This window comes from Bacillus rossius, chromosome 10 (assembly GCF_032445375.1).
Source record: "Bacillus rossius redtenbacheri isolate Brsri chromosome 10, Brsri_v3, whole genome shotgun sequence".
In the NCBI taxonomy this organism is placed as follows: Eukaryota; Metazoa; Arthropoda; class Insecta; order Phasmatodea; family Bacillidae; genus Bacillus; species Bacillus rossius.
In genome coordinates, this window is record NC_086337.1 from 37114160 (window position 1) to 37402517 (window position 288358).

General features: G+C 38.3%; 6 protein-coding genes and 3 non-coding genes across 21 annotated transcripts; 4 read left to right on the forward strand and 5 right to left on the reverse strand.

The window, feature by feature from the left end:
* The first annotated feature begins 47473 nt into the window (after nt 1–47473).
* Nucleotides 47474–141311, forward strand: LOC134535957 (protein FAM184A-like). Of its 4 annotated transcripts, none has more exons than XM_063375395.1 (14): nt 47474–47597; nt 92855–92985; nt 109097–109231; nt 112157–112290; nt 114892–115140; nt 116840–117022; nt 118326–118409; nt 118890–119057; nt 120066–120243; nt 121325–121489; nt 124033–124169; nt 125797–125972; nt 136885–137031; nt 138872–141311. In XM_063375395.1, the coding sequence occupies exons 1-14, from the start codon at nt 47503–47505 to the stop codon at nt 139206–139208; spliced, it is 2319 nt and encodes a 772-aa protein (XP_063231465.1). In that variant the 5' UTR covers nt 47474–47502; the 3' UTR covers nt 139209–141311. The 4 variants fall into 4 exon arrangements, with proteins under 4 accessions (XP_063231465.1, XP_063231464.1, XP_063231466.1 ...); XM_063375394.1 differs by lacking the exon at nt 47474–47597 and adding an exon at nt 73215–73463; XM_063375396.1 differs by lacking the exons at nt 47474–47597; nt 136885–137031; nt 138872–141311 and adding exons at nt 73215–73463; nt 129103–129265.
* Trnas-uga (transfer RNA serine (anticodon UGA)) lies at nt 49876–49957 on the forward strand. The gene has a single exon. It is a non-coding gene; the product is annotated as a tRNA-Ser (tRNA).
* On the reverse strand, nt 79874–79945 carry Trnah-gug (transfer RNA histidin (anticodon GUG)). Its single transcript has one exon. It is a non-coding gene; the product is annotated as a tRNA-His (tRNA).
* Trnah-gug (transfer RNA histidin (anticodon GUG)) lies at nt 80245–80316 on the forward strand. The gene has a single exon. It is a non-coding gene; the product is annotated as a tRNA-His (tRNA).
* A 255-nt stretch (nt 141312–141566) lies between the features above and the next one.
* LOC134535958 (putative glucosylceramidase 4) lies at nt 141567–173908 on the reverse strand. The gene is made up of 11 exons (XM_063375398.1): nt 173854–173908; nt 158925–158981; nt 158232–158435; nt 155797–155929; nt 153797–153953; nt 152813–152979; nt 150234–150465; nt 149182–149326; nt 148798–148874; nt 142688–142968; nt 141567–142053 (listed from the first exon to the last, which is right to left on the reverse strand). The coding sequence occupies exons 2-11, from the start codon at nt 158965–158967 to the stop codon at nt 141954–141956; spliced, it is 1539 nt and encodes a 512-aa protein (XP_063231468.1). The 5' UTR covers nt 158968–158981; nt 173854–173908; the 3' UTR covers nt 141567–141953.
* Nucleotides 173909–174176: 268 nt separating this feature from the next.
* LOC134535959 (putative glucosylceramidase 4) lies at nt 174177–191416 on the forward strand. Its single transcript, XM_063375399.1, has 11 exons — nt 174177–174247; nt 175841–175897; nt 176418–176621; nt 178852–178984; nt 180751–180907; nt 181760–181926; nt 185906–186137; nt 187220–187364; nt 187714–187790; nt 190577–190857; nt 191278–191416. The coding sequence occupies exons 2-11, from the start codon at nt 175855–175857 to the stop codon at nt 191375–191377; spliced, it is 1539 nt and encodes a 512-aa protein (XP_063231469.1). The 5' UTR covers nt 174177–174247; nt 175841–175854; the 3' UTR covers nt 191378–191416.
* A 9224-nt stretch (nt 191417–200640) lies between these two features.
* LOC134535960 (putative glucosylceramidase 4) lies at nt 200641–219748 on the reverse strand. The gene is made up of 11 exons (XM_063375400.1): nt 219602–219748; nt 219303–219359; nt 217035–217238; nt 216308–216440; nt 215038–215194; nt 212770–212936; nt 209879–210110; nt 205586–205730; nt 204858–204934; nt 202571–202851; nt 200641–200784 (listed from the first exon to the last, which is right to left on the reverse strand). Exons 2-11 carry the CDS (start codon nt 219343–219345, stop codon nt 200685–200687), a joined length of 1539 nt encoding a protein of 512 aa, XP_063231470.1. The 5' UTR covers nt 219346–219359; nt 219602–219748; the 3' UTR covers nt 200641–200684.
* Nucleotides 219749–220523: 775 nt separating this feature from the next.
* On the reverse strand, nt 220524–240999 carry LOC134535961 (aldo-keto reductase family 1 member C4-like). 4 transcript variants are annotated; one of them, XM_063375403.1, is made up of 7 exons: nt 240906–240999; nt 236515–236682; nt 233057–233173; nt 229655–229852; nt 224362–224568; nt 223268–223416; nt 220524–220752 (listed from the first exon to the last, which is right to left on the reverse strand). In XM_063375403.1, exons 1-7 carry the CDS (start codon nt 240978–240980, stop codon nt 220710–220712), a joined length of 957 nt encoding a protein of 318 aa, XP_063231473.1. In that variant the 5' UTR covers nt 240981–240999; the 3' UTR covers nt 220524–220709. The 4 variants fall into 4 exon arrangements, with proteins under 4 accessions (XP_063231473.1, XP_063231471.1, XP_063231474.1 ...); XM_063375401.1 differs by having other exon boundaries at nt 229655–229894; XM_063375404.1 differs by having other exon boundaries at nt 220526–220752; nt 229655–229828.
* A 16022-nt stretch (nt 241000–257021) lies between these two features.
* LOC134535962 (2-aminoadipate transaminase) lies at nt 257022–270905 on the reverse strand. 7 transcript variants are annotated; one of them, XM_063375409.1, is made up of 9 exons: nt 270807–270905; nt 267528–267629; nt 266519–266695; nt 264508–264623; nt 262736–262890; nt 260688–260849; nt 259483–259735; nt 258798–258912; nt 257022–257528 (listed from the first exon to the last, which is right to left on the reverse strand). In XM_063375409.1, exons 2-9 carry the CDS (start codon nt 267627–267629, stop codon nt 257217–257219), a joined length of 1392 nt encoding a protein of 463 aa, XP_063231479.1. In that variant the 5' UTR covers nt 270807–270905; the 3' UTR covers nt 257022–257216. The 7 variants fall into 7 exon arrangements, with proteins under 7 accessions (XP_063231479.1, XP_063231483.1, XP_063231480.1 ...); XM_063375413.1 differs by having other exon boundaries at nt 264508–264620; nt 270807–270889; XM_063375410.1 differs by having other exon boundaries at nt 270797–270847.
* Nucleotides 270906–288358: the final 17453 nt, after the last annotated feature.

The following is a 288358-nucleotide window of genomic DNA, read 5'->3' on the forward strand; positions in this document are numbered from 1 at the left end:
CGGAGGAGGATAAAAGAATTTACCGTTTTTTGCTGCCTTTATTCAACGGTACACTAAAGAGAATCTGTTACGACTGCGATTTGATTCATTTTTTTTGTATTGAGTGTAACTCAAAAAAAAAAACTGCACAAAAAAGATCTATACTCATGTTAGGAGATCTAGTGATCGGATTGATAACCTCTTTCAACGACTAGGTAAAAATCAAAATAATTTGGGCTATGAAGCTATCAAAGTTTTCAGTATGGTATACATAAACGTTTCTTGTATGTTTCATAATTTTATATTTTTATGTACACGACAAAAATTATTCAGTGTAATGATATTATTTCATGGCTTATAAATTAATATCAGTAATCCATAATTAATATAAATGTGCTAGGGTTTTGAATATTCTCTGCCTAGTTGAGTTACCAATGGCCAGGAGCAAGAGGTGTCAGCTAAAAAATCAAGGACTACGATTTGTGGGTCTTGAACGAAATGGTTATGTCTTATTCCGGTGACATAATAGCGAGTGAGGAACAAGTATCTCCATCCCACCCTGACTCTCTGTATGTTTGTATATGAAGAAATGTGAAAATGCAAGTTAATTTAAAAAAAACCTTCCAGATAAAAAAATATGCTTATTATTCCCTCGATGTCTTTGCAACTAGACAGCAAACTTTGTCCAAAAAGAAATACAGACATATTTATCTTGCACAAACAACCATGTTGTAAGTAAAATTGTAACCAAGGGAGGGGAGCATTCTATAACTTGAAGAAGCATGGTAGTCATCCAGAAAAATAATGTTAAGGGATGCTTTTAGTAGTTTTCACAAACATCTACTAAATGCTTTATACCAATATTTCGTGAAAGAAAGTTTACATATCCAGAATTTTAATTTTAATTTTTTATTTTCAATGGAAAATTTTACACATATGGGAATATCTGTAGAATTCCCGGGGTAGGGGCGGCGAGGGATAACGTCCATCATCTCTATTTTACAGTTACGATTCTGTAAGCTCAGGGAGGGGCTTTTTAATTCCAGGGGGGCCGGGCCCCCCTCACTCCTTCCCCCACCGGTTCTACGTCTACGCACAATAACGTAATTATTCCTCGCGGTCTAAACATTTTTCAATTACTGACAGCATAGAAACACAGATTTTGTTTTTCCTTTTATGACTATAGACTTTGCATGGGAACTAGCTTTGAGCTTATCTTGTTGAACTGTGATGAAACGGTTAGTTTCCTCTTACACACTGGTGATTGTAAATCAGTGTCATACGCAGTATAAAAAAGCTTGAATATATATAATCAGAAAAAAAAACTTGGTTAAATAATTATAATTTCAAACTGTAACACACAATTTAAAAATCTAAGATGGCGAAGGGTCAGTATTGAAATGTTGGTGTTCATTATTATTATTATTATTATTATTATTATTATTATTATTATTATTATTATTATTATTATTATTATTTTCAGAAAAGGTCTATGTGGTAGTTTGTTTCCAATTTTTTCCTCTTAGAATCAAATTTAAGGCAGATAATTTGAATCCTTAGTTAACTTTGGGTTGCATTGATAATGTTACAAAATGATTGAGCTCAGGTGCCCATTGCTAACTACTTTTTTTCGTATCATTCATTTATTTAATATTTTGATGGTGTCAGTGATTGATTTGGTGGCCTTCAGGGTATAATTTTTTTTTTACCTATGAAAGTAAAATGCAGTAAAATGTTAAGTGTTGTGAGAAAAAAAAACTACCCAAAATATAGGTTATATTTTTGGAAGTTGTGGGCCACATGAACTATAAACTTGGTAGTGGCTACTATGTTGCAAGCAGTTGTTAATAGTGACAAAACAATTAAGCTCGTGTTTTTTTACGAGCCAATGATCTCAAATGTAAGTAACAGTCAGACATGATATTAATATCTTAAGTGGAGGAATTCAAATGAAAGGACGTGGTTTTTCCTGCAGCTCAGCACACTATCAGGTTCGCTCGGGCAGCCAGTTGCGTGGTGTGTTTGTTTTTGCCGCGGCGACCAAGAGGAATGCGGTCTGACCGGAGCAACGACCCCTGCGAGACACAAATTGTCATCAATAAAGCCCGGGCACATAAACTCGACAGTTTACCACGAGCGGTCCCGACGTAATTTGTTCAAGGCGTCATTGGCCCCTGGAAACGTCTGAACAATTCCAAAACAGGACACTGAAATCAAGCAAGTGTGAAATAACACCTACTACATTATATTTTTTCTCTGCAAATGGAACAGAAATATTCTTATAAAATTTCAGAATTTTTTATTAATTTGTTCATTCACATGAAAAACAATTGTATCACTAAAAAAAAATATTATTCGCAGTAACACTGGGTTCGGATTCTTGCCCGGGTATTAATCCTTTGTGTTGTCACAGTACCTCCATTAGTTAAAAGTTATTCGTAAATCGATACCACTGAATAACTTTCCAGCATTAATAAGCACAACAAAACAAAATAAAGTAAAATTATAGAATATTCGATGGTTTTAAAAATTATGCTTGAATTAAACAACAGTTAAAATATAAAATCATGCGCCAATTTTCGTAAGAAATACTCAGTATTGTCACAGATGCAAAAATAACCATTATTATTACAAACTGTTCCTTGGCGACTGGTAGTATTGTTTATTTCAAATTATTAAGCAAAAAAACATTTATAAGCTATATATTTTACAGTCAATTTTCGCAAAAAAAAATACAAAGTTTTATATATATATATATATATATATATATATATATATATAGTATTAGTAATGCTCGGTGACCGCGATAGTTTACATGCATCACTTATGTGGTGAAGGTCGTGGGTTCGAACCAAACTCCTCCGACATGACTCGAATTAGAAGTACCGAGTTGGTTGTAACTTGACTTGTGGTGCCCGTTTGCTGTTTGTTTACGAATACTGTCAAACCAAATGATAAACAATGTTGACAGAAAAAAAAAAACATTGGCGAAAGGATACGTAGACCATTGGTACTACATTTGATAACTCTTAACTTACTATAGTCCAACCTTCAGGTAAAAAAAAAAGAAGTGTTTTTAATAAACTAAACAAAGTTAAACAAATTACCTTTTCTAATACCATCTTAAATTAAAGTTCTAATAGCTATATCGAAAACGGTATTAACTATTGATATAAACATTTTCAATATAATCAGAGATCCGCTTTAAACAATTTTTCTAGTAATGTTAAAAGCTAGTCTCTTAATGAATTGATTATAATTATTAATGAAATTAAAAAAGTATATTTACGAATATTTAAGGTTCAGTATTGCTGCAGTAACTTTTTTGTTTGTTCGACATTCACTTTAAGGTAAGTACCATATTAAATTAAATAAATGCTAAGTCTTGTCTTTTGTGGAATAAACGTTTTTAATTTTTTTAATATTAAACCATCAATAAACTCGTGAACTTAACAATGAAAAAATTTTGCGCGAACGGATAGTTTGGTCTATATCGTAAATGTAGGTTCCCAATTTTTTTTCCCAGGTGAACAGGCAACGAGTTCGTTGAACGCAAAACGTTCGTTCAAATAAACAGTTTTGAGGTCCGGGGCATCAAATCATCGAGCATAAAATTAAAATAAAGACTGTAGAGAGCACTCTTGCACTGAAGTAGCGGCTAAAACCAAATTATTCATGTAAATAAATAAATTATACCATTAGAATACTTCGTGGCATAACCTTAAAATATACGTACCAATTTGATTTATTTTCTAGCTGTACCCATTCTTGGGTTGGATTTTAGTTGTGTTTACAAAACATTTTTGTTCGCATTCAGCCAATGTAAAGTGTTATTTTAAAATCTTTATCGTTATTAAAAATTGCATGATTGTTTAATGATTCTTACAATGAAAAATAACTTTCTAAATTTATACAAACAAAAATTATAACAAAAATTTTAGCGAAATTTTACTCGTAGTACAGAACGTGAGTAGTGTATAATAGTATGTTCTGGCACAGGGTTCAGGGTGTGGTGCCGGTGCCAACCGACATCCAACATAATGGCAGCCATTTTTGGTGTCAAATTTCTTCAAATTTCCTAGAAATTTCTTTCCTATTTCTAGAGTTTTTTTTTTTTTTTTTTTTTTTTTTTTTGCGTTTTGAGGGAAAATTTTCCATTTTATTCTTGAACAATAAAAACGCCTTGAAAATTCCCCATTTGGAATTATATTTCCATCGTCAAGCCTCCAATAAGCCTCTGAAGGTCAGCTTTGACATATTCAGCCATCGTTGCACTTTTCGTTATGGCCACCATATTTAAAATCCGTAAATATCTGATTATAACAACAGTTTTAAAAATTTAGTAAAAAATTTTATAACATTTTTTTATAAAAATAACTTCTTCAATTTTAAAAATCATTTACCATATTAAAAATCTGTATTTTTGAACTAGAAATTCAAGAAAAATTTTAAAACTTATAAAATATTACTTAATTAAATTTTAATTTAAAAACACACTTACATCACGGAGACCTTGGTTCAAACCAGCCATGGCAATCAATTAAAAATGCTGACGGATCCTTTCTTCATGGAAGCCACCACAGACTGACATTCTTCCACTAATGCCAATCTAGATATTGTCAGCCAGTATTATGTCATGTCCGCCATTTTGTTTGCATCTGCTACCGACAAAGTGTTTTCGTTTGCTAGAGGATGCTGCCGCCACATTAGTTTAAATTTTTACCCGCTAGAGTGCAGAATCATTTGATGCCAGGACGCCCACCATCTTAAAAATCTGTAATTTTTAACTTAGAAATTCGGGAAAAAAATCTCAAAAATAATTTTATAAATGGTGGCCGCGGTGAAAGTTTCTCTTCAGAGGCTTATTGGAGGTTTGACTATGGGGTTGGAGGTTCGACAGTGGGGAATTTAAGTTGCAATAAGGAATTTTTTTAGCTGGTTTCATTTTTCAGGAATAAAATGGTAAATTTTCTCTTAAAGTATGGAAATGTCTAGGCATTTTGAGTAATTTTTGAGGAATTTTTAGGAAATTTTACACCAAAAATGGCTACCGGAACGTCGGAGGTCGATAGGCACCGGCACCGCACCATTAACCCTGTGCCAGAACGTACTATTATATACTACTAACATGTCTTACGTAAAATATTGTTTGCCAAATCAAAAATTGTTAAATGTTGGGCAGTGTGAAGTATCATATTTTATCTGATGCGTATATTCCAACTTATTGCTTACCCTGAAGATTAATATACCTAAATGTAATTATATATGTTTTTAAACCTCCTTTTTATACTTAATTTTCATTATCTTAGGAAAACTGTAGGGATGTGCGAAAGTGACTTTATCCACACGAAATGAAAGTGAAAGAAAATTTATCAAGTTTCGCGAAAGTGAAACGAAAATGAATTTTTCTATGAGATAAATATATTCTTAACGAAAGTTAAGCGAAATTTTTTAATTAACAAAGAAAAAAAGTGCCCCAAAATTTGCTCTTCAGTAATAAATTCTATTACATAAATCATTTTGGTACCTTTTGATGTATATATAAATATTACTATTTAATAAAATCAACATCTGCCCTAGACCACACAACACAGCCCCATGTCACTCGTAAATTTCAAGAATCAATCCAGATCTTTCAGCGCACAGACTATTTCCTTTACAGTCGTAATGTCGCAGTCTATGATAATATATTTATCACATGCATGGTACTGATGAAAAAATACGTGAATACTGCGGAACGGCCGCCATCTTGCACCACTGTCACACATGGCTAGCTCAGGAAGCTGTAAACTAGGCAAGGGACATGGTCAAAACATAACAAATGGTTGCTGCCAAGTGGTCATTACATGCAGTGACTTGTTGACCTTTTTGTCTAATTGGCTGTATATTATGAGGATTATATATGCCAGTCAGAGTATGTAAAATTTAAATAAAGCAGACGACAATGTTTTTGTTTGGCTGTGCGCGAATAAAAGTAGGTACGTTCTTTGTTTATGTGTATACGGTAAATACTAAATAGTGTACTAACAGTTCTGGAATGTATGTTTTATGAATATAGTACCTACACTACTGTTTGAAAGCAAATGAATCAGGTAATTTTTCAAATATTGCATGATTTTGTTTTGATACCTAGACCTACTGTAATCACGGTTGAATTTTGTTTACTTTATCTGCCATGTTTGTTCAAATTATGATTTTACTGTATTTTCATTAACGTGAGTTTTTTTCATCACCACGTAAATTAATCTTAATGGAAATCTTTTTTCTAATTAATGTCTTTATATGATTTGCATATGTTATTACATTATTAGTAATAACAAGCAAATCATATAAAGACATTACAGTAGAATCTCAGTGCTAAGTACTTACAGGTACCTCAAGTTTTTGTACTTAGCACTGAAACATGCATACATATCTTTACAAAGAGAAAAAAATATATAAAAAAAAATAGCTACAGGAGAGCCGCAATGCCATATGTATTCGCAACTGCGACTTGCTTTTTTCCCCGTGTCTAGTTCTCTGAGTATATCCACTTTTTCCTTAAGCGTGAATTGCTTTCGTTTCTTTTTATCTCCAGGATCATTCATATCGTAGCACAAATACAATGCGGTGTCTAAATAACGTAACCTGAAAATAAACTCAACAATAACAATAAACAATCCCGGCACAGACATCAAACAGTATTTTTAGCGTAGCGTAACACTTTTGTCTAAATAATTAATACTTCTCTCAAACCTCCGTCTTTCGATGTATCGAATGGTGTTGTGTTGCTCACGTCGCATACTACGTACGGTATAATCTATGGTTGTGCGCGCAACTGTTTGTTAACTTTGTTTTGAGAATTTAGAGGTTAGAAAATACGTTGCGGTGGTATTTGTGTATCTTTGTTCCACTACATTAATCATTTAGCTGGAAATTTATTTACCAGTTTAAGTAAATTTTGGTGTAGTAATGCCACGCTACTAGTAGAATTTATACGTTATAGTGAAAATGATACTTTAAACTGAAACCGTTTTGCATGGCGAAGATACGATTTTTGGCGGGGACTTAAAAAAAATTCGTTAAGTGAAATATACTTTATAATAAGAAACGTTATTGTACCGGTATTATACTGTACATTTTTATTAAATTACGATTTCTTTTTCAACTAGAACAAACGAACTTCGGTAAGCTATTGAACTTTCGTTTGGCTCGAAATATTTCGCTAAAAACGAACTTCGACAGATGAAATTCTTACCGAAATCGAAAATGAAAGTAGCAAAATTTCGATTTCGGTATCGGTATACCGAACATTCGCACAACCCTAGAAAATTGTGCTAGACCGTGAAACGAAAATCTCAATAAACACTGGTTATTTCGTGCAAGGGCGCCCATATGATAATTTGTAGGGGGGGGCCAGACTTAGGGGTATGAAGTATTTTTAATATTTTGGAAGACTAACTGCGGCCTGTTACTAGCCATAAAATAGTTCCAGTTCTGACCCTGTTAAAATTTTTTGTCCTGTTACTAAAATAATAGACCACAGTACTCATTCGCCATAAAAAAAGCTTTATTGGCTACTTTATTAATTAAATAATAACTATTTTATTGTAACAAGTGAATTTTTAGCAACACAAATGCAGGAATACAGTCCTTATATTTTTGCAGCGTCTCGGGAACACGAATATCAAGAATACAGTCCTTCAACTCATTGCTCTCTTTACCCCTAAATAAATGTCGCGTACAAATTAAATTAAAATAATTATAAAGATTAAACGTGTTGGTCAAAAGATTTAACTTTGGGAGAGAAACGATTTAAATATGTTATCACAGTAGGAAAATAGTTGTTTTTAAATGTAACGCCTGAACTATGCTTATAATTATAGTCAATTTTTTTTCAACTGTTGTTTACCTTTACCACGGCGATATTGTATCACACAAAATATTCCCTCGTTCACAGTTAAATGAATATTAGTATGTTTTGATATAAATCATAATTGCTTATCATTTAGAATTAGCACAGATGGATTCAGTAGTCGAGGACTATAAGTTTATTTAGTGATAGTAAAGCTTCAAATTACAAATGTGAAATCTGTTTACAATATTCAAATAAGATATAAGTTACTAAAAAAGGAATTGTTTCAAATCATGTAACTTCAAACTCAATTTAATATTATCAGCTCAGATCATGTTATCAATGAGTGCCTTTAAACAGTGCTTACGGCTATTTTTGCTCAATGGTGTCAGCAAATTGGACCACTGGATATGAACTACACTTAAGAGGCCGTGTCACAAATTTGCGCTCCTATCTATATCAATGTTATTTTAAAAGGCAGTTTTTCTCAAAGTCTATAAGAGGTAGGGGCCGGAAATTTTGCCTACTGAAAGTATACAATACATTTAACATAACCGCTTTTTTCAAATTTAGTTATCATATCATATATTATTTCTGTGATGAAAATAATATTATCAATATTTTGATTTGTCCAGATACATTGAAATTTTGCTTATATTTATAATTATTTAGCAAAAACTGAAAACGCCATTGAAATGTATTGCACATTACCTTCCGATCAGTGTCTTCATGATCATGATGGGTTTATAAACCTGGGTGTAATCAAGTCTTTAACAATTACATGACAACATTTATACTTAATAATTTGGAGATATGCCTTTTCTATCCTCAGCCCCTGAGCTTTTACTATCTGGTCTGGCGACGGACCTGACACTCTTCAACCACCCCAGGGGTCTCCGATTGCACATCTTATCAAAAAAAAAAAAAGCTGTTCGTTCATTTGTTTTTGTGTTCGAGCGAAGGTTTACTTCTCCATAAGTGCCACAGACTTCACACATTTATGCCAAGGGAATATTCCGCTGATGTGACGCTATACGAATGTATTATTCGCGACCATACAACTTTTTTGTTTGTCATCGGGAAAATGACGCAACAGTTTGATTTTTTGTGGTGATATAAAATAAATTTTCTTGCTAGGGAATGTTCATTTTGAATTGAGCATTTTTAAATGTCAGCGTAGAATATGCTTATCTGCCCATTTTGTTTCTTTCCATAATAATGAGTAAAGTTAACATTGTCATAGACATTTTATTATATTCGTTTGCCGTCCAAGTACAAATGTCACACTATATCGCACGTAATTCTATTTTTTACTAATTTGTTAGTTGTCATTTTATTTAAGTTATAAATAACAGTAATAAAAATTATTACTTAATAGTCCAGAATAGAGATTGAGTTATTATTCATTTAATAGGAGTTTAAAATATGGTACTACATACATATTTATATTATCTTGTTGTCTTCTTTGTAACTTTACTGGAAGAATGGCATTTGGTATGTATGTTAACTCACAATGAAAATACTTCAGAAGTACTCAATTAACAGTGAACAACCTAGGGCCTATACTAATTTCATTATGTTCATGAAATATAATTGATATTACTAATAATGAACTGTATGTGTTTTGCGTAGAGATATCGTACGAACTGTATGTGGTCCAGACCAACATTAGCTAAGACTCTGTAAATAAGTAATTTCAGTTAATGTGTAGAGAATATTAAAAGTTAGAAATAATGATATATATATAAAACAATGCAGAGTAATCAGCATAAAAATAGAAGTTGTTTTTACGTAGCGCCTACTGGAATGTATATTTTGTGTTGAATTATGTGGTATGATTAGTATTCTCTTATTGTAAGATGTGTTTTGTTAAAATCTTATAAAACATCACTTACTGTTGAAGGATTTTCATTTTTTTTGTGATGATCTTACTTAAACAAGTTTTAATTATATTACACATGTATATTTTAAAAGCATTTTAATGTATACTTATAGAATTGTAATAGGCTTTATACGGACTCTCACGATGCATGTGAGCATCTATAATTAATAGAGACCGGAAAAATTCGCGGATTCATTCGGCGATAGGCTAGAAGTCAAATACATATACCTTTTAGATGATTTTGCTATTGGCTTACTGTTCATCTGGACGAATCTCAACCAATTATAAAACACCAACCAAAGAAGGATCGAATCACAGACAAACAAGCTGAGACGACTAACAAGTCAGCAGCAAATGAACTGCCGTTATTTGCCCGAGTGTACAGGGGAATGTGCAGTCTATCCTGAAGGCCGTCGAAACCGCGAATTTTTCCGGTCCCTAATCTACATCAATATTATGGCCGTTTCACAAGATCAAATATTTATTGAATTCAATCTGTTGCATTCATTGTACATGATTTTCGATATGTACATTGAATTCAATACAAATTGAAGATGTTACTCAACTAAGCTTATTCTTATTAACTTATAAGTATTTTGTTTGTTCAGTACATAAAAGTAAAAAATTCGTTATTATTTAAATAATGAGCATCTTTAAGCAATAACGTTTTCAAAATATTTACATAAACATAATGGAATATATTTTTTAAATACTTTATATCTACGATCACATCAACGGCAGTATTATGTAATCAATGAGGTAATGAAATATCCTGAAAGGATATTTTCTTCTCTGTAAAGTAAATTTGTAATGCAGCCCTCTTAATGTTAGTCTTGTGAGTTATTTCGTCTTCTAATATACTACAGCAATGTATAAAATTAAGTTTTGTTAGTGTTTTAGTCTTGTGTAATGTGATAAATTCAATATTTTTTTTGTATGTTCGTATTCATAAAGGTAGGCTACATATCGTATTAAGATAAATAGTAATATTTGTAAATTTAAATTCTTTGAAACAACGTCGATAAGAGGTTCACCTACCTCTGTTAAACTGTATGATGGTGCATTGTAAAAAATTAGGTAGTCTGACTTAAGTGAGATTGTATTTAGATTGTGTGTGATGCATATGCAATATCTAAGCATATGCATTTATGTTATTATCCTTTTAAAACGTTACATGATGAATTTCGTATACTTTTTAATGTCAACTAACATTATTTTTCACGGACTATTACATCCAGATAAAGAATAATTACCACATGTTTGAAGATTAATTGTATTCCGATACGTTTAAAGTATTAAAATTTTTAGTTTTAGTTTTAGATACGACTCATACTACATTTGTTAAAGTGAGGTTTCTTGATTCTGAATCCCTGCATCTGCAATTTCCTAGTGAGCCGCCGGTCAGATTGTCATCCTCTCAGATTGTCGAGGAACCAGATACATTTTTCGTCGAGTAAACTCGAGCTGTCAACCTTCCCACTAATCATGTGATAAGGGTATAGTAGCTTTATCACGCGCTGCGGCTACAGTTCCTTCGGTTGAAAAAGCCACTAAATCTCACTGTTAAAAGAGAGAACTTCTAGAGCAGAATATTGGAAATAAACATTTACTGACACGGCCTCTTAAGGGACAAGGTAAATTCTCAAAAGTAAATTGCAAAGTTAAGTTATTAATCAAACAGCAACTTCTAATTCCATCTGATCAGACACAAAATCAACATTATAGTTAGAACAAATTAAAATTTAGTTCATACCAAAAATTATTCACAATAAAATTAAATTGAAGATGAACTTCTGGAAAATTAGTGTGATCTCAGATTATATGAAAATAAATTGATTTAGGTACTTGATAATCGATAGTTCAAGGGACTCCCGAAAATTGTTCAAATGCTATTCAATACGACGGCAACCAACCTCCGTCAGTACATGCGAAAGTATGACGACACAGATGACCCCTGGCTCTGCAACACAGCTGTGCGTGGTCCGGGAACTATGGCTGCTCACTGCCGCTGCTTCCTTCCTCGCAGTGGGAAAGGTCTTGTTCGGTACGCACCAATGGTCGATTTCGAAGTTCTGTGTGAAACACAGCGCCCTCAACTGCTTCTATATCGCCACTGTCGGTCAATCGTTGGCCTTCCTTCCTTCCGGCTGGAGCGGTTTTGATATGAACTTGCAGAAATTATTCTCCTCAGCTCGATTCTCTTTAGCCAAAAATGTTGATCGCTGGCATTACAGCACGTTGAACAGCGTCAGGAATCAGTCTTGCAGGCTGTAAACTTAGTTGACTGGTTTCATTCGTTTCCGTCGTGAAAATTTGATAGTTCGTTTCAAAGCAAGCAATAGATCGTGAAGTAACCCTATCGTGGTTGCAGTTTATCGCCTACGATGATTAAAATTTGATGTCACAATAATTTAATTCATTAATACTACTTCTGCCACATAGCTTTATTAGTAAAAACTTGAATGTCAGTCGAAACTATAATAAAATCGTGCAAAATTGTTATGTCGTGGATAATCAAAAGTAGGTAATAACGATGTCTCTTCAAAACCGTGGTAGAACGAATACTCCTTTTTTCTAAAGAATGTACTTTTCCTTTGCTATTTAAACGACTTTCAGATGTCAAAACACAAAACATAAGCTGAATGTCCTAGCTATCGCTATTCGCTGGATATGCTAGCCAATCATTAACTTTCTTACAAGTTCATCTTCTTATAATAATTAAATTTATTGTTCAACACATGAATGTCAATGGGTTATTTATAAAATATGAACATTTTATGAAACAAGCAAAGATAAAAAAGAGGAATTTCATATCAGTGTCTAAACACAATCATAGAGGATTAACCTAATTTAAGTTAACAGAATTGTTAAGTATGAATAAAGTATAAGAATTTAAATTTCAGTATCTTATGCTTCTCTACCTTCATAATTTAATACAGAAAACAAATTAAAAATGCACACATCACACAATTTTTCACTAGTATTGACATAAAAAGCAAATTTTAAGATAAATTAATATGCATAAGTTTGATTACGGATTTGACTATAATATTTATCTGAAAAAGCAAACTGTAAATTTATTTTCTTTTTGCCGAACAAGTCAAGCACTTTGTCCTCGAAACCAGGGTTTTTCACTCTTTTCCTGTGGACACTTAGAAGGCACAAGCTGGACAGACGGTCCTCGCCAGTAGTACTTCTCAGCCACGTCTTCACTTTACGCAGTGTGCTGAAAGAACGCTCTATTGTGCAAGTTGTGGGGGTATGGTTTGGTAGAATATAAGCAGTCTCCTTAGGTACTGATGGGTAAAACATTGTTTCTGAAAGTATATCATGGAGCTTTGTTTTTTCCAAACATTCCGTATTCGTCCAGACGTCATACCATACTCTGGCTTCTGCTTCCAAGTTGTCGATTTGATAAAACTTTTGCAAACTTTTTATGTTTCTCATGAAATCTTTCGTCTCCTTTTTCATCAAATGTAGTTGAAGAATTCCACCTTTGAGAGGTATGCCTTTATCTCTTTCAAATCTTGTAGTAAGAGACATAATTATAGAATCCATGTACGGATTGTAAATTGCAACTTTGAAATAGTCTTCAGGTGATGAGCACTGGACATTCACGTTACATCTGTGGGTCTGTCTTCCAGCCAATATTGGGATTTTTATATCTATGTCAAGCTCATTACAGTCTTCTTTTACTGCCTCGAAAATGGTTTTGAATTCGTCATTGCTTTCTCTCTGCTTTTGAAATTTTTCTAGCAGGTCAGTATTGATGTATCTGTCACCACACAAAAGTTAACATGATGCAGTGCGTGGTGCAGCTGTGGTTAGTGGCTGTGAGGTCACTTTATATCACTCGTGCAATGAGGCAAGTTATGGAATGTTAAAAAAATAATAAATAAGGGGAACGCAGGGGAGGGCAGAGGGCGGACGGCAGTCATTGTTTTTACTATTTAATATTATATATATTCCGTTCAATAAATTATAACATGTATCTTCAGGGGGTGGGGTGTTTAAAATTTTATGAAGATAACGTTTTTACGAATGCAATCCAAGCGACCGTGAGCGTACGTAAAATCGGGATTCCAGTGTGAATTGCTTCCGAGTCTACTGAAGGTAGCGGAATCCTTATCCTTTTAAACACTTTTGAAGGAAAAAATAAAGTTTTCCTCTAAGTTCAAAATTCCAACATAAATTTTACGTTGTAAACTTTTCTGAACAATAATTCTTATTTGAGTAACTTTAATGGTGTAAGCTTACCTTAAAAATTATTGTGAATATTCTGAGCGGATGTGATGAATGAGGAAAACTAAGAAGCACTACATAATAACAATGGTTTTTATCTTTACACTTTTCACTTATTTATTTACAATTAAGTTATTTATACTGACTGAATACACTAAACTAAATCTAGACCAGATGCATAAAACTGTAGATCTAAAGACTATTGAAAAATCTCTGTTTTGAGATGTTATTTGTGAACATACACATTATTATGACGAAAAAGTAGCAAAACATTTCGCCGTCTGCAAGCACATGTCAATTGTCGCGTCGTCTAACTCTGACTGGTCTAAATCTGTTGTGTTGTGTTATCGAGTGAGCTTGGGCAGGATTACGAAGGGGAATGACTCGCCACGGGCGTTGCGCTTGAACAGCGTTTTCTCCCTGTACACAACACCTTATATCGCAGCAGCAGAAACTAATGCTTGAACTAACAAAAAATGAAGTAGACATGTAAAAAACGATATAAAATAATAGATTCGTGTTGAACCACTTCTACATAATACCGAATTTAAATAATTTTCTTTAAAGTAAAACACCTGACTACACTATATATTTTTTCCTTCCCTGAAAGCTAGGGGGGGGCCACGGCCCCCCCCCTGCCCCCGGGTATGGGCGCCCTTGATTTCGTGACATAGTCCAGTGTGATATTTCTGGAAGTCCCCGACGATTTAACTGAGGTTATTAATTGGCGGAGTTCACGAACTTGGCCTACTTCCGTCTTGGCAACGCGCTGGTGAAATTAATGATTTTGCACATCCAAGACTATATTTAAAGTGCCCTACGCACGTCACTAGTCTGGGAAATGAAATTCGTTTCCACCAAGTACCTACTGCTTTCAATAGCAGATGTTGTTTGGACGTAAAATATATTTCATAGTCTGTATAAAAATATTCATAACACTGCAAACTTTTTTTCAAAACTTTTAAATACATAATTTAATATGGGCTGTTTTAAATATAAAAATTATATTTTATTGTGGTTTTTAATAACATCAACACCACATTGTAACTGCAAAGATAACTACACCTATATTTGTATTGGACTCTACTGGTGGGACGTTACAACTGTCAAAATAATTAAATAAACTTTTTAAAGGAGACAGACTAGTCTAGAAAATGTAAATTTCCATCTGAAAGTTAACTGAAATTTGTTTCGTCAATAATTACTAAATCATATTAAACGAATAGCTAATATTAATTTACATAATTTTTATGAGTATTCATATTAACTTCGAACCTCCTGCAACTTTGTTGTAAAATATAAAAAAATATAAAAAATAAAGTAAAAATTTTAATAAGTTTTTTGAGTTTATTTTATTGGTTAAAAATAAATTGTATACTGGATGATTGCTTTAATTGAATGCAAAATAATGAAAAACTAGGTTTTTTTAGAGATGATATCTCATGAATTAACATGTAAAAACATTATTTTTTTTAAGTATTTGATTCACAACCTCCATTAAGCATACGTAATTACGTAGATTTTTTTGGTGCGTTCATGCAAATAATAATTATTAATGTATGGTATCCTATTTGATAAAAAAGATCTGTATATAATATAGTTTACAAAATTAAATTAATTGATATAATGAATTATTGCCTACCGTGATTCACAATGAGTGGAAGATAGGATATATCGCATGCGATATGTTCACACGTATGGTACACTGTAAATTATTTTTGTAAATGGAACAGAAATATTCATGTAAAATTACAGATATTTGTAAATTTGCACACGAAACAGCTACATTACGCCAGATTTACATATAACGGACAACAATGAGAACGCACTCAATTATAGATACTATAATTATTAATACCTTTAAACTGTCTCGTTTCAATTAAGCTCACATCGGCTGTAATTACGCTAATTACTCTGTAATTACGCTAGTTAAAGAGTTTTAATATTACGTCTTTCCCCTCTAGAATCTTCAATTAATTCCTCTTGAGGACTTCATATGAATAGCTTTTAAAACCAGTTTGTGCAACTTCCCTGCACGCCATGGAAAAATATTTAATGGCATTTATATTAAATCACTGATGAAATAATAAACGATAAGTGATTTATACGTGGGTTTTCGTCACGCAAATTCATTCATAGATAAGCCTGTAGCTCAAACTATGTGTATGTATATATAAATATATACATACATATTGTCACGTGCCACCTTCAGAGGGGGGGGCGAGAATCGTAGCTCTTTACATAGAAACAACTCGCTTGGCATCAACTAGTCTTAACTTCATAAAATACTTTACTGTACCTAGGATCATAGGTTCGTCATCCCGTACAGGATGTCTGGTGAGAGCTGAACTAAGGAGATTTTGCAAAATAACATAATACTTAATTAAAATTATTTTATTCTTAAAGTCAAATACTCAACATCATTTTAAAGAACATTTAAATAGCGGGATTACAATTTAAAACAATAATCTCTTTACTTCCTTAACGATTGAACGACCTTACAAGAGAGAGAATGAGAGAACTTCACTAAACACTTCCCTAGTCCTTCCGAATACCTCAAATCATAATTAATACTTAAAATTAAAACAAAGATAAGTCCATACTCACATTTTCCGAAAAGCCTTTCTTGATCGATTACTTAAAACTAACGTAGGGGCCTCTCCTGCCCTTAAAATCCGAACGAACATTACATTTTAAAAAATTATAACTAAACGACTAGTGACAAGGGCCATTGCCTCCGCCCGAAAGCTTGAAGATGACTACATTATGACCTAACTTAAATTAAACGACTCGTGGCCTCTGGCGTCGGCCATAGCTTCCGCCCGAAAGCTTGAATTCCTACATCACGAACGAACTAACAACTCGTGACCACAGGTGAGACGCATAGCCTCCGCCTGAGTGAGCCTGAATTCCTACATCACGAACGAACTAACAACTCGTGACCACAGGTGAGACGCATAGCCTCCGCCTGAGTGAGCCCCGAGTCACCACTCACTTGCGCTTAAATTCGCGCGCCCTGCCGCGCCTACCATAACAAAAGCTCGTTATTGAAGTCAAATTTACTAAACAACTAACTAGAACATCTGGGAAGACTACCCCCCCTCTACCCCAATGTGCAGGCCACACCGCGCGGCTTGTTACGACAGCGCGCCCCAGTAACTGCGGCCCGTGGCTGCGCCAGCGCGCGGCCAAACAAACAAACAAAATTCTGCAAGCCCGCAGCGCGCCGCGCCGGCCCCGTGCCCCAATTACATGGTCACGCCACTTGCGCTGACGAGTGAACAGAGCAGCCAGCCCAGAGTCCCGTCAGTAAAGTCCCTAAATTTGATTTCAACAACCCTGCAAAATTTCAACCCGCGACATAACCCTCCCCTCACAGAGCTCGAGCCCCATCGAGCTACCTCAAAATTACAAATTGTCTTTTTCCATTAAACCATAACTATAAATTCCTCATTTCACAAAAATAATAATTTTCTTAGTTCCTTGCTGTCTGAACATACATCTAGATTCTGCATAAGATTTATTTTAAAACAACAAGTATTCATAAAATTAAATGTAAAACTTTTATCTGGTTTGTTCTCACAGGAACCTTCAGAGGCTCGAGTTCTCAATTCTAAAAAAATTGTTCTGTTAGTGAAGCTCTCTTTACAAATTAAATTACTGTTCTTAGTTTCTCAGTATTCGTTAAACAATGTGCAAATTCTTGATAATTATTATTATTTTTTTTTTTCAGTTTCCGTTTATTACCATACTTCTTTCGTTCTTCAAAAAAAATTAAGTGTCCTTACAGTGTTTCAATTAATTAAACTCTTATCTCGTGAAGGTTGGTGCAACTCCTCGAAGTCAGTGTTGTCGAGAAGAGTAGCTCCCTGGGCTGGCCATCAGCAAACACCACTCAACTCCAACAGCTACTGGACTGGCTTCCAGGGCAGCTCACAACTTCTCCCCACATCTGCTTCGGAGTTGTGCCATCCTCATCACGAACAGATTACAATTCTGAAACATCATCAACAGGCATTACCATCACGCCTGACAAATACAAAACTAACTACTAAACTGCAATCGATGGGCAAGGATGCAAACACACAAAAAAATAAAATTAATTAATTCAACTGCTAACATAAAGTATCCCACCCTTAGCATAATCTAATCAGGCAAATAATTTGATAGGAAAAACTTAAGGAAGGGAAACATGACCTCCAATGATTTTCCCTAACTCTTGAGTCTTGATCTTCTCTATACAGCAAATAGTCCCCACGAAGTAACTGGGTTGAAGGTCAGTTCACATGACCCACCCATAACCTCTTCTACTCTTCTTTTCTTCTGGGGGCAACCACAATGCCCCCCAATCTCTCTCCATGGTGCCGAACCAGCTATCCCATGAGAGTAAACAACGTAGTCAATAGAAGCGCAGAGGGGAAACACCAATCTCTGGCTTGTCGAGTCATAAAACTGCTTTATCTTCTTCTTCTTCTTCTTCTGAGTAAAACATCTGATTAATCTTGCTACTATTCTTCCCAACAATAAAAAAAAAGTTCATCAGGTATCTTCATGAAAGAAACATTCTAACTAATAATTCTTCATTTTTCTTCTTCTTTATTTCTGTTAGTTGTAATAGAAGGCCATGTTAGGGAGGTTATAGGGAAAAAGAGTGGCCAATTCCCACCCCATCACCCACCTAGATCATGACTAATTAACTTTTAAACTTTCTATTTCAAACAAATTAAAAAAAACCATTTTTTTTTATTCAAACTTTTAAACTATAATTACTTTTACTTCATAACCTCAAAAGCTAATCAATAATTCTAAATGAAATTGTGATTTACTGCATCCTTGTTCCATCCGATCTGTTTGTTTATAACCTTTTTTTGTAAAGTATAAAATTTTCAAACATTACTAATTCAAAAAAAAATTAAATTCTGGTGTCCTTTGAGTTACAATTAAATTTACTATTTCTTAGCTTGAAATAATTTAAGTTTTCAGAACTATTTCATTGTCTAATTCACAACACTTAAAAATCAACTCAAAACAACAAATCATCAAAATCAATAAGATCATCTGACCTACCTATCAGTACTGTGAACTTGAACTGTTCGTACACATTTATAATAAGCTATTGTATTTAAATTCCAACCTAAATAAGGTTTTAAAAAAAACTACTAATCCCTCTGTAAATTAAGAAAATTAACTTTAAAAATTAAACTTAAGGTATTAGTTCTTTTTGACAGCTACCACAACTCACTAGTTCCATTACATTACTATAACCTAAAAAGTTCTGTAAATAATGTTTATAACAAAAAAAAACTCCAGTTACTGTCTTCCATAAAAAAAAATAAAACTTTACATGACCTTATTAATCTCCACTTGTAAGTCCATGGCTGCCAGCTTTCTCTTCTCTTGAATCTTCAGTCTTGGCTCTTGTTTCAGTGATCTTGTATCTTGTCTCTCGAACTCTTGTCATCTTGTAAACTGGACTGCTGCTCAGCTCATCTTAAGGAATCTGTAACAGTTTCAAAAATACATGTTAATTTAAATTACATAATTCCTGTTCTTTGGTCCTAAAAAAAAAATTGTATTATTAGTACACATTACCCTGAAACAACATTATTATTCATTGTTTATTACTTAAAAAAAATGCTTTACCATAAAATCCTTTTTTGTTCTTTTCATTAGGCCTATTTATTTTCCTTCTTCTTAATTAAATTCTGCTTCAAATGTTAATCCTAACTTAAGACCTACCATCTATTTATTATTCATTACCTACATTATTTATGTTACCCTAAAATTCCCATAAGTTTCTAATACTTCCTATCAAAGACATTCTCTCTAAAAAAAAATTTACTTGTGACTCTTAACTTAACAAACTTAAAAAAAACTTTTACACTAGACTTAACTTATTATTCATTCTTAGTTACTAAATTTCTATATGTAAACTTTAGTACTTACAAACAAAAACTGCCTATTTCTCTCTACCTCTTAATCTCTTTCAATTATTACAATAATAATGTTACCTTGCATCTTTAAACTTTCTTCTTTTCAATTAAATTAGACATCTCATAACAATAAAAATTCTGCCTATACTCTTCTTATGGGTGTCCAACCCAACAACAAAATTTCAAATTCTCAAGTTTCCTTATATTTAAATTATGCAATACAAATAACCTCTGTGGTGCCTGTACCCTTTTAGGCCTACCACCTTCTCCTCTCACATCATGACAACTCTTATTCCTCGGGGTCTGTATTCACTGTTCCAAATCAAATATCTCAAATAAATTAAAAACAAATTTATTATTTTAAGAAAACAAAAATTTACATTGAATTTACTATGGAGCCTGGAAATCTTAATGTCTCACAGCAGCTAACATGACTAAATCCCATGGAACCCCAGGTTTACATAACCTGTGCCCAAAAATTTAAGCATACCAGGCTTTCTCTGCACTGGTTTTACAGCATCACACACTATTTAGGGCCCCTGATCTGCCATCAGTCCCAAGGAGTTTTCCCACAACCCCTCTCTACACAAGCGCCTACCGCATTCCTCTCAATTGGCTATCGGTTTTACGGCATTCTTTTGGGATCCGACCATCAAGTTAGGGCTAATCGAACACTAAACCACCATACTTCCAAACTAATGTAAATCAATTAAATTTTCTCTGTAAATTCTAAAAATCAAAAAAAATTATTCCAACATGCCAAAGAAACTTCCAAAAAAAAATTCATAATCTTATCTTCAAACCATTAAAATAAAAATAAATAGATTACTCTGTTTTCTCCTTAATAACTGTAAACTGTCAACAAATATCATGTCGTAAATTTTAACTATGCTTACTGACTCTTAATCATAAAATCTCATTTGTCCTAATTAATAAACAACCGATTTCCTTAAAATCTCACTGTATCTCTCACACTCAAACTTCACTGGCTGAATATCTCAATAAATTCAAAAACAATTATCTAAACTCTTAAAGAAACTCCTCCCCAATTATTCAAATTACTTCACCTTATTTTATTTCATTACTTAAAACACCTTACTCAAAAAAAATTAATTAATTATCTAGCTATCTTCCATTATTATTTATTTACCGAACAAAACTTTCTCCTAAATTAATTTAGTAAAATTCAATTTCACATTAGGCAAGTACACTAACTCTCTACAGCAATGTTTCTCATTTCCCTCCTTCCTAACTGAATCCAATCTTACTTAACCTCCAGGGAATTTACCTCACAAAATAACCAAAAATTTCACTGTAGTGCCTATCTGCTATAGGCCCACTACACAGGGGGCTCTAACCCCACCAACAAACTTCATTGAAATGGTACCCTATCCCATACAGGATAGCCACTTCGGTACTACCATGGGGAACTCCTGCCCCAAACTACTCACAACTCTCAGGATTCTCCTGACCCTTAATTCCGTAGTCAGCCCATCTCCTATGGTCTGCGCTACAATTCCCTTTCTTCCCAGGGACACAACGCCTCACCTTAGGGTCCCTCGCCCTAATGAAAACATTAATTTTGTCTCTCTGTTCTTTTGGAGTAAATTCCCTCTACACACAAAATCTAGCCTTCCCAGTTTTCTCAATGCTTATCGATTTTATAGTGTACCTCCTTAATAATGTTTACAAATCCCAAAAAAATATTTTTAAAACCGAGGTAGAATTTAACTAACAAAAACATAAACAACTTACAACGAAACACTTCTAGCCTATACATCATACACTTCTTAAATTAAATTACTTACATACTGAAAGTTCCTCTTCTCCTAAAACACACTTAAATTTAAATTTATTTAACCAATAGTCTATTTTCTTATCGCTAAGTTACCGTACAGCTGATCAAAACAAGGTCACGGCCGTCCACGTCTCCGTATGAGCCCGTGACGTCACCGAATTCCATCAGGTGCGCCAACCCTCGCTTGCGGTTCCTCCGTTCTCCGCTAGGTCTCAGCACCTCCCCGTCACGTGTTCATTCTGCCACGTCCACTGACGTGTCGTTCTGAAACAACTCTCAACATTTTTCTAATTAAAACAAAACATCACTATAAATTCTATAACTCTCTTTTAAATAAACTCTTGTTTTCTCTTTAATTCCTTTCTAACGTTTATCCTTCCCTCGACTGATTTAATTCGTACGTCTCGTCTCCTACGCGCACGAAAACAAAACAAACTTCTCTTGAAAATAATTCCTATTTACGACAAAAAACTTTATTTTAAATTATAATTCTCTTAACCTACAATCTTAAAATGAACTTCAATTAAATTAAACCACTTGCATTATCTCTAATAAGCATTTAACTTATAACGTATTCTCCTCACGTAATAATCCCCGATATAAATCTACAATAAATTCAACGACTTAAAACAACTTATCACTATAAACTTTATCCTTACAAGTATCCTCAAATAAACATCTGTTACGTCAAAAAAAAAATCTCAAAGACTTCCTCCACTATAGACTAAAATTCCGTAATCCTCTCCTCAAGTAAACTCTTAATAACCTGCTATCAGAAGCTGAAACTAACTTAATAATAAACATAAAAATCTACCTCTCTCTCTCTCCAGAAATAGAACCTATCCGGCGAACTCTACCATTTCTGTCACGTGCCACCTTCAGAGGGGGGGGGCGAGAATCGTAGCTCTTTACATAGAAACAACTCGCTTGGCATCAACTAGTCTTAACTTCATAAAATACTTTACTGTACCTAGGATCATAGGTTCGTCATCCCGTACAGGATGTCTGGTGAGAGCTGAACTAAGGAGATTTTGCAAAATAACATAATACTTAATTAAAATTATTTTATTCTTAAAGTCAAATACTCAACATCATTTTAAAGAACATTTAAATAGCGGGATTACAATTTAAAACAATAATCTCTTTACTTCCTTAACGATTGAACGACCTTACAAGAGAGAGAATGAGAGAACTTCACTAAACACTTCCCTAGTCCTTCCGAATACCTCAAATCATAATTAATACTTAAAATTAAAACAAAGATAAGTCCATACTCACATTTTCCGAAAAGCCTTTCTTGATCGATTACTTAAAACTAACGTAGGGGCCTCTCCTGCCCTTAAAATCCGAACGAACATTACATTTTAAAAAATTATAACTAAACGACTAGTGACAAGGGCCATTGCCTCCGCCCGAAAGCTTGAAGATGACTACATTATGACCTAACTTAAATTAAACGACTCGTGGCCTCTGGCGTCGGCCATAGCTTCCGCCCGAAAGCTTGAATTCCTACATCACGAACGAACTAACAACTCGTGACCACAGGTGAGACGCATAGCCTCCGCCTGAGTGAGCCTGAATTCCTACATCACGAACGAACTAACAACTCGTGACCACAGGTGAGACGCATAGCCTCCGCCTGAGTGAGCCCCGAGTCACCAATCACTTGCGCTTAAATTCGCGCGCCCTGCCGCGCCTACCATAACAAAAGCTCGTTATTGAAGTCAAATTTACTAAACAACTAACTAGAACATCTGGGAAGACTACCCCCCCTCTACCCCAATGTGCAGGCCACACCGCGCGGCTTGTTACGACAGCGCGCCCCAGTAACTGCGGCCCGTGGCTGCGCCAGCGTGCGGCCAAACAAACAAACAAAATTCTGCAAGCCCGCAGCGCGCCGCGCCGGCCCCGTGCCCCAATTACTTGGTCACGCCACTTGCGCTGACGAGTGAACAGAGCAGCCAGCCCAGAGTCCCGTCAGTAAAGTCCCTAAATTTGATTTCAACAACCCTGCAAAATTTCAACCCGCGACAATATATACATTTTAATCAGAAGTTCTGTCACCGCATCTAATTCTTATGGCTAACGCCATATTAGCCCGATTGGGCACAATTAATGTGGAAAACCAATTACATGGGAAAATAGTCATTGCCTTTGCGTAACGTATTGACATAAAACATCCCTGTCTTTTAAAAAACAGTCTCTGCTAATCTGTATTCCTATGGATCTCTGAAGAAACACATGAGTAAGTTGCAGCCAGTATCAAGTAAACAGCAGGGGTGACAGCCTTCAGGGTATTCTCTCGTGGAAAACAGTCTCGCACAAATTGGCAACGGTCTCATAACTGCACATGCCACCAAATATAGCAAAAAAAAAAAGCAGGCAATTTCTCAGACCAGTAGCAATTTTTAAACGCTGTTTTCAGGTTAAATAGAGGAACGTCGGTAGCGTTCGAAAATCACAAACATTTGGAATTCTATAAATATTTTACGGAAAAGTCGCGCCCCTTACAGTTTACCTTTTTTTTTTTTAACCTATAAAATAAAAATTACTAAAAAAAAAATTAAATCGATGTCTTTGGTGTAATTATTTATATTGTACATCAGCTGCGGTGTCCGAGCGGGCAGTCCGCCCCGTGCTCGCGTGGTGAGCGGACGTGTGCGACGCGACGTGTCTCGTGCGCTGTTACTCTCCTGGTTTAGTGCGAGAGCGAGTTAAGTGTCGTGCGGCTTACACGTAACGTATTCTAAAGGCTTCTTACTGACTTTCGCAGGACCATCATGGCGACTTGCCAACCGACCCCACGAGTGAATACCCTTCGCGTGAAGTGTCAAACCAAACCGCTCGCGTTGGACTTACTCCGATGGCTCGACGAGACCCTTGGGCTGCAGGATGACGAAGTGATTGCTGTACAGGTCGACGGACGCCAACGGTGCGTCTTTGTGAAGTTGACATCGTTACTACACTGCGAGAGGATCATCCGAGAGACCGGCGGAACGTCTCAGATACACGCAGCGAGCGGTGAGTCACTACAAGTAGACATAGAACTGGCGCTAGACAACCTGAAAACCGTCAGGGTCGTAAACATTCCCGTGGAAGTACCAAATGAACGGATTGTTTACTCGCTCACTCCGTACGGAAAGATACACACGTGCGTGGACGAAATGTGGGGGGTGTATCGCAAGTTCAAAGCCAAGACAGGGGTACGAATAGTGAAAATGGAACTCAATCAAAATATTCCCTCACAGCTGGTAGTCGATGGGCATCACGGGTTCGTAGTGTATGACGGACAACTCCAGACCTGCAGTCACTGCTCGCAGGCGGGACACCACCGCGCGGCCTGCCCCACTCTTCCGCGCGAGCGGTCGGGCGCGCCGCGCACGTGGGCGCAGACACTGCAGAGTGGCGCGCAGAGCAGTCGCTCGACAGAACCGCACGAAGTGCGGGACCGGCCCACCACCTCTGGGGCGAGCTTACATCCGCCGGCACAAACTCTGACGTCAGAAGACAGGGAGGAGAGGCCTTATGAGGCGGTCCCACTCAAAACTCTGCTGTCCACCATTACCGCATCACCTCTTGCTCCGACTCAACAGGACATGCCCGCCCCGGATATACGACTCGATACGCCCATTGACATGGAGGATGACGGAATGTCCGAATGCTCACAGGAGGCGCACTCCACCAACCCCCGCTCAGGCAAAAAGTCCGGTGGGCGTGAACGGCCCCCGAGCGGGCGCAAGGACAAAAAGGCCCGTCATGCGAGTCGCAGTCCAAGTCGCGACACCGCCCTACCGGACAGCCCGCGTTCACAGCGTAAATATTCACTCCGCATTGCCCAGCATGCGATCGAGCAAATCAAGGGGGGCGCGATCAGCATAACGGAACAGAGTGGGGGAGGGAATGACGTAGCTAGTAGCAAAGACGTAGCGGATGACTAGCGTTTTAACAATTGCCACTGTCAACATTCGTGCAATTGAAGCTCCTTTCAAATTTCATGCTTTACACAGCATTGTACGTGCGCACGCTATCGACGTACTATTTTTACAAGAGTGTGCGCTAGAGCGGCTACCATATTTTGACCAATATAATGTGTACCCCAACATCGGCCCTCAAGGGAGAGGAACCATTGTTGTCACAAAGAACCATCTTGAACTCACGCACATCAGAGCGCACGCATCTGGGAGAATAATCTCTGGCACACTCATAGCGCTCAATCCCTCCAGCGCTACTGGCAGGAGCATCATCGGACAATGTGTGAATGTCTATGCCCCCTCTGGCTCTCAGCGTCGAACAGAACGCCAGGAATTTTTTCGCCAGGAAATCCTTCCATTTATAAGGAATGATGGCACGGGTCTTATTCTAGGTGGAGATTTCAATTGTATAATTACACCCAGTGATCACGTTGGTGGACACTACCCCATTAACACGGCACTGCATGAGCTCGTTACTGCCATTGATGTGGAGGACATGGTCGACATTCTTCAAGTACCCACACCACATTACACCTTTCATGCCTATTCATCTAGTTCGCGCCTAGACAGGTTTTATATGTCCCGCACGCATCGACACAACGCGCGATCATATGATGTGGTGCCAGTGGCTGTCACAGATCATTACATGGTCGTTTGTACTGTGGCTGCTCCGGAGGTTTCACCCACACCTGGGCGTAACTACTGGAGACTACAAACACGCTTGTTGGGTCAAACTGAAGTGGACAATGATTTTCATCGGCGCTGGTCTCATTGGTTGCGATGTAAACAGAGGTACGCGGACACAGCGGATTGGTGGGATGGCTGCGTCAAACCAGGTCTGGCCAAATTATTTAAGCACCATGGCGGGCGTTGTAGACGGGAGCAGGACTCCCTTCTCTATTTGCACGAGAGGGCCCTGCGGGAATTAAGTACGCATCCAACCGCAGTTACCAATCCGAGGGATCAAGCCCGTCGCCTTAAGGAACGGATCATCGCCATACACCGAGCGAACATGGAAAGTCGCATTGTATTCAATAACACCAAGAGTGCGCTACAGCAAGAAAGGCTTAGCATTCACTCCCTCATGCGAGATCGGAAGAGGCGTACACGAAGGCACATCAGCTCGGTTGTGGACGCGAATGGCACGGTCGTAAGGGATTCCACAACCATCCTCGCAGCATTTACAAGTAGTTACGAGGAACTCTATGCGGACCACGACATTGACTATGATGAAGGGACGTCATTCCTCGATGTGTATGACAGCAGCCTTGACGACATAGCACAGCACCATCTGGAGGCCGACCCAACTGACGAAGAGATCACACACATCGTTCGGAGGGCCCCAAAAACCAAATCCCCTGGTGTGGACGGTATCCCCTACGAATTCTACCAGCACTATTGGCCAACGATTCGAGAGGAATTTTGCGAAATGGCGCGCACGGTCATTCGACGAGGGCGTCTGTGCAGCACGCAAACAGAGGGAATCATTGTGCTCATACCCAAGGTACCACAGCCACGTGAAGTAGCCCACTATAGGCCTATCACGCTTCTGTGTGCTGACTACAAAATCATCGCACGGGTGTATGCCAATCGTATTAAATCAGCGCTGTCTGATGTCATCGGGCCGGACCAACATTGTATTGTGCAGGGGACGTCCATCACACATGGCACTTCTGCGCTCCGCGATGTGCAGCTCCTGGCGCGCACAACGCCGGGCGCTGTCGCCCTCCTGAACATTGACCTTGAGAAGGCCTTTGACCGGGTGCAATGGAGCTTCCTCGACAGGGTGCTCGAGCACCTTTGCTTCCCTCCGACAGTTCGAGCTGTCCTACGCACGTTCCGTGAGAACCTAACCTCGAAGATGTCCATCAATGGTTGTTTTGGTGACAAATTTCCGATTCGCTCCTCTGTCCGACAAGGGTGCCCGCTCTCGATGGTACTTTTCGTCCTTTATATTGAGCCCCTTATAAGGAAATTTAACTCTACTCTCTCAGGACTGAGTATTCAAGGGAATCCTTTAACGTGCATTGGGTATGCAGATGATGTTACGGTCATTGTGCGTAGTGACCATGAACTCACGGCCGCTCATGCTATTCTTGAGGCCTTCCACAAGGCAACGCATGCAAAATGCAACTTCGCGAAAACCAAAGTGTTGAATCTGAAAGCAGCGCCAGATGTGATTGTGCCACAGCATTCATTCGTGTCTACGGATGCGATCAGGACACTTGGAATACTTTTCACGGGTGACATCGGTCCTACCATTCAAGAGAACTGGGACGGAGTGGTGCGGAATGTTCGTGGTAGCCTGCTTGAGTCACACCTTAGAAACCTCAACATCATCCAACGTGTATATATCGTTAACATGTACTCCCTTTCACAACTCTGGTACATGGCACAGGTGTTCCCCATGCCAGCTGCGATTGCAGCTCAAATCAGGCAATACATTGGATGGTTTATCTGGAAAGGATTCCTCTTCAAGGTCAGCCGCGATCAGCTGACGATGCCTGTCAGTAAAGGTGGTCTCGGACTCATTGAGCATGAGCAAAAAGCACGAGCCTTGTTCCAGAAATGCGTCATACAACGTGTCTTACAGGGTGGTCGCTCCTCGGCTTTGTACACAGCCGCATGGGGCGCCAGGGAGCGCCTACCCCGACACTACAAGTCCGCCGCCGATCACCTTCGCACGACGATTTCCGAACTTCCCGAAGGTACGCATGTCTCCACAAGACAACTGTATGGTTTCCAGCGACGAGCAACACCCTCTGTGCCGAATATTCAGAATAAGATCCTTTCTTTGCGTTGGCTGAACATATGGAAAAACGTTTCTGATCCTGAATTACCTACTCATCTCCGTGCCGAAGCTTTCACATTTGTCAACGACCTGACACCCACCCTTTATCGCAAGAAACGCATTGCGTTATCCCAGGATGACCACTGCGAACTCTGTGGCTACCGTGACACCGCCCTCCATCGCATATGTGCTTGCTCATTCTCGCGCCCCTTGTGGGAGTGGTGTAAAACCAAACTTTCCAGACTGCTCTGCCTACCTCCACGGGACGTGTGCGCGGACCGCATGTGCTACCTCGACATCACGGCCTTCCCTACCGTGAAGAGGCGGGCGGCTGTGTGGCTGATGGCGAATTTGATAGCTTTTGTGCTCAAAACTCAAGTGCCATACTTCTTGCGGGACTTCATATCCCAGCTACGACGTGACAGATGGTCTATGGTAAAAAACAATACGTTAAGAAGGAGGTTTGGACATTACCTTTTCATGTTTTGAAATTTGTACAGATGGTGTGGGACTGTGTTAATCCGCAGGGGCGAGGTATCAGTATCGTGTAACCCATTTGTGCTGACTGTAATCTGATGTGAGCTGTAATGTTATGTACATGCACATGATATCACAATAAACTAATAAACTAAAAAAAAAAAAAAAAAAAAAAAAAAAAAAAAAAGCGGTTAAGGAGTTGGACTTGAAATCCATTGGGTTATACCCGCACAGGTTCGAATCCTGTCCGCAGCGAAATTTTACAGATTTTTTTTTTAATTTCGTTTTAAAGTAAGTTTGTTGAAATACCCATCAAAATCAGTTGGACGCGCTGAAAATGCAAACTATTCCGTAAGTAAAGTTCTACAGTGGTAAGCAGGTAAACTATGTTGTCATGTGCGTATATTTCATGTAATTTATCCAAAACAATTTTATTTTCAGTACCTAATGATTGCAAATTGTTTTATGTATAACGAAATTTCAATCTTGAATTTTCCGTTGTTAATTGAAGCAATCTAAATAGGTAGTTAAAAAAAATGAGTGCGTGTACTTATTTACGCGCGTTATAATTTGTACTTACTTGGCTTAATAAAAACTAACTTAAATTTGCATGCAAATAATTAATAGATTTAAATTAATAAAAGGACTGGAGTGATAGTATAAATACGGTTGATTAAGTATAAGTTCATTCAAATTTAAAAAAATAATAATACTCAGTATTCAATATTAATAAAAAAACGCGTACATAAATTAATTATTTAATTTAGTAAAAATAATCGAGGTAAATTTTAATTAAAGTAATTAACATCAATAACTATGCCAAATTTTTATTCTAATGTATTAATTTAAATTATTTTTTTTAAAATAATAATGTTATAACTTATCATGTATACATACGGGAATAACCTCACAAACAGGAGACTACCAAACCTTCCACAGACACTACCCGCCAGCGACAAAGGAAGCTCACAAGCAATCTGACATCGTTATACATATGAGAACATAACCTCACTTACATAAATACACTTGAAAATGTTTTTAAACACTATTTCCACTAATATTTAAACAATTTTATTTATATGAACCAGTAATAAACATGAATCAGTAAAGTATATGAAATAAAAGCACATAGATTATTTATTTGTGTGTATATTTTTTTTTAATACTGCGAAAATTTCGTTGTGTGGTGCGCGTGCATCGTAAAATTCACTCTCGTCATTTTTTTTTCATAACGTGCCCAAACACGTTTAACTTCAAAAACTTTCAGACTCTTAATATTCAGTCTTTAGAGGTTTAAGTGCAAAGTACCAAAATTCGAGTCTCATACTTACACAATACCACCTAAACACCTCTGTACTTCATGAATTTCCAATATTTTGTAATGAAATGTTTCAATTGAACTCGAGACGAACAGTATTGTTTTTCTGTCAAAATTAAAACTATTCATCTAACTGGACTCTAATCGTTGGACTAATTTAATAGAACATAGAATGAACTAAAATTAATATATTCAGTGGGGGGAAAAAACTACCCTTGGTCCGCAGGGGTATCGAACCACGACCCACGCGTTCTTAGCACTACGTTGTAACCCGTATATATTGTCTCTGGTTGTAACCAACTTTTGACGTGACAACGTCTAATAAATCGATGAACGCCGGCTGCACGCACGAAAAAGTGTCCCGTTACGCACATTGTCCCGTTTCGCTGTGTCCCGTTACGCTCATTTTATATTGCTCTTTGCTAACCTGAACCTCCTAGCATTGCGACTGAGTCCGTGGCGTAATTCTGTTTTCATGCATTTCAATGTAACATTTTCATTGCTCTTTGCTAACCCGTTACTCCTAGCATTGCTGCAGAGTCCGTGGCGCAAAAATATTATTTTTGACTGCATCTTGGTGTTGGGTAAAACATTTTCCTTCACATCATCCCTGAAACACTCCCATTTGTTTCCTACTTTTCCTATCATCGTCCTATCCTTGGAAGAAGTTAAATATCAAACATGTATAAAAGTTATCGTTAAAATAATCTCTTCGTTAAAGTAATAAACATAGTATTTGAATTAATGAGTGCAAATAAAAGTAAATTTATCAATTAAATTGTAGATTTCATTTCACTCCTTCTTTGTATCCATACAAAATAGTGATAATTCAATAAAAATTATTCAATTTTATTCATAAAAGTATGCAATAATTTCATCAATGTTTTGTTATGACGTCACGTTAAACAGACTTTACAGACAACCAATTTTTTTTTAATCTTAACATTTTTTTCCATAAAAGTTAGTTGGTTATTTTCATTAACAAAGAGCAATACATCCCACTTTATGATATGTTAATGACATCAATTTGTTTGATTTGACTGTTTCATAGACTTTTACATATTAAAGAGCTCACCCGGAACTCAAATTCAGAAACCTTCACATCGGCGCGCGTCATACTGCGCTACGGTTGACACTAACTGGCCGAGTAACGGGACTAATATTATTTATAAGTATGACTGGATTGCGCGTTCTATAAAATGAGCGATTAACGATATACCAGCATGAGCAGATGCGTTGTTTAAAGCGAAGGTAGGTTAGTGTGAAGGAAGGGTGGGGGAGGCACATACTTCTTCCCAGAAACGATTATTCTTTTGTGTGACTGATTAATGTATTAATCTTATTTTTAAAATATATGAATATATTTTTTTAAATATAAGTTGAATATGGCTGAAATATAGCAATGGCGTATGTCCAAAAGCTTACATAAAGTTATAATATTTTGTTGTTATAATCAGTACTCTTCTCCGTCAATACGCCATTAAATTAATTCTGGACTAATAAATGTACGTAATTTTTTTATGTTTTTATGTTTAAGAAATTTCTATGTTTACCTCATATTTAAAACTTAATTTTTGATGTTGGCATTCCTCAACCGTACAGTTTTTTTTTCCGGGCCATGTTCCGCCTATTCAGGTGCGCCCCCTTGGGTCGACGCGTTGACGGCTACACCGCGAGTGGAGGGAGGGAGTGGGTGGTTGCGCGGGGGTGGGGGTCTATAAAGGCGGGAGGGAGGGAGGGGGGAAAAAAGCGCGCGTGTTTTAGACTGGGAGGCGGGCGGCTTGGCCGAGTTGGACCAGTCGCGCGTAGCCCAGTTGTCGCGAAGCCGGGAGCCCCAGGTGAGGTCAGACCGCGAGCGCCGCTTTGTTTACCCCGCCTCCTGCTCGCCGGTGAGAGACGAGAGAAGAAGAAGAAGAAAAAGAAGAGCGAAGAAGAAGAAGACAACGTTTATCCACTCAGGTACGTAAACATACAACACCGTTATTTTACGAGGCACCTGCATCATGGGTAGACGCGAATAATTTTAAAACTTGGGGGTACGTATTTTTCGCGAGAGAAAAAAAAACACTAGCCTGCAATAAGGCATTACCGAGCAAGCGGTTTCTTCCTCTTTTTTTTTTAATTTGACCGAGCCACTCGTATAAGGACGCGTTTTCCTCCGCGCTGAATTATTGTCGTTAAGCACATGAAAGAAACTCAACCAATTACAGTGCACAGACGATGCTACATTGTTTAAACTCTCAAGCTTTCCGCGAAACATACATGCCCCTAACCATAATTTACAGCACAAAAAAATGTTTGAGATTATTTCCAGTAACTTAGCATAAACAATACAATACAATAATAAGTTAGGTCTGTGAAAACGTGTACTGTGCTCTGGGTTACACTGGCAAAAAATCAACGTTAAAAAAAATCGTCATTTGTTTTGTGAATTTACGATAACACGCTTGATAGGAAACAAGAATTATCAATATATCATCACTTAAAATTATTGTATTGTGCACCTGAAATTACTCAATTTTAACTGAATAGTTTATAGGCCCATTTAACTGGATTATAAATGATTTAACCTGGAATAAAAATAAATTTACGTGTCCTGATTTAAACTGTTTTTTTTTTTTTCCCGTCAGCGATAGCCATTGGGTTTGTTTTTGAAATATTTTATTTGTCAAATAATGAACCGTAAACTTCAGAAAGTATGAATGGAAAGCTGTTCAGTTATATAAATATTATAAGACTATTTGAAGCAACGCGAATCTGAAATCATCCGGAAAATAAAAACCTTCTTTAGTGGATGATAAGGATCAACGAGACGGATAAATTTTTCTCTTTGTTACGAGGTTCGAACTCGGACCATCCATGAAACGACAAATTTTGTTTTATTGTTTCAAAGTGTGTCTTGTAAAAAACAAGGCGAAGTATTTCTGTATTTATTGGATTATCATGAACGTACTTTATCAGTTTAATTTTTTCTTTCAGAACGCTGCGTGTAACATTAAACGGTCGTTATATTTTATGTATTCAAGACCACACTGACAAATGGATGCTATCAGCTAATGGCGAAGATTACATTGACATCCTATTCACAGTTAAGTGAATACTAACTCCCATCTATGCCAACTGTTCATTGGCTGTTGACTTATCAGTCGTCTCGACTGGGTGGCCAGTGCTTCGACACTTCTATGAGTGAGGGTCTCTAATTGGCCCTCAGTCCTCCAGATTAACAGTGAACCAATGACAGAAGCAGCACTAAGGTATAATTATTTGAATTTTAGCAAAACACGAAATGAACCCGCGAATTTTTCAGGTCTCTACTTGTAATTGGTCTCGTCTGCAATATAAGCCGTTGCCTTATTTGTCCCGGGCCAATCAGGACCATAGGCGTGCCTACAGGGGGGGCCAGGTGGGCCATGGCCCCCCCTAATGTAATCACTCAGATCGGCATTTCCTCTAATGCGTTCGTTAATATTCGTATATTCCTGGCACTGTGACATTCAAACTGTTTTTCAGTGTTGCAGCGTGCTAATTAACAATATTTTTAAACATTTTATCATTCTGGAAATACAGCCGCCTTAGTTTATTTAAAACACGAGGTCCCTTGAAATGGCCAAGCAAAAAAAAAATTAAGAGGTTTGTTAAAGTTCTGTTGTTTGAATTGCTGTGTTTGCATTCACTAAAAAGAAGTTCATTTCAAGGTAGATCTGGACCAAGCTATTGGAAAATTCGAGAGGGAAAAATGTGTAAGTACCCTTTAAACATTGTCTATGGTAAAAAAAACATATTTTCAAGATTTTTAAAATTATACGGATATAAATATTAACTAGTAAACATATCTCGTTGATACTGCACAAAAATATAAACACGACAATGAGTGAATGTATTTAGGCTATTTAACATTCTAAATTCAGCTTCTGATTTAAAAATTTAGCATGCCCCCCCCCCCCCCTAATGGAAATGTCTGGGCACGCCTATGATCAGGACGGGTTGGTTTCCACACTGGAAGGCTGTGATTCGTGTGCCAGCAGTAGGCATGTAACGGAAATAAAACCAACCAATTACGAAACAGACGTTGCTACAATGTTTTAACTCTCAGCTGGCCTCGAAATATTTTCGTAAAAAAATACATGCTCCCAGACAGGGGAGGCCATGTTTTGAAGATTACATGGCAACCGGACGAAGCCATTTTTTTCCAGCTCATGGTCTGTGCCATGTTGTTTATACGCCCAAAAAATTAGCAAACAGTTTTAAATTTTTTTTTTTTAAAAATTAAAGTGAGTGTTTTTAACAACGGTGATTACAACTCATACTTGCTAACCATCATCATGCGTGGTCAAGCACCATTTCAGCAATGTTTTGAGGGGAACAATATGGCGATGACGAGGTAAATAAGAGACTTCAGCAACGTCACAGCATGTCTACTCCTGGCAATTCCTCAATTCATGCTCCTAGCGATCCACTTGTTTACATCTCTCGAGTGAGCACCCAGTGAACTGTGGAATTTTCCCGAGTCTATCCTAGAAGTCGCTGGACTCTAGCACCGAGGATAACGCCTCGAGGTAAAACCTATTATGCTTGGCCCCATTTGATTGCACACAGAAAAAAAAATTTAATTCACTTTTACAAAAGATTTCTCAGGGAATAAGTTGTCAAGAATTTTGTTTTGTAATACTACAAGAAAGATATTGTAAATTTGTACATATGGCTATGGTTATTTTCTGCATACACTAAATACGTTTCTTGAGATAATACTGAGCATGCCTTACGAAAATTGTTATAATAATTTTATATTTTAATTGATGTTTCATTCAAGCATAATTTTTTTAAACCATAGAATATACAATGGCTGGACATTATTATATGTTTTGTTATGCTTGTTATCGGCACACTTAATGCTGGAAAGCTATCCGGGGAACGGTTTACAGATAACTTTAACTGTTGGATGTACTGGGACAACACAACGTATAAATTCCCTAGTATAAATCCGAACCCAGTATTACTGCGAAAAATATTTTGTAGTGATACAGTTGTTTTCATGCAAATGTTCAAATCTACAAATATCTGTAAGTTTGAATAGTTCTGCTCCATTTACAGAAAAAAAAATACAGTGCACTCACAATGCTTGCAAGTTCTGACGCAACCTTGTGTTCCACATAGGGTGTTTGAGGGGGGGTGGGGCGGGAAAGACCACTCACACCACACACACAAAGGCCCAGTTGTTTTGTTTTGTTAGTCTGCCGTGTTGCGAAACACGACGGTGAACATTTTTGCGCCCTCGCGTATTTTCCTGTGCTGACGAACGTGCTATTGTGACCCATTCTTCGACTGACACACAGTTGAGATTAGCTCGCGATTTTTTCTTCTTCTTTATAGGCTGAGATCGTCAAACGGCAAACAATTTAAATGGAACTTAGTGTCGATTGTTAGGGCATGTATTTTTTTTTCTTCGCTAAAAGGTTTCGATACTGGCTGAGAGTTAAAAATCCTGTAGCATCGTATGTGTTGCGTGATTGATCGAGTTTTGTTTCATGCGCAGGTTCAACCGTCAGCACACCAATCACAATAATTCAGCGTGGAAGAAAACGCGTCCTGATAGGCCCGGTAAAACCAGGAAAATGGACTTCTTGCGCAAGGCCGCCAATTACAACGGAAGTATTGCCAGCGCAGGCATACCTTATTTCAATCTAATGAGCGGTTAGATTTTTTTTTCTTTCGCTAAAAATTCATGCCTCTATCAATTGTTGATTGATATTTTCACAATGTCATTAGCATTTTTTTTTTTAAATTATTAACCTCTTTAAAAATTTAGCAAGGAAAATATTTACAGAGCTAGTCTGAATTCGACTGAAGAACTTTGCGCTGCAGGTTTCAGGACAAAGTAAGTTGAATGCCTCTATACTACTTATGATCTAGTGCTTCTCAAGACTGGTGTACGCCTTTTAAGTTAGGTTGAATTTTTTTTAAAAATATAAATAATAAAGAATTTAAGATGGAACACTGTGCGTCTAGATTATGTTTATTTGAATGTCGTTCTGCAACAACCGCGGATTTTTTGGCCGTAGAAAAATTATTCAGTTGTAACAGGGAGTATGAAAAACACAACCACAACCCGAACAGTTCCGAAGTTTACCGAAGTAAAAAGGTTAGTTTAGGTTAGGTTCAGTCTGTGTAATAAATAATATTTCTTTATTTTTTTTCGGGGAGGGTAGATTAGGTTAGGTTATATTATCGTAACTAAAATGAAAAGTTGGTTGGTTTAGGTTAGCGTTATTAAAATAATACTCTATGACCGTAAAATATGTAAATCTTTTTAATGCGGTGTTTTTTTCACGAGCGATCGGCAAACTTCGGAGAACTTCGGGCCTGTTCGGGTTCGGCTCTCATCGCTGTGAGAACTGAAGCCTTCCCGGCCAGGAACCCAAACGGCTCGTGAATTCCACTCCGTATCGCGACGACAGTTACAATGTCGTGTTCGCTGTCCGGTGCCAAGTGAGCCACAACGCCGTTCCTGTTCTTGTTAATATCCCGCGTTACGAATGCGACGCCAGGAGTGCCAATAAACTTGGAAGTGTTATTCAACTCATGTTCTCAAGCACGCCTCGAATCTCAAATGCTGAACGGCGTATTCTACTTGAATCACCCATCTCTTCTCGCTTCCCTAACTTCGTGTAATTGTGTCAGGAACGTGGTTAAGTTCCAGAGAAGGCGAAAAATGAATAAAATAAAATACATTTTATGGAATTGGAATGTTAAAAAAAGGGGATTGCTGTATGTATATATATATATATATATATATATATATATATATATACACACACACACACACACACCTATATAAAAGTGAGTTGGAAAAAAGTGGGGAAATAAATATTTTTTTCTTCATAAAAATTGTAGCATTTAATTGACAACCATAAGTGGACGTCTAGTTTGTTTACACAGAAAAATGTAATGTTAGACTTAAATTACCTATAACCACCCGTAGTAATGAAATATTCTTTGTGAAAATATTTGGAAATTTCAAACCCTTAGAAAGGCGTATTCAGGGAAAGGAAAAAAAAAATAATTCGGGAGCGAACGTTGTCTGTGAGAAGTATTAGAGATGTTACCTGAAGAGGGAAATGTACAACATGATATGATAGACTTCCGAAAAAAAAAATTTCTACCCTCCCACATCCCCACCCTCTCCAAAGCTTTTTTTTTTTTTTTTTTTTTTTAGTTTAGAACTGGATACGCCCATGCATTAACCCTGGACTCGAACACTGAAGACCGGCATGTGGCTAGCTGCGCTTCGGAGAGCAGAGTTTCATCCCCCCTCACCGCTCAACAGGTGGGCCAGCAGACGGGAGTGTGACGCTCCAACTGCAGGCGCGCGCGCGACGGCCCAAAGTGCGGAGTTTGGGTGGGCGGCGTCTATTCTCGTGAGCCCGTCTCTGGGAACTGCAGTCCGTGGTCCGTCTCTGCCCACCGCATCTCCCCGGGTCGGTCTGACACACGCGAGGAGGCGAACAGGATCTCACATCTGTGACGTCAAACCTGGAGACTCCCTAATATCCCGCAGGTTCTGCGCGACCAGACTGGTGAACTATCAACGACAAAAAGGCTACCGTTTGGTTCGCTCAAAACTGCGTACCGCATGAACACATGCTCCCAGTTCTTGGTGTGGCTTTATTGTTTAGTTTTTAAAGCTAATTACAGGGGCAGGTATTTTTCGCGAATAAACATGATCGCTCATTAGACTGCAAAATTGTATATGTCAACGTTAGCGATTGTTTCCTTGCGATTGGCTGCCGCCCTGCCAGAGAAGCCATTGTCCTGTTTTGGCCGGGCCAGTCAGGACGTGTGGTCTTCCGCAATGCACGACTGTGATTTGTGGACCGACAGTAGACATGCAACGGAAAGAACCCCCGACCAATCACGGAACACAGACGATGCTACAGTGTTTTAACACAAAACTGGTCTAGAAATCTTTTCGCGAAAAATACATGGCCCTAGCTATTTATTAAACCAATTATTACAGTCCTTAAACCATTTATGAACAATAAACAGTAGTTATGTTGCGAATTTAACTTTTATCATGAGCGAAATAAAAAAATAATAATAAAATATTGATTAAATTTCGGTGAAAAAATAACTTATGTTTGGAGGTATAAAAATTTCTCGGGTTCATTAACTCGCAGTTTAGAATGCAAACCTTAACACTCACGCGCTGTCTTCGTGATTGGCCCGCAGCTATTTGGACACGCGCCCCCCCCCCCCCCCCCCCACCCTCTACGATCGCGAGCCAACGATGCCCAGCAAAGAGAGAAGCAAGCGAACCAGGTAGTGCCAGTTAACGAGGATAAAAAACGTTCTCGCTAAGAAATCGACCAATGGGAACGCAAACATTGGTTGAGCACACCTGTGACCTTAAATTATACCCTAGAGGCCAGACGAATCAGCGAAATTTTAAGGTCTCTACTAATGTTAATGGCATAACAGAACCTCTCCTCTTGGCAACAAGAAAAAAAAAGCCGAACGTAAATTTGAAGGTGGTATTTAACCGGTCCACCTTTTCCCATGCCAGACTTCAACGACGCAGCTTACTGAGTCGCAGTAGCTGAGAGACAGCAGACAAATGACAGTCGCCAGCACGATAATAGCGTCTTGTTGGCACGTGAGTTCAAGCGTCCTACCTTCGGTGAGACGATTTTCAGAGCGAGAGAGAGAGACGTAAACGCTTGTTAATTTTCACGTGTGTGCCAAAAACAAAATGCGCCCCGACAGAAATCAGCCACCACGAACAATTCTAGCAAATCCGTGAAGGTCAAGAGTAGTGTTATACGTCATTTTTTCGAGGTCAGTTAGTTTTCAATACTTAAAAAAACCGTTTTAAAAAAAGCATTGTAAAGGTCTATTATTTTAAAAAAAAATGTGTACTCCCCATTCCGCTGGGAGGTATTTTACACCACTCGAAACCTGTCACACAGTCTCCCTCACGAAGAGAACCCGAAGCTGTGCCCGCTTCAATGGCGCTGTTTCGCCGTACAAAGAGCGGGGACAAGTCCACGCAAGCTCACCCTTCAGGCCATTGGCGGATCCAAGGGGGTGGGGGCACCAGGGGCAAGTGCCCCCCCCCCCCAAAAAAAAACCAGTTGTCTGCTACATTAATATTTCCGACAAAAATGATTGTTTCTGAAACCAATAAAATGTTTTAATATAATTAATGAATTTCTTGTAGGATCATAAAATCTGGTGGTTGGATGTTATGTGTACTGTGAGTAGATTAAATACAAATTTAGTAATTTTAAGACATTTTTTTCTCTGGCTATTCTGAAATCCTAGAGTGCCCCCTCCGAGGTGAACCTCTGGATCCGCCACCGTTTGAGGCGAGCTCAAACCTCGGCCTGAGCCTGTGTGCTGCGAGGAGCAGACCAAAAGACCAAAGCAGACGCCATCCTCAGCTATTTACGACGGCCCTCGACGCTAAGCAGGTCTGCAAGGCGCTTGCCTTCCGGCGCCGAAGATAAACTGCTTCCACGCGCGTCTGCCCCGCTGCCAGGCCGCGGCGCTGCTATCAGCGCGGCAGATTATACCCAGGGCGCCGCGCGCGCTTGCCTCGTCAGGGGTGTATGTGCGTTAGTGAGGCGGGATGATAAGCGCGACGCTCCCTGGTGATTCCAGCGCGGCATAGCCTCCGAACTGGCGCGCATTCGTCTCGTCGTCACAGGATTACTGTGAAATTTGAGCGGTGACCGTAACATTATATGGCGGAGAAATGAAGATAAAGGTGTAATGCAAGTGCTTTCACGGATCTGTACCGGTTGTTTTACGCCTAAAAATTACTCCGAAAACATGCGTTTTAGCCATTTTAATTCTTCTTAAAAATACTGTTTAAAAACTTAATCCCAAATAAAAAAAAACTTTTTCGGCCCTCAGCGAACTCTTAAATGCTTTTCGTAAGCAGACCCCTTTCTGATATCTTGAGTAGTTTTGAAATCGCGTTGTTTTTCCTGAAGCTCTGCACACCGTGCCCGGGTAGGCGGAGCCCTTACACACTCCGTGGATACCTCTGTACAGCTGATGGTCTGAGTCTTGTCCAGGGCGGAATATGGCCAAAAAAAAAAGTACGCTTGAGAAATTCCAACATCAAAAATTTAGTTTGAAATATGAGGAAAACTGAAATTACTTAAAAATAAGGACACACACACACACACACACACAAATAAATTTACAAACATTCTTAGTTCAGAATTTACGGAATGGTGCATTAACGGAATGGCGTATTGAGTATAATTACAAACTATTATTATACTTTAGAAAAAATTGTTGACAAGTGGCAATGAAATAAGCATGGTTGCTAAGTGCTCATGTGCAGATGTGTGCACGTACGTTTTTTTTTGTTTTTTTTTGCAATTCAAACTGAAGTTATGAATTTCAACACTCATAATTTGCGGCTATGTATTTTTTAAGTTTTGAAACCAAAGATAAAGCACTATTTATGGTGAATATTCAACAACGAACGACTTAAAAAAAAAAAAGGAGCCAGCATTTTTTTTTTCTCGGAAAAGTTAACGACTTTTAGGTTGTTAGGTTAGTTATAGCATTGAGTTGCGACTCTGTATCTTCCTTGCTTCGTGGTCATGTTTGAGGTATCCCAAAAACATTGGCTGGAGTATGGTGTTTGCATCGAGGAAACGATTTTTAATGCCCGTATTTTATGGAAGTTACTGTGGTTAACTACCGTAATTCTGATTCAACGCTTCTAATCACTACTAATATTATAAATGTAAAAGTGTGTTCATTTGTTTGTCCTTTCACGCAGCAACGGAGCAATCGAGCAACATGATTTTTTTTTTGCATACAGTTAGTTTATGGGCCAAAGAGTTTTATTAAAACAAACTTGCCCGCCCAGCTTTTTAAAATTCATTCGACTGTTAATACTATGAAGTTTAGCCTTGAATTTGTGAACTTCGGATCAAGCCATCCACAGTAGATGGCAGCACCGTCTGTTACACTTTCCGTTGCGATTCACGAAAGTACTCCAACCAAATGCCGTATTGCGAGAGCTAACGTCACGTACACACAATGCAAATCGAAACAGATTCGTGGTCTCTTTGTGCGGCGCTTGTGTCGAAGTCACCGCCAAAGCAACAGAGACCCGTGCGACTGCGAGGGGCGTGGCACGCGTTGAACTGCGACCGTGTAACCAGACACTGGCGACGCGCGCCACCTGTTAGGTGGGGGCGGGAAGACGTGGTTATCTTCCCGGAAGTGGGTCACGGCTGCGCGGGTCCTGCCAAGTGAGCGCCACCCCGCAACTCCCCTCCCCCTCACTCCGTGCGCACTGCCAACGAGAGTCGATAATCGGACGTGAAAACTTGGGGGACGCACCACAACGCCGAAATGCCAAATTGACCACAACGCCGACAGCTAGAAAACTGCTGTGTACCACAACGCCGAATTACTACAACGCCGAAATACACTAACGCCGAAAAATGTCATTGCAGGACTGCCACAAAGGTTAGGTTAGGTTAGACTAGGTTAGGTTAAACTAGGTTAGGCTAGGTTAGGTTAGGCTAGGCTAGGATAGGCTAGGTTAAGTTAGGTTAGATTATATTACGCTAGGTTAGGTTAGGTAAGGTTAGGTTTGATTGTGGTATTTCGGCGTTAAGGTACATTTAAGAAACACACGCAAATTCATTCAGTTGTTATTTCGGCGTTGTGGTAACGACCCGAAAACTTGCACGGAGAAACCATCTCATCACTGGCCCCGAGACACTCTCATAAACAATATGCGTTTCCGCGCATCTTCGGATACACGGAATCGGCTAGGAGTAATTTTTTTTTGCGAGCGGAACCGAAGTTTCATCGAACGGGAATGTGTAACCACGGTGCTGCCTTCTGTGGTGGATGGCGCGAACCAAAGTTCACAAAGCCAAAGTTTAATGAATTAATACAATTCCTTGTCGAAATTCAGCTTCAAAGACGGGGTTCAGTATTTTTTTTTTCAAACCTTTTTCGCTTTTATCGGAGGCGTTTTATTATATAACTTAAAATTTCGCCCTGCAATTCGCCCTGCTCCGGCAACGAATTCTAGCGGCGGGTGCGGAAACTACGTGTATGTATGTGATTCGCGTCCCGAAATGTATGTAGTTGAAAACACAATTTGCATATATATTCATCACGCTCGGCATTATTTTGAAGAATTCTACGTGTAATTTCGTGTCCGAGTTTCGTATTATGAGTATCGGTAGACGCGTTCACTTTTTTTTTTAATAGTATATTCTGACCACGTGTGTGCAACGAACTTCTGATATGTTCGAGGACTGATCAGATGGTGCTGACGGTGAATATAATAAGGCTTCCGCGCGTGGGTCACATAGACAGAACACGTGGGCGATCGCCGGTTTAATCGTGTGTATGTGCGATTGGGGGAAGGTGGGGGGGGGGGGGGGGGGGAATGATGTTGAAAAATCAACATTCTACTTACCTAAAAAAATTTTTTTTCTTCTTATTTTAGATAAATTGTAACTTTGACAGATAATTATGAAAAACAATTTATGAGCGATTCTTTTAGTACTAGCCAGAGACGTGTAAAATCTAAACTTGGTGACGAGAAAACTCGTGTGTTCTCATGTCACAAATACACTTTATAATACGAAAATCGGACACGAATTTACACGTATAATTCTTTAAAATAATGCCGAGCGTGATAAATATATGCGCAAATTGTGTTTACAACTACATTTATGGACGCAAATCACTGCAGTTTCCGCACCCGCCGCTAGAATACGTCAACTACTGAATTTTTTTATTAGCAGACCGAAATTTTAAACTATAAGTATAATGTAATGGCTCCGATAAAAAAGCGAAAAATACTGGAAAATATATCTAAACTCGGTTTTAGACATGATATTCGACAAGTAATTATATTAAAATACTTCACATCTTGTTAAAATTCACTGAGCAGTTAATACTATAACGTTTCCCTTTGTGTGCATTTTGGTTCGCGCTTCCCCCCCCCCCCCCCCGGATGGAAGCACCGTGGTTACACATTTCCGTTCCATTCATGAAATTTACTCCGACCAAATGTCGCGTACCAAAAGCTAAGATGTTACACATTAAAAAAAGATGGAAACATTTTATTTACTGAAAATTTTGATTTAAAACAGTATAAAAGTGAAACCATGTTTAAAATGGTGAACTATAGATTTAATTTCACTTTTTTTTAAAAAACGCTTTTCTTGTCGTCACAGCCCCGGTGCACAGAACGGAGGATGTACAAAAACGAACTCCCGCAAACTTGTGGTTTGTCCCTGGCCTATATGCTGTATGCGATTAGTGTCGGGACGCACACGGTCTTTTCCTGGAATAAAAGTCACGGTCGCTGCACGCCAGATACAAATTTAGCGAGGAGACGGCGACACGTGAAATAACTGCAGGATTCAAATGTGGGGCACGCTCCGGGAATAGCACAACTTTCTCCTGCGCTAGGATTAAGCATAGCGTAGAGACCGGAAAAATTCGCGAATTCATTTCGCGATAGGCTAAAACACAAATAGTTATACCTCAGTGCTGCCTCTGCTATTGGCTCACAACTCACCTGGATTTCTCTGGGCCAATGAGAAACACCCAACCAAAGCTTTATCGAATCACAGGCTGCTACGTTGGGACGTCTCACAAGACAGCAGCCAATGAGTGGGAAGGCATTTGACCAAGTGTACGTAGAACTATGGAGTTCATCCTACAGGTCATTGAACCCGCGAATTTTTCCTGTATCTAAGCATAGGTACCGCAGAGAACTATATAGAACGAGTCGGAATTCGACTGACTAACTTTGACTACAGGTCCAACACGAAACAAGTACATACAAACACACACACACACACACACACACGAGAATCGACTTACATTAGGAAGTGCTTGCCACCGCTGGCATATGCCTTCGGAGTTTTGAACAATTGGTTTAATGCAAAACAATAGAGAACGTTTTACATATGGATCACTAAAGATTTTGGATAATGTTTAATTTAACACATTTATACAATCGCCGCGGAAACTAGCGCTATCGTAAAATATTTTCCTTGCAATAATTGGCGGTAACATCACGCCAGAAAACATTTCTAGTGAAATAATGGTGTTACCTGCGGCCGAAGAATGTCGGTCGAATTCTGACACAGTTTATATTTTCAATACAACTAACTTTCAAATTTAAAAAAAATATATATATTACTTTTAAACTGAGACATAGAGTAATTACTTTTATTTCCGATACATTAAAATTTTACAAACTAAGTTCTGATTGTGGCCGTGAAATGGCATAGTAAACAAAGGATTATCTTCAAACGGAAATATTTTACGCCTTGATTATATTTATACAAACTACATGTGTTTATTGTGCCATTCCCTGCTACCTAAGGAGAACTTAACAGACAACAGAAAACATTGGTCTATTTCTATTAAATTTCACACTTAGAAAAACCTAGCGCAGTCAAGCTAAATTCGAATATTTTAAATTGCTAAGTAATTCATTTAGTCACGAAGGCATTAAAAAAAATGATGAAACTGCATGTTCTAACGTTTTGTCATTTATTAACAGTTTTGAAGACAAATTTGTTTAAAAATTTTTTTTTTAAGTTGTTGACAGAAATGTCTGTCAGAAATCGAATCACAAAAGTTCATATTAACTGGAGTGCACTAAACCTCTAAGAGTAAACCACAGTAATGAATGAAATCACCAATGATAAAAAAAGAAATTGTGTCATGTTACTGATTTCAAGAAAAAAAAATTATGTGACGTTACCATGGGTATAGATGCCGAAAAAGTGGAAGGGGGGGGGGAATTGTGGTGTCCATCTGTATTTAAAAATTGCCTCACTGCGTGGGGTATCAACTTGTTTCATCTATATATTTTTTAATATGGTTACGATTTATAATTACATTCTTAGGCTCGTCGGCAGCTAATTTTCTTGTTTACATACACTACCAGTCTCCAGTCTGTCGCTATCTCTAATGTCCTACGATCTACATGCAATTTGAACTACAAGCTAACCTAAACTAACACTTAATTTACTACAACTACACTCAAACTACAGTTCCTAACACTAATTGTAATACCAAAAATCTAAATTCTAAAATATTTTTTTTTTCTAATTCTCTGTTAACTATTTATAAATTATTTATACAGTGCTATCCCACTTCTGACACCAACAATTTTATGTCTTATGTGGGGAGAACTGGGTTCGTAAAGGTTAGCCCAATTAAGTTTTACTACAGTTTTATTAATTACTAATTATTACATTACTAATAAATAATTGTACTTAAAAATAGCCTATCACCAGTAACTGGCATTTAAAAAATTTATTCGCAAGTCACTCAATGTCTGTAAAGTTCCACAGTTCGCACTCCTCACTGGAGCTGGGCTCGACAGTGGTTCACCCCTTACCTAGCGCCTGTCCGCAGACACAGTCTCGCGCCACTCAGACGCACTCTCTCGTCCCGTCGCTCCGCGTCACGCCACTCTCGTGGGGGTCTCACACTCTCTTCGCCGAAGTCGCACTTCCCTTCACTCGCGGAACTCTCCGAACTCTCCAAACTCCCGCGGCGGACGCCGGCGTCACTGCTCAAGTACCTGTGGCGCCCTTCTCGAACCGACGAGAGTGGCTGTAACGAGTCGCGTCATCCTGGGCCAACCCGAAAAAACCCGAAACATCCAGAATGGCGACGCTCATTCACGCCACTCCACGCGGGGACCTCTGTAAGCCGGGAATTCCCAGACTGCTAAATGTGGCAATAGCCCGAGATGGGATGATGTTCGTGAAGGGGAGGGGGTAAGAGGGTAGCGACGACCCTTGTAATCCGGCCAGGCACGCGTGGCATGCCTTACGTCAGTGGACGGCACGTGACGTCAGTGGCCGTGCGTGGCCGCCAGCCAGCTCCGAACCTGGCGCGCATCGCGGCCTTGTCTCTCGCGTTCGTAACATTATATAAATACACATATATGCTTGAACGAAAACTGTATCTATGTTAGCAAATAGTTCTAATTCAATTCACAGAAATAAATTGTACACGAAAATGTTTTATACTTTACTCTTTATCTATTCTAATATTATAAAGCTGAAGATTTTGTTTGTTTGTTTGTTTGAACGCGCTAATCTCAGGAACCACTGGTCCGATTTGAAAAATTCTTAGAGTGTTGGATAGTACATTTATCGAGGAAGGCTATAGGCTATATTATATTATCAATAACATTAGGGATCCTTACTAAAAGTACAATTTAGAATCAAATGCGTTGGAGGGGGTTAGATACAACATGCAGTACACGTAGGAAGTGTGTGTTGACAATGCCGCAGGCGCTAGAAGTTTATTTCCTATTGCCTATTAACATTGTTGCCACGCACTAGATGCCTTATCATTCTTAATATTTAATAATTGTGAAAACGTATGCTGCTCTGATTTCCTTACTAAGTAAACATAATGTACTTGAAACGGCATGTCCAAAGATGATCTGTGTTTATTAACCCCACGCGCAAAGCCCTTGGGCCGCACATTCCGCGGTCCTTTCTTCCCTCAATCCTAAATATTCGCACCCTTTGGTTGTTATTACTGTTTTCCGCCAGGTGACTCTCGTTCGTTGCCCTTGTGTCTTTGAAGCTGCGGCAGCGAGGACGTTCTATTTCCGGGAATCTTTCCGTTTGTCGCGGCGCGGCATCCACCGTCGCTCGTGGGTGCTGCCCGCCAGACTCTTTTTCCGCCTCCCGCGGCTAATAATACACGCCATCGACAATAGATGGAGCTGCAACAGCGCCCGGTGCGGTCTTCTGCCGTCGCCGCGTAGCCTCCCGGATGAACTCTTAAAAACCTCTGCCCGCAGTTTGCCCGCGCCCGCGGCGCGAAGTTGCGGCGCGAGTTCCACGGGCCGACAACCTTCCGTAGGGAAATATACCTGACGTGGACCATATTTCCCGGCACCTGGCGAGGCTCCCGAGTGCGAGACGTCAGCAAGGATACACGAGTCGACGACCTTATCGTGAGAGAGAGAGAAATCACAGGAAAAGTGGACTACCACTTCGTGGTATCCGCGGAGGTTCAGAAGTAAACGTGTACGCAGGTGGTCATCGTCGGCGGAATGGACAGAGCGCGATAGAGGGGTGCGAAAGGGTGGGGGGGGGGGAGTAGGGAGGAGGAGTCACGCGGTTCTCTCCGGAGAGGAAGACACCGCCAACCCTGACCTCCAGTGCGACTCGCGAAGGACTCCGTTCAAGGACGGCGTTCGACGGGCGCTCGCCGAGGGGGGAAGAAATGGACCTGGGTGGCCCCAAGAACGCCGAGGCCACGACGGCGGGCGAAGCGATGCCTCTGGACTGCTCGGCGCTGGCAGACTTCTTCACCTACTGGTAAGTGCTGCAACCGTGGTTTTAGGCCGAATCCACAGTGGCACGGAAAAGGAGACTGATCTACCGGAACAGTTCACTATCGCGTCTCTGCTGCTTCCAAAGAAGCACGGAAACGTAACAAATTGCAACCAGTGAGATTGCATTTCAAAGTCACAAACTATATATACAGGGGCGTAACAACTAAATTTCCAAAGGGGGGGGGAATATACCTTTTTATAAAGAATCATCGATCCCCCCCCCCTATTGAAGTGGGGGGGGGGGGGGGGCCGGGGGTCCTCCCCCGGGAAAATTTGTATTTCAAGGTGGAAAATGGTGCTATTTAAGCAGTTTTATTATCTAAAAATTGATTACATAGCACTTTCTTTGCCCCGTTTGCCCCCACTTCAAGGTTTTTAGAGGGGGGGGAGGGGCAAAATACCCTTTCCCTCCCTGTTGTTGCGTCCCTGTGTATATATATATATATATATATATATATATATATATATATATATATATATATATATATATATATAATAATGCTTCGAGTTTATAACATGGGCAGAATTTACATTTATAATAAAAATAAACCACCAAGTAATATATATTCTTGTACTCGAAACAATTTTTAACGTATTGAGAACATAAACAAACCGCAGCCAAGTACTCGGCTCCTATTGGTCGCACGGAACAACGTAAACGGAGGACTTCAGAAGTGTCCGAGCTAATCCGTACGGGTCCGTCCCCATATGCGTGCTATTGCAGAAACACTGTTTCCGTGAGATCGATCTGAGTTTATGTGATCCCGTCTCCGCTTCCGCTTGCGCACCCCCTGTGGAACGGGCCTGAACGGAAGCAGAGACTGGTCTTAACGGAACGAAGCACCTACAATGGCACGCACGTACGGATAAGCTCGTCAATGCCCAGCACTTACGTTTACGTTACTCCGTATGTCCAATAGAAATTGAAATTTGAGTTCATACATACTCGCCCGCAGTGTTGGCGATGGTTGTTTACGTTTTAATTGCGTTAAAAGTTGTTTTAAAATTTAGTTTGCAATCATTACTTTCTGATTTATTTAAATAATATATGTAAATCCCGAACGTGTTGTAGGTACCTACTCTCGTATAATTTTTTTTCTTCAATCAAACTAATTTTCGGTAACCGTGAAATTCAACCTAATTGGTTGCCAATGTGGAAGCGGGTTCAATATTCGTTTCCGTTTTTACGTATCCACGTCGTTGTGGCCGTAATCTCAATAGCGCGACAGACGCGATGCATTAGAAATTTGTATCGCATTACTGAGACATACAGACACAAAGAATCTGGATGTACAAAGTTTCTTGCCATTAATTTCCCACTATGTAGATACATATAAGAGCTATTAATAATTACAGGCTTTTTTTAAAAGAACCTGATTGAAAAATTTTATTTCACTAAAATTTAATTCAAATTTGGTAAAATCTTTGTACGTGAACGTATTCAAAGATTTCACAAATGAATTTAGTAAACGGTGCCTCAAAAAATACACGAAAAATAATTGTATTACAAAAGTACCAGTTTAAACAGTATTCTCAGAATATATATTGATACTTCTTTCAGTTACTTCGTATGATTGGTTAGAAACTACTATATTTTATTCACGTCACGCGGTAAATGTAAACGTGATTTTTAGTTCTAAATATACTTCGAAAAAAAATGTTAATGCTGTCAGTAAATGTAAAGATAAATAAATCTGTTTATCTCTATATTACAAGCCCACATCCAATCACAACTCTAATTAGATTGCCTTAATTTGCTAGACGGCTACATACACTCAGACAACGGCGTAGCCATCTCAAAACGGAAAGAGGGGACATTTTTCGGAATTCAAACTTTTCATGGGGAGTAGGGTCAATAATGCCATAAAATAGTGAACAATTAACACCTTTTATTATAATTTTTTAGTTAGTTTGTGAGGAATAGTTACAAAATTTTCTTACGACTTCCTGTTTTTTGAGAAACCCTTTGACGCTGAATGCTCAGCACGACTGACCCAGCTAACCTAATAGTACTTCTTGACCATGTTTTAATACCCAAAACAAACCAAAAACCAACCTGCAAACTTTTTTTCATAACAATTATATTTTTTTCCTGTTCAGTTATTTTCCCCACTTCAGAATTACTGTCAGATGCCTCCCGTCCTCTTTTTTCTCTCTCTTGTCATAACCCCTCTTGGATATGCCCTTTTAACATATAATATCCATTAACGAGTCTCTTATTTTGAATTGTGTAACCAACTTTGCATCAATATACGGTATCAGCTGCGGTGTCCGAGCGGTTAAGGAGTTGGACTTGAAATCCAATGGGTTATACCCGCACAGGTTCGAATCCTGTCCGCAGCGATTTTTTTTTGTTCTTAAGTTTATTAACTCTAGTCACCCATTACTATCCTATAGTTTAGCTAGAACTGAATATATTCTCAAATTTATTGTACCATTTACTAAACAGGTACATTTTTGTAGCCCACACTTCTTTGTTTCTTATACTACGTCTATATAGGCAAGAATGTATATATATTTAGGAGCACAACACTTTTCTCTCTAAGGCCGGTGCCAAACTATGCGGGTGATTTATTCTAATCAGTAGTTTACGTGTTCGGTTTTGCAAATTTTCTTAGTGCATTATTGAGAGTCCTGCATTAAGCATTCTAAGAAAAGCTGTCGAAAAAATACTCAGCAAAAAAAAAAAAAACCACACACACACACACACAAACACACACACACTGCCCAATTTTTAGGTGCAGCGAGAGAAACGCATAGTATGACCAGCCTTAGCAATCATTATTATATGAATTTAAAATATTCCAAATGAACTCAAAGCCATATTAATGTTCAATCAAAACAAAAATAAGAAGTGTCTGTGATTCAATATTTTTCATTATAGCAACTCAGTATACATGAAAAACATAAAAAACAATTGTGTCTGCCTGAATGAAATTATTTAACTAAAAAATGCCTAATGCTATTGACTTGAAACTCAAAAACGTTTTAAATAGTAGTTGCAATATTGTCTTTTTTAATTCTATTGTGATATCTACAATGGTTTTGAAGATAATTATGAACCAAAAATTGATTTACCTGAAGCGTAAATGATTATTTTCTATAAAAAACCAAAAGTGTAATATACAGGGAACTTTTACAAGTTAAGTGTACATATTTTTCTACTTTGACAACCTGTGTGAATTATTCTGTTCATGCGCAAAAACTTCAACATACTGAGAAAAACCCAGAAATGAATTTTGGTCCAAATACTATAAATATAATTGCATGCGACAGGCAAGTATTTTTTAAAAGAATCAGTTGAGAAAATTGATATCCAGGCCATTGGTAACGAATTATTAGAAAGTCATATCTCAAACTGCTGATTTTAGGACATGGTTGAAGAAATATCTCCTATAATTTTTTCTCGCGCTTTTATTGCAATTATGTTCATATAGATCTATATTAAACAAGAGCGCATTAAAATAAAATTTCAATTACCCAAAACCCAAAATGTATGGAAATCTACTTAATTTTCTACCTTTATTACGTACCTTATGATCTGTACATGTGCATATTTTGGTTGAAATATTCTTATAAACTTGTTAAAATTGAATTTGTTTATTTAATATTATAATTCTGGCGAAATATATCAAGTGAAACTTATTTTCAAGTCTTTTAAATACTTAAGTGTTCAGTAAAATACAATTTACAAAACGATTTTTCCAAATGGCAACGCTTATTTGCCTGAAAGTACGCGAGAGGTATACACATATTATTTTACTTGCACGCCATCATACTTCACTTCCAATTCAGACAGTCTGTGTAATGTCACTACCAGGGTCAAGCACACATAAAAAAATACGTATTTCAGCGGAATTCGGACACGGCCTTATTTCGCGCCTGATTTGGATGCATACAAGAGTATAGTTTTGTTAAGGTCAACATACGCTGTACTATTTTTTTTGTAAATGAAACTATATCATCATGTAAAATTAATGATATTTGTAAATTAATATATTTCTATTTTAGTTCAAGTTATCTGTAAACCATTACCTGAATAGTTTTCCAGTTTTAACTTGGCACATATATAAGCATGATTAAAAATAAAGGTCAATTGTTGAATTTCGATTATTTTTCGAATGGTTTTAAAAAAATTGGTTGTCTGTAAAGTCGGTTTACGGACGATAGTTTAACGTGACGTCATAACAAAACATTGATAAAATGATTGCATACTTTTATGAAAAAAATTGAAACATTTTTATTTTAATAATAAAAGAATAAATACTTGAAATTATACTAGTAATCAGATTCATTTTCTTACGTACATTTGACGTAGAAATTATTTCATATTACACATTTATAAACAAAGTTTTAGGTTTTCACTTCTGTCGGTGCGGCGCAAGCGTACATTGATCGTAACGGGACACAGCGTAACGGAACAATGAGCGTCACGGGACACTTTTTCGTGCGTGCAGCCGGCGTTCGTCGATTTATTAGACGTTGTCACGTTAAAACCAACAACGTTTTATTAAACATTAATCAGGCGCGACTATATGACCTTTATTCAGTACTGTTTCCAAAATAGTATTTCATAAATGCCTAAATAACCATTCCAATGCAGTATTTAAAAAAAAAAATAATGTTTGGCAAGTGATTTCCAAAGGAATCTTTGGTTAAAGTATAAAATTAAAAAAAAGTTTTCTGTGCAACGAGCACAAAGTCTTCTCATCTCTACTCGTCGCCAAACAGAAGGAAGGATCGCGCAACCAAACATTCACACTTCTGGGCGGGTGGTTGGAGAGAAGGTGGTGGGCGGGGGAATTCGGACACGACCGAAATACTCGTGCATCTGCCGGACATCCGGCTGTATCAAGGTCGCCGCGTCTTGACGAGCGTGGCCTCTTGGCGCCCGATGCCGGGATGGCCACACGAGCTCCTCCGAAAACAAACTGCCCGCCGGGACAAGCTACAGGAGTAGGGGGGGGGGGGACACCTTGGGGCGCCACGACACCACTGCGCACGACTGATTCCTAGAGACCGGAAAAATTCGCGGATTCATTGACCTCTAGGATAGACTCCACAGTCCTTTAAATACTTGCGGAAATGACACCTGTTCATTGGCTACTGACGCGCGAGACGTCTCAACTAGGCTGTCCGTAATTAGGCACTTTCTTGGTTTGGTGTTTCCCCATCGGCTCACAGTTCCCCGGATAAAATGTGGGCCAATCGCAGAAGCGGTACGAAGGTATAGTTGTTTTGATGCTAGCCTATCGCGAAATGAATCCGCGAATTTTGCATGTCTCTACTGATTCCTTGAGCCACGGAATTTTCGCGCATTCATTTAGTCGCAAGCTAGAATGCAAACCTCCACACTGTTACACTGTGTTCATGATTGGACCGCAGTTATCTGGACACGCCCCCTTTACGACCGTGAGCCAACGATGTCCAGCTAGGAGAGAAGTAAGCGAATCAGGTAGTGCCACATAACAAGGATAAAAATGTTCTCGCTAAGAAATCAACCAATGGGAAAGTAAACATGGGTCGAGCACACCTATAACTTTGAATCCTATCCTGAGGCCAGAGGAATCCGCGAAATTTCCGGGACTCTAATGCTTTGGCACAGCCTACAGGCTTAGGTAGATTTCGAAGCACCTATTTATTCTGGAAATATTTTGGGGGCTTCTATAAATTTCTGGAAAATTTTATTTAAGAACTTTATGTACATAACAACATATTTGCTAATTTTCATGCAGCTAAAATATTACGATCATTTTAAAATCAATGTATCCAGAATTGCATAGTTTACAACGGAGTATTAAATAGTTTAGAACGAATTTCATTTTATATGCCAAAGAAGGTAATTATTTAATAATTTTTTTCACCTTCAAACACTATGTTTCATCCCTTGCACTAATGACGTAGTCGTATGAAAATTTGCTTTGCACCAAGGTTTAAGATGATTTTAAGATGGTTCGAAATAAATTGAAACAAATTTGATACTATGAAAAAAAATTGAATTTTTTTTAGTTTCAACTCAAATTTTTACGGTAATAATTCGTTTCTTCAAAAATTGTTTCAGCCTAAGTTTTAGATTAAGTTATAAATTAATACCATATATTTAACTATTATGATGGTAAATCTATTTTTAAAAAAGTAATGATTACTTTATACTTTCAAACCTTTTTATTTCTACACCTTGCAGTAATGGTTGAGTAAACAAAAAATTGTTTTAAGTATAGTTTTAGTCAATATTTGTACAGTTAAACAAGAATAAAAATGGATTCGATAGTGTACTGGATAGGGAAGTTTTATTTATTTCCTCATTCCAAAAACCCAAGGTATTTCAAACCATTGCAATAATGGTTTGTATAATCAAAAATAGTTTCAGACAAAATTTTTTAGATAAAAATTATAAGATTTACAAACAAATAGAACGGATTCGATTGTTCCCTTACTAAGGGAACAAATAATTACCAGGGAATTACCATGGTGATTTAAAAGTGTGTGTGTGTGTGTGTGTATCAACAATTAGACAATAGGTTTATTATTTTATTGAGCGCAGTTAATTCTGGGTAGCTGTTCAGGAAATGGTTTACAAACCACTTTAACTAAAATATATACTGGGACTACACAATGCATAAATTCCCGGGCTTACGATCCGAACTCCAGTGTAACCACAAACATTTTTTTTTGTAGTGAAACATTTGTTTCCATGTAAATGTACATATTTATAATATCTGTAACTTTGCATGGTTATTTCATTCCATTTATTATTTTTTTGCAGTGTAGTAATGAGAGAAGTAGCACATCGGGTTCAATGCGGTCAACAAGATGATGGGCGAGATAATCTGTCGCGGATGGAGGGGACTTGGAAACACACTTCTTGGAACACATAATATAATTTTCATATTATGCCTGTTCTAAGTTGCGTGTTTAAAGTTTATGTGTTTCGAAGTTGTGTGTTTATAAGTTACCTTTTTCTAAGTTATAACAGTTCTAAGTTACGTGTTTCTAATTTATAACATTTCTAAGTTACGTATTTCTAAGTTATGACAGTTCTAAGTTACGTGTTTCTAAATTGTTTTGGTTTTAAGAAATGATTTTCTAAGTTACGGCTGTTCTAAGTTTAATAGTGTAGCATAGTGTGTTTCCAAGTTACGTGTTTCTAAGTTAATATCATTCTAACTTATAACAGCTCTAAGTTATGTGGTTTTTCTTTCTCGAGAAATCTAAGTTGTGACTGTTAGTGGTGTTTCTAAGCTATGCGTGGATCCCGCGGATGGAGAAGTATTTAGCGCGCGCGTTGTTTTGCTACTCTCTTGGCCGCTAAATAAAGAACTGGCGAGGGCCGAGAGCGTTCTACTTCCGTCACTGCAAACAAAGGAAGGAGGGAAAAAAAAAAAGCAAAAGCAAGGCGATGAGACAAGATGAAAATATTTTGCATGACCTGCCAGGACAGAAGGGAAAGAATCGATTAACCTCCAAGTTAAACTCGCTTACAGCAGTTCGTTTGGCGCTTGTCTCAGTGCTGTCTATGCACTTTTCAGAAAACATGCGGCTTTCTAACTTCCACGCATTCAAGTTTCAAGGAACGGTTTCAATGTTTTTATCATAGTAATTTCTTATCTTAATAAAGTATCATGGTAGCACCTAATAAAATAATCTCTTTTGGCTCAGAGAACAGGCTCAGGTATATTTATAAGTCAATACTTATTTTATAACATTCTAGAAACTTCTGGAATATCTATGGAAACGTTAAGTCCAAAAACTTAATCTATACCTACTAAATATTCTAAAATAATCGATCAAAAATGTTTGCATAGTCTATGTGTCCAAAATGTTTCGAAGTTTTTAATTCCATGTAACCAGCATTTTCGTAGAGTTTTTAGAATATTCTCGTAAAGAATGACATGGTGATGAGCTTGAAACGTGTTTGGTGCAGGTACGTAGGTTGTGTTCTATTGAGCTAGTGAAAACTCCCATGAAAAAAATACACCCATTTACTCCCATAAGCTAACCATTAAAACAAAATATTCACCCCCTGCACTAAGGTTTGTAGTTATTAAAAACTTTTGAGACGTAATTTTGGTAATATTCATAAGATTTAAAACAATCTTGAACGGGCTCGGTATTGTGTCTACTAAGGCATTAACGATTTTTTTCTGTGACCTAAATTTCGTCGTTATGGGTTTGTTCTAACAAGAAATTTAAATAATTTTTTTAGGTAAATTTAGAAGGTTTACGATAACTCAGAATGTCTTAAAACCGTGCCTTTTAAGGTAATTGTAACATTTATTGCCCTTCAAACACCATTTTTCCACATCTTGACCTAATGGTTGATGTTCCAAAAATATTTTTGGTGCTACTCTTTAGAGGTATAATGAAATAAAATGGATTCGACCCGTAAGTATAGCCCAATTAATTTTATAAGTTTTATTTATGGCTATTAATTACATTACTAATTAAATCACCACAATTATATATATTATCTTTGAAAGATTTGTGCAATGGGAGTGCATGACTTGATGAAGGCTTTTGGTCATACGCCATTGCTAAGCACATGTATGTCTGTAGAAGAAAACTACAAAAAACACAAATTAAGCAAAAAATTACTGTTGTCAGTATATAAATACCACACAATACTCCACAGCAGGAATATGATCATCAAACAAAGAAAAAACAAAGAAAAATTGACTAACAAAACGAAAAAAACCCACAAATGATGACAGCACCAAAACACCGAACCCAAAAAATTCAGCACAACAGTTGAAACGAGACAAAAACACAGAAAAACGGAAAGACGAAAACAAACACAATAGTTTTCCAAAAAACAGAAGAGAACGAAAAAAACCACAAATGATGACAGCACAAAAATATTGAACCCAAAAAAATTCAGCACAACAGTCAAACCGAGACAAAAAACGACAGAACGAAAAGACGAAACAAACACAACAGTTTTCTTAAACAGAAACAAGCGACGGTTCGGGAACTGCTATCTGCTCCCGTCCTCAGGCAGAGACGCACATGGTACGAAAATACAGGTGCGACTGAGTAGGGGCTGAAGTTGTGGAGTATTGTGTGGTGTTTATATCCTGACAACAGCAATTTTTTTCTTAATTTGTGTTTTTGTCATTTGTGTTTTTGTAGTTTTCTTCTACAGACATACATGTGCTTAGAAATGGCGTATGTCCAAAAGCCTACATCAAGTCACAATTATGTATGTATGACGTCGATAAACTCCGAAACAGTTTGACCGATCGCCATGAAAGTTGACACATCGAAGTGGTTTTTTCATGGAGAAGGTTTTTCTGGTATCCATTTTTTGTAACTCGCCGCTAGATGGCGCTGCAGCGCCATCAACTTCTAAACAGTTCAACCGATCACCATCGGTAAGCAATAAAAAAATCATGAGTCATATATTTACAAACAGTAATTGTGTGTCATTTTTCTATGTGCACCACACTGTCATATATCGATATAACCCTGTGTTCAGCCCGGCAAACACGGTTTACTGCAGCTAGAAAATTATTATTATTCTTTTATTTTTAGGTAAATGAAATTTGTATCACACGCGACTTAACCCTCTACTACATACTGTGACACATATGGCATAAAGCATTTTAGATTTTTCTCCACAAACGAAATTACTCCAGACTCCAGGACAGCAGCTGCATTGGGTTCCATATGTGGCACAAGCTACAGAAACCATTTCTGGCAACCCCTGATGATCATTACATAAACAAAAATATAAGTCTTTTGTGTATATTACCTATTGTCAATTAATATTATTTATTGGACGAAAATGTTCAGTTGAAGATATTTTTACATTACATTATTTTTTTCTTCCGATATCTGCATATTGTGAGATACATGACACAAATCAATTTTATTAAGTAAAAAAATCTAAAAATTTAGTTTAAAACTTTAAAAATGTTTTGGCTGTAAAAGATAAACAAATATTTTTTTTTTCCATAAAGATAAAAAAAATTCATGCAGTAGAGGGTTAACTAACTAACTTTGGAAGTCTTATACGTCAGTTATTTCTACAATTTTTCCCGATCTGCCCCATCAACAGCTCGGCCCCATCACTGTGACCCGACTCCCTGACTGACTGACTGACTGACTGACTGACTGACTGACTGACCTCTACCGACACCACCAACCCAACAAGTAGCTGGGCCCCAGGGACGGAATCGTCGGAGGGACCCTGCAATCATCGACACCAATCTGTCACCCTCTCGCCCACCTGGGCCATGTGCATAGCGCTTTTGTTTCCTGTTTTGTCCGTTGGGTTCCTTGAATGTTATTATTTTAATTTTTTTTTTTTTTTTAAATGGGGGAACCCCCCAGGGGGTCCACCCTGCCAAAAAATTCCCGTCCTTTAATAGGATCAGTTGGTAAGGTACACACATGAAGGGTAACATTTGACACAGATAACATATACATGGTATTAAATTGATGATTTTTTTTGTTGGGCCCCCGAAATCAGAGGGCGCCTGTTAAAAAATAAAAAAAAATAAAAAAAATACAATATATATCCCTACTAATATTATAAATGTGAATGTAAGTTTGTTTCTTACGCTTTCACGCAAAAACTACTTAACCGATCATCATTAAACTTTGTACACATTTTCTTGGAGGTATTAGAAGTAACATAGGATACTTTTTATTGAAAAAAAAATATTTTTTACGAAAGATAAAAAAATGTTTGTCAAAAAATCTCAAAATCTAGCTACTTTAACGCCATCTAGCATTCCAGTTATGAAGTTCCAACCCTGAGTACCTACTGTAATACCGTTACACTCTATTATCGACGGTCAAAATTCAAAATTCAAAATTATTTATTTTTGTTACAGAGAAATATATTTTATTGATTCATTTCTATTGTAATGATCTCTGATACTTATCTAATGGCTTCAATGCAAGTGAAGCCGCGGGTAAAAGCTAGTTTTGCTATAACCTTCGAATATATATATACTGAATAGAAGTCGCCAGCCCAGGTTAAAATTTCTAATACGGTTTTGAGGTAGTTGGTTAATTCACCGCCGCAATCGCCACCATCTCTAGGGCATCGACTCGTGGTGGTCCCTGGCGGACAAGTGTCGAACTCTTCAAACACCCCTTCCCCCTCCCGTTGAACGAACTTGAGCTGCAGTGAATGATAGGTGGAGGGTGCGGGGAATGACAGCGGGCGACAGAGCTGCGCTCTAACGTGTAAATAACAACTAAGACGATACAGGGCGTTACGGCAGCGCACTGCAGCGGTGAAGTTCCCAAGCTGCTCATCATACGCTTTTGAAAAACGTGAGTAAATCCTATCCACTCGTGACTTCTATACAGTATATATATTCAAAGCTATAACTGAAGAAAAAATAAAATAAATAAAAACAAATACTGATTGTGACTGATTATTAATTGGTGAGTAAGTTTAATAATAACAAATAGTGATTGTGATTATAATTAATAATTGGTAAACCAGTATGAAATGTAAGTGCTATATGAATAAGTATTATTCTTATTGTAGGCAAATGAAATTTTTATCAAACGCAGTTAAACTATCTTTGAACACCTTATCCGTCAATAAACATTAAACACTGGTAATTATTTGAGAATAAAATAAATGTACGCAGTTAGGACAACGTCTGCTGGGTTCTGCTAATATATATATATATAGAAAGAGAGAGAGAGATAGAGAGAGAGGAGTTACGGTTATCGATGGTTTTGGGGTCTAGAGACATTGGAACGGAAAACTAGGACTAGTTATTCTTCGCAAGTCGCACTATGGTAACGACTGCAATAGGCAGTCCTTCTTCGACAAATCTACCTTAAAAAAAAAACATATAGTGGAGTTGATGAGGTCAAATTCGGAACAACGTTCAGGTGGCGGTCACATTCCGCCGGCAGGCAAGAACATTCGTTCCGGAACGGAGCCGCCTCGTCAGGGCCCACTACAGCGCGCCGCGCAGCCCTGCGGGAGTTTCCGAAGGTTCCGCTCGTGGGGGTCGCACACTACAGACGCCGTTTTATCATTCCGAACGCTCAGTTCCTTCAGTGTTGACCTGGTGTACAGGTGTAGCGCGTGACTGGTTTTGTTTTAAACAAACAAAGGATAATCCCATTAATATAGACACATTAAAGATATTAAATAAAGTAATAAATTCTCAAACTTTACCTGAACTAATCTTTTTACTCTAGATAAGTACGGCCACGTGCGCAGATCTCATAAACAGACTCAACAAAGATACCGATCATGACCGAGTGGCACCGAAGGCACCCGAAGGTGGTGTCAGCCCAAATTTTCCTCCGTCTGCCACCGCACACTGTAGCGAGCCGCCGCGCCGCGCAGAAATATTCCGCTCCGAATTCTCCCGGGAGTTCCGGCGCCGGAACAATTCCGCGGCGGACAGGGCCGGAGTGGGCGCATCCTGGTTTAAATACATGCAAACTGTTGAGCCGGAATTCTTTCCAGGGCTGCGCGGCGCGGCGCAGTGGGCGACGAGCTTTAGTGGGGCGGGATGATAAGCGCGACGCTCGCTGGTGCTTCTAGCGCGGAGTCTCTTCTGGACTGGCGCGCTGTCTTCTCGTCGACACAGGATAACTGTTAAATTTGAGCGGTGACCGTAACATTACATGGCCGAGAAATAAAGATAAAGGTGAAATGCAAGTCCCTTAAGTACTTTCAAGAATCGGTACCGGGTTGTTTTACGCTTAAAAATTACTCTGAAAACATGCGTTTCGGCAATTTTAACTCTTTTAAAAATACAGTTTAAAAACTTAATCCGAAATCAATAGTACCTACTTTTCGGCCCACAGCGAGCTCTTAAATGCTTTTCCGTAAGCAAACCCCACTCGGATATCTTGAGTAGTTTCGAAATCGTGTGGTTTTTCCTGAAGCTCTGCGCACCGTGTGTGTGTCCGGGTAGGCGGAGCCGGTGCGCGTCATTTGACCTAAAATTCATATCTCCTAAACGTCACTTGACCTAAAATTTAAAATGATCCTTCAGTCATTTGACCTAAAAGTCATTTGACCTAAAAGTCATTTGCCCTAAAAGTCATATCTCCTAAACGTCACTTGACCTAAAAGTCAGTTGCCCTAAAAGTCATTTGCCCTAAAAGTCATATCTTCTAAACGTCACTTGCCCTAAAAGTCAATTCGCCTAAAAGTCATTTGCCCTACTAGTCATTCGACCTAACAGGCATTCAGCCGAAATTCATTTTAGGTCGAATGACTTTAGGGCAAGTGGAGTGTGCCCGGGCGACCGTCCGTGGCTCAGCGGGGCACAGGCGAGATGCAGGCGCCGTGCCAGGGGTCGCGAGTCGTTCGTGCCTGCACGTGCCTGCACGTGCCTGCACGTGCCTGCGTGCCGCGGCCCCGCTGCGCGTGCAGTTTCCTGCCCCGCGGGTCGCCTGTTCGGAAAGTTCGCGAGGTGCACGTATGTACGTTCGAAGCAGCGAGCTCTTGAGTGATTCAGACTTTTATTTATAGGCATGCCTTAAGGAACTTAGTGGTAGCTGCGAGGCTAAACAGGATCCTGTTTGTATTAGAGACCCGGATAATTTTATTAAAAATTATTTTCCTCTTTTATTTCACATTGATTACAATTCACTAAATTAAACAGGACAAATGTAGCACTAAAAAAATCAAGCTTTGTGTGCGAGTGCATTCAGACACTTTAAACAGCTAGCGCTATTTTGACTAATGCAAACATTTTTTTTTAAATTTGAAACAATTGACAAATACATGAAAAATAACTTAAATCTTACATAGGTTTTCATAAAGTTTGAAGTTAAAAAGAGCTACTGTTGTTAGATATTTACCGACGACGGGACGGGGAAGGTGTATGCGTTTAGGGTGAGAGGTTGTTTGTGTGCAAAAAATAAATAAAAGATTGTTCTCATTTATCTCCAAAAACGGTTTGACCGATTTAGATACGGATTTCTGTAAAAAGGTTTGTGATTCATCGGCGATGGTTGTAAGATAGGTGTTACGGTGTTAACTCGCCAGATGACGCCGTAATAAACTTTTTTTTTCCTTCTGCTTCTGTAACACGAACTGCTAAGGGTCTGATGATCATCGTCGGAAGTTACATGGAGGCACGTAGCTAGTGAACAATGTTTGAGCGCTTTTTTTTCCATAAAAATCAAATTGTAAATAAAATCAATAAAAATTATACTTTATTTAAAATTGAATAAAAAATAATACCAAAATAAATTAGGAGTTCGCACAACGTAAATTACTTTTAGTGTTTCTCATGTAAACCGACCACATGAAACGCATTTCCATATAAATGTTTGGTGCCGTAAATTTTCGCCCCCACACGCGAAGATGGTATTGGCATTCCCGTTCTTGAAAAGTAAACATGTAAAAAAGTCTCGTTGCGCATTTTAAATTCATTGCTTTAAACTTCATATTTTGTGAAACATATTTCATAGCTACATATTATTAAATAATCTTATTTTATATAATTACATATTTGAAAACTAAATTTCCCAGAATCCATTTAATTTCATGTTTAAATAAGCAACTTTAACGGTCGTAAACAAACAATGGAAAACAAGCTAAAAATAGAGTTAAAAAAGAGAGGTTATGTTCCGTTTATAAACTAAAATAAATATGCATATGCATTGCAAGCTTTTCTTAGAATAAGTTATTTTGGGTAATCTAGTCAAATTATGATTTTTTTTAAACAAAATGTGTTTTCTCCTGTATCAGTTCGGAATCGATGCATCGGCAACAGTGGTATTGGCATATCGGCGTATCGGCATATCGGAAATTTTTTGTAAATCTGTACAGCTCTATTATTAATTGTTATTACGTTGTTTCTATAATTATTTATTCTCACAGGAAAAAAATAAAACAGTTGCAGTTATATGCAGATATTTAAATAAAAACGTAGAATTCACTAAAAAGTTAATAAAAAAGCATAAATTAAAAATTTGGAAATAAAAACCCACGACAGATGTAAACATTGTAATCGAAAAAGGATTAAATTAAATTATTGGAAAATGAAAGATAAAAATAAAAAACCATTTTAAAAAGGGTTGATTTGTCACGACGTTTGTCATATATCTAATTGAAGGTCTCGGGTGTAAAATATGTTAAGTAACATTTTACTACTTTTAAGATACAGTGTTTTTACAAAAATCTTGTTAACATTTATAAATTGCCAAGTGAGAATTGTTGGTTTTTTTATATATACTTTCTTGTAACTATCGAGATATAAAATCTATCAGCAAAAAAAATTAAAAATTGTTTACATGTTAAAAATAATATTTTTATATTTTTTTAGTAGATTCAATAAATTTCTGCAGTTATCATCGTTTACATGCATATGTACAATGATTAAGTTAACACTGTTTATATATATATATATATATATATAATTAGTATAATTCCTAATATAAATTCAGAAATAGCAACAAATAACTCAGTTTTTATAACTTTTTGAAACTTATACGTATTAAAGAAAGTAGTTTGTGTGGAATACTTGAGCTTTCAAAAAAACATTTATCTGTTCTTTGGTCACTAAGCAATTATTAGAGAACTATGTTCGTTAAACAAGGCTTTATTTAAACTTTGTGCATAACTTTCAAGTTCTTGTAAAATTCATGATATGCTGGAGGTACCCAGGGAAGACATGGCAGTACATCTTTCAGTTTAGTTTCTTCAATCGGTCTGACAGAACCATACTTCGTAGAAAGACATCGTCTGAAACTCTCCAGGAAGCTGGTTCGACGCCCTTTTTCTTTGATATGCATTCCAAACTGCCGTTATACGTCACATACATTTTCTCTATGAAAATGTACAAAAAACACAAAATCATCTCAAACATGGTAGCTGCTGCACATAACATAGTTTATATGAATATTTTTTAATTTTTACTTACCTCTGAATAACTTCCAAGAGGATAAAGTCGTTTTTTAATTGGTGGAACAAAAATTCTGTGTCTTTATCTGAATCATTCAACACTTCACCACCACTGCTTTCTTCGCTAAAAACACCAGAATATACATTTTCTTTTCGCACTGCATTAAAAACAAGACCTCACTTAGCCGCCATTATTGTCACTTATGATCATAGTTTGCCTGAATCAGACTGCATTACAATAATTTGAAATGAGCGTAGTGCTGCCATCTGTCGGAATTTAAGGGAACTCTCTGCACCAAAATTATAGGGGGCTTCACATACCATTGGGTGAGAACAACTCAATTTCGAGCCCTTCATTTATTACTTTTCTTAGAGCTTCCTACCTTTATGTACCCGTTATTTCTCGTAGAGATAGAAACAGCAATAATATAAAATATAGGTACTACCACACATATTCACCTACCTATTAATATAATGACAAATCCAAGAAAATTCGTCGAGCTGCCATTGCCATCTCCGTTCCCAATTTAAATTAAAATATAGCATTATAGAAAAGCTATTATGTGTCTCGTAGAGATGCAGCAATTTATACCAGTTTAAGGCTATATTTATTTTCGCACCCAACGCAATTTCAATTGGTCACAAACTCACAAAACTGCAAAATTTTAGTTAATTTCGGGGCAGGGATTGGATTTGTCATATTATTAGGTAGGTGAATATGTGTAGTACCTATGTTTGATATTATTGCTGTCTCTCTCTCTCTCTACGAGAAACTATTAGGTACATAAAGTTAGGAAGCACTAAGAAAAGTCACAATTAGTTGTTTATATGACATACTTTGCGACAAATCGACTCTTTTTAAAATGCTTTTTATTTTTATCTTTCGTTACTTAATTCCTGTTAGTCGTTTTTCCCCTTCAAAAATTGTATTTAATCCTTCGATTTCAACGTTTACGTCCGTAGTGTTTTTTTTTTTTTTTGGCCGTAATGTCGTTTAACTTAATGCCTGATTAGAGATAAAATGGTTCACTGATGAAATGAAATGAATAAAAGTGGGGTTAAATAATATGTGAAATAATTACAAAATAATAAATGTTACTAAAACCAGCATTATGATATGGTTAGTGTTAAAATAGCATGTATTTTAAAAAAGAGCATTAAAATGAGTGTGAAATCAAGATAATATTGTTTGTTGTTGTAACTTACATTCAAACATTTATTTATTTTTAGCCAAAATTAAGTTATACACATTATATTTTAACACATAAAAATTTCCCGGAACTATTCATAGGCCTAATATTAATGTGATTGTGATTTAAGTAATATATTAAAATAAAATACTTTTTATTACGATTATTTCTCTATTATTTTGACAATTATTATTTATTTACAAGTGAATTACTAGAGAGAAACTATTAAATAAGTAATAAGTAAAAAAAAAAATTAAACTAAGTTTGTTGATTTCACTCAGAGCCTAGCAAACCAAATTTATTGATTTTTATTAGTTGTTTTGCTGTTTTTCAAAAAAATCCTGGCTTTTATTGAATTTTTAAAAAAAATGTGAACTAGTTTTTCAGTACTCGCCAGTGATGTGTACCCATCTCACCTTGATAGCGAACAAATTCATGTGTTCTCATGTTGTTCAATGTTAAAAATAAACTTTATTGCGAAACTAGAACACGAAATTTTAAGTAAAATTCTTGAAAATAATGCCGAGCGTGATAAATTGTGTTGATCAATAAAATATTCGCTCAAGTACATGCAAACTTACATTTTACGCCCGCCGCTAGAATTCGCTGCCTGAATCGTAAACATTGCTTGTCGCCATCATGCACAGATAGCAACATGGTTCTGATAAAATACTCGGAAAAAAAACAACTAAACCATGGATTTAGACATGATTTTCAAAAAACAATTTTATTAAAATACTGTCCATATTGTTAAAATTCACTAAACAGTTAATACTATAAAGTTTCTGCACACGTTAGAAATTATACTTACATGGTATTACTTAAATGTTAACCTGAATAATTTTAAAACACGTATTATAACATTAAGTATATGTTTGTATATTGTTTTGCCCAAACGACTGAATTAAGTATGTAAATACTTTATAACAGCAAACCTTAACCTTATTGAGTTGATTCAATATCATTATATTATAATTTTAGTAAATATTTAAAAAATTCCATTGACGAGATTAGAACCACGTTCCTTTAAGTACAAGCACGCATTTTACCACAGCGCTAATGAGACTTTTGGGGTATGGGAAGAAACTATGTATTATGAAAAGTGTAATGTCAGTTTTATTATGTATTTCAACACTTGTTTTTTTTTTTGCTGTGACTATTTTAGTTTACCAAAAATATTTCAGGGTTGTTTCATTATCATAAAGATTCATTCGGCACACCTATACGTTTGGTATGTTTCTAATGTTTATGAAAGTGACTATATACGGGTTTATTTTGCTACACGTAGGTCCGTCATCTTTGTCCCACATTTCCGTTTATCGACTTCCGTTCCTTTTTCACGAAATTGCTCTTACCATATGTCGTATACCTAGAACTAAGATGTTTACAAATCAAAAAGTAATTGATCATGTGGAAAACGATACGTAGCCAAGAATAAAGAAATTAATGTTACTTCTTTGGTAACGATTTTCTTTTTTATAGCCTATGGCTGTTTTTATACAAATTTAAGAGTCTAAGGGTCCATTATGCTGTTTTGTCAAATACTCTAACCTTATCTTTTAATGAGTTAACAACAGTGCTTAGGGAATTCCAAGTCATGGATAGTGAATCCTGACATTTACAAACCGCTCAAGACTGATTGAAAGTGTGTGATTACGAATACCATTTAAGAAACATTGTACTTGTCTGTACAAGTACCGTTTCATGGTTTTGTCTATAACGCGTACTTCTAGGACGATGACAAAAAAGCTAGAACGAGTATTTTCTCGGATTTTTGAGGAATGAAAATTTCTTTAACACAGTATTGCAAATGGTATAAAGAAGTGCATGGAGCCTTTATCTTCAGTATTCTACCATGAAACTACGGGTTCGCCGCTTAAAGTTACTTAGAGGAGTGTTACCGACGCGAAGACTGCGCGCATAGAGGCTGTGAGGCGTGCGATGCGCGAGCCATTGTCGCCCTTAGTGCCTCCGAGCTCTCAGAGCCAGGCGAAAGTCCAAGTTGCGACGTTGATGGTAACTGGCACCTGCTCGCGTCGTAGGGCACGGGCAGACTGATGGCGGACACTGGGGAACAGGGGCTTATCTGCGTCAGACCCCCCCCCCCCCTCTCTCGTGCATAAACTGCTACGTTGTGTCTGCCGCTGTTACCAGTTGCTCGCAGCCAGACATGCGTGGGGGTACGACATGCGTGGGGGTACGAGTGCGCGCTGCCTCGTAGTACGTTCCCCAGGAAAGAACTTAGTGCCATCGACCACACCTGCGCTTTTACTTACCAAGTTCAACTTGCGCATATCACATCCGTGAAGCCGCCTAACAGCAGCAGGCATGGCGTCCCGAGTGGGGACGCACCACAACGCCGAAATACCACAACGCCGAAATGCCAAATTGACCACAACGCCGACAGCTAGAAAACTGCTGTGTACCACAACGCCGAATTACCACAACGCCGAAATACAAAAACGCCGAAAAATGTAATTGCAGGACTGCCACAAAGGTTAGGTTAGGTTAGACTAGGTTAGGTAGGGCTAGGTTAGGTTAGGCTAGGATAGGATAGGTTAAGTTAGGTTAGGTTATATTACGCTAGGTTAGGTTTGATTGTGGTATTTCGGTGATAAGGTACATTTAAGAAACACACACAAATTCATTCAGTTGTTATTTCGGGGTTGTGGTACACAGCAGTTTTCTAGCCGTCGGCGTTGTGGTCAATTTTGACATTCGGCGTTATGGTCTTTCGGCGTTGTGGTAACGACCCCGTCCAAGTGGTTCGGCAGACTGACCAAGAGTCCCGTCTCCGACCATGCGTCGCTGGCGTTATCTCTCATGACGTCACGGGACACGGGGCTCTCCCGAAACATCCCCACGTCGCAGACTCACGCCTAGTTTGCACAGCACTCTGGGTAATGTCCACAGGTCTGTGTACTCGGCCGCTGGGGCATCTTGACGTCAGCACTTCCCGTCCACGGAGTACAAACAAACACTTTCCTACGCATCAGCGGACCATCTGCGCGTGTGTGCCATCTCAAGCGAATTATATCTTATAACTAACCCCCAATAATTATATAACATTCAAAATAAAGTTTTAATTAGAACAGTTACAAATAATTCCAACAAAATAAACAATTTTACGTGTGTCCCTTCCTGAATTCCTGGACACAAAAGCTAGACAGATTATATATCAACGATATTTCTTGATGTCAGTGAAATTATCTTCAAATGTATTCATAGGGAATCAGAAAATGAAAAAAAATGTGGTAAATTAATTTTATTACCCAATTAAGACTCATTTTGGACCTCTAAAGTGCCAAATATTACATTAAAATTTTTAATTTTACAATTTGAGTGTTAAATCACGAATTTCATATATTTGTTGGGAGGATTAAAAGTTTGATTTACTAATCACTAGAGACCTGCAAAATTCGCGGTTTCGATGGCCTTCAGGATAGACTGCACATACCCTTGTACACTTGGGCAAATAACGCAAGTTCATTGGCTGCCGGCTTGTAAGTCGTCTCAGCTGGTTTGTCTGTGATTCAATCCTTCTTTGGTTGAGGGTTTATAATTATAACTGGTTGAGATTCGTCCAGATAAACAGTAAGGCGATATCAAAATTATCTAAGAGGTATATGTGTTTGAATTCTAACCTATCACCGAATGAATCCGCGAATTTTGCAGGTCTCTACTAATCACTAGTATATTTGGCGAAGAGGGCGGGAAGAAACAAGATGCGTCCATGGTTTCGCGGAAACGACTTTCCCCCGCGGTGATCCGAGGAGCCAGTTTCGTCGTCGAGGGACTGTACTGCGGAGCAACACTGACCAGTCACTGGGTCGGAGCGCGTCTGCAGCCAGTGCCGCGGCTTCTGACTGGCCGAATAGCATCTCACCCGAGTCGTAAACATCGCGGATGATATCCAGGCGCGTACGCTTTTTTTTTTTTTTTGTTTAACCTCGTCTTTACCCGTTATTTCGCGTCGTTGCATTTTCGCGTACCATTATTTCATAACAAGGAAAATTTCAAACGGATGTTCCAGCACTGTATCGTCTTCGCTTCCGCGTTGCCGCAAATAAATAAAATAGTTGGTTCTGTGTTGCATCATGAAAACACGGATATGCGTGGTTTCTAGAAGGGTCTAGAACTTAATTGTGGACTCGGCATGATCCATCGCGTACGTCCGCCAACCGTGAGCGTCACCTGAAAAAGTCAAGAGTAGCCCTCCGAGGTGTCGCGTCCTCAGAATTCCCCCGACTTAACACTCGAAGGTCCGAAAACAATGGCGCCCTAGTTAAGCCACCTCACGCAGATGGGTATATGTGAATGTGCCGAACCATCGAGAGACACGGAGAAAGGCGCTGCTCATAATCGGATTACCGCAGAGGGACGGGCTCTTGTCTGTCCTGGAGGCGGAGCCTTCCCTAACCCCCCCCCCCCCCCACCACCCGGCTGCGCTGGCCTGCCGGCCTGCCTCGTAACCTCGCCTCTAGTGTCCTCGTAACAATACTATTGAGAAGTAGCTTGGCTTCTGGGTTGTAGCCGCGTCCTTGGCGAATGATTGGTGAATTATTCGTCAAGGACGCGGCTACAACCCAGAATCCAAGCTACTTCAGACAATGGCCGTGAAAGCCTGCGAACAATTTTATTGAGAGTACTACACTTATAATTGTAATAATAAGGATGCATTAAGGGCTGAAATTTTTTATCTATAGTAGCATTATAACTGCAAAGTGTTTGTTACGTTTGGATTGTTTTGGCGTTAATATTTATTTGGGTTAAAAAAAACTACAATAATCTAGCTTGTATAGCAAACATTATTATAACTTTAAATAACTTAACCAGGAAGAATATTTACTACCAATGTGAGTATGTATATATATATATACACACACACACATACATACACACCTTGCAGTAACATAATTTTGCTGTGATTCATACTTTACTTTGGTTTTATCGTAACAAACCACCTGCTGAAAAAAAAAAGTTTTAATAGTGTACGTGTACATGACTTAAAGAAGCGATTCTACAGTTTTTAGGTTGGGAAGTCTGTTTATTGTACATCGCAGCTGGTTTCCTCCCCCCCCCCCCAAAAAAAAAAACAAGTGTTAGAAATATTTACTTTTGTCTATTTTGGGAATGCTAAAATCTGGCGTTTCTAATATTTGCTTCTGCTTGGAAGATCCAATCTTAGTTCGAGCGTGTTTGGGGCCGTAGAAAGACACTACAGTCGCACTCCATATTCCTCATATAAATAATACAGTTGTAAGGAAAATTAATTTGTGAAAATAATGGAAGATTTTGTAGGTTTGAAATAAAAAGTATACGCTATAAAAGTTGTTGAAAAAGAATCTTAAAAAATCAAGAAGAATTTTAAAAAAAGTTTTTTTTTTTTTAGAAATGAAATCACTTCTGAAGGTAGGTAATGCAAAATTATTTATTCGATAAAAAAATATATACTTAGACAAATTTGATCTGTTCGTTGTAAATTATATCACGAATATTTGTATTATGTAGTTTTGAAAAGAAGAAAAAAATGCCGTGACGCTTCCAAAGGACCCGATAGGCCGACGCCGCAAGTCCTTGAGCGCGAATCAAACGGCGGTTATGAATTATCTTGCCCTCCGGGCGATGCGGGTGCTACGAATAAAAAAAAAGGTCATTACGAAAATAGAATCGCTCCTGACGTCGTCTGCTTAAAAAAAAAAAGCTCTGGCGTACGTCGTCTGTGAAGATATAAAATCCCAGGCCCGAAGTTGTGTTCAAGAGGCAATCAAGGGCCAGATATCATTGAATCTCATCCAAGGAATAGACAAATATAAATTAACATTACATCAAAAAACCTAAGTCTTATATATTTTGTACATACTGTAATTTTTTTTTGTAAATGAATCATAATTAATTACGCAAACTTACAGATATTTGAAAATTCATACATTTACAGAAAAGAACTGTATCACTACAAAATGGTGTTTGCTGTTATTACTGGGTTCAGATTCTTACCTGGACATTTAAGATTGTGTTGTGCCAATAACTCCAATAGTTAAAGTTATTTGTAAACCGTTCCAAGAATTGTTTTCCGGTATTAACTGCGCACATTAATAATCATTAAAAAACAAATAAAATCATATTATTGAATATTCCATTATCTTTTCCTTGGGTTAAAAACATTTATGCATGAATGACACGTATATTAAATTATAACATTTTGCAGCAATTTTCGTAGGAAATACTCAGTATTTCTCAAGAAACGTATTTCAATTATGCAAAAATAACCACAGCCCTGTGTTGTACAAATTTAAAAAATATTTCTTGTAGTATTACAAACTGTTTCTAGGTAACTGGTTTCCAAAGGAAACTTTTGTAAAAGTGCAGAAAATATTTTTCTGTGCAGTCACTAATAAAAACAAAATCTGTCATGTATCGGAAAATAATTCCTTTTAAAAAATGTATTAAAAATACTATAAAACAATATATATTTCTTGAATACAAATAAAATTTTTGTGTAACAACCAATAAAATTATGGCTTCTTAACAGAGTTTGCTAATAACTCATTCTACGTTCATGCAACCACAGATGACTAACACACGACAGTACAACTGATAATATTTGTTTTTTGAAAGATTGTTTGGGATGGCCGCCAATTAGTCGTCACTGGCCTAGATGGACGGGATGACAATCCTCGGTGTGAGGAATAATAGGTTCGAATACGTGTGAAATTCTGGATTCGTGTACCGCTTCGGGTCTGAATATGAGCGTTCATTGTGTAGCCTTCACGCAACCGCTAAACCCTATACGAGATGTTATCAAAAAAAAAATACGGTGAATGAATTTTTATAGCGGCAACTTCTGACGATACATATATTTGAAGCAATACTCACGATAGCTAGATTCGTTGAGCTAGTTTGAACAATTTGTAACTTGTAATTCGGCTTCCAGAGCCGTGTTCACCGTGTCTGTCGCGCATCATGGATTGAAACCTAGAAATTTCGCGGATTCGTCTGGCCTCAGGGTAGGATTCAAAGTCATAGGTGTGCTCAAACCAATTGGTTTCTTTTCCATTGGTTGATTTCCTAGCGAGAAAATTTTTCTCCTTGTTAATTGGCACTACCTGATTCGCTTACTTCCCTCCTAGCTGGGTATCGTTGGCTCATGGTCGTAAAAAAAAAATGTGCACGAGTCTTTTAGTACTCGCCAGAGACGTGTAATATCTAGAGACCTGCAAAATTCGCGGATTCATTTCGTGATATGCTACAATTCAAATAATTATACCTTAGCGCTTCTTCTACCACTGGTTCACTGTTAATCTGGAGTAATGAGGGCCAATTAGAGACCCTCGCTCAAAGAAGTGTCGAATCACAGACACTCGGTCGAGACGAATAACAAGTCAGCAGCCAATGAATAGGTGGCATTTGCCCGAGTGTGTAGAGTGTAGTAGAGTCTATCCTGGAGGTCAGTGAATCCGCGAATTATGCAGGTCTCTAGTAATATCTAACGAGCTAATGTATGCGCTCCCATGTTCCAAATACACTTATATAACTAAACTCTGACACGAAATATAACGTAGAATTCTTTAAAATAATTCAGAGCGTCATAATCACATGAAAATTGTGTTTTCAACTAAATTTCTTGACGCTAATCTCACCCGCCGCTAGAATTCACTGCCGGAGCGGCTTCGTCGACTATCGAATCAATCCGTTCGCAGACCGAAATTTCAAACTTTATAATGAAATGGCTCCGATAATAGCGAAAAATACTTGAAAAAAAAAAAACTAAACCCCGGCTTCTGACCTGATTTTCGACAAGGTATTTTATTAAAAATACTGCCCATCTTGGTTTTTTTGAACCATGGTTCGCGCCATCCGCAACAGATGGCAGCACCTTGGTTTACACATTTCCGTTCCATGCGACTTCTGTTCCGTTCACGAAGTTACTCCCACCAAATGCCGCAACACCGAGAGAGCTGAGATGTTAACACGTCAACAATCGTTGAGACGGAAAACGCAAGCCTTTTCCTTCTCCACTGGACACGATTCTGTCTGGCATATAAAGGAAATATCGTGGGCTTAGTGGAAAAAGTTGGTAAGTCCACTTTTTTGTGAAAATGAGTTAACTTCACAGATTAAGTTGTAAGGGCAATATCTTCGCCAAGAAAACGTTTGGAAGTCCAAATAATGAATGATTGTAGACGTTTTCTTCTAGCTTTATTTCGGCAAGTCCATTATAGCCCTATTCTATGCAAACAAAACTTGGTAAGTGAATTAACAGTCTTTTTCCAGAAATTGGACTTACCGACTTTTTCCACTAAGCCCACGATATGTTGATGACAACTCGTCATCCAAAGTAGTCAAACAAAAAGTGAAGGCTCTAGTGACGTTTTCCGACGTCGTCACACGACATCAGAGCGCGCCACACATGCCGCGCAGATGTCGCGTCCCACGCACCTGACGACCGCCGTCGACGGCATCCGCGTGACGTCACCCCGTCCCCCCCCCCTTTCCGCCCCTCAACAAAACGCGCGGCAGCTGTTCGCCGGCCAGACAGACGACAGTCGCTCCCGCGCGCCCTAGCACAGAGCAGTCGCGTCGTTCCCCCGGCCATGCCCCGGGCGAGGCGCCCCCGCGGCTGAAGGGCGACCGCCATGTTCGGGTTCTTCCGGCGGCAGAGGTCGGCGGAGGGCCAGCCCCCGCCCGCGCAGCCCCCCGCGCCGCCCCCGCACGAGGACAGGAAGAGCAGGCAGGCGTCCTCCAAGGACCACGAGTCGCGCCGGCTGGAGGAGTTCCAGAGGCTGAAGGACGCGTGGGAGCAGGAGAGGTACCTGTCGTCGCCCGCAGAGAGCGAGGACGATAAAATAGTCGCAACTCAATGCTATAACTAGAGTCCCGGAAATTTCGCGGATTCCTCTGGCCTCAGGATAGAATTCAAAGTTATAGGTGTGCTCGACCCATGTTTACTTTCCCATTGGTTGATTTCTTAGCGAGAACATTTTTATCCTTGTTATTTGGCACTACCTGATTCGCTTACTTCTCTTCTGGCTGGACATCGTTGGCTCACGGTCGTAGAGGGGCGTGTCCAGATAACTTCGGTTCAATCATGAACACAGTGCGACAGTGTGGAGGTTTGCATTCTAGCTTGTGACTAAATGAATGCGCGAAAATTCCGTGGCTCTAGCTACAACAGCTCTAGCTACGCTCTTATTTTCTTTGGAAATCAGCTAACTGTGCGGTATTTATCGGCAAAACTAACCTAAAAGTCGTTAACTTTTCGGAAGAACATGTTTGTCCACCTTGATTTTTTTTTGAACGTTCATCGCTGGGAATGTTCACCACAAATGTTTTAGATTATATATTTTCCAATACGGAACAACCAAAACACTATGTTAAAGTGCTTAAAATTTCGTTTCAAAGCTTAAAAACTGCAGATTTGCAAAGGACGAGGGTTGAAAATCATAACTTCAGTTTCATTTGCAAAAAGGGTACACCCGAGAGCATACGCCTGAAACTTCGCACGTGACAGCCATGCTTATTTCATTGTTACCAAGATAATTCAACCCTGTCAAACATTTTTTTTCCAAATTACGTCACTCCGTTAATACACCATTCCATAAATTAAGTTCAAACATGTCTGTAAAATTACTTTTTTTTAAATATATAAGTCATTTTGTTCAAGAAATTTCTATGTTTTCTTAGTTTCGCCCCCTTGGGGTCGCCTCCCTAATACCTGACTTTCCGCACGGCATGGCGATCACTTCGCTGGTGAAACCATGCCACTGCACAACTGCATGCCGGCAGGATACAGCTGTCCTGCAAACTTTCGGCTGCTAACTACAAACTAACTTTAATCTCTTCATTGCAAGTTTATATTACCACGAAATTTGGGGGGGGGGGGGGGGGGCAGAATAAATAAAAACATTTGTAGTTTCGAGAGAGGCTTGTGGTGGCCCATCGGTATCTCCTCTAGCTTCGCCACTGGAATTTACGCTATTAATACTATTTGAAGCTAGAAATAAGGATTAATTTCGGGAAAAGAACTCTGCTGCTCGTGGCAACACTGAACAGATATTTAGAATTTCTTACATAAAAAGTAAGATTACTGTACGCACAAAATTAAAAATAAAACATTTAATTTCCTAGTTGCTATATAAATATTTTATACAATTGTTTTGGGAAGTATTTGCGTAATTTTACAACATTTAATTAACATTTTAAGGCTCAGATTTGTGGGGAGAAACCTAGCATTATGTCAATTAGGGTGTTCGTATTCAATTATTTATTTAAGTATTGCTAAACTATCAAATATTTACGTAAAGATGTGAGTGGTGAACCTGCCTTCCCTTTAACAACACCATAATTGATTATAATTACTGCTCTATTTTTACCTTGGGGAACTTTATTGAAACGTCCTGGGCGTTCGTCATTTTACTTCATTTATTGAGGACATTGTTCGGCGAAATAAAGCGAAAATGTTTTTAGAAATGTCCTAAAGCATTGTGGTGGTACGCGTTGGCTGGTGAAACGAACCTCTCTGGAGCTGATGGTCTTCATCACCCTCAACGATGGCGAGAATTCCGTCGTGCTCTTCCTTCGGCGACCGCGCGCTTCGAACAGGCCCGTTTTAAAATGAAACAGAAACGGAAACTGATCACGTGAACGCATGCGGGTCTCACGGAACAGAGTATTTAAAATGGCGTGCATGCGCACACGGACCCGTATGCCTGGCAATCCTCTTTCTCTTCCGTTTTACATTACTCCTTGTGACCTATAGAAACCACGGTGGAAGCCATGTTTGTTTACGTGTTAAATACGTTAAAAATAAATTGTTCCCCGTACAAGTATATTTGGCTTTCTATAATTTATTTATGGTTTATTTGTATTATTTAAATAAATCCTGCAGGTTTCATGTTCTTGATTCTCAATTGAATTCAAATAAATTAATTTTCAGAAACCGTAAAAGTCTTTCGAACCTCTTTGCCTGCTGTTTGCTTTTAAATATTTTATTATGTTGGTAGGAATAATATATTTTTTTTTTTAGTATTTCGTTGGTGTTGGGGATATTACTTCAATTTACCCTGCGTACACCCAATTACAACTCTTCCAACTTTTTGAATCATATCTCAAAAACGGGGACTCTCAGGAAAAATAGTATAAATTTTTTTTATAGATAATTATCTGATCTACAATTTTTGTCTGGGCTAATTTTATTATAAAACTTACCGTTTTGCTGAAAATCGCGGAAAAAACCCCCGTATTTATGACCTTTGACCCCGAGTAATTTTTTTCCCAGGTGTCGTATCGATGAGGACTTTTTAGATTTCATTTATGATGGTGTTTTGAACAATCCTACCAAATTTCAGCTGGGTACAAATTTTTATACCCTCGGATGTCTAAATTTTATAGACTCAATATGAAAAATAGACAACACACACAGGCTTCGCAGTAGGAAAGTTTCAAGTTCCAAGTTTATTTGCTCATATAACCGCCAAAATCTTTGTGTCATGGACGTAGCTGGTGCTATGTTGACATTATAAAATTTCGTATCGTTATCGTTTTGTTCGTCCAAATTTCAGTGCTGTTAATGTTTTATATTTTCATAACTGCACAGAAAATATTCTTGTGTAATTTTACAAAAGATTCCTTTGAAAACCAGTTGCCAATAAATAGTTTTAATACTACAATAAATATATTGTAAATTTGTACAACTATGGTTACTTTTGCATGTATGAAAAATTCATTTTTTTAGAGATAATACTGAGTATTTTTTACGTAAATTTGTGCAAGAATTTATATTTTGATTGTCAGTATACTCGCCAGTGATGCGTAACATCTAAATCTCAGTAACGAGCAAATTCATGTCTTCTCATGTTGCAAATACACTTATAATACGAAAATCGGACACGGAATGTAACATAGATTTCTTAGAAATAATGTCGAGCGTGATAAATATACGTTAATTGTGTTTTTCAACTACATTTCTTGACGCGAATCACGCGCAGTTTCCACACCCGCCGCTAGAATTAGCTGCCGGAGCAGATACGTCGAATATAGAATCATTCTAATTCCAGAGCGAAATTTTAAACTACACAATGAAACGGCTCCGATAAAAGCGAAGAAGACTTGGAAACCCCCCTCCCCCCCCCCCCGGGTAATGGACCTCGTTTTCTACCAAAAAAATTAAAATACTGTACATCTTATTAAAATTCATTAATTCAGTTTGTAAACTTTGGTTCGCGCCGTCCTCCACAGGTGGCAGCCATGTGGTTGTTACACATTCCCCGTTCCTCGACTTCCGTGGCGTTCACGAATTGACACCCACTATAATGCCGTACAACGAGAGGTGTTACTCACAAATTACATATTCGTGTGACACCGGCCCTAAGTGCAGGCGGATGTTTTATTTGGGCGCGTCGCGTCAGCTGCGGCGTTGGAGCGCCCTGACCGATGAGTAACGTTCATTTGCGGCCGGCGTCGCGCCCGTGAGCTGTTGGTCTTTAGGTGCAGGGGAGGGGAGGTGCAGAGGGGAGCGCGGTGAATCACGTGCGGTCGCCTCGCGCGACGTGGCCGTGACTCGAGGCGAGGCCGTGCGCGAAGGGGGACGCACCACAACGCCGAACGTACAATGACGTCGAAAACCATAACGCCGAATGCCAAATTGACCACAACGCCGACAGCTAGAAAACTGCTGTGTACCACAACGCCGAATTACCACAACGCCGAAATACACTAACGCCGAAAAATGTCATTGCAGGACTGCCACAAAGGTTAGGTTAGGTAAGGCTAGCCTAGGTTAGGTTAGGTTGTGGTACATTTTTCGGCGTTACTGTATTTCGGCGTTGTGGTACACAGCAGTTTTCTAGCTGTCGGCTTTTTGGTCAATTTGGCATTCGGCGTTATGGTATTTCGGCGTTGTGGTATTTCGGCGTTGTGGTATTTCGGCGTTGTGGTATTTCGGCGTTGTGGTATTTCGGCGTTGTGGTATTTCGGCGTTGTGGTATTTCGGCGTTGTGGTATTTCGGCGTTGTGGTATTTCGGCGTTGTGGTATTTCGGCGTTGTGGTATTTCGGCGTTGTGGTAACGACCCTTGCGCGAACTCACGGGGCCCACTCGTGACGTCAGATCTACCAGCAGGCACTAAGCAAGGGGAGGGGGAGGGGAGTACCGTGGGGTCCGGACCCCTCCCTTTGAGGATTTAAAAAAACAAAAAAAAAAAAAAAAAACAAGCGAAGACAATAAGAAAATCATAGCAAATAAATTATGTATTGCGATACTTAGTGGGCTACAATAATGTATTTATTACCTCCCCGTTATAGCCCGACACACGTGCCTCGCTCGCTCTGTTGGTTGAGTTCTGGCGCTCGTTTCATTCGGCACGAACCGGCCCGAACGCCCTAGCCCTGTCCCGCCGCCTCTGGCGCTGAACGCTTCTGTGACAGCGCGGCGTTGCCTGATGCAAGCAGTTTTAGAACATTTTGTTAACTGTCACCCGGGCACACAGCCTTTTTTTCCCTTTCTGCTTAGTTAACCTTTTGGAGCGCCCCAATACCCACACGACGACGGCGATTGCCCGGCTTGTCCTGCCCTGGCTGCGCCGCTCTGTGTGTGTGTTTCCCCACCCCCCTCCTAACGCGTCCCATCACGCAAACACCCTCCCCCCCCCCCCTCGTCCACGTGTGAAGTGTCGTCGCTAATTGCTCCCGTCACCCGCCAGTCGCGGCGGATCGCGCAGCTGCGACACGCTCTTCGTGGGAAGTCGTGGAGGCGCAACGCGCTTCTCGGGCAATTCCCACGGATTAGGGAAGGATACGATACACGTGGAGCAGAACTAGCTGTCAGACGTGAAGCTGTTTACCTCCCTTCCCCCCCCCCCTCTTCATTTTTATTCCTGACTTTCACATACCAGTATGGCGGACGTTTGTTCACATACTTGGCATCGGCTGTTTTTGCCTGCTTTTACTAACGACTGTACTTAAGCTGTTCGGAAGAAAAATTAGATCAAAATATTACTGGTTAACATGTTTATTTATATTAAAAAGTCCAAAACCTATTTTCTCAAATTGAACCGCCGATATAGCTACAGCTGATATATTTGTAAAAAAAAAAAAAAAAAAAAAAAAAGACCGCCATATTGGTACCTTTACTACCCTTTTGGCTTCACTCTCCAACCCCCCACGTCTAGAATCGGACTTTATGCTCCATCTGTGTATTCCCACGCTATTACATATATTTGTACGTTTGAACAGTTACATGAAAGCAACTGTATCACTACAAAATAGTGTTCGAAATAATACTGGGTCCGGATTCTTACCTGGGGATTTATCTTTGTGTTATCCCAGAACTTGCCTGAATAGCTTTCCAGAAATAATTGCGTGCACGATAAGCATAACAAATAAAACAAATTCAAATTGTTTAATAATGGATTATCTTTTCCTTGATTTAAATATATTTTGAAGTAGCCGCGTCCTTCACCAAGGACAACTCAGAAGCCAAGCTACTTCAGACAATGGCCGCGAAAGCCGGCGAACATTATTAAAGATATTTTGCTAGAATGAAAGATCAATTAAAATATAAAATTATCCCGAAAAACGTATTTCATACATATATGCAAAAATAACCATGCCCATGTGTTGTACAAACTTACAATATCTTTATTGCATTATTACAAACTATTTCTTGGCAACTGGTTTCCAAAGGAATCTTTTGTGTAAGTACAGCAATTTTTTTTTCCTGTGTACTTACTGCTGTGTATTCGTCGTCTTTGTTTACATATAGGTAGTATAAAGTGTTTAGAAGCCAAGATATTCTCACAGAAATGCCCACAAAAATATCATTTATATTCAAGCAATATACTCGTATATTTTTTTCATTCATTAATTTTTTTTTAAATATTTTTTTTGTAAATAATAATTTTTATTTTCGATCCGATGCGACATGTTTTGTTTATTAATTATTATACAGAGTATAACTTTTATAATATGCTTACATAAATACTGCAAAATTAATTCATGTGTGTCTGGCTTTCAGATGGGTTTCAAAAATGATATCTGACCCTAAAAAAAAAAAGAGTACAGTTGTCCATCACGATCTAAATTAATTGTTTTCGATACGATGTTTTGGGGGGGGGAAAAAAGGGGGTTGGGTTGTGATATTATATTACGTATTTCAAAGCTACCACTGATGATAATGTTAAGTGAAATATAAAATAATAAAAAAAAATAGCAGCCCATGCTATGCCGTGACCAGGATTCGAACCTGGGTTATTGCGGCCACAACGCAATGTACTAACCACTATACGATCACGGCTACAGCGGCTGTTGATGTTTGGGTCTACTCTCTTACGGAGAGATTGTTTCCTCCGACGCTGACCATTCGGGCATGACCGCCGCGCATGACGGCCCGTAGCGGTGACTTCTCGGAGTGCTGCGCCCGTCTCCAGTTGCCACCGTGACAACGGAAGCGTACACGGATCATGCAGGACGGAGCCAAACTGTCCTGCACACCGAGAAGTCACCGCGGCGGTCATGCACGACTGGTCAGTGTCGGAGGTACGGAGGAACAATCTCTCGGTAAGAGAGTAGTCTGAAACATCAGCAGCCGCTGTAGCCGTGATCGTATAGTGGTTAGTACATTGCGTTGTGGCCGCAATAACCCAGGTTCGAATCCTGGTCACGGCATAGTTGCTATTTTTTTATTTTTTTCTATTTCACTTAACATTATCATCAGTGGCAGCTTTGAAATACGTAATATAATATCACAACCTAACTTTTTTTATTCTTCAAAAAATCGTATCGATAACAATTAATTTAGATCGTGATGGACAACTGTCCTCTTTTTTTTGAGGGCCAGATATTTTTGAAATCTATCCGAAAGCCAGACACACATGAATTAATTTTGCAATATTTATGTAAGCATATTATAAATGTTCTACTCTATATGATAATTAATAAACAAAACATGTCGCGTGGGATCAAAAATAAAAATAATTATTTACAAAAAAATATATATCACGGAATCCACTGTCCTCAAAAAAAATATTTAGGCCCTTGCAAAATCTACGACAGCCACTATACTCGCGTTTTTGTTAACAATAAAAAAATATATATAGTGAAGTAATTATTTGGCACAGAACGTATTGAAAAGTACCAGTAATCGAAATATATACGTAACACTTAACTGCATTGAGCTCGGATATACAAAATTGCTACGATATTTTACAACCTTAACAGTGCCTGAACTTGCGTACCCATTGCATATTGTTTAGACCATTCTATGGTTTAAAAAAAAAGGTTATATTCAGTGTTGGAGGGACTTAAAAAAAAAAAGTTCTGGTTCTACTGCGCAGCCAGAGCGCGCGGTCGACGCATTCGTATACATAGTTAATGGTCTCATCGGTCTAAAAGGGCCTCGTCGCGCGTTCTGCCTTGACCTAAAAGCCCAGCCATCAATCATAATCAAGTGCGCTGCTACAATTCCGCCAAAGACGAGATACAGAAATGCCACACTGGCATCAATAAAAATCAATAAATTGTTATTACTAGAGACTGGAAAAATTCGCGCTTTGAATGACCCCTAGGATAGACTCCACAACCCCCTACACACTCAGGCAAATGCCACTTGCTCATTGACTATTAACTCGTGACACCTGTCAACTGGGACGCTTGCGATTCGATACTTTTTTGGTTGAAGGTTTTCCATTGGCTCAAAGTCCTTCAGACAAACTGTAAGCCAATCACAGAAGCAACATGCAGGCACAGTTGTTTGGATTCTAGCATAACGCGAAATGAATCCGCGAATTTTTCCGGTCCCTAGTTATTACAGAGTTACTTACACTGACACTTCAACCTTATACCACTGAATAAAATAATCACCAGGCGTCACCAGCGTGCAGGTGTGTAAAAAGTGTAAAAGGTACTGCTAAGACACAGAAGACACATGCCACAACTAAGCACATTCCGAGTCTTCACCGGCTGCGAAAATTATTAAGTCCAATCTTCACCTTTTGAGGGCTGTCTCTTACTTGTAATTGTGTGGGGGCGGGGGTCTCTCACATCTCACAGAGCTTTTATGCAATCTAGTCCATGGACACATTACAATAAAACTCCAACAAAAACAATAAAATTAAATGTCGTTACATCTCATACGCTTACCAATGACCTGAAATGATGTAACACTAACCCAGACATGTATGTACTCCATATCATCTAAAATTACTCGTTACTTGAAGAAACTGATCCTATGTGATATTCCCGTAGCTGGGTAATGTTAAAATTTCCTACGAAACTGTCTTTAGTGATTTCTACTAGTTGATAACAGTTGTTTCGGTTTACTGCCGAAATTATGTATAGTCCGTCATACAATAAGAGTAATTTCCTAAAGAAAATGTTCCCAAAATTTACTTATTGGATAGGTTCGTTTCAAAACCAGGTCGCAAAACTACTATTGACGCCTTTTGGTATTTATTTCTGTTTATTGCTGAAACTACCAATTCACAAATTTCTCTTACAATTTCGGGGGGCGCGGTAGACTACCATACTTAAAGACTACCATAATGACAGTATTCCGTCTGGCCTCTTCAAAAAAGGCGGAAATGTACCATAATGGAAATCTGCCATACTTTCAAAGGACGAGACGGAATTCTGCCATATTTTCGTACACACTCAATGGAAAGAGTACAGCGGCATTGCCCTTGAAGTAGCGTATAGAATACTCGGTAGGTTAACTTTAAAGCTTACAGATAGCGCTCCTGACGATGATAGTTGCAATTACAAATAACGTCCAGATCGCGGTCGAGAAGAAAGAAATGTTTCCAAAAATTGTTTATATGGAGCAGCACTGTATGATTATTACGAAGATTTAAAGAAAAATACATATGGTAGTTTTTCATGGAGGAAGGAGAATTCTGCCAAAATTTCTTATACATTCTACGGAATGAGGAAAACGGCCTTACTCATAAAATCGTAACTAGCTTCATATAATTTACTTTTTTGCACACTGGAATACTTGAAGTAATTGTAGATGATTATTTAATGAGTTCAAATCCAACGCAAATAGTCAAGGGTTTTCTTATGTAATATTTCATTTTTAGGGTGACAAACACACAAAAAACTCAGATATTAAGATTTTTAATGTCCACATTAAATTATTTAAAGTCTACAAAATCTGTTTTTAAGATGCTGAAATGCGAGGCAAATATTTTTTTGTAGTGTAGTTTGTTGGCATAGGGCAAGCAGCACAGGCGCTATAGGGGAGACATAGGCTCGTACATGGAATGTTGGTGGGCTTTGCACAGGCTTGCAGTCTTTCAAAAAAAATATTTTATTATATTAGGAAATAAAAGATATTACTATGCGTAGCATATTATTCTGCTTCTTTAAAACTGTCTTATCAAATTGAAATTCGGTTTTTTGTGCTTTACAACACTCATAATCGGATTATGACACATACATAAAAAATACACAATATATACACTGATACATATAAATAACTTTACGACAAAACACGAAACAACACAGCACACAGACAAGTAAAGATTGATAAAGTTCATATTAGCTAATTGGTTACTTTGGTTTTCAAAAAAAATCTTAAACAGAAACTAAAATGGAGTATACATAATAAATATGTAGATTATAAAAGTTAAAAATAACTTTTTGCTTAAGATTTTTCCCAATGAATGTTTCTAGATTATTCAAAAGAGTTATATTTTTTTACAAATTTTATAGTTACTAATGGTTTTAAAAGTTTCACTAATTATATAATTGCAAGTTGAAATTCATAAATCGAACCGAGATATTATGTCTGAAGCATCAAAAATGGTAATAAAACGTATATAATAAAATGTGTATCACTGATTGAACGTCTAGTAAATATAACATGCAAATTAAATTTATATAGGAATATAGCATTTTTAAAAGGAATTTAAAAGCCCGAAATTTTAAAATAGTAATTTAAGAATCAAAATTAGTTATTTAATTCCAAATTGCGACACAATATTCTACTTTAGCCTATATCTAATCAATTTGAAGAACGTAGTATACAATCAGGTATTGATGCAGAGAAAGTTATAAATTTAATAAGACCTAAGATCTTCAAATGCAACTAATAGTATTATCTCCATGTTGGTGAAAAATAAAAACTTGGCATCCAATATAACTCGAAGGTATTAAAAGTGGACACCACGTTTAATGTAAATTCTTACTATGTGATAATTCTAATTAATTGAATTAGTTTTTTTACAAAATGTCATACAATAAATGCTATCGTAATTCAGAGACGTTTGTTAACTTGAAAACCAGAAATACAGTTGAAATATTTTGCTGAATAGTTTCACAAACATATTATCTTTTTTTTCTTCAGCATCTTTTCTTGATTAATTCCGATTACAGTTAGAATATCATTTATTAAGTATTAAAGAGTAGTTGAGTTAAACTACTACTTTGCGGAACACTCAATATCTTGAAATTGCATTTGCAAATTTGACTGCAAAGCGTCTATTTGTAAGATAATTAAAACATATATACCTATACATTATCATTAACAGTGTGATAAAGACGATCTTCCTGATTGAATTCATGTGGTTTTTCAGAAATAAATTTCATGTGTCTATAAATACTTTTTTCGTCTAAAAAATCTAAAATACTACATACCAGAGGTATTGGTCAATAGTTTCTTCAAGAAAATATATACCGATAAGTGATTGAACACACAACATCGGTATACAACTCACTGACTGATACAAACTTAATTCAAATATGTTATGTTCAAAAGCAATTTTTTTTTAAAATGTTTTAAATGTTTGCTTGAGTTATATTTATAACATGTTGGAATGATAATGATACAGTTACTAAAAACTAAAACGCTACAAAACTAAAAAAAAAAAAATTTTTTTTTGCAAAACTCCGTTCCCCGGAGAAACCCCAGGAATGGCCACCGCATGGGGAGCCCAAGAAAAGAAACGGGCTCCCCATTTGGAAGCCACCTGGAAGGTTTTTTTCTGTTCCACCCACCGTTTCTTTGGTAGCCTGACTTGTTACAAGGGATTGTATTCCTACCAGAGAAAATGCCACCATTTTGTCTGAGCAATCCGCCTTGGAGGAGCCGGGGCGCGAACCCGGGTTCTACAAGTCACAAGGCAGGCGCTCTACCCCAGAACCAGAGAGGTAGAGCGGATACTTGCAGTCTTCTTAACACTGACATGATGTTATTCCACGAGTTTACTGTAGTTTCGTGTGTCATTAATACGTGCAGTAGGTATACGTGTAGTAACATCTAACCTCGTCAACGAAAACATTTATGTATTATTATGTTCTTCGTTCAGCATGAAATGTGTATTTTTATACCAGTGAAATATAATTTGTATAACTAGTATAGCAATTTTTTAGTTGATTGTCTGCAAAAAACTTACAGTCCCGCTGTACAATAATTATATAGAAATATACACTAGTAAAAATATATTTAAAGAGCTTGCACTGTCGATGGTAAAGTTATTTTGAAATAAGTGTTAAATATTAAAAGAGTGCGTTTAGTTAATATGTGTGTGCTTACAAGTATGAAGTTATTGTATACACATTTTATTTATTTGGTTTTAAAGCCACAGTCTAGAAACAAGCGTAATATTATGGCAACAGTCTTTATTGCAAACAGTTGAATGACATGAATCAATGAATGGATTCTAGGTTATTTGACACGCCCCGTGAGTTTATGAGCCAATAAAAATGGAAGAAAAGAAACACACTTATCAAAATGTGGTTAAAAATGGACAGAAGGTAATACGATAAAGCAAACCAATAGAGTAATGACCCGAAGTGATTGTACATAGGTTTTTGCTGCCCAACCTGGCACCAGTAAACAACTCTATTTGCTTGCCTTTAATAGTTAACAAGAAGCGGAATGTCGCAGCTGAGGCTTTGTTTCAGACGTACTCGACCGTTTATTGGCTGCGTCGGGATGCTGAGACAGCCTTGAGGCTAGTCGGTTTAAGAAATTAATGGACTGGTAGTTCCATTGTCTCGTTTCGTCCTTAAAAGGTTATTTTTGTGTGTGTGTGTGGAATTCGCTTGAACTGTTGATTTTAGAACTACTTTTAGGTGTGAAAATTGCGGTAAAGAATCTTGAAAGCACCGCAAGGACTTGCGTTACACCTGCATCTTCATTCTTGCGCCATAAAAATATTAAGGCCACAACTGTAAGTCTCATGATTACTCAACGTGCAATTAAAAAAAAAACTGCGCGCCAGTTCAGGACCTTGCTCATAGAGCCGATTCAACATATCGCTCCTCCTTGGAGTTTCCAAAATAGTTACCTCATAACGATTCAGTGCTCATGAACAAAGGCAGGAGAATTTGTCGGGGTTCACTCGTTGACAAAGCAGACTCGAAGCACACTTGTACGCTCAAGCGAATGTCTCCCACTCATTCACAGAAACAGAAAGATTTTTTTTCTTTGGAAACCAGTTGCCAATAAGCAGTTTGTAAAACTGCAAAATATATGTTGTAACTATGGTTAATTTTTGCATATATGATAATACTCAGTATTTCTTACGATGATTGGCGCATAATTTTATGTTTTTTTATGTTTCATTCGAGCGTATTAACGGAATATTCAACTATGTGGCTTTGTTTTGTTTTGTCATGCTTATCATGTGCTCAGTCAATACCGGAAAGCTGCACTGAAAACCACTATGTTCTGTCGAACAAATCTGAGCTATTCCGGACGAATCAATTTTCGTCAGAACACCCATCCACTGCTACCGTAGGCTTAGAGCCCTCGGCTACCGTGGTACTACACGAGGGGGGGGGGGGCTGCGCGATAGGAAAGGTCGTGTCGCCCGCCACTCCTGTTGTTTGCCAATTAGCGGAATGGCGGGACCCGCCCATGCCATTAGATCCCCTGTCTCCCTCCCCGCGCCACCTGGATCCAGCTCTGGGGAGGGGGGGGAGATATACTGAATAGTCACAATATGTACAGAAGACCATGTTCCAATTGCATCTACGTTTTTGTCTATCCCACGCACGAGTACACATTTTTATGTACAGCATCTCTCGGTATACGGCATTTTATAAGAGTAATTTCGTGAATGCGACGGAAGTCAAGGAACGGAAATCACTAACAGAGAAAAAAAAATTGGTTGTCTGTAAAGTCGGTTTACGGACGATAGTTTAACAAGACAACGTCATAACAAAACATCGATGAAATGATTGCATAGTTTTAAGAATAAAATTGAATCATTTTTATTGAATTATCACTATTTTGTATGGATACAAAGGAGTGAAATGTAAACTACAATTTAATTGATAAATTTACTTTTATTTGCACTCATTAATTGAAATATGTTTATTACTACTTTTATACATGTTTGCTATTATCTTCTTCCAATCTGTGTTATTCTATTGAGGATAGGACGATGATAGGAAAAGTAGGAAACGAATGGGAGTGTTTCAAGTTTAATGTGCCTCGAAAAAGTCAAATCGATGGTTGTTCCAATCGAGTGGAAGAGAGATAGATGCGGCGGAAGCGTACAATGAGCGTAACGGGACAATGAATCATCCTTTTTCGTGCGTGCAGCCGGCGTTCATCGATTTATTAGACGTAGTCACGTCAAAAAAACAGGAGAAGGATAAGCGCACGCCATTCAATTTTATTTTGAAAAATCAATAGTACCATTTTGTTAAACAGAATTATGGTTAGTTTTTAAATATTTTTACCGATTTCACCAAAAAATGAATACTGAAAAGTTACAACCATTTAAAGATAAAAAATAAAATAAAATGTGATCGAGTCTTTCAGTACTCGATAGTGATGTGTAAACATGTAAACTCGGTAATGAGCAAACTCAGGACTTTAAATGTTGTTCACGTTGCAAATAAACTTATAATACGAAATTCCGACACGCAATTTAACGTGGAATCCGAGCGCGATACTTAAAAAAAAACAACTGATAATTCAAATGTTAGCTTTTCAAATATAAAAACACACATACTTTCTGCGCCAGCAGCAAGAATTCGCCGCCCTGAATCGCAAACATTGCTTGCCACCATCAAACTGAATTATCGTATGTCCGCGCTAGAGATTGTTCTCTTGCGATTGGCGCACCGTCTGCAAGAGAAGCCATATGCCCTGTTCGGCCGGGCCATTCAGGACGCGTTTCCTCCCGTGCTGTGATTGGTGTGTGCTGGCAGTAGACATGTACCTAAAATAAACCCAACCAACCACGAAACACACACAATGATAAAACTGTTTTTAACGCACATCTTTTTTTCTGGAAATTTTTTCGCGAGAATTGCATGGCCCCAATCTATTCATGTGCGATTTTTCTCGGTCTCTCTCTACCCATTGGTAGAGACAGGAAAAATTCGCGAATTTTATTTCGCGATAGGCTAAAATACAAATAGTTACACCTCAGTGCTGCCTCTGCTATTGGCTCATCACTCACCTGGGTGACTCTGGGCCAATGAGAAACACCCAACCAAAGATTTATCGAATCACCGGCTGCTACGTTGGTAAGTCTCACAAGACAGCAGCCAATGAGTGGCTGGCATTTGACCGAGTGCACGTAGAACTATGGAGTTCATCCTGGAGTTCATTGAACCCGCGAATTTTTCCGGTCCCTGCCCATGGGCTGTGGCTATTTAAGTAGTCCTCGTGAGTAGATTTTGCACCTGTGTAACTTTTTGCTCTTCTCTGTGGTACTACATGGAACCAGTGGCGTAGCCAGGATTTGTGTATGGGGGGTGTTAAGAAGCATGGCCCCCCGCATTAAAGCGGGGGGGGGGGGGTCCGGGGGTCCTCCCCTGGGAAAATTTTGATTTTAAGGTGTGAACTAGTGCTATTTTAGCAGTTTTCGGTACTTCAATTTAAATATTGCAATCGTAAAATTTTTATTAATTATAATATGAAATTTGTTTGAGTGATGAATAAGAAATTAATTAAAGATTTGATGCTAAGGGGGGGGGGGGTTGAATCCCTAAACCCCCCCCCCTGGCTTCGCCCCTGCATGGAACCCCTCCGCGCGGACCTAAACACGTGTGTTATTATTTGAAGGAGTCCATGTATACAAACCCCAACGAGCGCAGGCGGGCGGCCTGATGACTTCGCTCGTAATGCCCACCTCGTTATCGCCATGCGGGCTCGTCGCCCCGACTCCCTCGGCAGGGGGCCAGAGTGCTCCTAATCATAGAACACAAGCCACGAGAGTGTCACCCTGCTCCGGCCACCGTCGTTTCCAGAGCTCACAGGGGCAGCGGCCTCTTCCAGTCGCTCCCGTTCACAGAGATTGGGTCCACGTTGGGGAAGAAAAAAACACACGTTCATTCGTTTAAGATTATTTCGATTATTTCACATTAATATGTTCAAGTAGATAACATTTCCACACATTTCAGTCCTTTCCATTGGTTTATTTCGTTACAATTCATGCATTTATTCAATGAAATTCTTTTCCATTAAAGTACACTTATTTCGTTATAAATGGGTTCTTTTGATGCTTTTTGATCTTTTTCTACTTCGTTGTACTTATTTAAGTACATTTGGGTACAAATCATTTCATTTTAATTTTATCGAGTGAATTTGTTTGATGGATTAGTTTTCCGACTCATTTCATTATATGTGGATTTATTTATGTGACTTGGAACTGTCACGACGTAGAATTTTTGTAAGTCAGAACTATCGTTAACTTAAATTTACGTAAATGATAACACACAACACCGAACCGTAACTTAGAACTAGCATTAACTTAAAAAAAAACACTAAACTAAGAAGTATCATAAGTTGGAACCACAAAACTTACAACAACATTGACAAATTCTATCTTGTGTGTTTTTAAGGTACGAGTTATGACAGCACACCCGTATTAGGTCCTTCAGGTTTTTTTTTGGGGGGGGGGATAAGAATCATTGATATTTTTTCTAACCTGATTAAAATTAAATGCATATTGTAGAAGAGGCCTCGGTTAGGGAGGGACCTAGGTGCGTCTCAGGCCGAAGCCTATACGCCTGGTCGTGCTGGGATTAGTCATGCAGGGAGAGGGTCGCATGCATCGTGTGCTTTGTTCAGAGATTGGCCAGCCATGGCAGCGATTGATAGATACCATGACTAACTTCCCTACAGTAAAGTAAAGTTGGACCCAGGCAATACCTGCATGGGCACAGGGAAAACCCTGAGCCAAGACGTGTGGGGCGCAATGGGCATGCATTATTAGTAGACCTGCAAAATTCGCGGATTCATTCGGTGATAGGCTAGAATTCAAACACATATACCTCTTAGATAATTTTGCTATTGGCTTACTGTTCATCTGGACGAATCTCAACCAATTATAAACCCTCAACCAAAGAAGGATCGAATCACAGACAAACCAGCTGAGACGACTTACAAGTCGGCAGCCAATGAACTTGCGTTATTTGCCCCAGTGTACAGGGGTATGTGCAGTCTATCCTGAAGGCCATCGAAACCGCGAATTTTGGCAGGTCTCTAATTATTAGTGCAGGAGTGCTGGAGACAGAGGAAGGTCTGGATGAAGATGAAGAGTTGGTCGGGACAAGAAAGAGTCTACCTTTCGGGGGTTCGACACTTGGACGCGAGGTCCGCTTTCATATTTTTATCCGATTCCGAATTTTCGCAACCACGGACGCCCGAGTCTAAATGTATTGAAATGGAGTCAGATGTCTGAAACACTTCCAAACACTACCGAGGTGCGCTGTTCGCTCTTGCAACTTCGTTGTTTGAATAAAAATTGTCTTTTGCGACAATTCGTACTTTTATTTACGAATCTTAGAGTATTTGAAATGACGTTGACCTAACACACTACACCTTTAATTTTTGTCCAAATCACCTAGACTATCGAAAACCTTCCCTTCAGACGAAAAAGAAAAACAAATCTTTGCAATAATTTCAGTAACTAAACACGATTGTACGTATTATATATGTAACTGACAACATAACCAAACTTTCATTTCAGTTACGATAACTCACACGTGCGAAAACCTAACCTACTTGGGGGGGGGGGAGGGGGGGAAGAAATAGACAGTAAATTTATTTTAAAATTTCAATACTTCATCAACGATGTTACGTATTATTTATGTAATTGACATAAAGTAATCAAAATTTCTTTTAAATTAGGATAAAAATAGAAGGTTCACTGTGGAGAGCTCACTACTGATGTATATTCTGCGCCATGTAACTTGTCTCAAATTTGACGGTTCTCAAAAGTGTCAGTTGAAAAACAAGTGATGTTTGTTTACGATCACTGACAACCCCATGCGGAGTTGTTTACAAATACCGTCGCCACAACAGCAGTGGTGGAAGGACACGTAGACCACTGGTCTAGAACGTAGAACTGGTTGTGCGTAAAAGGTGCTCAGAAATAAATTTTCTGTACTTCTGCAAAATATTCCTTTGGAAACCAGTTGCCGAGAGAGATTCTGTAAATTTGTACAACACATGACCATGGTTATTTTTGCACATACGAAATACTTTTTTTTTTACAATAATACTGTTTCTTACGAAAAATTGGTGCATAATTTAATGTTTAAATTGAAGCATATATATATTTTTTAAACCACGGTAAAGATAATCGAATATTATCAATTAGACTTTGTTTTGTTTGATTATGTTTATTAACGTGCGCAGTTAATACTGAAAAGCTATTCAGGAAACCCTTTACAAATATCTAGGGGCATGCAGATTTCGCGAAAAGATTTCGAGACTAGATGAAAGTTAAAACATTGTAGCACCGTCTGTGTTTCGTGATTGGGAGAGTTTCTCCCAGGTACATATATATTGTAACAACACGAATCACAGTGATTCAGTGCGGAAGTAAACGCGTCTTGAGTGGCTCGGTCAAATAAGGCAACGACTTCTCTCGCAAACAGCCGCCAATAACAAGGAAGAATGCGCTGGTGCGGGTGTACCTTGTTGCAGTCTAATATGCGTTCAGATCTTTTCGCGAAAAATACCTGCCCCTACAAATAACTTTTGGAGTTACTGTGACAACACAAAAATAAATTGCCGGGTAAGAATCCGGACCCAGTAACAACTGCGAACACTGTTTTGCAGTGATGCGGTATTTGTAGGGTCATGCAGATTTCGCGGAAAAGATTTCGAGACTAGCAAAAATTTAAAAACACTGTAGAATGATCTGTGTTCCATGATTGGGTGAGTTTCGATTGTTTCAACACCAATCACAGTAATTCAGCGCGGAAGCAAACGCGTCCTGAGTGGCTCGGTCAAATAAGGCAACGAACGACGTCTCTCGCAGACGGCCGCCAATCGCAAGGAATAAACCGCTGGTGCGCGTATGCCTTGTTTCAGTCTAATAGGTAGAGACCGGAAAAATTCGCGGATTCATTTCGTGATGGTCTGAAATTCAAACTTGTGTACATTTCTGCTGGTTCTGCTATTGGCTCGCAGTTTAACTGGAACTCTCTGGGCCGATGGCAGACTATCGAGCAAAGAAGCGTCGAATCACGAGCTACCCCAGTGGAGACGCCTCACAATTTAGTACCCAATGAACACGCGTGTTTACTTGAGAAATGCAGAGGATAATGGATGCCATCCTAGAGGTCATTGAATCCGCGTATTTTTCCGGACCCTACTAATAGGCAGAGACCCGTAAAATTTGCGGGTTCAATGACCTCCAGGATAGACTCCAATTTCCTGTACACACTCGGGCAAATGCCAACTGTTCATTGGCTGCTGACTTGTGAGTCGTCTCGACTGGGTGGCCTGTGATTCGACACTTCTATGAGTGAGTATCTCTAATTGGCCCTCATTCCTCCAGATTAACAGTGAAAAAATGACAGAAGCAGCACTAAAGTATAATTATTTGAATTTTAACATAATACGAAATGAACTCGCGAATTTTTCAGGTCTCTACTAATAGGTAGAGACATGCAAAATTCGCGGATTCATTTCGTACCGCTTCTGCGATTGGCCCACATTTTATCCGGGGAACTGTGAGCCAATGGGAAACACTAAACCAAGAAAGTGCTGAATTACGGACAGCCTAGTTGAGACGTCTCACGCGTCAGTAGCCAATGAACGGGTGTCATTTCCGCGAGTATTTAAAGGACTGTGGAGTCTATCCTAGAGGTCAATGAATACGCGAATTTTTCAGGTCTCTACTAATAGGCGTTCAGATTTATTCGCGGAAAGTACATGGCCCTAGGTATTTGCAGTTGTGTGACGTGGCGAAGTGATGACGCGGCGGTGGTGACGTTGGCGCAGGAAGCAGCTGGTGGGCCAGGAGCAGCAGCTGAAGAAGCAGCTGGCGGACAAGGACTCTGAGCGCAACGCCCTGCTGTTCAAGATGGAGGAGCTTCAGCGCGACGTGTCCGTCAAGGGCGCCGGCATGGAGCGTGAGTAGCCACGTCGAACCCCCCTACCCCAATACAGTTCTTACGTGTTAGTCGAGACCGGAAAAAATTCGCAGATTAATTTCACGACAGACTGAAATCCAAAAAGTTATACCTCAGTGCTGTCTCTGCTATTGGCTCACAACTCACCTGGATGACTGGGCCAGTGAGAAACACTCAACCGAAGCTGTATCGAATCACGGGCCGCTACGTTGGGACACATCCCCCCCCCCCCCCCAAGACAGCAGCCAATGAGAGGGTGACATTTGACCGAGTGTACGTAGAACTATAAAGTTAATCGTAGAGGTAATTGAACCCGCGAATTGTTCCGGTCCCTACGTGTTAGTCATTACGTAGAGACCTGCAAAATTCGCGGGTTCAATGACCTTCAGGATAGACCCTACTACACTCTACACACTCGGGCAAATGCCACCTTTTCATTGGCTGCTGACTTGTGAGTAGTCTCGACTGAGTGTCTGTGGTTCGACACTTCTATGAGTGAGGGTCTCTAATTGGCCCTCATTACTCCAGATTAACAGTGAACCAGTGGTAGAAGCAGCGCTAAGGCATAATTGTTTGAATTGTAGCATATAACGAAATGAATCCGCGAATTTTGCAGGTCTCTTGTGATTAGTTTTCTTTTGCGAACGAAGCGAGTCTTCCAGCGCTCGCCAGAGATGCGCAACAACTAGCCTTGGTAACGAGCAGATTCACGTGCGAAACTTTTGACACGAAGTTTAAACTATTTTGACGTGACAACGTCTAATGAATCGGTGAACGCCGGCTGCACGCACGAAAAAGGATGACTCATTGTCCCGTTACGCTCATTGTCCCGTTACGATGTGTCCCGTTACGCTCATTGTACGCTTGCGCCGCATCTATCTCTCTTCCACTCGATTGGAACAACCATCGATTTGACTTTTTCGAGGCACATTAAACTTCAAACACTCCCATTCGTTTCCTACTTTTCCTATCATCGTCCTATCCTTAACAGAATAACACAGATTGGAAGAAGTTAAATAGCAAACATGTATAAAAGTTATAGTTATAATAATCTGTTCGTTAAAGTAATAAACATATTTGATTTAATGAGTGCAAATAAAAGTAAATTTATCAATTAAATTGTAGATTTCATTTCACTCTTTTGTATCCATACAAAATAGTGATAATTCAATAAAAATGAATTAATTTTATTCATAAAAGTATGCAATCATTTCATCAATGTTTTGTTATGACGTCACGTTAAACTATCGTCCGTAAACCGACTTTACAGACAACCATTTTTTTTTTTTTTAAATAATGCCGCGCGTGATAAATGTACGCAATTTGTGTTCTCAACTACATTTCTTGACGCTAATCAAAATTAGTGTCTACTCCCGTCGCTAGAATTCGCTGCCGGAGCAGCTACGTCGACTGTACAATACATTTGCAGAGCGAGATTTTAAATTATATAATGAAACGGTTGCGATAACAGCTAAAAAAGACTTGAAACAAAAAATGAACCCCGGCTTCGGACCTAAATTTCAACAAAGAATTGTATTAAAATACTGCATATTTTGTTGAAATTCACTAAACAGTTAATATTATAAAATTTTTATACCTTTGACTTTGTGATATTTGGTTCGTGCCATCCTTCACAGATGGCAGCACCGTGGTTACACATTTCCGTTCCGTGCGACTTCGTTCCATTCACGAAATTACTTCTATGAAACGTCCTATACTGAGGGCTAAGTTGTTACACATCAACAATTCTTTTGAATGTTCATACAGTGATTCCAGCATCAAGGACAACTAGATAATCTTGGTATTTTCAGGAAATTCTGATTTTGTGGAAATTTCACGGAATATTCAGGGGAATATAATATGTTACCTCAGGGAATTTAAATGAAGTTTAGACAAAGTGTTATCCTTTATAACTAATCCATTAACTGTGCCATGCGTATTGTACTTGGGTTTCAGTTTTTTTTCGTAATGCTGGCGGCGTGCAAATTTTTTTTCGATGTTGATGTGTAACAACTTAGCCCTCAATTCAGCGCAAGACACCGTTCATTAAAACGGCTGCCGATTCGTTCCCTTACTGGGATTTTGTTTTGACACGTTCTGGAATACGACCTTCGAATTAGGTTACGGTTTAAATCCCAACAAGACAGTGCTTATTCGCTACATTACCCGAGCGTCTTTCAATACCGCCCCCCGACCGAACCGTAAGCCAATCGGGGATGTTTATGACGTAACTTAGATTTAATAACTGCCCGTCGAATACACACGTCTATATCCTGTATATGTTGAGCGTGTTCATTCTAATTGAAATAAGACAGCGCGCTGCTTCTCAGATGAGGCGGGACAAGTAATAACTGTCCGCGCGTGGGACATGAGCGCGCTGAGCTTCAGTAAATCACGGATCTCCGCACACGTCCGTGGAACTGTTCACGCTCTGGAACGTGCCAGCGACTGTGAGTGGGCGGTCGCAGCACGTCGCAGCACTTCGCGACGCCGACGTCTTAAAACACGCGCGTTATCCTTGGTCGGGATCTCTGCCAAATGTCTTCCTTAATTTTAATTCCGTGACAAATGCCGAACATTGCGCGACGACCGGATTTATCTGGCGGCCTCCGCACCCCGCAGCTGCAGATACAACTCCTATTCCCTCCACCCTCCCCCACCAACTCCTCAAATTTCCGTTACGTACTTCCCTTCGCCTTCAGAGTATTTGGGGAGGAGGGGAGGGGGGGGGGGCGGGGAAATCTCGTTAAATCTAGAAACGAACTTCTAAGTTCCTTAAGGCTAAGATCCATAGTTTTGCAGCCACCAGGGAAATTATTTCTCCCATGAATATCACTGTAGGTAGACAAACGTAACATACATAGTTTTGTACAGAAAGCTTTGAATTTTTCAAATACGATGAAAATAATTTTCTCAAGAAATTATTTTTTTATTAAATTTTAATTCAGAAAAATTTTAAAACTAAATATTAGGTATCTATAGAAATTGTACAAAGGCTATTTCGTTGCTCTCTTGTTCGTTGTTTAAAATTCTCCCCAGACGTCTCTTACGCTTCTGGCGCGGTATCGCCTCTCTGCGAAAAGGCTCTGAACTGACGCGCGCTGTCTTCTCGTCGCGCACAGGGCAACTGAGAGATTTGAGCGGTGGCCACGACAGTATACCGCGGAGCAACGAAGATGAATTTGAGGTGCATAACTTTCAGCTATGCTCCTTTCAAACGAAGGACCAGTCGCCCAGCGACTGGAGACGAACACAGAGGAACACCGCAGGGACTTACAGGCCTGCCTTTACATCACAGATCATTGACGTTCTTCTCTGTCATCTCCACACACTATTTCCCTATTATAATGGGGGGCATCCATTAATTACGTGAGGCGATTTTGGCGATTTTTCGACCCCTTCTCCTCCCTTGGTGAGATGTCGTGAGATCACACGTGAGATTTTTCAATTTTCCTTTTTTTTTAGTGTAAATACGTTAAACTGTGATTGATTGCTTTGGATTTATTTAAAAAAACATAATTTGCTTAATAATTATTTTTTTATTAAAGACTGGTAGGCTATATTAGACAGAATGTAGTCTAGAATCACTGTGAGAAAATCGAACAATGAAATTCTTGAATAGGAACTACCAAGATTCGCAAAAGAATTTTATGTGAATATTTGTTTCTTAGAAAAAAAAAAAAAAAAGAGGTTGTCTGTAAAGTCGGTTTACGGACGATAGTTTAACGTGACAACGTCATAACAAAACATTGATGAAATGATAGTTTAGTTAAAGTACTAAATTTAGAAGCTACTTTTGAAAAGCCCGCCTCAACCTATTTAATATAATGGTAGATTCATCGGCCAATCGAGTGGAAGAGAGATAGATGCGGCGCAAGAGTACAGTGAGCGTAACGGGGCAATGTGCGTAACGGGACACTTTTTCGTGCGTGCAGCCGGCGTTCATCGACGTTTTATTAGACGTTGTCACGTCAAAAACAAATCACAGTTACCGGAGGCGGTAACTGGACACGGCCTGCGTGCATCGCGAGGTTAAGGGGGTGGCGCGAGGGGCGGCTATTTCCGGGCGGCCGGCGTCCAGACGCGGGCGTCGCGACGCGCCTCCAGCGTCTCGGGAGAGAAACACGAGCCTGGCGCCCGCGCCGCTTTTAGACCCGCGACCTCCCCCCTCCCACACACTCGCAGTAAACATTTATCGGGCGCGCGATAACTGGCCACCGCTGATGGGGCCCCGGCTCACAGCAACGAACCCGAAAAAGTGCGAGAAAGCTGCAAGACGTAAAATCATTTCAGATATTCACATTCCAGGGTATACCAGCTTGTAAAAGCTGCGCTAGACGCAAGTATTGTTCAGCTTGCAACTTTCTTGCCATTTCCGCTTGCGTTTTCGACGGACATTTTTGAAGAAAAGTGTTCCGAAAACTTTTCAAGACGCAGACGGTACGTGCATAGAAGCCTACAATGTTTTTTTTGGTATACATTATGTTTACACTTGTTAATCTTTCACACACGAATAGAAAATAATAAAAAAAATCAAGTTATTGAACTATTTATTTTGTTTTATTGATACATATGAACAATCAAAAGAATCCCGGGGTAAAATTTTTTAACTATAAAGTTCTACATTTTTTTAAATTATAAGGTTGCTTTATAAACGACCGTAATTTTATTTTGCGTTGTTACGTTCCTTGCGTAGTTTATAAAACCCGGCCTTATAAACGAGGATGGTCTACCTGGTAATTTATTTATTAAATTGAAGCTATTCATTACAGTCGGTAGGGTAAGTCTAGGCGTTTACGTCATCGGAGCGTAACGAAAAGAAACGCCCGGAGGACGTGGGCGTTTGACGGCGGAGAGGGGGGGGGGGGGGTTTATCCACAAATCACTATTCAACGTATGTTTGGAACTCAACCGATGAAGCGCTAGGAGGGCGCCTTCCAGGCAAACGACACGAACGCGCAGTTCACTTCGACCGTCGTCATCTGTGTTGCGTATCTCCCGCGGGATCTAGTGTGGGTGCACAGTATGCGTGTTAGTGAGGCGGGATGATAAGCGCGACGCTCGCTGGTGCTTCTAGCACGGTGTCGCCTCTAAGCGCATGGTCCGGACTGGCGCACTGTCTTCTCGTAGGGCAGCTGTGAAATTTGAGCGGTGACCGTGACATTATACGGCGGAGAAATGAAGATAAAAGGTGCAATGAAAGTCCCTTAATTACTTTCAAGAATCTGTACGGGTTGTTTTATTTGTAAATATTACTCTGAAAACACTTCTTTTAGCCATTTTAACTCTTCTAAAAAAATACACTGTTTAAAAAAACTTAATCCGGGAACCAAACTATTTGTTGAGGCTCATAGAATCCTTAAATGCTTTTCGTAAACAGACCCCACTAGGGTATCTCGAATAGTTGTTTTTCCTGAAGCTCTGCGCACCGTGTGTGTGCCCGGGTAGGCAGGGGCCTTAACACGAAACAAGAGAAGTCCCGTCATGCATTACGCGTGCGGGGTTGCGGAAGGCTATGCGAGAGGGAAGCACAGAGATTGTACCGAGGATGTTTTGCCAACAAGACGTAAGGTCTCGTTTTGCGTGCGAGGAGTGAGTGTGTCCTGGCATTCCCTCTCTTTCCGATCTAGTTTGTCTTCGCCTTTGTAAGACAAACTAGAGCATAACTTGAGCTCCGAGCATACATTTGTATCGTGATTTGTGTTTGTATGTAGCGTGTCTCATCCTTAGATATGCAAAGTGCATTTTAAGTGACTGCTAGGTACTTTTCAACGCTCGATTCCTGCCGTTACCGTTTGGTTTCGCAACGGTTTTTGACACACTTTTGCAATTTTTTTAAAATGTATTTTAAACATTATATATTTCAAAGGAAAATTTGGAATGAAATTTTTGGAAATACATTTTCTTGATGTATTTCACCAAGATAATATTCCAGATAATAATATCGAAGGAGGTGTAACTGAAAGATGCCATCTTGGTTTCGACCATTTTTGTCAACAAATATTTTATGCAATTTAATATTTAAAATATTGGCTCTGTTTTTGACCATTGCACATAATTTAATAGAATTCCTTGTTATTAATAGTGAGAGACTGCTGCAAATAGTTTCTCCTGTGAAAGATTAAATACCTAGTGTTTTTGTTTTCAGAATAACTAAAACTATTATACTTTCAATAGACATTTTAATGGTCTTAGAGGAATAAAAAAAGTACAATTAAAAAAGTTTAAACTATCATAACTAACGATAGAGTTACAAAGCAATAAATTCTACTGTTAAAAAGTCTCGCTGTATCAATTTGGCAACAGTGTGAGCCATTTACTCTGTGCTACAATCTAACTGTGCGGCACGTTATAATTGTGCTCCATCACCTCCTAAGGCGTACCACGAATTTTGAAACATTCTGTATTATGTACCACGGTCCATGCGGTCGCAGATGTGCAGCCGGCAGGTTGTCGGCCTGTCGCCGCTGGGGCTTTGCCAAGCGGGGGTTGGCACGGCTCGCCGGGCTTGGCCAGGGCTGCCAACCTCGGAGAGACGGCGGACACACGCCTGGGTAAATTACCTTCGCTCGGTCCCCCCCCCCCCTTTTTTTTCTGTCTTCCGTGAACCTACTCTTTTGTCCTAGTGTACGACATTAACACAAGACCAGGGCAGTTAGTATCTGGCGTAGAAAAATTTACAAAGAATATGTCCGAAGAAACCCCCCGTGCATCATTTTTCGTCGAAATTTCTGTGAGCAGACTGCAATTTGTAACAGTTTAGTGGTGACTTGATGTAAGCTTTTGGACATACGCCATTGCTAAGCACTTTTTCTGTAGAATAAAACTAAAAATTACTCCAAATACAAAAAAACACAAATTATGCAAAAAAATTGCTGTTGTCAACAGGATATAAACACCACATAATATTCCATAACAGGAATATGGTCAACAAACAAAGAAAATAAACTAAGAGAACGAAAAAAAAACCACAAATGATGACAGCACAAAAAGTGCTTAGCAATGGCGTAGGGCCTATGTCCAAAAGCTTACATCAAGTCATGCACTCCCATTGCACAAATCTTTCAAAGATAATAGTTTAGTGCTGTGCTGCCTGTTTGGACGTTGCGCGGACAAACGAAGGGAGGGGAGGGGAGCAGCATTTTCATCAGTCGTACTGTCCACGTGGTAGCGGAGGAAATAAGCTGAACTTCCAGTGATCCGTCCGTCAATCACGTGACCTGCAGCCATTTCGATGGCCTGCAAAATTCAAACCGTCCGTCAAAACTTTTTTTTTGAAGGACGGACGGACGGACAAAATAACCTCCAAAATGTTAGCAAAGTACCTATTGCCGGTTAACGTTATTATCTTAAAAAGGTTTCTTCCTTCAGTTTTTTTTATTTGTTTAGCTGCTTCCAATACATATTTTAAAGTTACGTGTGAACAACGTTTTACGTTTGACTATTGAAACAAAAATTGCCCGAAGCATAGAAGTGTAGGAATTTACTTATGCAAATCTGAATGTATAAACAATAGATATAAGAGCAGAAAAAAATCGAGTTTACCTATACAAGATAACTCTTCACGTTGTTGGCAGCGTCAGAATGCAAAAGTAATGTGACGGACGTGCGGGGATTATTGTGAAAAGCTCGGGCTTTGTTGACGAACGGACGGATGGCGGACGGATGGGTGACGGATCCTAGTACATAGCGCGTGGACAGGACACTGCCCCCTGTATGCCCAGCTGATGCTACTGGGGGCGCGGAAGACTACCATATCGGAAGACTACCATAATGACAGTATTCCGCCTGGCCTCTTCGAAAAATGCGGAAAAGTACCTTAACGGAAATATGCCATAAGTTCAAAGGACGAGGCGGAATTCTACCATATTTCTTTATACACTCCATGGAATCAGTACAGCTGCTTTGCTCTCGAAGTAGTGTGTAGAATACGTCGCTAGGTAGCACTGTTAACCCCTAGCTGTTTCTTAGGCTAACTTAAAAGGCTACAGATAGCGCTTCTGATGGCTACTTTCTGTAGTTCCAGTCATAAATCAACTCAACAGATCGCGCACTAATAGAAACAAATGTTTCCAAAAAATGGGTTATAGAAAGCAGCACTATATACTTATAACCGCAATCTGTAAAAATAAAAATATGGTAGTTTTCAATTATGGCACTTTTCCTCCTGTTTTGACGGGGGGTGACGGAAGACTGCCATACTGGAAGGCTACCATAATAGAAGAATTCCGCCTGAGGCGACGGAAAACTACCATAAGTTAAAACGTGACCATACAGTCCTAATACTCGAATGACATGAGTAAATTATGTCTATTATCTTAGAAAGAATTTGTATAAATAAGCAGCAAACATAGCTTTCCAGTATTAGCTGCGCATATTAAGCAAGCAAAACAAAAAATAAAAGTCAAAATTGAAATAACAAAGTTAACTTTTCTGTGCCTTTAAAACTAAATTAATAAAATGTTATACAATAACTTCATGCTTGTAAGCACACCAATATTTTAACTAAACACACTCTTTTAATATCTTACATTTATTTCAAAATAACTTTACCATCGACAGTGCAAGCTCTTTACATATTTTTTACTAGTCTATAGTTCTATATAATTATTGTACAGTGGGACTGTAAGTTTGCTTGCAGAAAATCAACTAAAAATTGTCAGACTAGTTATACAAATTATATTTCACTGTTATGAAAAAACATAATTCATGCTGAACGAACAACATAAGAACACATAAATTTGTTCGTTACCGAGGTTAGATGTTACTACACGTACTGCACGTGTTAATGACACACGAAACTACAGTAAACTCGTGGAATAACATCATGTCAGTGTTAAGAAGACTGCAAGTATCCGCTCTACCACTCTGGTTCTGGGGTAGAGCGCCTGCCTTGTGACTTGTAGAACCCGGGTTCGCGCCCCGGCTCCTCCAAGGCGGATTGCCCAGACAAAATGGTGGCATTTTCTCTGGTAGGAATACAATCCCTTGTAACAAGTCAGGCTACCAAAGAAACGGTGGGTGGAACAGAAAAAAAACTTTCCAGGTGGCTTCCAAATGGGGAGCCCGTTTCTTTTCTTGAGCTCCCCATGCGGTGGCCATTCCGGGGGTTTCTCCGGGGGAACGGAGTTTTGCAAAAAAAAAAATTTAGTTTTTAGTAACTGTAGCTTTGTCATTCCATGTTTTAAATAAAGCTCAAACCAACATATATGTATTTAATTATATATATAATTATATATATAATTATATATATAATTATATATATATATATAGCTTTTGTACATAAAATATTTGAATTAATCGTGTATCAGTCAGTAAGTGGTTATATACAGATGTTGCGTGTTCAACCATGTATCGGTATATTTTTTCCTGAATTATTATTGACGGTTAAATTTTAGTCAGAAACCTTTGTTTTGTAGTATTTTAGAAGTTTTTGACGAAAAAATATTCATAGGCAAATGAATTGTATTTCTAAAAATATTATTTCTGTAAAACCACATTGTTTTCAATCAGGAATATCTTCTTTAACACACGCTTTTTTTATTATATGTATATATATATATATATATATATATATATATATATATATATATATATATATATGTGTGTGTGTACCAGTATAAATCCAGATGTAAAGAAAATTTTCTTTTATTTCAACATGAGCAAAGCCTTCGATTACTTTCCAACATAATCTTATGATTAAAAAAATATCAAATTTAGGCTTTGTCAAGCAATGCGTGGCATATATGTTTTAATTATCTTACAAATAGACGCTTGTCAATCAAATTTGCAAATGCATTTTCATGGTATTAGGTGTTCCGCAAATAATTTTTTGTATCAATTTGTGTCCTTTGGCAGCGTAGGACAACCGAACACTCACAGTTTACGGCTCCCGTTTGGATAACATGCATGAAAACAATGAAAAAAAAACATCTGTGCTGTAGTGACCACTTTAGAAATTAAGGACATTGCGACATCGGTCATCACAACAGTAAACTGGGCAGTTTTACTTGCGACAATGTGACGTCCTTCACATAAGGACGTCCACGTAGACAAGCCGCCAGACAAGCGTTCTACAGTTGGTATTTCTGTTTTCTTTCCAGTCCGGGGCAGCATCTTCGCTTAAATGTCCTCGGTCAATTTGCGAGCGTCGAGCTCTGCAACGACGTTGCTATGACGCATCTTTACGACCGTGACAAATCTTTACGAGCGGTTTAAAAGGTCTTGTCTCAATGCTGTAAACTTTTTTTTTGAACTTTTATTTGCTTCTGTGGGTGGCGGGGGAGTTCTCGATGGAAACACGAGGTTTCTCCTAGCGTCGCACCGATTTGAATTTTTTTTTTTCATTTTCTCGCCAATACAATTTATATTTCTCTAAAATTTCAACACGGTACATCCCTAGCATATTTTTGTTGTGTCACAAATATTTCCCACAGCTATTCACTTGGTGTAATATGAGTGTGAAATGTGTCACGTGTCCGTAATAATTATTTCTTGCGCGACTATGATTACACCAACTAAATATCCGTTGAAATTATTTGTGACAAACAAATAATCGCGTAGGGAGGACGTAATGACGAGGAAATAAAACAATCGACCGAGCCTTAAGTATGAAAATTTTTGAAAACCACGGAAAAAAAATGTCAGTGGAATATTTCCTGGAAAACTGTTTGAAAATGCTCTAAACTGATGGTTAATGATGGTGATGGAACAGATTATGTATGTATGTGTATATATATATATAAACAAACTTTCGAGTTGACGATGATTTTGGGGTTTATGGACTAGGAAACAAAAAACTATAAAAAAAAAATTCTGGAAGTCGCACGATGGTAACGGCTACAATTGGTAACAATCTACCTAAAACGCAATCTGCAAACGGAACGACTCATCCGTCCACAGCGTGGTCTTAAATGCTTTTCGTATAAACAGACACCACTCGGATATCTTGAGCAGTTTTTAGAATCACGTAGGTTGCTTTTATTTCTAACTTTACACACGGAATGATGTGGGTTCGGGAAGAACCAACTTATCCGGTACCTGGGGACTGTCCTATATTCCAACCCCCCCCCCCCCCCCATCACGGCGCTAGGTCGGCCCTGGCATTTTATCGTTATATGTGTGTGTGGCGGGGACGCCGGAGATAAGGCGCGAGCTTGCCCTGGCGACTGATAAGATTAAAAAAAAAAATAGCCGGCTTTGCTCGCCTTTCGTGTTTGCCAAGCCGGCAACGTGACAGTCGAGACAGCTAAACGAGCCGAGCGCGCGCGCGTGTGGGAGACTCTTGCTACTGAACTCTTCCCCAGCTACAGCGACAGGCGAGTGGACTGTATCGTGTATATTATATAGACATACGTACACACACACACACACACACACATACACACACACACACACATACACACACAGATAGAGTACGGGCCGCGTTAGAAGTGGTAGATTGTACCGAAGTTTTCGCTCTACGCATAGGCACATGCCCCCCCCCCCCCCCTACATTCGATTACGGGCCCTGGACCCAGGATCGGAGACGGGGTTTCTCTCTCTCCCCCCCCTCCCCCCCAGTGCTACATTATAATTGCATTATAATTGCATGGTTATTTCTAACCTACACTCTTTTTAGAATGTTATTTAACCTGAAAATACAGGGTATAATTAACTTTACTATTTTATAAGTCCAAACTAAGCTTTATTTATAAAATTATTTTACTTAAAATAACCACAGCGAGTATGTATATTTATTTCACACACTGACATAAAAATGAAAATAGTTACAGAAAAATAAATTTAGGATCTATGTAAAATCATAGACACTGGCTACTTAACTTAATAACAGTTTTACAAGCTTTCTTCGGCCTAAAATCATCAATTACATAGGAAAAGTCAATATTCGTGGCCAATTCATTCTCAATTGCTAAATTGCTAAGTTATAACGGTTAAACGTTTAAAAAATAACCAGGGCTGGGCCCGGGCCTGGAGGGGGCCCGGGGCCTGGACCCAGGGGTCCACCCCCCCCCCTCCCCCCTCCCCGCCTTGTGGGGGCCATGAGCAGGCATCTTCGGGGCTGAACGATCAACTGCGATCGAGCCGCCCGCCGTATTCTCGGCCCGGGAGTGCTTTGACGGCGACACCTAATGAGTTGACTCGCCGTGCGGGATGTCAAGTCAAGATCGCGACCCCCGGTCACTTTGCTGGGGATCATTGGAAACGTCGGCGGGGCGCGAAAGTGTGCAATTTTAAGACCCGCAAAGGTGACTCTACGATCCAGTAAAAGTACAAATAGCTGTAGCGTTGTTTGCTCGGCTCTGATTTGATTTAGAGTAGATATTTCAGACAGGGGGAGGCCACCCCAACTACCCTCAGTTGGCTAGCTGATGTTTGTTAAGCCTAGAAAGGCTTGTCTAGTTTTGTGTCAAAAGTGGCCTAGTTAAAACTCGTTGTGAGAGTGGTGTTAAGCTCCGAGACCGCACGTGACAGTCCAGAGACTTTCGAGATCCTAGAAGGTACCAGGGATTTTCAGGCCTCTTCCTATTGGCACACGTGTCAGCCAATAAGCACAGCCAGAGGCTTCTGTATAGTCCAATCATGTTAGGCCTTTTTCTCATTTGATGTGCTGGTTGATTCAGAGTAAGGCTCTCTTTCTTTCTGTTGGTGTTCGTTTTTATTCGCTTTTCCATAAGTGATGCCAATTTTTTTTCTGGGTTTGTAGTAATTCTTCTCTGTTGATGTTGTTTGGGTGTTTGAATATTTCATTTATTAAAGTGTCACTGTTTTCCTATCGACAGTGTTATGTCGACAGAGTGGTCGTGTTTCTAATCAAACACCACGTATTTCTTCGTAAGTGGCAGTTTTGAGAACTGTCAAATTGGAGGCAGGTTTTTGACGCAGACTACATAATGCCAGCATTTTGCCTGGCGCATTTCGGGAGAATAGAAGTCAGAGAACGGAATGGCTGGGATTCGTACCCGGAGTCGGCCGAATGCAAGTGGAACTTTTTTTTACCGTCGCGCTACCTCGGGTGGAGCTCAGGGGAAATGTTGATGGTGGCCCGTAGGCCCGTACTGAACGAAACGGAAGCGGAGACGGATCTCACGGGCTGGGGTGTCTCCAATAGCACCATGGGCCTAGGCAGGGATGGGATCCCCCCCCCTTCTTAAGCTTTCTTTTTCAATAGTAATGCAGCTCATTAACCAGATTAAAACGACTAGTGTATGGCTCAATTTATGGCCAACGAATAAACAAAATTAGATAGTAGCCTTCCATTTAAACATTTGTTGACACTTTATCTTTATTATTCACAGGATCTGAAAAAAAAAAAAAGCACTTAAATTTCTACAGATTTACTTCTGAAGCTACTAGAGTAGTTTTTCAAGGTCAGGATGTACCTACTGCATCTACAAGATGTATCTGTTTGGAACCACAAGGGTTTTGGTTCGAAGATATGGGTGTCGAAAGAGTGGCACCAATGGACTTCTTGTGAGAAGTCGGTGAAAGCAGCTGGGAAGCAGCCGAAGTGGCTGAGACTGACCAGAATGCTTCTGAATGTTCTGGAAGGTTCCAGAAAGTTATAGAATGTTACAGGAGATTCTGCACCTTCAGAAGGACCTCCCCGATTCAGGTTTGATAGGAGTTGGCTGACTTTGTCCGAGCGAAGCGAGGGTACCCGACTCCGGCCAGTTAAATAAAAATAACCAAAGCCCTCGGCCGCGCCTCTGACTGCAACAGGGTTTGGGGGGGGGGGGGGGGCGAAGTCCGCCCTCCGCGGGGCGGGTTGCTATTTCCCGCGCGCGCGCCTGACCCCCTGACCGCCTGACCCTGTCTGCTGGCGAGGTGCCTCGCCTTTGTGCCCTCGGCGGCCGCGCGTCTCGCCGGGGCCGTAACCCACACAGGGCACGCAACGACGCAACACGCAACCAACGCAAGATAATCGCAATTGTTATTAAAACAGCAGAAAATAAAAATATCACCCCCAGGTTTGTTCTGGCATTTATAATATAAACAACGCGTAAAATCGTAAATAATTTGAATTAAAAGTTTTTTTTATACTGTGCGATAACGGGTTGTATACAATGTAAACAAAATCATGGCATTTGAAACAATAACTCTTTCTTTAACTTTTTTTTGCGTCTTTATTTTCTTGAGTAATAGTTAAAACCGGCCTTAAAGGGCATCATTACACACTGGTGCGGTACGTTCAGAGGCATACCTCTGTAATTCTAAAAATAAAAAATATCTATCATTCCCACCAACAAAAGGAAAGAAATCGAAAGCGAAACAGTGGGACAAGTGATTCTCACCCCTTCCCCCACCCCTTTTCCATAACGTAATTCTTCGTACGCTCTTGGGTTCGTTGAAGCGGTAGCGCACACCATGGCAGCAGACGGAGAACGTTAGAAAGCGGTTTCTACAGAGCTTTTGATCTGATGGGTGGGGCTACACGCGATCGACCGTGTCAAATCGTGAGTCTGCAGTCAAGGGCGTACTCAGGGGGGAGGGGATGGGGGCTATAAATCCCTATCCCCCCCCCCTCCGAAATCCTAAATAACCTATAATTCCCACTTACAAAATCAAATAATTTGAAAGTAAACAGCAGGCAAAGTGGTTCTATTACCCCAACCCCCATCCTCCCAAAAGAAACTAGCTGCAATAACGCTTTAAATAAGTGGCAGTAACACTTCAGTATGTGCACCTTCAGTACCTTTGTATAGGCCTATGCCATACTGCTATGGCGTACCGCGCCAGTGGGTGTGGGTTCACCAAAGTCATCACACACCATCACACCCCTTCGGCGCCATTCACCGCGTAGCCGCTGCTACACTTCCGTAATTTCACCGCAGAACACTGAACAAGTGTTCTATCCTAGACTTATGGGTTCCAACACAGACTGATGATATGTTTAAACTGTAGTGATTCTTGGCCATCACTATAAGAACCGTCAAAGTAAGGTATTGCAAACTTTGACATGCGAGTACGTTTACAAATTATACACCGACAAACAGGCGCTTTTAGTTTAGTTTGCAGGCTTAAGTAAATTGTCACTGCTATCACTCTGAAGACTCCAGTGTCGCAATCGCGCGAATGCGAAAGTAAAATATCGCGTTATTTTGAACATGCGGTTTCCACACGCTCTACAAACAAACACAAACAATCATATAAATTTGTTTATTGCCATGACGCATGTACCAAAACAAACGACGGACATAAATTATTGCAGGTTTTTATTAAATCGACGGAGTAATATGTTTAGTAAAAAATTCAATGTTCGTTGGGAGAACTCACCGCGTGTGAATACATTTCAGAGCTCGCACAAACTAATTTAGAAAGAAAAAAAACTTGGCATTGCACGTATAATTCTTGTATTTCCAATCCACCAGTACAAAAATCTTTAGAATACAAAGTTATGACGCTGTTTACAGTGACGTCGTACCCGCAACGCGAGGAAAGAAGACGATGTTTTCCTATAAGGTTTAGCCTTGTCGAGTCCACCAGTTATTCCGAGCTGATGTCACACGCGTGGAACAGCGCCCCGTGTCCGCCGTGTCCCGACGGGGACACACCACAACGCCGAAATACCACAACGCCGAACGTACAATAACGCCGAAAACCATAACGCCGAATGCCAAATTGACAACAACACCGACAGCTAGAAAACTGCTGTGTACCACAACGCCGAATTACCACAACGCCGAAATACATTAACGCCCAAAAATTTCATTGCAGGACTGCCACAAAAGGTCAGGTTAGGTAAGGTTAGGTTAGGTTAGGCTAGGTTAGGCTAGCCTAGGTTAGGTTAGGTACACAAATTCATTCAGTTGTTTTTCATTTTGCTCCTGTGCCCCCCCCCCTCCCCGCAGCAACATTTTTCGGCGTTACTGTATTTCGGCGTTGTGGTACACAGCAGTTTTCTAGCTGTCGGCGTTGCGGTCAATTTGGCATTCGGCGTTATGGTATTCGGCGTTATTGTACGTTCGGCGTTGTGGTATTACGGCGCGTTGTGGTATTACGGCGCGTTGTGGTAAAGACCCTGTCCCGACCATCCCCTAGCTCTCCACAGAGTCCGCGGAGGGTGTGTTGTTGGCTGCAGTGACGCGGGGAACTTCTTGCTTGTTGGCAGGCCTGCAGGCGGAGCTGGACTCGGCCGCCAAGGAGTCGGACTGCGTGCGCAAGAGGATGCACCGGCTGGAGGAGGACCTGGACGGATTCAAGCGGAAGAACTCTGATCTGGCGGAGCAGCTGCTCAGCAAGGCCGGTCAGTGTCGACAGAGACCGCGCGCGTCGCCGCCACTCCTCCCCGGGCATCTCAGAACAGATGCAGGGCTGCCCGCGTCCCAAAGGCTGTCACGAGCAGAGCGACACGCGACGTTTCATTATTGACGCGATAACGTCTTGTAAATCGACGAACGCCGGCTGCACGCACGAAACAATTGTCACGTTTTCCACCTGAGCCGAGCGTGCAAGAACCGGCCGACCGCCGTGCGAGAAAATCTTCTATAATATCAAACAGGTTAAGGCGGGTTTTTAACTAATCGTTCGTGATTGTATTCAAACAGATTATTTTAAATTAAATTTTCCAAAAAACTGTAAATAATATATTTGAAAATTAAAAAAGTATGCAATTTTTCATCAATGTTTTCTCATGACGTTATCACGTAAAATTATTGTCCGTAAACCGACTTTACAGACGACCCCCTTTTTTTTTACAAACGTTGGCGATCACAAGAAGCTGTTCACAAACACCGTTGACGGAACAAACAACGGTCTCAGACCAATCGCAAACTTAAAAAGCAATTTTCCTTTAGCTTACGGCGCGAACCAGCATTGGCGTACGTCCCTAAAATTGGTTTTAAATCTCTCTTCAAAATTTATTGGAAGAATAATTCAAAGAACATTAGTAATACTTTTTGAGCACTATTTCATGCAAGTATTATGTAAGGATTTGGATGTTTTGTAACGCAGAACTGTATAATTACCAAAATATTTTGAAAATATGTATAAAACTTTAAGGAACACTGTCCCCCGGGAGAAATGCTACTACGCAACGTAAACATTTGCATTTTGACGTAAAAAATAAATAAATAAAAGTAAGCAGTTGAATGTTTGTGATTTGAAACTGTACAATTACCAAAATATTTTGAATTTTTTGTGGACATGCATTATAAAGCTTTGATAAAAAGTGGATGCACAATAAAAACGATTATATTAAAAGCCCCCTCCCCCCCACCCCCCCACACACACACGATCAATCCGAACTTTCAGTCGAACTGAATGGTTGGAACTGTCGTGTGTGAGCAAGGACGATGGACTGATCAGTCGGAACTGATGGACTGACTAACTGATGGCTCTCCATCGAGAGCCCTTAGTCCTAACTGCCGTGTTTGGGGACAGCATCTCGCCAGTCCTAACCCTCAGTCAAAAATATCAGCCCATCAGTCCATCAGCTGAGTGTCGTGGCAGACAGCTTTGTTTATGCTCTTTTGGTTGCTTTGCTGTTTCTTCTTTCTTTCTTTTCTGACTAAAAGCGCAACTGCAATTGCAACATCCAAAGTTTCTTCGATATTCTACGATGAAACGGTTCATCCAGCAGCAACTACAATATTGCTCATGTGTGGTAAGTCTTCAGTTCAGTCCAACTGACTGAGCAGTCCGGACTGGGCGCTGGACTGATCCTTTGTTCGCTGCGCCAGGTGGCCAGAACGGATAGTCTCGTTCGCGATGGGATTCGAGTGTTGATTCCGACGATTATAATATTCTGCTGTCTCTCACAGCATGTGAACGTGAAAAGAGATGGGTTCATGAATTTAATATGTATAAAAACGAAAGAATTTCGTTTGATGAAGCAATTGCTTGTGAGGACGAAACCAAATTTGTAGATTAATTCAAGCTAAATTCATCTCAGTTTGATAGCATTCCCCTTGGAATCAAATCCCAAGCACTGTCCTGCATATCCTGCCTTCTATATTTTTCCATCGCTTTATTTCATGAACATGGATGTTCTAGTAATCTTTTAATTAACTTTTCCGCTGACTTGTTCAGTTTATTTTAAGCGCAATACGTAGAGAAATTAAACTTCATAAAAAAGCAAACGCTCAAGTACAGCACAATTCCGCGCGAAAACATAAGTTTTTGTTCATCTGCGCATGCGCGAAGTCAGCGACGTTTTTTTTAAAAGAAAAAAATATATAGCCGAGACGTCGCCAACAATAGCTAACACAGCTTTGTGTGGCCAGTGACACCTGAGATGCGGCTGGCTGTAACGAACATCGCCGGACACAGCGAGCGTGGCCGCAGCGTGGCTCTCCTCGTGTGCTCGCGAGCCCGGCGGGTTGCTATTACAATTTAGAAACACACAAGATATAATATTTTAAGTTATGCCTGTTCTAAGTTGTGTGTTTCTAAGTTAGTATAGTTCTAAGTTATGTGTTTCTAAGTTACGCGTTTCTTAAGTTAGGACAGTTCTAAGTTGTGAGTTTCTAAGTCGCGATAGTTCTAAGTTATTACTTTTTACGTTACGACGTTTCTAAGTTGTGCGGTTCTGCGTTGCGTGTTTCTAAGTTATGAGAGTTTTTAAGTTGTGATAGTTCTAAGTTATGACTTTATAAGGTGCGACGTTTATAAGTCATGTGATTCCGCGTTGAGTGTTTCTAAGTTATGATCGTTCTAAATTATGACAGTGCTTAAAGTTACGTGGATATTTTTTCCGAGGTTTTCTATGTTACGACTCTTCTAAGTGGCGTGTTTCTGAGTTATGATAGTCCTGAGTCAGGGGCGTAGCCAGGGGGGGGGGGTTTAGGGGTTAAACCCCCCCTCCTCTTAGGACCCAATCTTTAATTAATTTCTTATTCATCTCTCAAAGAAATTTCATATTAAAATTAATAAAATTTTTACCATTTTACCGAAAACTGCTAAAATAGCACTATTTTACACCTTAAAATCCAAATTTTCCCGAACCCCCCGCTTTAATACGGGGGGGCTATGCTTCTCAACACCCCCCATACACAAATCCTGGCTACGCCACTGTCCTGAGTTATGATAGTCCTGAGTTATGATAGTCCTGAGTTATGATAGTTGTGAGTTATGATAGTTCTAATTTATGTGGTTCGGCGTTGCGTGTTTCTAAGTTACGCGTTTCTAAGTGACGACGCTTCTAAGTGATGTGTGTCTGTGATCTGTGCAGGCGAGCCCGCGGACGAGGCGCCGGCGCAGCTGAAGGAGAAGACGCGGCTGCTGGAGCAGCAGCTGGCCGAGCTGCGCAAGGAGCGCGAGGACATGCTGAACGAGCGCGAGGAGGAGATGCGCATCGTGCAGGAGGTGGGCATGCGCATGCGCCGACCGACGCTCCACGGGAAGCCTACAACTCAACGTAGTTTCGGTTACCCTACCACGTTCGTGCAACTTCGGATTTCTCTCACAAATTTAAATTTAAAAAAAATATATATCGAAGGGTTGGGTTAGGTTAGGTCAGGTCAGGTCAGTCACAACATGCTTGTTTTCATTGGAAACTTGCTGATTTAGCGGCTGAAGTGGCGTTAATACCAAAACGCGAAACTTCGGAAATCTTCGGAAATTCTTGCAGGTAACCGAAACTATGTGAGTTGTAGGCTTCCCGACGCTCCACTGGTTTGGGAAGCCTTCTTTTCACAGACGGGAGAGCCAAACCACCGATCGCGCATCTTCGGTTTTTTTTTTTTGCTCATCGTAAATAATATTAAAAATGTTTATTTTGGACAACTCATGATAACTAATGGTCAATTAGGTTAGGTTAGCTACATTATAAATACTTTAAAACATTGTGGACGGTTGATTTGGTTAGGACAGCTACATTAAAGATACTGTGAAATCATGTAAACGGTTTCCTAGCGCTGGATAGCTACACATTAAAAAAAGTTATTTGCTAAGCAACCATAAAATGATTTTACAGTATTTTTAATGTAGCTATACTTACCTAATATAACCAACCATCCTCAATGTTTTTAAAGTATTTATAATGTAGCTAACCTACTGAATAATAATTTAAATTACTTCTTGCTAATTTTAAGAATGACATCTTATAAGTTAAACCCGCGCATTTGGAGAATAAATGCCAGGCGAATTTTTTTTCCCACCCAAATAAATACACCTGTTGTGGCACGGAAAAAAAAAGCGAGCATGAACTTCGGGGAACTTCGGGTGTGGCTCTCTCGTCTGTGAAATGAAGGCTTCCCCACTGGTTTACGGTGTTTTTTTTTTTGAAAGTGAAGCTTCTTTCCGAGCGTTAACGAAAATTCCGATCATACGAATGGGCATAGTTAGGTGCGTGGTGGGGTAAAAAAGTTAGAGGAGACGGCAGGGTGAAGTAAAATGATGCAGCATGCTTCCACACTTGCATACTTAAACACTAGCAATATTAAACATTGCGCACTTATATACTCGCATACTTGCACACTTTTACACTTACATACATGTACACTTACATACATGCACACTTACATACATGCACACTTACATACTTGCACACTTGCACACTGGTATTCTTACACACTTAAACAATTAAATACTTGCGTGCTTACACACTTGCATTTTTTGCACACTTGCTAATTTGCACATTTGCATACTTGTGTACTTGAACATTTGCTTACTTGTTTACTTGCACATTTGCATAGCTTTTATTAGTTTCACCTGTATATATGTATGTATGAATGAACTATGTAATAAAATATTTCCATTTAGATTTTATCCACTTTTCGACGTTCGAATGTGTGGAAATTTTGCATACATATAAAGAACCTTTCACAATAAAATATTTTGATAACTTAAGATCTTGGTTGTTTAGAATTGGAAAAAAATATTCACAGACGGTGGGGTAAGTCGAGGTGATAGACACCATTCAGAGCACAAGCAAAATGTAAAGCTCAGAGGGAAACGAAAAATGTAACGATCAGGAGTGGGGTGCTCGATGGTATGTATGTTCGTATAATAGCAAACATGCATAATTTTTGCACTTGCATTCTCGCATATACATGTTCACTTGTAAACTTGTTCACATGTATACTTGTTCACTTTGCACAATATTGTTCACTTGCATACTCATTCACTTGAATATTATTTGTTCATTTCATATTTGTTCACTTGCGTACTTGTTCACTTGCATACTTATTCACTTGAATATTATTTGTTCAATTTCATATTTGTTCACTTGCATACTTGTTCACTTGAATATTATTTGTTAAATTTCATATTTGTTCACTTGCATACTAGTTCACTTGCATACTAGTTCACTTGTACAATTGCTCACTTGCATACTTATTCTCTGGAATATTACTTGTTCAATTTCATACTTGTTCACTTGCATACTTGTTAACTTGCATACTTGTTCACTCGCATACTTGTTCACTTGCCTAATTGTTCACTTGCAACTTGTTCACTCACATACACATTCACTTGCATACTTGTTCACTTGCAACTTGTTCACTCGCAAACATGTTCACTTGCATACTTGTTCACTTGTTTACTCGCATACTTGAACATTCACCTATTGGCACACATTACAACTTCTCTGTCTGTAAAGTGTCGTGTCGGCCAGGGGCGCCAACAACTAAATTTCCAAAAAAAGGGGGGGGGGGAAATATACCTTTTTATAAAGAATCAATCGATACCCCCCCCCCCCCCCTATTGAAGCGGGGGGTCCCCCGGGAAAAATTTGTATTTCAAGGTGGAAAATGGTGTGCTATTTAAGCAGTTTTATTATCTAAAAATGGATTTCACAGCACTTTCTTTGCCCCCGTTTGCCCCCACTTCAAGGTTTCAGAAGGAGGGGGGGGGGGGGGCAAAATACCCTTGGCCCCCCCCCCCCCTTGTTGTTGCGCCCCTGGTGTCGGCCGCGCACCAAGAGTATTCTTGTTTCTCTCCCTCTGTGTCCCCCGCGGACCGCAGGCGCTGGAGGAGGCGCAGGAGGAGAAGCTGTCGATCCAGGCGCGCTTCGAGCAGGACTTCGAGAAGCTGCGCACGGTGAACACGGACCGCGAGCAGCAGCTGCTCGACGACTTCGAGTGGAAGCTGCGCGAGGTGGAGCAGGCGTGCAAGCGGCGGCTGGAGGAGCGGGACCGCGCCGCCGAGGAGAGGCTGAGGCAGCTGCGGCAGGAGCTGGAGGCGGAGCACCGGGACCAGGACAGCGCCTCGCAGGTGCGTCCTTCCTTCCTTCCCTGTCACCTTTGAATATATATATATACTGTATAGAAGTCGCGAGTGGATAGGATTCACTCTATGTTTTTTCATGAGTGTATGATGAGCAGCTTGGGAACTTTCACCACTGCAGTGCGCTGCCGTAACGCTTTGTATCGTCCTAGGTTGTTATTTACACGTTAGAGCGCTGCACTGTCGCCCGCTGTCATTCCCCCACCCGGCACCACCCCCCTCCCCCACAAATCCATCATTCACTGCAGCTCGAGGTCGTTCGGCAGGAGGGGGGAAGGGGTGTTTGAAGAGTTCTACACTTGTCCGCTAGGGACCACCACAAGTCGATGCCCTGGAGATTTGTGGCGATTGCGGCGGTGAATTAACCAACTAGTACCTCAAAACCGTATTAGAAATTTTAACCTGGGCTGGCGACTTCTGCACAGTGTATATATATATATATATATATATATATATATATATATATATATATATATATTCAAAGCTGTCACTGACCCCCCACATCAACTCACTCGAGCAACTTCCGCGGTCAGTTTTGGAAAAAAATTGGTTGTCTGTAAAGTCGGTTCACGGACGATAGTTCAACGTGACAACGTTATAACAAGAACATTGATGAAATGATTGCATTCTTTTATGAATAAAATTGAATCATTTTTATTTTAATAATTAAATAGAATAATAACTTTTCACTTCACTTTATAGACAGTCGGGCGGAAGAGAGATGGATGCGGCGCAAGCGTACAATGAGCGAAACGGGACACAGCCGAACGGAACAATGTGTGTAACGGGACACAGCATAATGGACAATGTGCGTAACGGGACACGTTTTCGTTGTCCCGTCTAAAAAAATCGTTTTGTGAAATTTTATACATCGTCATGTTTTTTAGAAAATTTTAAAATTTTGCGTACCTAACCTAACTAGGTGATCTTAAGTTTTAGTTAATATCACCTGGACCCTACTCTTGGTCCATCAAATAGTTGTGTTGAGGCGCACATAGAAATGACCATCCGTTGAAGTGCACTCGAGAACGGTACTTACGTCAACGCGATAACCTTGTTTTCCTGTTGCCCACAGAGACATAAGTCGAAGAAGACATATATATATGTTACTTTTATAACATTCATTATTTAGATGCTTATTGCTTACTATTAGCTAATGCGCAACATGCATTGCTATGCCTCTCTTAATTTTTTTGAAGTAGGTACAAATATACAAACTATCTCTTTCTATCTCTGTATATATGTTCCTCTATAAATCTCACCATATATATAAAATCTCTCTACAAAACTCTATCTGTATATTGCTATGTATCTATGCTTCTATATATAACTCAATCTAGCTCCCAATCTATATCTCTTGCTATATCTGCATATCTCCTTCTCTCTGTCTCTCTATACCTCTCTCAGAAGATGAACACACATTTATATATATATATATATATATGTATATGTATATTGATCTATTTTTTTAGCTGACGCAGGTGTTACAGAGGTATATAAATTCAAGTGCGTATTCGAATTAAAACTTTTTTGTCGAAATTTCAAAGCAGTCAGTAAAGAACTTTCGGAGATTTAAGATTTTTGAGGGAACGAACATTTGCATTTTTATTTATATATATTTTGACGTGTCAATTGTTCTGACACATCCCTCTGGGAGCAGACAAGCAGCTGACCGGTTGGCCCGCAGCTCAAGTCGTGCGAGGCGGAGGTGACCCAGCTGCGCGGGCTGACCCACGAGCAGCAGCGCTCGCTGAGGAATGCCGCGCGCCAGACGGAGCAGCTGCAGGTGTCCGAGCGCATGCTGAAGGAGGAGATCGCCCGCCTCCAGTCGTCGCTCGACAAGGAGAAGGCCCACTACTCGGCCATGCAGGTGCGCGCTTGCATCTCCTTCTTCCTCGTTCCCGACGCCCGACTGTGCGACTCTTACACGTAGTCCAAGGGCGAAGCACGGGATGTCCATAGAAGGTGGTCCCAGGTCCAATGGTATATTATAGCAGTTTAATTTAGACTATTTACAACTAATCATTAGGGGCAGGCATTTTTCGCGAAACGATCTGAACACTTATTAGACTGCAACAACAGGGGCGCAGCAACAGGGGGGGGGGGGGGGGGGCAAGAGTATTTTCCCCCCCCCCCCTTCTGAAACCTTGAAGTGGGGGCAAACGGGGGCAAAGAAAGTGCTGTGTAATAAACTTTTTAGATAATAAAACTGCTTAAATAGCACCATTTTCCACCTTGAAATACAAATTTTGCCGGGGGAGGACCCCCGGACCCCCCGCTTCAATAGGGTATACACGAACCTGAGGTTTCTGCCTTGTGATTGGCGGCCGTCTGCGAGAGAAGTCGTTGCCTTATTTGACCGAGCCACTCAGGACGCGTTTACTTCCACACTGAATTACTGAGATTGGTGTTGTTACAATCGATATGTACCTGGGAGAAACTCACCCAATCATGAAACACAGACGATCCTATAGTGTTTTAACTTTCATCTAGTCTCGAAATCTTTTCGCGAAATCTGCATGCCCCTACTAATCATACTTACATCAAATTGAAGTTAAACCAACCTATTTTTTTTTTCTTAAAATTGTTCAATTGTTTAGTTGACTGTTGGATTGGTCGCAATGGTCGAGACGACAGAGCTCTTTTATGCTGGCCTCCACTTTCACCTGACAAACGCCATGCAATCATTTTTTTCCTTTGGGTTTTTTATAAAAGATTGTGTTTAGTTCTGCCGCTGTACCTAATGGATTTTCCAGAGTTTGAGACACAGAAGTGAAGAGGCTATTGCTTCCATTACCCCGGACGTGTTAACCAAGGAATATTTGACAGGTTGGTTGTCGCCGCATAACTAAAGGTGCACATATTGGTCATTTGTAAGAAATTTGATGTTCGATTTGTTTTAAATAGCTTAAATCAAACTGCTATGGTATACAATTGAAACTGATACATTCTTTTATGGACTCTCTGTAATAATGTAAGAGAGCCCCGGATAAAAATCTGACACAATCTAGCATTAACTTATAAGTGGTATGTATACTTTTCTAGAACTACTCTTTCCTTGGACACAGTGGGATGTTTCTTAAATAATTTACAATAGTGTATGTGAAGTCACAGCTTAATCAAAAGTTTTTTAATGAGAGACAGTTTGTGATGGGACAGTTATTTTGTTTCAGACTATTCACGACAGACGCATGGCTGAGTTTGAGAAGAAACTTCAGAGTCGCTTAGATCAGCAGAAAAGTGAACTTACGGCATTTGTAAGTACCTTCATGGTATTGACACATATTCTGACAAAATAAATAATTTTAAGCATTAATATATGTATGTATCTTTGGTAATGTAATCAGTCTAAGCACAACTGAAATACTGGTATTTTCTTTTAGAGATTTTCACAAGCTCACTTAAAGTCCTGTGCCTCTTTAAAATTTAGATACATACCTGATTGAATTTTTTAATTGTGCTATACAATTTTTTTCTTTCAACTTCTTTTTATAGTGTGTCCACTTTTCGTTCTGCATCTTCTAAACCATTAAAAAGTTTGCATTTATTGTTTTGTGTAAACTTTTATTGGCATAATTTTAACATAACACTTTGTAGTCCAAAAAAAATGGGGTTTTCTTGATTTTGGAATAACGTCCACGCAACAGCTACACTAGTGAGGTGTGTCATTTCAGGTAGGTATCACTTAATGAAAGTCAAGTTTCTAGTGACTAGCGCGGACGTGGCTTTGTGCCCAGTGGGAGGACCGGATGAGGAAGGAATGTGCTCGGCTGAAGACGGAGCTGGATCAGATCCACACGGAGCAGCAGAATCTGGCCATGGAGTCGGTGAAGGCTCAGAAGGAGCAGGACATGCAGGCAGCCAAAGAGGAGTGGGACCGCAAACTGCAAGGCTGCGCCAAGGAGGTAAGTGACGAGTGCTGATTGCGGTGTGTGTTCCGTAAGGTTATCGCAGTTCCGTAATGTTGCTTTGGTTGGCCGCACTGCGCATGTGTAGCTGCCAGGGCCGTCGAGAGGGTGGGGGCGGGGGGAAAAATCCCAGTGGTCTGGGCACAATGGGGGCTGCCCAGTTGAGTTTCGTGAATTTCAAATGCTTGGGTTTATCCTGACAGGACAAAAATTACAAATATGTTTTAAAGCAATTCGTAGGAAATCTTCCTTACAAGAATCTAATGCAATACACACAGATCATGTGTAGCATTATGGCTACAGAAACATTTACAGTCATTGAATTTTTTTAAATACATTTTTTGTGACATGTTACGACCCCCAATTATTTTATTCAAATCATTCTACGACATGAACAAAATACGTGATGGGTGTCTAACTCTAATTAATTTTAACATAATCCAGACGCTCATTGTTCCATCTTACATTAGACATTATCTCTATTATTCAAAATTTAAAAAAAAAAAACTTTTCTGCTCCAAATTTTAATACGTATACAACATTGGAAAGCTCTTGAGACCATAAGTCCTTTAGTTTATGTGAACATTTATTGTACATTACATCAGGGGCGCAACAACTAAATTTCCAGGGAGGGGGGGGCAATATACCTTTTCATAAAGAATCATCGATCCCCCCTATTGAAGCGGGTCCTCCCCCGGGAAAAAAATTTGTATTCCAAGGTGAAAAATGGTGCTATTTAAGCAGTTTTACTATCTAAAAATTGATTACACAGCACTTTCTTTGCCCCCCCATTTGCCCCCACTTCAAGGTTTCAGAGGGGGGGGGGGGCAAAATACCCTTCCCCCCCCTTGTAGTTGCGCCCCTGCATTACATGATAGGTAGGGGGCTCAATAAATTTGTTTGCCCCCTAGCAGTTAGCTTCTCTGAGTGGCTGCAACTGTAGATTGAATCACAAGCGGGTCGGAGGGACGCGGCAGTAGGGGAAACGCGCGGATCCTGGCGCAGGTCTCGTCGCTGAGGAAGCAGGCCGCGGAGAGGGACTCCCACCACCAGGCGGAGCTGCAGCGGCTGCAGACGAACGCGGACCGGGACATCCTGGAACTGCGGAGGAAGCTGGACAAGCTGGACATGTCCTACCAAGAGCAGATAGAGCGGCTGGTGGAGAAGCACGAGCGGGAGATGCGTGAGTTGCCCCTGCCTGCTCCTGGGTCTCCCGAGCTAAGTCCTTTGGAAATTCCTCTGTAGCTTTGTGACTAGAGAGTTCTGCCATTCCCAGCACCCGGCTGTCATCCCGTAGATTACTAAATAAAAAATAAAAAGTTTACAATTTGTTGCTGTTTTATTTTTTTTAAGCAACAATTTTCCATACTGATTAGTAGAGACATGCAAAGTTCGCGGATTTCATTTCGCGATAGGCTAGCATAAAAACGACTATACCTTCGTACCGCTTCTGCGATTGGCCCACATTTTATGCGGGGAACTGTGAGTCGATGGGGAAACACTAAAACCAAGAAAGTGCCAAATTACGGACAGCCTAGTTGAGACGTCTCACGCGTCAGTAGCCGATGAACCAGGTGTCATTTCCGCGAGTATTTAAAGGACTGTTGGAGTCTATCCTAGAGGTCAATGAATCCGGCGAATTTTGCAGGTTTCTAATGATTAGCCAACGGCCATGTCACTTGTTTGCACTGCGCAGCCGGGCCCATGCTCTGCTTCTGTATTCACTGTACCGAGAGGTGTAAACCTCAGGAGAGGACATGTAATGGGTGGTCCTACCCTCCCAACATTAGAGGGCAGTATGCATTCCCTGGCGTCTCCTCCCCCGGTCAGGGCCGGTGCAAGGTAAATTGGCGCCCTAGGCGAAAAACCTTCATCCCCCCCCCCCCCCAGGGCCGGACACCCCAAAAGAAAAATTTTCCTTGCCTCAAAATACATCACGTAAGCCTAAGATTTTGTCAACAATCAAATGTAAGCAGACTTGTGTTTTTTTTTTACTTTTTTACTTATTACAAATCATAAACAGGTCACCGTGGACTTTAAATAATTACTTATATCAATATAAAAATTCCAAACTGTTACAAAAATCGGTTTTCATCTAGTTTCAATAATCGTTAAACATGTTATATGAGCTGTTATGTGTCGTGCTGCGCCGCCCCCAGCTACTTGGCGCCCTAGGCGGTTGCCTAGTTCGCCTGTACGGACGCGCCGGCCCTGCCCCCGGTGTTGTGGAGCCCGCTGACGGAGGCGCTGGCCGATGTCCACAGAGCAGCTGAGTGAGGAGTCGGAGAGGCGGGTGCAGCAGCTGGAGCAGAACTGGCAGCTGCAGGCGACCTCGACGAGGACCACGCTTGAGCTGGTGAAGGAACAGATGGAGCGAGATGCCCGGGCCCGTCTGGAGGAGGCAGAGGAGCGGCACCGCTCGCAGCTGGGTGCGTTTCCCTTGCCGAGCGCTTTCCTTCGGCCGGGACATCACCTTTGAATATATATACACTGTATAGAAGTCGCCACCCACAGGTTAAAATTTCTAACACGGTTTTGAGGTAGTTGGTTAATTCACCGCCGCAATCGCCACCATCTTCGGGGCATCGACTTGTGGTGGTCCCTAGCGGACGAGTGTCCGACTCTTCAAACGCCCCTTCCCCACCCTCCTGTTGAACGACCTTGATCTGCAGTGAATGATGGGTGGGGGGTGGTGCGGGGGAATGACAGCGGGCGACTGTGCTGCGCTCTAACGTGTAAATAACAACCTAGGACGATACAGGTCGTTACGGTAGCGCCCTGCAGCGGTGAAAGTTCCCAAGCTGCTCATCATACGCTCCTGAAAAACGTAGAGTAAATCCTATCCACTCGCGACTTCTATGCAGTATATATATATTCAAAGATATCACTCAGCGAGGGACATTTTCTTGATGCTGTCTGATGCTAGACATCTGCGAGCTGGGGGTTTTTCAAATTGAGTCGAGTTCGAGTCGAGTCCTAAGCCAAAACTCACAATTTTTAGCTAAGCAAATTGTATTTTTCATATGTTCATTAACATTTAGTACACAAAAAAAAAAAATTTTCTAGCTGATGTGTCAACCGAAATGTTACTTGTCCTATATTGGGTTAAGATTCACACAATGGAAAATTAATAGGGGTAGGCCAATCAAATCCACTTATTCTCAAATACCATCAAATTCTTGGCATTTGAATCATTCGATATTCGAGGAAAAGGATTCTAAGAAATGTGTTAAAGAAAATAAAGTAAATTAATGAATTCAACACGGAATACCTTTGAAGTTTGCTAATGCAGTTTTATTCATACCTATCTTGTTGACATTGCCAGGATATTGTACTTTTAACAGAAATAAAATTGGTTCTGTTGATTCTGGAAACTAAGTTTTTGAAACAAACATTTAGTGTTGAATGTTTCAACACCATAGTTAATATTTTTAATACCTTTTATATTATTTTATTTTTGACCCTTCAGACCTGGATTTGGATTAGTTAGGTATACTCAAGGTACTTTTTTGGATTCAAATTTGAGATTCAGATTCGGGAAAATTTGAATTTGACCCACCACCAGAAATTAATAATTATTTGTAAAAAAATGTTTTTTTTTCTAAATATATTGTGTACATATATGTATGTGTTCACACTGCTGCCTTGCCTAAACGTATGATGTTAATTAATTCATAAAACCATTTTAGTTGTAGACAAGTAGACATAAAATATTTATGTACTTTGGCAATTTATTGTTGTTACTAGTAACATGGCATGTACATGGAAGAAGGTTAAATGCTATAATGTATTTATTTATGTACATATGATGGATCATGTTACATTAGAAAGGAATCCAGTCTCAATTATCCAATAATTGGCCTAGTTCTCTCTCTACATGTGAATTTTCTCACATTTTTTTTTTAAAAAATAATTGTTCTATTTTGCAATTTTCTGAAATAAATAAAGGAAATCCAGCTTCCATTATCCAATAATTGGCCTGGTTGTCTCTCCAATTCCTTAATTTCAAACAGAATCTTGCAAACACCATTTTAGTGCACAGTCATACACACGCTAAAATGGTTTTTCGGTAGCCTACTCGCCAGAGATGTGCAACATCTAACCTCGGTAACGAGCAAATTCAGATGTCCTCATGTTGCATATACACTTATAATATGTAAATTGGACACAAAATTTAATGTTAAAATTTTTTTTTTTTTAAATAATGTAGAGCATGATAAAATATACAAAAATTGTGTTTGCAGCTACATTTATTGATGCGAATCACACCTTCATTTCCGTACCCACCACTAGAATTCGCTGCCGGAGCACTATTGATTCCATCGATTTGCAGACAGAATTTTGAAACTGTATATAATGAAATGGTTCCCGATAAAAGTGAAAAAAGACTTGGAAAAAAAAAATACTAAACGCGACTTTGGACTTTTTTTATTAAAATATTGCTTTTTTTTTTTGTTAAAATTCACTAAAGAGTTAATACTATAAAGTTTCCCTTTGCCTTTGGAAATTTTTGCTCGTGGCCATCCGCCACAGATGGCAGCACCCGTAGTTACACGTTTCCGTTCCGTGCAATTTCAGTTCCGTTCACGCGTGCCGTATACCGAGAGCCAAGACGTTACGCATCAAAAATTAGTCAAGGATATTTGGACGTAGTTATGCAAAAAGGAACCAACCCACAATTTGCTTATATTTTATTTGAAAATAAATTAAAATATTACAAGGTTGATCGTACCGTCATTGCTATTATTATACCAGTATTTATACTAGACCATTAAAATTATACCCACATTATGTTATTAATACGAGAATTACAATTTATAATTAACTTTAACTTAACTACATCCATTTGTGATTTTGGACGTGGAAAGCCACGTGATAGCGAGGGAAACTTCACCGTAGACGTGTGTGGACACCCTGGGTAATGCGGACGGGCAGGCAGGGGTAACGTGGAGGCTGCGGGGTGCTGTTGCAGCCCAGCAGTGGGACCAGCTGATGGAGCAGAAGGACCAGGCCCTCCAGGAAGAGGCCAGGCAGCAGCACGTGTTGGCGGAGGAGGTGAAGGCGCAGCTCGAAGCGGCCACGACGAGCCACAAGGCCCGCGAGGCGGAGGTGGGTGACGCTCAGTGTCCGTCCGCCCCCCGTCGCGACATCCCGACACTCGGCTGTGTGTTCACTGCAGGGCCGTCGATGCAAACCAAAGGACCCTGGGGCAAACAATTTGTTTTGTCTGCCCCCCCCCCCCCCCCCCCCATCATTTAAAAAAAAAAACCACGATTAAAAAAAATAAATTTAAGATTAAGAGGTGTAACGTGGCCATAACGGTAAACGTGATCTGGAAAAAATTGGATGAATGTGAGATTTCCAATGAATTTACTAGCAACAGAATTGTAATTATATTTGTTGTGCTTTCAGGACAAACACAAGCATAAATAATATTTTGGAGTTCAACCGGATTCCTTTGATTGCTCAGGCCCCGGGGATTATGCCCTTCACTCCCCATTTCTTGACGGCCGTATCTGAATGACGATTAGATGGAAAATTGCATCTACATTATTAAAAATATGTTTAAAATGTTTAAACAAGAAATTTGTTGGAATTTTATTTTTTTGGTATTATGCCTTGGTGACGAGGCAAACAGCTGACCACCCAGGAATATTGAGGAAGGAATTTAGTGAGAAACCATCCTAGCATTTTTATGGAGCTACTTGGGTAAAAACACGGCAAACAGAAATCACAACGAATGGCCCGGGATCTGAGTCCAGGTCCTCTCAAATGTGAGTCCAAAGTTTTTCCAATTGCACCATGTTGCTAATGTTAGTAAAATTACAGCTAAACCTCGTGTACAATTTAAATCCTCAAGGGGCTTAAAAATTTAAAAAAATTAATCCAGAAAACTTCAAAATATTTTTAACTTCTGCATGGAAACTTTAATCTAGAATTTATTTAGTGTGCTTTGCAGTACATACATTATTCTTCTCTGCAAAATCTGATAATGAAGTAAGAAAGAGAAATAAAATTTATCATGTCAATAACAGGCTGAGGTTAGTAATCAGAATATAAAAAAAATGTAATAGGAATTAATTAATACAGTACTTATATCAGTTAAAATAGTAAGTTGAAAGAGGGTAGCAGGGTATAATTTTCATGTTTAACATAATAAAACCAACATGATTCTTATTGCATTATTAATTCTCTTTTGTGAAGTAAATAAAGGCTGCCAGGCACTTTGATTTGAAATTAAGCTAGTGGATAGGGAAACATTTATTTTTCCCCCTGATGGTTAGACATTTGCTACATTGCCGCAGTTCAGTACCTGTACCTGATTTTTGACAAAATTTTTTTTTAATTTTAATACATACTGCCCATCTTGTTTAAATACATCAATCGGTTGATAGCGTAAAGTTTCCTTTCGGCTCTGTGAACATTTGGTTTTGCGCCATCCACCCCAGATGGGAGTTTAAGTACACTTGGACAACCTGTGCACTGTGAGTATGTAAAATTAGAGATTTTATTAATTTGTACATTTACTTCAAAAAACAACTGTATCGCTCCAAATATAGTGTTCTAAGTAATAGGGTTCGGAATTCTTACCCGGGTCGCACATTACCGTTCCGTGCGACTTCCGCTGTTCCGTTCGCGAAGTTGCTTCTACCGAATGGGAATGGCGCACGCGCGCGGAGAGAGCCAAGGTGTTGCGCGTCGAAGGAAAAGTAGTCCGTCGCGTGTCCCCCCGCAGCTGCTGGAGACGATCGCCGACCTGCGGGGGCAGCTGGAGGGCCAGTCGACGGCGATCGGGGGCCTGCAGGGCAGCGTGGACCTGCTGGAGGGGGGAATGCAGGTGCTGAACCAGCAGATCACCGGCCAGGAGCAGGAGCTGGCCCGCGCCCAGCAGCAGGCCGCGCACAAGCTCAGGTCAGTCGCCCCCGCGCGCTCCTCTCCCCCCCCCGGGGGTCCGGACACCCCCTCCCTTCCGGCTTTGAATACAATATATATACTGTATGGAAGTCGCGAGTGGACAGGATTCACTCTGCGTTTTCCAGGAGTGTGTGATGAGCAGCTCGGGAACTTTCACCGCTGCAGGGCGCTGCCGTAACGTCCTGTATCGTCTTGGGTTGTTATTTACACGTTAGAGCGCTGCACTGTCGCCCGCTGTCATTCCCCCGCACCCCTCCTCCCCCAACACATAACTCATTGCAGCTCAAGGTCGTTCAACGGGAGTTTAAAGAGTTCGACACTTGTCCGCCAGGGACCACCACAAGTCGATGCCCTAGGGATGGTGGCAATTGCGGCGGTGAATTAACCAACTAGTACCTCAAACCGTATTAGAAATTTTAACCTGGGCTGGCGACTTCCATACAGTATATTATATATATTCAAAGCTTCCGGGGACTTGGGACGACGTCATACTGTACCTATATTTTGAGGTGACCTCTTGTAGTTAAAAATTATTCTCTCAGCGAGCAGATTATATTTTGTAATTTTTTTTTCTTTGCTTGTTTAATTGGTTATGTTACTCTGCACACAAGTGCGTATCTACGAATGGCTTCTTTCAAAGTGGAGGGAAAAAAATTTTTTAAGTAGCTGTAGTTAGAAAATTTGTAACTAATCCTCACAAACTACCAATGGTTCCTACCGTTTTGAGTTGGATATGCCCAGTGGCGGATACAGAAAAAAAAAACTCAAAAAGGGGGGGGGGTTGCTAAAAGACATCTTGAGCTATGGGTGTAGTAGCGAATCATCAAGACACTTGCAAATCTTAAGAAGACTTTATTTAAACAGTTTCTAAGACAAGAACTACAATATTTAATTTTTATCTTTAATAATGAAAATAATGAAGTTGTTCTGGTTTATGTATGAACGCGTTCGAATGTGCATTGACATGGGCGGCGGGGGTGCACCCTCCCCTCCCCTCGCCATGAACCACGCTTGGTGCTGGGCCTCCCGTGTCAAGGGGGAGGGGGGGCATGCGCCCCCTGCTCCCCCATATGTGTCTGCCATTGCATACGTCTTTGTACTGCACACATTATTCATTTTTCTGTAAGGCATGTGTTGTCAGTGGAAATAATGTTAACATTTTCAAGTAACAATTTCTCAATGAGCATATTGTGTTTCACTCATTACTTAACCTAATTTCATAATTTGTGAAATATATGTTGTGAAGGGCATACATATGTATTTTCGGAATCATTATTTTTTTTTTCAGTAAGTACTTTGTTTTTATCAGCCGGTCTTGAATGAAATGCCAGTGTTAAAAAAAAAATTAATGTTAACAATTCTTTTTACTACTTAGGCAGCTTTTTACATGGTGTTATAGTGTACATATTTTAGTATTGTTGTTTTAGGATTGAGATAAATTTTTAATTGCAGTTAGCAAATTTTTTTTTGCAGCTATTTGTAGCTACAATGATCAAGGAACATCGAATTGAACAGAGTATACAGAGGTGCCCCCCCCCCCCCGCCCCAAACACTATGACTCACCCCCCCCCAACCTAATGATGCGCCATTCCCCCCCCCCCCACACAAATTGTTTATGCCATTTTCTCAATGATTTACTCAATGATTTTATAATATTATACTTTTTTAGTATTATATTTTATTACATTTTGCATTAATTAAAACTGATTTTCTAATATTAATTTTGGTCATATCAGGTAATATTTCCATCCTGAATCGACAGATGCCAAACTGCTTTTGTTGAGGAAAGTGCGGGGTTGCCAATTTGATTTACAAGATCCCTTTCAATTATCAAAGCACCAGAAACGTATTTTCACATTAGAAGCTATAATTATGTAAATAATATATAAATTTTTCTCGTCTTTTAACCACCCCTCCCCCCCCCCCCCCCCCAAAAAAAAATTTTATGACGCAGTCTGCGTCGTTACCCCCCCTTTGTGGGCACCCCTGGAGTATATGTAGTACTGATTAGGGACACTTTATTTATCTATTGCACGAGATTATGTTCTTGAAAATATATGGCAGTAGTACACAATATGTGATAACATAAGTCTTTATGCCACGATGGAAGGTTTCATGCCCAAACTTTGATAAAGACTTTCACCTGAATTACTGCCCAAAACTTCATATACAAGCGGCTGTGGACGTTTCTGTGGAATAATATTCTGCAGTATTCGTGTTGAATGTTGCAAATTTTATTTACTTGTGTATTTTGAAAGTTTAAGTAAAACATGAATATTTATAATAATTTTTCCTTAAGGATTTTACATTTTAAACAGATTATGTATCTCTGTATTAGAAAATGTACTGATGATTTCAACAGCATTATTTATTACTAGACTGACTAGAATTTCAACATTGCAAAGATTTTTCCACAGAAAATTGTGCACATATAAAAAAAACTAATAAAAAAAAGCTAGCAGGTTATCAAAATTATACAGAAAATTCTATACCTGCAGCCATGTAAGAGGGCATGGAATCTTCCAAGCAAGCTGCCATAGATTTATGCTCGCTTGAAACTCTCAAAGCAAGAGGTGTTAAACAATCGAAAACCCTTCTGTCGCTTGGCCAAACACAAAGACTTTCTGGGGAGAAACACCACTTGGTGAATATTTAACCATCATTGGTCCCAACCTCCTCACCACAGGAGCTGTGACCAACGCCGTCAAAAGGGCGTGAAGAGGGGAAGGGAAAAAGGGGAAGGGGGGGGGGGGTGTGGCGGCGACAAAATCCCCGGTCCTGAGGTGTTTTTTTTAATGCTTGTTTTTTTTTTTATTCTGATAGGACAAAAGTTACAAGTTATGTGTTAATAGAATTTATAGGAAACTTTACAATTAATGAGATAAGTGCAGATAATGTTTATGGGTACGACCATAGATTTTTTTTTTTAATTGTTGAGTTTGAGAAGATGTACTTTAAATAATAGGGACAAAAATATTTGCCCCCCGGGCACTAGTTTTCTCGTGATGGCCCTGGCAGTGACGACCACCGCCAGCAACACTTGCAGTAGCTGCGATACCTCTCTCTCTCTCTCTCTCTCTCTCTCTCTCTCTCACCTGCTCTCTGTGTGTGTGTACTGTGTTCGTAGCGACCCGGCCGGTTCGTGGGAGAGTGAGAGCGGCAAGCTGACGGCTCTCTCCGTCTTCCTCCTGCCGTTCCTCTCCTGGGTCCTGTCAGGCTCTCTCCCCCTCACCCTCTCCTCCGTGCTGGTCGCATGCGCCTTCGTCCTGTACCGTGGCCTCTGACGGCCGCCCCCCCCCCCCCCCCCCCCACGCACACCGCTCGCAACAACCCTTCGCACGTACCTCGTGGCGCGTGTATCGGTCCGTGCCCGGTCCTCTTGATTACTAACGTGCCAAAAAAGCCATTAGTTAATATCTTAATATACCGTGGGTAGTAGCTTTGAATATATACATACTGTATAGAAGTCGCGAGTCTATAGGATTTACTCTACGTTTTTCAGAAGCGTACGATGAGCAGCTTGGGAACTTTCACCGCTGCAGTGTGCTGCCGTAACGCCCTGTATCGTCTTAGGTTGTTATTTACACGTTAGAGCGCAGCACTGTCGCCCGCTGTCATTCCCCCGCACCCCCCCACCCATCATTAACTGCAGCTCAAGGTCGTTCAACGGGAGGGGGAAGGGGTGTTTGAAGAGTCCGACACTTGTCCGCTAGGGACCACCACAAGTCGATGCCCTGGAGATGGTGGCGATTGCGGCGGTGAATTAACCAACTACCTCAAAACCGTATTAGAAATTTTATCCTGGGCTGGCAACTTCTATACAGTATACATATTCAAAGGTAGTAGTAGATAAATCATTACCAGACACTAGTAACCCTGTTTTAAGTAAGTTCCTTTTCGTCCTAAAGTTAAAAAAAAAGTATAAAACTAATGACAGTGAGTCATCATATAAAATTATTCTACGTTGTAAAAACCCAACATATGGCAAAGTATTTCTTTAAGCATTTAATTTCCGTTCACATATAGTGTCGGACATATTAAGTAAGCAATTATCATACTTGCCCAAACATCCCCTACTTTTTTTTTTTTTTTTGCTTCCCATGTCGTATATACTGTAAAGTTAAATATTTTTAAGAGTTAAAGACTGGATCATCCTTGGATTTTAAATTTTGATTTTACGTTTGGTGTTTATTTTTTTTGATTGAGTGCATGTAATGGCTTGCCAATTGTTGTATGAACTGACTTCAACTTACGTTTAACCAAACAAGTTGTAGAGGTGATCATTTTTATATTTTTACTTTTGTAAAAAAAATATTGTACATAAGTAAAAAAAAAAGTTTTAAGCATGTGCCTTTTGAGCGTGTAACATTGCATGCCCCTGTTGTTTGTGATAAGATTTATTTCATGCAGAGACACATGGTAATTCAAAATGTTACACTATTGTTACACTACGATTTAATACACATCTTGGTCTTTACATCCACTCATAGATAACTGCCTCCCTCGTCGTCTGTACCAGAAGTACCAACTCAATAGAAAAACATAACATTTCTCAAACAGTTTAACACTCCCCCTCAAGTTAAACATTTTAATGACAGTTGACAGAAAAATTTTAACTTGACACAATATAAACCCTTCAACAGAAAAATTTTAATTTCAAAGCTTCTCTAAAGTATATAAACTTGTTCAGTCCCAAAGCCTTTGTGAAAATGTCACCTACATTTTCTTCTGTGTTTACATACTTAAGGGTGAGCATTTTCTTTGTAATAACATCCTTTAGAAAATGCATCTTGATGTCAATATGTCTTGACCTCTTGCTATTCTCGAAACTTACAGCCATGTTAATCGCACTCTGATTGTCTGTGTATAAGGTGGGTATCACGGTATTGTTCTCGAAATCTTGGAGCACACCTTGAAGATAGAGAAGATCAGCAGTTGTTGTTGCACATGACACGTATTCGGCTTCTGCTGTTGATAGTGCTACTGCTGACTGTTTCTGTGATGACCAAAGAATAGGATTTTGTCCATGAAAAATTACTGAACCGCTGGTGCTCTTACGATCTGTTGTGTCTCCTCCCCAATCTGCATCAGAGTAGGCACACAAGGTTTTGTCCGAACTTGTTTCAAAAGTCAGACACACTTCACTAGTTTTCTTCAGGTATCGCAGTACTCTTTTACCAGCAGTCCACAGTTGGTTTGTTGGTTTATGTAAATGTCTGCTCAAAAATGATGTGGCGTAGGCTATATCTGGTCGGCTTACAGTAGCCACATACATGAGCGAACCTACAAGTTCTCTGAATGGCAGTTGAGCATTTACAGGTTCTTTTGTGTCAATCTGGAGATTATTTTCCATTGGAGTATTTGCCCCTTTGCAGTCCTGCATCTTAAATCTCTCCAACATTTTGCCAATAAGTCTTGTTTGTGAAATCTTCATTTGATTCCCATTCCTTATTATATTGGTTCCCAGGAAGTCCTTTGGTTCCCCCAGATCTTTAGCATTGAACTCTGTTTGTAAAGACTGTTTTAATTTGATGCACTCGACTGATTTTCCTGTAATTAACATGTCGTCAACCCAAACAATTAACCACACATTTTCACCTTTGTACAAGCAGAAATCACAGTTTGATCGTTGCATCCCAACAGTTTCCATAAAGTTATGGAATCTTTCATTCCATTTTCGTGGAGCTGACTTGAGACCATAAAGGCTCCTGACAAGTTTCAATACTTTCCCTGGCTTATTTATCACACCTTCTGGTGTTTTGATGTATACATCCGAGTCTAAGATGCCGTTGAGAAACGCGGTAGGTATGTCAAGTTGATGAATTTCCCACATGTTTGAAAGAGCAACTGACAGGAATAGTCTTACTGTAGGCAGTCTAGCCACAGGGGCATAAACATTGTAAGATGATTTTTCCTGAAACCCCTTTGCCACAAGTCTCGCCTTCTTCGTACCATCTTGCTTTGTTTTAAACACCCATTTTGTGTCTATGGCCTTTTCTCCTGGAGGTAGGGTGACTGATGTCCAGGTTTCATGTTCTTCCAGAGCTTGAATTTCATTTTTAATTGCCTCTTCCCAACCTTCGCCTATCTTGATTGCCTCGGCATAGTCCACTGGTTCACCAGCACATAGGCAGTAGGCAATGTGAAGTTCATAGTCATTGAGTCTACTTGGTTGAACAATTTTCCTTTTTGTTTTTCTCGATATTTGGTTTCCTTGGTTTTTGAATCCATGAAAATCTTCTTCGCTATCACTTGTTCCGACATTCACATCACTGTTATCTGGCTGAATTTCTTCAAAGCGTGAAAGACTATGCTCTTCTGTTGCCCCTTCTATGGGCAGAGGGTTTTCTTCAGTCACAGATGAATCTTTGTTGAAAAACACATCATCCTCATCAAACACAACATCTCTGGACTGTACAATTTTGTCTTCTTCTGGATCCCAAAGCCTGTAACCCCCTCCACAATAGCCCACAAGCCTCATGCACTTACTTTTAGGATTCAGCTTATTCATCCTGGGTAAGGTCACTACCCAGGATTTTGAGCCAAAAACTTTCAGTTTTTCCATGTTCCTTTCTCCATACCAGTAATCTGCAGGTACTTTGCCCTTCGGCAGAGACATGGTGGGACATCTGTTTAGTTCATAAGTTGAAGCAAGTAGTGCATCTTTCCACATATGTTTAGGTAGGCCTGTTTCTACAAGTTTTACTCTTGTTTTGTTCAGTAAGGTTTGGTTCATTCTTTCAGACACTGGATTTTGTTGAGGAGTATATGGCATAGTGTATTCTAGTATGATACCTTTACCCTTGCAGTAGTTCTTGAAACTATTACACACATACTCCCCCCCATTATCACATCGTATTCGTTTGGTTTTGAGCCCAAACTGAGTTTTAATCAACCTTACAAAATCAATAACATTCTGTGATGCTTCATCTTTGGATTTCAAGATCTTAACAATAGTAAAGTGTGAATAATCATCAATTAGTGTCTGAAAATATTTTTCCCTATCCTTAGTTGGTGGATTTATCGGACCACATATGTCTGAATGAATAAGATCTCCAATGTTATCTGATGACTTATCATGAGCAGGAAATTTAAGTCTATTCATTTTCCCTTGTATACAAACACTGCATTTGTCTTCGCTATATGGAAGAGCTATAATTTTAAGTCCATTTCTGCCCAAATGACCAAGCCTTCTGTGCCATAGATTATTGTTGACATGGAGGTTACAACTTTCATTTTCAAACTCAAAACTAGCTACAAATAGGTTTCCTTGCAACTCACATTCTATTGGGAAATTGCTATTGGTTACTATAGTTGCACGACTCTGTGTGAAAATTACTGTGTTTCCTTTAGAATTGAGTTTTGAGACAGACAGTAAATTGTGAGACAATCCCTCGACAATGAGAGCATGTATGGTTACAGTTCTATCCGCATATTTGAGACGTATAATGCCTTTGCTGTTACTTGTTAGGGTGGAACCATTTGCTACTTTTATGGTTACTGGATACTTAAGAAATTCAACTTGTATCATGTGCTTTTTAAGTGAATCTTGAACCAAGTGTTCTGTGGCACCAGAATCTACAATGAAGTTTATTTTCCCTGTTGCGCTTATGTTTACTTCAGAAGAGAGAGCAACGAAAGAAATTTCAGATTCAACATTATTTACATATGCTTGATGTGATACTAATTTACTGTCAGTGGGCTTACCTTGATGTTCTTGATCACCATACCTGGGCCTGCCTTGACCGTAACCCCTTTTGCTGAACCATCCTCTTCCTCGTCCTCTTTCAGGGGTTGTATTTTTGCTAGGGCAATTTGAAATGAAATGCCCTAAGCCATTGCAACCAAAACATCGCCTATTGGTACGTTCTCTTGCGCTGAACGAGCATTCACTATCACTTATCACTACGTTTGTATTCTTCATCTTGAGTTCTGCATCCAGAAGTCTACTCTTGACAAACTCTACAGTCAAGTTATCGGTGATGGTTTCCAGCGCTGTTACAGTTGTTTCGTAAGGAGACGGCATGGTCAATAAAAGATGACACACTTTGTCACTCTCGTCCATTTTGCTACCCGTTTCTTCTAGTTCACGTATCAAACGGTCAAACTGTTGAAAATGTTCCTCTAATTCAGTTCCGTCTTTGCACTTTAAACTCAATAACTTTCTTCTCACGTACAGTTTTGATAAAATCGTCTTCCTTTCAAAAATGTTTTTCAAACACTTCATCATTTCATAGGCGGACTTTGCATCTTTAACATACTCGATATGTCGGTCAGTTAGACACTGTACTATAATTGACCGAGCTTTTGCATCCTTCACATGTAATGCCTTTTCATCTTGTGGTGTTAGTTCTTTACACTTTTCCGTTATTTCGTCTTCCAGCACTTCCTTACACTGTTTTTCGTCCAATAAACATTCCACTCTGAATTTCCAATTTGAGAAATTTGTCGCAGATAACTGAGGAAGATTGTTGTGCAATGCAGCCATCTTGTCTTCTTCTGCGGCGACTTACCGTTTCCAAGACATTTGTAGTTTTAAATATATCTCCCTACATGTGCCATAGCGAATTTTTTTTTTTTTTTCTCCCACTTTCACGGGCTGGGCCCATAACCTGATAAGATTTATTTCATGCAGAGACACATGGTAATTCAAAATGTTACACTATTGTTACACTACGATTTAATACACATCTTGGTCTTTACATCCACTCATAGATAACTGCCTCCCTCGTCGTCTGTACCAGAAGTACCAACTCAATAGAAAAACATAACATTTCTCAAACAGTTTAACAGTTTGCACGATTAAAAAGTTTGTTGTTTGTAGTAGATTATGTTTTATTTATTTAAAGTTTAAAAAAATTCCATAAACAATATTAAATTAAAAGTAAAGCATTTATCAAAAGCATTTTGTCTAAAAGAAAGTCTTCTATTATACCATTATATTTAAACAACTACAAAAATAAATTGTTATGAAGTTCCTACAATATGTAGTTAGAATGAAAACTTCTGTGATATTGTACCTGTCGAAACTATAATAAAATATACATACATATAATGGGAGGCAAATTTTTTCCCTTACATATCAAATTGCCAAAACAGTCATGTTTCATGTTGTAAATTTAAAATTTTATTTTTAGTTATTGTTAAGTTAATGTGAGTGTTGTTTTAAGATTGCCAAAGGAAGTATCAAGCTATGCAGTATCATAATATTGCCTTAAAGATGAACTTTGTTAAATAAATAATTAGTATTTATATATGTAAATAGAGTAAAGTATATTCAACAAAAATAAAGTTTTCCCTTACACATTAGTATCCGTTTGTTAAAGTATTACGTACTTGATTCTTTAAATAGCACCAATGGATCATTCAAATAATCTACAAAATATCTTATTATTGCTTTTAGGAGCATCTGTTTCTTTATCTTTATTCCATGTGTTTTGCATATTCTCAGCTTAACTAATAGCTCAGTGAGATTATAGCTTTATAATGAACCTGTCTACCTATTTGCACTTACACATTAAATGTAATATTTATTAATGAGGAATATTTCACACTTACATACTTGGCCAGGTAGCATTTTTCTGTGGTTAATCATTAAGGAAATAGCATTTCTGTCTTAGTTTCAACATCAGAGTAATTACTTGAATAATGTACCTACTGTAAAATTATTTGGGTTTCAAAAACTTAATATTTTGTAACAAAAGGAACATTTTAATGTTCTGTAGAAACTAGTTTTTTTGTCTCAGAATATTGATACAATATGTTAGACTTCATGATTGACTTCATCTACTCATACAAAACTATGACATGTAGATCAGTATGTGTGAGATATTTATTATTATTTATTAACCAATTTTACACTCTTTAATTGTTTGACAGGCTGGACGTGAAAATTAAAAATTGAGCCAAACTGTATTTGTAACTCCCTGAAGTAGGGAATAGATCCCCAATAATTAAAATGTTTATAGTTAAAGAACAAATACCAGTGTGTTGTGTATTTAAGGAATTGTACACTTCCCCCCCCCCCCCCCCCAAAAAAAAAGAAAAAAGACAAATTAATTTTAGTACTTGTTGCTGAGGTAAAGTGGTAAAAGTTTTGGTTGGTGCTAATGGGACACGTCCTTCCATAATCTCGGTAATTAAAGTGAAACTTGAAACAATTTTTCCCCCCTCTCAGATGCAAGGCAGGTAAGCGGTTCACTTGAGTGTGCTATAGACGTGAAGATTGAAAAATTATTTGAGCTATCAAACGCAGCACGAAAAAAAGTAATGAGATACTAGCTGCAAGTGCCTTGATGTGGAACGTTGAGGTATTCAATCATCAACAATGTTTACCCCTACTGTCGCTGCTCGTTTTCGGTTTTGCCAAACCTCTGACACGCAAACTTAGTAATTCATACAAAACAAAATTTACAAGTATTACTGACACTAATTATTAATAATTTTTAAAAATATGCATGAATTCAATTATTTGTAATGAGCTAAATTACAGTTTCAATGGGGAAAAAAAACTAATTATATTTACAATTTGATATGCATTATCGGTACATGCATATCAACGAAGAATTTGCCTTGAATCGGCAAATAGTTCTGTTTTATTTGTCCGTTCGTTTCTACTTTTAATACGTAGTTAGTTTTTAGTTTCACTTATTTCTTGTCCCTTCCCTAATGAATTACGCTTCGCGGGCTAGGTTTTCACCCCCCCCCCCCACCCCCCCAAAAAAAAATGTTTAGTTTTTAATTGAGAACCCGGTTAACCTAATGTCCGGTTAATAGGGTCCCGGTGCCAGCTCGGTTGGCGTGTGTGTGTGTGTGTGAGAGAGGGGGGTGGGGCCAGCATCTCCCTCCTTTCTCCCCGGTGACCTGGTGTTGGTGCTTCCCGGTGTGTCCCCCTCCTCCCCCGGCGCAGAGAGAGGGACGCGCACTGGGAGGCTGAGCTGCGTCGCCGGCTGGCGGAGCTGGCCGCCCGCCATGAGGAGCAGAGGCAGCAGTGGCGCTCCCAGGTGCAGCAGTTCCAGCGCAAGGTGCAGGACAAGATCGCGCACCTCTCCAAGCTGTGAGTGTAGTGTGTGCCTGGTGCAGGGGCGTAGTAGCCAAGGGGGGGGGGGGTTTCAAACACACCCCCCCACTTCCCCCTTAGCACCAAATATTTAATTAATTTCTTATTCATCACTCAAACAAAATTTCATATATTAAAAATAAAAATTAATCAAAACTTTTTACCATTACAATATTTAAATTTAAGTGTACCGAAAACTGCTAAAAAATAGCACTATTTTACACCCTTAAAATCCACATTTTCCCGGGGGAGGACCTCCCGAACCCGCCACTTTAATACGGGGGGGGGGGCCATGCTTCTTAACACCCCCCCCCCCCCCCACACACACACACAAATCCTGGCTACACCACTGGTACCTGCCCTCTCTCTCTCTCTCCGTCCCGCTCGCGGGGCCCTTCCACCCGTCTCCGTTTGCTCGTTATTCAAGCCAGATTCGGAGTTGAACATCTAACTATTCACACAAATATTAAATAATGTTTTTTTTCCTATAAAAAATTGAAACGTACCGTGAAACTTTTTTTTTTCACACACACTTCACAGAGTTTAAGAAAAAAATTGATTCAAAGTCCAGTGAAATCCAAAAAAGAGAGAAATATTAAATGAAACCATAATGCAGTGGTGTAGAATTCAAGAAGAAAAAAAAACCTCGAAATGAATTTTTTTTAAGCCAGAAATGTTTAAGTTTGTTACTTGTATTGTTGATACAAATAATTATGTACTAAGTATGTTACAGGGAAAAAAAAAACCTATTTAAAAAAAAATACTTCTCAATCAATCTTCTGGCTTCAAACGTGTTACTCTCTTCTTATCTAAATTTGTATACAGTAGAACCTTGACTAACCTGGGTAATGGGGGGGAAGGTCAGCACGGATAAGCGAAAATCACAGATAATCAAATTCAGATGTATTTAGGTTATACAATACAGCAAAATTTTTATGTAATTTATATAAAACAAATTTACAAGTATTATTGAAAATAATGATTAATTTTAAAAAATATGTAAAATGAAATTATTTGTAATGAACCAAAACACAGTTTCAATGACAAGACATGAATTATATTTACAATTTGATATACATAGGTAAGTACGTGTAATTTAACGAATAACTGGCCTTGAATCAGTGAATAATTCTTTTTTTTTTGTACATTTATTTATACTTTTAATACGTAGTTTTTAGTTATACTTCTTTCTTGCCCATGCCCAGTTACATGGGTTATGGATAATCAAGATTCTACTGTGTGTTGAGTTACATTTACTGAAATTAGTGGTAACAATATTTAAAAAAAAAAAAAAAAAAAATTGATGTGTAGAATTGAATATTTAATTATTTGTGAATATCAAATATTTTTTTGAATACTCGCAGACCACTAGGTATTACAAAATATCGGCCTCAGTTTGCTGCATGTACAGATATATTTTGTCATTTTGTAACTCAACAAATCAGAACACAGTACATAGATTTTTTATTCAAACTAACATAGTCTTTAATGTTTTGCAAACCATTCTGTTAACTTTAACAAGAAAAACATTAAACTGTAAATTCTTTAATAATGAATATGACACTTACTGACTAAAGTGGACGTGATATTATTTGCTTGAGTGAAAAAAAGTAACCGTCATTTAAATTGTGTTGGAATTTACATATTGAGAATTTAAATATTTTTTTTCTATAACTATAATGCAACCTTATGCAATTAAAATGTTATTACGACTCACATTTTGACGAGGCCTATTTTTTGCTTAGTGTGTAGTCCACGCAACTGAAGCACAGAAAACTATATCATGGGTGGACACAGCCAAAAAAGGGTACTCTACTTCACTGTGTTGTTTTTGCAGTCTGGAGGAGTCACGCAAGCGCTACGAGAACCGCGAGTCTCGGCCGGAGGACTTGAAGCTCATCGCAGCCCTGCGGCAGGCGGTCGAGGACAAAGATCGGGAGTTGGCCAGCCTGAAGGGGGAGGGGACGGTCACACGGCCTGGCGCGGCCCCCGTCGGGAGCGGTCACTGCTGGGAAGGCGGAGGGCCCGGGGGTCCGGGCAGGGAAGATGCAGTCGTCTCGCCCCGAGCTCCTGTCGAGGGCTTGCAGTCGGCTGACGTGCCGGCGGGTAGCACCCGGTCTGTTCCCGGGGCCAGCGCGTCAAGGTCCACAGACCACCCCCCGGACCCCTGTTGACTTCTCCGGTCCAGTTGCGAGCTTGACCAGAGGGCAACGCCCTGTAGCTACCCAGAAAGTGATCTGATTGACCACCAAGCGAGAACCAACTCTCCAAAAAACATTTGGGGCAGTTGTTGTTGTAGTTCAAGACTGTGTTAGCTATTATCATCTTTGAAAGATTTGTGCAATGGGAGTGCATGACTTCGATGTAAGCTTTTGGACGTACGCCATTGCTAAGGTCCTTTAGCGATGGCGTATGTCCGAAAGCTTATATCAAGTCATGTGTTAGCTAAAGATGTTAAATACCTTCTAGCAATGATGCGCAAGTATTTTCCACGAAAGGAATTACGAATTAGAAATTTTTTTATTTGATGTTGCTTGAGAACCTTTTGTCAATTTGCTGCTACAGGTTGTACTTAATATCACTTATTTATGCACATTTAATTAATCTGTTCATTACATCAGCCACGATGTTTTAATGTCCTTTGCCACCATCAGTGTTTTCTTTAACAGAGTAAACAGTATCTCATTTCCTGATAGTAATGAGGTGTTGAAATTTTTATTCTTCAAACTTAGGTAATAACAACACTTTTTAATAAGTACCGGTTACAACTTTGTGCTAGCTGTGATATGCCTTTTAATAATTAGAGACATTTTAATAAAATATGTGGATACACTATGTATTGAGGTAACTAATTTGCAATTGGCATCAACATCAAAGAATCTAAAAGGTTATGCACATGAATACCTACCTTGATAAATATTTGTAATTCTGAAGTGCATTGTGATAGTTGTCCCACAGTTATTAGTTTGCTACGAAAACTGAAATTAAAATGACCAACTCTACCGTCGAACAGTTTTTTTTCAATATTCATGGTAGGAACTGTCGGGAATTGGTTGCAATATCTAAAATTATATGATGGAAATATGTTACTGAAATTAATGAAGTTTGTATGTAGTGTGTGTGATATTTTTTGCATGAAAAATGTGCTATCTAGAAGAGTACATATCTATGCAGTATTTAGGTTAAAATTTAATTATAGTATGTGTGGTTCTGGATTTTTATTTCCTGAAATTTTTTTTGGGCACAGTATTAACCATTGATAACCCCCCTGTTGCAACCCACCTTTGTTTTCTGGAAAATAGTAAATGGACCCAGGCTTGGATACTACTTTTAAATTGTAGGTATATTGTATTAGTGTTAATGTAAAAATTAAATGGAAGTTGCACCTAATAATGTTTCTGAGAAGTTTTAAAGATTACCTGAATACACTTAAGTTGGATATTGAATTACCATTGTGATTATGTACTGGATTTTTAAAGTATGTAATTTATCACCAGAACTAATGTGTATGACATATCCAATTTATGTGCCAAAATTCAGCTTTTCTGTAACAGTCACAGTATGCAGGACTACATCCATTTCCAAATTAGCATACTAAACTGGTAGCTCTTTACATTTTGCATATAATGTACATGTTAGCACCTCAAGGAATTACATAGTTAAATCGCTTTGCCTGTAGCTTACATTCCACTTCGAAATTTGGCTGTTTTAGGTACTTCCGTTTTTATTAAGTTAGTCAGCCAATTATTTAATGAAGATATTGTTCCAATTTGCATATTAAGAAGGAAAATTGTGCTAATGTTTTAAAAATAGTCTGTAAAAATTTAAGTATGATTATTTAAGTCATATCAGTTAACTAACGCGTTAATGACCGTGTTTAAGTTTGTGCTCAAAGATCGAGTGGGATGTTAACTGAAGGTATAGTATTTGTTGTTCTGAAAATATTAAACTTCCTTTTAAAAACTCCCTGTGGCACCTAGGGCTGTTATACATTATGATGCTAGCATTTTCTTAAGACATTCTGTAGTAAACAAACATTGAGAGATGGATGTTGTGTTCACCATGGAACGATGAAGGTAGACATCACATGATTTTTTTAATATGTCAAATCTTTAAGCTGGACTAGTCATTCTGTGTGATTTGCACGTTTCATGTTGGTTTATATGACTGGCAGCTTGTAAAACGTTGAGTGTGTTTGAGTGGATAAATAATATTGTTTTACTGGTTTGTAATATATGATGTCTTGAAAAAAATAATAAAACAAATTGTATTTATTATTTTTTTGGAAAAATTATTTTTTCATCTTTATATATATGTCTACTGCCTTAGTGGGGATTGACTGCATGTAGGAGAGGGGGGGATGATAGTTAGTGAAGTTGATTATGTGGTTGGGATTACTTTAAGTTATACTTGTTTTTTTTAAATCTTTTGTTTTATGAAATTTTTTAGGTGCTTTGTGGTCTTAAGAATCTGTTCTATAGGTGAATCGAGAGTCATTTTAGAAAATTGATTTAAATGAATACCTGTAGATATTTAACTTTCTATGTATTAAAATTGCTTTATTTAAAATAGCCTTATGAAATAGTTATAAATCAAAACCTAAAAAACTACTATTAAGCACTTAACACTGCATGGTTTTGCACCGCAGCACCACAGGATCAGAATTGGCACAGAATTGGGTACACAATCGGAGTTAATAATTGGTTTTATGCCAGAAGATTGGGATCAAATCCCTGACTCTTGCCACTTACTGCGATACGATAGCGAGCAACTAACTCAGGGACAACTTATATACATGTAGGCAAAATGCTACGCTTCTGGAAGAAAGTTAAATCTCCAACTATATCACAGTGCTTTTCTACAAAATAAATTGTAAAAATTTTATTTCAATTAAATATATTTACAGATATTGTACATTTTTAGTAGTATAATACAGTGTTCATGCTATTGGCTGAGATCTTCAACCTAAGTTTGCCGCTATCTCGATCACTGATAACTGCTTCAGCATCAGAATCATTGCTGCAACAGACAATTCAGCCAACTTTACTCGCATGCAATTCAAATTTTATCATTCTTCAAACAATAATGAAATGCCTTAAATATTAGCAAATAACGGACAGTTTTTGATGTAAGCCTACCTAACTAAAAATTTTCAGTCATTTCAAAATTTTTTTAATTATAATAGGTTTATCTTAGTAAATTTATTCTTATTGCAGCATACAGTATGCTATATAGTTAGAAAGTTTTGAATTTGTTACTTTTAGACATGTATTAGAAATAAAATATCAGGATAGTCGGCAGTCGTAAGCAATGCAAGTAAGCGTATTAATGATGAAGGATAGTTGCTGTCTGTATAGCACATTTCCCGTATTGCCAACAGACAGACTGAAATTCTGCACTTACATCAGATATCAGTGTTATGGCCACACATACAACAACTGGCATCAACGCTATGTGTAAGGCAGATGTACATTTGGCAACACAGTGACGAGCCTAAGCAGTAGGCTAATAATATGGTATGATGTCGGGCCCGTGAGTGCGAATTACACCAGGACCTTGGCAGGGATATCCAGCATGTCCCTATTTAAACATATTGCAAGAGAACCTAACAATCAGAATCTTTGTTTCAATGTTGGAAGGTAGCCAGCCTTACGTGTTGTGCAGTATGACGACGGTGGCGTTGTCCGGAGTGAGGAAAGCCACGCTCTCTATGCCGCCGCTACGCTCCGCCTGCAGACCGACTCGCACGGACCCCGGGGGTACGAATCTGGAGAAGTGCGCCAGAGCGTAGAACATGGGCTGCTTGTAGAACTCGTCCGCCGTGGCGTTCACAATCACCGGGGCGTCCACCACGTTGTTGACCCAGTTGGGGCCTCCGTTGAGGTCAAGCACCATGTTCCAGTCCACCCAGCCCGACACCCAGTTGTTGCTCACCTGTTAAAAACAAAGTAGATATTTGTATATTAAAAAAAAAATTAAATGGCTTTTTTAATCGTATTTTGAACTTTTGTTCTCTTTTTAAAGGGAAAAGAGGCACAAAGGATGGAAGGCAAAATTTATTAAAATATAAACCCTGAGGCTGATTTACACTCTGTACAAGATAACGAGATACCATTTTGGCAGTAACATAACAGAACTTCGTGACTTTCGCATCTGAATATTATAGTTAAGTTAACAAAGTTAACATTGGTACATGATTAGTTTGCCCGGTGAGACAAGGAATCTGTGTTTGCTTTTTTTAAATCACAATGCAATATTGAGCTGCCATATTCTGAATGTTAGCTGAGTGAAATTCCTGTTAAAAGGAAGTCAACCCTTATTGTGAGGAGAGTGTACAATATAATTTACTTTTAATGGTTGTTTCATTATTTATTTCATCTAGCAACAACACTGAAACAATGTGATAGGAGAAGATAAATTTACTTGCAGTAAGTTGATTGACCAATTTTTTTTTGTTAGCGGTAAGAAAATAAGATATATATTCTAACTCTAGCTGCCTTAGCCAAGCAGACATGGTTTAGATAAAATAATATATGCTTGCATTAAAATCTACTAGTGCTAGACAATATACGTGGATGGACCCAAAAATAAACTGGATTTTTGTAATAAAAGTTTATTTATTATCTTTTTTTTTTTACAAAATTCCTTCAGTCACCTTCAAAGTATACCCACCATTACATGGGATGCACTATCAAGTCTTTTTTTTCTCCACTGTTTGAAGCACCTCTGGAACTCTTCAACTTTGATATCTCCAGTGCCCTTTGCGAAGCTGTTTTTCTGTCTCCACATCATCAAGACGCTTCTTTGAGATTTTTCTTCATTCTCGGGAACAGGAAAATGTCACACGGGACTAGGTCTAGCGAATACGGAGGGTGGGGAACGACAGACCACCCCTGAGAGGCCAAATAGTGGTTCACTAGTAAGGCGTGTGTGCGGGGGTGTTGTCCTGATGAAGGAATCAGTCACCTGATCGCAAAAGTTCCCGGTGCTTCCTCCACACATCATCTCGCAAACGTCTTAAAACTTCTAAATAAAAGTACTGGTTACCTAGCAGTTTGGCCAGGGGGAACAAATTTCCAGTGCATAATTCCACAAACATCAAAAAAGACAATGATCATCGTCTCAACATTCGACCTCACTTGTCTTGCTTTTTTTTTTTTGGTCCGGATGAGTTGGGAGTCTTCCACTGGCTCGACACTTGCTTGGTTTTTTTCTGGGTCATACCCGTAACACCTACTCTCGTCACCTGTAATGACTTTGGTCAAAAATTTTGGATCACTTTCAATCTCTTTTGTCAATCCTGTTTGAGAAGGCGAGGAACAAATTTAGCGGCACCACGTCTCATTTGCAAATCCTCAGTCAAAATCCGCTGGAACGATCTCCAACTCACGTCTGTATCTTCTGAAATTTTGTCGATCGTGAAACGACAATCCTCATTGATTTTTTGGGGGATTTTTTCAACGTTTTCATCGTTTCGAGATGTTGAAGGGTGGCCAGAACGAGCATGGTCTTAAACACTCATCTCACCAAGTTTAAAGCGCCCAAACCACTCGAAAAATTGTGTGTGACTCATAGCATTCTCCTTGAAAGCATGTTGAAGCATTCGGTAAGATTCCTTTGCCGATTTTTTAAGCAGGAAACAAAATTTCAAACACAATCTTTGTCTTTTAAATCTGCCAAAATGACTTCGCAGGTGAAACACAAGAACAGTAAGAGAAAAACAATAGTACGATCAAACGTTTACCTACACACTGACGCCGCCCAGGGTGTCCACAAGGAAAATATATTTTGTACCAACTTAGGCGAGAAAAAGTACTAGATTTGAAAAAAAAAAAAGTACTAAATTATAATTTGTTATCGTTTTACCAATTTAGGGAGTTATTATGATATTGCTACGCCCTAACAATAATTAATGAATTGAAAATAAACAGTAACTAAAATAACACATGCAAAGATAAAAAATAAAATTTTAAACTCACCATTTTATCACCAGCATGCATTTGGAGTTGCTGTTACATAGAAACTATGATGCCCGATGTATTAATCTTGCACTTGACATACTACATGTGATTAAATTTAATGTTAAGAATTTGCAAAAAAAAAAAAAAAAAAGTTTTGTTTTTGAAATAATTATGCATTAAACTTGCAGGGCGCGCGCGCGGCGGGAGGGGAGAGTCAATCTGCGACTCCGCGCTCCGCGAGTTTCCGAAGTCCGCAGCCGCGAACGGGCTTATGAGTCGTCTCGTAGTCTTCGTCAGTTCAAAGTATTCGTTTCATCTTCGTCGACGAACGAGAGTATCGGAGGAAGATTCTTTTCGCGGTGCGGCGGATAAGCGTGTGTTTCCGTTACCACGGGACAGGTGCGGTCAGGGCTAAAGCGGACTAGCCGCAAAATAAATCAGTGTGCGAACAATTAGCGGACGTTTCCTAATTTTCGACCCGAGATCCTGCTCCTCCAGTCTGTCTGGACCCCATTTCCCCAGCTCCCGGTCCCGGCCACAGTAGGCTTGAAACCCAACGCTCTCGCTGGATTAGTCGGGCAATTCATTAATAATCCAAATTTCAGACTTAAATCGGGGACCGGGAAGGGGCTAAGGGTCTGGGGACGTCAGTTTCATGTAATATTTCATTATCATTTTCTTTTTTTTCTCCCACTGATGAAATCAGAACATGAAGACGATATTCAGTACCTTGATAATCTAAATTGAAATTAATTACTGCCGGCAGAATAAAAGCCAGGAACAAAAAAAAAATATATGCCTTAATTAATGGGTTTTGTAGTTCTGTCAAAATGGATTTCGCTATTTCAAATCCATATTGGGCATTTTTTACTGAAACAAATTAATGTTACTGTAATATTATTATATTAAAGGAAAAAAGTACTAGATCTGAGAGTAAACTAAAAAAACTTAAAAAATTGGTTGTCTGTAAAGTCGGTTTACGGACGATAGTTTAACGTGACAACGTCATAACAAAACATTGATGAAATGATTGATCCAGAAGAAAAGGAAATATCATATTCGGCCTGAGACTGAGCCGTAATAGGTTTTTGCAACCAAACCATTTAGGCATTAAAAATATTATATTCTTTGAGGAAGAATTTTTTTAATTTTATATCTTTTGTATGATAAAATCTACCTCTGCATACTTTTATGAATAAAATAGAATCATTTTTATTGAATAATCACAGTTTTGTATGGATACAAAGGAGTGAAATAAAATGTACAATTTAATTAATAAATTTACTTTTATTTGCATTCATTAATTCAAATATATTTATTACTTTTGAAATGTTGCGTGCATCGTATTTATTTCTACAAGTAAAAAAAAAAAAAAAAAAAAAAAAAAAACTCGCAGCTGCCAGGATTCAAACCCACAACCTTTATATTGTTAGTTACCAACGCTTACTACATGACCACGAGGCCATACTTGAATAGATAGTAGTTTCAGATGGTGTGTATATATATATATATATATATATATATATATATATATATATATATATATATATATATAAATTTTGTTCACGGTAGGGGAATAATATTATTTCGTTTTTATAACACGATTTTATAACAAATACGCATCCCAAATACACCAAACTTATTTATAATGTGTTACAATATTTTTTAAAACATTGTGCAAAAGATCCCGGTTGTAGTTTGAATTATTATGTGTAACTGTAAAACACCATTGTTGGTTCAAAACGTATTTGAATATTCAACATTACTTTTAAATAACCTTACCGATTGTGCTGAAAATCGGTGGACGATCGTTAAATTACATAATATTAACAATTCAAACGACAAAAAAATGATTGAAAAGTCAAATCGATGGTTGATCCAATCGAGTGGAAGAGAGATGCCACGCATGCGTACAATGAGCAAACGGGACACATCCGTAGTGGGTCATCCGTGGTGGGACATCCGTAGTGGGACAATTTTTCGTGCGTGCAGCCAGCGCAGCGTTCATTGATTTATTAGACGTCACGTCAAAAAGTACTAGATCTAGTTCGAAGGTATCTACTAACTCCATCTAGCGGGAGAACTCTCTACTAGAGGTGGGTTGTTACAGCAATTTTCGGTATCTGTTCCAACCTGATACTGATACAGTAATGGAACTAGTTACAAGTCTCTGATACTTTTGTATCAGAGCATTAGCGGTCCCAGGAAGCGACAACGTATCAGCATTCTCGTTACAGGGTACACATCCTCCGTGCCGTCATCACCAGCGTAAAAAGGTATCGGTGTCTCTGATACATTATTTATCACGCCCGGCAATTCTCTACCTTTGTTACTCACATGCCCGCCTGATACAGCCAGTATCAATCAGTTCAACATTCACTGCAGTTCGTCCTGGCCGTGTATTAATTACCACCATGTACATTGTTGCGGGCTGTCATGCTTTGTAGTTAGTATCTTTATAGTGAAATAAGGAATGGATAAGTGCAGGAAAAAGACTTCATTTGTGTGGAATTTTTTTACGGAAAATAATGAGTTTCCTAATTGTAATTTGTGTAAACAAAAACTGAGTTATAAATCATCGACTAATCTGAAGAAACATTTGAAACGTAAACAACGATATAGTATGCTCACTAATGTACGTATCTGTTTTTTTTTATTTTTCATTTTTGATAAAATCGTAATCTTTTAATGTATGAAAACACTAGTTACTAATTGTTTTCGGAAAAAAAGTCCATCTGTTGATTACATCTGTTATTAGTGTCAACTGAGAATTTATTTGCATTTTCATAGCTGTTAGGTGCACAAATATAAATATTATATCTTGTATTAATGTACTTTTTAATATTAAAATTTCATTAGTTTTATTATTGAACGAGACTGTGCACGCACTGCGCACTGAGCGTACTTTGATGTGGGACAATAACCAAACGACTCGTAACAATTTCGCTTTGCACCTCTCCTTCAACGCCTTCCCCTGCGCTTCCTCCCCTACATTATTTCCCTTCTTTATCCCTTATTCGTCGTTCCTGCTCCCTCCCCTTTCACAAGCTCCGCCCAAGTGACCGTCATATTCTGCGATCGGGTTCTGCGCACGCGCACATTGGCCGTGGTGTTGTTCCAAGCGAATTCTGAACTGATACTAAAGTACTTGATACTTTTCAAGTGTACTCGTTTGTCGTTCCTGATACAGGCGCGTATCAGTGACAAAGTATCTGGTTGATACTTTTCGACGCACCTCTACTCTCTACTACGTCTACGAATGGCAGCACGCTCTCAGTCAGGTTTTTGACGTGACAACGTCTAATAAATCGATGAACGCCGGCTGCATGCACGAAAAAGTGTCCCACTACGGATGTCCCACTATGGATGCGTGGCATCTCTCTTCATGCTCATTGTAGGGCCTACGCATGCGTGGCATCTCTCTTCCACTCGATTGGAACGACCATCGATTTGACTTTTCAATCATATTTTCGTCGTTTGAATTATTAATATTATGTAATTTAACAATTGTCCACCGATTTTTAGCACAATCGGTACAGTTATTTAAAAGTAATGCCGAATATATTTCCTTTTCTTCTGGATCAATCATTTCATCAATGTTTGGTTATGACGTTGTCATGTTAAACTATCGTCCGTAAACCGACTTTACAGACAACCAATTTTTTTTATGGGTTTTTTTGGGTCTCCCCTCTTGAATTACTAAATCATTTCTGCTAATTATTTCAATTTAATTAGATTTATTTTTGCTCAGAAACATTTTAAAACGAATTCATTACATACTTTTATCCATGAGATTACTTACCTCAATGATGTCGGACATGTATCGGACACCTTTGCTCCAATCCCCCAGTGAGACGGCTTTGGGAGCTGGTCCCTTCACTGTGCAGAAAAAAAAAATTACTATGTAAATACTTTGTAACTTAAATAAGGAAAACCCAATTCTAATGGCATTTTTATTTATGTGAAATTTATTGTTGAAAATTATCTTAAACTTATGTTTTTTTCTGCTTTTTCATGTAGGGTATTTTTTTTTGCAATCAATAATTCAAAAAATAAGAAATATTTAGAAATTATAGAATGTTAGTTTTATGAAATTTGCCAAGCTTAGAAGTTGCAAATGTTAGTATATTGGTAATTGAAAAAAATTGCAAACATGTAATTTTATCAGTGATTTTCGTGCACTTACTGATACAAGCCTCCGTGTACAGCATAAATTTATGTGGGTACTCGTCATGTGCTTTGGTCAATGTGCTTGCGGGCGTATCTTGGTCAGCGTACCAATGCACAGCCATTCCAGATGCACATTCCCGTACTGTCTCGTTCTTGTACAGCTGGTGAAAGAAAATTGCACAATTACACAGGAAATAAATTATCATTGCATGGTTCGAATCAACACATTTTTTTGGGGTTGTTTGGAAACACAACTGTTAGGTGTGAAATAATGTAAATATATCTCTAGAAATTATTGCTACTCCTTTTGACAAGCTTACATTGGATAAAATAACATATTTTCTGACAAATTAAGGGGGAAAAAAAGGGTTGGAACACAATGCTTTCCCCTTTGCCCCTCTTCCTTTCGTGAGCTGCTGGATTCAAAACCGCTAGGAACAGAGTTTTACATATAGGCTGAAACAAGGGCGAATCCAGAGCTGAAAATAGAAAAGGGAGAGATATATTTTCTGGAATTCAACTTATTACGTCAAGGAGTGTCCATAGGGAAAAGCAATAATAATAATAATAATAAAAATTGTTTATTTAAAAATATTGAACAATCGTTTGTGAAGATTAATTAGTTATTTTATTTATTTTTCTACTTCATAAAGAGGGTATCTGCCCCCCCCCCTCCTTGCAAACCACCTATTCAGGTTACATCCATGGGCTGAAATATCATACATGGCTCGGCAAAAACCATGGGCTTATGATTTATGAGATTTTAGTTGGTACAAATATGCCTGGTGCCTGCTTAAGGTTCCGTGCATACCCAACGGTGAGATGTAAGGTACTCTGCATTCTGTATCCATTATAAATACTGAACCATTTCTGCAAAGATTCTGGTGGATGTGAGTGAGGGTAGAAATGGGAAGGGCTATTTGAAAAAAAAAAAAAAAAGAAAACGAAAAAAAAAAACACAGTAACTCTATTAATAAGCTAAATACTCATTTTACCGATGTTACTTTGGACGACATATTTAGTTAACAATTAAAAGTTTTGCTGGTACGTATTTGTATTTTTTCTCACCTCCAACCATTCAGGGACATTCGCTCTTTGGTTGTCGTTTATCATCAGCTTGAGATTGCCGTAGCCTCCCGACTTGAGCGACGGACACAGGTTTCCCACGAGCCACTCCTGCATCTGGCTGGGCGTCCAGCCCATGCTGTTAAACATCCCGCTAACCAGCCCATGTCCTGGCTCGTTCTGTGGCGTGAGGCCCCAGAACTTAAGTCCTTCTGCTGCGTATGCATCCAGGAACCTGTACACGCAAGGTAGCCTCACGTTAAGGGAAGGGGAAGGGGGATACATCCTAAATTGGTTTTGCTTAATTAATTTAGTTTATTTTTACTCATGACTTCAAATACTGTCATAAAAGAACTCTCCTCTATCACTAAATAGCATAAAACAAAGTCGTTTCCCGCTGTCTGTCTGTCTGTCTGTCCCTATGTATGCTTTGATCTTTAAAAATACGCATCGGATTTTGATGCGGGTTCTTTTAATATATAGAGTTATTCAAGAGGAAGGTTTATATGTATAATGCATTCATAATATAGTAGAGAAACACTGATAATTTTAGAGGTTTCTAATGTGATGTCGTAAATAAACACTTTTTTTTTTGCGCTAACATTGCAAACGCTGGCTGATCCCTACGAGATAGTATTGTACACCTTAAGAAGGTCTACAAAAAGTCCGCGATGGTGTATGTCTATCTCCTAGGGATAACCCACAATAACAATTTTTTATCCTTTAATTTTTACGAGAGATAATGGTTTATTTACGAAGCGATTTTAAGCAATACAGCATTAATCCTTATACAACTAAGTACCTCAAATACATTGTGCATTTAATAAAAATCAATATGGCCCTTTACAGCATGTAATTTAAATGAATATTTTCGAAGATATTACATATTTAAAATGCAGGGACATAGCGGTTGCGGCGGTACCGGCCGGGGGGCCGGCGGATTGTGTCTATAAGTAGTGTAGTGTATTTAGTATCCGCATTGCACCCGTGCGAAGTCGGAGCGGGTCGCCAGTGTTTTATAAATGGTTAATATGTGTTTATTTAATGTATTTTAAAGACCTTTATAAACACATTTATTTTTCAATCCTTACATGAAACGAGATTATTAAATATTGGGGATTACGGAGTTGGACTAGCCGCTTGTACGTTTCCTTTGTCGTAAAATTATTTACTTTTAGCACATTATCCGTAAAAATATCAATTTGTTGTTCCCAAAACCCCGAAAAAATAAGGTTCCTACAGTGTTAAATTTTTTTTTTGTTGATTTAAGAATGACATCCTAAGAATCAAACAATCTACGACAAATGGTATGTGCAATGGTTTAATATAAAACTGTTTACCACACTATAACTCTTAGCTAGTGCTGGGGTTGAAATAAAAAATAACTGGATCTTATGTTTTTTAAAACATTAAAATACTTTCGAACTAAACAAATTGATAACAAAAAAAAAACAACTAATGATATTTAAATTAAGAATTTAATTAATTAATTAAGCAAAAACATAAAATCTTAAAAGTAAAAATAATTGAGGATAGCACTATTAAACACAGCCTACCGCAGCGCTGTAGCGCTTGTTGAAACGGCGATTGATCGATTGAATATCATCGGCACCGGGGTCGTTAGAGACGACGGAAGGTGGTGAAGCTCTGAGTGATGGTGGGGGAGGGGGGGGATAGCAGGAGCACTCGGAGGAAACCCACTGCGGCTCGGGGATTCTCGCCACGTTTACCATCTTGGCTCCCTGAAGCGGCGATCGCACCGCCAGGGGTTTTGGGTTTTATGTATGCAGCGTTTTTAAGTGTACGAATAAATTAAGTTTGGTTTGTTAGCCATTCCTCGATCAGGCTGACGTCATAAAAGCCAAATAATGTATAACATCAGTCCAATTAAATATAATATTTACTAAAAATAAAAATTACAACTACGTAACAAAAAAAAAGTGTTAAATGAAAATTTTCCGCCAGTACGAGCGTTGCTACATACAGCTCAAAATATTCTTCATAAATAATAAAAAAATCTGTTCTAAGTTTTTTTTATATAAGCTTTAGGTGGTCGTTTCTACATGGAAATATGTAGTATTGGGTACGTTTAACATAAAGCCTTGTAGGCTATGTATTTTCATCGAACTGTCCATTCAATTTGATTTGTAGTTATGGTTTAAAATCAATATTGCATTGCTTGAATTAACAATTTATTCAAAATAGAAAACTTACTTTAACACGAGAACAAATTTGTATTTTCAAAGTAAAAAAAAATATTTAGCATAAAAATGTACAATGATAAGAAACAACATTATTTGTAAGAATTAGTGTATTCTGATATAATTGTTAACGTAATTATTTTTATTGTTTTTGTAGTTGTCTACTTTAAGTGCACTTCCAGTATTATAAGTTGCTAAAAAATTGCGCTCAAACCGGTTTGCGCATGTGGTATTATATTCTGCAGCAAGTTATTGCTAGTGAACGAGCACCTTCACTCATTCGCTCTCTAATGTGTTACCGCAGTCATGAGTATTGCTCGACGTTGAAGAAAACACATGTGAGACGCAAGTTATTACTTTCTTCACTCAGCATGTACTCACTTGACGTAGTAATTGGCATACACTTGATAATATTCTTTCTTCAACTTGCTCGCGTTGGTTGTCTTATTGATGATCTTCATCCAGTCAGGAGCAGACCAAGGGGCTGAGAATAGCTTCACAGGAACTTCGGGATCGCTGACTGCTAATGCCTTCTTGATGAATGGTATCTGTTGAAATCGTTGGGTGTAAGGTAAAATTAGGCACTTTTTGAAACAAGGAGTGGCTATTTTGGGTTAGGTAACATTTTAATGTGGTTGTTGTGCATGCAGAGCTACGGTTATTAACGGGCCATTTAAACATTTACTTATAAAACTATCTGATTATGAAAATCATTTAAAAGATATAACACTTTCCTGTGGCAGATTTAATGTTTTTTTATACAGCAAAAGAAGCTACAAGAGGTGTTTTCACGAGTTGGTACACATTACGGTAAGTAGGAAAGACGCGTGCAAGGAGCTATAATCTGTAATATTAAAACAAAGAAATAACACGGCCACCGTTCAAAGTCCCATAGAGCCGAGTTACCGACGCGAAGACAGCAAGACAGTTCGTAGAGGCGAAGGGGCGTGCGATCCGCGACCCAGTGTCGCCCTTAGAGTAAGTACCCGGGCCACTTGGGCACCGACTCTACACTTCTCACGCAATGTCATGCAGACAGCTGAAACCATCCAGAATGCTTGAACTTAATACACCTCTGTTATAGTGGCAACAATCTGACACTCTAGAGCATAAAGGCCTGGGTGTGCATGCCGTCAAGGGAATCATGGACGGTGATGTCTATAACTACGTTTTTTAAATGTCACATTTTCCTGTAAGAAGTTTTTCTTAAGCAGCCAATATTTATATATACTGGGCAACACAATTTAAGAACACCATTGAGGTGTGTCCCCATTGATTCGTGTGTCTGGTGCGCTTGGAATCACTTCTACTTCTAACATTGTACCACTACTACTGCAGGAGCTGAGGGGTAGTGACGGCTCTCACCTTGTAAGAGTAGTCCTCCATGGAGAGGTTGAAGTGCTTGAGCGACGTGTCGTTCGGGTAGTCGTCCGTGTACTCGTAGTTGTGCGTGGAGAAGTCGGAGCCGCCCACCGGGACTCGCATGAACGTGTAGCCGATACCGCCCTTCTGGAAGTAGGCCCTGCGGACATTCCAGGCAACACACCGCCCTTGAAGGATCCCAGGAGATACTTGCGCAGGCAGATGTGCCCGTAGAGAACCTATTGGGGGTCTTCCTCGCGCCGTTTGCGGCCTTGCCGTGTGGACATCACACTCTCTGGGGGCGAGCGATGCGGGGAGTCATCAGGCTGGCCACTTAAGAGTGTATAATGTTCAGGTCAAGTTGATGTGAGCGCGAGACGTGCAAAATAACGCCTCGGAGGGGTAGTCTTAAATGAAACAAATTTTTTTAACTAATAAAATTAGCCATGTTTTTATATCCGTTTTTGACATTGTTTTGTTTAGTAAACTGGTGCCTATTGGATATGTTTTGTCTTTCAATAGTTATTTTCCAGATAACCTAAAATCATATGCAAGGTAGGTTTGTTTATTTATATTAAGCATTACATTAAAACATGTTTCAATACTTAAAACTTTATTTCGTACAAAAAATAAAAATATATAACCGCAATATTTTCAATAATATTTTTAAAGTATGTATGAAAAACACCACAGTATTTTCTCTTGGAAAGGGGAACTACACGAAATTAAGATTATTTCGTTTTTATGACGGTTTATATGTTTTAAGTTCTCTTCATGTAGAATTATCACTATAGAACAAATTTCGAATGTGTTTTTTTTCATCACCAGATGGTTCCTTAGATTTACTTTAAGCTGTGTAATGTTATGGAAGTGGTTGTAATTATGACTATATTAAAACTTATTAAACAGTTGTGACATAAAACATCAAATAGAAGAGAGCCATTAAGATAATTTTGCACGACAAGAAAACTAACCTACATGGCAAGGGACACCGGGCATAATCCCTATACAAATTTATTGGAATTGAAAATGACCTTTGTGGAAGGGGGAGGGAGGGTTCTCATCGTCTCTTGCGACTTGATGTCCGCCTTAATTTGGCCATCCATAAAGTGTAGTATTCTAGAAAAGTCGTTGCGCGGCTACGCACAGAGACTAAAGGGCTCACTGAAGACCTCGGAGATTACACTGGGTTCCGAACCACTCGGTGACAGACTCGGTGTCGAACCACCGACATGAGCTTGCCGCCTTGGCACGCACGGTCACCGAAAAAAAAAAATCTGTTAGCGTTCGGGAGTTGTTGCCGCTGGATCAAAGCTAGGTTTTGGGGTCTATAAAACCTCCGAGCTTGAAATCCGAAGGAGAGCACACAGTACCAAACACAATTTAGAATCACGAGTTTTCACCTGCTCCTTCACATCTTATGCATTCACTCGTACCTGTTATAATAGGGTCAATTATAACTAAATTAGTATAATTTGTAGTTATGCATAATTTCCACCACACGATTGTCTTTATGTTAGTTGCACCCGAAAGCAGCTGCTTACAATTTGAAACAAAAAAAAACACCTGAGCAATTAGTCGTTCACTCAGGTGCTTGTGAAAATTATTAAAATGCTCATAATTTTTACGTTATCAGTCGCAACCGAAACTAATCGGATGAGAGTGGGGAAGGTAGAGGAAGAGGGAGAAGATGTGAGACACATTTTATAACATATCTATGTCGTAAGTAGCTTGAATATTTAGGTCACTGATTTAACTATTTTGCGCAGATGATAATATTTCATGTTTCATAAATTATTGTTTTTAAGTAATAATGTCACATTTCAACCAAACTGAATTGAATATGAAAATGACTTCGGGGCCATGTTGAAGTCGATGAGATGAGAAGATATTAGGGCATTAAAGGAATGGGCATATTTCCCAGTTTGGCAACTATAGGTTCGCGCTGGTGACAGTCAGTGACACGACCACTCAGACACCATGACCTCAACCACTGCACCTACCTTATCAAGTTGTCCGCAGCCTTGGAAGAAAGCGAAAACGTGTTCAATCCAGCCGCGTCTGTTATGGCTCCGCCAAATCCATACATTTTCTGGTACTTCTTGGAGCGATCCACCTTGAATGTCGCTGATTTGCCTGCAAACAGTGGAGATGTCATGGAATTAATGCATATTACTGCAACTCACCTCTGCCTTTTGCTGAAATGAAAACAGATTTAAGTGTTCCGTAACAAAAAAAAAAACAGAACTTTAAATATTTTCTGCAACCTTGGCCCGGTGCGAAATAAAAAAAATTGAAATGTTATTTTATTAAAATCACTTTTGTGTTATTTTACATCAAATTTTTGAGTAGCCTTACACATACTAAAATGGACAAGAAACAAGACTTCACTTCACGATGGTATTACAGTTTTTCGGACAACATGTGTTTATGTACGTAAGATATTATAATCAAACATGTATAAAACACGTTGGGGCTTGGTTAAAAGATCAGAATATAATATTTCATAACTTTTAATGGCAGAAATTTTTATTGTTTTTTTGTTGTAATAAGAATATATAACTTAATACAATCATAAAAGCTAAAATGAAATTGTTAATTTTTATTCTAACTGAAAAAAAGAAGCGAGATTAAAGAAAAGAAAATGAGTACCCAATACAGACTATATATGTAGGATTTATCTTAAATATTTAGAAAATTAGGAGTTAGAAGCCAGCTTTTTATTTTTTCCTTTCTTTTTCTCAGGTGTCAATGAAAATATATTATAGCTTTGCTTTAGTTGGGAATAGATGGAAAAAAATAATGTGTCAATCATGAAATCAATTATTTTTATGGATATGTACATGTTGCCCGTGTTATATTTGACGACATAACTAGTCATGTTTAATAGACGTTATTGAATGGAAATCATAATAAAAATAAAGCCACTTTTTGAATTTAAAAGTGTAAGCTAAATTGCACCGCAGCTAAAGACTTAACACGTGCTGGTTTATAAAATGATCCATACGTTTGTGAGCGTGTTACCAGAAATAATGAATGGATTAATGAAATAATAAGGCAATAATGTTTCGTTCACATATGGGCAGATTACTCAGCGATCAAGCTGCACACACGGTGTTTAACGTTCCAGATTTGATGATATTTATGCCCTTGCCGGCTATGAGGGGCAATCAGAAGTTAATTTATTAGCGGAATGAATAGCTAATTGGGGAGTAGGTAAATCCTTAAAAAAAAAAAAAAAAAAAAAAAAACCTCATCATGGAAACGTACGCCATGTTTCCCAATTGTGAAAAAGGTGGATACGTACCCACCTAGAAACACATTGGCGTCAACTGAAATATAATTCCTGACTCCCATTAACTACTATCAAGTACTGCGATCTTCAGCGGACATGAAACAAATACTGTGTGGGTTCTTCAGGACTTTGTTTTAAGCTATGTTAAACACGAGGAAATATTATATATTTATAAATAAATTTTTAATATTAAGACTTATCTGAAACTACCTGCAATATATATGGCAATAGTGCACAATGGATGTTGCAGATTATTAGAAATATTTCAGTTTTTCTAAATATATTATATATTCTAAAAGTCATGCGTTTGTTTTTAGCACTCTGGTATATTTTCATTGGTAGGAAAAATTTACTTCTTGAATTCAAGGATGAGGGTTGTGTTGTATCTTCACGTTAACCACCAGAATGCCGAAGGCAGTGGTATATCTCGGCCGAATCCATATTTCACGTGAACTTTAGACTCGTCGCGGCTTTCACCATCATACATTTGCATAGCGTTCAATGTGGAAAAAAAATCCTAAGATATAACACAAGGGTACAGTGTGTCTCGTGCGACCAGTCTCATATAATATACACTTCTCAGAAATAGCACCGATGCTTTGCGTATCCTTCCTCAACTGTTGTTCTGTCACCAGCAGGACCAAAAGTAAAGGGGAAGTTAACCCCAGAGACCAGGTACCAAGAGGGGATTGTTCAGATATTTTTTTTAATGTGTGAGTTTACCCTGACAGGTCGGAAATTACATATCTACTGTAAATATAACTCATAGAAAACATAAGGAGGAATGCGACACGCACAAATAACGTATACAGTTATGTTCACAGTGATGTTCATTCTTCAGATATTTTTAACTCTGGGGTTTGAAATGTTGTGCATTAAACTCTGTGTTTCCTCTACGGCCCTGGCCACCAGTGGTCGAGCCCGGCAGTGATCGTAAACAATCATCACTTTATGACTTTGCAAGTGACAGTTGGTATCACTGGTAATGTTTTTTAAATTGAAAAATTAAAAACATTACGTCCAGGCTTTAAGTGGGTTTTGATCACACTTTGTGATGAATGTCATATTATGTTAACGCATGGAAAAACACCAGTCCGTGCCATCAAACTCCAGACAAGACACGGAGGGCAGCACGTCACTCACTGTCGTCGCTGGAGTTGGAGAACTTCATGGTCATGGCGTGCAGCCTCATGCCCGCCTTCGACGTGACGTAGTGCCTGGCGTTCCCGTTGGTCATCTCGTCCCCGCTAGTCTCCTCCACGAGGTCGCAGTAGGTCGAGTTGCACACGCACACGATGCTGCCGTACCCATAGTCCCTGGCCACACAGCCCTGTGCGGCGCAGCTGGCTGCAAGCAGACAGTCCTCGGTCGTGCAACGACTACCAGTGGTCCCAGGCCAGGACTGCGGGGTTCACCCCAATGTTGCTGAAGGAAATGGCGAACCACCGCAACCCCACATCGTGGTGACGATGGCTGAGTTGCAATTCAGCCTCATGGCATATTACCCCATAATCATTTCTTTGTTATGTCTCAAGTATTGAGTTAGTCTTGGATACTTGGCAGGAGACAATACATCCTGAGCATGGAATTACATTTGCTCACTTTATATATTACTTATTCAAGTATACATAAACTGCAGTGTGAACAGAAAATGTATTAAAAAAGTTAAAGTAAAAAAGCAAATACCTAATTTTAAAAATTTTTTTTCACAAGGTATCTTAGAAATTATTTACTCGTGTAAATACATACTGTCTCATAGCTATTTGTATATATAATATAAAATACTATATAAGTGTGTTTTGTTAAGATGCAATTACATTCTGTTCTTGTACTTACCCACAATGCATGTAAGGAAAACTGCTGTTAGTTTCAGCCACATCTTGCAAGATGTTCCTGCAACACGAGACATATTTGGTCAACTTTTCTTTAAACTCGCATGGTCATAAAACTTACAGATTTGAAGAATATTCAGTTGAAAAAAAAATATATTAATGCATCTACATTTTTATTTACGACTCCTGTTCGTTTGGCCAAGGCAAGTTTAATATTTTGAAAGTTTGATTCTCTATATAACTGAGAGAGAAATATCACGAAAAGCTCTACGAAATACCTTTGTCCTTGTTCTTGATACACGCCAAATTCTGTTGATTATAAGTGCGAGCTTTGTGTGGTCTGTCTTAAAACAACAGTTATTGCAACCTTCTTATATCCTAGTGTTTATCTTTTGACACATGATTTACTTACGACTTTAAGGGGGTCAGTGTTTGGCAAAGTACCTTTAATCTAATCTGGCTCTTTTGTCGTTTACTTTGATGTCAAAATTTGGACATCTGCAGTTAAATCATACACGTGATTCGCTACTGACCAGTGACTCGGACATTTAGTTTTTGAAAACACTTACCTCTGAAGGTCAACGGTGCCGAGTCGCTGTTTTTGGACCTATGCGAATGACAATAAGTAACTGTATAATTGTGGACAGAACGGGAAGGGCGTGGTTGAAACTCGCTCTTAACCTTAGAGGTAGACTATTTTATAGTTACATAAACATCAGTATAAAAAGTAAATTTGGTTTTAGCCGTATCAAATTAATTTTATCTCAAGTTAATCAAATAATATAACTGTAATTTTTTTTTGGTTTTATTTAACTATCTGAATGGCTAAATATTGTAACGTTGCAATACCCCTGCCCTCCTAGCTAAATATTTTTCTTTTAAACTATTTTCGTGAATGTAAACATTTCTTAAAAGGTCTCGCTAAAAATATTTTACCGTTTTTATGTATTTTAAGATTGATATTTGCACTTGCTGTATGTTTTAAGAATGTACTTTGTATTTTAACAGACTTTAAGTTATTACTAATTTTTATGTAATTGTTCATAAATAAGTCGTACTGGTTTTTTGCCTGTTTTGGCTTACTTTTCCAGCATTTTCTAAATAAGTTTAATTTTGTCAAGTAATTTGTATTATGATTGCTGTTATCTAATGTTTCTAGAACAAGGGACTGTGTCTGGGGTGATGTGTAGAAAGAGGCAGAGATATGAGACCTATGAGTGCGAGTGAGATAGAAACAGTGATTCCCCACCAAGAGAGAGACAGAAACGATATCTCGTCACTGCGTGGGAACTGGAGGAGAACTACTCTCCCACGGTGTTGGAGAGAGAAGGAGAAAGTGAATCCCCTGTTTCTATGTATGAAAATGGTTTTCAGTGTATATGTTCTGTGTTCTGATTGGCTTGTAATTGTTAGTGTGAATGAAGAGTGTATGTGATTGGTCGGTGAGGTCATGTGACTGCCCTTCCTGCGTGGAGGAACCGGTGCCATGATTTCACCAGTCGTCTGTCGATCGCTGCATCAGGAGGACGCGTTCGGTGGCTTCTCACAAAATATGTAGTTTTGAAAGTGATTGGATTCGTCTGTGCAGCATTCTATTTTGAAAAATAAAACAAAAACTACTATTGGCGCTTAACATCTTTTTATTTTTGTATATAACGAACCGTAATAATATAACTTATGTGCCACTGGTTTTCAGTACGTTTCTTACATGCAGCTTCCTCCCGGCTCATTAACTGAATAAAAAAAGAGCGCATATTTTGAGATCCGTGTATTAAGTGGTATAACATCGTTTCTGTAATTATTGACCTGTACGTTTGTGAAATTATAAAAAATAAACATGAATTCTATAGAGTAGGTACATGGTAGGGAAGTTTCATTTATTTTCTTATTTCAACCCCTGTTTATTTTCAACACCTTGCAGTAATGATTTGAACTATCAATAATTGTTTCAGACTAAAGTTTTGGATAAAAAAGGGGGGTTGTCTGTAAAGTCGGTTTACGGACGATAATTTTACGTGATAACGTCATAAGAAATTATTGATAAAAATTGAATACTTTTTAATTTTCAAATGTTATTTAAATTTTTTGTAAATTTAATTTAAATAATTTGTTTAAATATAATCACGACCAATTAGTTAAAAAGCCCTCCTTAACCTGTTTGATATTATAGAATATTTTCTCGCACGGTGGATGGCCGGTTCTTCCACGCTCGGCTCAGGCGGAACGTGACAATGAGTCATGCTTTTTCGTGCGTGCAGCCGGCGTTCATCGATTTATAAGACGTTATCACGTCAAAAATTAATTAATATAAGCATTAAATTTAACTCTGTGATAGCATAACTGTTATAGAAACTTGTAAACCATTTAATAATTTGGCGTAATAAACTTAAATTCTTTCATGGATTTTAAAACTACAAATAATTTTTATGTCATATAGTAAATATCATGGTACATAATAAAAACGTAAATATTTTGTGCGAGACTATTTTTTTTTGTATATAGTCGTCTGAATTATTAGAAACTTACATTTTTATTATTTCTATTTTAGTTTACTTTTACGTAATAATTAAAAAAAATGAATACCAGGTTTTTAAGCTAAGAACACACGAGATTACTTTAATAAATCAAGTCATTTAAATTTATACCATAGATGCAATCAAAGTATGAAAATTGTAAAGTTCAAAAAAACGTATTTGAACATTACTTTTACGAATATTTGGCTATAAAAAAACTTGAAAGATATATCCTTCAACTAAACAATAACATTGAAATATTACCAATAATATCTGAAATCGTCATTGATCAATGATTTGCTAGTGGGAAAATTAAAGAAAATTATGCAGAGAAAGTACTCTATATCGGTCATTATTTTACAACATAGTTTTGATCAGTTTCAAAACATTTCATTATATGGTAATGATTTATTTTCACCTACTTTTAACACCCCTTTAATTATGTAGGTCGAGTCTGATTTGGTCGACAAACTTCAGCTGTTCATTCGTGACGTAAAAATAATAATTAAAAAAAATATATATGACATTGGGTCTCAATTTGTTTCCTAGGACTGACTGATATACCTACTCCTGAAATATTCTTAAAAATTAAATATTAAGTTTTAGGTAGATTTAGAAGTAGTACTGCCCATTGTAGCCGTTATCATTGTGCGATTTTGGAAAAAAAATTCCTATATAGTTTTTCGTTTTATGGTCCCTAGACCAAAAAACCATCATCAACTCAAAAGTGTGTGTATATATCACATTTTTATGGCACGATAACTGCCATAATCTTGCACAAATAACTTCCAAATTGATACATAAAATATTAATAATGGAAAAACTTGGTTGAGTTAGTTAATAGGCAAAATCCAACCAATGGAAGTAGTATAGAAAAGGGAGGCCGGGCACAGGCTTCAGGCTGAGGTGCGAGGTGCCGAGCCACATCTCTGAATGTGACGTCACGGCGGCCTACTTGGATGAGCGTAACGGAACACAGCGTAACGGGACAAGTAGTACCGTGACCTTGACCTTTGAACTTGACCTTGACTTCGGCGGCCATTTTGGTTCCGCCATCTTGGATCCGCCATTTTGGATGACGTCATTTTGTTTTCTCGAACATTTCGGCATGTTGTTTTCCGCCACTCTGAATTATGACGTCACCGTTGCAATTTCCGTTACGGCCGCCATATTTAACTTTTTTATTTATTATCCGATTTTAATGAATTTTTTTTAAAAAATTATATAAAAATTTCAATAATAACAATTTTAATAAAAATATTAAACAAAATTACTTTTATGACACGGAGCTCGGAGTCCTCGGTTCGAACCTGGTGAGGGCAAAAAAAAGATGACGACCGATCCTTCCCTCACAGTGGACGCTGGCAGACTGGCCCCCACCACTTTGTTAATAGCATATATATCGTCAGGTAACATGACGTCACGTCCGCCATCTTGAAAATCCGTAAATTTTATGTTAGAAAATCGGGAAAAAATTTAAAAATCATTAAAAAAATTTATCAAACGAATTAAATAATAAATATCATTAAAACCACCGTTTCACTTTTCGTGACGGCCGCCATATTGAAAATCCGTAATTTTAATGCTAGAGATGCGGGTAAAAGTTCAAAATTCATGAAATAAATTGGCAATAAATATAGTGATTGATTAGATCGACCAAGGTCCTTGGTTCGAAACCAGTAAGAGCAAAAAATAAAAAAACAACAGATCCTTCCTCCACAGAAGCCACCTACAGACTGATCTACCACCACCAATACCAAGGTACATATATCATCAGCTGATATGACATCATGTCCGCCATTTTGTCTTCATCCTCTGGAGACCACCATCTTGTTTTCGTCCGCCAGAGTGTGCTGATACCATGTTAGTATAATTTTCTGGCCACCATACCTTTGTCCTCAACTGTTGGAATTGAACTTTGACCTGACCTTGAACTTTGACCTTGACCTTGAACTTTGACCATGACCTTGAACTTTGACATTGACCTTGAAATTTGACCTAGACCTTGAAATTTGATCTTGACCTTGATCTACAACTTTGACCTTGACGACCATCATGGATCCGACATTTTGCATTCAGTACATGCTACCAGGAGCTACCACATGCTAGTGGTCATTGCCACCATCTTGTTTTCGTCTACTGGAGGACACCATCTTGTGCGTGTACTCGTCTTACCATCATGCTAGTCTAAATTTTACCCGCTAGAGTGCAGTAATCATTTATTATTACTGAGGTGCCCGCCATCTTGATTATTTGGGCACCATCTTGAAATCATGTAATTATTTTGCTAGAAATGCGGGTAAAATTCCAAAATTAATTTAAAAATTGGCAATCATTCTACAGATTAATTCGATCCGATCCTGTCCTTGGTTCGATACTCGATCGATGTAATAACGTTTAATTTTATGTAAAAAATAATAACTTCAATAAACCATGTTCAAAATTCTTAAAGAGACTTTAAATTCTCTACTACCATTATCCTATAAGCCATCAATACCAACATCTTTGAAAATTCGTAATAATTAACCTAGAAATTCAGGAAAAAGTTCAAATTCATTAAATAAATTTGTAATCTATATACTGATTGATTAGATCGACTAAGGTCCTTGGAACGATCGTGGACGAAGCTAAAATAAATTTAATTTAAATACCAGAAAAGTGTAAGGGTCGAGAAATAAAACACCACAAGTTCTTTTACAAACATAATATTTATTACACAATTTCTATCCTACTACTACAGGATCACTTGCGAAAGCCAGCAATCTTATAAACATTTAGCCCTGCATAGACGTGCAACGACTACTTCTTAGCTCCAACAGCTCCAAATGCTCCAAATGCTCCAAATGCTCCAAATGCTCCAACAGATCCAAATGCTCCAAAGGCTCCAAATGCTCCAACAGCTCCGAATGCTCCAACAGCTCCAAATGCTCCAACAGCTCCAACAGCTCCAAATGCTCCAACTGTCTTTTCTTTCAACAGCTCCAATGATATTGGGCTACAATGCTACGAGTCTAAGAGACTACGAGACTACAAGGCTACGAGTCTAAAAGGATCTAGGTGGTTACGAGTTATACATGGCTGCGAGACTGCATGACTAAAAGACCGCATGGCTACGAAACTACATGTCTATGAAGCTACAAGGAAACAAGTCTACTCAGCTCCAAAAGCTCCAACAGCTCCAACACGCAATGTACGCAATGTACGCGCAATACATGCAATTTAAGCGCAATAAATGTAAATGATTACTGCACTCTAGCGGGTAAAATTTAAACTAGCATGATGGTAAGACACGTAAACGCACAAGATGGTGTCCTCCAGTAGACGAAAACAAGATGGTGGCAATGACCACTAGCATGTGGTAGCTCCTGGTAGCATGTACTGAATGCAAAATGTCGGATCCATGATGGTCGTCAAGGTCAAAGTCGTAGATCAAGGTCAAGATCAAATTTCAAGGTCTAGGTCAAATTTCAAGGTCAATGTCAAAGTTCAAGGTCATGGTCAAAGTTCAAGGTCAAGGTCAAAGTTCAAGGTCAGGTCAAAGTTCAATTCCAACAGTTGAGGACAAAGGTATGGTGACCAGAAAATTATACTAACATGGTATCAGCACACTTCAGCGGACGAAAACAAGATGGTGGTCTCCAGCGGATGAAGACAAAATGGCGGACATGATGTCATATCAGCTGATGATATATGTACCTTGGTATTGGTGGTGGTAGATCAGTCTGTAGGTGGCTTCTGTGGAGGAAGGATCTGTTGTTTTTTTATTTTTTGCTCTTACTGGTTTCGAACCAAGGACCTTGGTCGATCTAATCAATCATCATATTTATTGCCAATTTATTTCTTGAATTTTGAACTTTTTCCCGCATCTCTAGCATTAAAATTACGGATTTTCAATATGGCGGTCGTCACGAAAAGTGCGACGGTGGTTTTAAGGATATTTATTATTTAATTCGTTTGATTAATTTTTTTTATTGATTTTTAAATTTTTTCCCGATATTCTAACATTAAATTTACGGATTTTCAAGATGGCGTACGTGACGTCATGTTACCTGACGATATATATGCTATTAACAAAGTGGTAGGGGCCAGTCTGCCAGCGTCCACTGTGAGGGACGGATCGGTCGTCATCTTTTTTTGCCCTCACCAGGTTCGAACCGAGGACTCCGAGCTCCGTGTCATAAAAGTAATTTTGTTTAATATTTTTATTAAAATTTTATTATTGAATTTTTTTTATAATTTTTAAAAAAAATTTCATTAAAATCGGATAATAAATAAAAAAGTTAAATATGGCAGCCGTAACGGAAATTGAAACGGTGACGTCATAATTCAAAGTGGCGGAAAACAAAATGCCGGAATGTTCGAGAAAACAAAATGACGTCATCCAAAATGGCGGATCCAAGATGGCGGAACCAAAATGGCCGCCGAGGTCAAGGTCAAGTTCAAAGGTCAAGGTCATGGTACTACTTGTCCCGTTACGCTGTGTCCCGTTACGCTCATCCAAGTAAGCCGCCGTGACGTCACATTCAGAGATGTGGCTCGGCACCTCGCACCTCAGCCTGAAGCCTGTGTCCGGCGCCCCTTTTCTATACTACTAATGGAGTAGAAATGGAAAAGATTTTTTTGAAAAGAAAAAAAAAACTTTTGTCTAAAAAATTTCATACAACCAACCATAACTGCAAGAGATGGATAAAACAAGGTTTGGAGGACAAAATATTTCTAACTCCCTTAATATCAACACAATGAAATTCGTTGAAATTGTTTGTAAAGTATATGAATATTATCTAAAACTTTTGTCTGAAACAATTTTTATAAGGACAACCATAACTGGAAGGGCTGGTAAAAAAAAGGGATGGTGGACAAAAAAAATCATATTTCCTTTAGTAGGCACATAATATAAACCATTCAAATTGTTTGTAAATAATATAATTTTTATCTAAAACCTTTCTCTGAAACTATTTTTGATAAGACAAACTATCTCTGCAAGGGGTTAAAAAAAAAGGGGGGGGGGGTGGGGGTAGAAACAAAAAATCATAAAGAAACATTCGAAAAATTTTCGCTGCATGGAATATGAGAAAATGTTTATAAACTATTTTGGAATATTGGACAACGTATGATATGTCATGTGCACTAAGTTCTTAAATTGTCCAGAAAATTTCCATTAAAATAGGTACTTGAAAATATATCTACGCCTTTAGGATGTGTAGAAAGGATTTTTTCCCTCCTATTTTTTTTAAATTAATTAATTACTAATAATTTTACTTCTGCTTTAAAGTATAATGAAATAATACAGTGGGAATGGGAAAAAGGGGAGGGGGGTTGTTTCTGAAACTAATAAAGAACACATGTTATAATTAGTGGGAAAATGGGGATTATTTTTTTAACTGTTTACTGACAAAAAACTTCTACATTTTTTTAGATAAAAATGTTAAATATATTTTACCCGTATGTTTTAAGAACCTATACATATATTTATGCATTTTTTATAGCTATAAAAGTGCATATCAAGCAGAGTGAAATATTTCCAAGAAGTTTTAGCCAAACATTACGACATGGTCCACAGTGCAATCATATTGATTTGCTAGCAGTATTTGTGTCTGCTGTTATTGCTGCTTCAACAAAATCAGTTAATGACGAGTCTTCATCGGTAAAAGTACCGCTATATTAAAACCTATAGTGTCGTAGATTTGCTCCCACAATGGCAAAATCTGCGAGAGAACAGATGGCAACGCAGTCCACTGGCGAGTGCTCATCGCTTTATGCCGGAATCACAGCAGCGCGACGCGATAGCCGCGATGCGACAGAAAATTATCGCGTTATTTTGAACATGCTCATTTCATCCGCGCGACACAAAAATAAAATAGTATATATGTATATGTATATATTATATTATATTTTTTACCATTACATACGCACTAAACATACGAGAACCACCAACACTTTTTTTTATAAATCGAAATGTTTTAGGAAAATATGTTTAATTAAAATCTAATATTTATTTGGAAAAATGCCCGTGAGTAAACATTTTGTTAATAAAACCTAAAAGAAATAGAGTCATTAGAGAACATAATACCAATGCACCAATCTAACCATTTTTTTATTAATGAAATCCTCACGCGAAGCGATGAAAAACAGAAATTCTTTCTTAGCGGAATTTCGTCACGCTGTGCTGACGTCACAGTTGTAACAAACGTTATTTGTTAGATAGTTGTTTTATTCGCAACGCCTTTCGCGCTGTTATGAATCCAGCATTACTGCTGATTTTTGGGAATATTCTCGGAAAAATATTAACAGGAAAAATGTTGTGTGTTTAATGTTCCCCTACCTTCCTTCCACAATCTTAATTACTTGAAGTATGTAATGGCCTTGAAGTGTTTTCAAGTTAAATCTTAAAAATAATAATTGACATGTTTCAATAAAGGTCAACGGTTATCTACATAGATAAAAAAGTTGGTAAGCTTAAGTTATTGTAACTCAGTCCAAAGATCTTTATTTTAGTTTGAAATGAGCAATGTATTTTACAAACAAAATTCACCGAAAGTTTCAACATTAGCGCCACTGTAACAAGGTATAATACAATAGAAAAAAAACATGTTCCATCATTTCATAGTTTCAAGAACGTACTAAACATCTAAATGATTTAGTTTTTTTAAGTACTCAAAATTCCTTACAAATGCAGATGTATATTCGATTTAAAAAAAAAACATTCTGATAAAATTTCATTGAAACGCGAGAAACATATACTCGTGCCCTTAACTAAATCTGTAATTTTGTTTTACATTACTTACGATATCCAACTTCCTTTGGTACTTAAGATCTGGTTATAATAACCATCTAACAAACGTTACACAAGAGTCTTTATCATATAACTTGTTTCATATTTTAAAGTTGTCAAAATAAGTACCAATGATCTATGTATCCTTCTGCTACTGATGCTCTGTCAAACAGTGTTTATAAAACACTCCATGTAGTTGTCGGTGTTCGTAAATAAGCAAAATGAGCTGGTTTCCATGTGACATTTGGAAATTGGGTACCACTGGAGCTACTTTTGAGAACTTTCAAATTTGAGACAAGTTACACGAGACAGAATAAACCTTATAAGTGTCTCCATTTATTCTCTGCTTGCTGAAGCATGTTCGCGTAAATAAATAAAAATGGCTTAAATGGGTGTTTCCGAATAGGTGTTAAAACAAACAAAAGTTCATTTTCCAGAATGGAGTGAGGACGATACTGAACTTGCAAACCAGAAGACCCGGGTGCGAATACAGGTACTGGCATGTCATAAGTTTCTCGTGGATTTCTGGGCTCACTCCTGGAAAATTCTGTGATAGTTCCTTCAAGTTTTCTTGAACAATGTTGAGTAAGAAATCCATCTATTATAAAAATAAGATTAATTATCTAGAAAAACACAATTCACATTAAAACACGAATAGCAAACCTTTGTCATTAATCTTTGCTTGAAGTCCCGTAACTGCGCGCAGCTTTGATTACGGTTTAGCTCTAAGTCTTTTATTTTTGTTGTGTGTCTCAAATGCATTGGTAGTTTGGAGGAAAAAAAAATGAAATTCCACATTTTTGCCATTTTAATCACATACATGAAACGCGTATTAATTTTAAACATATCTGCTTACGCGTAGAAATAACATAACACGTAGAAGATTTTATCCCCAAAAAGGAATAATATGTACATATACTATTTGTCCATATAAGTTTAATTATTGAAATCACTAACTTGCAGACGTTTACAACCATCTAAAACGCCAGGTTTCTAAACCAAAGAATTTCTTCATATTCTTTTGCTAATTTAACAGCACAAAGTCGGTGCTGAATCATCCAATAATGAAGAACGACATTGTTAAGTCAAGCCAGGCTTAGAAAGGCTTAAATGATTGCTTAGTATAAGAATCAAAATTATACCTCGTGTTGCAAATATTAATTAAAAACTCCGCTGAAAAGCATATAAAACGGGGAAAAATTTCGCACACAAAAGCATCTACGATAAATTTAAATATAAATTCATTCTGATAACGAACTTAACACACTCGAGCCAGGTGCCAAATTAATTAGGGAAAAACCAAGAGGAATCTCAATCAATAAAATAATACACTGATACAACCAAAGCCGGAAAATAGTATCTTCAAATATGTAATAAACAAGAATTCTAAAGACATTCTTAGCTCAACTATTGAAAAAATGGAGTTAATTCGAAACAGGTCGAAATGTTTAAACTTTTGAAAAGGGGGATAAAACTAAAATCTTCAAAATTTAGTCACATCCAAGCACACTTAGCGAGCTCTATCAGGAATGCGTACGTGCGGAGTGTGTCAAAAGTTGCTGATAAAAACAATGATATAGTTCGTGGAAGTCAAAGGGCGGCTTTCTGTATCAATGGAAAGCTTTCGTGGTAGCTATCAGCTCATAGTATTGTTTGGAGATTATTCTTTATTTGATTATTTTCACGTCAACAACAGCAACAAAAAAACCTACCTGCTGTAAATTTTGAAACCGATTTCGTTACCTGCAGGGACGGGACCGGGATTGACTTCCAAGAGAAGCAACAGAATTCTGAATACCACCACCCCGATGCTAATAACTGAGTCTAGCTATTATATCCAGACTAAGTTATACATCCGTCTTTGGTAAGTATTTAATATGAAAATTGCCCGAAATTTACTTCAGAATTACTTTTATCAATTTCATTTTTATACCCTTCCCGGAGGGAGGGGGGAGGGGGTGAAGTGGGTGTGCCCCTGCCCCTCTAAAGATCCTGCTCTGGTCATCGGGACAATATATAAGGACAAAAAATAATTCACGCTCTCGTGTTTGCTAAATCACAACCAATAAAAATTCCTTCGTGAGACTGTTCAAAGTTAACAGTCAGTTTCAATATCGTATTTGTTTATTAACGTTTCCGAACGTGAAAAAAAAAAAAAAAAAATGTTGGAACTTTTATTTCTGATTAAAATATGTCACCGGTTGAAATTTAAGAAGTGGTTCCGCTGATGGCATTAACTTGGGCTTGATCCACGCGGATAGGAATCCTTGAGAGTCTGAAGCTTGCATTTTTTTCTAGTCGCAGCTTAAACTGTATAAAAAGACGTTTTCATGGGGGGGAAAAAGGGGGGGGGGGAGCAATAAAAAAATTAGTGACAACACCCATATTCACAAGCTTCTATGGATCCGTCATTGATTATTAGGGTCAAATCTGGTGTTCACAGAGAGAGAGTGGTAAGAAAAGGTGTAAAAATATGCCATTCTAAATTTTGAGTGACGAGTTACAAAATGAATTTTTACAACCTCACCCATACAATTTCATATCACTTAGTTTTACGTTATGTAATTTATTTTGTTGGCCTGTTTATCTAATGAATGAAAGCATGTTCATACGGCGCTGTTGGAAATGTAATGCTATTGACAAATTCATACATCCTTTAAAGGTGAATTCAACTGATATTTCCTGGAATGGAATTGTTAAAGAAGGAAAAGGGGTAAAAAAATCTTATTGCCATTTAAATTTTTACAGAGAAGTTTAAAAAAAAAATATGTTGCACACCTTTTAAAAACTTTTAATGCAAAACACATAAGCTTAAAAATATAGTTTTATTTAATTAGTTTTTTTAATTACAACATGGCACTACCCACGATTTCAGATTTATTTCTTAAATCAAGCAATGTTTGAGTGGACAAACAAATGAAAGTTAAGCTATCTTAAGTAAGTATACATTTATAACTTAATTGTATACACCGCGCTTCACAGCAATTAAAAAATTTCTGGAATAAGGCTTAACTGTTTAGAATAATAATGAACTATTAAAAAACTACTAAATTAGTTAATGTTTGAGTAATGCACGAATTTTGGCGGACTACTAAAGTCATTTACTGTGGTTTATTGATTATTTAAATATGAATTTTTGATTCTTTGGTGTTTTTCTCAGAAATACTCGGATGAATAAAAGTCTAACATAATCGGCATTTACAATAAACAGAAGCTGAAAAAAATTACCAACATAATTTTTAATGTGCTAAAGGTCTTAATACAAATGAGTAATGCATGAAGTCATTTTTCAAATATAGGTAATACAAAGGAAAAAATTTCGCAGAGCAGAAACTAAAATAAAAAAAATTGAAATATTAATTTGAAGAAAGTTTTTTAAAAATAATTTTAGTTAATATAATTTAGTTTATTAAATATTACTCTCATGATGTATGCTAAATGAGTTTCATAAGCATATATACCATTAAATGCACTAACAATTATTTACTAGCATGCGCCACTGTACCAAACAATCTCTGACAGCACATTACAGATTTTAAAGCTGATTAAAAATAATAATTTTTACTGAAGGAATGAAGCTTATGCATGATTTAATACACACTTAAGGTAAATATGAGTTTTTTTCCACTGATTTTTAATTGGACCGACAAATATGGGTGCAGGTTTATCAAACAAAAACAAGTTGAAAACACACACATATATACATATATATATATATAAGACCTTTAATACATTTAAAATTGTGTTGGTACTTTTTTTTAGCTTCTATAGGCCTATATTGTAAATACCGATTATGTTAGACCCTTTATTCATCTGAGTATTTCTGAGAAAATCAACAAAGAATCTAATTCATATTTAAGTAATCAATAAATCATAGTAAATTACTATATAGTCCGTTGAAATCCGTGAATTACTCAAACATTAACTAATTTAGCAGTTGTTTAACAGTTCAACATTATTTTAAACATCGAAACCTTATTCCAGAAATTTTTAAATTGCTGCGAAGTGCGGTTGAAACAATTAAGTCATAAATGTGTACGTATGTGTGTGTATATATAGGTATATAGATACACACATGAATTATGGACTGAAGTGCTTCCCAGACTGATATACGCCTTTGAAGTTTCAACTGAAACGGTAATTTTTAATGTTAATAATAAAAAAAACTGTTTTTGATAAAACGCCAAGCGTCTGGGTAATGTCTAGTTGAACAAATTTATGCAAATATTGCAAATATTGTCGCTGAAGTAATATTTTTCAGTGGCAATAATTTAGGATAACACCTTTTATTTCCCACACATTTTGGTGACGCGGAGAAGTTGCATTGTTTTTTTTTATTGCCGATTATTAATCTACATGTCAAAATCAACGGAAAAGGTTGCTTCGTTGTGCTCCCTATAACCAACCATTTTCGCGAGAAACTAAAACATAATTTTATAAGAAATACTTCGCCTGACAGGCGTGCAACACTCAGAACTCTCAGTTTTGTAACATGCGCCTAAAATCAAGGAAATCGTATATTTACACGTGCTTTGTACTTACTTTTAAGTGTTGAATCTTCACCCGATATTTGTCGGTCGAATTCAGACTCATTCTGTATAATTAAAGGGTTGTTCAAAGTAATTGCAAAATAAATCATTACTATTCTATGAAAACAAAATATAATCTAATTAAAACTATATGGTAAAAAATTAATTTCTTCGAATAATTTTCTTTTGATTTCCCAACAGCAAGTTAATAACCATCTCCGATGTAAATGGTAAGTTTTCAGTGGTATTGTCTTCTGTTGAAGGAATTCATATTGCAAGTATTTTAATAGCGAAATATTCGTAAAAGTAATGTTGGAATATAGGTCTTCGAACTTTTAAATGTTTACACATCTATGGTATCATTTAAATGCCTTGATTTTTTAAAAATTAACCTCATAAGTTATTAGTTTCAAACTCTGGCATTCAAAGCTTTTTTTCATTATCGCAAAAACTGGAAAACAAAAAAATAACACTATATTTAAAAAAAAAAAATTGTGCGAATCTAATAATTCACACGACTGGATACGAAAAAAAAATCAATTTAAACAGAGTATTTTCGCACAAACAAGATGTTTTATATGTGAGTATTTACTAAATATTATAATGTTTATTTAAAGTTTTAGAATCGATGAAAGTATTTAAGTTTGCACTAAAATATTCTATGGTGTAAATACGTTATAATGGTTATGCTACCACACAGTTTTATCTAATTCACTTTGAAACAGGCAGGAACATATATTTAATTTAAATTTTTTTAAAATTCTATGTACATCCAGCGATGTTATATCACTTAATGCATTGGTCTCAAAATATGTGGTCTTTTTTTTATTTTCATGTTAGCATTCCGTATCAGCCAGAACAATGCTGTATGTAAGAAACGAAATGAAAACCAGGGACACATAAATGATATTTACGATACACATTTACTGGAAAACTAGAATTAAAATGTATTCTAAACCATGCAGATAATTAGCGTCTGAATGCTCCAAACAAAAAAATACAATTATCACTTTTTATTTTAGAATTTGGTTTTATGAATATGAGATAAAATATATATTATAAGACTAAAATCAAAGTTAATTTTTATACTGATGTTTATGTAACTATAAAATTGTCTACCTCTAAGGTTAAGAGCGAGTTTCAACCACACCCTTCCCGTGCTGTCCACAATTATACAGTTACTTATTGTCATTCGCATAGATACAAAAACAGCGACTTGGCATCGTTGACCTTCAGAGGTAAGTGTTATCAAAAACAGTAGCGAAGCACGTGTTTGGTTTAACTGCAGATGACCAGCTCTTGACTTCAAAGAAAATGACAAAGATAGAGATAAGATTGAATGTAGTTTACCTAACACAGACCCAAAAATACAAAAAAAAAACAATTAATCATTTGTGCAAAGATAAACAATAGGATATAAAAAAGCTGCAATGGTTGTTGTTTGCTGACAGACTACTCAGACCTCGTACAAATAATCAACAGAATTTAATGTGCGTCAAGAATAAGTAAAAAGGTACTATTTCGTTTAGCTTTTCGGGATATTTCCTCCTCAGTAAGAGATAGAGAATAAAATTTCAAAACCTTAAGGCTTGCCTTGGCCAAACGACCAAGAGTCGTAAATAAAAATGTAGATGCATTAATATATTTGGTAAATATTTACAATCGCGGTAGATGCCAAAAAAAATGCTAAAAATCTGAAATTACTTTTATTCTGTGCCCTTTCACTTCCTCTTATAAAAACAACCGGCGGAGGTAAGAAATTCCAAATACTTTAGGAGATATCGAATTTTTTAATTTCATCATATGTAGAGTCGCGGTAGATGCCAAAAAAAAATGCTAAAAATCTGAAAATACTTTGATTCTGTGCTCTTTCACTTCCTCTTTTCAAATCAGCCGGCGGAGGTAAGAAATTCCAAATACTTTAGGAGATATCGAATTTTTAAATTTTCATCACAATACCTGTTAATTCAGGCGGCCACCATTGTTTCTTGTTTACGAGACGAGTATGATTTTTTTTTTCCGCGACGTAGGTGAACGACTACATTGTTGCTTGTTAAGGAGTATCTATTAAAATCTGAAAATACTTTTATTATAGTTATGTTATGTTAGGTTAGCTACATTAAAACACTTTAAAACACTATGGACGGTTAGTTAGGTTAGTATAGCTACATTAAAATAAACAGATAAATATAAATATTAATAAATAAAACCGAGGTTGGCCGAAGGTAAATGGTTCGGGTGTAATCGGGAATGGCAGAACTTTATGTGCGTCTTGATTTACCGTTCGTGAATGCCTAATTAATTAAAATGGTCGATTAGGTCAGGTCAGTTACATTAATACTTTCAAACTAAGCAGACATTAAAAATAATATAAATTAATTTTAATGGTTGTTTAGTTTTAAAGTATTTATAATGTAGCTGACCTGACCTAACAAACCGGGACAAAGGATGAACGGTAGGAACTCACGTAATTTTTTTACTTATTACTTGCGCAACAAATAAAACATTAAAATTTGAAACGTTAAAAACTCAGATACGTTAGAGGCGGGTACATTAGTAGAAAATGATGTAGTCGTTCTACCTACGTCGCGAAAATAAAAAATCATAAACGTAAACAAGCAACAATGGTCGGTTCACCTACGCGGAAAAAAATCATACTCGTCTCGTAAACAAGAAACAATGGTGGCCGCCTGAATTCACAGGTATTGTGATGAAAATCTAAAAATTCGATATCTCCTAAAGTATTTGGAATTTCTTATCTCCGCCGGTTTTAATGTAAAGAGGAAGTGAAAGAGCATATAATAAAAGTAATTTCAGATTTTTAGAATTATTTTTCGCAAATACCGCTACTCTACATGTTCAAAATTTAAAAATTCCATATCTCCTAAAGTATTTGGAATTTCTTATCTCCGCTGGTTGATTTGAAAAGAGGAAGTGAAAGAGCATAGAATAAAAGTATTTTCGGATTTTTAGCATTTGTTTTGGCATCTACCGCGATTGTAAATATTTACCATATATTTTATTCAACTGAATATTCTTCAAATCTGTAAGTTTTATGACCATGCGAGTTTAAAGAAAAGTTGATCAAATATGTCTCGTGTTGCAGGAACGTCTTGCAAGATGTGGCTGAAACTAACAGCAGTTTTCCTTACATGCATTGTGGGTAAGTACATGAACAGAATGTAATTGCATCTTAACAAAACTCACTTATATAGTATTTTATATTATATATACAAATAGCTATGAGACAGTATGTATTTACATGGGTAAATAATTTCTATGATACCTTGTGAAAAAAATTTAAAAAATTAGGTTTAGGCTTTTTTACTTTAACTTTTTTTAATACATTTTCTGTTCACACTGCAGTTTATGTATACTTGGATTAGTACTATATAAAGTGAGCAGATGCAATTCCATGCTCAGGATGTATTGTCTCCTGCCAAGTATCCAAGACTAGCTTTCTGCGCCTTCAATCCTTGAGATGTAATAAATAAAGGACTATAATGGGGTAATATGCCGTGAGGCAGAATTGCAACTCGGCCATCGTTACCACTTGGGCGAACTAGACGAGGTGGGGGGTTGCGGTGGTTCGCCATTTCCTTCAGCAACATTGGGGTGAACCCCGCAGTCCTGGCCTGGGACCACTGGTAGTCGTTGCACGACCGAGGACTGTCTGCTTGCAGCCAGCTGCGCCGCCCAGGGCTGTGTGGCCAGGGACTATGGGTACGGCAGCATCGTGTGCGTGTGCAACTCGACCTACTGCGACCTCGTGGAGGAGACTAGCGGGGACGAGATGACCAACGGGAACGCCAGGCACTACGTCACGTCGAAGGCGGGCATGAGGCTGCACGCCATGACCATGAAGTTCTCCAACTCCAGCGACGACAGTGAGTGACGTGCTGCCCTCCGTGTCTTGTCTGGAGTTTGATGGCACGGACTGGTGTTTTACAAATGCATTATCATATTATGTCATTCATCACAAAGTGTGATCAAACACACTTATGCCTGGACATATGTTTTTAAAATTTTCAGTTTTATTAAAATTTACCAGTGATACCAACTGTCACTTGCAAAGTCATAAAGTGATGATTGTTTACGATCACTGCCAGCCACAACCACTGGTGCCAGGGCCGTAGAGGAAACACAGAGTTTAATGCACAACTTTTCAAACCCCAGAGTTAAAATATCTGATTACTTAACGTCACTGTGACCATGACTATACACGTGATCTGTGCGTGTCGTAGTCATAGTAAGGTTTCCTATAAATTAATTATATTAACAATAGATTTGTAATTTACGAACTATCAGGGGAAACTCGCGAATTACAAAATTTTTGACATTTAATCCCTTTTGATGCCTAGTCCCCGGGGTGTTTTAACACCCCTTCCCTTGTCCACCCCCCTCTATGGCCCTGTTGGTGACAGAACAACAGTAGAGGAAGCCTACGTAGAGCATTGATGCTATTTATGTGAATTTGAGACTGGTTGCACGAGACATACTGTAACCATGTGTTGTATTTTAAATTGTTTTCACATTGAAAGTCACGACGAGTCTGTGGTTCACAAGGCAGAGTGATTCTGCGAAGATTTACCACTGCATTCGGCATTCGGAAGGCTAACGTGTAGTAACAACACAACCCTCATCCTTGAATACGTGAAGTAAACTTCATACCATTAAAATAACTCCCGACCACTAAACCAAATTCATAACTTTTAAAAATGTACTTATATGTTTAAAAAACTGAAAACATTTTTAATCATCAGCTCCATTTATTACGTAGGTTTGTCATATTTATTGTTGGTAGTTCTAGTTAAACATTATCTTAAAATTGTATTTATAAATGTATAATATTTCCTTGTGTTTGACCTAGCTCAAAACAGTCTCGAAGAACCCAAACAGTATTGGTTTTATGTCCTCTGCAAAGGATCGTAGTACGTGATAGTCGTTAATGGGTGTAAGTTGTTATATTTGAGATTGGCCCCATGATATTTCTAGACGGGTGAGAACTCACATTTTTCACAATTGGAAAATATTGCGGAAGTTTCCATATGTCCATTGGTTTGTTTTCAGGTACTCCCCAATCTCCCTTACCAATTCACTTCCCCTATACGTTCTCTTAAAATTGCCTCTCATAGTCTGTAATAATCATTCTGTCCAGGTAACATTATTTCTTGATTCATTCATCTATTCATTCGTCCATTTATTTATTCTGGGGATGTAACACTTAAATAATGTATACATCATTTTATGAAACCAGCAGATGTTAAGCCCGTAGCTGCAGTGCAATGTAGCGTACACTTTCAAATTCAAATGTGTATCTTCATTTTTATATAATTACCATTAAATAACACATCTTAAGCAAACATTAACTAGTTGGGTCGTAAATTAAACACGGACTCCAGGTTAAAATTCATAATAATAATTGATATAACGACTGACAATTATTTTATTTTCTCACCTATTCCGAACCAAAGATAATATATAATCTCTTTCAATTAAAATTTGGCAAAAAAAAAGAAGGAAAAAGCTTGTGTCTGACTCCTAATTTTGAAATGTTTTAGATAAATCCAACATATGTATTCTGCATTGGGTACTTATTTTATTTTATTTACTCTCGCTTCTTTTTCCAAGTTAGAATAAGAATTAATAAATTAACAAAAAAATTTAGTTTCTTATAATTGTATAAAGTTGTAGATTGTTAAGCCAGTACCAAAAAAATTGTATAAAATAGAAATTGCTGTCATTAAAAGTTATCAAAACCTATATCCTGCTCTTTTAACCAAGTCCCAACATTTTTAATACACGTTTTATTATAATAGATTACATAAATACATGCTACCAGAAAATCTGTAACACATTGTCAAAGTGAAGACTTGTGGCTCGCCCATTTCAGTACGTGTAATGCCACTAGACATTCGATGTAGAATAATACAAAAAGTAATTTAAATAAAATAAAATTTTAAATCGTTTTTACTTTGCACCGGGCCAAGTGCAGCGTAAATATTTAAAGTTCTATATTTTGGGTACAGGACACTTAAAACTGCATTCGTGTCAGAAAAGGGCAGAGGTGAGGCACAATAATATGCATTCATTCCATGACATCTCCACTGTTTGCAGGCAAATCAGCGACATTCAAGGTGGATCGCTCCAAGAAGTACCAGAAAATGTTAGGATTTGGCGGAGCCATAACAGACGCGACTGGATTGAACACGTTTTCGCTTTCTTCCAAGGCTGCGGACAATTTGATAAGGTAGGTGCATTGGTTGAGGTCATGGTGTCTGAGTGGTCGTGTCACTGACTGTCACCATTTCACGCATTCAACATGACACTGATGTCATTTTCATATTCAAATCAGTTCTGTTGAAATGTGACATTATTACTTAAAAATACTAATTTATAAACATGTAATATTGTCATCTGCGCAACATAGTTCAATCAGTGACATAAATATTCTAGCTACGTACGACATAGATATGTTATAAAATGTGTCTCACATCTTCTCTCTCTCCTACTACCTTCCCCTCTCTCATCCGATTAGTTTCGGTTGCGACTGATAAAGTGAAAATTATGAGCATTTTAATAATTTTCACAAGCACCTGAGTGAACGACTAATTGCTCAGGTGTTTTTTGTTTCAAATTGTAAGCAGTTGCTTTCGAGTGGAACTAACATAACGACAATCGTGTGTTGGAAATTATGCATAACTACAAATTAGACTAGTTTAGTTATATTTAACCCTATTATAACAGTTACGAGTGAATTAATAGGAAGTAAAGGAGTAGGTGAAAACTCGTGATTCTAAATTGTATTTGGCACTGTGAGCTCTCCTTCAGATCTCAAGCTCAGAGGTTTTAAAGCCCCCAAAACCTTGCTTTGATCCAGCGGCAACAACTCACGAACGCTAACAGTTTTTTCTTTTCGGTGACCGTGCGTGCCAAGGCGGCACGCTCATGTGGGTGGTTCAACACTGAGTCTGTCACCGAGTGGTTCGGAACCCAGTGTAAACTTGGAGGTCTTCAGTGAGCCGTAGTCTCTGTGCGTAGCCGCGCAACGTATTTGTTAGAATGCTACACATTATGGATGGCCAAGTTAGGGCGGATATCAAGTCTCAAGAGACTATGAGAACTATCACTCCCATCCCACCCACAGAACCATTTAAATTCCAATACATTAGAATAGGGATTATAATACAAAGTCTCCTTTGCTATGTAGGTTAGTTTTCTTGTCGTGCAAAATTATCTTAACGGCTCTCTTATATTTTATGTTTTGTCACAAAGGTTTAACAAGTTTTAATATAGGCATCATTACAACCCCTTCCATTACTTGATACAGATTACAAGTAACTCTAAGGAATCATCCGGGAACGAAAAACAAATTTAAATATTCCATAGTGATGATATACATGAAGAGAAATAAACCAAATAAAGTCATAAAATTTAAACAAACATCATTACATGAAACTCTCCATTTTAAAAATAATCTGTGGGATTTTTCATACAACCCTTAGAATATTATTGTAGGTAGGGTGACAATTTTTTTAACACAATAATAAACTTTGAAGTATTGTAAAATGTTCTTTATGTTAAGCTTAATATAAAAAGACCGAACATATTTTGTTATGATTTTAAGTTAACTGGAAAATAACTATTGAAAAACAAAACATAGCCAATAGGCACTAGTTTTGTTAACAAAACCATGTCAAAAACGGGTATTAAATCAAGGCTAATTTTGTTAGTTAAAAAAAATATATATTTGTTTCATACAAGACTACCCCTACGAGGCGTTATTTTGCACGTCTGGCGCTCACATCAACTTGACCTGAACCCTATACCTATACACTCTTAAGTGGCCAGCCTGATGACTTCCCGCATCGCTCCCCCCAGAGAGTGTGACGTCCACACGGCCAGACCGCAAAGACCGCAAGGAAGACCCCCAGTAGGTTCTCTACGGGCACATCTGCCTGCACGAGTATCTCCTGGGATCCTTCAAGGGCGGCGTGTTGCCTGGAATGTCCGCAGGGCCTACTTCCAGAAGGGCGGTATCGGCTACACGTTCATGCGAGTCCCGGTGGGCGGCTCCGACTTCTCCACGCACTACTACGAGTACACGGACGACTACCCGAACGACACGTCACTCAAGCACTTCAACCTCTCCATGGAGGACTACTCTTACAAGGTGAGAGCCGTCACTACCCCTCAGCTCCTGCAGTAGTAGTGGTACAATGTTAGAAGTAGAAGTGATTCCAAGCGCACCAGACACACGAATCAATGGGGACACACCTCAATGGTGTTCTTAAATTGTGTTGCCCAGTCTATATAAATATTGGCTGCTTAAGAAAAACTTCTTACAGGAAAATGTGACATTTAAAAAACGTAGTTATAGACAACACCGTCCATGATTCCCTTGACGGCATGCACACCCAGGCCTTTATGCTCTAGAGTGTCAGATTGTTGCCACTATAACAGAGGTGTATTTAGTTCAAGCATTCAGGATGGTTTCAGCTGTCTGCATGACATTGCGTGAGAAGTGTAGAGTCGGTGCCCAAGTGGCCCGGGTACTTACTCTAAGGGCGACACTGGCTCGCGGATCGCACGCCCCTTCGCCTCTACGAACTGTCTTGCTGTATTCGCGTCGGTAACTCGGCTCTATGGGACTTTGAACGGTGGCCATGTGATTTCTTTGTTTTAATATTACAGATTATAGATCCTTGCACGCGTCTTTCCTACTTACCGCAATGTGTACGAACTCGTGAAAACACCTCTTGTAGCTTCTTTTGCTGTAAAAAAAAAACAAACAAAAAAACATTAAATCTGCCACAGGAAAGTGTTATAGTTTTTAAAAGCTTTTCATGATCAGATATCTTTTATAAGTATATATTTAACGATTTCAAATGACCCGTTAACAATCGTAGCTCTGCATGCACAACAATCCCATTAAAATGTTAACTAACCAAAAATAGCCACTCCTTGTTTTAAAAAGTGCCTAATTTTAGCTTATACCTAATGATATTCCCAACGATTTCAACAGATACCCTTTATCAAGAAGGCATTAGCAGTCAGCGATCCCGAAGTTCCTGTGAAGCTATTCTCTTCCCCTTGGTCTGCTCCTGACTGGATGAAGATTATCAATAAGACAACCAACGCGAGCAAGTTGAAGGAAGAATATTATCAAGTGTATGCCAATTACTACGTCAAGTGAGTACATGCTGAGTGAAGAAATTAATAATTTGTGTCCCACATGTGTTTTGTCTAAAATCGTGACTTATTCATGACCGCGGTAACCCCTTAGAGAGCAAATAAGTGAAGGTGCTCATTCACTAGCTATTTTTGGCTGAAAAATTAATGAATTCGCATGAAAAAAAACATATTTAAGAGGAATTCTTTAATAATTTATAATACTGGAAGTGCACTTTAAGTATACAACAGTAGCAGCACAGCCTACAGTATATAGATAGATTTCGATGTACCTAATTCTTCTGAAAATGTTCTGGAAATTTCTATAAACTTCTGGAACAGTTTGAAAATAATGTACATAATATAAAATATGCTCTTCGTTATTTCAAAATATTCCATTAAACATTTTCTTATTAAATGATTTGAAAATTTGCGAATTTTTTTAACTCATTTCATTTAGCATTGATTAGCTTAAAACGAATTTTACTAAACGCCTACTAATGAAGTTTGAATTTTTGACATACAGACCCAATTTTTCATCCCTTTAACAACTTATTAGTGGTATAAAAATTTGCTTTGAACTAAGGTTTTTGTTAGTATTAAGATATTTTATAATATTTTCGAATGAAAAATGATGAAAATTTTTTTTAGTTTTTTTAATCCGTATTTTACCGTAACAGTTCATCTCATTAAAATTGTTTAAGCCTAAGGTTTTAGATAATGTTTACAATTTTTGTAGTAAATTACAACGAATTTAATAGTATACCTACTAAAAAAATAATGAATTTCTTTCTTACAACACTTGTTGTTTTAACTATTTATAATAATGGATGATTACATAAATATTCGCTTATGATGAAAGTTTTTGACAATTAATTTGAAATTTAAAAATATATAAGAACGATTTCGATTGCGTACATGATACGGAAGTTTATAATTATTATTATTACAACCTCTTGCAATAATGGTTCGTCTTATCATTAATTGTTCAGTCAAATATTGTAGATTGTTTTTACAATGTTTATAATTAATTGTTATAGATTTTACAGTTTACCTAGTAAGGGAGTTATGAATATTTTTGTCCTTCAATATCTGTGCCGACGTAAAGTTAAGCTCATTCTATTCATTCATTCATTCCAGTCATTCATTTATTCCAGTCATTCCAAACATTAATTTTTTCCAGTTATTCATTTATTTCAATCTTTCCAGTAATTAATTCATTCCAGTCATTCATTCCAATCATTCATTCAATCGCAGTTTCAACCACCTGCGAAACGACGCCATGGCCGGCTGTGTTTAAGGTAGCGGTATCCTTAATTATTTTTGATTCTACAACTCTCTGTTTCTGCATACGATTTTAAGTAAGTTCATAATTTAATTATCATTGTTGTTTAGTAAATATGTTATAAACTCAAAACGTTTTTAAAAGTTTTTATAAACGTAGCAAACCGTTTATATTTCGAGCCTAGCATTATCCCAGAGTGTGGTAAACAGTTTAATATTAAACCTTATACGTAGCATTTATCGAAAATTAATTAATTAATAGGATATCATTCTTAATTCAATACAAATGTTTTATCAACATCCTAGAAACCTTAGGTTTTCAGGGTTTTGGAAACACCAAATAATTTTGAATTATGCTTAAAGTTAAGAAATTTGCGACAAAGGAAACATACAAGTGGGTAGTTCGAAACTTGTTCCCTTTCCCTTAAAGGAAAGGGACGCAAGACAACTTAAACTAAGGAGCCAGAGTGAATGCATACATACGTTAATACAAAATTTATTGTACAATTTTCAATCCAATAAAACATGATTACAACAACTATTTGAAGGCTTCCGTATATGCTTCTCTCCCTTATGGGACCAGGTCTGTAAACATAACAAAAGCAATTTTAGCGAAATCAATATTTGAGAGAAATCATAAACTGCAAGGGCCTGAATATCAAGGCAAGAAATAGCCTTAATGGCAATGGTGTATGACCACCGCACTGGCTTCGCTCTGGTTCTGTCTTTACTCAACAGGTTAACGACACGTTGTAAAAAATCTACAAAACTGCATAAATGCTTGGCCTATAATTTCATAAAACAAAACTTCTCGTTTATTCATGTCCTGGTATTGACTACTGAAAACCTTATCAGTGAATGATTCTTTAACACATGAAAATATTAAAGCCTTCACGTAAAACAATATTCACGTAGATTTACATACTCTAAAAAACTTTCTTTTATAGCATAAGAGAAAACAGCTACGCCAGCATACTTGGGAAAACATAGGGTTATTGACGAATTACCTTAAATTCCACTCCAATCTGAGAGCTTGGAAAACTAGAATATTTACAGTGCTATTTAACGTGTTATGCTAAAGATTATTTAAAAAAATTATAGGCGATTATTTACTTTAAAAAAATATCTTGTGACTGAAGGCGGGACTTCCCCGCCGTGGTAAGTCTTAACGAGGTTGTCAACGGAATACACCGCCTGCCAAAGCGGTTTGGATCTCAGTCGTACTCTCCTCGGAGCATTGCAGTAAAGTTCCTCCGGGTTGTTCCTCCTGGTGTTGGACGGCCTCTCCCGGGGAGCCACACTGACGGCGACCTCGGCGGTGCTTCCAGCGAGTAGCGGACCCAGCCGGCTCGCCACTCGCCCATATACTGCAGCTTGGTGACCAGCGACGCAAGTCCTCACACCGTGTTCCTCAGGACAGCGCCTCCCTCCGGTTACGCAAGACTCGCTGTGCCCTCAAGTCGTGTAACTCCAAAGTGTCTGTCCTCTTGCAGCTTTCAACTCGCTGTCTGCGGTTTCCACTCAAAGACGTAAACCGTTGACAGAACACGAACAACGCATCTCTCGTTCGTCTGCAACTCCATTGGGAACATTGTCGAGTCCGGTAATGTTTGCTATAGGGTTTGCTGGCCTGCACCTCGCGAACCTCACCACCGCCGCCGCCTGCCCTCGTGACTTGCTTGAGCGCTCAATTTCAGCAAACGAGTGTGAATTACCACTCGTTACTACTCACTGCCACAGTCTCCAAATCACCGAGTCGTTTCTGCAGCTATCCGTGACTAGTCTGTTTATTCAACTCAAAGTGTAGTCTACAAGTCTCACCAGAGTAGAACTCCATCTTCTCCCGACGTGATCGGCGGGGCGGCCGCACCAGGTAGCTAGTTGACGGTGTGGCTCGCGAGGTGTTCCGGCAGCGTGGTGGTCTTCGGCGTCGTCCACTAGGGCTGCTTCCCTTCCTCCTTGAACTAGCTGAGGAGGGGTTTGTGTGCCCCTTCGGACAACTTCGATACCTTCGTCGGTAAAGTCCAGACCAGCCTGGAAAGTCGCCCCTTCGATGAGCGCCGTCTCCGCTTCTGATTATTATTTTTCCTAACCTAACTAAAACTAAGTGTATTTTGGAGGGGTCCGGGTTAGGGAGGGACCTAGGTGCGTCTCAGGCCGAAACGTATACGCCTAGTCATTCTGGGATTAGCCAAGCAGGGAGAGGGTCGCATGCATCATGTTCTAGGAGGGGATTGGCCAGCCACGGCAACGATTGGCGCCATGACTGACTCCCCTCACTCTTAAATCTAGACTATAACTAAAGATAGGTTGGGCCCAGGTAAAACCTGCATAGACACAGGGAATACCCTAGGCCGACCACTGGGCGGGAGCCCCGTAGATTGCCGAAGACTGCCGAAGTTCCCCGAACCCGACGAGGCAGCGGAACTCAAGTAGTATCAGTATCACATTTCGCAGGGGCTCACACATATTTTATGTTCGGGCACACGGGCACCCGTAACAAATTGTGAACTCAAATATTTTATGTTCTTGTTTCATTTTAGGATTGGAAAATAATGTGCTTATAAGGGCCTTTAAAATACATTAAATGAACGCTTGTTTAACCATATTTAAAACATAAAACGGTAGTTTTACCATTAATGTATTTAAAATCATGAGTAAAAACAGGCAATTACGTAAACAAAATAATTGAAGATACTTGCTTCGTGGTGTACAGGTTCCTCGACGCATACGCAGCAGAAGGACTTAAATACTGGGGCCTCACGCCACAGAACGAGCCAGGACATGGGCTGTTTTACGGAAGGTGGAACAGCATGGGCTGGACCCCCAGCCAGATGCAGGAGTGGCTCGTGGGAAACCTGTGTCCGTCGCTCAAGTCGGGAGGCTACAGCAATCTCAAGCTGATGATAAACGACAACCAAAGAGCGAATGTCCCTGAATGGTTGGAGGTGAGCAAAAATGCAAATACGTACCAGCAAAACTTTTAATTGACACTAAATACATTTATTAAATTTTTGACAGCATTTGTCGTCCAAAGTAACATCGGAACAGAGATTATTTACCTTACTAATATAGTTACAGTGTATTTTTATCCCCAAATAGCCCTCCCTCTTGGTCTTATTAGGCTAACAAAACTCGACCGAGATTTTCCATCTATATATTTTATGTATCAGTCAATATGTAATTTGTACTCAACTAAGGCAGTATTTATATTAAAAATTATTTTTTTGGGTAGCCTGTTCTAAGAAGTGCACTACACGGACGTACCAACAACAGACTGAAATTAAGGATTGTTTACCTGTCACAACACTTCGGTCCACAACGGTAGTCGATGCACAGAACGTAACGTAAACGTAAAAGACTCTCCGAAGTCGGCAACGTTTCACGCTGACGTGGGCTCCAAGATTTAAAGCAGGCACCAGGCTACTTTGACCAACTGATGTCTCATAAATCATAAGCCCATAGTTCTTGCTAAGCCATGTATGATATTTTAGCCCATAGGCATATCTTTGGGAAGGGAAGGGAAGAAAGGGTGGTGACTACCCTCCTTCCGAAGTGGAAAAATAAACGAAACTACTAACTAATCATCACAAAAAAATATTTTTTAAATAAGCATTGTTTCCTTTTGGCTATTTTTTATTATTGTATGGCCTTATTGGACCCTTCGATGAAGGTTGAATTCCGGAAAATATCTCACACGCTCTTTTCTGTTTTGAACACTGGATTCGCCCTTTTTTTCAGGCTATATGTAAGACTTTGTTCCTAGCTGTTGTGAATCCAGCAACTTACGAAAGAAATAGAAGGAATAAAAAAAAAGGGGGGGGGGTCGGGTACTTTATTCAATTTTTGTCAGAAAATAAGTTATTTAATTCACTGTAAACTGGTAAAAATATATATCACTATTTTTATATAGAATTAGAAATATTATTTTGTACCTAATAGTTTTTTAAGCCATCCCAAACTTTGTTTTAATTCTAACTGTTCGATGATAGTTCATTACCTGTGTAATTGTGCAGTTTTCTTTCACTAGCTGTACAAGAACGAGACAATGCGGGAATGTGCATCTGGAATGGCTGTGCATTGGTACGCTGACCCCAATTCGCCGGCAAGCACATTGACCAAAGCACATGACGAGTACCCACATAAATTTCTGCTGTACACCGAGGCTTGTGTCGGTGAGTAAGTGAAGGTCACTGACAAAATTAAATGTTTGCAATTTTCTTCCCTGATGCCAATACGCTAACATTTTCAATCTCCAGACCTGAGTCAGTGATTAATAACCAATTCAACTTACTATATAATAGAAAAATTTACACAACTATTGTTGTGTACTTTCTAAATATTTTTTTTTATTTTTATAAATAAGGGTTGATAAAACCAATATTGTTCTTTAACGAAAAAAAAACAACAGAAGTTTAAGGTAATTTTGTACAACGAATTTCACATGAATAAAATTTGCCATTAAAATTAGCATTTACTTAATTACAATGCAAAGTATATAAATAGTATTTTTTTTTGACACAGAAAAGAAGCAAGCTCCCAAAGCCGTCACACTGGGGGATTGGAGCAAAGGTGTTCAATACATGTCCGACATCATTGACGTAAGTATATTACAGAGATAAGAGTACATATCTAATGAATAAGTATTAGAAAAATTTCTGAGCAAAAATAAAACTAATTAAATTAATTAGCAGAAATTATTCTTAGTAATGTATATTGTCCAGCGCGAGTGGATTTAAATTCTAGCATTTATTATTCTGTACCATGTCTGTTTGGCTTTGGCAGCTAAAAAGTTACAATAAAGCGCTTATGTTCATGCAAATAAAAAAAAAAACCTTGACCAACGAACTTACTGCAAGTAAAATCATCCATATTCTCCTATCACATTATTTCAGTGTTGTTGCTGTATGAGATGACTCAACAAACAACCATTAAGCCATAGTGTACACACGCTTCACAAAGAGGCAAGTCTTTCTTTTTATCAGGTACTTCATTCAGTTGGAATTCAGATTTTGGTAGCTTAATATTGTATTGCGATTTTTTTTAAAAAAAATAGACAACACAGATTAATTTATTACTGGACAAAAAATCACGTATCAATATTAATTTTGTTTACTTAATTATATGTCGAATTCGAAAATTTCTGTTGTGGAACTTTGAGGGGAGGCTTCCAAAAATATTCAAAAATAAAAATAACAATAACGAGGGTGTGCTTTGACAGTAACAACGGCATTTATTCAACACATGAATTACACGGGGCTCAACGTACAGAACAAACAATTACATTTCCGATGAGCTGACGATATTCTGTTAAATCCTCTAAGATGGCTCACTCCTGCCGTAAAGTCGACTCCCTAGTTAACTCCCAGGGGGAAGCTGCGAACTGACAATGTGAAACTTTAAGCAAATAATAATATGGGAAACAATTTATAACAACTGGCTTTAGAAAGGGAGCCTTCGAAATGCCCAGCACTCAAAATAATGGACGACAAACCACACACAAACAATCAGCGCCCATATATAAATTACAACTAAGCTGTTGGCATTAAAAATTGCTTGTAAGATTAAATAGTTTCCACTTACCAAACGATTATCCAACAATTAGCACATTTTATTTTCTTGAGCCATAAACAATCACTACTGAATATTTGCTCTATGACGACACAACAGTCTTAAATTTTCTTCAAGTGCAAACAACAAATAAACAATGAGAATTAACAATAATGTGTTCCGACTGGGACATCAAGTATTTGCATTCATACCATTCACAAGTTCCAACTCGGAAGTGTATCCGGTCCGAGTTGGTGAACGTTAAACACGTGACTCCACTCGCCTTGTCGGTGTTGGTAGTTCAGCCAATCACCCTCTGGAGTCCCGGTTGGAGGCGGTTTGCGATTGGCTGCCCCATGTCCGTCCGCTGACGCACGGCAAACTGCGACGGCTCCAACTTCTCTCGTGCCGACCTCTGACACCAGGTCCGGAAACGTCCGCTCCGTCTTCGCGCTGGCACTTCTCGCTGACGTCTCACGATGACTTCTCAAACTGAAACTGCAGTTTCTCTGACCACTCGTCAACAACAAACAGGATGCCCTCACACACTACCTGCTCAGAGCTTCTTCGTTGTTGGTCAGGTCCAATCCCCGCGTCACACTTCTGGTGATGTCCGCCACACCTCACCCCGCACCTTCGCCACCTCGCGTCTCAATAACCACCAGTTCCAGCATAACGTTAACTCTTCGGCTTCACCCCACCACAACCAATCACTCGCACGTCTCGCTGGCATGCCACACGACGAAAGTTTCCAAGTGCGGGTACTTTATCGCTATGGATTCTCCAGTGTCCATCCTGGTATGTCCGCTTCCTCCAGCAGCGTGGCGTCTTAGGCGGGCTCTGCGGCGACGGCAGATCAATCCAGTGACGACCTCATGCTGTCCGGTCGTGAAGCGTATCTCACCGTGTTGTTCCGTGTTCTGTGACCCATGGCGCTGACGGGCCTCCTTATACACCAGGAAAGGACCGCCCAGGAATCCGATTCTCTTCTGGGCGTTTCGCCGATTATCTCGGGCACCGAGATCTTGGTGATCCAGGTTACGGGTAAATTGATTAGGATCCCGGAACCGGGTCCCTGCGCGTGCCTTGGCGTAGATGCGACACCCAGGCGCAGACTGGCTAGCGCTCAGCGGCGACCCTGGCGGACCTCGTGAGAGCATCACCCAACCACTCCACCACGTTCATCCACGCGACCACACACCAAAATTCCACCACAGCCACCCCCTGCCACAGACTCCAGAATCATTTACACCCAAACACAACAAAAACGTACACACAGACACAAAACAAGAGGTATGGGCGGCAATAAGCGGCCTGGGACTCTTTGCAAGCCACTGGTTCGATGCCACAGACAGGCATGCTGACCGGGCGGCTATCTACCGGCAGTGATGACAGCGACGCACTGGTCGCTGACTGTGCTGTCCGCATCAGCAACTGATCCGAGCCTTGGCGTAGACGGGAGTCACGTGGGTAGTATGACCAAGTTCACGGGTCACGGGTCCACGCTTCACTGAACCCTGTCTCTTCCAATCGTTTCGACTCGGCTCTCGCCCTGACCGACTGGGTCACTGGTCACGGGTCTTCGTTCTCGGGACACGGGTCACTTTCAGTATTTTTTTTATCCAGAAAATACCTTCGTTTACCGTAAAATTAAACAACAAACGTTACCGTGTGTCAAGACACAGGTAACAGTTCTGTGAAGTACCTGCCGAAAGATTAACTGTGTCATCTTGAACGGAGTGTAATAAATCAGCTTCAGGTTTTATATTTTAATTAATTTGCTGACCATTCTTTGTGCCTCTTTATGTCATATAAAATGGCCTTTACAAATTTGCAGGTGACCACCAACTGGGTGACGGGCTGGGTGGACTGGAACATGGTGCTGGACCTCAACGGAGGCCCCAACTGGGCCAAGAACGAGGTGGACGCCCCGGTGATTGTGAACGCCACGGCGGACGAGTTCTACAAGCAGCCCATGTTCTACGCTCTGGCGCACTTCTCCAGATTCGTGCCCCCGGGGTCCGTGCGAGTCGGTCTGCAGGCAGAGCGCAGCAGCGGCATAGAGAGCGTGGCTTTCCTCACGCCGGACAACGCCACCGTCGTCATACTGCACAACACGTAAGGCTTGCTACTTTCCAACATTAAAACAAAGATTCTGATATCAGATGTAAGTGCAGAATTTCAGTCTGTCTGTTGGCAATACGGGAAATGTGCCATACGTACAGCAACTTTCCTTCATCATCAATACGCTTACTCGCATTGCTTACGACTGCCGACTATCCTGATATTTTATTTGCAATACATGAATAAAAGGAACAAATATGAAACTTTTAAACTATTTTAACATATTTGTATGCTGTAAAGAAAAAAATAATTTTATTATGATTTAATTTAAAACGTTTCAAAAAGTTTGAAAAATTTTCAGTTGAGTACATTAAATACTGTCCATGTTTTTTTTGTAATAATGAAAGTATTTGTTTATTGTTTGAAGTTCAATGGATATTTGAATAATTTGCATGGCTGAATTTTCTGTTGCAGCAATGATTCTGATGCCGAAGCAGTTATCAGTGATGAAGATAAGGGCAAACTTACGTTGAAGATCTCAGCCAATAGCATGAACTCAGTATTATACTACTAAAAAATGTACAATATTTGTAAATATATTTTATGAAAATTTTTTTCTCAATTTATTTTGTATTAAACATTTTGTTACGCCCCTCGTGCCCAAAAATTATATTATTTTTAATTAATTAAAAACACCTTGTAAACTGCTGGGCAAAATATGTAGAAAATTAAAGTTAATTACCAGAGGGGACACGAGGCGGTGAACAAGACAAAATCTACACTCCCTGCACACTAGTAACTTGGGAGTTCGTGGATCGTTATGTAGAGGAAGGTATATGATAAATAAATACACTATATAAATAATTTGGTCTATAGGTTTTCCTGGTTTATTATTAAGAGGTTTTGTTTTAGCATTATTTCGACATGATAATAAAGATCATAGTAATTAACAAAGTTACGGGGGCGCCCCTACATTATTTAAAAAAATACCTATTACACCTTAGTAAACAAATGATTACATTAACAAAAATTTCAAGTATAGGTAGCACCAAAATTTGATTCTCCCCACGATTGCATATATATTAGTTTCCTTGATTTTACATGTTCTTGAGGATTACATTCTTAAAGCACTGCTCACTGGTATCTTTTAATGAATTTAGTTCCTTCTATGCAAGCGGAAAATATATATTTCTCATATCACCCGGGTCTTCCCAGGATGACGTCGGACCGAGAGGAAAACTCTTCTAAAGGGGGAAATCAGCTGGGGGTCTCGAAGATCATGCGGGGAGCAATTTCTCTCCCCAGAAACTCGGACCCTGTCTGAAACACATGTCAAATTCAAAATGAATTAGACCTGCTTCCAGACAGTCATACACAGTCGGTGCGAAAGGCCAACAAACGAAAAAATGGGGAGGAAAAAAACGGATTACTCACCAAACAGGGTGTGGAAACAGGGCCTCCGAGGTGTCTCGCGCCGACATCAGGATGGCGCGCACCGAGATACCACGGATGACATGGAAGAAACCAAATTTTTACAGAAATAAAAAAAAATAAAAAAAATAAACTACACATGACTTTTTATAAAAACTACATCTGCCTGGCTACTGTACAAATGGGATCACATCCCTTAAGCAACTGTCTACATCTTTTATGCAACCGAAATCGCCGAACCGCGAAAAGCCTCTTAGCGCAGAGGACGCCGAGAAGATGTGGTCAGTAGCCGAAGTCAGAGTACTGAGTCCCTGCGATGGCGGACAAGGCTCCTAATTAAATCGGGCGCTAAAGCCCTAGGGAGAAGGAGGGGGAAGGTTCGCTCAGGGCCGAAAACATGCGGAGGTGCCCGAGGCGGGCGTGACAAGAACACGACATTCGCGCTCTCTACCGGCCAGAACAGAAGGTAACAAACAATCGACTTCTACAGGCCGCGAGAAGAAAGCATAGTGCCTTATGGCACCGCGGCGCTGCTTTCTAGCGGCGTAAAGGGGAACTAACTGAGTCGGTGAGCTGACTTGCCACCAGGTGTCATGAGGGTGAGCTCTGCATGCTGGCGACCAGGCCCACGGTTACTTTTTCTGCCGCTAGATGGTCTCTGTCGGACCAGGGAGAAGGTCCTTGAAGTCGGCCATGGTCTTGGCTAAGTTCACGTCAGGTCACTTCTCCCGACTTGATTTCTCAGAACTATGGTGAGGTGGAGAGAGAGGAAGGGGGGACAGAAATCGCCACTAAGGTGGGAACGCAGGTCCACTGGAGACCCATTCGTGACGAGACTTGCTATTCTCAGCAGGCCTCTCAGAAGTAGCAGCTTGCAGCCCACAAGCTGCTCTATGCAATTTTGTTCATGAAGAGAAATAATATTACAAACTCGGGACGTGACTGCAGGCGAGAGAAATTTCAACCGGGCAGCCCACGTCCATATTAGACAGCAAAATATCAGATAGGCCCCCCTGAGAAATGGGCTTCAGTCCACTGGCACAAATTTTAAATACGTGGCGTACACCGGCCTAACAAAAAGAAAATCACACCCTTAACAACCAGATAAAATAAAAAAATAAGAATTCAAAAAAAAATTTTAAGTTACATAAAAATTAAAAAAGGTGACGAAATGCCTATTTTCCGGCACAACTTCGATGTTTGATAGTTGGAGTTTGAACTTTCCCCCAGGAGCTAAATATTTAGTCTGTACGTATGAAAGGTATCCCCGAGTTAGTTTTATCGCTAACGTATAATGCTTAAGTTGCAAGAGTCTGGGATTCGGTCACAATCTTCTGGCATGAAACCAATTATGAACTCTTTATTATATTCCAGATTCTGTGCCAATTCTGATTCTGTGTCACTGTGCATAACCATGCAGCGTAAAAACCCAGCTTATTTTTCTGAGCAGAAAAAAATAATTGCAATTACTTTTTAGACTACTGAAAAGAGACATATAATTACTCAAATTAGTCAATAAATAACTTTTTTCTCTTAAAAAATGAATATATACTGATGTAACCAATAGTAGTTTACACAATTAATGTCCAACGTACTGTCTCCTAGGGCAAAGCTGCATTAAATCACGTATCACACAATTTTAAATATAAAAAAAAAACTTTCGGCACAGCCTACAGGCGTAGGTGAATTTCGAAGCACCTATTTATTCTGGAAATATTTTGAAAACATCTATAAGCTTATGAACCATTATGATAACTTAATGTACATAAAATATTAATGTTCTACAATATTAAACATGATAAATTAAATATTTGCTCATTTTCCATGTAGCGAAAATATTACGAATATTTTTAACTCAATGTATCCAGCATTGAATATTAAGAAAACATTTCATATTATATGACAAATAAGTTAATTATTAAATAGTTTAAGCATTCAAACACTATTTTTCATCCCTTGCACTAATAATGTGGTCGCATAAAAATTTCCTTTGCACCAGAGTTTAAGATGCACCAGAGTTTATGATGGTTGAAAATAAATTTGAATAAATTTGATACTAAGAATTTGATTTTTTTTTTTCATTTCACCACTGTTTTTACGGTAATAATCTAATAATTCGTTTTTATCAAAACTTGTTTTAGCCAAAGTTTTAGATGAAGTTTAGGACTCATGCACTACATTTTAACGGATTTGATGGTATTCTATTAAAATGATCCATGATAATTTTTTTTTACTTTCAAACCTTGTTATTTCCAATCCAATGTTTCGTTAGATAACAATTTATTTTAACAATAATTAGTCAATATTTAGAGAGTTGAAATAAAAATAAAATGGATTGGGTAGTGTACATGGTAGAGAAGTTTTATTAGTTTTCTTATTCCTAAACGAAGTTTTTTTTTAATCCCTTGCAATAATGTTTTGTAGTATCAAAAATTGTTCCAGACAAAAGTTTTAGATAAAAATTATTAGATTTACAAAATATCAGAACAAATTAAATGTTGTGCCTATGAAAGGAGTTATGACTATTTTATGCTACAACCCTTGTTTTTTTAACCCCTTGCTGTTATGTTTGGTCGTATCAAAAACTTATTCAGACAAAAGTTTTTGTATTACTCGTACGAGTTATAGATATTACGTTCGAACGGATGGATATTTCCCATTTTTTAAGAGTTACAGTGATTTTTCTGTTTTTCAAAAAATCTTTCCAATACTACCCTTTTGGTCGGATATTGCCCATTAACGAACTCGACCGAGATTTTCCACTACTAGATTGATTTTATGTATCAAATTGGCAGTTATTTCTGAAAAATGCGACAGATATCATGTATAAAACATGTTTTATTTATATACACACATACATATACATATATATACATATAAACGTTTGAGTTGACGATGGGTTTGGGGTATATGGACCATGAAACGAAAAACTATATAAAATGTTTTCGAAAGTCCCATCATGGTAACGGCTACAATAGGTAGTATTTATTTGAAATCTATAAAAATTGCAGGAGCAAATTTTTAATACAATTACATATTAAGATATCAACTGTTACTTTTTTCGTGACCAAATTACGTTTGCATAAACATGTGAATGTTACATGTTTGTGTGTGGTTGTATTTCATGTGAAATGCAATTGCACTGAACATGACTTTTACTTTAAATCATACTGTACTGTACATTAAAATACAACATAGAAAAATAATATTTGTATGATAACATCTCCAGTGATCATAATTGTAACGCAAACGCCAAAAAAATCTTCCTGTGCTCATAATCAGCTACATAATTAACTTTTGAAAATGAATTTATCTCATGCCGCCAATAACTGTCCAGATCCAGTTCATGTTACTGAAATTGAATTTGCATCAAATTTGTATATGTGCCTCATTTAATGCACAAAAAAACATTATTGCAAATGTATGTGATTCTGAGTTTTTACGTGCATTGGCATTTAACAATGCAATAGGCAACTACTTTGAAGAAAAGTAATGCCTATTAGATAAATATTTTGTTTCCAATAGATACTCTCATGCCACCTAACATTCGTAAGAATTATATAATTAATTAAAATTCTAATTTCGTACAAAATCAACCCACACCCAGCATCCACAAAAGAGGTTGCTTCATTTTTTTTTGTTCCCGTATTTCTCTGACCATGAATAAAACTGCATGATCAACACATACTGGCAGTCGGTTCCCACCACCCAAGTCCTGAAAACCTCAATCACGTCATCTCCAAGATTGTATTTCAAACCAACAGAAATATGCATTTCATCCAGTATAGGTTTGGAGTAGTTACCAATAGGCTGCAATTTGGACACTGTTTTACCAAGGTAGTGTAATATTCTTTCATGAGACCAGATTTAAGATGTTCTTTAACGAAGTAAATTAAGCACGAAGGGCAAAAATACTAAGACAAATATTTGTATGTCTTGCCACTTTGCTTGAAAAGAGACAAGGACAAAATCCTGTCCGCTATTCTAAATCGAAACCCTTTGGATGTTATCTCTGATTCCAAATGTTTCCCTGTAATGTTCATATGCAGAAAGCCTCTTCTTAAATTATACAAACTTTTTCCAGTCCTTGTTTTGTTATACTTGCCACTACCACAATATCTTCCTTTTGGTGTCTGATCATTGGCACGAGTTACATTTTACTGTTGCAGCAGACTTTTCCTTCTTCTTTAAACTGAAACCTTAAAATACAACAAATTATGAGACTCTTCTGAAAAAAAAAGGTTTAAAACAAATGGCTATTTTTAAGAAAGGAAAAAAGTAATTAATTACACGAGATATCTAATCGCTAGGTCATTCGCCTATGTACTTCCCCACAACTGAAGAAATAAATATAGCTTTAGGAACTGAGCACGTTTGGTCACATGGTTGAGCAGCAATTCTTAATCATGACGTAATAGGATCAATCCCAGAAGGCTGGACTTGAAGGGTTTTTTTCTCAGTAATTTTTTATCCTCACATCAGGCCTGGTGCAGTTCCGAATGGTGGACAGCATGTATCCAGAAATAAGAGAAATAATGTATGTACCTTCCCATTACGATAAATGTCTGTGTAAGCATCTTGGAAACTAAGACTCATCTCACATTTGCACAACTGCAATCTTTCCCCCCCCCCCCCCTGTTTTTTTTTCTGGAGGCCGCCAACTTGGATACAGACATCTTTGTTTTTGGTGTTTGTTCCTAGAGAGCACCAGCATCGTTCTGTCTCATGAACGTAAGGTCGATGTTCCATTACTTGCCAATGTTGTTTTGGTCATTATTGCTACACTAAATATAATTTTTTTTTAGAATCATGACAGCTTGGACCTCTGCGTTGGAAAACATACGCCTTTGACCGCATGGCCATCGGGAAATTTACCGGACTGAGAGTTAAATAAGGCACGTATATAAAAAAACACACATTCGCACTTCTATTTTTTTTTTAATTTGAAGGAACAATAGCATCACCCACTAGAGGGCGTTGCTGCCAACTTTATTTTCAATACACGATACCAGGTACGATAATTAACACCATCACCTGCTAGAGGGCACCGCTGCCATATTATTTTCAGTAGTCAATACAAGGAGCGCTAGTGTCATGTAGTACACACGCCATCTGCTAGAGTGCTTTGCCGCCGTATTGATTTAATTTCAACCCACAAGAGTAAAGTATTATTTATTAACAGACAGTCAACTGTCGTGATATCCGCCATCTTGTCGACCGTCTTGGCCGCCATCTTGGAATTATGTATTTATTAAGCCAAGAATTCGAGAAAAAACTCCAAATTTCATCAAAAAATCACTTATTAAAATAATAATTGATTCAGTCAATATACATTCTCGGTTAGATCACTTGACGATGTAAAAAAAATTAATTTTAGGTAAAAAAAAATCATTCCATAAAATATGGTGAATAATGCCCAAAGTAGCGCTACCGAGACTTCTGTACTTCCAAATGGAGACTAAGAGTTATTAGCACTGAAATGCAGTTTAATTACGTATTTTAACACATGCGATTGCTACTTTCTATGACTATTTTAGTTTACCAAGTATATCAAAATGGTAGTTTTACTCTCATAAAGTTTCATTTGGCATACCATCACGTAGCTATGTTACGTCCCCTAATTGTACAAAAGGACTATAGGCTATACGGGTTTATATTGCTACACGTGGGGCCGCCATCTTGACGAAATAGGCTGGTGGCTATAACAGAAAAATAGAACACGTTCCATTACGGTTTTGGCTAAGACTTCGTTTATGAAAACTTTTAAACCCAGAGCCAGACCCCTTGGATGGGTGCTGATATGTTGCTTACACGAGAGCAGGCGTGCTAACAGAAAATAGGTATGGAAACTTCTAAGGAAATGGGTATCGTAAGGGGGTTAGCTTTAAGGCCCTTCAGGAATGCTCAGCACTCAGTCCTTCACCTGTTAAAATATTATTAACATTTGTCACAATAGTACCTTTGCAGAACACCTTGAGCATCAAAAGAATGATGGATGCTAACTCTGCTTGCTAGCACACTCCGATTATTACGCTGTTAAATTTTTCTTTCTTTAAATCTACGGAGAATGCTGGTTACAAATTATGCAGGGATCGTCGTACTGGTATCTTGATATGTTTACTTTCTTTGAACACGAATCCACAAGAATAATCTCGAAGTAATAGCCAAACATTCAAAAACTTGTTAAGAGTCCTAAAAAAACACTCTTATTTCTTATGCGTGTGTTCTTGCCCCACGAACAGAACCCTGAAGTCGAAATACAGGGTAGTTTTTACGAAAGTCCAGATATTTGAAATTACAAAGATCTCTTCGTTTATTTGAGGTGAACTCTTTGTCGAAAAGCCCGTATATCTACTGTGATTTCCAACAATTGTACGGTGCTTCTCACACGCATTACATTGATTTAAGAAGAAGTTTTTTACGAATAAAATTATTCACAACCTTTTGGTTCAAAATTGTGCCTTCTGATTGGTCCGTTTGCTCTGGCGCCACGGCGCCAGACGAAAAAATCACACATCCACACTTTATTCAAAACGTAAAAATATCTGCAAATTAATTTTTTTAATAATGATTGCTTGATCAGATTATGTTTATAATAAATTTATAAAACACATCAAAAGTTATTTTACAGCTTTCTACAACGTCCACTCGACGTCATAGAGTGTGCTGATTATAGAGTGTATAATTTTTAGTTTAGTACAATACTGGAGCATCTTCAAGAGTAAATAGTTCAGAAAAATAAGTAAATACTGTTTATCAATAAAAAGTTATATCTCAGTGCCGTTGTATCGGCACAACACACACACACACACACAATCACCTACCCAGGGGCGCAAATATTTAGAATTCTTTGGGGGGGAGGGGGGGGGGGGCGTGGAACATTTCTTTGCCGGGGGTGGGGGTGGGAGAGAGAGAGTTTTGCGCGTGGGTTTATCATACACAAGTCATCACTGAATAGTGTACTTGTATTTTGTATACTACCCATATTTTGGCCTATAGGGTAATGTGGGGCAAATAGTCCGCACGGGGCAAGAGGCCATCTTTCGTAGCTGTTACGCTCAGTGTCACTAGATAGTGCTCCATTCGAATGCGTTTCTACACACTGGGCTTGGTTGTCAGGGTACTCCCGCCATTTCAGTGTGAGTGGTGGCAGTTTATTGTTTTAAGCAGTGTGTGGTGTTATTTATTATATTTAGAAGAGCGTATACATTTGCATGAAATCTTCAAACCATTCTGCGAAAAGTACATAGGCATTAGAAGTAAGTTTTAAATTATCTACAGGTGTGAGTAATTTTTTTTTATATATTAACGGGTAAATAATGGCCAGTGGATGAAACATTTTGTTACACATGGGGCAAGATTCCTGGGTCAAGAGTCCGTAAAACATTCTGTGCGGATTCTTGCTCCGAATAGCCACTTTGTCTTGAAAAATGTATTTAATGCCTAAAACTATATTTTAAAGTATGCATTTCCTTTCTTGTTTTTATTTTTGTTTGTAAACATTGATTAGAAACCGTGAAATTCAATTGAAAAACCCAAAATTCTTATTTTCTTTAGTGAAAACATTTGAAAATGATTTATCCTGGATATGGGATCAAATGCGTTTAAAGTGTGGTTTCCATTTACATTATATGTACACTTACATGCGATGTGTGCAAGTAGGACTCTTACCTCACAATGATAGGACTCTTGCCCCTCATGTGGGGCAATTTTCCTAATTTACATTATTGTGCGTTTTGTTAGGTTAAAACTTCATAAAACCTCCAGTAATAATTATAAATATTTATTTTTGTTCCTAAAGGCTGTAGATGTATGATAATGTGTGTTTCAGTTCTAAAATTTGCAACAGAGGTGATAAAACTACAGTTGTGTCCTTAAGTGCGGACTCTTGCCCCACATTACCCTATGCATGCAATAAGCAGGAAACTTTAAAATGTACAGAAAGTTATCCATAAAACATAGTTTTGACATTAAACACGTTTCACAGTCACAATTGTGAAAGCACAAGCGGGCCCTCCTTAGTGAGGGACTTCTTAATTCCAGGGGGACAGCCCCCCCCCCCCCCCCGAGATCTACACCTACATACACACACACACTCAGACACTTCATTTTAAGTTGCTTGGTTATGCACAATGGATTAAAGCGGTTGGACCTCCATAATTTTTTTTTCAAACTACTTATGTAACCAATCACAGTTAATAAATTGTTTCATACCACGGTTTAAGGATTAATCCTGTGATACTAGCTAACTTAACTTGATGAGTTAGTGAACGAATACCTCCTAGGATCGTATTTATACGTGTAAATGAAAATCATGCTTAGGCTAATTAATGGAGAAAAGTTGTCCCAGGGTCAAATAGGTTTTGTGAAACTCCAACTAATTCAAAACACCTAAATTATACAAAGTGTGTTTCAATAAAGTATATTTACAAATAGGCTCTTGTACACTTTTAGTAGTATAATACAGTGTTCATGCTATTGGCCGATATCTTCAACGAAAGTTTGCCGTTATCTGGGTCACTGATAACTGCTTCGGCATCAGTATCATTGCTGCAACAGACAATTCATTCATTGTTACGCGCATTCAACTTAAGTATGATCACAATGAAAGCAATAAATACTTTTAGAACTACCAAACTGTGGACTTTTTACAACTGAACATTGTGAACATATTTTTTTAATGTCTTATAAAATGTATTCTCAGTACTGCATACAAGTATGCTATATGGTTAGAAAGTTTTAAATTTGATCATTTTTAGTCATGTATGAAAAAATACATAAAATGATGGTCGATAATCGCTTGCCACACGATAAGACGTTTTAAGGCAATTTTATTGTCTATATATATATATATATATATATATATATATATATATATATTGTTTTAGTCAATTATGTACTTAAACCAAACATTAACGATCAAAAATTTGTGTAAATATACAAAATGAGGACTAAAAATCATATCATTTTATTGTTTACACATTTAAACAAATTTTGTATATTAAACTCATAATTAATTTAGTCTTTATTTGTTTGTAATATTTCAAATTATTCCGAAGATTTCATGATAAATATATACTAAAATATAATACAAGTGTTATTTCTTTTGTTTTTACAATAAAGAAAAATATTAGACGAATATTCTGCAAGTTTCATTCTCACCATGTGAACGTAGGCACAGCCAGTTTAATATAAAGCATAGCTGCTGACCGTATAACGTATTTCCCGTATTGACATCTCACAGACTTATAACTCTGATCATATCAAGAACATGAATTTGCCTAATACTGTTTAAAAGTGGCAAGGTTGGGTTTATAAACTACCTTGTAATTGAAAAAAAAAAATGGAACTGAAATTATTATGTAAAATTACCGATATTTGTAAATTTGTACATCTACAATAAAGTAAACTGTATCGCTACAAAACAATGTTCGCATTACTACTGGGTTCAGATTCTTTCCCGGGAATTAATGCTTTGAATTGTATCAGTTCCTTTATTAATTAAGTTACCTGTAACCGTTCCCTGAATAGCTTTCCAGTATTAATTGCACGCGTTAATGAGCATTATAAAAATATAAAGGCCAGTCAATTATATTTCCAAGATAAAAAAAAATATTATATTAAACATCTTTTAGTATCTAAAATTTTTCTTAAGGGCGACAATATATATACACACACTATTAATTTATAAAATGTTTTTTATACATGCAAAACTTATCAGAGGAATGGAATGTCTTGTAGTATTAAAAAATTATTACTTGCCAACTGCTTTTCAAAGGAATCTTTTGTACAAGTACCAAAACAAATTTCTGTTGACGTAAATAAAACAATGACACAACAACGCAATACATAACCAAACACAAGAAAATCACAGACGTTTAAAAAGCACACAAGTCACAAGATGTCACCAACCCTACAATTTGAAAATTGCAAAAGGGTAGAAAACAAATTTCTTCCCGGGGATTCTTTTGATAATTATTCATGTCTACCTTGAAAACATATATTAGGCCTATATCATCAATATTTTGATTTAATGGTGTTATTTTCTTTAGCTTATCGAAATTTTAATAAGCTTTAAAGTGACGTATGTAGTAAAAATAACACCGTGGCCATCGATGCACGTAATAACTGAGTTCTTAAATTTTGTTTTGGAACAGTTCACTTCAAAATGTGGAAGGTTTGGAAATGCAATCAAAAACCGCAAGAAGTTGAAAGCCGTCCGAAAGCTTGCGTCTTGCGTGATTCACAAAATAGTGATTTTAAAATGTTGAAACTTTCGTTCGATTGGGGTTTTTTCCCCGCGTGTTTTTATAGAGCTGGCCTAACTAGGCCTCACGTGTTGTGCAGGATGACGACGGTGGCGTTGTCCGGCGTGAGGAAAGCCACGCTCTCTATGCCGCCGCTGCGCTCCGCCTGCAAGCCGACTCGCACGGACCCCGGGGGCACGAATCTGGAGAAGTGCGCCAGAGCGTAGAACATGGGCTGCTTGTAGAACTCGTCCGCAGTGGCGTTCACAATCACCGGGGCGTCCACCTCGTTCTTGGCCCAGTTGGGGCCTCCGTCGAGGTCCAGCACCATGTTCCAGTCCACCCAGCCCGTCACCCAGTTGGTGGTCACCTGGACCAGAAAACACTCAAATGGTTAGGTATTTAAAAAGATTTTTTTAACAATTTTCAATAACTTTTTTTTTATAAAAAAGAAACGTGGCATGCACACTAGATGTACAAATTTATTAAAATACTAGCTGCAGTACCCGGCGTTGCCCGGGCTAAACACATGGAGCTTTATTGTCTGCGAGTTGAAGCAAAATTTGATAGCGCTATATGACAGTGTGTTGGACATAGAGAAATGTCACACAATTACTGTTTGTATGTTTATGATCAATGATTTTTTGTTTACCCATGGCGATCAGTTATTTATTATCAATTATAAATTATTAAGACCATTAATCGAAATAAAAACTATCCTATCTCTCAAGTTGGAAAAAATTGCACATAAATGCCAATTTTCATCGAAATCGGTTGACTTGGTGAAGAGTTCACTGGAAACAAACATCAGGACACTGGATTTATATATATATTAAGATAACACCTGAAGCTTAATAGGTGGAGCGAGCTGTTCCTAATTCTCTTGTCCAGTATGCCTTATGAATACGGTACGTTGTGCCAGAATTATGGGGACATATATGAGACGAAGTTATGGTGCATGGAAGTGGAACGCAGGGAAATTATAGTAAGCTGAACGTGAGTAGGGAAGAAATTATGGTACGCCATCCAGGCCACCAACACCTCCGCTCCCACTCCTTACAAGATAACATCATGTAACATTTTGGCAGGTACTTCAGCAAGTATGTTTGGACATTGACAGCTGAATATTCTAATTAAGTCAGAGAAATTAATATTCATGCACAGTTAGTATGTCTGGTGTTACAATAAACTATGTTTGTTTTGTTTAATACAGCACAATATTGAGTTGTCAAAATATTAATGTAATCTGTTCAAAAAGGTCTCATTTTATTGTGAAGATAGTGTACAGCATTGTTTACTTTAAGATGTAGTCTGTTGGTTCATTTCGTCCAGCAACAATACTGATGTGATAGAGGAATATTTCTCTTGCAGTCAGTTTATTAACAAATTGTTTTGTTGATAACAGACACATAAAAAATTAACTTCTAATTATTTTTCTGCCTTAGCCAAGCATACATAGCACAGATAAAGTATTAAATGCTTGCAAGTAATAAATACTATATGTATAATGGCCGGAGATGGCCCTGGAGTCGGAGTGAATATCTGGTGCCGATGTCCACCATTTTGGATTGTGACATCATGGCAGCCATCTTAGATGACCTTGACCTCCATTTTGATTCCACCATTTTGAATTCCGCCATTTTGGAATCGAACAATCCACTCATGAATATTTAATTATTGTTACGTCCACCATATGGAACATCGACCTTACATGCATGAGCTAGAGCGATACTGACACACTCTACGAACAAACAGTAGAAACAAAGATGGTAGTATCTAAGATGGTGACCTCCAGCAGAACAGAAACCAAGATGGTGACCTCCAACAGAACAAAAACCAAGATGGTGGTTGGAACATCATCCAATATGGCGACCTTCAGCAGATGACAATATGGTGGCTATGTCATCAGAATTGAAAAAAAGTGTGATGTAAGATTCATTATGGTGGACGTGACCTCAAATTCAATATGGTGGACATGATGTCAGAAATCAAGATGGCAGATATGACGTCAACATTAAAGATGGCGGATGCAATGTTCATGAGTGGTGTGCTCGATTTAAAAATGGCAGAATCCAAAATGGTGGAATCCAAGATGGTGGACAAGATCAAGGACAATGTCTAAGGTCAAGGTCATCAAAGACCTCTTTGACATCACAATCCAAGATGGCGGACATTAGCTCCAGCTTCTCACTCATATTCCAGGGAAAGCTTCAGCTATTATGTACTACTACTCTTGAATGAAACTATTCGTACTGAACAATTTACAAAACTTAAAATAAGTTATGATCATTAGTTTTAAAGAGTTAAAATTATTTTTACTCATAAATTAGTTTCATGAGATTTTATTGCATATTTTTATGTATGAGATATACTTACATCAATGATGTCGGACATGTATCGAACACCTTTGCTCCAATCCCCCAGTGTGATAGCCGTGGAAGCTTGTTGCTTTTCTGTGTAAAAACATTGTTTTAATATTTCAGTGTTATGTTTTTAAGTAAATGCTGTATTTTAGCATAATTATTATTTATGTTAAATTAATTGATTTAAATTCTTATTAAATTTCCGTGTTTCGTGTCATATTTGGTACTATAAATCCCAAATAATACTTAAGATAAAATAAATATTCAGAAACTAAGACTAGAGAAATAGACTTTGCAATTTGCTTTTGAAGCATACATAGAATTTGTCACTAAATATGCAAAGGGTATTATTTTATATATATTTTTTTATCCAGTAGCACAACTGACAAAATGACAGAGCAGAATATAAAACATACACTTGAAAACATTATTGTTCTTTTACAAGGGAAATCCTTGAAAACTCAGTTGTCAACGGTAGCACTTGTAAAATAGAAAGGCAAAGCTTTTTAAAATTACGCATGGTACAAAATTCTGCCCTGCGTCTTTACAAGTGATAACGTTGGCAATTGAGTTTCCAAGATTTTTCCTTTTAAAAGTACAAAAAAAAAACTTTAGCACTGTAGTCATAACACTAACTCAGTAGTGGAGAACGTAAACATTTCCAATCAATTAAAAAAAAAGTGCGAGCTCAATTATGTCAATATTTTCCTATTTTTAAAAATTCTATTTTCATTTACTCACCAACACATGCCTCTGTGTACAGCAAAAATTTATCGGGGTAGTCGTCATGTGTTTCAGTCAAGACACTAGCCGGTATATATCGGTCAGTGTACCAATGTACAGCCATTCCAGACGCACATTCCCGTACGGACTCGTTCTTGTACAGCTGGTGAAATAAAAATGCACTATTACACAGGTAGTGAACTCAATAATGATTTCAATTATTTCAAGGTTCAGAGTTGATGTTGCTTGAAAACATTGCTGTTATAAAATAATGTAAACATATATTCAGGAATCAGTGGTAGAGTCAAGGTGCCCCCCCAACCCCCTTAAGCACTAGCAAAACAGTTGTTCCATCAAACTCTGCATTCACGGGGTAAAATTACTTTCCTGCCAACAATGAAAAAAAGAAGTCAACGTGAATACAAGACAGTTCCCCTTTGCATGCTTCTGGATCCAATACTGCCAGAAAAACAGAATTTTACACGTGAGCTGAAACATCTTGATCACATCCCTTTTTGTACGTTTGTCTTGTTCAAAGAGCTCGAGGAATGTATAGGTATTTATTATTTAGTTGTGATTGTTCTTTTTTTATACTTGTGATCATTGGCCACGCCAATTGATTTTTATCCTTTATCAGATATAATTTTTTATTATTTTAATTAATAGATACCTAATGTACATATATCTTGTGGCCTATGTCGTGGACACAAACATGTATTATTATTTATTTTTATTATTTATAACGTGTTGTACGGTGTTATTTAGGCCTTTGAATAATGTTATTGTGATTTTAAACTTTTTTTAAGGCAGCTCAAAAAGTATGTAGGTATGTAGTATGTAACGTACATTTTGTACATGTCAGTCTCGATAGTTTATTGTGATTTACAATTTATTTGTGTTTCTTACGTTTAAGTAATTAGTAATCAATTAAACGGTAAAGTGAGCTAAGTTTTATTTTATTTTTCCTGACCTAACTAAAAACGAAGTGTGTTGGGGAGGGGTCTGGGTTAGGGAGAGACTGTTAAGTGCGTCTCAGGCCGAAGCCTATACGCTCTAATCATGCAGGTTTTAAGCCATGCAGGAGAGGAAGCATGCATCATGTGCTAGGAGGGGAATGGCCAGCCATGGCAGCGATTGGCGCCATGACTAACTCCCCTCACTGACTATTCTAGACTAAAACTAGATAAGTTGGGCCTAGGTAAAACCTGCATAGACACAGGGAAAACCCCGGGCACTTACATGCGGGACGCAAATTTTCATGCAATAATAGAGTTGTTTTGGGGGTGACTTTAGTCGTTTCCCGCCGGGCTGGCAGCCAGCCCTCTTAAATTAAGAGAGAAAATTATTTAATTAAATCTATTTAAGCTGTAATTCAAAATCTCATGCCTTTCAGAACATAGCCGGCACTGGAGGTGAGGCCTGCCAGGCGAGCCATGCCATCAGACATGAGGGTCAGTACTAACACGACAGGCAGAGAACCTGCGTGCTTCGCACTATTTTGAATTAGCACTGTGTGTATTTATCGCTTGGTGGCTTTCATTAGGTTCGTGCTCTGTCGCGAGCTTGTGCATCGAGCCTACACTCAGGAGGGGACAGACCCTCAGTTTGACCCAAGTCTGTTAGGGAAATTGTCCAGTCCTTCATCGCGGTGAGCGAAGATGGAACTATATAGTGTAAGCTTCAGAATGCGCCGATAGATGGTCTCTAGTCGTTAAACAGTGTGTTAATGACCCGCTAGATGACAGTAGTGCGGGCGAAGTGCGGAAACAATCGACGGTAATGTGTGTCTGTGTTTGCTCGCGCGGCGGAGTGTGTTTAGAAAATAACGTGGCAACGCGGAAACATTGTTTGAGCAGTTTTTTTTTGTCCGCGAAATATATTCGCTTGCGATTTGTAATTGCCACGTGGAGTGACGATGACGTTTTGCCACATTTGACCACATTTATCAAGAATATGGTCGTTTGTGGATTACGGCCAGTTTCCTATGCAACCTGGGAAACTGTTGGGGTGCATTCATCTATACGCCAAGAGGAAGACAAGCTGTAAGTTGCAATTTGAATTAAATTTTGCCCCAGAAAGTCGCTGCCTAGGATCCTAAGGACAGTAAGTTGGAAAACGCTCACCCGACATAGGCGCTTCTAGGCGTGCCATTTGACTGTGTTGTGCTCGAGTAATTTGTATCTTTTTAATATTTCAATTTTACAAGCAAGTTTCCGGACGGTGTTAAGCTTTCAGAAGAATACGTCATCCCTGGATGTTACACGGGAATTATTATTATTTTTTAGCTGTAATCAAACTAAATGTGATAAACGTTTTTCGGTGAGAATAGTCTGCTTTACAAGCGTCGTTATTGTTAAGAATTAAATTTTCATGTACTATTTTAAGTGTACGTTTCAAGCATAATTAATTCTGGATTTCACATTTAATATTTTTTCTGCGGCTTATATAATGGCACCGCCTTAAATCTTGTTAATGATCTTTCGTGCTATATGTAACTGCGTGTTTAGTATTAAATTTGTTAGTAACTTTATAATACTTATGCATATTTTTGATAAAACCGCAAAAAGAATCCATTCATCCCTAACTTTGTCTTGCCTTCGCTGTTTGTGTTTGCGTCGTTCTCAGGCATTAGGGTATGTTGTTATATCACAATTAAATTTTTAGTTTAGTTTTTGGAGCTCTAGCAAGAGAGCGGCGGAGTTTATCTCCTTTGTTGGGTATGTTGGTAGACAAACTGGGGTGTCACACTCTTTGTAACGATAAATGAGTTACCTGAAAATGCAAATAAATTTAAAAGCAAATGCGTACGCATGAAAATAAAGGGTCTAAATTTATAAACGTCACTTAGATATTAAATGTGTTGTTTTTGCATCATTAAACATTATTTTCATTAATATAAATACGCTCATCACTGACTGACTCTGTAACGCTGTATGAATTTATGTTTTCATGCGCTTAAGCCTAGTTGACACGATGATAGTAAATCCCGATAGTTACTACCGCGACAGCTACTATCGCCGTAATATCACACTACTTTCACCGTGTAAACTGCACGATAGTTACTCTCGCGCTGTCGCGATAGCACTATCGCGATATCAAGTCAAGCTAGATAGTTGGTAGTAACTATCATGAAAGTACTTGCAACTGTCGCAGCACTTAAGTAGTGTAAACGGACTGAAATCAATATCGTGATAGTGTGAGTGCATGTGTTCCTAGTACTTCAAGCAATAATCGAATTTATTATAGGTTATTTTTATTGTGACAATGTCTCGATTTGAGATTGCTAGTTTCCTCGAGAAACACCATCAACACCCTTGTTTGTGGGATAAAAAACATCCATAACTTTTGGGGTCTTCAAATGCTAATTCTTTTATAAGCGTGTTTGAAACGCCCAACTCGTTTCTTCGTGCCAACCAATGTCTTATCCACTGTTTTTTCGTCTTTTTTTTTTAACGGAAATATCTATCGCAAACACTAAAACTTGGGCCACACAACGCACCAGGTCTGACATTTTCCCAACTATCGCATAATATCTTAATGCCAGTGTAAACAGACACTGTCATGACAGCAACTATCGCACACTGTCGTGACAGCGACTATCATCGTGTCAACTAGGCTTTAGATTGCTCTTTGCTAACTTGCTCCTCCTACCATTGCTGACGAGTCCGTGTGCAAAGATAATATGCATAGGGGCATAAAGTGATGTTGACGAAACCGATAGTTTCAGCATTTTTCAATGATTGTTATATTCATCATTTTTCAACGGACGCCTTAGGTGACTTACAACTAACTATAGTATTTATATATTGTCTTAAGCTAACGAGGAAAAATAAAATGAATATCGATAGTAGTATACCATGCTGTTCTCTATGGTAATATAATTATAAACTATATGCATTGTGGCACACTACTACAGATAACTTATTGCACAACGCGGTCAGGCAGATCAGTCAAACGAGACAGCTAAACATTTTGTTACGAGTGGAGAAAAATGTTCCAAAGATATCCCAATTGATTAAATACAATTTTATTTATGTGAAACTATAAACACTATTATTTAAGTTTAACTTTTTAATTGTCTGATTACAAATTAGTCACCCTTTCATCAAGGCCATAAATTACTCCCCCCACTGGACCTCGGCTCGACAGTGTTTTAATTAGCTTTACAAAATTGCATACTTTGGCAGTTATCACATTATTTTCTACACCGTTATATTACTTAAAAACGACAAATACTGCTACTTAATAAATAAATAATTTAGCGTCGGTAAACATTTTTTTTTCGAGTAGCGTATTTGTATTTATGCTTACCTCCACCCATGTAGGAATACTATATCTTTGGTTGTCGTTTATCATCAGCTTGAGATTGCTGTAGCCTCCCGACTTGAGCGACGGACACAGGTTTCCCACGAGCCACTCCTGCATCTCGCTGAGCGACCAAGACATGGCGTTCCATCTTTCGCCATAGACCCCGTCCCCTGGCTCGTTCTGAGGCGTGAGGCCCCAGAACTTAAGTCCCTCTGCTGCATACGCGTCCAGGAACCTGCACATCGCGAGGGAGTATTCCGTCAACGACAGTCAGCCGAGATGCCGCAGCGCAGGTGGTTGAAGCGCCGATTTAATGAATCAAGGAATGGATTGAGCTTAAAGTATGGTCGGTACCGGGGTCGTTAGAGACGACGCAAGGCGATGAAGCACTAACGGAGCAATAACGTGGGGGGAAACAGGAGCACTCCGAGAAAACCCGCTGGCTGACGGCAACTACTCACGTCAAGTTTACCACCATGACCTCTTGAAGTTAAGATTCAACGCGAGTGAAGCATGGATGTGGATGGCTTTTAAGTTGTTTTAAAAGCCATTCCTCGATCAGCGCCACGTCATGAAAATCTGGTACGAAAGTTATTCAAATAGAATAATATAAACTAGCTGCCCGACCCGGCTTCGCACGGCTATACTAATGGAAAAAGAATTATGCCACATCTCCCATTTACAGTAATGGTAAATAATAAAAAATTCCGTGAAAATGTATTACAATGCTGTATAATGTACCGATGGTTTCCCGACTCGTGCACGCAACATAAAACTGATGTACCCGTACTTCGCTACGGCAGTCTACAGGCAGATCACTCTTGCGCCGCTCATTATACATGCCCCTCCTTGTGGGTACGCCACTGCCGCGCGATGCCCGTTGCCATGGAGACGCAGAAGGCATGAACAATTGAAAATCCTGTTCTCATGCAGACAAAGTACCCACTGTTTCCTGGTTTTAACCACCTATGCTATGGGATCTAATTTTCGGAAAATGTCATCCTGCGTAACATAAGGAACATTACTGTGAAGTTTCAAGTCTGTAAAATATATATACTTGAAAAAAAAGGGCAATTTTTGATATTTAAAGTACCCGCAAAATTTCAACGGTGATGAGGACTGCACTAACAATGAAATAGTCGTTGCCATGGAGACGAATGAAGCATCAACAATGCTACAGCCGTTGCCATGGTGATTTCCTACCAAAAACTGGAAATAAAAAAAAAATTTAGGGGTGGACTACCCCTAACATTTAGGGGGATGAAAAATAGATGTTGGCCGATTCTCATAGATACCGGATAAGCACAAAAAATTTCATCAAAATCGGTCAAGCCGTTTCGGAGGAGTATGGCAACGAAAACTGTGACACGAGAATTTTATATATAAGATATTAAAAGATAATTAAAGGAATTTTTTATTATTAATTATTCGTTGAAAGTTTGGCAGTTTGTACAGATAACTAATAGTAGTATATAATAATATGTCCTGGCGCAAACTTCAATACTGTGGTGCCGATCGCCATCTTGGATTGTGACGTTACGGCGGCCATATTGGATGACTTTGACGTTGACCTTTGACTTTGTCTTTTAACCGCCATCTTGGATTCCGACATCTTGGTTTCTATAATATTCCGCCATTTTGAATTCCAGACAATTTAATTCATTAAATTAAGAATACAACATTTTATGAAACATTTTGCTTAATTGCTTATTATCGCCCTTATATTTATTAATTTACATTTTACTTCAACAATCACTTCTTTGTAGATAGGTAAAATAATTAGAGAAAATTGTATTTTGAAATGTAATTTTTTTCCAGTTGTACAAAAAAATACATGGATTGTTATTGTGGTCTGCGATCGTCAAGTGGGCATTGGGGGTGTGGTATCTGTGGGAGAGGGGAGGAGGGGGGAAATAGTGTATTAGGAATAAGAGAATGGGGTGGAGGTGAATGAGAAGTTAAATATTCTTTCGAGGATAAATGTTATAGTCAAAATTTTAAGATTTATGAGTATTATTTACTAAGCAGAAATATTTTTTTTAATTTGAGAAAAAATGTCAACATTCAATAAGCTTCTGTTACCTACTTACTATTCTTACCACAGAAGTTGAAGGAATGAAAAATGTGGGAAATTTAATTCTCTTTTAAAAATTGCATAATGGGAAAATCGACAAATTCATTTTTGAGTGAATTCTAAAAAAAAAAAAAAACGAACAAAAACTTAAAATTTTATAATTTTGCAGTTGCCAAAAATTTTTCCGCTGTTGGCCATGTTGGATAAATAGAGTTCTTTATATTGGCATCAATATATGAAAATACTAAAAATATATATCTTATATTCCACGTTTTGCAAGATACAATGTATCTACTGATTGGACTGCTGTGGATAATATATTTTTGTTAAGTTTAAAATAATGGATTTAATATTTATTTTCTTTAACAGTTTTAGTAATCATATTATTTTTAATAATGTCAAGGTAGTAAAATCAAATTCTATCACTTTTCTTAAAAATTAAAACAATATAGCTCATCCACTTTAGAACTCGTAGGCCTACATATTAAATATAAAAAAAATGTTTACATTCCAATGTCCATTTTCCTGCAAATTCTGCAATAACATCATTTTATATTTTATTTTAAAGCTGTGGTAGCTGTTTGCTTAAAGTGCATGTATACCAGCAATAACGTGCGAAATAATTTATAACTTCACGTGCATAGAACACATATGAACGCGAGCAGATGTGTTTGCGCATGCATATTCATTTATTCTTTCGCAAGTAATTGCTACCTTAATTATTTGCTTTCAGATGAGTTACAACAACATGGATAGGGCTCGAGGCAAGAGAAAAAGCTAAGACATAAAGTTTTTTTTCCACTTAGCATGTGGTACTCACTTAATGTAGTAATCAGCATACACTTGATAGTATTCTTCCCTCAACCTGCTGATATTAGCAGTCTTGTTATTGTTCTTCATCCAGCTAGGAGCAGACCAAGGCGCTGAGAATAGCTTCACCGGAACTTCGGGATCACTGATTGCGATTGCCTTCTTAATAAATGGTATCTGTAGGAATGGGTTATAATATAATTAGGTAAAAGCTTAAATTACTTAGTTTATTTATAATAAGATGTGATTTTTGTTTGCTTTGTTAAGGGTTTACATCAGACGGTTATGCACCGGGACGTCAGATAGTTTCTGGCTCGTGTGCTGAGCTCCAGTTGTTAAAGCCCCACTAACAATCCGTTAAAGATTTATTTATTAAAGCGTCTGATTATGAAAAGCATTATTTTAAGAACAATTACATTTTCATATGATGGTTTAATTTAATTGTTCCCATTTAAACTTCTTTTTAGGATAGACTAAATGGTGTTTTCTCAAGGCAATTTTTTGTTCTATGTAAAATTTGATTCACATTATTACAAGTAGGATAGGTACTATACTATAAACGTGAATGGAACACAGTTCTTTAATATTCTGCCATTAAAATTATTTTATCGCCAATAAGTCCCATAAGGACGTGTCATAGATGCAAAGACCGCACACCAGTTCAGTGCCTGGTACAAAAGAGGCGAAAAGCGTGTGATGAATGAGCCAGCGTCCCTCTTAGCATTCCCGAGCTAGGCCTCCGAACCACCTGTATACTAACTCGGTGCTCATAAATATGAGTGATGCTAGGTTTTGTGAACGAACCCAAGATAGTCGCCACATGAACCCGATGCAATAATCATCAGCCACATTTATTTTTATAATTTTGTAATTTGTTTAGGCATTTGTAGATTAAGGCTGAGTACTCGCGTATCATCACCACCACCATCATCACCATCACCATAATCATAATTTTCATCACCACCATCATCACCATCACCACTATCATCACCATCACCCTCACCACTACCACCACCTTCATCACATCATAACTACTTCCAATATCCGGCCATGTCAGCAAATTAAAATGACTCTAGCTTACTTTGTCACTCTACTATCCCTCTTTCTTCACTCTGTTCCATACTTCTCTCTCGTGTATTTCTTTAACCAATAGTTCTTCCCAACTCTTCCTTGGTCTTCCTGGCCAGGGGTGGGGTGCTCTTCATCCTTCGTCAATTTCCTAGGTAGCAGCCTCTTTTTTCTCATTCTCTGGACATGGCCATACAAACTCATTCTTACTATTTCCATGATCTTATTCAAGTCATGTACTACTACTCTTGCTCGCACCATCTCATTTCGGATACTGTCTCACCTTGTAAAAGCCAAAATACTGCTCATAAACTTCATGCATATTGCTCTAATTTTCTCAGCAGCTCTCATGTCAACAATCGGTCTTTCTGCCCCATAAGTGACTATGGGCCCCTAGTAAGTATTAAATCCAGGAATATCATTACTATATCTTTCTCAAATTCATATCGTCTCTCCATCAGTTTTACAACAAACATAAGGTCTATGGTAGTCCTCACTTCTCTAAACCCATGATACTCCTTATGCCATTGTCCTGCCTTGATCTACCTTATCTTCTTTCCCAGTTGCACAGTGGCACATTTTATCCTGTCTCCCTGCATAAAAAAAAACTGGCAATATTACCCTTTTACCCCAATCCTCTGGTATACATTTATCTCCGATTACACTTCAACACTCTATACATCCAATTCATCCCTCCTTCTGCTGCTCTTATCATTTCAACTGTTAGTTCGTCCGTTCCTGCCATGCCTTTCCTTTTTTGCCATTTTTTACCCTCTTTTAGTGCTTCCTCACATGTATGTCCGCTCAGAAAAGGTACATTAATTGAGTATGTTACTTTATTGTTAGTGTTTGGGAGTGACCTTAACTTCTTATTAATTTTGTTTCATTTATGTATATAGTGAAATAATCATAAAGTTCATATCCAATTGAAAACATAACATTGAATATATATTGAGTTGTCTAAAATTCTGTATATTATTTGCTCCACAGCTCTGTGCGCACAGGTAAAGCACATAATGTAATTGAAAATATTTCCTTACGTGGCTTAACCGTAATGTATCTTTATAAAATAATAGATTAGCCAATGCCATTTGAGGACACCATTTAGGAATGTTATAATTTGTTTGAGAGATGAGCTTGATAATTTTTTTTACCACCAAACGTTTAAGTATTATTACTATAGGTGCTGAGGTATAGTGATGGCCCTCACCTTGTAAGAGTAGTCCTCCATGGAGAGGTTGAAGTGCTTGAGCGACGTGTCGTTCGGGTAGTCGTCCGTGTACTCGTAGTTGTGCGTGGAGAAGTCGGTGCCGCCCACCGGGACTCGAATGAACGTGTAGCCGATACCGCCCTTCTGGAAGTAGGCCCTGCGGACATTCCAGGCAACACACCGCCCTTGAAGGATCCCAGGAGATACTCGTGCGTGCAGATGTGCCGTGAGAGAACCGTCAGACACACTGAGGGCAAGTGGTAGGGGGAAGTCATAGAGTTGGTGACGGGAAATAGGCACAGAAAGTCATTGTCTTGTTTCTATAATTTTTTCGGCTATAATCTTTTATATTGTTAAATGTTATCATTGTTAAATGCTACAAATTTGTGTTTATTAAGGCAAAAATAACACATAAGAGATTTTCTGAGAGTAGACATATGTGTCAATTGCAGAGCGTTCGAGAAAAACTAAAGGTCCGGGGAGGGGAGCAAATTTATTTGTCCGGGGGGGGGGGGGGGAGGCTGGCTCATTACTTAATTCACAAATTTTAAAATCCTTAAATTTAAAAATAAATCTAACGACTGTACACATTACCGTGGCCATAACTGAAAACATGATCCACGCATAGCGCCTAAATTGTACGGTTTTCAATCAACTCTTAGCAATACACTTGTAATTTTCACCCCTATATCAAGGGGACATAACGCATAAAATATTAAAAACTCAATCGGGCCCATTATGGTGCCTGGACTCCGTTGATTAATTCCCCACCCCCCTTCCTGCTCGTCAACCCCTTTTCAAAAACCCTGGTAGGGTTTTTTTTCTCCATAGCAACAGTATTGTGTTAGAAAACTAGGTTCTGATAATTTATACTGTTTTATTTCCCGCCTCTCATAATTATAGGTATATAGTGTTAACATCGGTCATAGCTAGAACCATATTGGGCACAGGATAATATATAGCTTTTTATAGCAGGCAGTATTATTCTTTAAATCCCAAATAAAAACACATAATGCAGAATGTTTCAGATTGACTGGTTTGATTGTTTAAATTTACATTTAATTCATTTACAACATTAGGGTTTTATGTCACTGGAACATTAATGGAGAGACTACTTGTGGGAAACGGGAGTACCTTGATAAATATCACTGGCTAAGGTAAATTAATCCACATGCAAAAAAGTTCCACCACACCGGGAATCGAACCACGGTCGCTTTAGTGATCTCGCCACTCAGCCACAGTGGCTCTGACTATGGAAATGCATCGGTACCTTATCAAGTTGTCTGCAGCCTTGGAAGAAAGCGAAAACGTGTTCAATCCAGCCGCGTCTGTTATGGCTCCGCCAAATCCATACATTTTCTGGTACTTCTTGGAGCGATCCACCTTGAATGCCGCTGGTTTACCTGCAAACATAAAGGTTTTTCACTTTGTAAAATATCCATTACATCGGCAGTGAACATGTCCTGAAATCAAAGCATCTAGCCACCAGTGGTTGTGGCTGGCAGCACTCGTAAATGTGATTGCTTTGCAAGTGACAATTGGGAGATGGTTACCACTAGTACTGTATTTTTTTAAACTGGAAAAACAATATGTCTCAGGCTATAAGTGGGGTTTAATCGCACTTTGTGGTGAATTTGTAATATGATAACTAGGGATAGGAAAAATTCGCGGGTTCAATGACCTGCAGGATGAACTCCATTGTTCTACGTACACTCGGTCAAATACCACCCACCCATTGGCTGCCGTCTTGTGAGACGTCCCAACGTAGCAGGCTGTGATACGATAAAGCTTTGGTCGGGCGTTTCTAATTGGCCCAGAGTCATCCAGGTGAGTTGTGAGCCAATAGCAGAGGCAGCACTAAGGTGTAACTATTTGTATTTTAGCCTGTCGCGAAATGAACCCGCGAATTTTTCCTATCCCTAATGATAACGCATGGAAAAACACCAGTCCGTGCCATCAAACTCCAGACAAGACACGGAGGGCAGCACGTCACTCACTGTCGTCGCTGGAGTTGGAGAACTTCATGGTCATGGCGTGCAGCCTCATGCCCGCCTTCGACGTGACGTAGTGCCTGGCGTTCCCGTTGGTCATCTCGTCCCCGCTAGTCTCCTCCACGAGGTCGCAGTAGGTCGAGTTGCACACGCACACGATGCTGCCGTACCCATAGTCCCTGGCCACACAGCCCTGGGCGGCGCAGCTGGCTGCAAGCAGACAGTCCTCGGTCGTGCAACGACTACCAGTGGTCCCAGGCCAGGACTGCGGGGTTGTGTGTTGTGCCATTCACCTCCTTAACAGCGGAATGCTGAAAGGAGGTAGTTCTCCCCAGTGATGGCAATTGCTGAGGAGCAATACAGAGCCTCATGACCGATTACCCCATAACCGTGTAGTCTTTATTTATGTCTCGAGGTCGTGGTCTGTTGGAATAGGGATGGTCGTTAGTTTTGAAGGCGAAGAATCTGGTCTTGGATACTTCGCAGTGAGTCAAAATATCTCGAGTACAGAATGCCCACTGCATCCCTATCCCACACCCCTCCTCCAACTGTTGTTGCAACGTACTGATCAAAGTATGCTTATGCTGCAGTGACGACTCTACATGGGGCGGAGCCAAGAAGTTCAAGAAACGGCCGATTGAAGCGCCACTGTCAACTGTGGGACACAGAATGTAAAAAAAAATCGCCACTGATAATGAAAAGAACTGGGGGGAAAATGTTGAAAGATTTGTCGTGGACAAAATCATTAATAGTTTGAATTCATTCTAATTTCGTTTAAGGATTTACCTTTTTCGAGGAATTGGGAAGCAAGAGGCTTAAAAATAAAACGTAAAGTTGCTTTGTGCTTTGATTTTCTCCAAAAGAAACTGCGTTTCAAAACTCCTACTCGTTTCTGAAATACTAAATAGTGTGAAGGGCAGCAAAGTCCAGGGAAAACATTAAATACAAGAAAAATATTGAAAAAAAAAATATGATTATATACTATGTAACATGGAACCCAGAAGTACAATATTCCCACTCATCTCTAGTTAAACGGCAAAGCCGCAACCCTCCACAGTTAACGTTCCTATAAGCTGCAGGTGTCCACGTATACATTTTTCACGATTTAGCTGTGTTTTTATAGGGCTTATGCACATTATAATTATATAATATAGAAAAAAATAATACCTACAAACCTTGCAAACTTATTTTATACATTGGTTTTCTTTATTACTGAGTAGTGTTACATCTAATTACACTCACAGACGCGACTGGGCGAATGAGGCTGCCCGTATAAGCACTTGGTTTTAATGTTACTTGAGTTTAATTTTCACTTATATAAATGTTAATATCCTGTAAAAACACCGAATTGTCTTTGTTTAGTAAATATTTCTCGGACATGAGCACTTTTTATTTCATGTTCTAGACCTACTTACATTTGAACTGTAGCGAAGTTTTCTACGTGGCAGGATTGAGTTTCCCAGGCGATGTGCATGTAAAATTACTAAGAATGGTATTCTTCTTCAATAATGTAACGCAGCAATAAATTTTTCTGTGATCTGCAGCGACTAAGTGTTTAGAGCACACACGCGCGTGCGCTGAGAACTGTATTTGAGCGCTCGAACCCTGCTAACATAAATTTTCATTATTTAAAACGTTCCTTTATTTTAAAAGATGTGAAATGCTATTTTAAGGCGTAAAACACGATCTTTTTTTCACTTAAAATTTCTTATTTTAAACTCTTTCGAAAGCTATGATGTGCTGTCAGAGCGTGTTAAGTGTATTTAATAATTTAAATGCCAGGGGTTGTGTTGTCCTATCTAGAGCCTTACAGCGGAAGGCTGAGTGAAACCACTGCAGGTTTACCCCTCATGGTTCTCCCCAGTGGTGGCAATGGCTGAGGTGCGTCCAGCCTAATGACCTAGCACCCCATAATCGCGCTGTCTGAATCGGCGAGGTCGTACGTGCTGAAGGCGCAGAATGTTTGTCTCTGATTCTCCGCAGGGGTCAAAATACCCGGAGTGAGTCAAGACAACTGAACCTTAACTGCTTATTTCATAGCGTGACGATCCAAACATGTCTAGACTGCAGTGAGGATAGCCAACGAGCAAAAACCGTGAACGTGCAAGTACCTTTTATTTAAAAATTATCTTCTGCAACAAACTAGCATGATACTTTTACTTCCCCGTGTAAAATATGAGTTACCTCTTGGCCATCTGCATACAAACTGTATATTTTCGTTTTACAATAACGCAAATCACATTCTGTGTATTTCGCTGAGAGGCACGCACTTACCCACAATGCATGTGAATAAAACTGCTATTAGTTTCAGCCGCATTCTGCAAGATGTTCCTGCAACATGGGACATATTTTGTAAAATTTTCTTTAGCGCGGTCACAAAAATCACATATTTTAATAATATCGAGTTAATTAAATATATTAATGAATCTAGATTTTTATTTATGGATCTCGGTAGTTTTACCAATGTAAGATTATATTTTAAATGTTGTTTTTTGTTTTATTTTTATTAAATTATACTGTGGGAAAAATATCAAAAGAACTGGACGAATATTTTCCCCCTAATGATTACTCACCTCCTTATCCTTGACACACACCAGATTCTATTAATTTTATTCGTGCGTACCTCCAGTTTTTGTTAGCAATTAACAATAATTGCGTTCTTTTTATATCCAATTGTTTATCTTCTGTCTGATAATTGTACTTGTTAACTTTGAAGAGGCAAGTCTTAGATAACATGTTTTCAAACTTATCGAGCTACCATATCTTGCTCTTTCGTAATTTTCTTTGTTGCCAAAAGCTAAACATTTGTTGGTTTTCTTGCAGGTGTAAAGTTATTTCAAAATGACACGAGCGTTTAGTTTTGTAAACACTTATCTCTGGAGGTTAACTGTTCTGAGTCATTGTTTCAAGATCTATGATCTATGGCGAGCTAAAATAAGTGCGTGTAGCTGTATAAAAAAGGCTGAGGTTAAAATCTACCATGTCTACAAACACATGATGTGTTAGCTTCAAAAATCAGCATCAATAATAAATAAAGGGGTGTTTGCCGTGGTGGAGGGGGAGAAGAGAGTAATCCTTCGTCTCTGCCAACAGGTGTAATTGAATTTCGAAGTTAAAAAAAAACATTCTAGAACATTTTAAGAACTTCAGAACATTGTAAAAAAAACCTGGAATATTATAAAAATTTAATGTTAAAATACCTTTAGTTTTTATCGAAAATTGCATGTAACACATTCCTTGAATACAGTTTAGTGAAGAACTAATTTATATTTCAATGTAATGGACTCTATAAAAATATTTCAATGTTTAAGAGAGAATAATTATATTTATCATGATACTAAACATAATTTTTTTTTCGAATAAATATTCATAACTTGCACCAAAAATATTTTTGTAATAAAGTCTGTGGAGTTTCTTAACTGTTTCTTGAAATACTCTTAAATATTTTTTTAGTACTTTATGTAAATATTGTAATTACTAAAAAAAGTAAACTAATATTTTATTTCAGGTTTTTATTCGATACAAATTCCATCATGTTCTTTACAGTAAGAAAATCTGGTAGAATTTACAAAGATTTATTTTGCTAGTATGAGATATTATGATTTATGCAAAATTATTTAATTCAGTGCTTTTTAAATATTGTTCAAGTCTTGTTATGTAGCCCATGACAGGATCCAACACTCAGAATTCAATTTTGAACGGGTAGTTCGGATGTTCTTTCATCCTGAAAATAATAAAGCAGTATTAAAAACATATTACATTTAAAAGATGTAAAATTGTACCTGTGGTTGAAAAAAAATTTTAAAACTTATTTAATGTATTAGTGAAACTTTAAAAACTTTTTAGTTGCAAGGCAATTTTCACCCGATAACGATAGACTAGCGTAAACACTGCAGTTATTTATTTACTGCGTAGTTCGTAAATTTATTATATATTATCAATAAAACTATATATATATGACTATTAGAACCCGTCTATCAAGAAGCTGATTTTGTTTGAGATCATGAAACGTTGATAGATTTTAAATACAGACTACACTTGTCAACAAAAATTTTTTTTTAATAATTACAAGTGAAATATTTTTCACATAGTGTTATTTCCAATACAATTCTATACATGCAAAAAAAACGGAAATTTATTCTGTAATTTTTAGAATTTTTCAAACATAATTTACAGGTGTGAATGAATTAAAAAGGGCTTACGTTTCTTCAACACCAAGGGCCTTTGAGACGATGAGACGATGATAAAAATGGAACATCGAGGGAACAAATTCGGTGTGGGGAAGAGATAACCCCGAGAAAACCTGTCTGTTCACAGTAATGTCCGTCACGTTTCCCACTTGAGAAAAATATTGACGGGAATCGAACCCGGAATTCTAGACCACCTGACCTTTGCAGATCTTAATTACCAGGCAGTTTGCATGCCTATTTGACACAAAGTAGGGACATCCAGTTTGAAAATAAATTAGTGTCTGCCTGCACGGCGAGAATTACTAAAGCTATGTAGAAAAAAAATTGTATTAAAAGAATTCTGTAACATATAATACTGCGCAACGGAATTCCCATAATATAAAATTTAGTATAACGTTTATATTTTGTCTTGCTTTTGATTAAAATTTATTTTTCTAGTCAGTTATGTTATTTAAAAAAAAATTGGTTGTCTGTAAAGTCGGTTTACGGACGATAGTTTAACGTGACGTGACAACGTCATAACAAAACATTGATGAAATGATTGCATAGTTTTATGAATAAAATTGAATCATTTTTATTGAATTATCACTATTTTGTAAGGATACAAAGAAGGAGTGAAATGAAATCTACAATTTAATTGATAAATTTACTTTTATTTGCACTCATTAATTCAAATATGTTTATTACTTTAACGAACAGATTATTTTAACTATAACTTTTATACATGTTTGCCATTTAACTTCTTCCAATCTGTGTTATTCTGTTAAGGATAGGACGATGATAGAAAAAGTAGGAAACGAATGGGAGTGTTTCAAGTTTAATGTGCCTCGAAAAAGTCAAATCGATGGTTGTTCCAATCGAGTGGAAGAGAGATAGATGCGGCGCAAGCGTACAATGAGCGTAACGGGACACAGCGTAACGGGTCAATGTGCGTAACGGGACACTTTTTCGTGCGTGCAGCCGGCGTTCATCGATTTATTAGACGTTGTCACGTCAAAACTGACAAATATACTGGTTGCAACAATTAAGTAAGATTTAGTAGATAGGTATATGTTATGTCCACATTTAGTTAAATCAGTGAAATCTACCTCCATGGCGTAATTAGACGTAGTTTGGCTAACGGTGAGAGGGGACAAGGGACCGGTGTGTCTTTTTAACGTCTAAATGTGGTCGAAAACATTACTGATAAAAAGAATGTTGTGATAAGTCAAGTACATCGTCCTGAGATCGTAAAGGGCGAATGGTTGGCGAACAAGGCCAGTATTCCAAGACACAAAAATAAGGGTTTAGGTGTTGAGTATGCTACACCTGTACCCTAACCGTATTCCGAAAGCACGATAGGACATGGCCAGTCCCATATTTTTAGGGAAAGGATTTTGGTGTCCTATCCGTTTTCGATCTGTTGCTCAAATTAAGCGCTTGCGCAAAGCTCACTTTTTGTGTGTATCTTCCGCGGACCCGTATCTGGCGCCGTCAACTCGTATATTTCGATTTCGAGAACATCGGGGGACGTACCAAACGTTTTTATGTGCCAAATGAAATATCCTGGAATACATTCTGTACGCTTTAATGGTCATAACCAAAAATAATCGCAACTTAAAAACCTATTTGAGAAAATTAAAATTTTTGTGCGATTGTTTTGCTATCTCTAGCATTTTTTTCAGTAAAAATTGTGTCAATGGATGGGAAACATCTGCTAGAATGTAATAGTTAGCTTCTTTAGTTGTTTATAAAAAAAATTCTCGGTTTGATTTATTTTTTCCAACTTTGGAAAATAAGGCATTTTTCCCTTGCCACAATCTGAATACGTTATTGTCTTCAGACAACAAAAATAAATAAAATTAATTTGATAGAGGACATTACATGTGTGGGATGTAGGGTGTATCAATGTTAGTCCTCCGATATTCATTTCCTTTTTAGATCATACAACTATGGACCGTCACTGTCATAACAATGCGCATGCGTCTGCAGAAGTGTGGAATTTGTGCGCGCGTTGTAACTGACGTGAATGACGTGAATGACGTCGAATGACGTGAATCCGCGACCCACCAGTCCATAGGCACGTAGCGATGGTTGCGGTTGAGGCCGTCAAGTGCGGTCATTTCTTCCTCGGACAGCTCGAAGTCGAAGATGTTCATGTTCTCCTTGATTCGCTCCTTCCTCACGGATTTGGAAAGGACGACGTTGCCGTTCTGAATCTGAGAGCAAAATCAAAACCCCGATAAGCCTGAGAGACGATATTCTGTGGGCGCGCATAGGTTTATTGAATATTTTTTTTAAATATGTTTGTAACATCTTGGCTCTCGATATACGGCGTTTGGTGCGAGTAGTTTCGTGAATGGGACGGAAACGTGTAACAACGGTGCTGCCACGTGTGGCGGATGGCGTGAACCAGTGTTCACAAAATAAAGAAAAGTGGAACTTTATGGTATTAACTGTAAATTAGCACCAAGAAAGTGTAATTTAGCGTATTTTCACAACAAAAAAAAGCTGACTTCAAAGGTCAGGTGTGGTGAAGTAGATTATCACTTCAGTTTATCATTTTACTTTTTGGGGTTGGGGGAGAGGGATCGCCCAATTGCCTCTTTAATAGATCCGCTGCTGTTACACAGAAGGGGAAAAAAATTCTGTACTTTTACACAAGATTCTATTGGAAACCAGTTGCCAAGAAATAGTTCGTAATACCACAAGAAAGACATTGTAACTTTGAACAACACATGGCTACGGTTATTTTCCGTGTATGAAACGCGGTTATATTTTTTAGAGATAATACTGAGTATTTCGTACGAAAATTGGCGCATATTTAAATATTTTTTTTTTAATTGAGGAAAAGATGATCAAATATTCAATGATCGGAGTTTTGTATTTTATTGTTTTTTTTATAGGTACTGGGGCGAACGCAGAGCATATAAATGCCCGGGCGAGAAATAGGACCCGGTATTACTGCGAACGCGATTTTGTAGTGATAACGGTTATTTTAATGTAAATTTATATGAAATTTACCGTTCCATTTACAATACAGTGAGCTGGTTTTGGGAAGTGTCGGATCCGAGAGAGAGAGAGAGAGAGAGAGATAGAGAGAGAGAGAGAGAGAGAGAGAGAGATAGAGAGAGAGAGAGAGAGAGAGAGAGAGAGAGAGAGACCTGGTAGCGCAGGGCGACCTGGGCCGGAGTCTTCTTGTGCGAGGCCGCGATCCTCCGGATCTCCGGGTCGTCCATGAGGACGGGTTCGCCGGCCCGGAACATCCTGCGGCCCGGAGCGCCGAGCGGCGAGTAGGCGGTCACCGCGATGTCCCGCGAGCTGCAGAGCTCCTTCAGCCTCTTCTGGGTCAGGTACGGGTGGCACTCCACCTGCGCACGGCGCCCTTGCTGCTGTCCCACGGGAAGGAACTTCGGCGGAATGTTATATCAAGATGGCAGGAAACTTGGGACTCCTCAACAACAGGAAGACATACATACAATATTATACCTGACATTAACGCAAGACTTAAATGTCGGTGGATCACACCGGACTATTATGTATCGCAATTTCTCAGTGGCCACGGAAATTTTAAAGCAAAACTCTATTCACTCGGATTAGTACAGTCACCTCTTTGTCAGATTTGTGAAGTAGAAGATACAGTACTGCATGTTTTAAATCAATGTAAGAAGACAGAAGATATCAGAGAAAACTATACTCAAGAATTACTGACACTAGGATATGACTTTCAAGATCTTCGAAGTCTTATCCATAATAAGAATTATTTTGAAATTTGGAGAAACCTAGTAACAGAAATGGGGAAACGGTTAGAAGAATTTGACCGGTGGTATGCATCAGTGGAAACGGACAGCGATGAAGATTGACTGTAAGAAAATTTTAGAAGAATTTCTCTCCAGTTGATTTATGTGATAAACATTATGAAGATAAACTCTAAATATAGATGAAGAAAATTTAGTTCTGGTTATGGAATATAATTAAGGTTTTTGAAGCAAGAAGGAAAATTTGTTCACTCTCATGATGTGATAAATATAATAGTCTAAAACCCATTTTTAGGTGAAGAAAATATTTATTATAATTTTTGGTGATGGCATATATTCAGAAGATTCTGAAGAAAGAAGAAAATTTTTGTTTAATATTATTTATTTTGTTTACTTTAACATTTATTTGGATAGAGGAAATTAATCTTACATGAAGATATATAATATGCATATAACATTAACTATGGGGACAAGTCAATATAATCTCTCACTAACCCCGATAAACCTTTTAAAAATAAGTTAATATAAAGATTATATGATTTGAAGATAAAACTATTACTAGATTGATAAATATCCTATTATACCCTAACAGGGATTACATATAGGAACGAAGCAATAGAAATATGCCTTTATTATTTATTGGAGAAATCTGTCCCGCGGGAAGCCTACAACTCAACGTAGTTTCGGTTCCCTACCACGTTCGTGCAACTTCGGATTTCTCTCACAAATTGAAATTTAAAAAAAATCGAAGGGTTAGGTTAGGTCAGGTCAGGTCACAACATGCTTGTTTTCATTGGAAACTTCTGATTTAGCAGGCTGAAGTGGCGTTAGTACCAAAACGCAAAACTTCGGAAATCTTCGGAAATTCTTGCAGGGAACCGAAACTACGTGAGTTGTAGGCTTCCCCTGTCCCGCCGCCCTTCACCCCATCCTCCGACTACCCCCAGTCCCTACCCGACCTGCGGCTGCAGCGGACCTATGTGCTCCTGGGGAAGGGGGGGGGGGGGAGAGTTCGCCAGAGTAGCTCAGATTTGGTCGTCTATCCACCAGCGGAGATGGAACTCGTGCATTATGAGTCGATAATTGAAGAAAACAAACGGAATATATTGACAAAGGATAGCATCAAATGCTCTTATATCCCCACCACTTCTGCCGAGAAAAATCTCCGTTGTGGTGATTTATCTGATGTGTAACATCTCAGCTCTCGGCCGTACGTCATTTGGCGGGAGTGACTTCGTGAATGGAACGGAAATGTGTGACCACGCCGGTGCTGCCATCTGTGGCGGATGGCGCGAACCACAATATTGGCTTTGAAGGTCTCTACACCATTAAATAAATAACTTATTCAATTGAGTAAACCATTTATGACATTCCTCTTTTTTAAAAAAAAATTATTAAATGTTAATAGAAAACCGCGAAATTAAAGAAGCATAATTCACAGTACCGGCTGTAAATCGACCACGACGTTTTTTTCGGAAACTGCCAATTTTTAGGAAGACCTTTTCCGTAAATGATATTATTAAAGCGATTGAACATGTGTTACACTCCTGTGGAAAATTAGAAAACGAACTTTTAAATAGTGATCCCGACTTAATTATCAGGTAAAAAAAAATATAATCAATATTTGCCTGACTATGAACAAACAGCCGATAACAAGTAACCTAGATACGGAGACACATTTTTTTACGAGCAAAGCTTGTATGGTGGAGAATCCGAAGTAAATGTTATATTACAAAAATTGTTGTCAAAATACAAAAACCAGCAAGTGAAGCCGAGACTTAGCTGGACTCACAATGATACGTCTCAATCCGTCCGTCACCTATCCGTCCGTCAATCAGACGAACAGAAAAATTCCGTCCGTCAAAACCTTGCCGAGCTTCAACTATAGACGGACGGACGGATGAAATTATAACCTTAAAAATTGTCTCACAGACATTGTCTTTATTTTCAAAAGGATTTTCTTTTGGTTTGTTTATTAGTTAAGCTGCTTCCGTATTAAGTTTTTAACTTGTCTGTAAGCACGTTTTTAAGTTTGATATTTGGAACAAAAATTGTCTTGAGACACAAAAGTAACTGATTATGCACGGTAACCTGAAAATATATTTGGATAAAGATTCTAGAGTTTGTTTTTGTTATTTATAAGTCAACCTGGTAAACCTTTACAAGAGAAATTTCCTCGCAAATACAAGTCTTGTTGGCGGCGTCCAAGTAGGAAAATGTAATTAGGATGTGCTTGCTGGTCATTGTGAATCGCTCGGCTTGCTGACGGACGGACGGACGGCGGACGGACGGGTGACGGATCATCGTTGAGTCCAGCTATAACAGTAAGATAATACTTTAATTTTCTCATTATGTTTATGTCAGCGTACCTGCGTGCTCCCTTTATGATTCTAGACACATTGGTCCTTGAACAACGTATTCTCGGCCGGATTTCCCAAGAGTGGAAAAAAAAACGTGGCGGACGTTGCCGTGACTCATGGGGTTTCCCGTGACGCCCCCGTTTCCCCACCAATTCGTTCCGTCAATGCTTAACAGTGTTTCCAGCAGGCTTGACGTAAAATAATTCCGTAGCCGCAAGACGTTTTGCTGATGAGAACGCTGGATATTTGTTTTTCCCCCATAGAGTGGTTCATTGATTAGCTTAAATGACATGGAACGGTTGTATGCAGTTTAGAGCCTTAAACATGTGGCGTAAGTCAACAGTTAAAGATTAATGTGTAGGTATTATTTTAAGCGATATACCCACTAGTTATATACAAAGTCCTGTTTGTTTAGAATTACATTAATAACAATGAAAGGATCGTAATGTATTGTAACTTTTAGAAGTGAGCAAAACGCGTTGGTTATATCCTGATGTGAGTTTCCCTCTTCTATCCCACGAGCTACCAGAGTAATTTCTCAAGAGCTCTCTTTTTTTTTTTTTGCTCATGGAATATCTTACAGCCGATATCAGTGATAAGTACCGATATGGTTTTGTGAGTAATGCATGGTGGTTAAGTGCTTTCTATCGATAATGCCAAATTTAATTTTCTATCAGTTGTTTTTTCTTATAGTGTGTATGATGAAATAAATAACCGTTAAGCGAATGTCAGTGACTCCAGATTTTCGCTATCATGTGTAACCTAGATAACTCTTGATAGATAACCAAATGACCAAACTGGAGATTCGAGTTCGTTCATCTTCTAGTGCAGAAAATGTTAACTCTTGGTACAAGGTTTTGTATGATATTTTTTAGTACAAGCCATGAGCTCATGACAAAACTCCTAGTGTTTCAAGGATAAGGATGAACACATGATAACATATTTTAAAAATTTATATTAAGGTTTTAAACAAGCTTTTTTTTTCAAATTACCAAGAAAAGTATATTTGGCATTACAACGTGACTTTATCTGCAACCGTCCATGTAGAAAAAAATAAGTAAGAATGTGTTACGTGCTTATTTTATTTGAATTGGCTTATGTATGTGGTAAAGTGTATTCAGGTGGGAAAAAATTTCAAAATATAAGTACAATAATTCGACATATTTGTGACCACATCACAAGAGCACTCGCAAATTGTTTGGTCACTGTGTGTTTTCTCTTGTGTATGTCCGAAGAAATTGCAGTTAAAATGGACAGAGCGGCGTGAGACCAAATTACGTCGTCGTCGTCGATTCTACGCACCTGGGGAAGCCTACGATTCACTCGTCCTTCTGGAGACATACCCGAATACTCACGTTGGCAAGCCTTCTTTTCACAGACGAGAGAGCCAAACCAGAAGTTCCCCGAAGTTCATGCTCGCTTTTTTTTTTCCGTACCACAACAGGTGTATTTATTTGGGGGGAAACCGTTTACGTGATTTCACAGTATCTTAAATGTAGCTATCCTAATCAAATCAACCGTCCACAATGTTTTAAAGTATTTATAATGTAGCTAACCTAACCTAATTGACCATTAGTTATCATGTCAGGGGCATAGCCAGGGGGGGGGGTTAGGGGTTCAAATCCCCCTAAGCACCAAATCTTTAATTTCTTATTCATCACTCAAACAAATTTCATATTAAAATTAATAAAATTTCTACCATTACAATATTTAAATTTAAGAACCGAAAACTGCTAAAATAGCACTAAAAGCACCTTAAAATCCAAATTTTCCCGGGGGAGGACCCCCGGACCCCCCGCTTTAATACGGGGGAGGCCATGCTTCTTAACACCCCGCATACACAAATCCTGGCTACGCCACTGTCATGAGTTGTATATTTATTTACAATGAACAAAAAAAAAAAAAAACGAAGATGTACGATCGGGCGTTTGGCGCTCTCTCGTCTGTTGAAAGAAGGCTTGCCAACGTGAGTATTCGGGTATGTCCAGAAGGACGAGTCAATCGTAGTCTTCCCAACCAGCGGCGTAGCCAGGATTTGTGTATGGGGGGTCTTAAGAAGCATGCGCCCCCCCCCCCCCGTATTAAAGCGGGGGGTTCCGGGGGGTCCTCCCCCGGGAAAATTTGTATTTTAAGGTGTAAAATAGTGCTATTTTAGCAGTTTTCGGTACTTTAATTTAAATATTGTAGTGGTAAAAATCTTATTAATTTTAATATGAAATTTGTTTGAGTGATGAATAAGAAGTTAATGAAAGATTTGTCGCTAAGGGGGGGGGGGGGGTGGGGGGTTGAACCCCTAAAACACCCCCCCCCCCCTGGCTACGCCCCTGTTCCCAACGCACCTGGTTGGTGACCGGCTTGATGGCCGCCACGTCGTCGATCAGTGCGACCTGCTGGCTGTTGAAGTTCGACACGCCGATGGACCGGGCCAGCTTCTTCTCCACCAGCTGCTCCATGGCCTGCCACGTGGCGACGAGGTCCGAGTCGGCGAACAGGGCCTTCGGGTCGTCGCCTTCCTTGGGCAGGAGTGCGTCCCCTTCCTGGCGAGGGGCGAGCAAGAGGTTCCCCGCGCGAACCCCAGTCTGAAGGTCGCGTCACACATAGATATTGACGTGATAACGTCTTATAAATCGATGAACGTCGGCTGCACGCACGAAAAAAGTGTCCCGTTACGCACATTGTTCCGTTACGCTGTGTCCCGTCCAGGGCCGCAACTAGAGTCTCTGGCACCCGGGGCAAGAATGGATTCATGCCCCCCCCCCTCTTTTTTTGCACATACCACACCAATAAAGCGGGGGGGTCCCACGGAAAAATGATGCTATGTTGAGACGTTATATTGTAAATCAGATTAAACATTCCTGGCATACTAGTTAAAAAAAACTTTTTACCAGTTACTAGTTGTAGTAGGAATTACAATGCAAGCGATTTCGGCGCCTCAACATCTTTGCGCCCGGGGCGTATGCCCCGCTTGCTCCCCACCTTAGTTGCGGCCCTGGCTCCCGTTACACACATTGTACGCTTGCGCCGCATCTATCTCGCTTCGACTCGATTGGCCTATGCGTCCGAGAAGAAAGACAGCGGCAGCACGCAACTTACATCTACATGTGAACTGTTTCGTCGACTGGTTATAAAGTGAAGTGAAAAGTTAATGTGGTTTTCATTGCTTATTACAACGATTTCGGCAATAAAGATTAATTATTCTTGCATTTTAAAAATCTGATTACTAGTATAATTTCAAGTATTTATTATTTTATTATTAAAATAAAAATTATTCAATTTTATCCATAAAAGTATGCAATCATTTCATCAATGTTTTGTTATGACGTTGTCACGTTAAACTATCGTCCGTAAATCGACTTTACAGACAACCCCCCCCCTTACCCCCCTTTTTTTTAGCAGCTTTCTGCATTAAACAAAACTTATTTTTTAAAATATTCTTATTCATTAAAAAAAATAAAGTATTTAATTGAAAATTTAACAAAATTTATTAAATACAGTTGCAGCACTTTTGCATGTAAAATAGCAGCAGAAAACTTTTTTTTTTTGCTATGAGTAGAAGAGTTATTTACGGAATGAAAAATATATATACTAAGGGAAAAACCTGGCTACTATTATACATAAAATAAAGAAAGAAAAAAAGGAAATTTGTACGTGGATGAGATTAAGATCATATGTACTACTGGATACATGCATCCAACTTATGAAATTATAAATTTAAATTTCAGAAATAGGACGCGTTTCAAGTTTTATATACAGATATGCCAACATATTCAATATTTATCGGTTCAAAATCAGAATTTCAATTTTTTTTAATACCTATTTGTGATCCATATATAACGTCACCTCCAAATTTTTCTGAGTTGTAACGCTCGGGCCGCCTAGTGCTGGAGGCGTAACTAACGAAGCAACCGAGAGCTCGCGAAATGGCATCGGCCAATTTGTAATGCAATCAATGACCACCCAAACATTCCCAAGTGGGCCGCTATAGCCTGGCTCGTGTAACTTGTCCAAAATTGTACAGCTCTCAAAAGTAGCACCAGTGGTCTATGTATCCTGCTACTGTGGGTCCGTCAACATTGCTTGAGAAAAAATAAAATTTAATGGTACTGCCTGTACATTATCTTGTTTCAAATGTTTATTTTAATATTCTTAAATTCTTGCTGTTCATTATAATATTTTTTTTGTGCGTCGCATCTTAGTTCTCTGTATACGGGATTTGATGGGAGTAATTTCGAGAATGCAACGGAAGTAAAGGAACGTGAGGCATTCGGTTTCTATTATTGGTTCCGGACACGTGATTTTGTTGGACACGATTTTGTTTGGATTTGTGCGGGCATCATAAAGACATAAAAATTGCCTTTTAGGGAAAAAACATTGCGGACCGTGATCGTGAAATGTATGTACGCACACTATAAATAAATTTAAGGATTTTAGTATATATTAATACTTTATATTCCTTTTTAATAGATTTCGTATATAACCATATTTTATGTATTTAAATTTAAATATGTTTTTTTTTTTGCTTTTTAATGTATTTTTTAAGGTAAGAAACGCCGATGTTGGAATGTAGAATACATTTTTAATGCATGCAATTTATTATTGGTATTGCTTATAAATATGTGTTAGCTTTTAATAATATTTTTTTTTTCTGAGAGTCACGATTCGTACATTTTGTACTGCCCTTAGGGTTCATTTGTTATTGATGAATAAATGTAGTAATATCAAGGTTTATTGAAAATCTCGTGATTGCGTGATTTTTTTTACCCTTTTCTTAATTGACTGTGTTAACTCGTCGATTTGTTTAGGTTGCGAGAACTATGAAAATTTATTGCTCTGCTATCGTATTTCCACTGTTTGCATAACTGGATTATTTATAAATCAAAGGAAATTTCGGGCTAAACGAATTTTCAATAAAAGATTTTGTTTTATATATATTTACCCAAGTGATGGTGTCATGTGTTGGTATTGTGCCCCAGTGTTGTGACACTTACCCTCAAGTTGGGGGGTCGGCGAAGCAACAAGCCTTAACTGGCTGTTTGGATTGAACTGAGATCCTCTGCGCACACTATCAGTCCGAACAGTCCGAACTGAAGCTTTCCTCGCACACGATCAGTCTGGTGGTTGATGCTTCTGCTGTTTGCCGATGTATCATTTCATCGCAGGACGTGGAAGAAACTTTGGATGTTGCAGTTGTGGTTAGAAAAAAAATTGTATAATTGCAACAAAATCGTAGGTGTAAACAAATGTCTGCCAAGACACTCGGCTGATGGACTGATTGTTTGGACTGACAGTTTGGACTGGGGAGACGCCCACAGTGAGATTTCATGGGGAGGGGTCGTTATCACAACGCCGAAATACCATAACGCCGAATGTCAAAATTGACCACAACGCCGACAGCTAGAAAACTGCTGTGTACCACAACGCCGAAATAACAACTCAATGAATTTGTGTGTGTTTCTCAAATGTACCTTAACGCCGAAATACCACAATCAAACCTAACCTTACCTAACCTAACCTAGCGTAATATAACCTAACCTAGCCTAACCTAGTATAACCTAACCTAACCTTTGTGGCAGTCCTGCAATAACATTTTTAGGCGTTAGTATATTTCGGCGTTTTGGTACACAGCAGTTTTCTAGCTGTCGGCGTTGTGGTCAATTTGGCATTTCGGCGTTGTGGTGCGTCCCCCGTGGGAAGCCATCAGCTGATTGGCTCCGACTGCCCCACCTGAGTTCCAGACGTACCTTGAGCGTGATGGGCCAGTGGATGAGGTAGAGGTCGAGGTAGGTCAGGCCCAGGTCCCTGAGCGTGGTCTCTATCGCAGGCTGCACCAGCTCCGGCCGGTGGAACGTGCTCCACAGCTGTCGGCACGTTCAAGCATCACATTACAAAAAAAAAGTTGAAACGAAATTTCTTTACAGCGGGTAGGTCTACCCGCGAGTAGATGACTCATAAGGCGTAACGAAAAATTGCAACGCTCACGCGTGGGGGAATTCGAGGATGGAGAGAGTGTAGTGGGAATATCGAATAAAGTTGGGAGGGAGTCTAATCTAACAACTCTGTGAGACTCTTTGCAGGTGTTTTTTTTATTTTCGTTGCCATGTTTGAGTCCCCTGTGCGAACCACCTCTGTGTACTTCATTGTACGCATCGTTCAAGTGTATTATTAAAGTGTGAAAATTCATTTCTAACGCGCGTGGCGGTCATGCACTCATTTTTAATTTTAATTTTTTTTGTTGAAATGCCAGCGCGTTACTTTGCCAAGGATAAAATAGATAACTTCACCAAATGCTGTACAACAACGCGACGGCTGCGATGCGATGGGCGCGATGTGAATAATTTATTTTTCCAACCAATCACGTTCGACGCGTCTTTTCCGTCGAAATATTTTCTACTTACTCGCTTCGTGGGTGTGACTTCACTGAAATGAGATTTAGAATTATTTTTTTAGATAGTTTAAATTGGTGCATTGGTAACAATTTTATTAATAAGTGTGTTTTAATATTTTATTTTGTAACTGTGTCTTCGAAGTGTTTGAATATATGTAAAAATTGAATTTTTTTTTTCAATAGTTTGATTAAAAAAATACTTGTTGACGGTGATGGCTGTCGTATTTTGGATGCGTATGTAATGCTATGAAACATTTCATATTGTCTAATTTTGTTTGTCACGCGTGTAAGATTGGCATTGTTCACAATAACACTTTCGCATTGCGTCCGTCAAGCTGTTATGATTACATCATAGATTGTTAGCATGCATACAGTGTACCAGAACATTTTCTAACCGAAAACCGTTGAAAAGCCAGTTCTGCATTAAAAAAAATAAAACGTTGTGTTTTCACCAAATAATTAGATATTGTAAATACATATTCTTGTAACATAATCATGAATAACCCTAATAGTGATAACAATTCAAAATAACAATTCAACATACGATACGTATATATATATATATATATATATATATATATATATATATATATATATATATAGGGGAAAAAATTTCTTTGCTCGACTTATGCGGGAAATTTTTAAGCGGGTATCTTCGACTATTAATACTGTAAAAAAATGTGTGCTAGCTTAGCAACTTATTTGCTTAAATGGGCATGCTTAGTAAGCATAGTATTTTTTTACAGTATGAATTGTTAAAGCTAAATTTGAAAAATACTTACAGCTAAAAAAAAACTACGAAACATTTTAAATTTTTGTTTTCTATAAGAACCGTAATTAATCAGCCTATCAACTGTTTTCGGTTTGACGATGAGGTCTGGGACCATCTGTGCGAGGGAAACTTTTTTTTAACTCGTGATTATAGATGGTGATTTTATCGGGAGATATTGTGCAACATGATTTGTTTTTTAAAGATTGTGACAATCTTGTGTGGGAATAATCTTTGTGGACATAACGCTGTCATATTCTGACGAGTGTACTGGCGTTTTGCGACACCACAGCTGGGTTCCACTTCTCCAAATCTTGTGCGATGTGATCTTCCAGCGGCCTCTAGTAATTCATCTGCCAAGAACAAAAAAAAACTAAATATAACAAAACTGTCGGAATATCTTTGAGGTGAAATGACATTCGTGCCCACTAGTGATGCGTTTGCCACTGCCAAATGCATGATTTGCGTTTAAAATAGGTACCCCCCTTAGTGGAGGAATGAAAAATTTTTGAAAGCAAGCATAGTTATTTTTCAAAAGTTTTATGGGTTTCCGTTTCTTGTAATGTCCAATAATGCAGCCCTCGTGACTCTGCCAAGGGTTTTTCCCTCTGTCTATGCAGGTTTTACCTGGGTCCAATCTAACATAGATTTTCAAGTCTAGATTTAGGATAGGGGAGGTAGTCATGGCTTCAACTGATGCCATGGCTGGCCAATCGCCATCTAGCATAGTGATGCATGCTTCCCCCTACTGCATGGTTGAAACCCAGCATGATCATGCATACAGGCTTTGGCCTAAAAATGTTTTTTTAGACTTTCTTAAACCAGACCCAACCCAATTCGATGAACCTAGTTTTAGTAAGTTTAGGGCAACATATTGCCTGCGACAGCTGTGTGGTAAATATAACATTTGGTTGTGTGCTCGCCTGGGACAATATATAGTTTTTACCAGCATACATGCTGTTTAATTTAACGGGGACTACTTGCCCTGCAACACAATTAGTAGCTTAATGGCTACAACATCCAGTGTCAAATCAGCAATGCAGTATTGGCAATACGTATACTATAAAGGCTGTTGCCATTACAATTAACTTAATTATTACTCCTGTTCATGTTTCAATATATTTATATGGTAATTAATATAAACTTCGTCCTACATGTAAGTAAATGCATATGCAAATATTGATGCTCCATTAGCATGACGTTTCGACAAATGTGTCTAATACTATTAACTGCGACTTCAATATTTGGTGTATAATGTATTGCTAGAAATATTTATGTAATAATTTGAATAATCAAACACAATCCTAGTAGAAATCCAAAATTTCATCATGTTAAAATAATAGGTGGCCGAGGAATTATTTTGAAACTTTAAATTATTGGATTTGTGCCACGCGCGCCTGTTTCCTCCCTCCTAGGGCGGTATTCCAAGACGTGCGGGTAAGGTTAGCGAATGAGCACTGCCTTGTTGGAATTAAACCGTCACCTAACTCGCGGGCTGTATTCCAGAACGTGTCCAAACCGAATCCCAGTAAGGAAACAAATCGGCGACCGTTTAAATGCGCGAAGCTAGAAACTGGTTTTAACGCATTCTAGCGATTGTTTCGCAACCATCGAACCAATTTTTTTTTTTTTTTTTGAAAAAATTACCAGATATAACAGCACCATTGCACAAAAACAGAACTGCCTTTCTAATTTTTTTCTCAAAAGTTGCGAATAATTCTTGTTATTACCATTAGTGTACAAATGTATTCCATGATAGTTTCGCTATCATAAAATTTCATTTGGCACACCCAAACGATTGGTACGTCCCACTCAATGTTCACGAAAAAGACTATACACGAGTTAATGGACGGAATCGTCGGAAAAAAAAGTGAGCTTTGAGCATGCGCGGGATTCGGGCAACAGATCGGCGACGGGTTAGGACACCAAATTCCGTTCCGTAAAAATAAGGGACTGGCTAGGGACTCCGCTAGGAATACAGTTAGGGTGCAGGTGTGGCATACTCGTGTCTTGGAATACCGGCCCTAGACTCTGCCCCGGCGCACCTTCCCGGTGACGAACAACTCCTGTCGCACGACGACGCCCTGCGCGATCTTGCCCGCGATGGCCGCGCCCACCGCCTCCTCGTTCTGGTAGAGGAAGGCGCAGTCGATGTGGCGGTAGCCCAGGTCGATGGCGTCCTTCACGGCCCAGATGGCTTCGGTCGGCGCCACCTGCGGGCGTGCGGGGAGCGCTCTACGAGCCACGCCACAGACAAGTCCGATAACAATCCCCGGCTCTACAAGCCACGCCACGGACAAGTCCGATAACCAGCCCTGGCTCTACGAGCCACGCCACAGACAAGTCCGATAACCCGCCCCGGCTCTACGAGCCACGCCACAGACAAGTCCGATAACCCGCCCCTGCTCTACAAGCCACGCCACAGACAAGTCCGATAACCCGCCCCTGCTCTACAAGCCACGCCACAGACAAGTCCGATAACCCTCCCCTGCTCTACAAGCCACGCCACGGACAAGTCCGATAACCAGCCCCTGCTCTACAAGCCACGCCACAGACAAGTCCGATAACCCTCCCCTGCTCTACAAGCCACGCCACGGACAAGTCCGATAACCAGCCCCTGCTCTACAAGCCACGCCACAGACAAGTTCGATAACACGCCCCGGCTCTACGAGCCACGCCACAGACAAGTCCGATAACCCGTCCCTGCTCTACAAGCCACGCCACGGACAAGTCCGATAACCAGCCCTGGCTCTACGATCCACGCCACAGACAAGTCCGATAACCACGTTTTGGCTGTGTTTACAGAGGCTGCTCTACAGAATCTTGACGACGTGAATATAGGATACGTTTAAATACCCACCACGGCCAAACTATTCAATCGCGAAGCCCGCTCTGACGGCGACGGGATACGCTGGCGCAATCGCTCCTTCCGCGTCCCACGCAGTGACGTAACCGCGCGGGCAGCGAACGCTAAAATACGTCGGTAGGCGCGGCTAGTTTTCGATTGCAAGCCAGCTAGCAACGAAAGTACTTTGTCGATTCGCTCAAAGCAACTTTAATTCTTTACTTTACAATGTAAACTACGTTTTATATTAAAAAAAAAAATACTTTAATATTTCGTACACTATTTTTTTAAAATAATGTTTGAAGAAATCGAAGAAGCAGCGAGTTACATCCAAATCTAACCGACCATCAGGACTTCCCGATGCAGAGAGATGTCTGCTCCATCGACTGAGAAAGAAAGAAGCCCAGCAGAAAGGCAACGGACTCTGCCCAGGCGACCCAGAGTGGCGAGCGCGCGTCCGAACACGACGTCTCAAGCACTGCAGCCGTATACATAAAAGTAGCTTTACGGAAACTTCCGCTGGAAACTTCCCACTTGCGAAGAAGCCAGGTTAAATACCGCCGCACGGAATCTAATCCGGTAAAAATTTAAGGGTCGGGGCTTTTCTGAAAAAAAAAAAAAAAACTTGGAATAGTGTGTGTATATATATATATATATATATATATATATATATATATATATATATATACACACATACATATATATAGGGAAAACCGTGACCCTTAAAAATTATTTCGAAACCAGATGCCTTGGTGAGAGGCAATTGATCTTCTAACCAATCAGCCATTGTAACCCCTCGAAACAAATTTTTCTTCAGTATGTTTTATTGGCTAGTCATGACCTAAAACTTGGACAGTATTTAGAAAGATACAGTTTAAAATTATATTCTTGACAGTTGGTTGAATATCCTAATGAATAACTTCACCAAGGTATAATAATGCTGTAATAAATGTATTGGTATTGCTTGCTCACTCATCGTTATTGTAACATATAGGGTAATTGCGGGAGAGATGCCACACATTTTGAAAAAAAATTTAAATTCTATAAAATTATTCTTAATAGCGCCTACATTAAAAAATTCTCAAATAATGTCAGAGAAGTGATAAAATATTAAAAGATAATAACATAATTAAAAACCCAATAAAAATAACAATGAAATGTATTTTTGGGCATCCCTCCCACTGGCTAAGGGAGAGATGCCACGGAAATCGGGAGAGATGCCTCACTTAATGTTTTTTACTTTATTCACGTCTGTGCTCTTCACTTCTCTTCCGCAAGAGTTGCACATGGGCCCATACATCGTACATGAATCGTGGAGCCACTTGTGGCACACATCGCACCGAATCCAGTCTGCCTTCTCTTTGTTGGTGTAGTAATTTTTCCAGCATTCTACACAATTGTTGGTACTCACATCATCTTCACTTGTAGCAAGTGTATCGTTGATACCAAATTTGTAAACATAACTTGCTTCTTCGACTTTCGCATGTTTACTTTTCTTCTTTGGTACCTTCTTCTTACATTTATTGGTGTTGAGCTGTCTTTCTAGTTTCTTTTGCTTCTTCTCTTTGGAATCTTTGCATTTCTGAATGTGTTCTGGTGCTGTCAAAACTGCTGCAGATTTTCTTTTCTTGCTGCGAGAAACTGGAGCAGTTGGCACGGGACTAACCTCAAAGATATTTCGTTGGTGTATGGAGAGATTCGCTTTCAGGGGTTGAGGTTGTCGAAACAAATGTGGAAGATCCTGATGGGGTTGGATTTGAGGCTCGAAATGTTGATGGAATGGCAGCTGAAAGTGCTGTAGAATAAGTTGTGGAAGCTGATGAAACAGGGCTGCTAGAAGTAAGTGGCGTGTTGATAGTTGTCAATGTGGAAACAGATGCATTAGATATTGCATAAAAGTGCTCTGGTACAATGTCGGGATTAAGGTGATATATTCCTGTTGCTTTGAACCCCGTAACTGCATTACCAACTGATGCTGCCTTCTCCCAGGCTTTGCCAATGAGATATCCAGCCTGATATCTAGTGATATTTCTGTCCTCATGATGTTGCATCCACACTTTGGCCTCGTTGTTGTAATAGACCTTAAGCGGACCAAAAAATGAACGATCCAGTGGCTGGAGAGCCTGTGTTGTGTGACTAGGCAAACATACTATGATCACACATTCTTGTCAGCCAGACTCAACATGTCGAATGCGTTGTAATGTGATGCATGGCCATCCAAAATCAAAACAGTCTTACCAGGAGGTTTCCGGGGTAGGAAATGCTCCTCAAACCATTTGAAAAACAATTATGTGGCTATGAACGACGACTTTGGGGTCATGTAAACATCTGATCCATGAGGGAGTTCATCTACGAATTCTTTTTTCTTTTGCACTCCTTTCATCAAAAGAACTGGTGGTAGAAATACTCCTTCTGCATTTCAACATGCAATTACAGTTATGTTTTCGCCTTTCTCACGAGGAGTCAAAATGTGGACATCCTTGGCACCTTTCATTGTCAAAACCTTCTCTGGTTTGTTTGTCAACTGGATACCACTTTCATCCATGTTGAAAATATTATGAGGCTTATCCATCAAATTTTGACTAACCATGACTTCTTTCAGCAGCTTATAAAACCCATCTGCTTCTGGACGAGACATGCCTTGGGCCCTCAGCTTGACGCACATATATTTCAGAATTCCTCTCCAAGAATGAAGATAGCCAGGCAAAACCTGCCATTTTTGTGACATGGGAGAATTTGTGCTTAAGTAATCTGGTAAATTAATTTACTATGTAGAAAAATTATTAATTTTTTCCATAGAATATTAAGTCATATAAAAAATGTGGCATCCCTCCCTAGGCGTGATTTTATATAGCCGATGTGGCATCTCTCCCCATAACAAACTGTGGCATCTCTCCCAAAATCTAAGGAAATACGCCATACTACAACAAAGTGTGTTAACAGTGATGATATATAAAAATATACTACCATAGTATGTTCCAACAACGGAACAAACACATACAACTATAATATTGAGATATATTTTAATTTTAGTTTAGTAAATGCAAAATAATTATTAGATAATAAAATATTTCAAAGCTAGAAACAATACTTACGAGTGAATAAACGCCAGCGCAGTTCTTACTCGTTCACAGAAGCGCCTCTGACTGCAAGAGGATTACTGTGCCATATGTCGGGATACTATGGAAGCAATGACCGCACCATATAGTAAGTGAACTGAAAACTACGCTGAGTGTGGCATCGCTCCCGTTGTGGCGTCCATCCCGCATTTACCCTAAACTATATTGTTGGAATTTCAATACCAGGAAGTTTTAATAAACTTAACACTCAAGTGAAGATTTCATGATTTTTGTTGAAATAGTAAGACATTATAGTGTTACAGGAATAGTGATTTATCGTATGTACTTTAATACAATTTTCTAAGTGTGAGCCATAGAAAAAGTAGGCGTGAACTCAAGGAACTTGAAATAAACAAATAAAGAAAATATGGTTATGAAACTTTTGTGATAAAAGTTAATAACATAAACTTATATGGAATTACATTTTCTTAAAGAAATATATGAATTAAGAACAAAGCATTGGTTCTCTTACCTCGTACGTTCCAATTCCTAAAGCAGGACACTCCAAACCGTTATTTAATTTAACGTTTGGTATGTTTGGCTCCATGCCGGTGAAAATATTTACATAGATTAAAAAAGTACTGAGTACGTACTGTAAATTGACTTTTACGGCCAAAACACCAACTACATAAGAAGTAATTATAAATTCCATAGTAATTGAATGGCTTACATTCGAATAAAATATTACAATAGTAAAATATGTTTTATTATGTACACACTTTAAAATTACTACAAAATTAGTAAAGTATGGCTACGTTTACAAACATTACCACGAAGCGGCCTTGAAAACAAAGTAGGCTACATTTGACAAGAGTTTCAGGATCACCAGGAGAAAACTTTTTTTTTAGCACATTTATTATTGGCAACTAGTGCCTACAAAAAAAAACAATTACGTGCCCAAGCCGTAGAGAACACCAATGGCCTAACATTGCAATCATCGCGTACCTAAATATAGCGATGGCGATTTGCCAAGATAAGTGTTCAAATCAGCTGATGCGAACACCTGTGTTTGTTCAGAAATGGCGCTCCAAATGACCATTGTGTTTGTTAAAATGGATTAAATGTCAAGTAGTCATTTGACGCTTAAAAAAACACTTAAATGCAATTAAATGAAATTATCAAAACACAGTATTCAAACTCGAACATACAAAGTGCCTTGCTGTGAGATTTATAACCTCATTCGCGCGCCATAAAGGCTGGGCTACATTCGCAACAGCACGCAGAAAACACAGACGCTCGAGAGTTGAATGTACACAACCAAACAGCAGCTGCTACATTTGGTAATTAGCATACGCACAGAAAAGCCGACGAAATACGAACTATTCTCTGTGCCTTGCGCAGATTTTTGCTTGCGGTCAATCAGAGTACGCTACGTCAGTGGCATACAATTACTGACGGTTGTTTTGATGCGTGCATTTTAAAAAATAAATGTGTGAAACTAATATGCATTTGTTAGTTATTTGCGAGGAATTTCTTTGTTTATCATTCCTAAACGTTAACAGCAAAACGGTGAAATTAAATGCTTGGGTTTAGGTAAACTGCTTCTGTATATAATAGATGACAAAATTCAAACTTTTGAAATATTTTTTTGAAACTGAAATTTTTGACAGAAGTAAATGAGGGAAAAATCGGGTTATGATTCGAACTGCTGTACTGTGTGCGAATGTAGCTTCGACTGTTGTGCTGTGCGTGAGCAACTGTGCTGTGTATGTGCTGTTTGTGTGCTGTTGCGAATGTAGCCTCGGCTTAACACACGTTCGTTCGGTCAGTAAACCGTCCAAGTGTTGGGCACGCACTGCGCAGCTTGCTTACGCTTGCGCTGACTAGAATTTATAATTATGAAATTCCGTCCCTAAGGGCGTGAAAAAGGATAAATTCAGTTTTTGGATCATAAGACGCACAAATAGTGAGTTTGTGTCATTTCTTAATGTCTACCACGTGGTCATGTAAGGTCTGGCAAATTCCTATCATTCTCCTTGGCGAAACCCATCCGCTTAGTGAAGCTTGCGGCTGCTAGCGAACTGAAGGCGCTAACAACAGTTTAATTCAGAACTTCGTAACTGATGGTCTTTACTTTGAATTTGTAACGCGCTATCGTTTGGTGCGTTCGCCACGTCTTGCCTTAGGGGTAACCTGCCTTCCCACACACAAGAGAAGCTGAAGATTGGCGTCCCAGTTTTGCCGATGCGTTAAGTCTTGACGATGCACCGAGACTGTGCGATCAGTGGGACTTTATAAAATCAAAATTTCTTTTTTTTTTTTTTTTCAAGTGTTTCTTCTACAGACTCGAAACTCGGTGGTGATGTTCCCTTGCATTGGAACGTGTTCGGCCCGGGGTAACGCCGGGTACTTCAGGTAGTTGAGATGTGAACTGTCCACTTGAGCTGACGGAACATGCGGGACTCTGCAAGCCGCCGGTGAGGGCAAGGCCCCTGGGGACGTCAGTGGGACTCGCCGCCGGACACCTGGTGGTAGGCGGGTGGGGCGGAGCCCTGGGAAGAGGCGCTACTGCGCCACGGCAGCAGGGATGCCCGGCTGGACGGGGGCGGAGCGCTGGGGTCGCTGCTCAGTCCGTTCCCCGCCTGTTCGACACAGCAGACATCGAATGACGGCAGCCCTGCAGTGTGCGCGGTGGCGGGTACATGAATGTTTATTTTTTTTTCCATGGCGTATAAATATAAAATCAGAATACCTACGTGTATCCAAAAAAAAAAAACTTACATTATTACTATTGGCACAGACAATGGCATATTGGAAGAGACCTGTAAAATTCGCGATTTTTAAATCCCCAATGGATATATACTCCATGATCCTCTGTGCACGCGTACAAATTACATCTGCTGATTGGTTACCGACTCGTAACACCTGTTGACTGGAATGATCGTGATTCGCTGATTCTTCCGTTAAAAGATTTATTCAATGGCCCAGAGTCCTTCAGATAAACTGTGGCACAATCACTAAAGAAAAATAATTTCAAAAGTATTTGGACTCTATCCTATCGCGAAATTAATCCGCGAATTTTACAGGTCTCTACATATTGGGAATGGGTCTACGTGGCTTCTCGCAGTTGAGATACATGCAGGCGGTGCGACAACTCATAATGCATCATCCAAAAGAACATACTGGTTTCGCTGATATATTGCAGTTTCAGCACCCCCCCCCCCAAAAAAAAATCTGGGGGATGGATTCCTCAGTTTCCCTCCCTCACCTTCCCCTTCTTGCGTCCACCACTGTAACCAACCTATTATGTCGCATTATTATAATTTATTATAGATTAAGAATATTACCATGCAAAACATCCAAAGATATATTTAATATAATGGTGTATATCAGGGTTTACAAACCGGTGGTATGTGGCAACGTTATAGGTGGTACGCGATAAAATGCTGTCAAGAAGTTATATTGACCCTGATATTGACAGATTGATAATGGACAAACAGCAACAAGTTTCCCACTCAAAATAATGTGTTTTATCAATATTTTTTTTAAAAATAATTGACTTAAGCTGTTTTAGTCTATAATTTTTTTGTTTTCAGAGTTACGTGTTATAAATCAAACTGCAATTTTATTTATTTTTTTCCTAAATTTCAAAAATAAAAATTGCTTATATACCTACTAATATCTAAAACTAAAAGATCCAGTAGGCCTAGTGCCTGGTGCATGGGCGTAGCCAGTGGGGGGGGGGGGGGGTTAGGAGTTCAAACCTTTCCCCCCCCCTCTTAGCACCAAATCTTTAATTAATTTCTTATTCATCACTCAAACAAATTTCATATTAAAACTAATAAAAAAAATTTTTACCATTACAATATTTAAATTTAAGTACCGAAAACTGCTGAAATAGCACTATTTTACACCTTAAAATCCAAATTTTCCCGGGGGAGGACCCCCGGACACCCGCTTTAATACGGAGGGGGGGGGGGGGGCGCGCGCATGCTTCTTAACACCCCCCATACACAAATCCTGGCTACGCCACTGGCCTGGTGTTAGGCAGTAGCCAAAGCGCTGGGAAGCCGTAGTCTAGTGTGTGTTGGGACTATGGGGCGTAAGCCGTAAGGACGAGTTTGGCGCACCTGGCCCGGCGGGGTCGCCCCGGCCCCGCGCCGCCGCCGGCGTGCCGCGCGCCGCCGCTGCCACTCGACGAAGGCGCAGGCTCCCGCCCCCGCCGCCGCCAGCGCTGCCAGCAGCACGCCCAGCACCAGGCCGGCGTCGTCCGCCCCCAGGTACAGCGCCACGCCGACGGCCGCCACCGCCGCCGCCAGCAGCGCCGCCGCCGCCAGCCCCAGCAGGAAGCAGCCGTACGAGCGTCGCTCCTTGCCCGCCGCCGCCCCTGCGCGCCAGTGCGTCACGTCACATCAGAGTCGAGGACTGGCGAGTCGCGTGTGGTGTGGCCCGAGGGAGAGTCCCATTACCTCTGGATCTGGATCAAACTGCTCGGTTTTGGAAAAGGGGGGGGGGGGATGTTTTGTAAGAAAATATATGGGGAGGGGGCGATTAAGGTTGGGGGAAGGGTTGGTGTGAAAACAGAATGGCTGTTTGAGGATTTGCATTGTCATTCTTATAATTTCAATGCGTACTACTTTCGCGATTTACTCGAATGTGTTCACCACTTAGATGTTGATCGGCGATACGTTCGCCGAGAGAAGAATGGCCTGTAGGTTGGTTCCAGCATCGTGACCTTAATTGGACTTCATTGCGCGGGCGAGCGTGATGGGCAAGAGGGAACACCATGAGAGGGGGAGGAGGGGGAAGCTGGCCATAAGAGACGCGGGTTTCCATAGGCCACTTTCACCCGTCGCATCTCTCTCCAGACGGCGAAACAGTTCTACGACCGGAAACACGACCCCAAGACATCATCCGTTACAGTTTTACCAGGCCTGTGAAAGTCAACTATATTTGTAAACAGTAACGAGTCCAAAACGGTAAGATTACATACTTATCAACCCCAACTTCTTCACGGACAATTCGCGGTAATTTTGGGAGAGATGCTGCGTCAGGAGAGATGCCGCGGTCGTAGTTTGAACAGAAGCCGCTAGATTGCATCTTGATTTTTCTGTCAGTGCCTGTCTTTGTATTTCGCGTGAAAAGTTACAGCTGTAAGTCTTCTTAACTTCTACAGGATTAACGCTATTTTATGAGGTAAGCACACAATTCAATGTATCAAAATAGTTATTAACATTTATTTTAATGGCGTTCTTTAACAAACAGTAAATGTTTTGTAAAAAATTATCACTCGACATAAAAATATGATCCTTACTTGTGAATTTCTGACAGATGGCAGCCATATTACTTTCGAGGGTTTCCAAATGACGTGTGCGGCGTCATTCCCTGAAAGTAGGTACATATGCCACATTTTTTTAAGGGAGAGATGCCAAACCATTTTAAATTACTTTAGTAAGTAGTAATTTTTATTTTTTATTTTAAAAGAGATTCAAATGTGTGGGAAATGTGTAGTTAAGTAATAATACTAAATTATTTAATGTTAAGTATTAATTAACATTTTTTATTATCTTTGTTGCAGGATCCTATCAGGGCATGCCTAGAAAGTACCGCCGGAAACTCGGTATAAAACCACGAGCGCAATGGACGGAAGAACAGCTAGTAGAAGCAGTGAATAGGATAACTAATGGAGATATAGGTAAGCGAGAAGCGGAAAGATACTATGACATTCCTGCAAGGACACTCGATAGGAGAATGAAATCAGGGAAATTTACAAAAACTGGCCTTGGACCATCTGGAACATTCAGTCCAGAAAATAAAAAACGACTCGTGTCACACATTCAGAAGTTGAGCTCTGCTGGATTTGCGCCAGACCGGACCACAGTTGGAAGGTTAGCTTACCAATTTGCAGAAAAGTTAGGCATACAGCACAAATTTTCAAAGGACAATGAAATTGCTGGCTATGATTGGCTCTATTCATTTTTAGAAAGGAATCCAGAACTTAGCGTAAGAGTTGCTCAAGGTTTATCTCTCGCAAGAGCTCAAGGTTTAAACAGAAAAGAATTTGAATATTTCTTTCAATTGTTGCTAGAAATTATGAGTGATAATGATCTACATAACAAACCCCAAAATATTTTTAATGTAGATGAGACCGGTATTCAGTTAATAAACAAATCAGGTAGTGTTGTAACTACAAAAGGTTAGAAAGTTGTCCACAAAGTAACATCAGGAGAAAAGGGCGAAACAGTGTCATTGATTGCTTTTTGCAGTGCTGTGGGGACTTTCCTACCTCCAACTTTGATATTGAAGGGAATAAATAAAAACCAAGATCATTTGGAAGGTCTGCCACCAGGATCAAATATTTTCATGAACCCAAAAAGTGCCTATGTAAATGCTGAGTTATTCTTGAAGTGGTTCAAAGAACACTTTTTGCATCTCAAACCTCCAGGAAAGACTTTACTTTTATTATATCGCCACGCATCTCACTCCAACTCATTTGATTTACTGCAGTTAGCAAATGATCATGATATTATTTTGTTATGTCTACCACCCCACTCGACCCAAGCTCTTCAACCATTTGATAGAGCTTTCTTTGACCCTCTTAAATCTGAGTTTAACAAACACGCCAACAATTTCATGAAAACAAGTAAATTAAAAAAAATCAGCAGGATTAAAATGGGAGTGCTGATAGGGAATGCATGGAAGAAAGCAGCATCAGTTGGAACAGCTGTCAGCGGATTTAAGGCGACTGGAGTGTTCCCATTCTGCCCAGCTGCTATACCAGAATACGTTTTTTTTTCTTTCAATTCCAGATCAAAATTCTAAAAGCTCTTCTTTCCCTGCATCTTCCGGCTCAGGATCAACTGGTTTACTTGCGTCTGACTTCATTCCACACACTTCATCAGACTGCCGAGGCCCCCCAGAAGTAATTTTACCCGTACCAAGTTACAAAGCAACATCTGATTGCCCAGGCTCATCAGGGACACATTCCAATGTATCCAACACAGCTACTGATCCATCAACTCCTTCAAAACATTTGCACGAAATAAGTCCATTGCCCACAATGCCTGCACCTGGACCCAGGCGGAAGAAAGCAACAGTGTCAGAATCGTCTGAAAACATTCAAGTCAAAGATGCACTTGACAAAAGAAATAAGAACCAAAGGAAAACTGTTGTAGGAAATATATTCAATAGAAAGAGGAAAATAAATGCATTACGTGGCAACCAGGCAGATGGTCCAAGGGAGGAAAGAATAGCAAATACGTCTAGCTCGAAAGAAGATGATCCGTCTATTGCTGTGGACAGTAATCAGTGCATAGAGTGTTGGGAAAACTATTATGTCACCAAACAAACTGCCGACTGGATTCGCTGCAATCAATGTAAAATGTGGATGCACGAAACGTGTACTCTTTAGAAGAATTTATGTACAAACTGTGGGAGAAAGAACATCCGTGAAGTTAACTCAAATAAAAAGTAGTAACATTTTTAAACAAACTTAAGTTCAGTTTTATTTGTGATCTGCGAAGAAAATTATAAAGACTGTGATTTAGAGATTACTTACAAGTTTTTTTATGTCTATCAATTATTAGTTTTTGTGAATGCTTTTATTTTATTAAAAGTAAATTTATATAGAGACACTGCTAAAATGTGGACTTACATTTACACTTCAATTTTATTTTACATATAATTTATTATGTAATAACTACAGTTTATATTTTATACTTATGTAGAGTAATGTATAGTTGAAATTCTTGTTTGAAAAATTTGAATACAATTTCTGCTTTTTACATTTTGTAAGTTATAAAAGTAGGTAGTTATTTTAATGATCTATAAATAAATAAAAATGGAATAACTCTTTTTGTTAAAATAGTTCTATAACTATGTTTGTTTGGTAAGTACAAATTAGTGTGGTTTGTTTTGGCAGTTGAAGTTTACGGCATCTCTCCCTAACTATGCAGCATCTCACCAATGCTCATTTGGGAGAGATGCCGGAAACAGTATATTTTAAAAATCATTGCTGTAATAATTTAGCAATTAGTTAAATATTATTATGGTTCTGAAACTAAACTAGGAAACCTATTGCTTCTCCCAATACATTGAAACTTAAAGTTGAGTAATCCATCATTAGACAGTTCCGCATTATCAAAAGGTGTGACATCTCTCCCGAAATTACATCAAGCGCGGCTCCAGAAGGGGGGCGGTGGGGGCGATAGCCCCTCCCGAGAACAATTTTATTGATTAGTTTATGTTTATGTTTATTTAAATATTTAATTGCATATATTAAACTTTTATCTCATCAAAAATTGCATGGAGCTACTAAGGTTCTGTATTTGAAACCTGTAATTTGTAAATAATATTCCAAGGCCAATATCTGACCACTTTCATTTTTTTGCAACTACGACCTTTTTTTGTGCGATAGCCCCTCCCGAAAAGTCATCCTGAAGCCGCCATTGAATTACATTATACCCAACCGCTGTGAACTATTAGTGTAAGCTTTTCAAATGTTCTTGTTTACGACACAGCATTGCCCTTACAACTTAATTATATGCATTACACAATTGATAAGTTATTATTTTATTTTTCAGAAATGTAATGTTTCCTTGCACCATCGCCCTAGCGTATGGTGTGTGGTATGTGCTGCCTACTTGTCAGGCTATTCATTTTTAGCACGTGACTGCGAAGTACACATTTCTGAAGGGTATCAAATAATTAACGAGTGGATTATAATTTAACTGTATTATATTTTAGGATAAAGATCGCAGACTTTCGCGGCCATTGTCTGGAGTTTCTTGGCTTCTGGGTGGTAGCCGTATAGAAGGCGAAGATGCCACCAACGTTTCGGTCGTTGTTGCAGTCGCCATCATCAGTATAGCAGTTACCTATTGGGATTATTGCAAGTTCTCCAGCCTTTTAACAGCTCGCCTGAGAGGAGAGTGTTTCCCGATTGGCTGCAGCTGTGGGCCAATCAGAGGCCTCTTCTCTTCTGGTTGGCTGGGCTGTTTGGCCAACCAGAGGCGATTTGTCTGTGGTTGATGCAGAGCTAGGTTTTGAGGATTTTTGTAAGAGAGGTTCCCATATTCTGCTTAATTTGTATCCATCCACTTTGTTTGATGGGTGTTATCATATTTATACTGATTCTCGAATGTATATCTTTTCTTGTATTTTGGGATGTTGGCTATGGTGTGGAATTGGTCGAATTGAATACTGTGCCTGGTTTCCGCAAGGACAGTACCTACTGCTACAGCTGATCGTAGGTTTTAATGTTTATAGTCGCTGATATGTTCTTTAACCCTTGTGATTATTCACCTGCAAGTTTGTCCTACTAGGATTCTCAGCATCTGAAGCCTCTGTCGCACAACTGTGCAATGTAAATTCCGGTCATAACCATACTACTGACCTTGGTAGCCCTCGTAAGTAAAATTCCGAAAATTTCTTAGTGATAATCTGGTGCGAGCTTTTGCGTCTAGGGTTTGCACCAAAGAGTACGCGCTAACTTGCACACGTAAAGCATGCAATATTTTCAAGTAACATCAATATCCATGCCTTTTCCCGGAGGATAAATTATTCTGGTTTGTACACTTCAATAACAAAGTTGCAAACAAGGACGCAATCCAGAATAACGGAAAAGGTGTTCATTGGTAAAGGGGGGGGAGGGGGAGAGGAGGCTATTTTCGGCATTAGTGACTTCTTACGGATCACGCAGTGTCTTTATTGCGTTATTATTCATTCAAAGCGTTGATACACCAACAACTACCCTGTTTATATATTTTTCAGTTTTTTTTTTTTTTAGTTTTTTTACTCTGCTTTAGCTTACTAGCATAAAGTGAAGGCGTTAATAAATAACATTAAAAAATTCAGCATTTTGTTGGGTTAGCACAAAAAAAAATCTTCTAAAGGGTGCTAGTCTGTGAATACTACAAATTGGGGGTGGGGGTGGGTGTTTGTTGTTTATACTGTAGATACTATGCCTATACTATGATTTGATTCGTGCATTGGAAACTATTCAAAACGTGTTTGTTGCTTCAATATATATATTTTAGTGTGTGACAAATAGAGAAGGAAATTAATGGGAGAAAAAAAAGGTTAATTCGGTTAGGATTCTAACCCGTGTCCTAAACCGGCTACCCTCGACTCCCTTCTTCGGCGCGACGCCTTCGTGTTAACGGAAGGTGACGAAACCAGATTCGGAGTCGATTGCGTCACGGTGCTTGTGCCACACTGTTTTGGAGGTCGACCAGTAGGCAGTAGCGTTCGCGCTCTCCCGTTCCCGAAGCCCCGCTAGCTGGCGCCGCTGGCAGTGACGGACCCAGGGAACACCCGGGGTGTGAAGTATCTCCCCCGCCCACGACTCAACGGAAACAGGAAACAGTTTGGCAAAAAAAAATCAACGAAGGCGAGAGGAGCTCTTTTTAATACACCTGCAATTATTTCAACCGACAGAAGCAGAGTCGCCTGTCTGCTACTGCTACTAATCAGGGGCGCAACAACAGGGAGGGGCAAGGGTATTTTGCCCCCCCCCCCCTCTGAAACCTTGAAGTGGGGGGAAACGGGGGCAAAGAAAGTGCTGTGTAATCAATTTTTAGATAATAAAACTGCTTAAATAGCACCATTTTCCACCTTGAAATACAAATTTTCCCGGGGGAGGACCCCCAGACCCCCCGCTTCAATACGGGGGATCGATAATTCTTTATAAAAAAGTATATTGCCCCCCCCCCTCCCTTTGGAAATTTAGTTGTTGCGCCCCTGCTACTAATGTATGCATATACATCAGTGTGTTAGTGTCAGTAGTAATGTCACTGATGTGCAACATCTTAGCTCTCGGTATACGACATTTGTTGGGAGTAATTTCGTGAATGAAACGGAAATGTGCAACCACGGTGCTGCCATCTGTGGCGGATGGCACGAATCAAAGTTTACAAAGCCAAAGGAAAACATTTATAGTAGCCTATTTATTTCATTTTTTTTAACAAGATAAGCATTATTTGAATAAAATTATTTATCGAAAATCAGGTTAAAAGCCGGAGTTAAGTATTTTTTCACGTCTTTTTCGGTTTTTACCGAAGCAGTTTCATTTTATTGTTTTAAATTTCGGTCTGCTAATCAAGTTATTCAATAGTCAACGTAGCTGTTCCGACAGCGAATTCTAGCGGCGGGTGTGTTAACTACGTGTGATTCGCGTCAAAAGTAGCTGGAAAAAAAAAACAATTAACGTATATTAATCACACAACGGCATTATTTTAAAGAATTCTAGGTTGAATTCCGTGTCCTAGTCAGGGCCGGCGCGTCCATATAGGCGAACTAGGCAACCGCCTAGGCCGCCAAGTAGCTGGGGGCGGCGCAGCACGACACGTAACAGCTGATATATGTTTTAACGATTATTGAAACTAGATGAAAATGGATTTTTGTAACAGTTTGGAATTTTTATATTAATATAAGTAATTATTTAAAGTAAACGGTGACCTGTTCATGATTTGTAATAAGTAAAAAAGTATAAAAAAACACACACACACAAGCCTGCTTTCAATTGATTGTTGAGAAAAATCTTAGGCTTACGTGATGTATTTTGAGGCAAGGAAAATTTTTTTTTGGGTGTCCCGGCAAGAGGGGGGGGGGGGGGGCTTTAAGGTTTTTCGCCTAGGGCGCCAATTTACCTTGCACCGGCCCTGGTCCTAATTTCGTATTATAAGTGTATTTGCAACATGAGAACACGTGAACTTGCTTTTTACCGAGGTATAAGATGCAACACCTCACTGGTGAGTACTGAAAGACTCGCTCACGTGTTTTTTTTTTTTTTTCAAATCCCCCTCTGAAAAAAACATATAATAATTCTCGTACCCGCCACTGGCTGGCGGCGCCATAGACGTGATTACGTGGGGGTCAGAGCACGGTCACGACGGTAGCCTACAACTCACGTAGTTTCGGTTCCCTACCACGTTCGTGCAACTTCGGATTTCTCGCAAAAATTGAAATTAAAAAAATCGAAGGGTTAGGTTAGGTTAGGTTATGTTAGGTCAGTCACAACATGCTTGTTTTCATTGGAAACTTCTGATTTAGCGGCTGAAGTGGCGTTAATACCAAAACGCAAAACTTCTGAAATCTTCGGAAATTCTTGCAGGGAACCGAAAGTATGTGAGTTGTATGCTTCCCCGGTCACGACCAGTAAGGTCTGACAGGCGACGACATTAGTCTTCTCCCCCGCGTGGGCGGGACTGCGCAGTATCGGAATTCTCGCGGCGAACCGCTGCCGTCCCACAAACACGCGACAGAACCAAGCAGGCGAACTGATTTTTACTCCTCACGTCAATCAATCAAAAGGGTTGGCGTATGGGTGCTGGGAACAGGATCACCCCAACGATAAATCTAGTCGCGCCTACGGTCGGGGTCATGTTAAATTAAGTAAATCGCTGAACGATTGCAATAAATGAAGTAGCTTGGCTTCTGGATTTGTAGCCGTGTCCTTGGCGAATAATTCACCGAAGGTTTCGGTCGAAATTGCAGTCGCCATCATCAGGGAGCAGTTACCTACTATACTCAGTAACTCCCTGATGGCGACTGTAATGTCGACTAGAAACGTCGGTGAATTATTCGCTAAGGACACGGCTACAACCCAGAAGCCAAGCTACTTCAGACAATGGCCGTAAAAGCCTGCGAACACGATTGCAATAAATAACAAGATTCTAGACAAGAGTTGTTTACATTCTCTCAGTTTTCAACAGATTCGAGTCATAAATAAATAAAGAAGATATTTCGGCCTAAGCAATCACGACTTGTAGAGAAATGAAACTAAATATTTTTTTTCATGGTATAAATATAAACCAAAATTAAAAATATGTATGTTTCTTTTCTCAATCTAAATTGTAACTTGATTTTTTATGCATAAACGCTGGCTTTCTGAAAGTCTTGCACTCCTTGATATTTTAGTGTTATCATCAATAACTTTTTTATTATAGAGAAAAATTACTCATAAAAAAAATGTGTCGAAGTATTTTCAGCACTCGCCACTTGTCCAGAGATGTGCAACCTCTGACCTCGGTAATGAGCAAATTTTCTCATGTTGTAAATACACTTGCGATACGAAACTCGCGACACGTAATTTAACGTAGATTTTTTTAAAAATAATTCCGATCGTGATATGCAAATTGTTTTTAACTACACTACTTGACGCGAATCACGCGTAGTTTCCGCACCGGCCGCTAGAATTCGCTGCCGAGGCAGCTATGTCGACTATCGAATCATTCGATATTTGCAGACAGAAATTTTAAACTATATAATGAAAAGGCTACGATAAAAGGGGAAAAAAAAAAACACTTAAACCCGCTCTGGGCCTGGTTTTTTGAAAATGTAATTTATTGTTAAAATTCATTAAACGTTTAAAACTATAAAGTTTCCCCCTTTGTCTCTATGAACTTTGGTTCGCGCCATCCGCCACAGATGGCAGCACTATGGTTGTCAACACATTCCATGCGCCTTCCGCTCCGTTCACGAAATTACTCCTACCAGATGCCGTGTACCGAGAGCTAAAGACGTTAACATATTCTAGACGACTCTGCTCTTGACCGCGATTATTAGTTGTCGCGCCGCTGCAGCGCTCGCCTCCGCGGAGCATCTGGAAGCTGCATCTGCAGCTGGCGCGATTCGCGGGTGTCTCGGGGGGGACGGGACCTTACCCGCAGCTGCAGCCGCCGCCCTCCTCCGGGGAGCAGCGGCGTCGTCGGCCGTCCTGCCTTTCCCCGGGCACATGGTCGCTCCGCCGCCGCTGCTGACCCGCTGGCATACTGCACGCCGATAAACGACGCCACGCTAAACAACCGCGGGTAACACCTCCCCTCCCCCCCCCCCCCCCCAAATTCATTCGCGTCTCGGACGCTTTCCCTCCCGCCGTGTTTTCGTGCTCTCCTTCCCCTCTCCCACTCTCCGCAACTCTCTCTCTCTCTCTCTCTCTTCCCCAGACGGGTTTGACACACCCATCGCCATAATCTCACTCGCCCAGAGTACCGAGTCAGCTGTGGGTATAGCCTTGTCTCATGCCCAGGGGGGCGAGTAATTTTGTCATTCCCCCTCTTCCCTGTTGTTTAATGCACAAACCACAAATTTAAAAAAAAAAAAAAAAAAAACATACTGCATTGAGTTACCGCGAAATGGCATCGGTCAATTTGTAATTCGATGACCAACTAAAACTACCCAAGTGGGCAACTATAGCCTGGCTCGTGTAACTAGTCTCTAATTATACTGCTTTCGAAAGTAGTACCTGCTGTCTACGTAACTTTCTGTCAAAAGTGCTCGTGAACAAACATCATCGTTGAAAAGGTATGGAACTGTTACGAGAAATGTCGATTTCTGTCAGGTTGCATAACAACTTTTGAGGCCTGTGACAACTCTGTAAACACAGAAGAGAGGGCGGAAAAACCAAATAAATGGATTTTTGCTGCAGTGCAGGGGTGGCCAACTTAAAACGATGAACACAACTACATTAATTAGGGTATTCTGAACTGACTATTCACATAAAAATTTATGATACTTATTAAGTTAATTGCACCAATTGTAAACTCTTTTCCACATGAATAAACAAATTGTTGTTACTTTTAATAAAATAAAATAAATTAGTCAATCATTAGTCGTCACTAAAACCTTTGAATATATATACTGTATAGAAGTCGCGAGTGGATAGGATTTACTCTACGTTTTTCAGAATCGTATGATGAGCAGCTTGGGAAATTCACCGCTGCAGTGCGCTGCCGTAACGCCCTGTATCGTCTTAGTTGTTATTTACACGTTAGAGCGCAGCACTGTCGCCCGCTGTCATTCCCCGCACCCCCCATCCATCATTCACTGCAGCTCAAGTTCGTACAACGGGAGGGGGAAGGGGTGTTTGAAGAGTTAGACACTTGTCCGCTAGGGACCACCACAAGTCGATGCCCTGGAGATGGTGGCGATTGCGGCGGTGAATTAACCAACTACCTCAAAACCGTATTAGAAATTTTAACCTGGGCTGGCGACTTCTATATAGTATATATATTCAAAGCTAAAACTGAGGAGTAGACAAATACAAGCAACATTACAAGAATTCCGTAGCATCACTGCCTCTTTCTTCCGGCCGTTACAACTAGCATGTAGCATACTATGCTACGTAGCGTTTGGAGTGGCATCGCTACTGACGCATTCTCCTGCTCTACCAATTCCCCCACCACATACCTAACTGTTCCATTCATGCGATCAGAATTTTCGTAACGCTCAAAAATTGTAGCAACCTCAGCAAAGAAGTTTTACCTCAAAAAAATTGTTACAGAAATAATATTGGTGCAACAACCACAGGCAATAGCACACACAGGCTGGTAACTGGGCAATGTCCGCAAAAATCACCTCACCAGAAGAGAGTATCAAATGAAAGTAACCTTAGTACGCAATAAAATTTGTCGATGTTGAGTCCCGAAAGTGCCATAAAAACTGGCAATCAAATTTAAATTCCCAATTCTTTCACTATGTCATAAATACTGGGGAAGGCAGGGCGTTGCAATGTTACAAACCAAAGTACAAAAAAATAACCTTTCATAACAGTCTACTGGCATAGGTAGATTTTGAAGTACCTATGTCTCCAGGAAATATTTTATAAACTTCAATAAACTCCTGGAACATTTTAAGAACTTAATGTAGCCTACATGACATCCTACATATTCGCCAATATTCAAATAAGATCAGTTTAACATTTTCTCATATTACATGCAGCAAAAATATTTTGAATGTTTTTAACTAAATGCATCCAGCATTGAATGTCTTAATGAATTTTATATTATGCCTACTAAGGTAGTTATGCAATTATTTTTGATATTTACTTTTTTTCTCCCTTGCACTAATACGGGGTTGTATAAATTTTTTTTTGGATAAAGGGTTAAGGTCACATTAAGATGGTTATTAATAAATCTCAACAAATTTGATACTAAGAAATTTTTTTTATTATTTATTTTATTTCAAACCCTGTTTTACGGTAATAGTTAGTTTCATCAAAAATTGTTCAGCCAAAAGTTTTAGATAAAGTTTGGGTGTTTTACAATAAATTATAATGGATTCGATAGTACATCTATTAAAATAAAGTAATGACATTTGGTCTTTCTACCCTTATTTCCACCCATTGGAGTAATGGTTTGTACTATAAAAAATTGTTTGCGATAAAAGTTTTAGATAAAAATATTAGATTAATACATAATTTGTACGAATTCTATGTTGTGGTTACGAAGGGAGTTATGATTTTTTTTTGTCCTACAACTCTCGTGTTTTCAACCCCTTGCAGTTATGGTTGGTCGTATCAAATCTTATTTAGACAAAAGATTTTATTACTCCTATGAGATAAAATAAGTTCAAATGGTTTGGGGTCTATGGAACATGAAACAAAAAACCATATAAAAATTTTCCAAAAGTCGCAACATGGTACATAATGGCTCCATAGGTAGTATTTATTTGAAATCTACCTAAAGTCATTAATCTTTTAAATTTATAAATAGTTAATCAAACATTACAATTAACAACTTTGGCATTAATAAACCCTAAATAAAAATATACAAAAAATATTTTGAAATGTACACTTTTATATTATATAATCTTTAGTAAAAAAATTAAAGTGTCTCTATGAAGAAAATGTTGCTGGCATAAACAGTAATTGACACATCAAAATTCTTTATTTACAGGAGTCGTTTATAATTAATTCTTTTTTAATACCAACACCACAAATAAATCAGTAAGTGGATATGAAAATGAGAACTAGAGAATAAGTCTTGGAATCATATTTTAAAAAAAACACTAGGCAGCTGTACAAAATTAGTCTGCATAAACCCACACCAAAGAGCAGCATTCCCTAATGTTTTATCTCGTGGCTGATGTAGTCTCTGATCCCGCTGCACAGCCTGTTGGTGGCCTGTTCCAGGACCGCGGTGTCGTGGAAGGATATCGACAGCCGCAGGTAGTTCCGGAAGCCGCCGGCGACGGAGAACCTGCGGCCCGGGATGGCAGCCACCTTGCGGTGCCGCTCGCACCACGAGGCCACGTCTGCGCTGTCGACGCCTTCCGGCAGTCGGACCCAGACGAAGTAGCCACCTCGCGGCCGCACGAAGGAGCAGCCGGGCGGGAGGCCCTCGTCCAGGACGTCGCACACCCGGCTCATGCGTTCCTGCGCACACTCCGGTCAGTGACTCCCGTGCACAGGTTCCCTGTAGTCTACAATCCCACCAGTGGTCGCTAGAAATGTACGGAAATCCAATTTACAGATTGCTGTTAGACAGGGGTGTAGCCGGAGGGGGGGGTTTAGGGGTCCCCCTAGCAACAAATCTTTAATTAATTTCTTATTCATCACTCAAACAAATTCATATTAAATTAATAAAAACTTTTACCATTACAATATTTAAATTTAAGTACCGAAACCCGCTAAAGTAGCACTATTTTACACCTTAAAATCTAAATTTTCCCGGACCCCCCGCTTTAATACTGGAGGAGGGGGGGGGGGGGGGCATGCTTCTTAACACCCCCCATACACAAATCCTGGCTACGCCACTGTGTCAGAAGCTACCAATCGTCTGTTTTCACGAAATGCAATAGATTGTTCACACTGATTTTCAAACATCAGGTAAAATCACAATGCGTGGAGAAGGGCGTCTACAAATAACTGATGAACCAATTTCAAAACTTTTTACTAACCAGTGATGGGTGATACAGATAAAAAACTGATACAGATACATTTCTTTAGGAGATTGGATACCCAATACAACTCTTATTTAATACTTTTTGTAAATTATTACAGTGCAAGTTATCAGAATTTCAATATTTGTAAGTAATACATCAGTACCTAAATTATTATTATTTTAAAATAGATTTTCGGTAGATGACAAAAGAAGTATTAAACTGAATAAAATTTTGGCATACCACAATACACATTATGCCTTTGATTAGGTAATTAACAAACACAACATTCAAGTACAGAAAATTGGAGTAAAAGATGTCTATAGAACTACAAACAGGTAATTAGAAAATATGGGTGACACCTGATTAGATCAAATTTTCTTTTTTTTCACGTGTATTTTTTTTTTTGAGTATCTGTTGGAAACAATATCATTGGAAATTCAGAAAATTGGGAATATCGGCGGATACCAACACTAAAACGATTTCATAAATACATCACTAACATCAACATGGGTTGTTATGGCAGTACATATGGAGTTATGATGTGCAAAAACAAAACAATGTGAAGTGCGCACACTCCCAGTCACCATAGAACACACAGGGGTGTTCAACGCAAGAAAGGCACGTGCGTGCGGCGAAATTCTATGTCGCCGAAAGTGGAGTGTTCAAACAGCTTCTGTAAAGGTTGATAACCATTAAAATGTCAGCCATAAGCTCTTTCATTTATCCCACTTCATCACGAATGACCTTGTATGTATCTCACCTTATACGTCTTCACCAGAAAATTAAGATGCTGCTCTTCCAAGCCCAGTTCTAGAATGCTTGCAAATATACCGGAAACATACTGGTTCACAGCTCCCCCACTCTTCAGTATTCCCCTGCAAACACAAACAGTCACTGCTTTATTTATCAATTGTATATAATTGCGATTTTGCAAACCTTATTTTCACAAAACGATGATGAACATGTCCAAGTTCCCAGATTTACACTTTTCTGAAGTCCCGTGTAATATTGCAGTATGAATTTTTTTTTTCCTTCCAGTTTTCTGCTTTAAGCAATATATTTTCCTGGTCCCTACAGAAACATAAAAACAGTTCCACTGCATTTAGAAAGTACAAGCCAATTTTCTTAGTGCCCTAAATAGAGCAATACGTAATTACTTTGTGGAGTCACCGGATAGACTTGAAGAACTTATACCTATATCTACTTCACGTTGATGAACCAGTTTTCATGACATTTCTCCTTGACAATCCTGAGCCGGTTATAAACAAGGAGAAGAAGCGAGTACCCAATGAAGTGTGACAGGTCAAAACAGTGACTTGGTAACCAACCGATGAGCACTCCAAAATATTTTTATTACGTGTAAAAAAAAATTGGGTAAATACCTGGAGTGACATTAATGCACAAAATAATCGTGGCTCTAGCACATTTCGAGGGGACCCACTCACGAGCCACACAGCACGGACGCCAGTCTCGGGGGCGCCTCGAGCCAGCCCACGCGCACCCCGGGCCCCATGATCTTGGAGAAGGTGCCGTTGGAGACGACGTGACCCCCCTGGAAGCCCTCCGAGCCCCAGTCGTAGGCGAGCAGTCTCCTGGGCGGGCGGACCTCGTCACCGTAGCACAGCAGGTTGTACACGTCGTCGCACACCACCAGCAGGTCCAGCCTCCGGGCGGCTTCCACCAGCGACTGGCAGCAGCCTGGAGGGGAGGCCGTGTCGCAACACCTCGGCGAACACTACATCCACGCATGTTTGTGGAAACACGTATCACTTCCACTTTCAGTTCTAGCTTTTTACAATCATGTTTTTTACAAGTCAAATCAAAATTTTTGAATCAAATACACTATTGTTAACAAGTATCAAATTAAAAAAAAAAAATCAAATTCAAACGTAAAGTGAAACTGTGTTTTCCGTATTTCACAGGAGTCCAAAAAAGTGGATGCAAAAATCTAGTAAAATTTAAAAAAAAAAAAAATAATAATTTAAATTCTAAACAAACACTATTCGTAAAATACAAGAAGTATGTACAAACTATGTGGCAGAAAACAAATGGTGAAATTTCTGAATGAATCTTCTTGGTTTCATACGTGTTTACTCTTTTCACTTACATTTGTGTGAATATCGGAATTGAATAATTAAAAACAATATATATTTTATTTCAAATGCCAGATTGAATATCAAATTAGTCAGTTTAACCTCAACATTTTGAACACTTGAAGTCCCCTTTTTATAGCTATAGTTATTGTAACGATAACTGACAAGTTAGTATTCTATGTCGTAACATAGAATACTTTCTATAATCAAACCTTAACCTTATAAGGCTGATTTAACATTATTATTTTATTGAATAATATATTATAATTTTATTAAAATCAGTAAACATAATTTGCCAGTGACAAAATTTGAACCATGTCCCTTGAGATTAACTAATGCACTCTCTACCCCTGCACTACCCACCTGTTGAGAAACTGGAAGGAGAATATGTATTATAATCATTGTCATGACAAATTTTCTTATTTTTTTAAAACTTGGGATTACTGTTTACTATGACTATTTTAGTTTACCAAATATATTACAGTGAGTTTCACTATAATTATTACAATATTCTGTACTGCATCATGACACAAACTAAGATGTTAAGTATTACTTACCGGTGGAGAACGTCAAGCCAGTGGGATTGTGGAAGACAGGCATTGTATAGTACATGGCCCAGAATAGTTTCTCATCGCTAAGGTGCCTCTGTTTGTTGCTTCGTAGTTCCCTTGCTATCCGTTCAAGAGCCTGTGTGTCAACACCTTCTTCAGTCATTGGAACTACAGCACACAGGATATTTAGGAAATGAAACCTAACTTCTATAAACCTTCACTACGATAAAGAACATACAACACTTAGAATTATTAAATATCACCTTAAATAGGGTGAATAGAAACAGTATGTACAAATATTTACACATTCAATTGTTTCGTTAAGATTTCATACATATTGTAAGTTATTTGTCATTTAGAGTGATTATCGTTAAAGGATTTTACATTTCGGTACCTCGAAGGCATAAGACACTATGTCACATAAACCATATTTTTCATGAGAGCAGTTTACAGAATTTTAAATAGTACCTCATTTATTTACTCAACTATTTTCTACCCAAAATATGTGAATTTTTGACACATTGAAGATCTTTGTGTTGTATGACATTAGAAAGAACTTCAAACGGTGGTCAAGTTTATGGTTGAAAGTGCATTTTGCCTGAGAGTGGACATAAGTGTCTTATGCCTCCGAGGTACAGATATGAAGAGAGTTTGAGCATTCTGTTTATATTCACCCCGTCTTATGGTATATAACTTTTGTATGACAACATATAAATTGAGAAGGGGTTGTGGGTACTGGGCAGACAGATTTCTTTCCTCTTATTGGAATAATTGAGGTTTTGTTTCCTCTTAGATCCAAGACAGATTTTCCACTAGTGGGTTTACTCTGGCGACTCGTTTTGCCACCAAATTCATTCTGATGCAGCTGTTCCTTCTTCGCCTTCCTGCATGTGCCTCTCACGAGGTAAACTTGCTCGTGCGGTTCAGGTGGTTCGACTAAATTTATGGTAGACAGGTAATGAGTAAATTGTAGCGGTTAGGTCCGCTAGCTTCATACATCGCGCGTCTGCGCGGGCGTAGGCGCACCTCCCCCCTCCTCCTTCCCCCTCCTAGTGTGTGTTTCATTTCTTCTCGCCTCCCCTCCTGGGGTTGGCGCATGCGCGCTGTGCCGCGCCGATTTTATAAAAGCCGATGTTAGGTAGTCTTGTTAGCCTGATTCACTCGTCTCGACTGGTCTTGTCCAGTAGCTTGAGTGACTACATTGTCTGTTTTGGCATGTAGTCTGTTAATTCTTATTAAAATTCTCACTATTAAAATTGTCTAATCATTTATGTCATTATTGAAGTGAAACTTGTAAACGTAAATGCAATCATACATGCTGTCTTTTACTCTCTAACACAACAGTATTATTTTGGCAATATTAAATGCAATATTGACGTTAATCGTATTTCCAGTAATTAACCATGCTCCCAAACACCTTACCGCAGTCCCAGCCATGCTATGGCCTTCCCTCCTCGCATCCATGCCTATAGGTATTCAAAATAAAAAATTAATTCAACCATCTAGTAGTAGTTGGGTTATAGTGGGAAATCAAACGAAGTGCCACCCCATCCCATTCAACTCCTGTATGGTATGGCTCGTCACAGCTGAAATTTAACAGCCATATTTGAACTGGGAAAGTAACACTGTAATGTTAATAGTACAGCTAGAGGCTTGAAGACATTACACAAAATGGTTAACTTTGCTTGTGGGTTTTAGCTGCATCAATTAGAAATAAATTATTTTTGACTTTTCTGTCAACATTCGAGAGCAGTTGCTGACTGCTAAATCCCCCACTGGTTAGAACTGAAATGGTTCTCAGACTTAATACTTATCACATATGAGGAGGCCCGTAACATAGTGGTGCGAGTCTTCAGTTTTGCAGCTTTAAGTTAACTACGTATTTCCACATAAAAATTATTATTTGGTATAGAAAAATCAAATACAGTATGCTGAGGTTTTTGACTTAAGCAACTATGTTCTGGAGCCCATCATATGCATCTGTGCTTCGGAAGAATGAAACACACAGCGGATATATGTGACATAATGTACAGTATTGTGTAACTTGTCCGCACCTGGCACCACCGTCATGTCCGGGAACTGTCTAAAGACCTCTAGAGCAATCATGTACGTAACTTCATCCACGAAAATGACAGCGTTGCTCGGCAAGAAAGTGTTCATGATCAGCATGAGCCCATGTGAGGCCCCACACGTCAGCACCAAGTCTTGCCTGGGAACACACATGGCGGTGTACGATGAGTGATGTGCGTAGAATAACAGGGCGTTCTTTTGTACCTTAATAATTATTCTGTCAAAATGGCTCACTTGGGTAAAAAGTGCTGTCCATACTGCAAGGACACTAGAAGGGATGCGAGCATACCAAGAAGATTCTACAGTAAAATGATTCATAGAATTGAATTTGCCAGCACCCCGAACCAGCCATTTCAAGCAAAAAAAAAAGTGCCAAAGCATTAATTATTTAAAATGTGTCTCAAAAATTACAATAGTATGTAAATGGTTTTTGTGCAAACAATCAGAGCTCCTATAAGATAAGTTTAAGGCAATTAACTATGAAGATTAAAGTCTACACTACATAAATGCCAGAGACAAACTACAACTAGGAAAATTATGTGCATATAAGAAGACTTGCAGCGGCCGTCAACTATTCCTGCAACACCAATGTCAGTGCAATGGCATCAATTCCAAACATATTTTATTGACCACCTGATGGAAGTATTGAGGAATTATTTTATTTTCTTCTCTCTCATCTCAATAAGTTTGACTTAAAATAAAACTAAGTGTTAACTTTGCATCTTTACTATGTTTCTGTACATACTAAATACTATACTCTTCACAGATTTTGATTATATAATACCATCAAACTTTTACACAGCTACTTTTTCACTTTTCTTCAACACATTTTAACTTACCATAAAAAAATTGTACAAAATAAAGTGAGTCTTTCAGTTCTTGCCAGTGATGTGCAACATCTAACCTATAATACTTAAAAATAATTCTGAGCATGATAGATAAATAAATAAATAAATAAATAAATAAATAAATAAATAAATAAATAAATAAATAAATAAATAAATATACACACACGCACACGCAAATTGTGTTCTCAACTACATTTCTTGACGTGAATCACACATAGTTTCCGCACCCGCCACTAGAATACACTGCCGGAGGGAGCAGCTCTAAGTTGACTAATGAATCATTCGCTTTGCAAAGAGCAAGATTTTTAACTATGTAATGAAATAATGCAAACAAAAGTGTAACAGACTTGAAGAAATACTAAACCCCAGCTTTGGACCTGATTTTCGACAAGAAATTTGATTAAAATACTGTTCTTCTTGCTAAAATTCATTAAAAAGTTTCTCTTTGTGAACTTTGGTTCACACCATTCACTTCAGGTAACAACACCATGGTTACACATTTCCATTCCATTCACGAAATTACTCCTACCAAATGCTGTATTCCAAGAATTAAGATGTTGCACATAAAAAAAAAAGGTTTCACAGTTATAACCAGCACATTTCTAAAAAATTTACTAACAGGTTGTATGCTGGTATTTAAAAACTTTGAAAAAAAAACTAATTACGAAATAGAGACACTGCTTCATCTGTGAGAAGTCATGAACCTTCCACACATGAAAGAGGCTGAATTATGAAAAATGTCCCTCATTCAATTTTGAATACAATATGCCCTTGCATTCTATAATTTGTGAAAATAATAAATGTACTGATTATATAGTATTTGTAACCCACATCCAACAGGCATTTGCGACGTTTTCTACCCAGGTCATCACAGTCACCTGCTCTGGCTAAACGTGACGGCAGCTCACCTGTTGACAGTCTCGCCGTAGCGGGCGGTCAGGAACTCTGCCAGCTGCGCTCTGTAGTCCCACAGGCCAGCCATTGGTCCGTATTGGAACAAGTACGCGTTCTCTTGCTCCTTCTCCTGAAACATTCAACCTTAATAAGGGACATCAGTTATTGTGCATGAGACTTTTTGTTGTAGGGAGATATGTTTCGAAAACGCTACATTTAATATAAGATTATCACAAATACTTTGATTAATTGATTATGTATTTAAGACTCAGTCTCACACGCCATGTTAATTATTATTTTTTTTTTCTTCATCATTACTTATTTTATGTGGTATTTCTTACAATTTTAACTAAATACCTCCCTTTCATCTGCTGTTATGCCACAAATATATTCAACAGATATTTACTTAGTGTGATTTCATGGCTGTAAAAAGGCATGCATGTGATGATAAATATGAAGACTTTCACAACTTTTTACATCCGTCATATTACACCAAGTTAATATATGTTGAATATATTTGTGGCAGAGCAATAAATGCAAGGGAGGTAATAAGTTAAAATTTTAGAAACAGCCCTTAAATAACAGTAATGACGAAAATATGAAAAAAATCAACATAGCGTGTGAGTCCCAGTCTATGTATTAATTTGTATGTACCAGGATCATCAACTGGAAACTACTTAATGTATCTTCCTGGTTTCAAATTTTTTTTTTGTAGCTACACCAATTATGATTGCAGGGTTCGATAACTGGGAGGAAAACTTCTCGACTGGGTAGCCCAGAAGTATTTTTCCTGAGTGGTGATTAGGAATGACTCCCTACATGGAGCAGAGAGAAACTTATAGAAGAGGCAGAAACATGCGTAACCAGAGAAAACCAACTTGCGCAAAGGCATCTCTAATGTTTTCAAATTAACAAACAATTTTGGTTCAGTCACCAGAACTAAATCTGAAAAGCTGTGGTGAGGCTGGAAAGTGACTTTTATAACTGTTTAATTTTAACAGTTGGCGGCTATTAAACAGTGTCCCCTTTCCTCTCTAATACACACACACCCACACACACTCATGGTGCTTCTTCGATTGGTTTTTGCCGTGCGAGTGCTGGTAAGAGGTGATAGATTATGTGGTTATGGAAATGAGTGGGAGGGGGTGTTAGAAGTGGCACGTGACAAACTGGCTAGGAAAGTCACTTTCCAAAATGTACATGCAAGTTACTTTAATGCATCAGGGTTGAATGAAAGTGTAGTTGCTTGATCTTCAAGTTGGTCTTGGCGCAAGCAGTCATGTTTGCTTCGGAGGCAACCCAGCCTGTGTTGTGGGTTGGCACAAGCAGATCCTAGTTTCTGAAAACGCTGAGCACTGACGTAATAATGGTCTAGCCTTTGTTCAATTATTAAACAGAGCAGTTGGCACCACTGATGCTAGTGCGGCACCGACAAACAAGCGTCACATTTGCATGAAAGGGGTCATTAGACACAGTGTGCCGTCCATGTCGATAGAAACCAGCATTGCTGCTCCTCCAGCATTCTCATGGGAGATTTTTGTCGCATGATATAAATTATTGACAGAAGCAAGTTAGATATGAATACATATAAGTTTGGCATGATATGACAAAGGATACCTTGATGCAGTGGTGGTTTTGTAGGAGGCACATAACCCTCCAGAACTAAAAAAATTATATATATAAATAGAGATAAAAATACTCTAACCCATTATTTTGATAATGACATTTGAAAATGCAAGCCATATGTTTAGTGAACCTTTTGAGGGTAATGATTTTTTTCAAAAATTTGGACACCCCATAACTGAGAGGTATTCCATACCACCCAAAATTGTCCAGTCATTCCTCCTCCCCCTTCATCTACCTCCCATTTCTAAAGTTGGGTCTTGGCCCTACCTTGCTGACACTTCCTCAGACAAGAAACCTGAGAGATGTGATTTGGGACAGGTGTGAGGAAGTAGACAATTATATGAACCGGTCAACAGACCACAGACCGCAGAAGGCACTTGGGGCTGAGGTATGATTCACCAGTCTGTGTGCCGTTGCCTGCGAGAAAATGGCGATGCATTTTTTGAGCAGATCCGGTCCGGGGGCCCCCGCACTCAGGTTCACGACCTCCTTGTTGTAAACGTTCAGTACCCCTTTGTGGTCGAACAAGTGATTCTGAGGGAGGTCTTTAATCTCTTCGGTCGTGTAGTCTGCCATCTAGAAGAAAAAAAAAAAGTACGAAAAGACCAATCATCAAACAAACATCTGTGCTTCATGAGGTTTTATTTTTACGAGCTTACTAGCAAGATTACAAGCTAGATTACATAAGATTTGCTCTCTGAACTCTCTTATCAAAGGTGTCCACAAATGGATATAATACCATAATTAAAAATAAATCTCAATGCCATATTGTATCATCCTTAAAAATACTTGGTACATACATTAAGGCAGCATTAACTTGCAAAAACTTACTTTTCAGTCAATGTCTTTTAAATTGTGTTTGCACTCTACAAGACGTACACTAAGCATTAGTACATAATATTTTATTTTTCACATTTTTAACTTATGAGGAAGCAGATTTTACTAATTTTATTTTAGGATAGCCAAAATAACATTTTTAACAAAACTACAAATAAATCCATTTTAAATAGTTTGCAAATGGCGTACCAGTTCAACACAATTGCCTGGATTATTTTGTCAAGTGCATCAAAATTATTTTCTGCTGTATGTAATGTACGTATTGTACAATATTTTAGTAATGCAAGTCTAGAATTTTACCAAACAAATCTGCTGCTACTATAATGTTTGAGTCTGAAGTGACATCAAATATGAAAATGATTAGTGTTGTTAAAGTTAGTTTAATCTCTCAATTTAGGAGGTAGGGGAATACAAGTACCTGGGAGTAACCCTACAGAGTGACCCAGGTTGGGGTTGCATCATTGTTTTGGATAAAAATTAATGCAATACTAACTTCCAACAAATTTTTAGGTCTAGAATGATTAAATTAAGTTCTGTACAACTACATTTGGGTGATGCTACACTTGCTCACCTTTGTACAGATTTGTGACAATATTCTAATTCCCCTATGTACAGGATGATTCTTGATGCCAGTTTTCGAGCAACTTCGTAACAGTTTGTAACAGCGACTCATCTATAAAAACACATACAGAGGCTGTTCTTTAATAAGGTATTCTTTGAAAATTTGTTTTCAAATTCCTCCTACATTATTATGGTTATAATTTATAATAGTGCATTTTAAAGTCTTAAAAAAATGTTCATAAAATATAATTGTTTTATAGCTCCATAAAGTGATTTCTTAAGCCAGGACTACAAATAATTTACGAGTTTTAAAAGTCATGAAAGAGTCTGTGATATTCACACAGAATAATTAAATTTGTTATAAACAACCAGAGACAAGCAAAGACACTGCATTGTAAAATAGTTTATCTTGGACATGAAAACCACACTTTTCACAAGTAGACAAATCTTTGAACATTCATGGCTACAATATAATTTAATTAAGAACCAAGAAGTTTTAAATAATCTGTACTTCAGAGGCATATGACACTGTCATAAAAACCAAATTTTTCATGAGAGCAGTTTAAATAATTTTAAGTAGTGTTTTGCATGTGTACTCAACTGTTTTTAACCTAAAATATCTACATTCTTGACATATAGATCGTAGTGTTGTATGCCACTACAAAGAACATCAAACCATAGTCAAGTTTGTGGTTAAAAATGCATTTCGCCCAAAAGTGGACAGAGTGTATTATGCCTCATAGGTAAAGTATAATCAATGCAGTCTCTCATAAGTACTGATAGGCTAGTATTGGCAATATTATGAGTAACACTTTATGTTCATCCATGTACACAATTAGTATTAACTCTGCTAATAACCCTTTACTTAACTCGCCTTACAAATTCTTCTGCATCTGGCATAATAGGATTCAACAGCTGCAAGATGCACATTTTAACATCTAACTAGTTTTTTCAAAATTTATGTCAATTCAATGCTATAACAATCATAATCATAGCTATACCGGCATTGCTGATGTGTCTGTACCTAATTCTCTTGCTTACTTACTTGTGTCATGCAAGTTCTACAACAGCAGGTGGTAAAGAAGGGAGGAAGGAGTTAGGGTTCATTGGCAGGAAGTTGTAGGGAACAGAAAGGGTGGTAAAGGCAGAGGTGTACTCGTCAAGTCAGTGAGGCTGATGATGGAGTTTGCGACAGCGATTTGAGAACTGTATCTGGCTCTGTTGACGGGTTTAAGATAGCTGGGCTAAAATTCCTATGTCGTGGCTTTTCTGCAGTAAAATAATTCAATTTCGGAATTCCTCTATTCACCCTAAAACAGCATTTCTAAATGTCTACTGGTTTCTGAGAAATTACAGTTTGTAGGTTACATTAGATAGCCTAAGTAGTGAAGCGGCTGTCGCTTTGTTTTGTGCTTTAATTGCATTTCCGATCCTGTGGTTTTCCATATGTAAGAAAGTGTATATTTTGTATTTGGATACTGTTACTCAATGAAAAGTAAATAATAATTTAAATAACACCAAGCATTAATGTGGATTTCTTTTTAGTAGTATTAAGGCGCGAAGCGACAACTTGTTATGGGTAACCTGACATACAAAAATATTATTATTATGTTTGATACACGTAATGACAATTTCTTTATATGTCAGGTTACATGCTATCGCACATATCAAGTCGGTGCTTCCTGTCTCCGTACTGCTAAAAAAAATCCCTGTCAAGAGTTGATACTTGGATTTGCATGCACAGTAGGGACTCTCATAATTTTTTTTTAAATTATTATTTACATTCCATTGCATAACAATATCCAAATACAAACATATGGAAAACCACAGTAGGATTGACAACGAAATTAAAGCACGTGGCGATGGTCGCTTCACTGCATACGCTAGCTAATGTAACCTACAAATGGTAATTTCTCAGAAACCAGTAGGAATTTAGAAACACTATTTACAGAGTAAATAGAGGAAAACCTTTAGTAGGTATTAAAAAAAAAAAAATGAGGAATTTTATTATTAATTTATAGAAAAGCCGCGACATAAGAATTTTACCATAGCCGGAGAAGATACAGTACAGGACAGCGAGATGGGTAATGAGTTTGTATAGAGAAGGGAAAGGGGAGGAGATAAACATAGGCCATCAGTGATGATTAACGAGCTAGGATGGGAAACACTAAAGGCCCTGCTACAATTGACTTGTCCCATGCAAATGTCCGTTGGACACTACTCGCTGATTGGTCCACGTGACCCTGTGATGTCATGTCTCTTGTCCCTTCGTCCCTATCCCACCGTATCCCATGCAGATGGCGAACTTTTATAATTTTGTCCCTTATTGATGTGTCCCATGCTGCAAGAACTTTAAAAACATGCGAACAAGAAGTAAACAAATATCGATGAAATGAAAAAAAATATGTAAATACATAAGCGTGCAGGAAAATAGTAGTGTTGTAGTATAAAAAAATAAACAAAGTAATTTTTGTGAATTGTTTGTGAATTGACTACTGTGAAGTTAAATGGAAGTAACAACGGACGAGATATTAATAAGTGCTGTTCAATTACGCCCGGAATTGTTCAACATCAAAGACAGAAACTTTAAAAACTATAATTATGCTCGTTGTTTACAAAACATTAATTTCTTCCGGAATTTTGTGGCCTCTCAAATAATAAACTGCCACAACACTTCAGAAATATAAAAAAGTAACGTTAAAATGTCTGCCAAAACTACTGCACTCTAGTGGTGGTATTTGAAATGTTTACATTTGGACAACTTGGGACATAACTGTTGTGGCAGCACATTTTCATGAGACCATGGGCCAAACTGCCATGATGGACCAAGGGACCAAGGGGCATGGCAATTGTAGCGGGGCCTTAAAAGGGAAAAAGGCAGGTTGAAAGGCTGCTGACACCAGTTCAAAACGATCAAGTGGGGTGGATGTTGGAGCAAGCTTGGCAGTATGTTGCCCAGAGGTGGGTACAGTAAGAGGAGAGACTATGAGTGGAAGATACAGAAAAAATATCACGCAAAAAGAACGAGGGAAGCACTCATTTCTAGTTTAGACAGGGCGGGAGTAGAACGGTCTTTCGGGGAAGTTACTGAAAGTGATAGGTGTCAAAAAAATACGGAGAAAGCTAAAAGGGTAAATATATTACGTCACTGCTTTTCGCAAAGTGAACAAAAAATTACGAAAATACCATTTTCCAACACTAGTGACATTCCTCTATTCACCCTGAAAACAGCATTAATAAATATGTAATGGTTCATGATAAATCACACTTTCAACTTACGTAACCTTACCTATGCATGGACAATGCCCCACCTTGGTCAAGTTCCATATGTATATGACCAACACCAACAAAATACATACTGTAGGATTCCATGATGGTTTTACACTAAAAACCTATAATTAAAAACATCAACCCAAGATAATAGACACACTTTTTTTAATTAAAAAAATCAGAAATTAATAAAAATAACTTAAATATGTAAAAAAAAAAGTTCAAAAAATTGTTTAACCGGAAAATAATTTTGTTTTAAATAAACGAACTTGAAAAATATACTAAATATTAACCTCACAAAAACAATAAGTATTTATTATTTCATAGGGATAAAAAAGAGGATTTTCCGAAATTAAAAAATAATTCCAGCGTTAACTAATTGTTTTATTTACAATAAGTACAATCCATAATTTTTTAGCTAGGCCGTAAGATCTTATGTATATACTTTAACCAACAAAAAAGTGCGCCGAATGACTGAAGTAGCTGACGCAAAAAATGCTTGAATTGAATAATTTTATCTTCATTCTCAATCAAGAAAAAAAATGTTTTACAATAAGCATTTAAAAGTGAAGTTCTACTCAGCAATAAACAAGAAAAATTTAAGTTTAAAAAATAAGTACTTAAAAAAAACACTTATTGAACATGGACCATTGCAGCGAGATTTTTATTAAAAATTTTAATTCCTAGGGATCAAACTAAGGATTGTCCGAACATAACACATTATTCCAATGAAAGCTAAAGGTATCCTTTACAATTTGTACCATCCACAATTTTAAGCTGGGCCGTGAGATCTTCTGTATATACTTTTACCAACAAAAAAGTGCGCCGAATGACTGAAGTAGACTGCGCGAAATGTGCTCGAATTAAAGATTTTTTTCCTTCATTCTCAATCTAAAAAAAAAAAATATTTCAATTAAGCATACGAAAGTGAAGGTTCTACTCAGCAATAAACCAGAAAATATTTAAGTTTGAAAAATAAGTACTTAAAAAAACTATAGCTAAACATCGACCATTGCATTCCAAATTTTTATGATAAATTTTAATTAATAGGGATCAAACTAAGGATTGTCCGAACATAACACATTATTCCAATGTTAGCTAAATGTATCCTTTACAATTTGTACCATCCACAGTTTTAAGCTGGGCCGTGAGATATTCTGTATATACTTTTACCAACAAAAAAGTGTGCCGAATGACTGAAGTAGCCTGCGCGAATTGTGTTTGAATAAAATAATTTTTTTCTTCATTCTCAACCGAGAAAGAAATGTTTTACAATACGTATAAAAATTTAAAAGTTCTACACAACAATAAACAAGATAATATTTTAGTTTTAAAAATAAGTACTTAAAAAAAACACTTATTGAACATGGACCATTGCAGCGAGTTTTTTATTAAAATTTTAATTCATAGGGATCAAACTAAGGATTGTACGAACATAACACATTATTCCAATGAAAGCTAAAGGTATCCTTTACAATTTGTACCATCCACAATTTTAATCTGGGCCGTGAGATCTTCTGTATATACTTTTACCAACAAAAAAGTGCGCCGAATGACTGAAGTAGACTGCGCGAAATGTGCTCGAATTAAAGATTTTTTTCCTTCATTCTCAATCTAAAAAAAAAATATTTCAATTAAGCATACGAAAGTGAAGGTTCTACTCAGCAATAAACCAGAAAATATTTCTGTTTGAAAAATAAGTACTTAAAAAAACTCTAGCTAAACATCGACCATTGCATTCCAAATTTTTATGATAAATTTTAATTCATAGGGATCAAACTAAGGATTATCCGAACATAACACATTATTCCAATGTTAGCTAAATGTATCCTTTACAATTTGTACCATCCACAATTTTAAGCTGGGCCGTGAGATATTCTGTATATACTTTTACCAACAAAAAAGTGTGCCGAATGACTGAAGTAGCCTGCGCGAATTGTGTTTGAATAAAATAATTTTTTTCTTCATTCTCAACCGAGAAAGAAATGTTTTACAATACGTATAAAAATTTAAAAGTTCTACTCAACAATAAACAAGATAATATTTTAGTTTTAAAAATAAGTACTTAAAAAAAACACTTATTGAACATGGACCATTGCAGCGAGTTTTTTATTAAAATTTTAATTCATAGGGATCAAACTAAGGATTGTCCGAACATAACACATTATTCCAATGAAAGCTAAAGGTATCCTTTACAATTTGTAGCATCCACAATTTTAAGCTGGGCCGTGAGATCTTCTGTATATACTTTTACCAACAAAAAAGTGCGCCGAATGACTGAAGTAGACTGCGCGAAATGTGCTCGAATTAAAGATTTTTTTCCTTCATTCTCAATCTAAAAAAAAAAATATTTCAATTAAGCATACGAAAGTGAAGGTTCTACTCAGCAATAAACCAGAAAATATTTAAGTTTGAAAAATAAGTACTTAAAAAAACTCTAGCTAAACAACGACCATTGCATTCCAAATTTTTATGATAAATTTTAATTCATAGGGATCAAACTAAGGATTGTCCGAACATAACACATTATTCCAATGTTAGCTAAATGTATCCTTTACAATTTGTACCATCCACAATTTTAAGCTGGGCCGTGAGATATTCTGTATATACTTTTACCAACAAAAAAGTGTGCCGAATGACTGAAGTAGCCTGCGCGAATTGTGTTTGAATAAAATAATTTTTTTCTTCATTCTCAACCGAGAAAGAAATGTTTTACAATACGTATAAAAATTTAAAAGTTCTACTCAACAATAAACAAGATAATATTTTAGTTTTAAAAATAAGTACTTAAAAAAACACTTATTGAACATGGACCATTGCAGCGAGTTTTTTATTAAAATTTTAATTCATAGGGATCAAACTAAGGATTGTCCAAACATAACACATGATTCCAATGTTAGCTAAAGGTATCCTTTACAATTTTTACCATCCACAATTTTAAGCTGGGCCGTGAGATATTCTGTATATACTTTTACCAACAAAAAAGTGTGCCGAATGACAAGTAGCCTGCGCGAAATGTGTTCCAAAAAAATATTTTTTTTTCTTCATTCTCAACCGAGAAAGAAATGTTTTACAATACGTTTACCAATTTGAAAGTTCTACTCAACAATAAACAAGATAATATTTCAGTTTTAAAAATAAGTACTTAAAAAAAACACTTTTTGAACATGGACCACTGCAGCGAGATTTTTATTATAAATTTTAATTCATAGGGATCAAACTAAGGATTGTCCGAACATAACACATGATTCAAATGTTAGCTAAAGGTATCCTTTACAATTTGTACAATCCACAATTTTAAGCTGGGCCGTGAGATCTTCTGTATATACTTTTACCAACAAAAAAGTGCGCCGAATGACAGAAGTAGCCTGCGCGAAATGTGCTCGAATTAAATATTTTTTTTCCTTCATTCTCAATATAAAAAAAAATATTTCAAATAAGCATACGAAAGTATAGGTTCTACTCAGCAATAAACCAGAAAATATTTATGTTTGAAAAATAAGTTCTTAATAAAACACTAGCTGAACATGGACCACGACAGCCAAATATTTATGATAAATTTTAATTCATAGGGATGAAACTAAGGATTGTCCGAACATAACACATAATTCCAATGTTAGCTAAAGGTATTCTTTACAATTTTTACCATCCACAATTTTAAGCTGGGCCGTGAGATCTTCTGTATATACTTTTACCAACAAAAAAGTGTGCCGAAAAACTGAAGTAACCTGCGCGAAATGGGTTTGAATAAAATAATTTTTTTCTTCATTCTCAATAGAGAAAGAAATGTTTTACAATAAGTATACGAAATTGAAAGTTCTACTCAGCAATAAACCGGAAAATATTATTTTTTGAAAAATAAGTTCTTAAAAAAACACTAGCTGAACATGGACCACGACAGCCAAATATTTATGATAAATTTTAATTCATAGGGATGAAACTAAGGATTGTCCGAACATAACACATGATTCCAATGTTAGCTAAAGCTATTATTTACAATTTGTACCAAAGACAATTTTAAGCTGGGCCGTGAGATCTTCTGTATATACTTTTACCAACAAAAAAGTGCGCCGAATGACTGAAGTAGACTGCGCGAAATGTGCTCGGATTAAATATTTTTTCCATTCATTCTCAATCTAAAAAAATATATTTTTAATAAGCATATGAAAGTGAAGGTTCTACTCAGCAACAAACCAGAAAATATATAAGTTTGTAAATTAAGTACTTAAAAAAACTCTAGCTAAACCTCGACCATTGCATTCCAAATTTTTATGATAAATTTTAATTCATAGGGATCAAACTAAGGATTGTCCGAACATAACACAATATTCCAATGTTAGCTAAATGTATCCTTTACAATTTGTACCATCCACAATTTTAAGCTGGGCCGTGAGATATTCTGTATATAATTTTACCAACAAAAAAGTGTGCCGAATGACTGAAGTAGCCTGCGCGAATAGTGTTTGAATAAAATAATTTTTTTACTTCATTCTCAACCGAGAAAGCAATGTTTTACAATACGTATACAAATTTGAAAGTTCTACTCAACAATACACAAGATAATATTTTAGTTTTAAAAATAAGTACTTAAAAAAAACACTTATTGAACATGGACCATTGCAGCGAGATTTTTATTAATAATTTTAATTCATAGGGATCAAACTAAGGATTTTCCGAACATAACACATTATTCCAATGAAATATAAAGGTATCCTTTACAATTTGTACCATCCACAATTTTAAGCTGGGCCGTGAGATCTTCTGTATATACTTTTACCAACAAAAAAGTGTGCCGAATGACTGAAGTAGCCTGCGCGAATTGTGTTTGAATAAAATAATTATTTTCTTCATTCTCAACCGAGAAAGAAATGTTTTACAATACGTATACAAATTTGAAAGTTCTACTCAACAATAAACAAGATAAAATTTTAGTTTTAAAAATAAGTACTTAAAAAAACACTTATTGAACATGGACCATTGCAGCGAGATTTTTATTATAAATTTTAATTCATAGGGATCAAACTAAGGATTGTCCGAACATAACACATGATTCCAATGTTAGTTAATGGTATCCCTTACAATTTGTTCCATCCACAATTTTAAGCTGGGCCGTGAGATCTTCTGTATATACTTTTACCAACAAAAAAGTGCGCCGAATGACTGAAGTAGCCTGCACAAAATATGCTTGAATTTAATTTTTTTTTTCTTTATTGTCAGTCAAGTAAACAGTTTATTTTCATTAAGCATACAAAAGTGAATGTTCTACTCAGCAAAAAACTAGAGATTATTTAAGTTTGAAAAATAAGTACTTTATAAAAAAACTAAGTAAACATCAACCACAGCAGTCAGATTTTTATTATATATTTTATTTCATAGGGATCAAACTAAGGATTGTCCACACATTACTTATTATTACAGCGTTAGCGCAAGGCTTTTTTTCCATTTTGTACCATCCACAATTTTAAGCTGGGTCGTGAGATCTTCTGTATATACTTTTACCAACAAAAAAGTGCGCCAAATGACTGAAGTAGCTGATGCGAAAAGTGCTTCAATTGAATAATTTTTTCTTCATTCTCAATCGAGAAAAAAATTGTTTTTCAATAAGCATACAAAAGTGAAGGTTATACTCAGCATTTAACCAGAAAATATTTGGTTTTCAAATATAAGTACAAAAAATAAACACTATCTTAACAAGGACCTCTGCAGCGAAATTTTTATTTTAAATTTTAATTTGTATGGATCAAACGAAGTATTTTCCACACATAAATCTTTATTCTATCGCTATCCCAAGGCTATCTTTACAATTTGTACCATCCTTAATTTTTAGCTAGGCCGTGAGATCTTCTATATATACTTTTACCAACAATAATGTACGCCGAATGACTGACACGGTCTCAATTTATATTGATATTTCATGTGTCGCAGTCATACGCTCCTAGACGACGATATCTGACTGTAGATTTAAGGCAATATAATATACGTTTAATCACTAGCAGCTTCTTTTTTCAACAAGCATAAAGTTCTTAATGATTAATTTATCATATATATTATTGAGTGAAAACTATTTTATGCATGGCCTAAAATGTAATTTTTGAAATGATTGTAGAAACTTAGAATTTTCTTATACATTCATGTGTTTGCAATTGAGTGTACCATTTTACCATCTTTACACATATATGTGCTAACATAAAAAATTAAGTTTTGAAAATATAGAAATTTATTTCCTTTGTAGCTGGCTAGTAGTGTAGAGGCTTAAAATTAATCCCTTCCTTATCATTCAAGTACTCCATATGGGCAAATTTTGTACGCGAGGACACAATTACACCACTGCCCACTTGAATTTGGATACGGTCTTAAATGGAATGGATGACAATGTACAAATCTAACTAAAGAAGCAAATTTACATGTATCAAAAAATAAATCATAGTTATGCATACACCTACTGAAATGTAACAAAGGGTATGAAATCACTCGTTGCCTAAATAAGCTAATAAGAGTTAGTTATCACACGCACATTCATACACAGATTCACGTTGTAAGCAGCCCACAAAATAATAATACATTTTTTGCATACTTCGTTTCATGTTCGGACGGCACTTGTGATATGATTTCCGGGAACAAATACATACAATATATATTTAAGGCGAATAGCTAAGTTTTCCGAATGCATTGAAGTCTGGACCAGAGCCTGATTCTCGTCGCTGCAATATGTTTGGAAGAATACACGGGGATTGCTAGCATAGAGTTACTCGTGGCTCGTGTGAAATTACTATGATAACTGTGTAGGTAATTTATATTGTCGACACACAATAAGGTGATCCGGGCTGCATTTCCATAAAGGGAGAAATGTAATTATGCTAATTTGCAATATCTGCTCCTTCCAGGTGAAGACTGTTTTTATCAGAACTTAATGTTTTTCTCAACGCTGTAGAGAAATTAATTTTAACTCATTCAAGCGATAGCCTTTGTTTATCATATAAGCGGAACCAATTCATATAGCCTAGGGTTTCTCTGTTTACAGCATAAGTTTTTTTTTTCATTTGTTCGTTTAGAAATGGAAGCAAGACTTTAACATTACTAATTGAGTAATCAATATGAATTGATTAAGTATTAAAATATACATGTACATCAGCTTGATTGTAGTATTGGAATTAATATAAATCATTAATTAATAAAGAAAATAACAGTTTGACAAGATTCGAACCCTAATGGATACGAGCTATTATTGGTAGCCATCTATGTGGTTAAGTGTTGTTTAATGTGTAAGAAAAGACGCATCGCCGAAAATTCGCCACCAACAAAGTCGACAAACAAAATAAAATACATCGCCATCAAAGACTTTACTTTGGTAAGGACCTCTCTGATAGAATTTCCACCAAATACTAACTAATGATGGCCCGTTATCGGTTATCGTAATGATCGGCAATTTTTCAGATATGGCCTATTGGTAAAAATAAACCTTTTCGTTTAAACATTTCTTTACAAACTGGCCTGCTTTTGACATGGCGTCACGTCAGGCTGCTACAAGGACAAAAGCAGCAGAAAAGCTGTTCTTTTGTAAATGGGAGAAAGATTTGGGAAGTAAGTTTATGGTGCTCAAAATTGTTAACTGGCCGTTCTTAATTTACAGTGATTTTATGGCAAGAGCCTCTTTGCTCCTAGAGCAATAAATCTAACCCGCCCGTCAGTTGCCTTGACAGCTGCCCGGAAGTAGCGGGTTTGCTTGTCCTTTCCCCGCCCCCTGCTGACAAACCTTCCAACAACACTGTTGCGACCTTCCCCGCATGTTTTATTACCCGAATGGTAGAGTGACAAAAACACAAGCGACCGAAATCGTTCCTTGCCCACCAGCCGCCTAGTCGCGCGCGTGCACGCGGAGCGCAAAAACACAGTCCTTGCAGTTGTATGCTGGCAGTTCATACTATTAAGTTTAATTAAGTATAATCGTAGTTTTAAGTGACTCATACAATGCCCAACACCGACGCAGCCATCTAAAAATACTGTCGTGCTTTGGCCCAGCGGGGCTCTAATTATAGTCTGATTTTTTTCCCTTTTTGGGGCCCCGAGACCCTAACTGGCGAAGCGCCCAAGAATAATCTCCTACACATTTACAATTCTTACTGATATTTCTAGTTTAAGTATGTGTGCTGGCTGGCAGCATGGCGGGAAACGGCGCAAACCGCCCCCTAAAAATCAGTGCCATCCAAAATAAATGCGGACCAAAGAGTCCAAGCTCCTCACCTTTGCTTAGAAGAGCTTTTCTACTCTGTCCAACTCTTCTTCCTGAACCATCCTTCTGTTCCCGTAACCAACCTGCGCCTCAAAGCAATAGTAGTGTGTGTGTGTATATATATATATATACACACACAAACACGCGCACACACACACAAACAAATCGTTTTGTAGTATTTTAGTGGAAAAAAATGTAAACACAAATGTAATACCTGACACCACCACGCGTACAGATATTGCAACTTGACCTATCAATTACGTGTATACTATAAACATAAATGTGTTGAGTACAGTGGCGTAGCCAGGATTTGTGTTTGGGGGGGGGGGGGGGTTGAGAAGCATGGTCCCCCCCCCCCCTATTAAAACGAGGGAGTCCGGGGGTCCACCCACCCCCGGAAAAAATGTGGATTTTAAGGTGTAAAATAGTGCTATTTTAGCAGTTTTCGGTACTTAACATAAAATATTGAAATAGTAAAAATATTATTAATTTTTTTATAAAAAATTTTTTTAGTGATGAAGTAAGAAATTAATTAAAGATATTTTTTATCAATCCCAGTGTCTTGTTTACGTCTACTTAAAATCATAAATCATGCTCGAAGCTCAACAGTACAAAAAAAAAGTGAATAAAAAAATTGGTTGTCTGTAATGTCGGTTTACGGACGATAAATTAACGTGACAACGTCATAACAAAACATTGATGAAATGATTGCATACTTTTATGAATAAAATTGAATCATTTTTATTGAATTATCACTATTTTGTATGGATACAAAGAAGGAGTGAAATTAAATCTACAATTTAATTGATAAATGTACTTTTATTTGCACTCATTAATTCAAATATGTTTATTACTTTAACGAAGAGATTATTTTAACTATTTTTATACATATTTGCTATTTAACTTCTTCCAATCTGTGTTATTCTGTTAATGATAGGACGATGATAGGAAAAGTAAGAAACGAATGAGAGTGTTTCAAGTTAAATGTGCCTCGAAAAAGTCAAATCGATGGTTGTTCCAATCGAGTGGAAGAGAGATAGATGCGGCGCAAGCGTACAATGAGCGTAACGGGACACAGTGTAACGGGACACTTTCGTGCGTGCAGCCGGCGTTCATCGATTTATTAGACGTCACGTCAAAAGGATTGGGTTTCGGCAGAACTGATCTATTCCTGGAAACAATTAGCTTTAGCTTGAAGAGTTACATGACACCATGTCGTCGTCTCAATTCTATACACACACAGCGATCCTTACACTTTTAGAAGCCCAGTCAACACCTGCTTATAATTACCACGCTGGTTAAATACAGTAGGTGTAAGATATTTGAACACTTGGGACCCGTCACGGCGTCACAACCTTATAGCTTCTGCCTGTGCCAGGGGTATGGGAAGGGAAGGAGAATCGGTAGGGCTCGCTTACTCTTCCCCTCCAGTGCAGTGGCCGGTGATAGCAGTAAGACACCCAGGCTTTTAGCTAACCTGCTTTCAGTTAAGAAAAAAATAATTGGGGCTAAGGGGGGGGGGGGTTATAACCCCTTAACCCCACCCCCCTGGCTACGCCCCTAGTTGAGAACAAACTTAAATCTGTCTTAAATAATAGCAAGATAGAAAAACTCAAATAAATTTTATGGCATTTATTTTTTTTGTTAATGACCAAAAAAATTTAAATTTGTGTTAAAGTCATAATATTAACAGGAATAAAGTTTTTTGTATCTTAATGCGATTTGATGAACAATATTTTTAGTATATCTCTGAGGAACGAACAAACCTGATGGTTGCCAACCCTTGAACACGCAACATTTCCAAATTCGCCACTATTTCTCGCTCGTCCATCTGCTCGATGTGGTTGTATTGACAGCGTGTGTTTATTTGTTCCTCCTCATCGCCCTGAAGTAGATTTGCGAAACCTTTGGATGGCCATCAGGCATTGAGAACAAATAACCAATTTTTTGATACACTTAGTCCTTAATCTTAAATGTCGATTCAAAATTACGACCATCCTCATTCTGAACGATTTATGTTGCTCTAAATGATGTCATTTGGAAGCAAGAATTGAATTAACGAATTTTACGCGAAAACAATTTTCATTGAGATGTGGCTCCAGCCAATAAAGTTATCGATGGTTCTGGTGGCGAATGGTGATGCGCAGCAACGACTGGCCGATTCACCTTTGTATTTAAATGCATTACAGTGTTGGCATTATTTTTCTATATTGTCGATGACAATTAGGGCATGTGACGAATAGCCTATTTCCGGCACATATTCGAACGCAAGGCGGTGAAGTGGCTCAGATCAGTTGCTTAATAAACACACAACATATAAATATAAGGTTCTTATATTTGAATTTTTTTGGATGTTATAATTTGTTGAGCTAACTCAAATGTTTATTTTCAATGCGCTGTTTAACACTCCGTAAATTTTATAGAATCATCGACACAATTAAGCACTGAAAATAAAAGGTTGCATGTTTGATTGATTGTCATTAAATGCACAATTGTATAAAATTTAAATTCTTGGAATATCATGTAAGATATTCACTTAAAAACATACATTGTGCAAATGTTTAAGGTTCCGCTTTAAAGTACACTTCATGTATGATTTAAAATGTAATTTTAATGTGTTTTGTCCATGAATAATACACTCAATATGCACACAATTGTGATACATGGAACATGGAAACAAAGATAACAGAAATTGAAATGTCTAAACAACGCCAAGCTACGACGCAAGTGACAGAAATAAAACTATGTATATCACTTTAAAAAGTATTCTATTTATATTTTATCCAGGCTACTTGTTCTATTAGAAACAAATACAATAGTTTTCAGAGCGCCAATTAAGGTTTGTATTTCTTATAAGTAAATATTTTTATTCTGAGGTAATATTATAAAATAAACTAAACTTTTGCATCTATGTACTTACATTAGTTAATTAAAGCTTTTTACTAGCGAATTTGACCTGATTATTTATATCTTTGTTACCTGTGATTAAAATGCTCCTACCCAAACGACTTGCCATGGATCCCAGAGCAGTACACATTGCGACACTCCGAATGCTCTAGCTATCAAATCGATTACTGTAGACTCCTAAATATATACAATTAAAAAGATTAATCAATATGCAGAAACTAAATTTAAAAGACTTTTACCTATGGTCTTTTAAGTTTCTGTAGTTTATATAATTTTTATTTTATTCCAGAAATTCGGTAAAAACATTATTTCGAAATTTGTGTTGTTTCATCTTGCTTATTTTTCATAGTATATATATATATATATATATTTTACTTCTATACTATCACATGTAGAAAATGTGTTGTGAAATTTTTTTATTTGTTAACTTAAATGATACAACAAAAACAAGTTTGTAGGATTCATGTTTGTGGAGCACTGCAAGGAGCTGCTATTTATTTATTTTATTTATCGACTTTGTTGATGGCAAAGTTAAGGGAATACGCCTAAACATTTACATTTCTCTACATCATCATTACATATCTACACTAATATTATAAACAGGAAAGATTTGTATTTTTTTGTGTGTGTAGGTTTGTAATGAATAAACTCAAAAACTACTGTGCCGATTTCTAAAATTTTTTCACTATTAGAAAGCTACAATCACCCTGAGTAACATAGGCTATATTTATTGCTAGAAAAGATAAGGAAGGAATCTTTACTAAAACTTTAGTAACGTAATCCAATGTGTAAAAAAAATGCCATAAAACATCTTATATCGCATGCGCTGCGGAAACTATTGATGATAGAACAAAAGTATGTCCTATACAATATTAAAGAACATATCAATAACCACAAAAAAACTTTGCGATACTATATGTCCAACTATTATAGTTATGACACAATAACCACTTATTACATTTTAAAAGTTGATATAAATGCCGACCAAAATTAGACCATGTTATTCATACTTCTGTTAAATTCCTTATCCAAATAAATCATATTGTTTTCAAGACTGTTTCAATTCCTGTAAATTACTTTTTTAATTGTTAAAATCGGCTATTCCAATCAATAGATGTTGCGAAATTAATAAATCATAGAAATAGAAAAAATAAACGCTGTCGCACTGTGCATGTTATTGATACCTATTTATTATTCCTTATCCAAATAAATTATTTTGTATTCAAAATTGTTTCAATACCTGTAGATTACTTTTTGAATTATTCAAATCGTGTATTCCATTCAAAATATATTACGAATTTAAAAAGTCACAGATACAGAAAAGGCGCGGCTAGCCAGGCACCGCAGGGGTGCGGGAGAGGGGCGGGCACATCTATGAAATAGGTAGCCGCGCGGTCGGCTCGCTACGCAGCGGACGTAACCGACATTCAACACTTTTTGACTATTTTAATTGCAAATTTTTTTCCAAGTTAAAAAGTTTTTCTCAGAACTAATTATAAATAGTTTATTCACGCTTTATTGTTTATTTTATATAGTATTCTCTCACTTTTTCAATAGTAAGTATTTATCAAAAGTTATATTCTTATTTTATCTGATTAAAAAAATTCAACGTAATGCCTAGGAAAAAAAGTCTTAACTATCTAAAAGTTGCTCCCAAACGAGATTAGCAAAAATAAGACGTATTGGAGAATCATCTTCTGAAAATTCAGATCGTCTCGCAAATCAGAGAGCGTATGCTTCGCAATCGCGGGCCACAGAATCTAGCGCCAAACGTTCGCTACGCCTTGTTCAAAATAGTGACAGAATGTCACAAGCACGTACAAGGGAATCTAGCGCCGAAAGTTCGCAACGCCTTGCTCAAAATAGTGACAGAATGTCACAAGCACGCGCGAGGGAATCTAGCACCGAAGGTTCGCTTCGTCTTACAGCACAAAATGCCAGATCGTTCCAACTATACGAACGACAATCGAGTGCCGAACACTCGCAGCGACTTATTGCACAGTGAGAAAGACAACAATCGTTAACAACTAGAATGCGTAATATAATTTTAGCTCATACTAATATATCAGCATTCAGTTACGATCCACATATTGATTATGCTCTCAGAACAGCATCCAAATCGGAGCAATGAATAAGGTTTGTCCTAAATGTTTTGCTAAAAAATGGAATGATTAAGCGAGCGGTATATGCTGCGCGTCTGGGAAAGTTATTCTTTCTAATATTAAAGAGCCACCAGAACCAATAAAAAGCCTTTTGACTAATAATCACACGTATTCCGCGCATTTTTTTAAATAATGCACGTAGATACAATAGCCTTTTTCAGATGACTTCGTTTGGGGCGAAAGAAATTAGAGAGGGAAATTTTATGCCCACCTTTAAGGTAGAAGGGCAAGTCTATCATCTTATAGGTAGCCTCTTACCACCAGCAGGACAAAGCCCTCAATTTCTGCAAATATATTTTATTTCAGAAGCTGACCAACTATCATTGCGATAAAACATGGCCCCTATGCTAAAAATAGATTTGATTAACGAACTGCAGACCGTATTAAATAGCCACAACATGTACATACGAAGTTATAAACATAGTATCGAATTTAACAACCCTGAAAGTTTAAAATTAATCATTCACTCTGATCGCACACCTCTGGCAGAATACCAGGGCAGATATAACGCTCCTTCCATAAATGAAGTGGCCGTTCTATTGGTCGACGAAGATAAAGGACCCAGGGATATTGTACTGCATGGTAGAGACGGACAACTGAAACGAGTGTCGGAATTGGACCGCGCTTACGATCCGTTACAATATCCACTAATATTTGAATCAGGAGACGACATATATTATGTGACTATTCCTCAGCAGAATGCCTTACAAAATAAGACGGTGTCATGTATTCAATATTATGCCTATCGTTTAATGATTAGGACCAACTGTTTTAGCACACTGCATTATTACAAAGATTTGTTTAATCAGTATTGTGTGGATATGATGGCGAAGATGATTTCAGAAAGGTTAAATTTTATTTGCCGAAACCAACAAAAGCTTAGAGCAGATGACCATATTCATTTGAGGGATGCTTTGAACCAAGACGCAAGCGTAAATGCCGCCAATATAGGTCAGCATGTCATCTTACCGTCATCATTTACTGGGTCTCCGAGGTATCTCCACGAAAAGACGCAAGATGCTATGACATATATGTGCGCAATTGGAACTTTTTTCCGGTCAGCGATCTTTCGAACGGCATGACATCATCGCTCAAGTGTTTCACTTAAAAATGAAAAAAAAAAAAAACCTCATAAAAATAATCACAAAAGACGCGATTTTTGGGCCGGTCAAATGTTATATGCTTACTGTAGAGTGGCAAAAAAAAAAAGGACTGCCGCATTGAAAACATGCAAAATATAGTGTAAAATCCACCAAAAACGACACTCTCTGCGTTTTTTGACCTGTGCAGTAATGACGGATTTGCTAAAACACTACTCTATCACGAAGTCCCTCATTACTATACATGGGCTAACAATAAATTTTCTAGAAGGAAACGTGGCCAAGACGTAGTTGGACACCCCGGCATAAAAAAAAGATGCGGCATTGGGAAGAGTGTACAGCATTCATCCTTCCCAGTCAGAATGTTTTTATCTCAGCCCAACATCGTTTAAGGACTTAAAAACAGTTGATGGAATTGTAAAAGAAACTTACAAAGCCGCTTGCCAAGATAGATGTTTGCTGGAAAATGATAACCAATGGGAAATAACTTTGAGAGAAGCTTCGATTTCTCAATGTCCGTTAAAGCTGAGAGAATTGTTTGTGGTGATATTTTTATTTTGTTTCCCCTCGGAACCTCTCAACTTATGGGACACTTTTAAAGACGATTTGTGTCAAGATATCAGACACATAGCCCAACAACAAGGTCAAGATTTTGATGTTTATAATGAAGGCTTGATACAGATCGAAAACAAACTTTAGAGAATTGAACGACAAAAATTTAAGATCCTGATAAACATTTGGTTGAATGTACGGGATCGTGTCTCACGGTTATGGTAGCTGTGGAGATAATTTAAATTGGCCGACAGATATTGAGGGTATCCCAGCCGCAGTGTATTTTAAGCAAGAATCAGCATGTGCATATCACGCCCCTGTGTGAGTCTAAACTATTTCAACTTCTTATAGTACTGAGTTATATGGTCTCGTGATTTTAGGTTAAAAAAATTGGTTGTTAGTAAAGTCGGTTTACGGACGATAGTTTAACGTGACAACGTCATAAAAAAACATTGATGAAATTATTGCATACTTTTATGAATAAAATTGAATAATTTTTATTGAATTATCACTTTTTGGTATGGATACAAAGAAGGAGTGAAATGAAATCTACAATTTAATTGATAAATTTACTTTTATTTGCACTCATTAATTCAAATATGTTTATTACTTTACCGAATAGATTATTTTAACTATAACTTTTATACATGTTTGCTATTTAACTTCAAGATCGTCTAGAATGTTTTACTTTTTTTCGCAATTACACATTTAACGACGAAGTTTGTTCGTCGTGAAATTAAAGGTAGAATTTAATAAAAATGCCCTAGCAGTTAATAAAATAAGTATTAGTAAATTTAAGAAAGAATTTCGGCTTTAATCTCCAACCCAGACACTCGTGGAGCGCTGGGGCCGAAATTAAAATTCGTCGAGAATATTTTACGTTTTTATGTCTTCCATTGCTCAAAATGATATGCAATTGTGGCCCCGGGCATGAAATTTTATTTATAATTCATTAATAATAACGCTCCTCGCGATAAACAAAGGAAAATATGTATTAACGAGTGCCTGGTTACCGCGGAAGCGGGCAGATAGCACGATTAGTTCGGTTCGCGTCCGTCACCGTAGATGACAGCACCGTAGGGGAATAATATTATTTCGTTTTTATAATACGATTTTATAGCAAATACGCATCCCAAATATACCAAACGTATTTATAATGTATCACAATATTTTTTAAAACATTGTGCAAAATATCCCGGGTTTAGTTTGAATTATTATGTTTAACTGTAAAACACCATTGTTCGTACAAAAGAGGATAGATAGCGCGATTCGTTCTGTTCGCGTCCGTCACCGTAGATGACAGCACCGTAGGGGAATAATTTAATTTCTTTTTTATAATACGATTTTATAACAAATACGCATCCCAAATACACCAAACTTATTTATAATGTGTTACAATATTTTTTAAACCTTGTGCAAAAGATCCCGGGTGTGATTTGAATTATTATGTGTAACTGTAAAACACCATTATTCGTACAAAAACGTATTTGAAAATTCAATATTACTTTTAAATAACCGTACCAATTGTGCTGAAAATCGGTGGACGATCGTTAAATTACATAATAATAATAATTCAAACGACGAAAACATGATTGAAAAGTCAAATCGATGGTTGTTTCAATCGAGTGGAAGAGAGATGCGGCGCAAGCGTACAATGAGCGTAACGGGACACATAGTAGTGGGACAATGTGCGTTACGGGACACTTTTTCGTGCGTGCAACCGGCGTTCATCGATTTATTAGACGTTTTCACGTCAAAAATTAATCTTACACAGGAGTTCTGGAGATTCTGAAGTCGTTTTGCTAATTTATCAGTCAAATCAGGAAACAAAACATCGCAGTAATCAAAGTGCGACATAATTAAGAATTGAATAAGGATGGTTTTAATGCTGGGAGGGGGGGGGGGGAGAAAAAATTTATAAGCATCATAAGCAATGCACGGAGATCTCGATTTTCTTGCTAATTTGCATTACCTGATCCTTCCAGGTTAAAGTTGAATTTATCATAACTCCCAGGTTTCTCACAACCTTAGAGAACTGAATATGTATTCCTCCAAGCGTCAAGTTATTACGTTTAAAGAAGTTACTTTGGATATCATGAGAGCAGAGTCGATTATTATGGCCTGTGTTTTGTCAATATTCAACATGAGTTTATTGGCACTTACCCATCTCAAAAATAGAAGCAATATCATAATATACAAAACTAATCGACTGATTAATATCAGTTGCTTTGGTATGAAGATAAATCTGAACATCTAAACATCATCTGTGTACATGTGATATTGGCAAGTAATGAGGCATTTAGGTAAGTCATTAATAAAAATTGCAAATAAAAGTGGACCAAGAATCGAACCCTGAGGAACTCCCGCTTTTACAAGGAGCCAGCAGGACAATTCACTATCAAGGACGACACATCGGCAACGAACGTTAAGATGGGATTCGAACCAAGCCAAACTCTATGAGAGAAGTTGTAGAGAACTGAAATTTTACTTAGTAATAGGGCATGGTCTGCCGAATCAAAAGCTTTACTGAGGTCAAGCAGCGTTAAAATCGTTAGTACCCGCTTATCAATAACACGACGTATATTATCCATAGCATTAATTAGGGCAGTAGTGGTACTGT

Bases quoted from the DNA above. Each gene is read 5' to 3' on its own strand.
- LOC134535958 (XM_063375398.1), bottom strand. From the start codon at position 158,967: ATGTGGCTGAAACTAACAGCAGTTTTCCTTACATGCATTGTGG. The intron at 150,466-152,812 runs GTGAGTACATGC...TTGCGTGTACAG, and splicing joins TATGCCAATTACTACGTCAA to GTTCCTGGATGCATACGCAG. The intron at 142,054-142,687 runs GTAAGGCTGGCT...TGTCTGTTGCAG, and splicing joins GTCGTCATACTGCACAACAC to CAATGATTCTGATGCTGAAG.
- LOC134535959 (XM_063375399.1), top strand. From the start codon at position 175,855: ATGTGGCTGAAACTAACAGCAGTTTTCCTTACATGCATTGTGG. The intron at 175,898-176,417 runs GTAAGTACATGA...GTCTGCTTGCAG, and splicing joins TTTCCTTACATGCATTGTGG to CCAGCTGCGCCGCCCAGGGC. The intron at 187,791-190,576 runs GTAAGTATATTA...ACAAATTTGCAG, and splicing joins ACATGTCCGACATCATTGAC to GTGACCACCAACTGGGTGAC.
- LOC134535961 (XM_063375401.1), bottom strand. From the start codon at position 240,980: ATGGAGCCAAACATACCAAACGTTAAATTAAATAACGGTTTGGAGTGT. The intron at 224,569-229,654 runs GTGCGTTGGGAA...CGCCGTGCGCAG, and splicing joins TCAAGCCGGTCACCAACCAG to GTGGAGTGCCACCCGTACCT. The intron at 223,417-224,361 runs GTCTCTCTCTCT...TTTTGCTCTCAG, and splicing joins AGGTCGCCCTGCGCTACCAG to ATTCAGAACGGCAACGTCGT.
- LOC134535960 (XM_063375400.1), bottom strand. From the start codon at position 219,345: ATGCGGCTGAAACTAATAGCAGTTTTATTCACATGCATTGTGG. The intron at 210,111-212,769 runs GTGAGTACCACA...CGCGATGTGCAG, and splicing joins TATGCTGATTACTACATTAA to GTTCCTGGACGCGTATGCAG. The intron at 205,731-209,878 runs GTAAGCATAAAT...TTATTTCACCAG, and splicing joins GTATTCCTACATGGGTGGAG to CTGTACAAGAACGAGTCCGT.
- LOC134535957 (XM_063375394.1), top strand. From the start codon at position 73,291: ATGTTCGGGTTCTTCCGGCGGCAGAGGTCGGCGGAGGGCCAGCCCCCG. The intron at 109,232-112,156 runs GTCAGTGTCGAC...TGATCTGTGCAG, and splicing joins GCAGCTGCTCAGCAAGGCCG to GCGAGCCCGCGGACGAGGCG. The intron at 120,244-121,324 runs GTGAGTTGCCCC...CGATGTCCACAG, and splicing joins GAAGCACGAGCGGGAGATGC to AGCAGCTGAGTGAGGAGTCG.
- LOC134535962 (XM_063375406.1), bottom strand. From the start codon at position 270,773: ATGAACCATTACATATTTATTAATGCTGTTTTCAGG. The intron at 267,630-270,737 runs GTGAATAGAGGA...GTGTTTTTATAG, and splicing joins TTATTAATGCTGTTTTCAGG to ATGAGTCGCTGTTACAAACT. The intron at 266,696-267,527 runs GTGAGCAAGTGT...TTTTTCTTCTAG, and splicing joins TGTCACAAATCTGTACAAAG to ATGGCAGACTACACGACCGA.